This window comes from Cricetulus griseus, chromosome 3 (assembly GCF_003668045.3).
Source record: "Cricetulus griseus strain 17A/GY chromosome 3, alternate assembly CriGri-PICRH-1.0, whole genome shotgun sequence".
Classification (NCBI taxonomy): domain Eukaryota; kingdom Metazoa; phylum Chordata; class Mammalia; order Rodentia; family Cricetidae; genus Cricetulus; species Cricetulus griseus.
Genome location: NC_048596.1, coordinates 220,050,143 through 220,338,500, shown reverse-complemented (window position 1 = coordinate 220,338,500; position 288,358 = coordinate 220,050,143). Strand labels below are relative to the sequence as shown.

Sequence of the window (288,358 nt, the reverse complement as noted above, 5' to 3'; positions counted from 1 at the left end):
TTAGGATTACAACCTGCTGGCAATGGAGTTTGATTATAAAAGGAACAAGTAGGACAGTTTTTCACTATCTCCTTTGCTTGTTGCCAAGTGATAGAGAAGTCCTTTTTCAAACCTTTGCTATTTACATGATGTTTCTTATGAAATTCTGAGGCTTCTAGCACACTTCCAATTAATAAACGATCAATCTCATCATTGCCTTGTGCTAGTGGGCCAGGCAGACCCGTATGGGATCTGATATGTGTAATATACATAGGATTACTTCTGTTTCTGATAGTTTCCTGTAATTGTAAAAACAGAGAAGTTAATTCTGTATTATCAGGAACAAATTCTGCAGTCTCAATATGTAACACGACTCTCTCTGCATACTGAGAATCAGTAACTATATTAAGAGGTTCTGTAAAATCCTTAAGTACCATGAGAATTGCATATAATTCTGCCTTCTGTACAGATGTATATGGACTTTGAACTACTTTACTTACCTCACCTGCTTTATAACCTGCCTTACCTGATTTGTTGGCATCAGTGTAGAAGGTAAGAACTCCAGAAATGGGAGTTTGTCTTACAATACGTGGAAGAATCCAGACTGTCTTTTTTATGAATTTAATTCTGTCAGTTTTGGGATAGTTGTTGCTAATTGTTCCCAAAAAGTCAGTAAGAGCTATTTGCCAATATTCATTATCTTTCCATAAGGAAGAAATTTCTTCATTAGTTAAAGGTACTATAATTTCTGCTGGATCTTTTCCAGTCAGCTGGCGAAGTCTTAATTTACCCTTTAAAATCAAATCAGAAATCTTTTCTATATATGTCTTTAACTTTTTATTCTGTTTATGTGGCAGAAATATCCATTCCAATATAGTGTCTTCCCTCTGCATCAGAATTCCAGAAGGGTATTCTCTGGATGGCAAGATAACCAGAATACAGTCTAAATTAAGGTTTATCCGATCTACATGTGCATTCAATATTCTGTTTTCTACCCATTGTAACTCTTTTTCTGCCTCATCAGATAATATTCTAGGACTGTTTAGGTCCTTATCACCTTTAAGGGCCATTTTTAAATGCTTTAAGTCATGTCCTTCTACACCAATAATTGTCTGTAATTGAGAAATTTCCCCTAATAATTTCTGAAGAGAATTAAGAGTTTGATACCGATCTCTCCTAATTTGTACCTTTTGAGGTCTGATTCTCTGTAAGTCTATCTTGTAACCTAAATAGTTAATAGAATTTCCTCTTTGTATCTTTTCTGGTGCAATCTGTAATCCCCAACGAGGCAGAACTTCCTTCACCATTTCAAACATACGTTCCAAAGTTTCCTTATTAGAATCTGATAAAAGAATATCATCCATGTAATGATAAACAAGAGATTGTGGAAATTTCTTACGAATTATTCCCAAAGGTTGCTGTACAAAGTGTTGACACAAAGTAGGGCTATTTAGCATTCCTTGTGGCAAAACCCTCCATTGATATCTCCTAACTGGCTGTGAATTATTAAGAGTTGGTACAGTAAATGCAAATTTTTCTCTATCATTTTCCTGTAACGGTATTGTGAAAAAACAGTCTTTTAGATCAATGACTATGATAGGCCATCCTTTAGGTATTAAGGAAGGTAATGGCATTCCAGGTTGCAGAGAGCCCATTGGTTGAATTACCTTATTTATAGCTCTCAGGTCTGTCAGCATTCTCCACTTACCTGACTTCTTTTTGATGACAAAGACAGGAGAATTCCAAGGACTGGTAGATTCCTCTATGTGTCCAGCATCTAGCTGTTCCTGTACTAACTTTTCTAAAGCCTCTAGCTTCTCAGAGGTCATAGGCCATTGTCCTACCCAAACTGGTTCATCTGTAAGCCACTTCAATGGCAGGGCCTTTGGCTCCTCTGAAGGTCCATCATTTGTACCTAGTTTCTGTACAGCGTGGATGGTTGGTAACCGTTTTCCATAGCGTCTTACCAGATCTTTTTCATAATTTGTATCTGACACTGGAGGAATATTAATCTGAGTATTCCATTGCTGTAAGAGATCACGACCCCAGAGATTTATAGCTATATCTGCCACGTATGGTTTCAGTATCCCTTTCTGTCCTTCTGGTCCAATGCAGACCACTGAGTTAACACTCTGTCGAACTCTAGATAGAGTTCCAATTCCTAAAAATTGTACATTTGCCTCTCTAAGAGGCCATTTCTGAGGCCAAGACTTTTGAGTAATAATAGTTACATCCGCCCCAGTGTCCACTAAGCCAGAAATAACTTTATTATTAATTTTAACTTTTAACTGAGGCCTTTTATCATTAATAGAAGCTTGCCAAAATATGCGTTTCTCATTTTGTCCATTCACACTTGATTCTTCATCACTATTCAAACTACCATCTAGAGCAATATCTTTTTTCACAATATGCAAAGAACTGTCTATTGTTCCTGTGAGAGATTGTCTTCCACTGCTATTGGAAATGACCTGACCTTTCTCGATGTGGGGGCCTTCTTGAGTCCCCCCTCGGGGTTTCCCGACCTTAAGGGGTTTCCTTGTATGTCCCTGGTCGATCTACATTCATTGGTCCAGTGTCTGCCCTTACCACATCTTCTACACAATCCAGAAGGCAGTGGCCTTCCATATGAGGCATTGTTAGAATTCATTTGTCTACAATTTCTCTTAGTATGTCCCATTTTACCACAGTTGAAACATCTAGGTTCCTGGAGCCTTCGTGGTCTCCAGGGGAAGGCTCTTCCTACCCAAGGTTCTGGTTCATAGTAGTAGTAACCTCTAGCCTCTTGGTATCTATGTTGACCTCTGTAAGGTGCTTCTCCTTGCCAAGCCCTTACATCCTCACCTCTAGACCTTTTAATTTCCTGTTGCCGTTTTAAACCTTTGGAGATGGCTTCTCCTACCCAAGCTCCAGTATCTTGCACATTATAGTCAATGTTGGCTGCATACAAAACCCATTCTTCTAACGGAGCTGATCTGATCTTTAAAGGCAAAAGTATTCTTTTGCATATAGGGTTTGCATTTTCATAAGCTATTGTATATATAATTGATTGTCTTGTTTCTGGATCTGTTACCTGTAATTCTACTGCCCTAGTTAACCTTTGTAAGAAGTCCTGGAACTGTTCTGTAGGTCCCTGTTCTATTCTGGTATAAGCTTCTAGACGTTCTCCTGGCTCACGAACCTTATCCCAGGCATTTAATGCTGCTTTCCTGCAAAGAGACAGTATATCGTCATCATATTCAGCCTGAACCTGTGGGTCAGCATAAATACCCTGACCAAGAAGCTTATCTAGAGGCGCTTCAAAACCTTCCTTTATGCCCTGATGTTCAAGGAGCTTTGCCTCTTCCCTTACCAATGCCTTCCACTGGATTTGGCATGAATTCTCAAGTACAGCTGCTACCAATCGTTCCCAATCTGTGGGTGTCACCCTGTTAAAGGTTGCCCATGAATGTAATAGCTGTTTTACGTATGGGCTATGGAGACCATATGAGACAACTGATTCTTTAATATTCTTAAGATCCTTCGGCTGTATAGGTTGCCATTCATAAACCATTCGTCCATGAGGGTGTTTCTTAGAAGCTGGCTTTTCTACCATGGTAGCTGGGTACACTAATGGTGTACGAGTAACAACCTTAGAAGAATAGTCACGATACCTGGGTGGAGTAGGTGCCTGGGATTGGAGTGATTCTGCTTCTGAGGCATCCCACTGATCTTTAAGCCTAGCAATGATATCCTTTTGAAAAGTTTCAATCTCCTTAATCATAAAAGATTCTAAGCACGTTAGTGAATCTGTAAATTGCTCTAACTGCTCATCTACACGTTTTTCTAGGTCTTTCATACGATCATCCTTAGACAGCATCTGGATGGCATGGAAACTGCCTTCTAGGTATTGGAGTCTAGATTCCAGGTCATGATTTGCTGATTTTGAGTCCTCAGCAATCGACCGTATGGACCTATGTAATCTGTCAGCCCTGTACTGTAAATTATCTTCCAAACATTCAAATCTAGACTCAAACTTCTGATCTGCTACCTTGGATGCTTCAATGACTGATTGAATGGCATTGTCCAATTCTTCAACCCTATGCTGGGTATTTTGCACCGTTGCATCTAGTTGATGAGTAACATTGCCTATCTGAGTTTCTAGCTGGCTACAGATATTCTTTAGCTGGTCATGGTCTTCTGACAGCCTAGCCTCTAAGGCCTCAGACATGGAGGATCTCTCTGTGTTTATCTTATCATAAATACGCTGTATCTCATCAGACAGCTCTGTCTTTAGTGTATTGGACACAGAGCCAAGCTTATCATCCAATTTCTGTTCCACTTGCTGCACAATTGTGGTCTGACCTAATCGTAAAGCTGTTATTTCCTGCAAGCAGGTGGTGAGGTTATCCTTATCCCTGGCTAGTAATACTATTTGTACCAGCAAGCTAACTGCCATTATGGCATATAGGCCAGTAATTGGCACATTAACATCCTCCTCAAACAGTGAATTCACGTAATAAGCAAAAATATTACCAATTTTAGCAAATGATAAATATTCCGCCATAATTTTACCTGATTTCTACTCCAGATGCAGTAAATATATTTGATCAGCAGGTAGCACAGGCGTTCAGTTATTCCGAGGCGTTTGGCAGCAGTCGGTCAGCGGTGGAGAGAGGTCACAAAAGCGGCTGCGCTTATCTTAGAGAGTATACGGCCTTGCGGCTACAACCACTGAAACAGATTCGGGCTTTCCCGCAGGCCAGGGGAAGCCACAGCTGAAAGCGGAGGCCTACCTGGACTCTAGGCAGCTAGAAACTGTCTCTGAGCTGGGTGGATGGTTCTGAGCAGCTCAGCAGCAGTGGGTCGGCTGCTAGCCGGGAACGCCTGTGGAGAGTGGGTGCTTTCCGGGCCTAGGCGGCGGGCCCGATGGAACCCACAGCCTGTCCCAAATGGGGTGTGGGTTTCCAATATCCCGCTTCTGACACCAGATATAGTAAGAAATTACCAATACGGAGTCAGGTAGAAATATAAGGGTATTTAATAGGGAAAAGCCTTACTTACAGAGCGAACCAGCCAGCCGGTGGTAGTCTGTACAGCAAGAAGCAAAGAGAAACCGAAACCGAAAACGCAGTCCCCCTACTCACTCTGACCACGCCCTCACAAGCCCTCAGGTACTCTTGTAGCCAGCCCCTAAGAAGGCGTGGCTACAGCTTCCCCTACACTAGGGAGATGGGTTAGAGCTCTCAGAATCCATGTTAAAACAAACAGAAAAGTCATGAGAAGCCGTGTGTGCCTGAATCCCAGCCTTGGGGAGGTAAGGACAGTAGGAACCCTAGAGCTCACTCATTGGTCTCGCCAGCTCAGTGAACTATGGGTTTAATGAGAGAGCCTGTCTCAAAAAAGCAAAGCAGTGGTTGACTGATGAAGACAGTGTTGGACGCCTGGTCACTACACACATATATGTACATATACACATGTGCACACATACACAAACATGAGCATATAAGACACATACCTAAAGAGTGAAGTCTCTTCATGCAGAAGAAGCAATTACTTCATATGGGAATTTGATGACCTTTGAGGTTTTTTTCCCCCACAGTTTAAGGCAAGACATATAAAAACTGTCTCCAACTTCCCAGATGAGCTGGTCCCACATACCCCACCATGTTTTGGGATGTCATTGTGGGAATTAAAAGTGAGTGTCCATGAGTAAGAGCAGAATAGTCTCAACCACAGAAACAATACAAAGACACCTGTGTCCTCTTGTCATGCTAATGGCAGGACAGCTCCTGAGTACAAGATATCTTCCTGGGTTTTTCATGGGACTCCTCAGCATGGTATGGGACAGCACAGTTGACAGAGGTTGTAATGTTAACATCATGGACTCGTCAAGGCCACCTTAACGCAAAGTCAGCAGGATAGATTCACAGACTATGTAAGGTTCCCATCTAACTTGCAAAGCCAAGACACAGTAACTCAGTGACCCAGAAGAAATGAGGGTTTCCTGCTAAGCCAAGGACTCAGAGCTAAAGCTGACCACCCACGGTCATCCACTCTCTTGGGAGAAAGAACAAGTCTTCTGCTTCCAACCCTAGAAGCAGCAGCGTTGACCCCTAGCCTCAGAGCTTCTGTCTGGTGTCCTCCTGATACTTGGGGAGGAAGCAGTGCCCTGAACTTTGAACATGGTTAATAGCATTCTCATGGCTTTTGTAGCTCGTGAGGTCTGCTCCGTCACCTCTTCTGATTAGGGCTGGACATTTGGAGTCTGCATGGCTGGCTTCCTGCAAACTAGGCAAGGAGGCTGAGCTACCGCCAACAATTCCAGGAGGTCATTGGGTCGCTGTTCTCCTCTTTGTTTTCCTGTCCCCCGAAGCAGCATTTTGAATAAACAGCTCTTTCCTCTCACAAACTAAGACATAAAAAAGCCTTCTAGGGTCCCCCTGGCTGCTGTACTAGTTTCATTTCCTGTGCTCTGGTGGTGCATTCCCTCTGAGTTCTTCTGGGGTACACCATCATGACTAACAGGAATGGGTCAAACAGACAGCAACTTTAATCCTTCCGTTTTGGGAATGGTCTCAGCCACAGGACTCTCTTCTGTTCTTGGAAAGATACTATTTTTTTAAAGGTTTTATTTTTTTCCCCCGAAGCAATCAAGATTTAAAAAATTCCACCAAGAAATATTTCCATTCTTGGTCATGCTTGATATCATGCGTCACTTGGAATTGGATGAAGATAATTAAAACAAGCAGCAGACTCAGATACATGCAGAAATATCAAGACTGCTCAGTGCCGGTGCCGGCAGAGAAAGCTGGCGTCTCTCATCAGCCATGCCCCTGTTCTGTTTCCCCCCTTTTATTGCCTCCATCAATGGCCCTGTACATCTGTGTGAGCAACAGACATGCACGCACCACTCAAGTACACAACTGCTAACTATACACAGACCCCCGGATTTTCTGATGATGGTTTCTTTAGGACAAACAAACATAAAATGCTTGAAGGAGACAAAAAAAAGGTTCTTAAAATGTAAATAACATGCTGAATACCACTCTGACTGCTACATGATTAAAAATCATTCCATTTTCTTGTTTATCCCAAGTTCATCTCTTGGAAACCACGGAACCTGGAGACTCGGAAGCCATCCACTCACTTAGCCTTCTCTCTGGGAGGTATCTATTTGATTTTTCTTTTTCTTTTTCTTTTTTCTTTTGCCGTATGACTATATCCAGAGATGGGAAAATTTGGCACTGTTTATCCTTTGGTCTCCTGTTTCATTTATTGAGCTAAATGGCAACAATTCCATTTTCTTGAGGCTAAATTCAGTCTCTCATCTGAGCTTTTCAGTGTTTCTTGCCTGACTCATGTAAGGGCCTCCTAGCAGTCTCCCATTTTCATTCCTGTTTCTCCAAAGTTCAACAGCATGTGGAAATTTTAAAACGAAGGGGAAAGTGTCGTAGTGGGAAATTAGACTATGCAATACCCCTTCTTGAAACTTTCCCACCAGTCTCCATACACTCAAACCAACTCCTTTGCCATTCTTTTCAAGGCCCCTGCTTCTTCCTCTGGCCTTAGTTTTACAAAAATCATCTTCTGAAATTTAATGTCTTTGTGAGCCATTACCAAAATCTGGGTTTAGAACAGTTTCATGATCTTGGGGATGGAGAGATGGCTCAGTGGTTGAGAGTGATTATTCCTCAGTCATGAGGACTGGGATTCAGATCCCAATATCCACTATGGGCAATTCCCTAATGCTATAACCTACAGCTCCAAGCGATCCTATGTCCTCTTCTAGCCTCCTCAGGCCCACACACACACATATCTGCATACCCTTAACACACAGACACACACAGACACATGCACACTCATGCATAAATAAACCTTTGATGAAAACATCTTTATAGTTTCAAAAATTATTGTGATACTACTTTCAATCAATATCTATTTGGCTTCTAAGTACTAAACAAGCAATAATCTTTGTAGTTTTGTAAATGTTTCCTTCCCGTATTCCTTATAAATGCACTAATGTAAATATGCACTCCCTAGTATTTAACTTCTCTTATTAAGCATCAGTTCATGTTTTACACTTATTAAACTTTCATTCCTTTTAATTGATGAAAAATATCTCATTGTGGAGCTACACCAGATACTTTTCAATCTGTTCACTAGTTGATGGATATATGGAATATTTCTGACTTTTTACCTTCTATTCAGAATATTGTTGCTGTGGGTTTTAAGATTCAAGCTTTTCTGTGGACATATGTTTTCATTTCTTTAGTACATTCCCGAGTAGTCCTATGGGAAGCCGATGACATCATTTTTAGGAAACATTCAAACAGATTTCTAAAGTGTCTGCACCCTATTATATTCCTGTTAACAATATATAAGCTCTAGTCTCTTCACATCATGCCAACATTTGATGTTTCCTTTCTTATTTTTCTTTCTCTCCATTTTTATTTAAATTAGAAACAATATTATTTTACATGTCAGTCCCAGTTCCCTCTGGCTCCCCTCCTTTCCTGCCCTCCCCCGCCAACTAACACCTTACCTATCCCATACCCTTTCTGCTCCCCAGTGAGGGCGAGGCCTTCCACAGGGGGTCTTCAGAGTCCGTCATATCCTTTGGGATAGGGCCTAGGCTCACCCTCTTGTGTCTAGGCTCAGGGAGTATCCCTCCCTGTGGGACTGGCTCCTAAAGTCCATTCCTATGGTAGCGATAAGTACTGATCCACTACAAGAGGCCCCATAGATTTCCAAGGTCTCCTCACTGACACCCACGTTCATGGGCTCTGGATCAGTCCCATGCTGGTTTCCCAGCTATCAGTCTGGGGACCAAGAGCTCTCCCTTGTTCAGGTCAGCTGTTTCTGTGGGTTTCACCAGCCTGGTATGGACCCCTTTGCTCATCACTCCTCCTTCTCTGCAAATGGATTCCAGTTCAGTTCAGTGTTTAGCTGTGGGTGTCTGCTTCCACTTCCACCAGCTGCTGGGTGAAGGCTATAGGATGGCATATAAGTCAGTCATCAATCTCATTATCAGGGGAGGGCACTTAAGGTAGCCTCTCCTCTGTTGCTTAGATTGTTAGTTGGGGTCATTGTTGTAGCTCTCCAGACATTTCCCTAGTGCCTGATTTCTTTTTAAACCTATAATGGCTCCCTGTATTATGGTATCTCTTAACTTGCTCTCCTCTATTCTTCCCCCAACTCAAACTTCCTGCTCCCTCATGTACCCTTCAAGCCCCTCTTCTCCCCTTTTCATTCTCCTAGCTCCCTCTCCCCTCCCCTCATGCTTTCAATTTTCTCAGGAGATCTTGTCCCTTTCCCCTTCTTGGGGTGACCATGTATGTCTCTCTTAGAGTCCTCCTTTTTTACTAGCTTCTCTGGCAGTGTGGATTGTGGGCTGGTAATCTTTTGCTCTATGTCTAAAATCTATATATGAGTGAGTACATACCCTGTTTGTCTTTTTGTGACTGGGTTACCTCTCTCAGAATGGTTTCTTCTTGTTCCATCCATTTGCCTGTGAATTTCAAGATTCCATTGTTGTTGTTTTTTTTCCCCACTGAGTAGTATTCCATTGTGTAAATGTACCACATTTTCTCTATCCATTCTTCAGTTGAGGGGCATCTAGCTTGTTTCCAGGTTCTGGCTATTACAAATAATGCTGCTATGAACATAGTTGAACAGATGTCCTTGATGTAGCAATGTGCTTCTTTTGGGTATATGCCTAAGAGTAGAATTGCTGGATCTTGTGGTAGACTGATTCCCATTTTTTTGAGGAGTCGCCATACTGATTTCCAAAGTGACTGTACAAGTTGGCACTCCCACCAGCAGTGGAGAAGTGTTCCCCTTTCTCCACGTCCTCTTCAGCATAAACTGTCATTTGTGTTTTTGGTTTTAGCCATTCTGACAGGTATAAGATGATATCTCAGAGTTGTTTTGATTTGCATTTCCCTGATGGCTAAGGATGTTGAACACTTTCTTATGTGTCTTTCAGCCATTTTAGATTCCTCTATTGAGAATTGTCTAGTTATGTACCCCACTTTTTAATTGAATTATTTGGTGTTTTGGAGACTAGCTTTTTTAGCTCTTTGTAAATTTTGGAGATCAGCCCTCTGTCAGATGTGGGGTTGGTGAATATCTTTTCCCAGTCTGTGGGCTGTCGTTTTGTCTTGTTGACTGTCCTTTGCCTTACAGAAGCCTCTCAGTTTCAGGAGGTCCTATTTATTAATTGTTGATCTCAGTGTCTGTGCTACTGGTGTAATGTTCAGGAAGCAGTCTCCTGTACCAATTTGTTCAAGGGTATTTCCCAGTTTCTCTTCTAATAGGTTCAGTGTGGCTGAATTTATGTTGAGGTCTTTGATCCATTTGGACTTAAGTTTTGTGCATGGTGATAGACATGGATCTATCTGCAGTCTTCTACATGCCAGCATCCAGTTATGCCAGCACCATTTGTTGAAGATGCTTTTTTATTTCATTGGATAACTTTAGCTTCTTTGTCAAAAATCAGGTGTTTGTAGGTGTGTGGGTTAATATCAGGGGTTCCAAACTGATTCCATGGGTCTACCTGTCTATTTTTGTGCCAATACCAAGCTGTTTTCAGGACTGTAGTTCTATAATAGAGCTTGAAGTCAGGGATGGTGATGCCCCTGGAAGTACCTTTATTGTACAGGATTGTTTTGGCTATTCTGGTTCTTTTGTTTTTCCATATAAAGTTGAGAATTATTCTTTCAATGTCTGTGAAGAATTGTGCTGGGATTTTGATGGGGATTGCATTGAATCTGTAGATTGCTTTTGGAAAGATTGCCGTTTTTACTATGTTGATCTTACCTATCCAACAACATGGGAGATCCTTCCATTTTCTTGTATCTTCTTTAATTTCTTTCTTTAAAGGCTCAAAATTCTTACAATACAGGTCTTTCACTATTTTTGGTTAGCGTTATCCCAAGGTATTTTATATTGTTTGTGGCAATTGTAAAGGGTGTTGTTTCTCTGATTTCTTTCTCAGTGCATTTATCATCTGTATATAGTAGGGCTACTGATTTTTTTTGAGTTAATCTTTTATCCTGCTACTTTGCTGAAGGTGTTTATCAGCTGTAGGAGTTCCCTGTTCGAGTTTTTCGGGTCACTTGTGTAGACTATCATATCATCTGAAAATAGTGAAAGTTTGACTTCTTCCTTTCCAATTTGTATCCCCTTGATCTCCTTTTGTTTTCTTGTTGCTCTAGCTAGAACTTCAAGGACAATATTGAAGAGGTATGGAGAGAATGGACAGTCTTGTCTTGTTCCCGATTTTAGGGGAATCATGTTGAGTTCCTCTCCATTTAGTTGATGTTGGCTGTTGGTTTACTATATATTGCCTTTATTATGTTAAGATATATTCCTGTTGTCCCTGATCTCTCCAAGACCTTTATTATGAATAGGTGTTGGATTTTGTCAAAGGCTTTTCAGCATCTAGTGAGATAATAATGTGGTTTTTCTTTCTCAGTCTGTTTATATGGTGTTCTCTTTCTTATTATGGCCATTGCAATGGCTTATTTTTTTCTGTAGTTTTGAAAATAATTATGTGCATTTTAATCCTCTACTGTTTAAATTTTCTGGATGTTAAGCCAGCCTTACATTCATCTTGATAATTATCTTTGTTTCTTTCTAATGTTTTGTGAAAGGGTTTGGTCAATGATTTATTGGGCACACTGACATAATAACTTTTCTTGTGATGTTTTTGTGTGGCTTTGCTAACAAGGTAACGCTGACCTCATTTTTGGTAGTCTTTTCTTCTCTACTTTCTGAAAGGTTTTTACAATATTGGCATTCTTTTTTATGAGTACATGAGATATTTTACTAACAAAGTAAATAGTTCTGAGTTCTCTTGGTCCTGAGATTTTGTTTTTCCTGGTAAGATTCTAAATTGCTAGTACAAATGCTTTACCTATGCAATTGACCTATTTTTCTTAAATGAGTTATTTCTTTCTAGGTGTGTCTATTTTTAATCTATGTGTGTGTGAGAGAGGAGAGAGAGAGAGAGAGAGAGAGAGAGAGAGAGAGAGAGAGAGAGAGAGAGAGAGAGAGAGAGCTTGAGTATGGAGATCAGAAGACAACCTCAAGTATTGGTCTTTCCTTTCCATCTTGAGACAGGGTCTCCAACTGTTCACAGCTGTGTATGCCAGGCTCACTGGCTCTCTCCTACCCTCACCTTGCCGTAAGGATGCTGGGGATTACACCTCCATGCTGACTTTGCATGGGCTATATGGGTTCAAATCCAGGTCCTCACACTTACATGGTGAGAGCTTTACCTATTGAGCCATCTTGCCAGCTATGTATGTAGAAATTGAAAGTTTCTTGCATGTAGTCTAATTTCCTTTGTGTAACAGTAAGTATTCTCTTATAGTCTTCTTAGTTCTGTGAGGTTGGTAGTGATTTTCCTCATTTCCTCCTGACTTTGGCAATGTGTGTCTTTTTTCTTATTGGTTAGTGCAATGCAAATTTTGTAAACTGGTTAATCTTTTTAAAAGCCCAGCTTTTGGTTGTGTTGATTTTGTTGCCCTTCAGTTTATGATTTTGTTCAGCTCCTTTCCAATCACTGTCTCATTGTTTGTTCATTTCTCTCAGCTGTGTGAAGTGGAATCTTAGGCTACTGACTTAGGCTTCTGACACAGGCACCAAAGCAATGCATTTTTCTTCCTATACTGTCTCTTATGCATCCAATACATTTTGATGTTGTGTTTTCATTTTCTTTCAGCTCAAAACCTTTACATTTTTCCTGTGTGTTTTTACTTTGATTTGTGGTTTTTTAGAAGTGTGTTGTTTCATGTTCAAGTATTCTCCAAATTTATTCTTTCTCTCTTATTCTTCACTCTTTCTGTTGTGGTCAGGAAACATTGTATAATTTTAATGTGTTTATGTTTGTTAAGACTTGTTTTGTGGCTTAGTGTAAGTCTCTGAAGAATGATCCTTCTGTACTTGATAAAGCTTGTGATCTTATAATCTCTGGCTACAGTGATTCATGAGTGTTATTTTGTTGGACAACATTGTTCAGTGCTGTATATTTAGTGACTTGCTTTTGTTGTTGTTGCTGTCTTGGGTCTATCAGTTATTGAGCCTGGAGTATTGAAATCCTAGATATTACTGTTATGTCAGTTTATGGTTCGTGTATTTTGGGGATGTGCTGTCATGAGCACAGACATAAATAATTCTTCTATCCACCAGATAAATTGACCTGTAATCACCATGAAGATCTTACTTTGTCTCCACAAATATGCTTGTTAAAAAGATCTATTTATCTGATAGTCATATTCATGCTATTACATAGGATATAGTTTTCCTATGCTTTTACTTTGAATGCATCTTCTTCTTGCATAGCTAGTATATACACAGCTCCTGCTTTTTTATCTAACAGACTGATCTCTATGTATTGAATGGGACATTTAGCCCGTTTATATTTAATATAATTGATATGAATGAATTTCCAAAAGCTATTTGTGTTTCTTATGTATATTTTTGCTCCTTTTGTTATTTATATAAATAACATAAGAAGCGTTTTTAGCATATTGTTCTAAATCAATATTGACTTTCTCACTACAAAAAAGGCCATTAATTTTAGAAATTGCTCCAAGGGTTACAATATTACTCTTATCACAATCTCTTTAAAATAATATTTAGTACCCTTACTATGTTTATCATGTTGGAAGTTATGGAGAAGGCCTACTCCATGAGATGGAACCCATGAGTGACACTACTCAGTAGGACAAGAACCTGGGACTACAAAGGCCATGGACCTAGGGGAATACAACCACTCCTAACAGCATTCTGCTAAACTTGTAGATCTGTGTCTTGTTTAGCCACCATCAGAGAACAAATATAGAAACGCACAACTGGACAAAAATCAGAGAGTGCAGAGAGTGAGAGACTTGGAGCACTCTGTCCTATATTAGATGTCTGTCAAATCTTTCCACTCAGGGCTCAGAGAATCCTGTAGAAGAGGAGGTGGAAAGATTGTTAGAGCCAGAGGGATGGATGGAAGACACCGAGGCCTTCTAGACACATCAGGACTTACACATATATGAACTCACAGAGACTAGCAGGATGCATAGGGCCTATGCAGATCAAAGTCATTTGGGGTCCCAATGCTGAAAGGAGATGTAAACACAAGTCCTATTCCTAACCTAGATGCTATCTCCAATTTATAACCACATGCAGGGGAAAAATTACTTTTGTCCAATGGAGTCTTACTGGGTATACAAACCACACTTAAGGGTAGGCCCCATGCCCAGAAGTAAAGCCAACACAAAGCAAATTCAGTGGTATTTTTGGAGGAAGGTTTTTTTTTTTTTTTTTCCTCATGCTTTGTCTAGACTTAAAATAAATAAACAAGCCAGCAAACAAAAACCCTACAGGTCTTTTGCTTATATATTACATTTTCTGGTTTTGTGTTTTCATGGGATTTTTCTATGTGTGCAAATATTTGTGTCTCTGCATCTATGTATGGGTTCTTGTGATTTTTTCCATCGGCTTACCCCCCTACCCTATTTGTTTGTTTTGTCTTATTCTGGTCAGTTAGTTTTTAATCTTGTTTTGTTATTGTTATTATTATTAGTGTTGTTATTATTTTGGATACCTGTTTGTTTTCTTTTTTCTTCTCTTTTACATTGCATTCTGACCACAGATTTCCCTCCCTCCACTTCTCCCAGTATCTCCTCATACTCCCTCTTCCCCAGGTCTACTCCTCTATTTCCCTTCAAAAAAAAAAAAAAAAAAAGAGCAGGCCTCCCATGGATAGCTGGGATATCTGGATACCTGGACTAACAAGATACAATAAGACTAGGCACAAATCCTAATATCAATGCTGGGTAAGGCAACTCAGTAGGAGGAATCGAGCTCCAAACTAAGGCAGAAAGAGTCAGAGAAATCCCCCACTCCTATTGTTGGGAGTCCCACAAGAACACCAAGCTATACAACCATAGGGCTTATACAGAGGACCTAGCACAGACTCATATACATGATCTGTGTTTGTCCCTTCAGTCTCTGTGAGTCCCTATGAGTCCTGCTTGTTGATTCTGTGATCTGTGTTGTTTGGTGTCTTTCACCCCTCTGGCTTCTACAATCCTTCTTCTTCCCTAGGGTTCTACTGGTTCCCTGAGCTCCACCTAGTGTTTGGCATTGGGTCTCTGCATCTGCTCCATTAGTTGCTGGATGATGCTCCTCTGATGACAATTGAGCTAGGCACTGATCTAGGAGTATAGCAGAACATATCAGGCCTCGATCTCTGGACTGCCCTGCCTCTTGTTCCTGGCCCTCCATGTAGTGTTAGGCTTAGGCTCCCTCTCATGGTGTGGACCTCAAATTGGACCAGTCATTGGTTGGCCTCTCTCACAAGTTCTGTGCCACCATCATCCCACCACGTCTTGCAGGTAGAACAGTTTGTAGGTCAAAGGTTTTGTGGCCAGGTTGACATCCCAGTCCCTCTGCTAGGAGACTTACCTTGTTATAGATGATGGCCAGTTTTGGCTCTGTATACCCCATTACTAGTAGATTTTAATAGAGTCACTCTTGTAGATTCCAGGGAGTTTCCGCTGCACTAGGTTTCTACATTGTCCCTCCCCAAATGCCTCCTAATTCAGTCTTCTCTTCCAGAATTCTCTCCTTCCATTCTACCTCCACCCTGTCTGATTCCTTCTGTTCTCATCCTTACTTGCCTCCAGTCCACTCACAAAATCTATTCTATTTTCCTGCTAGGAGATCATTGAGTCCCTCCTTGAGCTCTCCTTGTTACTTTTTGAGTCTGTGGATTGTAGTATAAATTATCTTTTTCTTAACAGCTAATGTGCACTTACAGATGAGTACATACCATGATTGGATTTCTGGGTTTGGGTTACCTCACTCAGGATGATCCTTTTTCATCCCATCCATGTGCCTGAAAATTTCAAAGGCAGAGAGCAAGGGTGTGACTTTGGGTGGGTATGGTGGTGGGGAGGATCTGAAAAAAATTGGGGAGGGGAATCTGTCCTGGGTGGTTTTGTGTGTCAACTTGACATGAGCTAGAGTCATCAGAGGAAGGAGCCTCAGTTGAGGAAATACCTTCTTGAGATCAGGCTATAAGGCATTTTCTCACTTAGCGATTAATGGGGGAGGGGCCAGCCCATGGTGGGTGAGACCATCTGTGGGCTGCTGGTCCTGGCTTTTATAAGAAGGTGGTCTGAGCAAGCCATGGGAAGCAAGCCAGTAAACAGTTCTTCTCCATGGCTTCTTCATCAGTTCCTGTCTCCAGTTTCCTGCCTTGTTTGAGTTCCTGTCCTGACTTCCTTCAATATGAACAGCAATATAAAATAGTAAACTAAATAAATCCTTCCCCCACTTGCTTTTTGGTATAGTGTTTCATTCAAGCAATAGAAACCTTGAGACAGAACCCTAAGAAGAATGTATTGTATGAAAAAAATCTATTTGCAAAATTTTTTAGTTAATTATGGGAAAATAAACAAAGTTTACCTCAATACAATTCTAGTCCCTTTGTGTTGTTATTGTAATGTATGTTTGTTAAAAATTCCAACAGCAAAATGCCATAACACTATCAATTTCATTCTTCCTTCAGTATTTTTTTCCAGAATATTACTGATAAGAACAGATTCTCTCAGTATTTGTTTATCTGGAGTTTTCATGTTCATTTTGGAATGATACTTTTTTGAAAATAGTACTTTTGATAGATAATTCTATTTTTAGAAATTTGAAAGTGTTATTCTTCCTACTGGCTGTCAGTGGCCAACATTTCATGGATCTTTTCATGTCTCTGAAAGATTGACTTGGATTATATGAAAACCTCCAAGCTTCTCAGGCCTTGTTATCTCTTGGAACTCCTTATACCCTAGCTGGTTTGCAAATCTGTTGCAGTTCCTCAGTGTAATGCAATGTCTGATTTTCTTTTCCCTTGCTGGTGAGATGGCCACTCCAATTAGTGATGCTATAGATTAAACGAGCTAGCTTTTCAGGCATCTACAGAGTTCCCAGGCCAACCTGCTATAATTAAGTCACATAGAGAGTTTGGGACAGGGTGGGGAGCAGCCACAACAAGAACTCCATCTTTAGCATATGAAGTTCAAGAATTTTTTTTTAACCATTTAAAAAGCTTTATCAGGTATAAAGGCAGAATCGCCATGCAATAATAAGCAGTACAATATGATTAAATTTGACATTTGCATATGTGAACTCATTCCTACAATCAAAAAATTCAATGTGTCCATTGCTCAGAGGTAGGCAGATCTCTTGTAAGTTCAAGGCCAGCCTGGTCTACAGAGTAAGTTCCAGGATAGCCAGGGCTATACAGATAGACCTTGTGAAAAACCAAACCAACCAACCAACCAACTAAACAAACACCCCAGTTCTTCCCCTTTGAAGTTCAAGAATTTTTAAATAAATGTTTCTCAATGTGTTTTATATCTTTGGCTATTCAGAATTCCAGAAATGGCTGTTTGGGAACAGTTTCATCCTTGCTTATGGGGGCAAGATTTGTTGACCTGCTTATTGTTTTATGTTGGAAGCCAAAGGCTTCTCTCTGGATTTACTTTATATATGTTCACTAGGCTCTGCCCCAATTACCATAATTTTTGTAAGATAATTGACTTTAGTTTCTCCTGTACGGCCTTTGTGATAGTTAATTTTATATGACACTTGGTTTGAGTATCAGATTCTCAGAAGATGGTAAAACATTATTTGTGGGTATGTCTGGGAGGGTGTTTCTGGAAAAGATGGGCATTTGAGTCAGTGGACAGAACAAAAAGCTCCTCCCTCACAAGTTTGCATGGGCATCATTCACCTATGCACTGAGGATTCCAACAGAGGAGAAAGGTAGAGAAAAGGTCCATTCTTATATTCTCTCTGACTCATACATTTATAGCTACATATAACGAAACTTAGCCTAGTAATAGGAGTTTTGGTGGACCATTCTATTTCTGTTATTCTTACTCTGGCTATCACTACCCAAATATATATATTCACATACACACATATGTATATCTTCCCCCTCTCTTTCTCTCTTTCCCCTTTCCCTCCTCTTTTAAACTAGGCTATTCATCTTGTTTGGACATCAGATTTTGAGTTTCCAGACCTGAGGACTCACTACCTGCACATCCCACCCCACTTAGCTTCAGATTATGATTATGTCAGCAGTAGTTCTAGTTCTCAGATTTTCAGACACAGAGCAAATTGCTTGGTTCTTTTACTTCTCTAGCTTTCACTGGAGACACTGAGATTTCTTAGCTTCCATATTATTAACAAATCAACATCCAGAATAAAACTTCTCTTATCTACAACAGTCCCCTTATTCTTGGGGGATGGGATGGCTGTTCTTGATGGTCAACTTGACTGTAATTAACTAAAACCCAAATGACTAGGCACACCCATATAGAGATTTTTTTTTCTTAATTAAATCATTTGAAGTTGGAAGACCCACTTCTAATCTGATCTTTGAGGCTGAATAGATAAAGCTTTAATCCATGTCTCTTCAACTTGGAAGATCTGCCTTTAATCTGGGCCACACCTTCTATATAAGGGGCATGGAAGAAGGACGCTCTCTCTCTTGCCTACATATATGTATATGCCCCACATGTGTGCCTGGTGTCTGTGGATCTTAGAAGATCCCTGAGAAATGGAGTTAAAATTGGTTCAAGCCACCATGTGGGTGCTGGGGACCAAACATGGGGCCTTGGAAAAAGCAACAAACATCGCTCACTGCTGAGCCATTCCTCTAGCCCCACAATCTTCATATTTTAGTTTCTGGGAAATGCTATTTCTATATGTTCCATTTTTTGCCTTCTATTACTTGGCCTATTTTGCCTTCATATCATCCAAACTTCTCTACTCAGACTGTCTTTTCATTTTGCTTTATTTTCCTCTTAGAAATCAATATTACTTTATAAATTATGTTTAATTATGCTTTACTTCAAACTTCAAAGGGCAAGGATTTTGCCATGTGTTTTCTCGTGTTCTCAGAATAATTTAGCACGTATCACATCTCGGCAAGCATCTGCTGAGAGAATGAGTTGAAAATGAAATTGAACTTTGCCTCTTCTCTATGCATGCCTTAAATCTATTTTCTTTTTCTTGTTATAAAGATATTTGCTTAGAGTATCTACCCACAAGACTTAAAGTATTTCTGGAGAATACTTAGCAATGTGAGCCTTGGTCTCAAGCAGGAAGCAAGGGGGATGTTTTGCCCGGCAAGGCAGAGAACTCACACTGGATTAATGGTTTGTGATATGTCTCGGGAGACCATTAATCCACTGAGCATCTCTACATAAAATATTTATCACAGAAGTGGTCCTTTCTGGGATTACTGATTCCTTCTACTTTCCTTTCCCCATTCTCCAACTCCTAAATGTAAACAAGAATGCATTTTACCAGTCTGGGTTGCACCATTAAGACAAATTAGATGACGTAGACATGTTGATGGGAAGATTAGTAGAACATTCATAGAGAGAAAAGAGAAGTTAAAATACCACAGTCAGCGACTCACCTTTTATCTGAACAGAGCATGCAAAGACAGAATGGGGCACCTAGGAAAAGCTGTATCATAAGAGTAAATAGAGAGTTCTCGGCTGATCCACAGAACAGAGGACTGGTGTGTTCTTGGTGGAAAGAGTTGGAGCTGGGAGCAAGAGGGAGGTTTCCAAATGAAGAACGTGTGCCCTCTGGAGTCTCAGCAGGCATTTGCTGGGCTCTCTATGGAGTGTGAGGAAGGACATGGCAGGCAGAATGAGCTGATGGTAGAAGGAGCAGTCAGTCCACTTCATAGCGGCTTTCAACATTGTTCTTTTGAAAGTTGGCTTCCATTGGATCATCACATTAACCTTGAACACGTAACCGCCAAGCATAAGGAATGGAGTTCTAGATAAAGCTATATGTGGATGAGTCACTTTGGGATCCAAATATCTGTGGGACATATTCTAAGTACAATTCATGGTGGTATTTGAGTGGTGACTGCATGGACATTTTCCTGTGAAATTCCTATGAAGTATACACTTGCAGAGATGATTTCTTTATTCCTACATGAATGCTAGGTATAGGCCCCATCCCAAAGGATATGACAGACTCTGAAGATTCTCCCCCCATGGAAGGCCTCAACCTCCCTGGGGAGCAGAAAGGGGATGGGGTAGGTAGGGTGTTAGTGGGGCAGGGGAGGAGAGGAGGGAGAGGGAACTGGGATTGACATGTAAAAAATCTTGTTTCTAATTCAAATAAAAAATGGAGGAAAAATAAAAATAGTGTAATAAATGTTTTCTGGGCCTGAATATATAATTCAGTTGGTAAAGTGTTGCCTTGTTATCGTAGTTAATCCCCTATAACCCACTATAAAAATAAAAGGCACTGTGTGATGGCACCTATTTGTAATCCTAGTACTAAGAAGATAAAAACATATAGTTTTTTTGGGCTCTATGGCCAGCCAGCTTAGTCAACTTTGTGAGTTCCTGGACATTGAGAGCCTCCCTCCAATCCCTAAAACCCCAGGGTGCATGGTGTTTGAGGGACAACAGTTGAGGTTTTTCCAAGACCTTCATGTGCACTGCCACACAGGCACACACAGATTGTTATGTTTTTGATGAGATTTCACTGATACAGTTGAGTACTAAATTAGGGATTAGAATAAAGAGCATAGGAAAGTGTGCTTTGAGCTTTTTGGTGAATTTTACCTAAATGACTAATTACATTTCTAGAGGCCTCTGAATCACGGTGAAGGCCTTGTTTGAGTGTGGATTGAGAATCAGGGAAAAGTCACTGCTGTTGTCTTCTAGACATAGATTCCTCTTGTCTCCTTCAGTTGACTGTAGTTAAAAAATGTTTACTGTTTTTCATGTGGTGTTCTAGAACAGGAAGCTGCTAGAGAGGAGGCAGTGGGCAGTATTAACATCAGTGAGGTATCTGAATTAGCTGTCCCTCTTGGCTTGCTGTGATTGGCTAAAAGTAGAAGAGACACCATTTAGCTGCTTCACCCTTGAAGTATGGGATTCAAGCTTATGTGTAAAAATGGGAAGTTGGAGCCCTCAAAGGTCTTTCTTTATAAGAAGGATCAGGAGTGGAATGGATAGAGACTACTTGGCACTGCCAAAGTCCCCATTCTTTTGCTTTCTGGACATGGGGACTGGTTTAGGGATGAGTAGGCATATGATGGTGCCAGCCAAGCATCTTTCTTCTAGGAAACTCATACTGCCCTTTAGGAAGGAAGGGAATGCAGTATCCCATTTGTTTCAAGAGTCAGTGATGTTACTGACAGCAAGACAGACCTCAGTGTGGGAGCTGAGTGGCTTTAGTTTTACAGAGCAAACTATAGTTCACCTCATCTCCTCTTCCTTTCAGTATGTGGTCTTCAGGTTCAACCCACAGTTATTCTCGTCTTTGAAAGCTATAATGTGTTCTTCCAACCAAATACTCAAGCATTGCCTTTTGAATCACCAGGGCAAAGATTCTTCCCTACATCTGTCCCCTGCAAAGAGTATTTCGGGAAAATGAATCACACATGGCATTCTGCTCAGATGACGCCGGCGGGCTCTGATGGCAGGTCTCCAGGGAGATTTGGGTTAGATAGTTAGTCACCATGTCCTATGGACTGTGCCTTTGAAATGTCTCTCTCATCTTGTCTTTGGAATGTTTCTGTTCTCTTTCCTGCTCTATGTTGCTTTGGCTGCCACTTTTTAATCTCTTTTCTGGTTCCCAATGCCTGGCTGTCAGCACTTTGTAGCTGGTCAGCCTGACTTCTTGCTTAGAAACTTGAAGTAGCTCCCTATTTTCTTATTATGGGATGGACACATCACTGCCTAGCATTAAAGCCTCCTCTCATCTGATCCCAAATGACTCATCCAAGAATGACTAGACTTTCCTCCATGCCTCAGGTCCTCTGTTTTGATGGGGTCAGAGTCCTCCTCACTAATTACCAAACCTGGATCCAAAAGTCTTGTTTGCTGTCTAATTTACTTTTTTATGAGCCTCGTCCCATTCTCCTTTTCTTTGAGGATTCAGTCTTCCATGGCCAGTACTTTTGCTTTCATTCTTCTATACATTTCTCTAGAGCTTCCTGCTATACCAGAAACTCCTGAGTTTTGTTCAGACTACTATTGCCACTAATTGTTTTCAAAGTTTTAGGGCCAATGAGATGGCTCAGCAGGCTTGGCAGCTTGAATTTAATCCCTGTATTCCACAAGGTGGCAGAAGAGAACAAACGTCTGAGAATTGTCAAGTGAACACACACACACACACACACACACACACACACACACACACACACACACACACTTTTTCTAAATTATTTTAGAGTAACTGATATACTTTGAGGAACTGACTCTAATCACCTTCAGTGGTAAAAAAAATGCAGAATTAATCAAGCATGTAATTATCAAGAATTACTGTGAGTTAGGATTGTTGAAGACACTTTAAAAGCATCAAGATGTGCTAGAATTATCATCATTAAAAGTATTAGTGTGTGTGTAAGCCAGAATTTTACATTTTGCATCCTGTGTCTTCCTAAATTGCTTTTCAATTGATCAGTCAATCTATCATGTATGTATGTGTGTATGTATGTATCCACCCACCCTCCCACCTATCTACCCATCCATCCATCCATCCATCCATCCATCCATCCATCCATCCATCTATCTTGAGTCACAGTCTCCCATGAAAGCCCAGCTCTCTGTTTTGGTGAGACTAGCCACCAACAAGCCCCAGTGGTCATTCTGCCTTTGCTACACTAGTTCTGGGACTACAGACATGCACATTTATTCATGCCTGGCTTTTAAAAAAAAAAAAAAAACCATAGGTGCTAGTGATCAAACTCAAGTCCTCATGCTGTACACAGGTACTTTATTGGCTGAGCCATCTCCTTGTTCCCATTGTGAGAAATTTCAGTTTCTTTAGGGAACTGTGGTTTCTGGCAGTACAGGTGTGGAATGAGCCAGGTTATGCTGCACATTCTGAAAATTCTCATGATACAGTCACTCTGTGACCAGCATCTTTTCATTACCTCTAAATGTCACCAAAATGTTCCTTTATCACCCTCCTTTCTGTTGAGTTCAAGAGATCCCACCTAAGTATCGTGTTGCTTCACTCCATTTTTGCACATGTTGTGGTTGTTGTTTTTTAGTCAGAGTCTTCACATAACTAGAAAAGCATCCAGAAGTCATCATCTTCATATACAGATTCAAATACACCACATCCTTGAACAAACTCAACTAACTCTGCAATGTAACTACTGCATTCTGGGTAGCACATTGGCTATCATCTCTGAGGGAAAGTGAGGATCTTGACTCCAAAGGAAATAGCTACAGTGAAGGTTGCCCATATGCCTGTTATCTGTCTACAGACTTGTATATGAAAATAGTCAACTTGTAGTTGTTAAAAGGAGGAAACCCTTTAATAACCAGAGAATATTGACTTTCAATTTCCCTCTTTTATAGCAAGAGTTTGCTGAGGAGTTTTTCATACCTACCATAGGATGTTCCTCCTATGTTCCAGAATACTTCCAGGGGTTTTCCCCATGGGTACTCTTCCATGAGGTGTGTACTGTTCCTGGGTTTAAAAACATCACATGCTGAATTCCATTTTATCTCTTTCTTGGTTTTCCTTAAGTTCTGTTTGTTTTCCAATAATATGCTTTGTCTGTTATCAAAGATGACAAGCTAGACAGCTCCAGCATCTTCAAAGGAGCTTGCCATTAGTTCATCACCAGCCTGGGTTCTCAAGAAAATAACCCAACATTCTTTTAATGATTGTTCCAGAGACTAGACTGGGCCACTTTACCTCAGGATGATAAAGATTAGGTTGCTGAAAGTGGTATCTTGAGAGGAGAAGCTCATCTTTGGGGCACTGATGTGAGCTTTGGGTTTAAATGGATAAGAACTTGGGACAAGAAGGTATATGGATAGCCATGTTCATGGTCAAGGTATGCTATTCTTGGTTGTTGTCTCAGCTCTAGCCTTGAAGCTGGTCCAAGTCCTGACTGTTTAAGAGGACAAACTCTTTTCTAGGAGACACTCACTTCTGCTTTGGAGTACAGCCTCACCACTATGCATGATTATCCCACAAGGCCTTGCTGTTTCCAACATACAAGATGACTATTGGTTTAGGACAATGCCTCATGCCTTTAGCATTGAGAGGAAATGAAAGAGGTTATGTAGACAGACATTCCTTGAGTGGCTACCATGCCTGTGTAGAGTTAGGCCGGAGTCTGACCCAACATAAAGGAGACAGACACAGACTGAAGGCAGAGATGCCAGCTCTCATCTTGCTCATAGGTACTTCATGAGCTCAAGGGAGGAGTAATGTATTATGTAAAATTAGCTTCTAAATGCCTGTTATGACACCTCCTCATCATTTTAGTTTTATGTGAAATGACATATAAGAGATTAAGGTATTGGGACAATGAACTTCACCCTAGCTTTTATGTCATTGGGCCTCTTGGGTTAATTGTATTCAGGTTAGAGAATTTAGCTTGAGTGATTTCCCAGGGATGCAGGTAGCTTTGGAAAAGATCACCAGCAAAGTAGCCATTCCTTTCTGAAGTTGTCTTTGGAGATATAAATGAATAAGCTGAAAGTATTGAGACATATCTACAGTGCAGAATACGAGATGTGTCCAAACCCTCAAATGCAGTGGAGTACGTCTTGTCTTGTTTCTCTTCTGTCTTCCAGGGATTATTGTAGTCTTCAAAGCCTGGTCTGCTCCATTATCATTTCGGTCACCAGCTCTATCTAGAGCTGTTACATCTCCCACACTCACCACTTGATGTCTTCTATTTTAGGGCATTTGTTGTGGAGTTTAGATTTAGAAAACATGCGTTTTGGATGGAAGGACTTGCCTCTATACCAAGGAAGACAGAATTCCTAACTTTTTAGCAGGGGTATTTGTAAGTCAAGATTAAACGTGGTGAGCAAGTGTTGAAGTCTTAGTTTCAACATACTGAGTAAAACCCAGATCTTGCCTTAATGCTGCCTGCACCCTGTGGATAGTCACAGAGATTTACATTTAGGGATGGGGATATCTGTCTCTCAACATGTCCACCTCTTAGCTGGAGCAGGAAGCTGGGGAATGTGTGTTGTTGTAGCCTTCAAGGGTGACTGGAGAAGCTGAACAGAGTTCAGCAGGCTAAGGGCATCATTCATTCTCTCTATGCAGGCTGCTAGAAACCAATCGCTCTACACTCTAGGCATCTCCTTCCAAGCCTGTGTCTGGTTGTATGATTGTTTATTTTGGAAATGTCACAATAAATAACTAGAGAGAGGATATTAGAGAAAGCCTTCTTGGGAAAGGCCACAAATTCTTTGGGGACATAAAGCCTTCTGCATGTGGTCACTAATAAGAGGAAATCGCTATAGATAATATTTGCTTTTTCTACATTCCCCAAGGACTGTAAAATAGAAACAGGAACAAGCAGCAGAAAAAAAAGCTGTTATTTGTTTGCCTAGGAAAGCCTTCTACTTCAGTCATTTTAGCTAAACCAGGGAATAAGGGAGGCCCTGAACTGTGAGCTGACACAGTGCCCTGATAGTCACTGGTCAGATCTTCTTGGGAGTGAGGTTTACTCTCCTCTTATCAGGACTGGGCCAGTGCTTTGTGGGATGTGATATTAGGCTTCTGGTTCTTCCTGTTGGCTACAACCCGAGAGTTCCTGGTTTAGAGTTTGGAGATAGCTTTGCTGCCTTAGGTATGGACATGGGAGGAAGAGCAAAAAAATCAAATGGCACAAAACGATGGCAGACCCTGTTTACACACATTCAGGAGGCTGTCCTAATCACTCTGAGCATCTCTCTGTAAGGGTTTTGGCTCAGTCACAAAAACCTCCACAAGAACCCATGAATCAGAGCCAAAGCTTACGTCACCAGGAAGATAAAACATTCCTGGTACCAGACCTGCGTTCACTGTGTGCATAGATGTGGGGACAAAGGGAGGGGCCTGCCACATCTGGGGCAGTGACCCTCCCCAGGACTCCTGCCCTTTGTCCAGAGGTGGAAATGTCCCCTAAGGAATTGCTGAGTTATCAAAGGTCATCAAAGTAAGGAATCTCTTTCTAGAGATAGTTGTTTATTTTTCTCCCTACTTATGAAAGCATAAGGGTATCTTTTTTGAAATTTTGACTTCGAGATTTTGAATTTGCATTTTGGGGTCACCTTCATTTAGCTTGCAAGAGAGATCCTTCACAACCCAGTAGGGGGGCATTTGGATTTCAAACATCCTTAACAGGAAGAGGTAGGCAGGAGAGTCAGCAAACAGCTGATCCAGGGATACTTTCAAAGGAGTTAATGAGTTGGACAAAGACTAACAAATGTCATTGAAGAGAGACAGAAGCCTGGGCGAGAGTTAACAACAGAGGGACTTCAGCAAGAGAAGGTCCCCTAGCCTTGGAAAGGAGGGTCACATTGAGATGAAAGGGATTAATTATACTTTAAACCTCACAGGAAACTTTCTCTTTAATAGAGGACAGAAATGAAGAATGAGGCTGATGATCTGGACTGAAGTGGGTGCTTGGGGTGCAGAAAATGCACCCATGGTCAGGGAGAAAGGAGAAGCTGGGGCAAATGAACACAGATTTAGGCAAGGACTCCCCCTACCCCATCTCTGAATGTGTGTGTCTAAAAGTATCAGAGAACTTCCCTGTTTGGACTGTGAAACAACAGTAATAAGGAAAAAAAGCACATGCCAGGTGTCCAGGCCAGCTGAGGAGCTGTGACCAGGGAGTCTTTGACATCTTTCCAGCCATTGCTTTGTTTTGCAGAACTAGGATAGTCTGAATCCTTGAAAAAGTAGATACTGAGAAGAGATTGGTATGTGAGGATGAGATTGTTGGGTGAATGTTTGTGTAGAGGGACACCTCAGTGGGAGGGGATGGCCAGGATGGACTAAGAGTCATCATGCTACCACAGACTGACCAAGTGAGGACCACAGAAAGAAAGGTTCAAGGAGGCTTCAGCAAGGTCACTGGCGAGACCCTGAGTCCCATATCAGGTCTCCTGAATGTGCCCTCTATGCTTTGTCATTGACTGGGGTTGTCAGTGGTGACAAAGACAGAGACAGGCTTTACCAAGCTGAGTGTGAGGAACTTTCTTTGCTTCCTGCAGCTCATAATTTTGCTATGTTTTTCATCCTGCCTCAAGATCAGCTCACATAGGATGGGTTTGATGTTGATGCGATTAATGATAGATTTCAGGACACACAACCTCATGGGTGCTTAAAGTATTTATTTTAATTCTTTGTGCTTCTTCCCATTCTGTGTTGTCATAGATAATTTGCTCTACCCTGAGTTCCAAGGACTATAGGATATTGCCCTCTGGATATGTATCTGAAACTGAACTATCAGTAATCCCGTTTAAAACTTTTAACTTGAGGGGGGTAGGGTATCGTGGGGGATAGATAGCTCAGTAGTTAAGAGCATATAGGGCTATTGCAGAGGACCTGAGTTCAATTCTCAGCATCCACATTGGGTGGCTCACATCCACCTTTAATCCAACTCCAGGGGGATCCAAACACTACACACACACAAACACACACACACACACACACACACACACACACACACACACACACACGGAGGGAGAGAGAGAGAGAGACTAAAAAAACCTCTTCATAATGTAACTGTGGAAGAAAGATTGGGCTGGTTATCCATGGGAAGTAAAGCTCAGAGATAAGCAAAACTCATGCCAAGATGTTTGATTATGAACAAATAAAAATAAATGGAGAAACCAAAGAAAGAGGGGAGTGTGAGAGGAGAAGAAAGAAAAGATGAGAGAAGAGAGAATAACCACTGGAAGCTTTGTTGTAGGGTATGTGAAAAGTTTTGAGACTATTTTCTTTACCTTAGCTTTCTGTTTTACTGTCTAGGTGCCATGTCTCATCTTTGCATGTCAAGGAAATGTAGGCCAGCTGCTTCCTCTAGCATTAATAGGTGGCTGTGGCAATGCAATACCTGGTAGAGAAAGGGAAAATGAGCTGGCTATTCTTTTCTTGAATGAGGTTCTTTAGTCTGACTCAATGAGAGTGGCCAACTTGGAACCATTTTAAAGGAATGAACAGAAGTGGGTATGCCTCACAGGTTTTATGTGTGGCATGCTGGTCATATCTATAGAAGTCAGAGGTGAGCATAAGGCAACTGGTGAAAGAATGGAAAGTGAGACTCAACTGTGTAGATTTTTAAATAGTTTCTTTCTGAATCTTGTCCCCTTCTTTGCTCTGTGGCACTGAGAAGTAACTGATCTTTGGAAGCTTGGAGATAGAGACAGGAAAGCTAGTGGCTTATACTGGCAGATCAGGAGTAGAATATGGGAAGAGAACAGATCTGAGTAAACTTTGTCAAGCTACTGAAAGTCTAGACTCTCATCAGCCTTTCTGGTCTTCCTGTGTTCTTCACAAAGGTAAATAGAAATGTCACTTGTGATGGCCTGCCCAGGGATATGGAAGCCAAGAGATCACTTCTGTCACACCACAGCTAATTTGAGGACATGCAGAGAGAGACAAGGTCTCCTTGTGCACCTTGTTATTTGCTGGAGGGAGTTAATTAAGTGACACAGTAGGAGGTAGCTCTGCTGAAAGTAGCTAGGGGCCAGAGCTCAGCTGGGGTCTTTTGGTTGACCTGAAAAGTACCAGATATAAAACTGTGGCCATTGTTGGTATATTCCATGGCTGCATGGAAGTGTCAAAACCTCTCCATAGGAATAACTTAAATAATTGCAAATAGAATCTAAAACAGAAGCAAATGATAGACTTTGGAGAATATTTTTAATCACTAAGAGATATAAGAAGGAAGCTGTCCTTATGGTTATTAGTTTTTTTTTTTTCAAAATTTATGTCAGAGATTATCAGGAATTCCGAAATCTTGATTATCATTAACCCTTTATCTTAAATGTCTAGTGTATTTCTTGGAAAACCTGAAAAGCCATCAGAGTTAAAGATTAAATTCTTTGTTGAAGAACAGTTAGGGATGTTGCCTAGACCTTTCAGTAGGGAATTGTGTCTTTAAATTGTACTTGCTATTGAGAAAACTGCTTGGTTATATTCCAATTAGGCTGGCTGTTCATGTGATACATGGGTTACTTAAATTATCCACCCCTCATTGGTTTCTTGTCCAGCCATAGGTACTCTACAAAGAGGCACTCACTATTTCCTTAAGAGGGCTAGGGTCAATGAGTGAGTGTAGAAGTCACAGTAATTCCAATGGCATATACTGTTTTCTATCCAAGTTGGGTCAAATAGCTTCACCCCACATTGTTTAAAGTATTTCTTAAGACTAAAATTAGAATAAAGTCACTTCCAGTAAGACCCATCAGATCTGAGAAAACCAAGATATTCTTAGCTATTTAAGTCATCTTACCATTTTCTTTTCTTTGTTTTTATGTTTTGGTGTGTGTGTGTGTGTGTGTGTGTGTGTGTGTGTGTGTGTGTGTGTGCGCGCGCGCACAGGTATGTGGATGCATGTGCATGTCTGTAGAGACCAGAGATGGTTGCTGAGTGTTCTGCTTGTTTTTTTTTTTTTTCTTGAGACAGGCTATTTTATTGAACCAGGAGGTCATTCAGTTTGGCAAGGCTGGATGGCAGCCAATGAACTCTAGGAATCCTCCAGGCACTGCTCCCTGACTTTGGGGTTATGGGTACATATTGCCATGGCCAACTTTTACATGGGTGCTAGGAATCTAAATTCAAGTTTGTGTTTGGAGGGCAGGAACTTAAGTAACTGAGATTTCTTCCTATCCTAAACTGCTTTGTCTTGAGGTCAAACAAATGAAACAGAGATTAAGTTTTTAGCACAAAACGTAAGAAGATATAACATTAAGTATGTGTCCTAGCCACTTAAAATTTATGTACATGTTATCTAGGTTAAAAAAAGAAACATAGGAAAATGTCAACACTTTGGGGTCCCTGATGAGGGGTCCATATGAGATCATTGCTCTATGCTGTGTGCTCGAGAACTTTCACAAAAGCCCAAAAAGAGTGACAAAGCATATGTTTCCAATCTTGGGGACAAGTCTGACCCTAAAGGATTAGCTTGGACAGGCTTGCCTCCCACCAAATCACATGTGGGTGCCAGCATCTGAGAACAATCTTTGCTTTAAGAGAGCATGCTTCCATCCCGCTGGCAGTGTGCTCTGCGCTGTCACAATCTTCGCCGTCAGAACACTCTTTATTCTGTCTGTTTCAATGATAACTGGAATATTTCAGGCTCTTGAGTATTTTGGCCTCTTCTGATTCCTGAATGCAAGCAGTAGTTTGGAGAAGGCAGCTTTTCACATTTTTTCAGGGTTGAAATTCCGATTGGCATTCTGGAATGGCTGGTAGATTTCTCTCCAGTGTGGTCTGATAGTTATCTAGAGACTCTGAAAGGAAACAGAATGCAGGGCCATGATGCTGAGCCATGTTGTCCCCCCCCAACTTTGTTAATTATTCTGCCCTGGTGTTGTCTTCAGTAGCACCCCATTATTCTCTCCCTGCTTCCTCGATTTAGTTTTTTTCTTCCAAAAAGCATCAATCATTGCCTGACATATTGAAGAGTTTTATTTTTTTAAAATAAATTCATTGCCCATCTCTTCCCTTAGGATCTTCTCTCTGAGGGTAGAAGGAGGCATATCTGCACCAACCATTCTCCAATTTTATTTTCTTTTTGGTGGGGATTTTGATATATTGCTCAGGCTGGTTTTGAACTCTTGCTTTGATGTCTCATAGGATGGAGACAGTGGGACTATTCCTTTAGCAGATTATTCAGAGATCAAGTGATCCTCCTGCCTTAGCCTCCCGAGTAGTTGGGATTATAGGCACATGCCACCATACTTGGCACGGTTCCCTAATTTTATTACAGTGTTGAAATCTCCAGCGGGGGTTGTTAAAGGCAGACTCTGGATAGTTCAGTCTAGCCTCAAACTCATAATCCTCCTGCTTCATCTTTCCAAGTGCTGGAATTACAGAATATGTTATCATATGCTGCTGTGGAAGTTTCTTTTTTTAGTCTTGTTGTCTTCTTAAAAGACTCATCCTTCTTGTTAGTTGCATCCAAAGTAAACACCGTCATGAGAGATACTCCTCTTAGACTCAGAGACTTCGAGGTATCAGAATGAGCACCAGGAAGCTATTTTCCATTGTGTGTGATTTCTAGAAACAGAATGCTAGCAAAGAGCCACAGATTCTTTCCCTCAAGCCATGGTTGATTGTTTCCTACTGATATAAACATAACAGACTGTCCACCATGGAGAGAGCGAGTTATTGAACTGAATGCCAAAGAGTAAGAACAGAACAATCTTAGGTATTATTAGTAATGTGTTATATTTTTGTAAAGCCATAGTTTCCAAATGACACAAGTGATCTCATTTTTCTTGGAATTATTCTGTTGTGGATAGTTGGGTGTTTAAGAACATCGGGTAAGTTCAACAATTTGTGTTTCCAGATGTATAGCAAAATGTTGGTCTGGACTGAGGGTACATACTTCCCATGACTGATAGTCTGACCGTGTATGTCTGTGATTGTGCTTGTACACACATACACACCTGAGTACATGCACATAGAAACACTGAAGAGACAAGCCTGTGTACTGGAATCCATCTGAAAGAAGCCATGCTGTCCTGGTATATTCACATGATTGGGGGAGTTAGAGTCTGGGATGTTTTCAAGGCTCTGTTTTGGTGTCAGGTTGAGGGGAGCTAGAGCAACCATTAATTTAACAGTGCATCTGGGATCTTTAAAGCCAGAAACAGCTAGACAATTTATCAATCTTAATTTGCTCGCACTGCAGTTGGACAGAGAAGATCTCTGGGAAGCACTGACAGGTCCCAGATGTTCTCCATTCGGTTGCTGTCACCCACACCAGCAGCGGCTGTACAGCTCCCACCCCCAACTTCCTCAGCCCCCCTCATGCCTGAGCTCTTGACCTTGGGCCTGGTGTTAGTGCCTGCACAGGGAGGAGGCACTGAAGCACACTTATTCAGTATCCTCCAGGCAATCTTCCTTGCAACAGAAAATTAGCCTCTTGCCTTGGCATTGAGGGTCAAGGCAAAACTTTTAATTAAATAAACATTGGGGCATCCAATTGTAGGTTTGAGAAGGAATTGGCCAGCCATCTCAGTATTTAGAATATACTCGGATATCCAAACTGGTCAGTTACATTTGAGGTCAGTAGAAGGGTGATTAAAGATGGGAATAAAATCTTACATGTCTTGTTTTCCTACCGTTTCTCATAGAATCCCATATATAGTGATGCTCAGTTAATGTGAATGACTGAATATTACCACTGGGCTTGTACTAACTAAACTATTTTCATGTCATTCCTCTTTTCCTTGAAAGGTTAACAGTTCCATAGGTTTTATAACACAGACACACACATGCATACAGACTCACAGACTCACAGACACACAGAAGCACAGACACAGACAGACAGACAGACAGACAGACAGACAGACAGACACACACACACCCACACACACACACACACACACACACACACACACACCATGTATTTTTTCTTCTCCGGGCTGAATACTTCCTATTGCATGTTTATTCTGAGTTAAGTATGGGCATGCAGAAGGAGTTAAGACAGACAGCATTTTTAACTCGGCAAACTTTATCATGTGGTTGAGATGAAGAAGAAAATGACATTTGCACAGACTCATAAATGCTGCAGAGGCAGGGGAGAGAATCATTGGGCTTTGTGAAAGTGGATAGCTCAAGTTTTATTCTAGCCTGGGGCTCAGGGAGGAAGAAGCAACATTTGTTTTGGTTTCTAATGAGAAGAAGGGGGTCAGCTTTGGGAGGGCACCCTCCACCCCAACACACAGACTTTATAGAGCATCTGAGACAGGGGGAGCTTTGGTTGTTGCGGAGGACACTCATATGGGGGGTACACACACACACACACACATACACACACACACATACACAGAGAGAGAGAGAGAGAGAGAGAGAGAGAGAGAGAGAGAGAGAGAGAGAGAGAGAGAGAGAGAGAGAGAGAGACGACAGACAGACAGACAGACAGACAGACAGACAGACAGACAGAGAGATTTAGAGTTTTTTTCCCTTTAATTTTTTTTTTTTTGTGGCAACCAAAGGCATGGACAGAAGTGAGTTGGCTTATGCTATGTGTGGGCATGAGGTTCGTGACATTTGCACTATTGTTTTGAAATAAATAATTTTACTTCAAAGGCCTCAGTAAATGTCTAAGATCTCCCAGTAAGGGGTTAAAGCAAAAATGATTACTTATTAGGAAATTTAAACAAATTCAATGATTTCTTCAATGGGCTTTGAGGAGATGTGTTCTCAGACTGTTGAATCTCGAAGTGAAGAGGGGACAAAAGAAGAAGGAATAGAAACTGAGGCTATGGGCAGGAGGTTTCCCAAGTGTCTTGTGGGGAACACTATCTTCATTTGGTATCACTAGGTCTTATAGGACCCATGTCCAAAGAAGTTGTTAGAACAGCATGTTTAAAAATAGTGGAAGTTTACACACAATAGGACTTTTGGAACCACCATCATGCCAATGTCCATAGTGACTCTCCAAGGAATCACAGTAGTAAGCTTTTCCTGAATTTATTTGAATGATGGAAGCCCTTTTTTGACAAGAAAATTTGGGGGATTGGTGAGTTGAGAAACTGAGGATTAGTTGTTGCAAGTAGGGACAACTTCAGCAGGGGCATCATTGTATCCTGACAATGACTGAAGCATTATGTGGCAGAGTATGTTGGGTTGGGTAATATTCATCAAGGACCAGCTTTCATGGCTTGCATAAGTATATGTTTGCCTCTGACCTACAGTAGCATTAAGAAAATTTTAGTTGTATAAACATTTGTTCCCCAATTAAAATAGTTTTCTGATTAAAATATTATTATTGGGGCTGGGGAGATGGCTCAGTGATAAAGAACACTGGGGAACCCTTATAGAGGACTGGGGCTCAGTTCCCAGCACCTACATGTTGACTCAGAAGTGTCTGTTACTCCAGTTCCAGGGAGATCCAATGCCTTATTCTATTCTCTTGAGGCATCAGATGCATACATGGTGCACATGTAGGCAAAATACCCATATACATTAAATAGTGGTAAGGTAATTAGAATTATTATTGTTAGTGAGTTTGTGCACTTATCACAGTGTGCATGTGAAGTTCAGAGGATTTCTTTGTGGAATTGGTTTTCTCCTTCCATACTTACCATGGGTCTAGGGGATTGAGTTCAGGTAATCAGGCATATAGTATCTTTTCCACCAAGCTATCTTGCTGGCTTTCTTTCTAATTTTTCCTTGAGATTAAAGTTATCCATTACAGTCTGTAAAATGAAATAGCCCCACAGAATGCCTGAGCTCTCATGCAATTGCTTCCAATAATATGTGCAAGCTATATCTATAAAAGTGCCAGGCAATTCATCTTGTCCATTTGACCCCCTTTATCTTGCTTAGTTTATCAGTACATCTTGGAAACACACTTTCACTAAGCTGACCTGACTATTTATATATATTTGGAAAACATTCCATTGGAAATTACTCTCACAGCGTTCTGGGCAGTATAAAAAAGGAAGTGGTAATCAGACCCCGCTGTTTCATCACCATGTTTTCTTTAAGATAGTTTCCTGTAGTGTTATTGGCCAGTTAAGGATTAAGAAAATCTCCTGAGGGCATTCCAAAACTTTCTTTCAATTCTCTTAGTTTCTTCTAGGGCAAGAAACACTTATGGCTTTTCTATTCTTAAAGCCCAAAAGATAAAAATCTAAGAGGAAGAGAGAGAAGCGATATGTAGTTTCTTTATGGCTACCATTTAGACATCTACCATGCCCAAGCAATACTGTTGGGTATTGCAGAATTGAAAGTACACATGGCCTTTGCTATTAGGAGACTGCCATGGGAGAAAAATGAAGTATCTGTGTGATTGATTAGCTATCAGACTGATAAAGGGAAATTCCAGATAACTACAACATGTGATAGTTTCCGATGAAAACTTCAGGAGTTCTGGCATTTGACACCCTTTGGAGAATGAATGGAACTTTATTCTGAAGACAATTGGCTACGAAGTTTCATGGGGAAGGGAAAATAAAATCAAAGGTGGGGACTAAAAGAATGTTCTGTAGGGCCTACGCAATTTTGGTGGCTATTACCATGCTCTTACCTCGTTTTGCCAATTAGAAATCAGGAGATTTTGTTACACCTATTTATACTGCTCTTTGTGTGACAGGTCACTCAAGCCTATGTATCTCAACTCTCAAGTATCTTTAAATTCCACCACTAATTGCTTCCCATTTCACCTTTCCCATCCTGTTCTGCAGTCAACCATGACTTGTGTCCTTTTCTGCCTCAGCAGTCTCTGATGTGCTCTTCACACTACGCCAAGGAAAACTTCCCAGATTGCAAACCTAACAATGTAGAAACCTCCTGTAGTGGCCAATGGCCTTTGGGATAGAATCCATATCTCTCCCCATGCATGGCCTGGTTCCCTTTGTAATATTGTTTTAACAAATCATGTAAGCAATGTTTTTACAAGTCATGTAAGAAACTGTGTTGACTCATGTCATCAAATTTCAATTGCCTTGCCCAAGAAGTGGGCATTGGTAGTTGCCATCGTTAATATGCCTGCCACTGTTACTTCTCTAGGTCTCTTCCTGCCCTATTCTCTTGAGATCCTTGATGCAGCTCTTGTTTGTCACTGAATAACATTCTCTATTGGCCTTACATTCATTTGTGTATTCTTTTCTGTTCCTCCTTTCTTCTATATAGCAGGTCATCCTTACAGCATCCTCTCCTTTTGAAAATTCACCAGAATCCCCATTCTGTTTGTCCCCAGGGCTCATTGGGTATCTCTGCTTGTATCCCACCTTGTGCAGAGCCCATGCTGTTGCCTGTTTTCTCTGCTCCATACTGGCCATTTCCCTAGGACAAATTCCCAGAAGTGGAATTGCTACTCCAATGGTATATGTGTTTTAAATTTGGAAGCTCATTGCCACCTTGCTCTCTAGAAGGGGAGTATCATGTTCCATTCCAATAAACAGTGGACAAAGAGCCTTGCTATGCCTGGGTCGTATTCCTATTTTAAAGTTGCCAATCGGATAGGTGAATATGATATATCATTGTTGTTTAAGTTTCTTTGATATTTAACAGTGTTTTACAATGTCTCCTCTTCCTTTTGTGAATTGCCTCTTTGTCTTTTGCCCATTTTCCAGTGGGAGTTTCTGTTTCCTTTACTTATTTACAAGATGTCCTTCTCCACTGGCCTTCAGAAAGATACTTTTTCCACCTTGTTAGTGACCTTCAAACTTACCTACGTTTGCTCTATATTGTTTTTGGCCATAGGAGTTGAAAATTTTTATGGTGTTGAGTCTACCAACCTTTTACTTCATAAAATCAGAGTGATACATCATGAACCTCCTTTATCTTCAAGTGTAGTAACTGCTTTTAACTGATGAGCTGTCTCTCTAGCCCCAGCTTTTCATACTTAAGCAGATCTCTCAGCAGGAATGGTGGTAAATATCTGTCATCTCAGCACCCAGGTGGTGGACACAGAAGATAATGGGTTCACAACTAGCCAGGGCTACGAAGTGAGACAGTCTCCAAAACCTGATCAAACAACCCTGCACATAAAACACACACACAATACACACACACACACACACACACACACACACACACACACACACACACAGCCCCCAAACTACCCCTCACAGACGATGAAAGAAAAAAAGGAAAAAAGAGAGGAGGTGGGAGGGAGACCCTTTATACATATTTCATGGTAGAATTATGTTTTTTAAATTATCAATTGTCTCAATATTTTATGAGATTATCAGTTTTCTTATATTTAAGCATCTTTCATAGTTTATCTACTTATAAGATATAAAAGAAGTCTCCATCTTCATATTGTCTTAAATGAGTACTCCATTGTTTAAATGGTATCAGGTAGCTTTCGTTTCTCCATGAAATGCCAATATAAAACATTTGCTGTATACAGTAAATCTCTGTGTGTGCCTTTGAGTGTTTGCCTGTGTGTGTGTTTGCATGTACTTTCATCTTTTGTACATGCGACACCAATTTAAAATATTTGCGTCATACAACAAATCCAGTGTGTGTGTGTGTGTGTGTGTGTGTGTGTGTGTGTGTGTGTGTGTGTGTTAGTTCTTGTGGTCTTTACTGCTTTCCATTAGTCTATCTTTACATTTCTATGACGTCTACACTATTTTAGTTAACGTGGAAAGACATTACATTTTGAAAACCTTCAAACTCATTTCTTGTAATTTTCCTATGTATGGAGTGAGGACAGGATTTACAGTCATCTGAGGTCCCCACAGACCTCAGGCTGTGGGGGCTTCTGAGTCTGGAGTGTTTGGGTGATGAGAAGATCTGAGTATCCCCTGTTGGGGTGTTCTTTTAGGAACCTGCAATATGGAGAATGGTTTAAGACCTGATGCTACTTCAGAGCTCCTGGGTCTTGGGGCTGACCTGTAGTGGTGGGAGTATCTGTTTACTTGGACTAGTTTGGAATGGTGAGGGCTTAGAGATTAGGCGTGCATCTTCTAAAGACTGGCCAAGGATAGGGATGAAGGCATGACAGAAAAAGAATGATGAAAAGATGAACAGAATCTGTTAATTTTGTTGTCATTTGATTAGTGTCATGTCCCATGCAGAGGGAAAGTTTCCACATTCATAAAATTTTGATACCTAAGCTGTTTTTGTTCTTTCAAATGAGGATGTGGGGGATGATGGATTGCAAACAGAAACTCTTATGACAAGAACATTGTGAACTATTCGTGTGCAGAACGAGTTGCTATTTATTCATACTATAACATTCTTCTAATAGTTTTTGGGCAAGAGGAGAGGGATTTTACCCCAGGACCTTATATGGGTCCCATTCCTACCCTTTCTGGAAGAGAGGGCACTTGAGTCCGCCCTGCCTTCATTCATTCATTTACGTTTTCTAACCACCGAGACTGTGTAGTTATCTTAACTCAATCCAGCTTCGTGAAATACCATCTGCCAGGCCAGATGAGGAAAAAGCAGCAAATGAGGTTTGGATTAGGGCTCTGAGGAAGCCCTGCTACAGAACTGATCTGTGAATAGAGGGTGGTGTATGGTTACACAGGTCAAATTCCAGCCAGGGAAGACTTGGGCTAAATCTTCCGAGGCCTGTGCTTTCCTGGTGATCAATGGATTTCCTTTAAGCAGGTTATTCCCTTGGGGCACCGTCATCTTTTGTTATTGCACATTTTTGTGGTGACCAGATTTAACCTATAAATAGAACTCACATGACCATTTTCCTCTGGGAACCAGGAACAAATCAACCCTGGACTGGCCTTCATAGGTGGTGTCTCAGATTCTCCTTCATGGGCAAAGACACATTTTTGAGTATATGTGTGTGTGTTGGGGGGAGGGGGGATTGTTCACCAGAAACTGTGCCCTACACGGAATTTCCCTAAAATGCTGTGACAGTGTTAGGATGTCTCCAGGCAGCTGATTTCTGCTCTGAGTTTACAAAAATGAATCCCAGATTTTCTTCATAGAGATGTAAACAAAATTACTTGCATGTAGAGGCATAGCCAGGGCAACTAACAATGAGTACTTCATTAGCTCCCAATTGTGTTGTGTTATTTTTGGGGCTTGCATTCTTGAATACAATCAGTCCTCATGGAAGGGAAAAGATGACTCTCTCAGGTTAACTCTTTTTGTGTGGTAGCATGGTCGGCTTGACCATGGACAGTCTGAAACAGGCCTGTTTTTCCATAGCAAAATGTGGCTGAGTTTGCAAGGAGTGATCAACCATACTGCCATTGTTTCACTTTGTTCTTCTGACTGGCAGATTGTTCTTATTATGCATCCTGGGGAGAGAGGATACTCTCTTAGTGGTGAACTTGCTGACTGCTTGGACATGTCAGGCTAAGTGGTGAGCTCTAGCAACACACAAGCAAACACAGAGCTCCTGCCTTAACCAGTGGGTAATGGGAAAAGTGGAGAAATAAACCCAGGGTGAGCATCTGGGCAGCTATGAGAACACAGAGAAGGGAGAGAAGCAACCAACAGCAGGGGTAGAGGCAGAGAGCAAGAGAACAAGAATGAACGAGAGTGAGCGAGAGTGAGAGAAGAGCAAGAGTGAGAGGAAGAGAGAGAGAAACAGAGAGAGAAAGAGGGGACCAGAGGGATAACCTCAAATATTGTTCCTTAGGAGCCGAGCACCTTGTCTTTGAGTGAAGGTCTCTCATTGGTCTAGAGCTGTCTGTATCAATCAATAATTTTAAAAATACTAATTGTTCATAAGCATCCCGTTGCTCTTTTCCTTAGTACTGTATTTACACTGTCTGTGTGTGGTTGAGACATTGTGGAAAAGAGAGAGTTTCACTTAAGCATGGCAGACTTAGCATGCTTAGCCATGTGAAAAAGCATGGCAGCACTTCCTACCTAGAGTTCCAGCTGAAACACATGACCAAGGCATAAAAGCAAGTGGTCTGGACTCTTGACATACAACACCTGCTTCTTCCCATGCTTCCCACCCCCTGCCAGGGCACCAGGACAATTATTTGCATTTTAGTAACTTTAGCTTTAGCATCATGATGGTTGCATTAGTGGGAAGTGCAAAACTGCTCAGAATGAATTAGAGGGGAGGAAGGGGACAGTTTCTGTAAGCCACCTAAATGAGAGATTGAGAGATAAGATCACAATTATGTGAGAAGATTCCCACCCTAGTTATGACCTGTCTGTCATGAATATATCATTGCAGAAGGGTTTCCATCTGCAATTTAACCTCCCAGTCATGTTATCCTGACCACATCTATGCCATGATGTCTCTGTTTAGGGAAGGTGGGTAGAAAAGCATGCATCCTTCATCTGGTCATCATGAGGTTATTTTTAAAGGCATTTGAGGCTTGGGACATGTCTTCGGACATAGGTCAAAGGGTTTTGTATACAATCACTAAAATTCTTTCAGTGCCTCTGTAGCTCAAACCACATGTTGTCCTTGCTATCTTACAAGGCTCACATGCCCCTGAAAGATGTGACCTTGGAAAAATCCTTTTAATGAGGTGCTGACAGGAGCACTGCCTACTTCCTCCTCCCCAACACAGTCCTCCTTCAGAAATAACATTTGTATTTATCCTGGAAGATAATTTTGTGCTACAACACATGACCATAAAATTTAAATTTCAACTAACCCTTTATTGCTAAAACAACTAATTAATTTTCTCTCCTAAAGGAAGCACACGTATCAGTAACTATGGACTTTATTCAGTATATTTCCTCATCACACACAGATTTGGAACTAAACTGCTGATTAAGTCTAACATATGCATACTTTCTTGATGTCTAGAACTCTGTATACTTTTTTCACTTCATTTGATTTCTGTTCCTTCTTTAATCAATGTTCCCTGCATAACAAGAATAGTTGAAGAATATGCAGAGGAATTCCACTTCCAGGTCTATACCCTCTGAGACTGAAAAAGAGAGGAATCACACAGATCTCTGCCAATCACTTTCTGGTAATTTGTTATAACAGTAATAATAATTTTCTCTGTAGTAGATATTTGTTGCTTCTCTCTCTCTCTCTCTCTCTCTCTCTCTCTCTCTCTCTCTCTGTGTGTGTGTGTGTGTGTGTGTGTTTGTGAGTGTGTGTGTGCGCACCTCTGAGCATGTGGCACCCCTAGGAGGACATTGAGTCTGCCCTATCACCCTCTGCCTTATTCCTTTGAGATAGGGTTTTATAAGTCTCAGTTGGCTTTGGCTAGACTGGCCAGTTCAGCAAGTTTTATTGATCCACCTGGAGTAACAGGTGTGTGGCCACCTGTTGGCTTTTTCATGGGTGCTGGTGATCCAAACTTAGGACCTCATGCTATCCTGCAAGTGCTGTGATGCACAGAACATCTCCCAAGACCTGCCTCCTGCTGGCCATGATGGTTAATTTTGGTTGTCAGTTGGAGAGGATTAAGAAATTCCTGAGGGTTACATAAGCATGGCTTGAGTGTGTCTGTGAAGGAGTTTCCAGGGACCATTAGCTTGGAAAGATTCTGACCTAGTCAATGGATTAATCCAGTGATGGATTCCTAATATGATGACATTATTGGGAGGTGGTAAAAGGTAGAAGGGGAATTCTAGTTGGAGTAAGTTCACTTGGGACTACATCTTGCCCTGGCCCTTTTTGTATTCTTTCTTTGTTTCCTGTCCACCAAGAAGTAAACAGCTTCTGCTACAGGCTCCTGCCACTGTGATATTCTCCCCAAGTCATGATACTAAGGGATCATAGATTAAATCTTCTGAAACCACTAGCCAAAATAAAGCTTTCATCCCCCAAATCCCCTTCTTTCATAGACTCTTGTCAGATGTTCAGGCAGGACTGGAATGGCTGAGCTTAAGGCGTCTGACTGTTTTAGCTGGGGCTATACGGATGAACCATTGTGCCCAGCCAAAGTGTTAATTATTACCAGGAAGCTGTTTTTTCAATTGTAACAATTAAAAGATGATTTGTCATCATTAAATAATTTCATTTGGTTTTCTCCATATTTTACCAATTCGTTTCTTAAAAGCCCCCTGGCTTGTTGTCTTTTTGTTTTTGTTTTTGCATATGTCAGAGAGGCATATGTTGTCACCGGGTTATTCCGTATCAAAGAGCAAAGAGCAAGTTTCTCTCTCTCATAGATAACCCTACTTAAAATCAGTAGGTCACAAAACAAAACTGAAAACAAAATAAAAAAATAGAGACATGGAAGTGGGAGGGGACTTTTGGGGGTTGATATAAGATATACATGCATGAAATCATCAAAGAATAATAGAAAAGAAATCTGCTCACACAAATTTAAAAAGAAAAAAGAGCAGGTTTTCTTTCTGTGTATACAGGTCTATTGTATGAGCTTCTTACACTCAAAACTTTCTTTCCAAGTTCAGAGCCTGCCAATTCCAATTGTTTCCCTTTATCACTTCTTAGTGAGTGAAGAGGGCTAGGTGTTGAGTGTAGTTGACCAGAAAGCCCAAAGGGGTCTGAAGAGGCCTTGTCACTCAAGACAAGAGCCAATTACTACAGGAGAATTTGAGCCTGTTGCTAATCTAGAGGTTCAAAGAGGTCAGAATTCTAGATATTGATTCACAGACCCAAAGATTCACATGTGGAGTTAAAATATATATCGACTCATGCCTGAATCAAGACATACAAACTTTTTGTTTATGTAATATTAGGAATTGAACTCAAGGCCTTATGCATGCTAGGTAAGCACTCTACCACTGAGATGCCACGTCTGCATTTTTCTTAAAATCCAATTTTATTGTATTATTAACGAGGTGTATCCCACAAACCTGCAGTTATCCTGACTCATCTTTTTGCATCGTGGGATTACAGGCTTGTTCCATCATTCCTGGACCCAGAAAGCATCTTTGATTATGAGTTTAGTTGGGTTTACTTGTGCGTGTGCTTCATTTGGGATGTTTGGGACATGTTATTAATATGGAGATGATGTTAATCTGTTCAGAAGGATTGAGCCCATACAAATACTAGTGAGGAAAGACTTGCATTTATGGTGCACGTATGTAGGAAGAGCAAGATACACAAATAAGCAAGCAAACAAACAAATGGTCCTCCCCCAAATAATGTGGAGGCAAGGCTAGAAATCATAAGGCACACTCGATGAATTACTTGGGGGTTGACATGATTCTGAAAAAGAGAGACAATCAAGCTGCATGTGAAGGGTTCATGCCTATGACATCTACAAGATGAGCAAAAAAAAGGCAAGTGACTGATAAATAGAAAATTATGAAGTGTCTTGTAAGGAAAATAGCATAGAGCAGGTACCCACTGGCAGAATATTAATTTCAGAGAAGTTCAAGTGATTTGCAGAAATACTGAAAGATGAAGCACCCTGTCTGCACTGCTCAGGTAATGTTAGAGGCAAGCTATGGTGATGTCCATTGGACCAAAGTCTGTTTGAATGGTAAACAAGGTGAAGTTAGAAATTTAGCTGTTAAGGAACTTGCTGTGACATTAGTAGATGTCATAAATGGAGAGGTATATTGCTTTCACCCCATTTTTCCTTATAGATGCTGTGGCTTCTTTTGCTTTTAAAAATTCAAACAATGTTATTAGATTCTTGCATATATCTTTTTAGACTGACCCACATTCATGCTTTCATTAATTTTTAGTTTAACATACAAAGTAATATGTTGCATTATGAAGCTTAAGTTGATGTGTGCCATTTGTTTGTTCTTTGTTCTGCTTGTTCCTCTCCCCTACTCTCCTTTCTTCCATTCTCTCTGCTCCCTCTGGCCCATTCCTTCCTTGGCCCAAATTGATTCTATTACTTTTTCTTCTACCTCTCACTTAAGATCCCCTCCCGAGCTCCATGATCTACTCCTCCCCCCTTAGAATGCACATTCCACATATGAAAGAAAACAGGTAATCTTTGTCTTTCTGAATCTGGATTATTTCGCTTAACATAATGATTTACAGTTGTATCTATTTTTGTGCACATGTCATAATTTCATTTTTCTTTATAGCTGAATAAAACTCCATATAGATCTATGTATGGATGTTTCCTTGGTGAGTTTGCTACTGGTATGTAGGAGAACAAATGATTTTTGTATTTTGATTTTGACCCTAATATTTTGTTGAAAGTATTCATCATTTTAAAATTTCCTGAGGGAGTCTTTAGGGTCTTTTAAGTATACAATATATCATTATTTCACTGGCAAACAGGTATTATTTCATTTTTTCCTTTCGCATTTGTATTTGTTTTTCTTGTCTTGTTGCTATAGCTAAAACTTCAAAAATTTTGTTACACACACACACACACACACACACACACACACACACACACACTGTGTTTTCTATTCATCCATCTTTTGTTGGAAATCTAGGTTGATTCCATTTCCTGGCTATTGTGAACAATGCAAGGATTAACATGGGTATGAAGGCAATACTGTGCCATGTGAACTTTCAGACATACGGCTGCACAGTATAGCTGGATCACAGAGTGCTGCTTTTTAGATTTTTGAGAAAATTTGATGCTGATTTCCATAGAGACTGCACACATTTTCATCCCCACTGGCATTGGATAAGAGTTCCTCTTTCTTCCTCTTTATTTGCTTCTTTCTCAGTATTTGTTGACACTTGCTTTCTTGATGATAGCCACTCTGACTGGGTTGAGATGGAATCCTTAGTCAGTTTAATTTGCAAGGATACAGGAACACTTTTCAAACATTTGTTGGTCATTTGTACTTCTTTTGTGTGTGGGAGAGATCTGTTTATTCAGTTAATTGCCCCACTTATTTGGTGATGTTGTTGTTTTAATTTTTGTAGTTTTTCATAGACTCTAGATGTTAGTTCCTTGTATGATGTGTAGTTGACAAAGACATTTTCTGATGGCAGCAGTGGCAGCAGCGTGTGTGTGTGTGTGTGTGTGTGTGTGTGTGTGTGTGTGTGTGTGTGTGTGTGTGATTATTTCCTTTGCAGTGTAGAAACATTTTAGTTCATGCAATCCAATTCTTGGAAATATTTCCTGTGTTACTAGAGTCCTTTTCAGAAAGTCTTTGCCTATGCTTCTATCTTGAAGTGATGTACCAAGTTTCTTTTAGCAGTTTCATATCTTAAAGTTTTGGTCTTTGATCAACTCTGAATTAATTTTCATTCAGGCTAAGATATATGGATCTAGTTTCATTTTCCTACATGTAGAAACATGCTATTTTAAAGAAGAGGCTGTCTTTTATCCACTGTATATATGGATTTACTTCCCAATCACCTGTTTTGTTCTGTGGCTTTACATGTCTAGTCTCATGCTAGTCCATTCCATGTTGTTTTTGTTACTATGGCTTTGTAATATACTTTTAAATCAGATGTTATGGTACCTTAAGCATTGTTCTTTCTGCTAAAGATTGCTTTGGCTACCTGAGTATTTTTGTGCTTTCATGTGAATTTTAGAATTGTTTTATCTAGTTCTGTGAAAAATGTCATTGAAATTTTGATAGGAATTACATCATATTTGTAGGTTTTTTTTGAAATTTAACTATTCTTACAATATCAATTCTGCCAATCTCTGAATATAGACTGACTTTCCATCTTCTAGTGTCTTTTTCAGTGTTTTAAATTTTTTATTGTAGAGATATTTCACATCCATGCTTCAGGTTATATCTAGATATTTTATTATTTTTGAAGTTATTGTGAATGACATTGTTTCCTGGATGTTTCCATGGTGAGTTTGCTACTGGTATGTAGGAGAACAAATGATTTTTATATTTTCATTTTGACTCTAATATTTTGTTGAAAGTACTCATCATTTAAAAAATTTCTGTGGGAGTCTTTAGGGTCTTTAAAGTATAAAATATAGCATTATTTCACTGGCAAATGGTATTATTTCATTTCTTCCATTCATATCTGTATTTATTTTTCTTGTCTTGTTGCTACAGCTAAAACTTCAAGAATTTTGTTGAATAAGCATAGAGAGAGTGGGTACCCTGATTTTAGAGGGAATGTTCTGATGGGGGAGGTCTTTCTGTATGCTGTAGATATATGTTACTCTTATTAGTTTAATAAAACACTGATTGGCCAGTTGCCAGGCAGGAAGTATAGGTGGGACTGCCAGACTAGGCGAATGCTGGGAAGAGAAAGACAGAAGAGTCGCCAGGGAATGCCATGTAGCTACCAGGAAGATAGGAATCCAAGCATTCTCTGGTAAGTCAAGACCACATGGAAATACTTACATTAATAGAAATGAGTTAATAGTTAAGAGAGAGCTAGCCAATAAGCATCCTGAGCCATGGGCCAAACAGTTTATACTTAATATAAGCTTCAGTGTGTTAATTTGGGACTAAACAGCAACAGGACCTGCCATAGCAGAAACTCCATCTAAGATGTTCTAAGTTTTCCCCCATTTAATATAACATTAGTTATGTTTCTCATATACAGCCTTTATTATGTTGTAATATATTCCTTCTGATCCTAATTTATTCAGGCTTTTATCATGAAGGAATATTGAACTTACTCCGTGACCCTTTTTGTATCTGTCCAGATAGTGCTGTGATCTCTGTCCTTAAGTCTGTTTGTGTGGTGTCTTATAGTCATTGATTTGCATATAGAACAAACTTGCATGCCTGGAATGAAGTCAACTTGTTCTTGCTGTGTGATCCTCTCAGTGTTTTTGAATCCAGTTTGCTAGAATTTTATTGACAATTTTGTGTCTATGCTCACCAAGGAAATTGGCCTAGTGTACTCTCTTTGGTTGTGTCCATATGTAGCTTTGGTATCTGGGTGATTCCAGCTTCATAGGATGAGATTGTACTGTTCATCCACCTTCCATTATTTTAGGACAGATTGTAGAGAATTAGTGTTATTGAAGAACTGACTATTTTAGGACAGCTTATAGAGCATTAGTGTTATTGAAGTACTGACTCTTTAGAATTCTTCTTTAGTAGAATTTGGCAGTGAGTCCTTTAAATTCCAGGCTCATCTTTGTTGGGAGGCTTTATTACTTTTTCAGTTTTGTGGATTGCTATGAAACTGTTTAAGTTGTTTATAGTTTTGATTTGATTTTGGCAGGCTATGTATGTCAAAGAATTTATCCATTTCTTCTAAGTTTTCTAGCTATTTTGGTATATGTTTTCAAAGTATTCACTAATGATTCTTTATTTCATTGGAACATGTAATATCCTCACTTTTTTCATGACTAATTTTGCTAATTTGTTTTTTCTTTAGTTAGTTCAGCTATGGGCTTATCAATTTTGTTTATTTTTTCAAAGAATCAACTCTTTGACTGCTTCTATGTAATTTACTCTTAGTTTCCATTTCATTACCTTATTCCCTGACTTTTATTCTTTTTTCCTGTCTACCAGTTTGGGGTTTAGATGTTTCTTGTTATCCTAAGAACAAGAAGTGCATTATTAGGCTATTTGCTTGAGACCTTTTAGTTTTATTTATTTTTATTTTTAAATGTAAGCATTCATAGCCAGAAACTTTCCTTTTAGGAATGCTGTAGCTGTGTTATTAAGGTTCTGGTAAACTGTATCTTAATTTTCATCTGACTCTAGGTATTTAAAATTTTCCTCAGTGATTTCTTCAATGACTCACTTGTCATTCAAGGCTGCATTGATCACTGTTTGTGTATTTGTATAGTTATTCTTGGTGTTGATTTTTTGTTTTATTATTATTTCTGTGATCTGATAGGATATAAGAAATTATTTTGATTCTTTACTATTTGGTAAGACTTGATTTGTGACCTAGAGTGTTATCTATCTTACAAAGGATCCCATAGTCTGCAAAGAAGAATGTATATTTGGTATCTGTTAGGTGGAATATCTTGTTTCATTTATTAAGTCCATTTGATCAATGTGCCCTGAGATTTCTTTGTTAATTTTTCATTTGGCCTGTTGAAATCATTCATTATCACTGTATTAAGATCTACCTAGCCTTTTATGTCCATTACTGTTTTATGAAATTGGAAGTCCCAATATTTGGTGTGCGTGTGCGTGTGCATGTGCATGTGCATACACACACACACACACACACACACACACACACACACACACACAATTGTTATGTATTCTTGATGAATTGTTCCCTTTATTGCTATGTAGTGGCCTTATTTATCTCTTTTGACTAATTTTGGTTTGAAATTGATTTATTGATTCCAGAATGACGATGTCAGCTTGTTTGGGGCTTTCATTTGCTTAATAAATTGTCTTTCATCCTTTTGCTCTTTAGACTGTGAGTGTCTTCAGCAGTGAGTTATGTTTCTTAGAGACAAAGGATATTTAATACATAGTCAGTCTGTGTTTCTTTATAGACCAGGAAAGTGAGTTGAAATAATTTACATTTAAAGTTACTATTGCAAGATGCTTAACTCATTCCTGAAATTTTATTGATTGTTTTTTCTGGTTGGATTATTTTTCTCTTATTAGTATTACAGGTTTACTGTTGGCTATGAGAGATTCTTTCCTAGCTCTTTCTTGTCCACTAATTCTCCTCATGAAATTTATTCTTGCTTAAGCTCTCATTATTGAGAATTTCTTCCTCTTCCTCTTCCTCTTCCTCTACATATAAATATTCCATTGAGCAGCTTCTGAGATGTTTGCTTAGCTGTTATGAATTGCCTTAATTTGTTCTTGTCTGGAACTGCCACTCTTTGTTAATTTCAAAAGACAGCTCTGATGAATATATTGATCTTGTTGGTGGTTATTTATTATTAAGGCTAAAACATGTCATTTTTTAAAGGGTTTTATGGATGAGAGATTTGATAATTCTACCTTTGTGAGTTATCATTTTGACCTTTAGCTTCAAATATTGTTTCTTTAATTTGTAGTTTTGGGAATCTCAAGTATATCACGAAGATGCTCTTCTCTTATCTTTTCTATTTTGGACTTCAAATGCCTCTTATGTTTGAATGAGTATTTTTCTAGATTTGGGAAAATTTCTGCTGTGATTTCATTGAACAAATTTTCTATTCCTTTTGTGTTTGTCTTAGCTCTCCTTGCCTATGGACTTTTAGGTTTGGTGTCTTGACTGAATCTCAGAATTCTTGTATGCCGTGGTCATATTTGTTTGTTTCCTGAAGAAGTTGGTTTGTAATCTTTCATTTACTTTGTCTTCTATCCCTGGTGTTCTTTCTTCTGCTTGATGTTTTCTTTGTGATGCTTTCCACTGTGCTTGCTGTTTGAATCATTCCCAACATTCTACTATTAAACAACATTCTTAATTACCTTGCTCAAGTTTTTTTTTCAACTATTGACGGTTCAGTTCGTATTTCTGATTTTCTCATCCATTATTCTGACATTTTCTTCTGTGCTGCCAACTTTCTTATCTAGGTCCTGTGTTGAATTAGTCTGCTTGTTTCCTCTTCTTTTAGGCCTTGCCTGTCTTTGCTAGTAAACTCTTGAAACCTTTGTCTGGCATTTTACCTCTTTCAGCATCTGTGGGTTCAGTAGCTGAAGAATTTTATATTTTTAGAGGACTGATGTTGATTTGCTTCCTCATCTTGTACAAATAAATATAGAACACGATGGAAGTGACTCTTGAGAGAGTATATTTAACTATATTTGTGGGGTGTATATATGTACATTTTACAAAACGTGGATCAAAAATATTTTACAGCACTCAGGAGGCAGAGGCAGGCAGATCTCTGTGAGTTCGAGGCCAGCCTGGTCTCCAGAGCGAGTGCCAGGATAGGCTCCAAAAAAAGCTACACAGAGAAACCCTGTCTCGAAAAATCAAAAAAAAATTGAAAATAATGTGTTTATTTTAACAACCTTTCCATTACTTTCTATACAATATAACACAACCACTATTTACAATGTTCTTCTACTATTTTGAATATTGTAGGTAATCTAGAGATGACCTGAAGTATAGAGGGAGCCTTGTGCAAGGGAGCCTTGCACAAGTTATCTACAAATATTGTGCTCCTTTATATAGGGAATTTGAATATCATCTGTAGATGTCAGTATTAAGGATCCAGGAGCCAGCTCCCCAAGGATTTCATGGGAAAAGTGTAGTTCTCAGCATGTGGGAAGACTTTCTGCCCAGCTTTCAGAATTCAAAGGGCTTACTCACACTACATTTACAGGAAATGCCCCAGGCAATGCTGCCTTTGAATTTACTCACGGACCCATTGGTGAACTTCTTGGAACCCAACTTATTTATAAATAAAAGAACTTTTCAAAAATACACTGTCATCAAACTTGGAAAAGGGTTTTTAACATTTTGCTAATTTTTCTTCTTTAAACAACTTAGGACAGTGGTATGCAAAGTAGCTCACATTTTAACAGAGGTGCACCATTGTTTCACACTCCACTGGAAACTTTTCCATGTTAAAATGATCTTATATTTCAGAGTCATCCTTTCCTAACCAAAATGATGCAGGTCAGCAAACAAGAGACATTAGAGCAAAGGTAGCTCATTCTCTGTTGATTCTAGCAGACATGTAGGGACATCATTACCAACATTCTCAAGCCCATTTAGTTTCTAGTCCACAGTGACTTCAGTGTAGCCAGCAAAGCAGGAACAGATATATGAAGAGTTTAGGTTTTCATCTAAAAGAAGTACTCTAGGGAACTTGGGAGATACCTCAGTGGGTAAAATGCTTGCTGCACAAATATGAGGAGCCGAGTCTGAATCCCCGGAACTCATGTAAAGGTTGTGTTTGGTGGTGAACACACCAGCAATTCCAGTGTCTTACAGTGAGATGAGAGGGAGAGACAGGAGAATCTCCTGAAACTTGGCCAGCTAGCCTGGTGTATGTAGTGGTCAACTACAGATCCTTTGTCAAATAAGGAAGAAGACGAGGAACCACAACCAAATCATGCTCTGATCTTCCCAAACATGCCATGGCATGTGTGGTGTCTGCATCCACACACATGGATATGTGCATTCATGCACACACATGCACACATGTACACACACACTCACACAGGACTCTATGTGTGTGACTCTTATCAAAAGCTCTAATTGTACCCCAAAATTAATTGCTAAACAAGATTTAAAGTTTCCCCAAGCCCTTCCAATTTTCCTTAATGGGTTCTTCCTAGTCAGTATATCCTGGGCAAAAGCAGGTTAACAACATAAATGAACCACTAGTTTTTTTTCTATAAAAACACACTATATTTTCCCATTCCTAATAAAACTTAAAACATTAAGAAACACACACATTTTCAAGATAAAGCAAATGGGAGAAGCAGTCACAGTACTCTCTGCCAGCCGAGAAACTTAACTCTCTCCAGATGGAAACCTTCACTCTTTCTCCCTCCTCATAATTTTTGTCTGGAATTAAACTACTAAAGGAGACTGTTTTTCTCATGTCAACTTAAAAGTGAGAGACATAGATTTGCAACTTCAGTGGTAAGTACTCGGTTGACAGTGCTTCATCTCCTACCCCCTTCGATATGTGCTGAAGCCCAATGGTATGAGAAAATAGGACTTTTAACAGAGAAAGGTCGAAGGTAGAGAATTTTAAAAATTAAGATCACTTTAATCAAATGGAAAGCCTTGGTTCTAACCTAAGAAGGACAGTTATCCTGTAATGACTTACAGGGTGTTCATATTAGGAATGAAAGAGAGACTGAAAAATAGACACCCTAGTTAGATGATAAGACAATAATATGTACAGGCTTCATTCTGGTGGCAATAATTGGCTGGCTTTCAAAACAGAAGCCAAACAGCACATATATTGTTGAATGTGAGAATCCCTATATCTCTGTATAATCATATATATGAAAAAGTGTTTGATAAATATACTGTGAGTACTCAACATACATATGTATGTTTTTTACATAAATGTGTGGGAGTTTTATTGTATTTAAATCATGGCATATATATCATGAAGAACTTTTTTACTTTCTCTAAATGAGCCCTCATGTAAAATAGGGAGATTTTTGCAATTATCTTAAGACTGTGTGTGTGAATGAGTGGGTAGGGGTGAGTAGAAGTATCTTCATGCTTCTAGGTTACCACAAACCTTTTCTTCCTCTGGGTATTCCTCATAACCACCTAATGGGATGCCTGTCCTTCTAGAGCAATGGTTCTCAACCTTCCAAATGCTGTGACCCTTTAACACAGTTCCTCAGGTCATGGTGTCCCCAACCATGAAATTATTTCATTGCTGCTTTGTAACTGTAATCATGGTACTGTTATGAATGAATCGTAATGTAAATATCTAATATGTGACCCCTGACAGGGCCATGATCCACAGGCTGAGACCTGGTGCTCTAGATAACATATAGAGGAGCTAAGATTTTAAGCATGCCACACTTCCCTTTATTTGTGCTGGAAATTTACCCTGCAGAGACATAACATTGTAATGGGTAAGAGTGGGCTCTGAAATTGTATTCCTGATCAAGATGATATGTATATGTGCAATGCATATGTATATACATGTATTATATATGTTTTTAGGTTGGCAGGAGTCATCTCTATTTTGGTTTTGGAGAAAGGTAGTTCTGCTCCTGGGATCTCTCATCCTCCTGATATTATACCCTGGCACGCCCATCAGAGGGCATGTCAAAGGTAAAGAAGATCTAGTTTTGTTATCCTTGTGTGTTTCAACATGTTGCCTCCCCATTGCTCATATACCACTGCCAGATCATGTCACACATAAAAACAAGAGTCAAAAAAATACAGTTGGTGTTTTGATGAGAGGAACAGCACAAGGCACCGTAATAGAGAACAAATAATTGGTGTCATTAACAGCCTACGACAGAGAGGTACAACAACCTTTCCCCAAACAGAAAATAAGTAGTTACAATTGTCACAATAATATGACCTTCCCATTGTTCATGGTGGAATCTCTATAGAATGAAGCTCTTGAGAGATGTTTCTCTTCTCTATTGCTTTCTTCACTGTAGAAAACTTAATTTTGTGAAATTCCTTACTGTTGTTTGATGATAGCTACTTTACCACTCACCAGACTGTGCTGTAGGGTTGTCTGTCTCTAGAATATTTCTCACTGCCTAATGGCAAGGAGGATGTCCTAGGATGCTTTGATATGTTTGACTCTTTTTTGTGCAGCTCCACTGAGGTTTCTCCATCAGTATGTTTGTTAGTTACCTTCCTCATTGTTGAGACAAACACCTGACAAAAAGCAGCTTAAAGGAGGGAGGGTATATTCTGGCTTACAGTTTGAGAGGACACAGTCCACATGACAGAGAACACATGACTGCAGAAGAGGGAGGCCACTGATTATAATACACTCACAGTCAGGAAGCAGAGAATGAAAGAACCGCAAGTGGGGTTGAGCTGTAGAACTCCAGGACCCACCCTAGTGTTCTGCTTCATCACCTAAGGCTCTACCTCCTAAAGGTTATAGTGTAGACCTTCCAAAAAGAATGCCAGCTATGGACCAAGTGTTCAAACACATGAGCCTGTGGGAACATTTCACACTCAAATCACAATAGTGCGCATCATAGACTATCCTCTAGACACACATTTTCCTTCTCACTCTTTCTTAAATATATGCTCATAAATACCCACACACACTTCACACCCACAACCTTTCAATTGCCAAAGTGAAGCATGAGTCCATAAAGACAATATAGGCCAAACACATAAAGAGAAAGATACACATTTCCCACCATGAAGTGGTGTTGGTCCCAAGATTTTTTAAAATAATAGATTGCCAGAGAGTTAGCACATCATGACCTTTCCTGGACCCAGAGGATGCCTTCTCCATTACTCAGTTAGATATGGTGAATTAGAAATTTACTTTTTCAATTATCCAAATAATATTTTCAGTGTATGACATCTAAATATCGTATCACGTGATTGGCTTTTGAACAAATATTAATATTAACACAATAAAAAGAGCCTCCTAGGTTGAGGGTTAAATTAAATTGGAATTGTATTGGTCAGGGCTCATCCTTCTTTATTTTTGGTTTGCGATAGATGAAAATGAAATATCATAATCACCTCCTAGGCATTGGGATTGTTAGACAACAATGGTTTATAGACATGATAGCACACTTATGTGAATTCATCTTTTTCTAAGTGAAATAGAAAATGTTTAGATATATTTTCCTTGATCAGTTTAATTATCATATCACTTAGGCTTTTAGCAAGGAGAGTTTTACTGTGAGGAATATTGATAAAATAAATATATGGTTCTCAAACCCCAAATCGCTATGGAGATGATGGTCAGCTCCAATTCTCATCAATGACTGGGCATTTGAATTTCCATTACCAGGTATTTTGAAAGTCAGGACAGCATCTGCTAAACTTTTTAGGTGTCAAAAGACATTGACAAGGTTTAGTGATGTGCATGAATATGAGGATTCAGTTTTATATTTGATATCTAGCAACCATGCACACACTTTAGCCATTATGCTGTTCTCTCAGTGGGTGTTTTAGTTGGAGTTTCTATTGCAATAGTAAAACACCATGACTAGAACAACTTGAAGAGGTAAGGATTTTATTTTAGTTTGCTACTCTCAGGTCACACTCCACTAATGATGGAAGTCAGGGTAGGAACTCACATAGGGTAGGAACCTGGAGACAAGAGCTGATGCAGAGGCCACATTGCTTTATTTATTACTTCTTATTGCTTTTTCAGCCTGCTTTCTTATAGCATACTGGACCAGCAGCCAAGGGTGTCAACACCCATAGTGACTTGGGCCTCTCATTATCAACAATCAATCAAGAGCTTATTTGCAGGCCAGTCTGGTAGGAACATTTTCTCAGTTGAGTTTCCCTCTTCCAAAGTGACTTTAACTTGTGTCACGTTGACATATAAACCACTCAGCACAGTGGGAGAACTTAAAGGACTTTTGAAAGCATCATAGCTCCATCATTCTGAGTCTTCTTTCTTTTCAACACAGGATGCAGTAGGAATGCTCAGCATTTGTTGCCAATTGCAGTGCCAATTGCAGCTCCAGACTCTGGAATTGGGCAGATGTGGATTGAATTCCTGTTCTGCTGTGTATTATGGCATAAGCTGGAGAACTACTGTCCCTAGACCTCTATTCATCTGCAGTCAAGGATAAATGTAGTATGGACAAAGATCCTCTACTTGACAGACTTGAGCCAAGCTCTCCAAGCCCTCTAATTCACAAAGCTGAACTTGGATTTCAGTCTCCATCCATGAAGAATTCAATTTAGCAAGAATCCTACTAAATAAGTTTAGAAAGATTCCCTATTCTCCATATGTGAGCAAATTCCTCATGCCTCACCACCATATTCCCTATGTTTACTCAGAGTAACTTCTCTCATCTTCTTTTGCCTACCCCACTCTTGGGTGACAAACTCCTCTCTTGCCTGGTTGTGTTTGATGTTGAGTCAAGTACCTCTTTTCCCTACAGACAAACCCTACACAGTCCTTCCTACATATAGTGCAATGGTCTTGAATACTCTGCCTTGTCTTTAAAAAAGGTGCAGTACTTTTTTTTCTCAGACAGTATCTGCCTTAGACGGTTGTGAGGATTGGGGTTGAAATGCGGAGAAGTCCATAGTGGGAGTGTGGTACAGGGAGAGTGTGTGATGCTTTCCCACTTCTATTGTGATCATTGCTGCTTTTGATTCTCTTCTCGTTTCCTTGGTACTTTGCACTTTGCCTTCCTTTTTTTTATTTTCTTAAGTTTCATTTTACATTCCAACCACAGTTCTCCCTCCCACTCCTCTTCTCATCCCCCCTCGGTTACCCCCCCCTCCCGCGCCCAGCTCACCCCTAGTCCACTCCTGATGGTAAGGGCTCCCATGGGGAGTCAACAAAGTCTGGCACAATAGGTTGGGGTAGGGCCAAGCCCCTCTCCCATGCATTAAGGCTGAGCATGGCATCCCACCATAGCGAATGGGTTCCAACAAGCTAGCTCACATATTATCTGCACCAAACAGTCTTCCTCTTTCTTTTTTCCTTGTTTAATTAGAAAGAAAATTATTTTACATGTCAATTCCAGGTCCCTCTCCATCCCCTCCTTCCCTGGCCCCCCCCAACTAATGCCCTACCTATCCCATACCCTTTCTGCTCCCAAGGGAGAGTGAGGCCTTCCATAGGGGGGATCTTCAAAGTCTGTCATTCTTTGGGATAGAGCTTAGGCCACCCCCCTTGTGTCTAGGCTCACGGAGTATCCCTCCCTGTGGGATGGGCTCCTAAAGTCCATTCCTATGGTAGCAACAAGTACTGATCCACTACAAGAGGCCCCATAGATTTCCAAGGTCTCCTCACTGACCCACATTCAGCGGCTCTGGATCAGTCCCATGCTGGTTTCCCAGCTATCAGTCTGGGAACCAAGAGTTTTCCCTTGTTCAGGTCAGCTGCTTCTGTGGGTTTCACCAGCCTTGTATGGACCCCTTTGCCCATCAGTCCTCCTTCTCTGCATCTGGATTTCAGTTTAGTTCAAGGTTTAGCTGTGGGTGTCTGCTTCTACTTCCACCAGTTGCTAGATGAAGGCTATACAATGTCATATAAGTTAGTCATCAATCTCATTATCAGGAGAGGGTATTTAAGGTAGCCTCTCCTCTGTTGCTTAGATTGTTAGTTGGTGTCTTCTTTGTAGCTCTCCAGACATTTCCCTAGTGCCTGATTTCTCTTTGAACTTATAATGTCTCCCTCTATTATATTACCTCTTGTCTTTCTCTCTTCTGTTCTTCCCCCAACTCAACCTCCCTGTCCCATCATGTCTTCCTTACCCCTCCACTTCTCCCCTTCTCATTCTCCTAGTTCCCTCTCCTCTCCCCCCATGCTCCCAATTTTCTCAGGAGATCTTGTACCTTTCCCCTTCTCCGGGGGACCATATATGTCTCCCTTAGAGTCCTCTTTGTTTACTAGCTTCTCTGGCAGTGTAGATTGTGGTCTGGTAATCCTTTGTTCTATGTCTAAAATCCATATCTGAGTGAGTACATACCCTGTTTGTCTTTTTTGTGACTGGGTTACCTCGATCCGAATGGTTTCTTCTAGTTCCATCCATTTGCCTGTGAATTTCAAGATTCCATTGTTGTTGTTGTTGTTTTTCCTCCTGAGTAGTACTCCATTGTGTAAATGTACCACATTTTCTCTATCCATTCTTCAGTTGAGGGGCATCTAGCTTGTTTTCAGGTTCTGGCTATTACAAATAATGCTGCTATGAACATAGTTGAACAGATGTCCTTGATGTAGCAATGTGCTTCTTTTGGGTATATGCCTAAAAGTAGAATTGCTGGATCTTGTGGTAGACTGATTCCTATTTTCCTGAGGAATCTCCATATTGATTTCCAAAGTGGCTGTATAAGTTGGCACTCCCACCAGCAGTGGAGAAGTGTTCCCCTTTCTCCACGTCCTCTTCAGCATAAACTGTCATTTGTGTTTTTGGTTTTAGCCATTCTGACAGGTATAAGATGATATCTCAGAGTTGTTTTGATTTGCATTTCCCTGATGGCTAAGGATATTGAATACTTTCTTATGTGTCTTTCAGCCATTTTAGATTCCTCTATTGAGAATTGTCTATTTAGTTCTGTACCCCACTTTTTAATTGGATTATTTGGTGTTTTGGAGATGAGCTTTTTTAGTTCTTTGTAAATTTTGGAGATCAGCCCTCTGTCAGATGTGGGGTTGGTGAATATCTTTTCCCAGTCTGTGGGTTTTTGTTTTGTCTTGTTGACTGTGTCCTTTGCCTTACAGAAGCTTCTCAGTTTCAGGAGGTCCCATTTATTAATTGTGGATCTCAGTGTCTGTGCTACTGGTGTTTTGTTCAGGAAGTGGTCTCCTGTACCAATTCATTCAAGGGTATTTCCTACTTTCTCTTCTAATAAGTTCAATGTGGATGGATTTATGTTGAGGTCTTTGGTCCATTTTGTTTTGTGCATGGCAATAGACATGGATCTATTTGCAGTCTTCTACATGCCAGCATCCAGTTATGCCAGCACCATTTGTTGAAGATGCATTCTTTAGCCTTAGTCTTTCTTTAGCTGCTTGTGGTAAATATTTCCCCAAGGCAGTGTTTTCTCTGGATTGAGCACTGTGTCCCTTACCTCTTCTTTATGTGATGTAAGAGCACATCTCATCTTCATGCTGCTTCGCTCTCAGTGGGGGCATCATCAGTAGCTGATGCGGGGGGCCCTTGTTCTCAGACAAACTCCTGCACTTGAGTATGTGCTGGACACATACTGGCTGGAAGGGGATGTTATTTGCTGTCCACCTAGAGCCAGAACTGCCTACATCCTGTAACCAGTGGAATGGAAGGTAAGGGAAAGAGTAGACAAATGGAGGGGAAGCAAGAGATTATGAGGGCTATCTCTGCCTATTCCCCAGTTTGTAAGATCAGATGGTGTCTACTGTTAGGTATCTCCATGCATCCATGGCAATTCTGGGCCTGCCTTTTTGTTGTTGTTGTTGTTGTTGTTGTTTGATGAACTCCCTCTCCTACCACATCTGTGTGGCTTGGTGCTATATACTGTATGCACCCAGAGATTTCTAGTTATTTTTGACTTGTGATCTTGTTTCCATCAATGATGGGGGAAGTACTCCTGTGTATGTTTATCTTTTTCATTGTTAAATAAAATACTGTTTGGCCAATGAGACAGCAAGTAGACGGGACTAGGAGTCAAAGAGGATTCTGGAAAATGTAGTAGAGAAGTGCTGATCCAGGCAGGAAGTGACATAGCAAGGAGACTCATATTTAAGTGAAGGAGAAACAGGAAGGGCCGTCTTTCCCCTCCGCTCCTGCTCCTGCGGCACAATGTGATCCACCGACAAGGGGGGACGCCATTAAGGCGTCCGGTAAGATAAGTCTTATAACATATATAGATTTATGATAATTAAGACTGAGCTAACAGATGAGAAGTCCTAGTCATTGGCCAAGCAGCTTTGAACCTAATACAAGTTTCTGTGTATTCATTTGGGCCTAACTCGGGCAGGCGGCTGGCGTAAAGTGCACACGTGGCGGTGGGGCTCAGGCAGCTTTTGGTGGAAAGATTTATCGTAACACATCAACTATTTTGATAGCCATTTGCTCAGCTCTGCATCATCCTGGTTTTAAACAATATCTTCCTAGAATCCTTGAACAGTGAATGAGTAAAGAGACTGAGCCTCTAGGTCAACAGCGACTTCTTGCTAATGCAGGGATCAGGTCTTCTGGTGCAGTCTACTTAGTTACCCCATTCATGTGGCAGCTTTCCACACTGATCATAATGTTTGAGGTAATAAACTTGGCAAGGAAAGATGCATTTAGCTCATACTTTTGCAAGTTCAAATCCGTGGTTGAGTGGTCTCACTGTTGTAAGTCTCTGGTGAGGCTGTGTGATGACAAAAGTGGCATGTGGTGGAACGGAGCCACTTAAACACAAGCTGGGCAGCAGCAGAGAGAAAGCAAGTGAGCAGGTTTCCATACTCCTCTTCCAGGACATGGCCCATGACCCAAAGACCTCCCTTATTTGGCCGTACTTCCTAATGGCTTTACCATATCTCAGTAGTGCTTTAGGGTCTGCATCTTTAACACAATAAACATTCAACATCAAAGTTCTAATGAGCAAGATATTTACAATCATCTGTGTTGTCCATGAGGAAAATGTTATTATTTTAAGGGTAATGAAAATGGAGAGAGAATAAGAATGTGGGTGATTGTGGTGAGAAACTAAAGAGTACATTATAACAGTGGGTATATTGTCTTAAAATGCAGTTTTAATTTATTGTGTTCATGGAAATAGTAAATGGATGGAAAAATTTATAAATCCGTTGCTAAGGCATGTTGCTTAGATTAATGGAAACTAAAAGGGGACTATAAAGTAATTGTCTTTAAAGCCTTCAGCTTATCCTTAAATTGCATTTACTTTGTCAAAATGTCTTGTGTAGCAGACACTACTGAGGGAGGAGGTTGTGAATTGATTTGCTTCCCATAAAAAAATATAAAACAAGGGGGAATGTTTGTATGTATGTATGTATATTTGTATGTATGTGAAAGTTTTGGTACCCAGAATCTCAGAATGTGATCTCATTTGGAAGGAACACTTTTGTTGAGGTAAGCAAATCTAAGTGACATCAGTATGAAAGACCACGATTCAATGTAACTGGTGTCCTTATAGACAGGGATCATTGTCACTATGTACACAGAAAGAAGATGCTGTGAAGGATTTCAGGAATGTACCAAGTAAAGAGGTGATGTTGGTCCAGCAGATCTACAAGGCCAGGAATACCTGAGAGGAACAGAGGCTGGAAGGGTAGCATGGAAACAGATGCTTCCCTGATGGGGTACGTCCTTCTGTGTATATGTTTGTCTTATTGGTTGATAAATAAAGCACTATTTGGCCAATAGGGAAGCAAGATAGGTGGGGCTAGGAGTCGAGGAGGATTCTGGAAAATGTAGTAAAGAGGAGAGTTGCCATGTGATCCTGGCAAGAGAGGACACATGCTGCTGGAATCCTTGGTAAGATAAGTCTTTATAAAATATATAGATTAATGATTATGGTTGATACTTAAGACAGAGGTAGCAAATAAGAAATAATAGTCATTTGCCAGCAGTATTGTAATTAATATAAGACTCTTGAGACTTTTTATTGTCTAGATGCCCTGGTATCAGGCTACATTTCCATATGGATTTTGACCAATAATCATAAATAACAGAGAACCTGCTCATAAACAATCTGAAGGCAGTGAGTCAGACAGATGAGTCCTAGCTTACATAATACTCAATGCTAAAGTTACCATTGAATGAAGCATCACTGGGGATTATGGCTTACTCAGATTTCAAATGAGTCTAAAGTCTGATGTTTTGATACTTCAACTTCTCATGTAAAAGAAATCAGCATTTTAAAATAATTAGAGTCCTGTAAGAGAAAAAATCTTCTGTATTTGGGGAAAAACAAGAACATTAGCTGCCTGGAGGTGCTGCCTTCTTATTCATGGCTACAAGGTAAGGATTTTCAAGTCTTGGCTCTTCCTGAAGGCATCAAGGGGGGTCTTTCTGTGGGGAATGCAAGTTTTACAGAGTAAGTAGGAAATGCACAAGGGACTTGTACCTTACCAATAAACTCTGCAAGCGTTGTTCCTTTTTTAAATCTTATTCAATGTAGGAACCCAAAATTCGGATCAGTGTTTAAAAAGTATTGGTGCTGTTGGGCAATCCACACATAGAATGGCTAGAGATGTTCAGGATATCAAAGGATTGGTTAGTAAACAAATCCCCATCTCTTACATGTAACTATAAAGCAATTTCTACAAGCATGGACTGGTAAGAGCCTGTCTTTGTCCTCACTAATAGTATGCTCAGACTTTGACCATTGGTGTTGTCCCAGGGCTTAGCTATCTGTATGCATCAGACAAGTTCAGCCCTGGTGATTCTGTCTTGACCTTCAGCACCAAGAATATTGAAACTTAGCATTGGTTTTGCTTGATTTCCTCTGAGTAGCCATATGCCGTTAGAAATGTTTAGGTTTGAAAATGTGACATATAATATATATCAAAGGGCTCATCTTAGTGCTCCAAGCTATGGGGAAAGTAAACAGGTGTAGGTTCTTCTCACTGGGATTCATGAATGCCATTCATGAATGGAACATTAGCAAAAAATTGATTATTAAATGTTACAGCTCAAAATTAAGTGTGCCCATTAAAATTTTTTAATTTTAAAATGAACTACAGATTAAAATAAAGTAAAATTTGGAAGCAATCATGAAACTGTTTAAACCAATGACAGAATTATAAAGGAAAAGGTATGTTTAGGTCAGTGTAAATTCATTTAGTTTTCTTAGAAGAAACATGTTGGTTATGGAGAACTACAAATACATTCATTGCATTTGAGCGAGCAATTTCTAGTCTTAATAAAAGTTCATTTAGTGAAAAAAGCAGAGAGAAGCTCTGTACAAATGCACTGAATTTAATGTTATTCTTCACATCTGAAACTGTGTGAATAGCTTTTCCAACAAGATGGAGACGGCAGTGAGTGACATCTCATGGACTGAGTAGAACTTTGGTATCTGTGTGGGATGACTTGTCATTATCCTTATCAGAGATGCATGATGGGAGTATTAGCGACCACATACCTGACAAGAAACAACATGAAGGAGGAAACATTTATTCTGGTTAATGGTTAGTGAGGGGAGGGCCTTTGGGGTGGGTGGGTAAGGTGTGGTGACATTCATGGCACCTAAGCAGGTGACTGAGACTCTCCATATTGCAAGGAATAAAGAGGTAGAAACTAAACAGGAAGTGGAGTGGGGCCTGGTCTTAAACTCTCAATGTCTATCCTGCCTATGTCAGTGGCCTGCTTCCTCTGATAAGACTCTACTTAAGGGTTTTTTCCGCAGTGTCACCACATGAGCCAAAGTGTTCAAAGGTATGAGCTTATCACACTAGGTTGAGATAATTAGGTATTAGATCCATATCTAGTCATAAAATGTATTTCTGTTTCACATATACCTTGTACATATAACCTGGAGACAATTTTTTTCAAAATATTGCTCATGTACTTCTTTGGTTTGGTTTTTCTAAGTTATGTGTATGCCTGTGTGTGTGTATGTATCTGTACATGTGTGTGTGTGTATGGGTGCTCGAGGAGGTCAAAAGAGACATTGTGATCCCTGGAACTGGAGTTACAGGTGGTTGTGAACCCCCTGCTCTGGTATGGGTGCTAGGAACTTGACATTAGTCTCCTGAAAAAAGCAAATAAGTGCTTGTCTTAGCCAGGGTCTCTAGTGCAGTGACAAAGCACCATGACTGAAAAAAGCAAGTTGGAGAGGAAGGGTGATGGGGGAAGTACTTCTGTGTATGTTTATCTTATTGATTGTTAAATAAAATACTGTTTGGCCAATGAGACAGCAAGTTAGACAGGACTAGAGGTCAAAGAGGATTCTGGGAAGTGTAGTAGTAGAGAAGTGCTGATCCAGGCAGGAAGTGACATAGCAAGGAGACTCATATTTAAGTGAAGGAGAAACAGGAGGGGTCCTTTTTCCCCTTGCTCCTCCAGCAGTACAGTGCGATCCACCGGCAAGGAGGGATGCCAATAAGGCATCCAATAAGATAAGTCTTATAAAATATATAGATTTATGATAATTAAGACTGAGCTAACAGATGAGAAATCCTAGTCATTGGCCAAGCATCTCTGAACCTAATACAAGTTTCTGTGTATTTATTTGGGCCTAACTCGGGCGGGCCTCTGGCGTAAAGCACACACGTGGCGGTGGGGATCGGTGGCTTTTGGCGGAAAGATTTATCGTAACAGAAGGGTTCAGCTTATACTTCCATATTGTTCCTCATTATTGAAGGAAGTCAGGAAAGGAACCTAAACTGGGAAGGAACCTGGAGGCAGAGGTCATGGAGGAGTGGAGGGGTGCTGCTTACTGGCTTGCTCCCCCTGATTTGCTCAGCCTGATTTCTTATAGAACTCAGGACTGTCATCCCTGGGATAACCCCACCCACAATGAACTCTGCTATATACTCGGCTTTGTGGCTAGGTGTAGAAAACACACAGCTGAAAAGATGTGGTGACTGTTCTTCCTGAAAGACAATCAGGTTGAGAACTAATCATAGACATAGGTGGGAAGTGAGTCGAATGAAGGACAGGGTGGCAGAAGAACCTTGAAATTGGCTAAAGATGTAAGAGAGAACTTCCTAAAGGAGCAGAGGGGCACAGATATGCAAATTAAAAAAGCAACAGACAAATCAGTTGTCTGTGGAAGTATTAGGGATGATGTGAACATTTGAACCTCTTTTAAAGCATCATCCACGACTATACATGTACCCATGTAAAGGATGCAATTATTCAGGGTGGAACAACTGTCACCCTAACCCAAGAATAGAGCAGTTTTACTATGCAAAGGTAACTTCTTCCAACATCGAATGCTCTTATAATGAAGGAGTTGAGGCATAAAGGTAGAACGACCTCTTTGCTGTTGATCTGTTAAGAATTGGAAAGCTTCGGACTGGAGAGATGGCTCAGTGGTTAAGAGCACTGGCTATTCTTCCAGAGGGCGTGGGTTCAATTCCTAGCACCCATTTGGCAGCTCACAACTGTCCAGTGTCAGGTGATTTAACACTGTTACAGATATATGCAAACAAAACACCAATGCACATAAAATTAAAAAAAAATAAAAATCTTAAAAAAAAGAATGGGAAAGCTTCATGTTATGCATGAAATAATATATACACATGATTTTGTGTCTTTAATTTTTAATTTTATTGGTGACAATGTAAATAGGTATATGAAAATCTCCACCGTCTCTACACATGTATTTAAATAAAACAAGAGTTCTAAGATTTGGATTTCAGTGATGACTAGAACATTATTACTTTACTGTATAAAAAATCTCCAAGTTTACAAAATCTGCCTATTCCCCTGTGTCATATAAAAAAAAAACAACCAAAACACAAAACAAGAAACAAAACAGCTGCAAGAACTAGAAAAAAAGAACTTAATAAAGAGAAATACTGATAGGCTCCTGGTGAAGCCCAGCACATGATGAGTTATGAAAAACTCAGCAGTGCTGTGAACATTGTCATATACTCAGTGTTCTCTGTGAGGATGTGTGTCTAAGAACATACCACTGGAGGGTTCACATGACTTCAGTTTTCTGTGTGCATGTGGATGGCAGCCCCCTGCATGTCTGTAGTGGAGACCATGTGAAGCCATATATTTCTTTTGATCTTTTTCTGTGTTGGTCCTGTCTTCTCCCTGGCATCTCTGGTTTCTCCCATATGTCTGTATAAGCTCTGTCCCCCAGTTCCTATGTTTAGTGCCAAGAGTTCTCTGAGTTCCTTCCAAACCAGAGATGCATTCCAAACTTCTGGGGAGTTTGTATTAGTCCCCCATCAGGAATCACAAAAATTATACTACCATTATGTAGTATATAGAGAGCTGTTTTTTTTTTTTTTTTGGTCTCTCTCATCATATCATATAAATGGCTTTCTGCCTATGAAACTGGTTCTACCAAAAAGATTGACAGTGAAGACAACTCCAGAGGCTAGTATGGAACCCACAAAACTCTATGAGGCAAGTGCCATGTTCTAGACACTAGCCACACAGATTGGGAACTGGATGTGAGCTCCTGATAGACACTAACCAGCTACCAGGACAGGTTTAATTGACAAGCAGGGGAAGATGAACAGCAACGATGTTTGTCTGTCTGCCTTTTCTTTGCTTTCCAAAGAACTTTGGCAACTGAAGCCAAGTGGCTCTTTTCCAGGTTAAGGCAGCACATAAAATTTACTGTCTGTGCTTTTGGTTCATCTTTCAAATAAAGTGTCATTGTTGAAATTAAGACACAGATTTTCCAGACTGCTTTGTAAACATTAGGATTTTGGTCAGCTTGTTATATCAGATTTAGTATTCAGGATATTAATTAAAAAATAACTAATGCCAGTGTAAACATGCCTCAGATACATAGGTTTTTTTATATATTGCACATAAAATTTTGTTCAGCATTTCTCCATATCAATTTTTCATTTTTATAAAAAGGCTATAACATTGTGCAGACCATCTCATGAATTTGGCTGGCCGATATTACTTCAAAATGGTAATATTACAAATGATTATGGATTATTTACAAGAGCTCTAAGTAACATTTTCTGGATGGTTAAGTAAAGATGATGGCAAAATAGCTTAAATATAGAAGATTATTTCCAAAGTTTATGTTCTAGGAAAGATTAAACAGTAAGGTAATAAAGCTGTAATAAGTTTTGTTAGATCCTTAGGAGTGAGTTTTCTGTTTCTCTCACACTTGTATAACTTCATATATCTCTATCTTATTTATGTTCAACACATTTTCTTTTTTCTATAAGTGTGAGGTATTATAATAAAAATAGGTGTGTAGATCCCAAGCTAAATATTGGTGTTTACTATAGCTATTAAAATATTCACCCATATTGTTAAATTGTTTTTATATGGATGTGACAAATTGTGCCAGTATTTTTAAAACGCCATCAAGGTACTGAGAACCTTGAAATTGATGTTTTAAAGAAATCAGTGGAAATAGTTTTTTTTTACATGTATTAAAGAACTATAAATACAAAATTTTGTGTTGAATTATGCAGATGTCAGTTCCTGGACTGCATGAAGAAAAGTAACTACAGGCAGCAGACAAGAAGATATTAAGCAAAATTGATCCCTGGCACCAATTTGTATGTAATGCCATCTAGCACACAAAGAATCAAACATATTATTTGCACAGAGTAGTTGTGTTAAGAGGAAATAATCTGAGTGATATTGAAATCTAGCCAACTAAATCTTAATTTCCAAATCCTCTAGATGGCCTGATTCTCTACCTAGAGAAATGGACAATAAATAAATACATTTTTTTTGTCCTCACTTAATGAAATGATCTTGGTTGTTTCACAAGTATTTTCACAGTCCTGACAACATATTGCTTGTCTCCCTGAGCCATCGCTTTCTTAGAAAGGTTTCTCTTCCGTAGGGAGGTGTCAGAAATTCCATTGGGTTACAGTAGTGTTCAATCTTAGTTCATCTTGTCTCTGTAGGAATCATTTTGCAAGTCACATTGGGCTGATCTGGATGGTTGCCTGAGTTCCCATAGCCATCCCAAAATTTCGGCCAGATGTGAAATAGTGAAAGCAAAATAAATTGTCACAACTACTGATTGTTTCTACAGTGTTGGTGGTTTCATTCCCCACAGGGTTCTCTACACTCCATGTCAATGCATGAAGTAGATGAGGTGATTATCAGGCACCCTTCCATTCCCTAGGTCACTGGTGGCTATGGAAGGCTCTGATCATTTTGCTTGTGTCCTTTCTTTCTGTCTTTGAACAGGACCAGTGTTTGAATTTTAGGTCTTCATGTTTCCGAGTCATGCCTCTGGTGTCTTGTCACTGGTCAGTTGTTCCCTGTCTGTCATTTCATCCTGAGGAGGTCTTGCTCTATCAAAGAATCCACACTAGGAGAAAGAAAAATCAAGTCATCTGAGTAGTTTGTGAAATACCTTACTTAATTAAATCTCTTGCATTTTGCATATTTTAAAAAGAAACCTGGGGATATGTGAATGCTATCTGTCTAATTCCCCAGATTAAGAGGGGAAATCAGAGTGTTGGACACCTGTGGAGAGAATTTATTGTTTGGACAAAGTATGCAGAGTATCTGCATCTCTCCTCCTGCCACATAAGCAGTGGTGGCAGAATGTCTTCACTTATAGAAACCACTCACAGACCTTAGATGTTTTCTTGTATTATAACTAGTCTTCTAAGGATCATTCTGCTTTTCTGTATGCTTTCCTCATCATGCCTGACAAGTGCCATTTCCTGTGGTGTTCTATAGGGTACTTAGGACATATTATAGGAAGAAGTGACATTGTAGTCTGTTCTTCTGGACTTGGTGGACATACAGTATTTAGAGGAAGATCCCATTTGTGGTTTATGTTAATGACAGTACCAGACAGGAAGGGACATCCTTGTGACTTTCTACAGGTTTATCAGTACTCTGGTAAAGATGATTCCAGAATCTTCCTTCTACTGAATTTCAAATAAATACATAACCCCAGAGGATGCATATTATCCTAGAACCCTAGAACTTGAATTATTTTTTATTGTTTCCCATATGGGAAACACAGAAAGAGTTCTTTTGCAAGACTACTGGGGTATCCTCTCATTTAGCATATAGAATGCTATCCAGCTACCCTAAGTAGCAGGATAATGCTAAAGTTATCTCTACATGTGTGCCAGAGACTAGATGGGCTCAGGATAGTGCAGACAGCTGACAATGATTAGAAAAGCTATTCTTTAACTCAAACCAAATTTTCTAAGTTCTGTAAAGCATACCATTGCCTATTGTTTCAAAATTTATAAATGCTATGTTCTCAGAGAGCCACACAATAGTGGTTGATTAAGATGAGACTGGAATAACTATTCTTATAATCATGTCACTGTGACACTGGTTTTCATTTAGAGTGAGAGACTCTATATAACTTGGCAAATGGACAAGTCACTTGGCTTATAAATCTGATGCTCTTACTGACTTTCAGAACAAGCCTCAGCAGGACATACCTAACAATTTGTTAAGGTTTCCTATTAGAGACAGACTAATTGCTAAGATGGAAAACTAACTCCATACACGTTATGCATGGCCTATTTGGCCTAACAGATGAAATGAAAAAAATTAGAGTCAACCTATATTAGTTGCTTTTAAAGAGAAATTCTAAGGACTGTTGATAGGATCATGCCCATAAAACACACAACCTCCTGGGTAACTGAAAAGAAAAAGAAGTCTTGATAATTATAATATTGAGCACATTGAGGAGATCACAGGTCTTAAGACAATTTTTCAATATATTAATTTATAAGAAATCTCAAGATAAGGGCCAGGAATGTTACTCAGAAGAGAAAGGCTTGCCTAAGTCTGCCCTATGCTCAATTCCTATCACTCAATTAGAAACCCCCTCAAAAAACTTCATTGTAGAAGGAGTTTACCCTTCATCTTCTAAATTATTAAACTCCAAAGCAAAACAGATATAATTTTCTTCTGTCCTGAGGACTTATCAAAATCAGCAACTTATGGCTTTATTATTATATTTAATAATTACCAACCATATCCTTTCACCCCCTCAATGACTTCTGATCCCCAACAGAAAAGTAAAGAAAATTAGCTTACCTTCCATAAAGCTAAAGTTAAGATGGCCAGAACCAGCAAGCCAAGAAGGATTGCTAGTATTATGACCCACAATGGAATTGAGAAGGAGACATTCGGAGTGGCCCAAATCACCGATGTCTTAATCTGAAAAGAAAATGAAGCAAACAAGTGCTAACTTGATGAGATAAGCAGGAGCTTTCAGTTTGCTACTGGAGATCATCCTGAAGCGATTCTCATACTAGCTGAAAGAAGTCCATGGCAGATTAGGAGGTCACAGGGACAGAACTTGGACTCTCTACAACAGGCACACACCCATGACTAGGAGGCTGAGTGAAAATCTGATAGCAGATATTTGTTGGATGGGTGACCTTTAATCATGGGACCCTAGACTGAAATCCAGGAAAACTAAGAACCAATGAGATGGAAAAGAAGAGCTTTAAATTGGCGTGGGCCTCTATGCAAGCAGTAGACCAAGAACTTCAAGTGTCCAGAGTACCCACACATCTCTTCATGTATCTCAGCTAATCTCACTGAAAGGTGGGTTTGTGAGAACCATGAAATATTAGATATTTGAGAGTCAATGTCACTAGTTAATGTCAGTATTGGGTCTCTTCATCTGTAGACTATGTGATCTAGTAATAAATGACAGCTGAGAACTTGAGGCTAGCCAACCTGCATCCATCCATCCATCCATCCATCCATCCATCCATCCATCCATCCATCCATCGTGTATGTGTGTGTGTGTGTGTGTCCATATGTATGTAGGGTCAGAGAACAACTTTCTAGGCACAGTTCTCTCTTTTCACTATGTGAACTCTATGACTAGAGCTCAGGTTGTCAGGATTGGCAGCATGTGCTCTTGATCATTAAGCCATCTTGCCAGCCCCTATCTTGCATTTTTATGGCATTACTTGATGTAAAAATTGTCAGAATGAGAGTGAAGTCACTTGTGTCAACTCTAACAAACAGGAATAAACAAAGACAGCATGAAGGAGGGTTCTCATGAATGATTGCTTGATGGTCAACAGTAACAAATATTCTGCCCAGGAAGGCCTTGGAGAGATGGTTCAATGATTGAGAATACTTGCTGCTCTTGTAGAGGATGGGAGTTTGAATTCCAGCACCTGCAACTACCCATAAATATCTTCTGAACTCTGCAGGCACCTATACACAAATGTTCACACACACCCATACTCATAAATAAAAATAAAATCTTAAAAAGAAGATACTGCTGAAATAAAAAAAGGCCACTTCAACACACACACACACACACACACACACACACACACACACACACACACACACACACACACTCCAGTTCTGTAAAGTTATCTGCCTACAACTACCTGATAAATTTAGAATAACATTAGTTACTCTTGTTAACCTCTGGGCTAATGATTATTGTTTCAGAATATCGTATTTCATTGTCCTCATTTTTGCATAGGGTCTAGCAAGTTCTTCAGTGGGTAAAGCACTTGCTATGCAAGCAGGAGGACCTGAATTCAGATCCCTAGAACCCTTGTAAAAGCTGGACATGTTATATGAGCATATTTAACCACCATTGTGTTTACCAGGAGATGGGAGGTGGGAGATGAGAATCCCTGAAGCTCATGGGACAACGAGCCTAGTAGTGTGAATGTAGCAATGAACAACAACAACAAAAAAAGAGACCCTGTGTCAAATAAAGGGGAAGACAAGGACCTACAATTGATATAGCCTTCTTGTGTTCATTTGCGTGCCTGTACACACACACACACACACACACACACACACACACACACACACACACACTCTTACAAACTGTTTCCTTTTCCTCAACTTCTCCTAGTATAGTCAGTTTGCTGTAGTAAATGTATTTCCATTGCAGTGATGTTCTAGTCCCTAATAAACATCATTATTAATAGGAGACATTCTGATTGTTATTTAGATTGATGCTGTACTGTGCAAAGTGATGTGGGGTTATCTTCATGTGTTTGGGCTGCCTTCAAGCCTAAGTATAATTTTCATGGACAGAGCTTGAGTAAACACCTGGAAATAATAGGTGCCCATGTCATTCCCTACTGTTGGAAAGATTCCCAGAGGAAAATGAGACCTCCCTCATGGGTCTGTAAGGTCAGAACACCCATGCGTGGGCACAAGAAGGGCCTCTCTTGCTTCCGAGCTGGGAGTCTGTGCAAAGAAGCTACAGACCCCCATGTAAAGCGGAGGAGGGATGGACAGAGCCATGCTGCTGAAATCTTTGATCAGAGAAAAGGAAGGTAAAAAATTATTCTTGGATCTGAATATTATCTACCATGCTTGATATATCTGTCTGGCTGTAACAGTAGTAAATTGGTCTATATGTTCTTCATTTTAAGTACATTCATTGAAACTACCTAAGAACTCTAGACCACAATCCTATAGGGAATTATGGAGAGGGAATCATGACTAGTTGGAAGCTGTGAACTGGTTTTGCAGGACACGACTGAACATTTTCATCAGTAAAAGTTAGTATTGGACCCTAATCCTAACTATGTAAGTGTGTGTGTGTGTGTGTGTGTGTGTGTGTGTGTGTGTGTGTGTGTGTATGTATGTATGTATGTATGTATGTATGTATGTATGCATGTATGTTTGTTCTGCCTTCTTAACTAGATTTGGAACCCTGCCAGTGCTCTGCTCAGCTCTTCCTGGTTTTATTGTTCCTCTCGTCTTAATCCATGCCAGCATCTAGCAGACATATGAATGGATTATGGGTCCTTCACCAGGTGACCTGGCTATTGCAAGCTTTAATGGACTGTGTCAAAACTCAGTTTCTCTGTTGAAATAAGCATGGGAGTCCCCTACAAAGATCAAAGCAAGATTCTTGAAGGACTCTTTTTTTTTTTTTTTTCTCACAACAGCAGTGAAAGAGCACAATTAAAGCCTGGGATCGACACACATTCTCAACAGGGACTTCTGAAGCAGGGAGCAACTCTTTCCTGGCTCTTGGATTATATTTGTTTTCAGAGATTCTGGCAGCTGTGCTTTAGGCAGCCTGCAGGAGATGATCACCATGCGGTGATCCAAAACTCTGAAATCCTCTTTTAGTCCCAGAATTCTGAATTCCTCATTATCAAAACTGTGGCCAGCCTGATTCCAGTAACATTAGGTTTATTTTAAGCTACCACTTCCTCCCATCCCACAGAGTGCCCTGAAGTGTGAGGACTATTCATGTCATATATATTTTTTGCATGCCATCTCATGCAGTTCACGAAGGGGAAGGGATAGAAGGCCTTGGCAGACTCTGAGTGCCTCCCCCTGCCTCTGGGATTGGTATGACTGCAGACCTCTCTTGACCCGGGGGTCTCCCTAAGATGACTTGGTATTTATGCTGCACATTTAGAAAGTCAGGATGACAACACCAATGGGAATGCATAGAGGCAAGTGACCCAGAGCACTGGTGGGCTTTCAGTGGCTGCAAAGAACAGAACACTGTGAACCATTGGGAGAGACTGTATGCCTTGCAAAGGAGGGAGTCAGTGACATTCAGATCTGTGACTCTGCCATAACGGTGGGCCACTAGCAAAGCATGGCTCTACCAGAGACTCACTGCTCTGAAGAGACAAATGAGAGACATAAACTGCATGCGGCTTAAAAGGAAATAATTAATTGGTCACTTTGTTGGGACCTATGTTTCTTTAAATTCATGGTAGTGGAGAACTGTAAACTAATTTGGAGATGGTTGAATGAAAATAAATACTGACAAACACCAAAACTTTGTCATTTCTAGTACTTATATTCATCTTGACAAGCCGTCAAGAAGCTTAGTCTGAAGTATTCAAAGGTTAATAACTAATGAGAAAATGAACCATGAAATGTGATGGTTTTTAATGACTAGCTGTGGATTTATGCTGAGAAATTTGTGTTCGTGTCAAATAATATGAAACACCCCATGTTCTCTGAATCTCTGTAGGAATCATCAGCTGTGACCTTGGTCTGGTTCACTGCTGCCTAATGGAAATATTAGACACATGTGAATCCAAATTTTGTACAGCCACATTAAAAAATGAGACATTAGCTTTAACAATATGCTGCTAAAGCCCAAATATCAACCATTGTCTGTTAATATAAACCTATTATCATTTAAACGTGTTGTTAATATATGAAAAAGTAAATTATCTCTTATATTCTTTTTTTTATTGTTTCCAAAGTCTAGTTACTCTTCACAATTAGCCACATGCAACAGTTGCAAAGTTTTCAGTTGCTGAAGTGAAGTGCATTTCTATAAAACTAACAAACTGTGCTTAATGGAAGAAATATTTGTACGGCATCAGACCTTTAGTTACATTTTATAGAATATAAATGAAATCAATCTATGAGTTTGTTCTGCAGTCCCACATTTCAGGAACTCAGGTTCTACAGGCCTGGCATTGTCCTTGTGACACAATGGTGATGTCACCTGACATATCCAAATTCCTCACTGTAAGATTTGTCTGCCTCACAGCAGAGTACAGAGTATACATTGCAGCGAGTGTTTACTTTAAAGCCCTTGTGCTGGGGCCTGATGACCTAAGTGCAAGCCCTGGATTCCGCAAGGTGGCAGGAGAGAACCAACTTGTCTTCTGACCTCCGCTAGGTGTGTGTGTGTGTGTGTGTGTGTGTGTGTGTGTGTGTATACATGTGTCTTACATGTGTGCTATCTATCTATCTATCTATCTATCTATCTATCTATCTATCTATCTATCTATCTATCTATCTATCCATCTCTCTCTCCCTTCTCAAAAAATTGGAAACATTAAAGATTTATTTTCAGACCCAGGCTTGGGGCTGGGTTCTCAACTTCCCAGCAAAGGTTAATATTGAGTAACTGGAGAACTTAAAATGTCGTGAGGAGTCCAGTTTCCTGCCAAAAAACAGCTATCTGCTTTCATGCATTTTTGCTTATCAGGAACTTGAAGCTATTTAAAGAAATAGTATAAAAACTTAGTAACTCACTTATTATCATTATCTGTGGCTTTAGGAAGTGGAATCTATAAATTATAAGCAGTTGGATTTTCTCAAAGTGATCCTAAGCAGGGAACATTTAATCTTACCTTCATCATATCATAAATCTTGCTGTTCTTTATTATGGTTCAAAGACTATAAATAAACTTCAATATGTCTACATTCTATCATTGACATTTATGGTATAGTTTCGGGTATTTTGATTAAAAAACTCTAAGGTGGGAGGAAACAGCTTCCTTGTGTTTGCAAATGTAATTAACATTGACATGTGTGTTTACATATCACAAAGTCTTATGTAAACACACTGGAATGGGGTCGGGCGAATGTTTTAATAAATATATCAAGACGCTTTACCTACAATGCCATCTAGAACAAAACAGAAACACAAAGAGGAGCAGCTGAGCACACATTCAACAGCCTCCAGAGTCATGTCATCATAAGTCTGTCAAGATTTCTGTTTGTAAATGTTGAGGTTTTGTGAAAGGATTCTGAAAATGAAATGTATTTGCAATTTGCAGAAGAGATTTTTACATAAAGATGCTTCATTAAATAATTTATAATAATAACCCCTTTTGCATTTATACTAGACAACAATCTTCTCTCCTAGATGTAAATTGTGGAATTGGGTGTTTGTTGAATGACAGTCAAATGGCTTGGTCTCCCTCGTCAGAAAAAAGGGTGCATTTAGGTAATTGAATAATCTTTTTCTTTTTTATTTCTTTTTTTTCCTGTGATGACTTAGGATCCACTTGTATGCCTCTAAACCATATGGCCCCTGCCTCACCTCTGATAGGGGTTCATTTGTTACCAAGTTAGATGTTATGTGAGTGGTAGGTAGGGACTATTTCCTATATAAGCAGAGCTTACTTATATGTCAAGATCTGGCTAAATTATGACCACATAGAAAAGGAAGTACAAACCAACCAACCACCCCACACAAGAGTCCAGGAAAACAATCATATATCAGCTAGTCTCACTACAAAGTCTTTGCCAGTGTCCTGATGGATCTTGGCTGATTCCCAAGTGACTGATTCAACTGACTCTCCCACCTTACATCAATTCTCTTCCGCTGGGCTCTTTGAGAGAAAGAATGATGAGACTTTTGAGAAGTTTCTCACCAAGATGTCTCCCCCATTCAGTCAAGAGTTCTCTCCAAGCCACAAAAAGACTGGTTCTCTACACTGAACAGCTAACTTTGTACTGGCAAGATCTTCTCCAGTGAGTCACATATTAGGAGACTTGAAAGCATTTCCCTTCCTAAATGTTTTTCCAATAACCTCTGTCTAAATGATGCGGTAAATCATCATCATCAGATAACGGGCCTTTCTTGGTTTTTAATATGGTAACGGATGGTGCCGTAGGAGGAAGCATGCATTTGATCATTTCATGGATCTTTTGAGATGAGTTGAGAACGGCAGGCTGTCACCTGTAGCCAGCCCTGAAAGATGCAATCCTGTTGATGGAACCGACTGGAACATGTGTTTCTGTTATGAAACACGTGCTCCAAGAAAACAAAAGGGGTCTGGATTTATCTCCCCGAGAGCTGCAAGTCTTTGAACCTCTTTGGATGAACACTCTGTATTAAAAGCCCTAAGCCTCTGTTTTCTGGGCCGAACATAAATCCAGGCTATAACAGACAGCTTGTGAGAGAATGAGAAGTGATCTAAATGAAGAAAGATGTGGCCAGGCTGGTTTTAAAATACATTGTTCAAATCTTGATTGTCATTTCCAGTGTGGGCTTACTAGACTTAGCCAGAGAAGAGACATTTAGGGATGGTTATTAACAGTTGTTGAGACCGGAGACTTAATTATCCCTTGCCAATCACTGAAACTTTGGTTATCTCTACGCGTTTTAAATCACAGCTGCAGGCCCTTCCCCACACCTACTTAGTCCAGGCATATGGAGTGAGGTGTATACATCTCTATATGTATTTAAAGTTGCGTGAGTGATGATTCTAATTGTACATTTCAAGTTGAGACTAGATGAATAATCAGTAGATGATCTGCTTCACTTATTTCTTAAGTGTGTCTGTGTATGTGTGCATGTATACATATGTGTGTTTGTGTATACATGTACATGTATGTGGAGACAAAGAGCAACTTCAAGTGTTGTCCCTTGGGATTTGTTTTTATTTTTGTTTTGAGACAGGGTTTCTCACTGGCCTAGGACTGATAAATTAGGTGAGGAAGGCTGGCCAGGGAGCCTGAGGCCTAGTGAGCCTGTCTCTACCTCCTCCATGCTGGGAGTATAGGTATGCATCACCAAGCCCTGCTCTTTATTTTATTTCGTTGTACTTTATGTATATAAGTTTTGCCTGCATGTATGTCTGTGCACTGTATGAATGACTGGTGCCTGTAGAGGCCAGAAGAGGCCATCAGATTACCTGGAATGGGAGTTATAGATAGATGGTGTGAGCTACCATGTGGGTGCTGAGAATCAGGCTTAGGTCTTCTGGAAAATAAGCCAGCACTTTTAACCACTAAGCCAACTCTCCAGTCCCTTTCTCCTTTAAAAAAAAATGTGAGTTCCAGATACCAGACTCATGCTTGCAAGGCAAGCAATTTACTGACTGAATTATTTCTTGAATCCTTAATTTCAATTACCAAAGGTCAATTAGGCTACAAAGATGAACCATTGCAGTGAAATGGAAGACCTGGCCTAGAAACGGATAGATAGCAAAGGGATCAACTACATACATTGTAAAGGAGCACTTACAAACCTAACTGTGCGGATGTCCTGATAATTTTGATCCAATACGTTCTTAGAGAGAAGCTTGCATCTATATTTCTAACCAGCTCCCAGAAGATGCCCAGGATTCTGGTTTACAAGACACATTTGAATAACAAAGTTCTAGGGACCAGAGTTCAACTTGGGGGCTATGAATATCCACTGATAACTAAGTGAGTAGATTTGAGACTTTAATACTGTTTTTTGTTTGTTTCAAGACAGGGTCTCACTGTGTATCTCTGGCTGTCCTGGAAATCATTATGTAGATCATTCTGGCCTGGAACTCACAGAGATCTGCCTGCCTCTTCCTCCTGAATGCTTGGATTAAAGGTGTGTGCCATCATGCCTGGCTTTAATATTGTTCTGAAGAGAACGGAGTTTTTCAGGGTTTTATCATCTTTATAAGTAATTGTAAAGGCAAAGTTTTGTGAACCATCCTTCTGATGCTCTCAGAGATGCCCTTCTCATCTTTGCAAGGGTTTGCCACACTCATGAAGTTGTCAAAAATTATTCTGTGCCAGCTATGAAGTTCAGTGGTGTCTAAAAGCCTTGATTGAAAAAAAAATGTTTGTTCAACTGAGGCTCATATTTCCCCTACCTCTCAACTCAGAATTGTTCTTGGCATGAAAAGGACAGAGGGCTCTAAAAGTTTGCAGCTGCTCTGGGGAAGTTTCCTCCCTTTCTCCCTACCAGACCAGCCATGCTGTTATCAAAATTTAAGAATCAGTATGATTTTGTTATGACCACTATTTCTATTGGAATGTGTTTTTCTGAAACAGAACAACGGACTTAAAAAGTACTGTATGGTGGGAGTCTTGCACCTGTAGTTTTTAATGTAGAGATTTCTATGAAAATTTAATAACTGGATCAAAAGGCACTGGGAAATTTCTAAAATGAAAGTGGAAATGGTGGGATAAAGAGGAGCAATATTTTTTAATCCATGCAAATGTTTGAACCAAGCCTCAGCTGGACAGTGCTTTAGAAACAACTTTAATTAGATAATCTGTACCTGCAGCTCTTAATGAGATACTCACTGCTATGCTCCCGGTGGGGAGTGTTGCTGGCTGGTCTTTATAGGGCATCTTCTTCACTGCAAAGGACACCAGGGATGCAAGAGCATAGGGATCATTCTTCCTCTGAAAGTAAAGACATTTATTTAAATGTATGTCCTTGAAAAGTCTTAAGTATACTGCTGCATACTCGGTTGTTTTCAGTATTTCCTATGTCCAATCCAAAACTTTCTTTCCTCTTTTTTCTGTTCTTCTTTTATGTTATCCATCCATCCATCCATCCATCCATCCATCTGCCCATCCCAACAACCATCCAACTATGATGCATTTATCCATCCTTCCAAAGTCTCTCTGTGCATTTATCTTTCCTCTAAATATCCATCCCATCCATTCAAATCATGTACCGCCTATTTTTAATCATATGTATATTTAATATACATTTTAGTCTTATATTTTACACATATCTGTACATATTTTACATAACACACAGAGAGAGAGAGAGAGAGAGAGAGAGGGAGAGAGAGAGAGAGAGAGAGAGAGAGAGAGAGAGAGAGAGAGAGAGAGAGATATTTGAGGGTATTTTTTTAAAGATAGGATTTCACTGTTGTAGCCTGCTTCTGCCTCCCAAGTGCTTGGGATTTAAGGCATGTGCCATCATGTCTGGTTAAGATAAATTTTGTTAGTGTAATATTTGTGCCTAAGTTTAAGAGGAACCATGCCTTAGGAAATTTGGGTTCTAAGAGGAATAAGTACAAGGATTTTCTGGAGTTATTGCTTGTGAAGGGCAAGAGGGACCCACAGGAATTACAGACACTTGTTACCCCAAAGAGGAAAGTTATAAAGAAATGTTTCATATCTTGTGTCACACAGAAGGCCTAGAGCAAGGCTGCTCAGCCTCAGTGCTACCGAAGCTGTGGGTAAGCCTGGAGTTGGTCCTGTGCACTTGAAGGAGTTCACCTGTCTGTCTTTTCCCTGATAGATATTCCAGTTGTGGTATTTGGAATGCTCCTGAGGGCTAATGACCAAGATTTCAGAAACTCTGAGATCAGTTGTTAAATCACAGCATGATAGATAAATAAACAAGACATGAGGTGGGATGGAGATATGTTGGGAAGGATTCTGGGGGGAGTTGTAGGGAGTAGATGGTAGATATTCTGAAGATATATTGTATACATGAACAAAAATTTCAAAATAAATGAAAGGTTATTAACATTAAATTATATTAATTAAATTATATTTATAAACCTCAAAACAACTCTGAGATACCACCTCACACCTGTCAGAATGGCTAAAATCAAAAATACCAATGACAATCTATGCTGGAGAGGATGTGGAGAAAAAGGAACACTCCTCCATTGCTGGTGGGAGTGCGAACTTGTAAGACCACTCTGGAAATCAGTATGGCGGTTGCTCAGAAAAATGGGAATCAGTCTACCTCAAGATCCAGTCATTCCTCTCTTGGGTATATACCCAAATAGTGCATGTTCATACAACAAGGACATATGTTCAACCATGTTCATAGCAGCATTGTTTGTAATAGCCAGAACCTGGAAGCAACCTAGATGCCCCTCAACTGAAGAATGGATTGAGAAAATGTGGTACATTTATACAATGGAGTACTACTCAGCAGAAAAAAGCAATGGAATCTTGAAATTCGCAGGCAAATGGATGGAACTAGAAGAAACCATCCTGAGTGAGGTAACCCAGTCACAAAAAGACAAACATGGTATGTACTCACTTATATATGAATTTTAGACACAGAGCAAAGGATTACCAGCCTATAATCCTCTTCACCAAAGAAACTAGGAAACATGAAGGACTCTAAGGGATAAATGGTCTCCAGGAATGGGATGTGGCATGAACTCCTGAGCTAATTGGGAGCATGAGGGTAGGGGAAAGGGAGCTGCTACAATAAGAGCAAGAGAAGAGGAGTAGAGGAGAGGAAATGGAGGGGCAGAAACATTGAGTTGGGGGAAGAATAGAGGAGAGAGATCAGGATGAGAGATACCATATCAGAGGGAGCCACTATAGGTCCGAGAAGAGATCTGGAACCAGGGAGATCTCCAGAGACCTACAAGGATGACACTATCTGACAATCCAGGCAATGGTGGAGAGGATAACCTAAAAGCCCTTCCCCTAAAATGAGATTGATGACTTCTCTTTATGCCATCCTAGAGCCCTCATCCAGTGGCTGATGGAAGCAGAGACAGTCATCTACAGATATACACTGAGCTGAAATAGTGAATTTAGTTGAAGAGAGGGAGGAATGAAGAGCGAAGGGGGTCTGTACCAGGTTGGAGAAACCCACAGGAACAGTTGGCCTGAACAAGGGACCCCAGATGCTGTTGGGAGGCCAGTACAAGACTGATCCAGCCCCCTGAACATGGATGCCAATAAGGAGGCCTCTGCACTCCAGGGAGCCTCTGGTGGTGGATTAGTATTTTTCTCTGGTGCAAGAAGGGACTTTGAGAGCCCATCCCACGTGAAGGGTTACACTCTGGCCCTGGACACATGGGGAAGGGCCCAGGACCAGCACAGGAAGATTTGGTGGACTTTGCAGAGCCCCCGTTGAGGGCCCTACCCTGCCTGGGGAGTGGTGGGTGGATGGGGTGGGGGGTAGGCTGGGGGTGGGGGAGGAGGATGGGGGTGAGGGGAGGGAGAGGGAGAAGGGACTTACATTTGAAACAAGCTTGTTCCCTAACTAGAACTAATAAATAAATAAAAAAAATATGGAGTCAAAACTCAATTCTGTTTAACTATTTTATTATTGCCAATGTTACTAATGTTACTTATATATCTATTTCATAAAGGAAAATATCATACAATGATGTATGCTTGGGCATCTCTTCCCAGCATCCATATTTTCTAACATGGTGCTGGCTTGCTAAAACAACCACAGAAGAAACATTTATATCATGGAAAATGGCAGATCCTTTCACTCCTCCCAGACAATAGAATTTTAGTACATCAAACAGTTACTAGCACATCCCCAACTATTTGGCACCTCTTGGAACCAATCCAACTATTTGGGTTGTAAAAATTTTGTTCAAATCTTTTTACAGGTTAAGTTTTTCCTATGAATGAATTTTTCTGTCCTAGTCAATTCTACTTTTTATATATGATTAGCACAGACCATGAAATGTAATTTTTATGTATTTAAAGTAACTATATCTCTGCCTTTTCTTTCTAATTGTCTAATTTCTAATAGAATAATTCTATTCATTTGAAACAAATTATGTTCAAGGTGTCATTCTTTGATGGTCTATTCTTGGCTGCCATTTCCATTTTTATCTGAAAGTTGGATTTTTTAAAAATTTATGTGTTAAAACTTTTCATAAAATGTGGAAATACTGCTAGTACCTGATGATTTTAGTCTGATTTACTCACACGGGAAGCACTCTAGCAATGAAATATCATGATTTTGTTTTGTTTTGAGACAGAGTCTCATTCTGTAGCCAAAGCTTACTTGGAACTCTTGCTGTAGTCGACGCTAGCCTCAAACTCCCCTAATTCAGCCTCAGGCATGAGCCACCACACAGGCAAGCAATAAGGTTCCATGGGTAAGGATTATAACCCCATTGACAGTGGTGTACATTCCTCTAAACCCTTGTTTCATTTAGGGTTTCTGTTGCTGAGGTAATACACCATAACCAAAGCAACCCAGGAAATAGAGGATTTATTTCTTCTTATAACTCTAAGGGTCACACTCCACCATGCAGAGAAGTCAGAGCAGAAACTCAGGGCTGGAACCCAGAAGCAGGAACTGAAGCAAAAGCCATGTATGAACACTGCTTACTGGCTTACACCGCATCACTTGTTCGGCTGCTTTCTTATACAACCCAGGACAAGCTACTTGGGGAGGTACCACCTACAGGAAGCCGATCCCACCCATTAATTAATTAATGATTAATCAAGAAAATGCCCCACAGCCTTACCTACAGGCAATTCACAATTCTCAGTTGAGGATCCCTGTCCTAGATAATTCCAGCAGTTTTCAGGTTGATAAAAAACCTGACCAGGACACCCTGAATGAAGAAGCTTTCAGAACTGGGGTGGCAGTGAGTGCCTGTGATCCCAGCACTTGTCAGGCGGGAGGATCAGGAACTAAAGGCCAGTCTGGGCTACTTAGGAGTTAGAGGCTAGTCTACCATTCTAGGCTGCAAAGACTTGTCTCAAAAGAAAACAACAGAATTCAGAAGGCATATAAAAGAAATCTAAGTTCTGTGGTAGATACTTGCCTGGGATGTGCAAAACTTTGGTTCAATCCCCTGCACTGCAAAAACCAAACCAAAGAAACAAAACAAAACAAAACAAAACAAAAAACCTAGATAGTAGTTTTCACTGGTTATGTTGGTTTACTACTATAACCTCAGCAGGTGAGAGGATTTGACAAAAAGGTTACTGTGAATTAGAAGTCATCCAGGATTGCATAGTGTGTGTGGATTCAAAGGAAAAATGACCAAAAATGTCTAAAAAAAAAAAAAGACCTCCAAGATGTTTTCATTAATCTCCCAGTTCAATACCAAAAAAAAAAAAACTTGGTAGAAAATTAAATTACAGAACTAGAAGCCGTATCTTCAGCAAACAAACTTAGCAAGAACTGTATCTCTGCATGGCTTCTAGATGGAGAGCATTTCTCTTACTGCTTCTAGATTTAGGAGCAGGAGCTTCTCAATGCACTAAAGCTGGGGTTTGATAGTGTCTTCCAGACACAATGAGCTGCTGCATATATGAACTCGCAGAGGCTAGTGCACAAGACTGGCTCAGGTTCAAGCTAGATGGGATCCCAGCACTGAGGGGGAAACGTGGACACAGGGTTCCATCTCTAACCAAGAAGCTGCCTGCTATTGATACCCACTGGCAAATGGAAAAATCAGTTTTCACCAATGGGGTCTCACTGGGTATCTGGACTACACCTCTTCCTTTTGTTGTCCATAGCTGAACCCTTTTTGTTGTCCATAGCCCCTCCCACTGTTGTCCATAGCTGAACCCCTGAGATTTATTGTTCATCTATTTCCAGTCTTTACTCTTGTTTCACTGGTTCACAAACCACTGTAATTTTCTGGGTCTTTGAGAATTCCTGAGTTCTATGTCTGAGGTTCTGAATCTGACTCCAATGAAACTGTATTTGAAATGTAGTATTGTATTATACCATAGCATTTATATTTATTTTTTTGAGTTTTATATTGTGGTTTATAATCTTTTATTTTCCTATTTTGCAGTCATGAGCCACAAAATGATGTCTGGACCACATACACAATGGCAGCTTTCCAAGTTATATTGCCTCGAGGTATCATGGCTGCCTTATTCTGAGTGGGTCTGCTTTATGTTGTTTGCACAGTAACAATGCTGCTCTTGAGTCTCTTAAAGGTATTAGTCATTAACAGATGTTCAGTAATAACATTATGGCTCTGTCTTCCTTAACTTGTGGATACAAAATGGAAGGCCTACTCCACAGAGGTGTAAGGAACCACAAACTAACCACTATCTTTTGTCTCATGGCCTGGAATGATGCACAAGTTATCTGATGACCTTTGGGTCTTCATATGACTAATTTGTTGGGTGAGGTTTTCGAATGATTGATCATACTGGGCACTGTTCTAGTACAATCCCTGTTGCTGTGATAAAACATTGACTGAACATGACTTCATGGAGGAAAGGGTTAAGTTGGCTTACTCCTCAAGGTCACAGTCTATTGCTGTGGACATTGTAAAGTCAGATCAGGAACTCAAGCAGAAGCTGTCATAGCAGGACTGCAGTTCCAGCACTCTGGAGTCAGAGGCAGCAAGTAAGAGATTCAAGGTTATTCTCTGCTGTACAGGGAGTTTCAGATCTGCCTTACTAGCAGAGGCACTGTCTCAAAAACAACACAAGGCTAATCTCTTCTGCACACATTGCCACACTGCAGAGCCAAAGACCGAAAAATTTCACCTTGTCCTAGATTGTAATTAGTCCTTAAAAATACAATGTTTCTCTGTCATCACCACATTTTTAAAATTGTTGTTAGCAGTTCATTGGCTGTCTCGGGTTTTGTGTGTGTGTGTGTGTGTGTGTGTGTGTGTGTGTGTGTGTGTGTAAGACAAAGATCCATCTTGCTTGTTTTTTCTTAGGGTCTGTCTATCTTGTTTTTTGAGGCAGGGTCTCCTGGGACCTGTGGCTCATCAGTTAGGTTAGGATGGCTAGCCAGTGTGCCTCAGTGATATACCTGAATTCCAGTGAGGGGTTATCTGATCAAACCACCATATCCCACTTCTTACTTGGGTCCTGGGGGATTGAAATTAGATCCTTATACTAGTGAAGCAGGTACTTTACTGACTCAGCTGACTCAGCTACTGTATACTTTCTCACTATGGGTTCCTTATGGTACTAATCAAAGTTACAGGGCTGGCAATACATGGGGGGAGGAGGTGTCTGGGCTTGATAAATATATAACTGCATTTGCCAATATCAAGAGTGTTCTTTCTTCTGTCTTTGAATTGCTTAAATCCCTCTCAAGATTGATGATAATGATGATGATGGTGGTTTTATTTGAGAAAGGACTCCTGATGTAGCTCAAACTGGCCTTGAACTTACCACCTTCCTGTCTCTATCACCTGGGTGTTGGAATTCCAGATATATGTCTCCAGGTTTGGCTTGATAATTATTTTTAACCACATACTAATTTTGTATTTAAATACTCACTTGTTGCCAGAAGTCAAGCTTCTGAGGTTTCTGAGCACCTATTGGTGAAACTTCCAATAGTAATGAAGATTTCGCTATAAGCAACAATCGAAGAAGAAGGTGTCATTTGGTATTAAGCTAAGTAGACTCTTTTTTGGATCAGTTTGCATTTCTATCACAGGAGAGAAAGATGTAATGCAGCAAGTCCTACCTGCCTGTGAACTTAAATCTGGGGTAGGAGAAACAGAAAGTAGTAGTTCATTGTAGATTATGAGATGAAACTACTTTTAAAAATGAGTATATAAGCATAAGTATAGATACATGCAAAGGTATATGTATATATTTAAATATATTTATATAAATGCATAACAATCTAAATGTATATCTCTAACTATGTTTGTATGAGGACAGGGAATTTCTAATACTGCATTCCTTCTTGGCATCAGGCTTCCAAGAAACTATAGGAAATATAGACCTTGTAGTAGCTACAGGTGTGGGTACACATAGGGGTACACATGAGGTGACTTGTTCTACCCTATTACCCTTAGAGTAACCTCCTTTTTTCTGGAAGGAACTTGGAGTGTTGATGTCTAATCTGACTCCTCTGTTAGCTATTGTTTAAACAACTCCTCAGCCACTAGTGCCTACCTTCAGACATATTGAATCTTCTCTTTTCTTTAAGTTTAACCTTTACTTTATGTATATAAGTGTTTGCCTACACATGCTCACACACTCACCCATAATTGGGCATGCCTGGTGCCCGCAGAGGCCAGAGGAGACCATTGGATCCCTGGACTGGAGTTATATAGACCATAGTGAGTCACTATGTAGGCCCTGGGAACTGAATCCAGATTGCCTACAAGAGCAGCCAGTGCTCCTAATCACTGAGCCATCTCTCCAGCTTCTACACTGGGTCTTCTTAACAGGAGAAGGAAGATGTGATCTCTCTGTGGCCCTCACACTGAGATAGAATCCAAGGCACCAAGCAGAAGCAGGCAGTTTAAAATCACCACTCCCCTACTCAGTTGCAGTGCTGTGATGACAGGTTCTGCTTCATTGAAAAGTCCTTCTCTCTTGTTTCAGGATGGGATGTGCAGGAATATACATTTTTTTTTCATTTAGACCACGTGGGCTTGGGAGTTTCCTAAGGCACATTTCAGTTCTTAGATAAGAACTAATAGCCAACAGGCAGGGTAAGCCCAAGCAGACCTATGCTCTCCAAGTGGCAGAGTCATCTTCCTAGCTCTTCAGTTGAAAACTCGTGCAGCTAGAAAAGCTGTGACTTCAGGGACACCAGTGTTATCTATTAAAAGTACAATTCAATTTGAAAAGGTCAATTATAATTTTAAAATTTATGCCATTTGAAAGTATTAAAAATGGCCTAATTTCTGTTGTGAGTTGGCCTTTGAAGAAATTAATGTTCATGTATGCATGTCAGAAAAGTAATTAAATGATAAAACCTCTATGAAGAGACTAACAATTACATTTTTTCTGAATTATACAGGGGAAATGAAATTATTATTGAACCTATCTTTTGAGAGTCTATCATGTTTCTCTCTTGACTAAAGTTCTAATTTTTTAAAAGACCTTTAAGAAATCATCTGACACTTTAATGTAAATTTTTGCTTTTGAAATTTCCCTCACAAGGCAAGGGAATGAATAGACTGAGTTAATCGTGTTTGGCATTCTCTGAGATACACTGTATATGTGTAGAATATTTTGTAAAGTCCTTTGGTATATACATGTTTGCATTTTTGTGTATTTTATCTATCGAACAGAAAGAAATCTGCCTCTATGTCCTCAAGGCAATAGAAAACATGTGACTGGCTTTGACCAGAGTTATCTGCCTCAGATGAGGTATGATTGATGTCAGTGGGGTGGGGGTGGGGGGTGGTAGTCTGCTTTGGCTGAGGAAATGGAAAGGAACAAGATGCCTGGAAGTACTGAATCCATAGTTTATCGATATTACTACTCTGCTAAGCAGTAAAACCCAAGAATTATCTTTTGTTTATCATAGGTGTGATGGTTCACGACTGTAATCTCAGCTCTTAAGAGGCAGAGGTGGGAGGATTTTGAGTTGGTAATGCTATCTCTCAGGAGGCAGAGGCAGGAGGATTGTCAGTTGGTAATGCCAGCTCTCAGGAGGCAGAGGCAGGAGGAATGTGAGTTGGAGGCCAGCCTGTGATCTCTTGTCTCAAACCAACCAATGTCTCCCTTCCTGGGTTTTGAAATAACATGTTTTGCAGTATATAGATCCTTTAACACAGTAGTAAGGCCCTATATATTCTAGGGAAAAAGTCTCTATATTATGGTTATCATAGAGTAAACAATACTATCAGGATTACAAGGTAGCAGTCGTGTGATTATGACATGAAATTTCTAGTGGATGAGCATCATGTGGTGATCTCTGGTTCAGCACTCTAACCTAGGACTAAAACTCACAGACTCCTCCTCTTACCAGCTATGTGACCCTGGGAAGGCCACTTAACCTTCATGTCTCTGTTTGCTCCCTTGTAAAATGCAGTTGATAATAACCGTATGTATCCCACAGGTTTGCTTTAAAGATTAAGTAATTCACACATGAGCATTTATCCTGGTGCCTAGCTGCATGGTCATCATTCAACAGAAACCTGGCTCTTTGCAGACAGGCAGACCTTGCTGGAAGGTTTGGCTGGCTGTTCCTTAATGTTTAGCAAGAGCCATTTTGACATAGTCTGTTCTGAGTCAACCCAAGTGTCAACACAATACAAAAGGAGGCCATTAGTAAAGCACACAGAGTTATTGCTGACTTTAGCTAAGTAGAATAAACATCATAAATAACTTATTAGGAGAGGCTCCATGTGAGCTGCCCATACATCATAGAATTTTCAGGAAAGAAAGGAGACTTTTGTCCAATCCTTTCATCTCACACAGGAGGGAATTCAGACCCACAAAAGCTCAGCTGAACACAGCCAGTTCAGAATAGAATTGAGCTCGGGCCTCCTGACCCTATAGCCATCCAGATGGGTGAGGATAGATTGTAGTTTAAATCAGGGACATCAATCCTAGAACTTTTTTTAATGTGTGGATTTGGTTTTTCTTACAGAGCATTTGGCTCATAGGTAGTTTTCAGACATGAATCTGTCTAGGAAATCCATAAACAGGCTTCCCCACATGTTCTCATATGTACCTTGGCCATGTTTACCAAGAATGCAAAAGAAATCTACATTGTCTTGCTTCTAATAACAGCTTTCTGAGAATTGATGGGAAAGATACAGACTGAATAGCAAGAAAAATCAAAATAAAAGTCTTAAGCCCTAATTAATTCTCTCAAACCTTAAGGTTAGCAAAGCATTTTAAAGAGCATATTAACTAGATGATTACACAGTAGCAAAATGGACTAGCAAAGGTTGCTAGGAGTAGTGGATTGAGGGTCCTCCCCATCAGACATGGCCACATGGAATCTCATAACATGACTTTACTTAGAGTAAGGACTTCTGTGGGCTTAATGTAGGTTTGAGATGACATTATACTAATTCAGGTGGGCTATAAATCCAAGGATAGTGTCCTTAAAGAGACAGAGAAGATCACCTAGGAGATGGTTCAGTTGGCACAATGCCAGCCTTGTGAGCATGAGGACCTGAGTTTAGATCCCCAACATCTATGCTGAAAAGGTAGGTGTGGTTGTGCACATCTGTAACCCTAGCACTGTGTGGTGGGCTAAGGGCAGAGACAGGTAGATTCTCTGAGGTTGTTGGCCTGAAGGCTAGCCTATTGGTGAGTGCTGGATTTGGCAGGGGTCTCTGTCTCAAAAGGTAACAAAAAGAGACATAACAGAAGACATCTGCCTATATATCTCTGGCCTGTATATGTGTGTGCATACACATGCATATATATGTGTAGCCCCTTATACACACTATAGTATCAATCACAGTAAGACAGAGAAAGAAGACACAGACATGAATGAGGTGATATAGTGACCAAGGTTGGAGTCATGGTCACAAACCAATGGAGGCCAAGAATAAGGGGAAGGCAGAGGATAACTTTTCCTCCAGTGCTCTCAGAAGGACCTAAATCTCCACTCCATTGGCTTAGAACTTCTGATGGTTTGCGTGTGTGGTGTCATGTGGTGTGGTGTGCGTGTGTTGCTGGAGATTGAACCCTATCCTCATATATACTAGGCAAGTGCTCTCTCACTGAGCTATATACCATTGGGCTTTGATTTTTTGATATATGATTTTAAACCAATGTTTTTTGAACACAGAGACTTTGTGAACTGCTCAGGCAGTTCTCCAACTCAACATTGGCCTCAAAATGCTATCCCACTGCCTTAGCCTCTGTGGTATTGGGTAGTATTGAAGAACATTGACCTAAAACTGGACAGCTGAAGAACTGAGTGATTTAGTCTCTCTCTGGACTGAAGTTGACATATCCATAATGTACCGTTTGTGATGGTAGTGACCTTCCAAAGCTGCGAGGATGAAAGAAGATGCATGGAAAGTGGAAAAGTTTTCTTCCTCTCGTTTGTTTTATAAGAAAAATTAGAGAAGATTCATGGGATTATTGAAGTGTTTTCAATAATAGAGAAGATGAAGATCTACCTATAGTAATAGGTAGACAAAATTGGTTTTCATTGTCACATGAGGCAGATGAATCTGTCTAGGTAGAATATGAGAAAGATTAGACCGACTTACAACTTCCCCAAACAATAAGATCTGAAGAAAGTAGTATCATTTAATTGATTTTCATTTCTCCGTGTAAGGAGACATAGATCTTTAAAGTATCCATAGTCAGGCTGGGGAACTGGCTCAGTGGGTAAAGTGCTTGCTTTACAAGTATGAGAACCACATTCACTCTTCATGTAAAAGCCAGACAGGCGTTGTGGCCACCTGCCATCCCAGCACTTGACAGGCAGAGACAGGGATGCCCATAGCAAGCTGAGTAACCAGACTTAGCTGGAATTTGAGAGATCCGGGTTCAGCAACAGATCCCACCTCAAGAAATAAAGAGGAACTCATCCAGGAAGATGCTGGACCTCAACTTGCATGTGCACACACAGATACACATGCACACACTACTCTCTCCCCATGACAAAGCTCAAGGAACTTCCCCACTGCACAGGTAGGCAAAGAAGCAGGCAATCTTCAGGTTCAAAAAATCCAGACTCTGCTGAGATGCTTGCTTGGCTACAGTCTGTGCCGCCCTGATGCTGTCTGAGAACTTTAAGAACAGTCTTATTTCTTTCTATGTTGGCTCTGTTCATCCAGTTTTCTGGATGCATAGCTCCATCTCCACACTGATTCTACTCTGTGCTCTGCCCAGCCATCCAGCAGTCTTTTACTGGACTCTCAGGGACTTGGGGGTAGTTAAACTATTTTTATCTGCTGGGGGAGGTGACCAGGAAGTGAAATAGGAAGATTGTTCTGGAAACCCCTCTCAGACAGCATCAGTACAGCACAGGCTGTAGCCAGGCAAGCATCTCTCAAATGAGTTTGGATCTTTTGAACCTGAAGATTGCCTGCTGCTTTGCTTATCTGTGCAGCAGGGAGGGAAGTTCCCTGAGCTTTGCGGTGGGGAGAGAGTAGTGTGTGCATGTGTATCTGTGTGTGCACATGTAAGTTGAGGTCCAGTGTCTTCCCCAGTTGATCTTGGCACACCTCTCCTACAGAAATTTCCTTCGAATATTTAAATTCTTGTAATTTAAAAATGCAAATCTTTACATTTAAAACTTAAAAAAATTAAATAAATAATAAAAAAAAGCAAACTCGGGGCTAGGGAGACAGCTCAGTTAATAACCTGCTGCCTGCACAAGCATGAGGACCTAAGCCTGGATTCCCAGCACCTATGGTACCTGTCTGCCTTGCTGATGCTGATGACAGAGGTGAAGGGGTGTGGGGAGAGGTGGCCAGCCAGTTAGCTGCATTGGTAAGCTCCAGGTTCAGTGACAGACTGGTTCAGAAAGGAAGGCAGAAGAGGATGGAAGAAGACACTCAACACTGACCTCTGGCCTTCCACTAGTATGTGCACACACATACACAACAACAATAACCATACACACACACACACACACACACACACACACACGTGCAAATGAAAAATTCTTATAGAGGGGCTTGGTGTTGATTTCTCAGGAAGAGGTTCTGGTTGAGTGGTGTGTAAGATACCAGTCAGTGACATTGTTACCTGGAGGAATGTGTGGGCCCACAGTCTTGATCTGACCTTCAGGACTGCACTCTCTCCTCCTCCTAGTCGTCCCACTGCACAAGAGATTTGCAAGCACTCAATGTTTGTACAGTTCTGCAAAATGCAAAGGCAGAGGCAGAACATTAGTGTCTTCAGTGGCAGTAAAGAATCAACACTGAAGTTGCTTTCTTTCCGCAAAAGATACTGGCTTGCCTGCAAATCTAATTTATTCCATTTAATTTAGAAAGAGACCAAATTCACTGAAGTAACAAAGACAAAGATGGGGCATTGTTTCCTGTTAATAGCAAGGAAAAGATGGATTGTAAAATAGAGTTAAATACATGCTCCTTATTTCGAAGGGCTCCATTTTCTTGTGGCAGTCAGTGAGCTTTTTTTTTTTTTACTTTCTCAGAACTCAAGAAGATGTTTCTTAGAGATGAAAGATACACTGGGGAAACCTGGGAGGTTTTGCAGAGGAAGCCCTTGAGTCCCTGTCTCCTCAAAGACTCAGAGTTAATGACTCATTGATAAGCAATTGTTTTACAACACTCTCTTTTGTCCAAATCATTTCCTGATTGTAAAGTTGGCTCTTGTACAAGTTCCATGCATTAGGCTGTCGTTAAATCAGTCATTTACCCATCTTATAAGGGATTACCCTTTAAATACAAGGCACAAAATGTGGAAAATGTTCACGATGAGGACATTCCACCTATCAGATATATCTTCTCTTTAGATTTCCGTTTCCACAACCTCATTGGTATCCAGCAGGTGGTGCTGTCTGGGGAGGCTGTGGAGTCTTTAGCACATGGGACCTGGTTGGGTGGAGGTCACTAGTGGTGTACTTGTGGTATAACTAGTGGTGTTTATACTTGCTTCTGGTTCCAACCTGCACTGTCTACTTCCTGACTGCTTATGCATGTGGACTTGCTCCCATGCACTCCCCAAACCCAGACACAGCTTCTCCTGGTACTCTGCTTTCCCAAGACAAGCGGAAACCTCTTAGAAACTGAGCTCAAATAAAGCTCTCCCACTTTAACTTGCTTTGTAAGGAGCTTTGATCACAGTGATGGCAAAGATGACTAATAACCGAGTAGGGGGGATACATGAATAGCGCACACTCTGCTTTCCGAGTGCCCTGTGCAGGCCTCCCCAACTGGACTGGAGATATGATGAAAGAAGTACCCCGGAAAGAACAGAGACTATCACAGAGGAGGGCAGGGGGTTGCGGATGGAATCTCAAGAGCAGTCCATAAAAACCCGCAGGTGCGATGATAAGCGAGAGTAGGAAGACCGCTGGGAGAGGACATAGAGGGAGAGTCAAGGGAAGGACCGTGGTAGTTTCAGGAGATGGCCAATAGCATCAAGTGCAGAAAGGAAATGGAGAAGGACACAGTTGTCATAAATTGAATAAGTGAAGAGAACAGAAGGAAGTTTGGAGAGGGAGGCAATCATGACAAAAGCAGCAGGGGTCTGGGGTGAAGGAGGCAAAGCTGGCCTTAGGTGAGAAAAGAATCAAGTTTCCATGTCAGAGATACCCAGTTTTATAAATGCAAACTGGAAATCATGATCCCAACACAGGATGTTGGCATTTTGCTCTTACAAATGCCTAATCAGGACTGGGATTCCGTACTTTGTTTTAACCAAACAAAAGCTGTAGGAGGTCTTCTTTAGCTTTTGATTTTAGAGTAAACTTTGCATAATCACCCTCTCCTCAGAGTGGTCTCGACTCAAGGACCTGGGTGGGTATCACGTGGTTCATAGTCTTTGAGCCAATAAGAGAAAAGGAGAATGTAATATGAGTTTGAAATCAGATGCAGAAACTAATGACTGTCCTGGCAATCATTTGCAAGTAAAATGCTCCTATGATAGTTAGAGGTTGAAATTTATGTTAAAATATTTAATGAGAAATAGCAGAAGGGAAGAAATTGGACCTATACCACAAATGCATACAACTTTCAAGAAAATACCATTTGTAGATCTCTACTGCTCTTGTGCTCAATGTAGACATTTATAAGAGGGATTTGAATCTTGTTTTGAAAATGTTTAGTTCTGCAGATGTGTAGATATTGGTTTTCCAATGGGGTCTTCCAACTTTTACTGTACATAATAGGATTCTGTAGATGTCAGCTTTTATTAATGACATACAGTTCAATTAATTTATTTTAAAAAGAACAGCATGGATTGCCTACTCTAACATTTTGAAGCCATTGTACAGTCTTACAAATGTACAGGCCCTTGAATCAAAATCTGCTGATTATTGTAGCTTTTTCTCTGGTAACTCAGGTGCTTTTTCCTTGAGTATGATATTAGAGTTAATTTCCTTTGTACTTTTCATTTCCATTCTTTAATTTTCCTGTTAAGAACAAATAAGTGAATATTAGAAGTTAAGACATAATAGTGTGTGCTCCTATATGTGCTGGGGTGTGTGTGTGTGTGTGTGTGTGTGTGTGTGTGTGTGTGTGTAGGTCAGCGATCACCTCAGGTGTTATTCCTCAGGCACTGCCCACCTTCTATGTTGAGACAACATATCTCACTGGTCTGAAACTTGCCAAAGATGCTAGGCTGGCCAGTGAGCCCTGAGCATCTGACCCGTCTCCTCAGTACTGAGATCAAATGCATACCACCATACTCAGATATTTTATGTGGGTTCTGGGGAACAAACTCAGGTCCTTATGATTGTCAGGAAACAACTTTTTAAGTTAAAATAAAATAAAGCCTCCTTCATTATTTTAGGAGCCCAGGCCAGTTGTGCAATCACCACCACCATCTACCCACAGGACTTATGATATCAAATTGGACTCTACTTCCTTAAGTATTTTGTCCATTTATACACAGCTGGGATTTGTGTCTATGCTACCCTATGATCCTTTTTTGAAGCTCTTAGCTACGACTAGGGACTTATTCTGGAGTGTTAGTACTGTAATTGGGAATGACATTGTCCTACTTTATTGGACTGAAATAAGTAATTAGGATTTCACATATTTTTGTCTGCCTTAAAAGTATAGTCAATTCAGACTTGTCCCATTTCCCTATTGCTGTTCCATTTGTCTTCTTCAAAACTCACATGTGTCTCCATCTCAGCTGACCAACAAGACTGTGGCTCCCAAGGGAACTGATCTGGGGTCAGAACCCAGGAAGAAACAGAGTCGGCAGATAGGGATTTTCACCTGGGTCTTAACCCCATGCACTACATATTGTAGCACAGAACAAATGCTTCTTCCATGCTAATGCAGCTTTTTGATAAAGAAAATAACTTAATGGTACAGTTGGTTACCCAGACCTATCTTGTGTACCTATTGTACCTGAGTCTAGCCTGGTGTTAGAACCCATCTCCTTTCCCTCTCTTTGGTCTTTTCAGCAACCCACTCCACTACTTGGCTTATCTAATTTGCTGAGGGAGTGGGATGCTATTTATACCCAGTGGATTCTCCAATTGGGTTAGGAACAAACAGTTATTAACATTCATTCACACAACCACTCTCTATTTTATCAATTGTAAATTATAACTTTCAAATTTTCAATTTTGTCAACTGAAATTTGTGATGGTTAATCTTCACTGTCAGTTTGACAAAATTTTCAGTCTCCTAGGAGATTGGTGAGGCACACCTCTGGGCAAGGTTATGAAGCATTTCCGGAAAATGACTCATGAGCAGGTGGTTGGCACCATCGTGTGGTCCGAGATGAATAAAAGGGGTATAGGAGAAGGCAAGCTGAGAACTGGTGTTCTCTATTCTTCAGCTCATGGTCTGGCTACTTTTTTACATACCCTTCCACTTCGATGTGCTGGCCAAGCACATGGGGCCAGGAGACCACTGATGAAACAAATCACTAAAACTGTGAGCTAAATAAAATAAATCCTCCACTAAGTTGCTTTGTCTTGTGTGTAGTCGCAGCAAAGAGAAAAGCAACAACACTTGTCATTCCTTCTCTTTCAATCATGCAAATACTAAACTGGCTGGCTGGAACAATGGGGTTCACTGAAATATTGCCAGAATGGACATTGTATTTTGAATTCAGTGAGTGTGGTGGCTAGTGAATTTGGTCAGTACTCAAACTATCTTTTAATCTGTGAGGTAGATTTTTTATAATTGGGTTGGAAATTAAGAGGACTAAGGGCCAGAGAGGAGGATCAGGAGTTGGTGGAATGGCATTCTAAGGGCCTTTGAGATATGACTCCAAAAGCTATCACTAGTGTTTAGTGAATTCATATCTGAGACATTTGGTTACACAGTCACTGAGCCCATGAGCTTGAGCCGGGCACTGAGCTGTACCCAGGGGAAGCAATGCAGGGAAAATCATGCATATTCTCATCTGTGGGTTTTAGACAGGGTGGGTTGGCAGGGAAGCAGGGCTGAGAGTCAGAGCACTGTGGTGCCCACAGAAGTCACACTCATTCTACATTTCTGGGAGAAGGCCGACAGCATGGGTTTGGGGTTTTCCCAGCTCCCCACCTGGCCAGCACAGTGACTGCTGCTCCTCTGGAAACAGCTGTAGAGCTCTCCTTAGTTCAGAGTTCTACCTTTTCCATCCTTCACTCATTCTTTCCTTGGTTCTGAAGCTTCCCGACAAAGGCATCTCTCCTTTCTGTTTGTGACTTTGGATTGACAACTTGAGGTTGTAGCTTCAACATGGAATCAGTGCAGGACAATGAACACCAATCAAGTTGGGCTTCTTCAGAGCAGGTGTGGGGGAAGAAGCATCTTCTCAGCCAGGCTCTGCTCTATCCGAGGCACAGCGTTCTCAGCCTGATCCCACCACAAGTTCCTGGGTATGCTTGCAAAGAGGATGGGATGTCTGGTGGTCTCTGACTTCTGCAGAATTTGTGAGTGTACCACTACCTGGGTCCTTATGGATGTTGTCTGCGAAATGCTGATGAATGGAAAGTTGATGCTTGCTCTGTGCCTTTGCTACATGGTCAGGAAAGGGTAAGCATTCAGGTGAGGAGGTAAGATCAGAATCAACACTAGGTGGGTAAGGGCCTTTCATAAAAGTATTGATTCATGCCAACAATTCTACAAAGTCCCAACAAATCAGGTTAGACCCACCAGAATCCCTGAGAACACTATTTTTTCTATAAGGAGATTCTATTTTATGCTGACTAATACACAAAAATACAATGCAACAGAGATCCTAATAAATATGATGCTGTTCTTTTCCTTCTCATCCTTTGGCTATCCATGTTTTCTAAAGTTGATGTATGCTCACTGGGCATGTTAGTGGATTTCACTGTGACTTTCCATACATGCAGACTTTACACTTTGGTCTCACCTGCCTCCTGGCAGGTTGTATTACAAAGACTCCTTAATCTTTACAAAAGACTCAGTTTCATTTTTCACTATACCTGCTGCCCAAAATTGTCAGATGTGTCTAAGCATTGGAGGAGACTGAAAACAAGAGTTGAAGTTAAAACCACCTGTATCTGGGAATTCTGTCTAATTTGATGCTTTCCTTCAGTCCTGTGCACGTGATGGCAACTCACCAGTATTTTCGCAGGGCTCTGTCTATGGAGCTGGACCACTGGGACATCCCTCTTCCTGACAAGATGAGGAATTGTAGCATTTCTCAAGAAAGCGCTGAGCTCAGGGGTGTCCTCTGGGGAGGCAGCAGGCTGCAGAGAGAAAGCAGGAGTCACCACACACAGCCACATCAGTTTTTACATTGTCCTTCACCTCGGAGCCTGGGCGGCTGGACTGGAGTCACATGAGAGTTCACAAAGGTTGGGCTTTGCCATTGGCAATTCAACACCAAAATGACTCATGCTGACAACGAACAAGCCTGTCCACTCTACAGTTACAGGAACCCACGAGGCACGGAGAGCACATTCTTGGGAAATTCATCTTGTAAGGATAAGCTTTTAAGAGAAATCATTTCCCCAGAAGGGCAGAAACCAAGAAACAGACTTCCCACATGAGTTACTCTCATTGCTTTTCTCTCATGATGAAGGGGGCTGGCTAAATAGAGGCAGCTTCAATGTGAAAGATAAGTCCTGAGGTGTCTAGAAGGGTTAGGAACAGCCTGATGTAATCTAAGTAACTGTCTTCGTGACTGTGACCCTTTTCCTGTGATCACAAGAAGTGTCCCTGTGAGGAGAGCTGTGTCCTAAGGACAGTGACTTTCACAATGAGCACACGGCGGTTCTACAGCTTACTTTCCACTCTTAGCAGTTTGTATTCTAAAACCAGTGATTTTATCTCAACGTCCATGTTAAGAACAACTTCTGGCTGAAAACAGATTTTGGGATTCCAATGAACCACACACAATATCCTAGTGACATTATTTGTTTGCAGATATACCTAACCTGCAGCTCACGGGACATAAGTGGCATGAAAACTATGAATGAGGCCTAATACAAAGTAGTGAATGTACTTAAAGCATTATGGAATTATTATTATTAGTATCAAAATAATAATAATAATAATAATAATAATTATTATTATTATGTTTGCACAGTCAAGTATAAACTTTGTTAGAAATTCAGTGTTGTGACCCAGTGGCAAAAGTTTGGAACACCACAAACCTGCCCCTCCACTTCTACCCTGACTTTAGTTAAGCTTTCCTTTAGTTGGCTTGTCTAAATGTGATGAGAGCAACACTATTACACTCATGTCTGGATTGAAAAAAGCAATTCCAGCATAGCAGCTGTGGGATGTACTACAAAAGATAAAACAGTGGTGCTCGTTGTATCCAAGGGCCTAGCAGAATCTACCAGACAGACAAAGGGATGGGATCCAGTCTCTACAGAATGACAAGGGTCATGACATGCTGGAGTTTGCTCCTGTTGGCTTCCCTGGATTCACCTCACCAAGAGCCCTTAGATTCCCACTCTGTAGCAGTGTGTCTGGTTTCCATTCCTGAGCTATACCATCACAAAGCTCTGGGCTTCCATTTCACGAGGCACATGCTTTCTGTGGCCTCTAAGTAAATATCAGGCCCATCCACAATTGCCACTAGCTGGTCTCAGGGAGAAAAGATAAAGTAAGAATCACAGAGTCACTTGTACGCTCCTAGAAAACACCAGAAAACAGGAAGGGAAATCTAACATGGACAACTTGGGGAGATTAGGTGGGAAAGCCCAGTAGGAATGAAAGGGAAATTTGCAAACACAAAGGACTCTAGGTGTCCCGTAGATCCTGAAGAAAACATAGTGAGGGACATAGATATTGCCTGGATATGTTAGCCAAGAACTGTGGACCTTTGCTGAGTAGGAGATTCTGCGGGTAAAGATTGAATTATAATTACCCAAGAGGGTTTGGATAAGTGACAAATGTTTAGAAGAGTATCAAGTAAAGTCCCTTGGCCATTCTCATGTTAAATCAGTCTCTTTCTGTGCCAGAGTCTGTATAGTTTCAGGTAGCCAGGGCTGTACTGTGAAGTCCTGTCCCTGCCTCCCAGACCCCTGCCCCAGAAGCTATCAAGCAAGCAAACAAAAACAAGTTTTCAATAGGTTAGTTGGGGTGGAACCAGAAGTGGACAGGCAAGAAGCTCACTCTTGTAAATGATACAGGTTGAACTATTTGCTTTACTTTTTATTTTGATGAGGGAGGAAACTTCTGAGGCTTGTAAGATCCCAGGGAGGGATGGTAGAGGAGAAGAGGGTGAAGATACAGGAAACAGGGACCTCTGATATAGAAAAATTAAGCCGGAGGAGGAAATGGTTTTTCTCCAAACGTGTTGCAGAGAGAAGTTGAAGATGAGAGAGAGTAGTAAATGGTGCATATTGTGGACTGGATTTTGTGATGTGGAAATCAATTATTTGAATACACACTTGTCTTCAGGCCACTGCCACTAGTAATGCGAAGGAAAATGGATAGGAAATACGAAGAGTGTAGTAAAGGCTTGGAGAAGCCAATATAGAGATCAAGGAAGACAGAGCTTCCTTGTTACAAGGATGGCCCCGTGAATACTTCCAGCCACTGGGATATAATGGGACCACCAGCTACAGGGTATAAAAGCTGGGCTATGAAAATATGTCTGGTTGGGACTTCAAGGGCAGTGACTTGGAAATTGCAGAAGGGAAATTATGACAACCTTTAAAAGAGTGTCCAGGTAAATCATCTTGCATTCTCAGCATGTCTGGGAAGCAAGTTTAACAAAAGTTAGCTTTAAGAGTGGGCTGGGCTGGACCAACTGCTAGCTAGAAAATACGGCCCCTACAAGACAGGGGTCAATGGAACATGCTCCTTTTTTTTCATACCACTGTTTAGGAAGCATGCATATTAACCAAGAAAGGTTCACTGGAAAGAGGAAGTGAGAACATTATTATAAAAATAGGAGAATGGATGAAGAATAGGATGTTGAGTGTGGCAGAGGTAAGGTGTCTAGAGAACATGTTCAAGACCAGTGTCCAAAGCCCTGTGGTGGTGAGATGCATGGATGGAGTGAGGTGAGAACTCAGATGTGTTAGCTCCAGGGATGTTGGAATTTCCCAGGACAATGACAGAGGCTGGTCTTGCCAGAAGGCTAAACAAAGGAGTTGTTCACAAATGCTCAGAGATAGAGAATCTGATGGAAAAGTGTTTAGAAATAGAGGGTCTGATGGAAAAGTGTTTACGGCATAAGAGCAAAAAAATTAAGCTCAGACAGACAATTAAGAATTGTGTAAATCCCTAATTCCTCATATGTTTTCTATTAAATTTTCTGTATGTGTCTGCTGTCACCGAGTTCATATTTATCATAAATATCATAAATAACTTCTCTTTATTTTCTTTTTGTCTGAGACAGGGTCTCGTTATGTAGCTCAGGCTAACCTTAACCTTAAACTGCCCCAGCCTCTAGAAGTTAGATGGAAATACTAGAAAAATTGGGCCATGATTGTGTGTGTGTGTGTGTGTGTGTGTGTGTGTGTGTGTGGGTGGGTGGGTTCACATATGTGTGAAAGTCCATATAAATATGGATTGTAGAGTAGACATTTGGCTATTGTTCCTCAAGTGCCATCTAATTTGGGGTCTCCTTTATTTGTTTGTTTGTTTGTTTGTGTGATATGGAGTTTTCTATTGGCCTGGAACTTTTCTAGTAGGCTATGCTGGCAGGCCAGAAAATCCTGGGGATTTGCCTGGCTCTGGCTCTGAATGATTTCGTTACATAGGTTCTTGTTTTGGCATGGTGGCTATTTTACCAACTGTGCCATTTCCCTAGTGTCTAGTTGTGATTTTCTATTCTCAAATTATAACCTATGATTATTATCAGTATTAATAAAACAATGGCCCCAAACCAAGACTTCTTTGTGTGGTTTCATCAGATGTGGCTTATGTGAAAATGAAGAACACATGTACTGGGTACATTATAATTTGTCAGTATTAATACATGGTCTCTGGATAAAGCATAGATCCTCTGCTAGCTAGAAAACAGGGCCCCTGTAAGACAGGGGTCAATGGAACATGCTCCTTCTGTTTCATACCACTGTTTAGAAAATCGAAAAAGTGCTGCTGTTGAGAACCATGGTCAAAGCGTCTTCAAACAGCTTACAAGCCAGTGTTCTCAAATGGCATTCCAGAAATTATTCCACAAAACAAAACATAACAAAGGGGGAGAAGTTATCCAAGAAATGTAAACAACAATTAAAATCCATTTTCTAGATAGATAGTGGAGTCTCTTTCCCAGTTGGCCATGGTCACACAGACCATGCTTTTCCTGGGTCTGAGATGAGCAGAGGTGAGGGAGGCTGGTCTCCTAGCATTCGGGTGAGGCAGACATGCAGTCAAGAGTAAATTGGTTCAATGTTGTGTGAAGCTGCATGTAAACACTCAAGTGACTCCCTAAGAAGAAACAACTTCCTTCTGTAACAAGGAAATAATTGTTAGTAAATATGTTTCTTTCGACAGCTGCTACTCAGGATTTGACCTTAACAAGACTTTTTAATTTTCATCATTTTCCCCCAAACTCCTCACTCTGGTGTAGGTTTAAATTTATGAATTAAAAAACAATATGCAGCCAGAATGTGCAGTGCAGTTAGAAAAATGGGATTTGAAGAAAGGGGTTGGGTGAAATGAGACCGGTGGCCCCGAGAATCCGGACTTCAGCATTTTATCCCATCTTTTTCTTCTTCGTAGTGTGTCTTTAGAGTTCAGGTATTTCTAGCATACATAAAAGAACAGACCATACTCATGGACTATAATTAAATTTAAGTGGAAGCAAGCCTAGAGGGCCAGTGTACCCTGCAATTAAGACATACATGTTAAGGGTTTGTGGGCAGAGGGAAAACCCGACTTTTTTCTTCTCGAGTTATGCACAGCCTAACTACAAGAATCAATGCACTCCATTGATGGTGCTGAAGCTTCCTTAGTCTTTGGATGTGGTGTTTGTCCATTGTACGGTGTCTATGGGGTGTGCACATATATACATTGTATGTACATGTGAATGCTCACATGCACCTGTCATATGAGTGGAAGTCAATGGACTACGTCTGGTGTCATTCTTCAGGATGGAGAAAATGAATTCAGTAGCAAGTACAGATGGTAACCACAGCATCCTAACTGGAAAAGAAAACCAGAGCCAGGTGGGCTGTCTCACTCAGACCTTTTGGAAGAGGGGGAGCATTACTTACCACAAGAGAGGTAAGTCTCAGGTGTCAACGAGTACTTCAGATATGAAATAAACTGTGGCTGCAAGGGCTTTAAAATGATTCCAAAAGGCATGGGATGACCAAGCCAGGTGAAGTACTCTTCTTTCTCTGTCTTCTTCATTTTAAAGGTGTATGTTAGGTGGGATCTGGGGTGAGTGAGTCGGCTGTTGGGCTGTTGTTCAGGAACTGACAAGTGTCCCCAAGTTTTGAATTGAAGAGAAACAGTAGACAAAAAGAAAGTACTCTTAGGGATAAGACAAACTATGCAAATTTGCCAAGCCACTGTCTGTAGGCCACTTGAGTCTAGAAAACTATTTGTAGGGCTATAATCCTTGACAGATGAAATGGTTCTGGGTTTCTGCCATCCCTGTTTGTATGTCTGGTTCTCATTTGGACTTCCTGTGGGATCAGTCTTGCTGAAGCAAGGAGAGACTCAGAGGCGGCTTCCTTCCATACCTCCAAGGACAGTGCTTAGGACGTGGGGCTTTCATATTTCTTGGTCTAGTTTTTCTAAGACCCTTTATGCCTGACGAGTCTTCTCTCTTTTTTTCTTTTTAAAGTTATTCCCGGAAGGTATTCTGGGGGTCTAATGTGCATCATCGTTGCCTTTCTTCCTAGGCACAGTCTCAAATTCTTCAGCCTTCTTCCTCATCAGCTCACAGTTGGGCTGTTTATTACAAAATCTTGCCCATTGAAAAACTTAAAATCCTTTATTCTTCATGAACTTGTGGTTCCTTGGTTGGGTTTACTTTTTCAACCTCATCTTATCTAAAAATCATAGCATGTTTGAAAGTCTATCCAAGTCCTGGATAAAGTCCGCCCAAATAACAAAATTGGTAGTTTGAAAAAAAAATTATTTTACCATCTTTAGTATAGTTGAGAAACACTTTATTCAACTCTAAAATCTTATTCCAAGAAGGATCTGGAACAAATTAGATTTAATGGATCGGTCTGAATGCTGCAGACAGTTGAATGTTTCAAAATGTTTTAGATGGTTGAAGGGGGAGAAACCGTCACATTAAAATCCTTTCCTTCTGACTTAGACCATGAAGTGTGTAGGCAGAATCTTCATGGAAGTTTGATCCTTCTCCTGAAGATGTAGAAGATGGGTAACCAAACCCCAAGAGGCTAAGAGCATCACTACATAACAAAGCCCCAACCTTTGGATTGGGAGGCCAATGTGCAAGTAGTGGGAACTAGTCTATCCCACTTCTGTTGCTCTCTGCTGACTGCAGCTGGCATTGGCTTCCTTGAGTGAAAAATAGGGACTGTATAGCTCTCTTTTCTCCTCTCCACATTTCTCCTTCTCCTCAGATTCTGAGGCTTGACATGCCATGCTCTGTGAATCTCCATGAAGCTTAGGGGGATGTAGGCATATAAAGGATGCCCTGTTGTCTAATGGTATCTATGTATGGTCACCCTTGTCCCTTCCCATCTTGGATGCTGATACTCTGCAATTGGACAACAAGTGAGATGACTCTGGGTGACATTGTTTGCTGTTGCCTAAAGTGGCCATAGGTTAGAATTATTATGCTGGTGGCTTATCAAGGCACTCAGTGTTCCCTCCTCAAACTTGGGAGACACTGGAGTAACTTGATCAAATACCAGCTTCTACTGTGGAAACTGAGCCTTGTTAAGGTCAGACTTACTGGACCTTGATGTGTGTGTGTGTGTGTGTGAAGACTTTAAGGCTTTTGTTGAATTTGGAACACATCTTTGTTTGCACACAGGTCAAATTTCATAGGGTTTGGGGAGATATTTGGCAATAAGGAGGCATTTCTCTTTAAAAATCATGTTTTAAATGGTAACTCAGTTCTCAAGCCAGTCCACAAAAAGAAAGTCCCAGGGAGAAAACCCTACTTAAGCTTCAATATGGTTTTGATGCCATAAAACTGGGTATTTGTAATAAAAATAATAATATCCAGGGCAATGGTCATATGAGTGATTATAAAAAATAGAAAAATTATTTGTTTACTCTGTGATATTTAGTGTTTAGGTAGGGATAGTTTGTTTTTTTTTATAGCTGGAAATGGGAAAGTGTGTCCATGTTTGGTAGGCTTTAAGTGAATATCTACATCATCTTAAAGGCTTTATATTTGGTGGCTCTGGTTTTCTGTAGTGGGTGGCCTAGAGCGCTTCTTAGGAAATTGTTTTCTTTTCCATAAGTATGTGAGAGAAGCAGGCATGGAGGGGCACCCTGTAATCCAAGGAGCTAGGAGACAGAGGTGGGAGGATGGAGAGTTTGAGGCCAGCTTGGGCTGCATACTGCGAACTCGTGTCAAAACAGAGCAGAACAAAAGAACAAAACAAAATAATAAAAACACACAACAAAGCTGGTTAGAAGGTTGCACTGAGACAGCCAAGTGAGAAATCTTCCCAACCATAAGTGAGCACAGTCAAGAATTTACATGAGAGAACAAGTTGCCTAGGATGTGTAACAGAGCACAGAAAAGGGGTGGGGAGGGGTGGTGACTAAGAGGAAATTGTTTGAATGGTGGCACAAGATGGACTGCTCAGGGACACAGATGTTTCGAGAGCCACTCATGACCTGGCACTTTCCTTATTAAAGCATTGTAGAGAAGGCCACAGTTAATGCAGAGATTCCAAACTGGTCCAAGTGTTGACAATAAATGACCATTGAGGGCTCAGCCCCAAATGGCAAATCTATATCATCAACTGAGCCACTTCTAATCACTTCCTGGCCCACTTCTAGCACCTCCAGAATCCGGAGCTTGTGGAACACTGCAGAAGAGGGGGTGGGAAGAATGTAAGAGCTGCAGGATGGGAAGAGTGCTGTGAAATGGTGTCCCCTTTATATGTCAAGGAACTTGCACGCATGGGCTCAATGCAGCTATGGTTGCCTGCACAAGGCCAAGCCACTTAAAATTCCAGCATAGATGGAGGAGGGGGTTGTGAGGCTCCACTCTTAGATGATGAAATGTCATCAGTTGATGACTTTTGGAGGTGTGGTCACTGGTAGACTGCCCATGCTCTGGTCAGTGACTCCATACTCGTGTGCATAAGGGCAGCACTAATTAGAACCAGCAGGTTTCTTTTTGAAAAGGATTGTGTGAAGGTACATCTGACAGAGGATATTCAACACTCATTGGAGGAGCTTCTTTGGCATGAGATGGGAGAGACCCAGAGAGACCCACAGCTGGATAAGGTGCAGAGAGTGAGAGACTTTGGAGCACTCAGCCCAAATGGGGATATTGTTATCAAATCTCTTCCTTCAAGGCTAAAGAACTGGCTGAAAGATTATGAAAGCCAGAGGTGGTGGATGGCTCCAAAGAAACAATGTCTTCTAGGCACAATAGGGCTGATGCAATATGAGCTCACAGAGTCTGTGACAGCATGTACAAGACCTGCACAAGTTTAAGCCAGAAAAAAAAAAAAACTACAGCAAGAGAAGAGGAAATGGACACAAAGTCTTATACTAACTAAGATGCTGCTTGCAAGTGATACTGATGGGAGAAAGCTGATTTTTCCCTAATGAACACCGGGTATATCATCCATATTCCAAAGCAGGCCATATGATCAGGAGTAGGTGATCAATATAAAATAGACTCCATGGTATTACAGACAGATGCCCCTGGGCTTGGTGCTGTATATAATACCAGTACTGGGGAGACAGAAACAGATGTTCCCTGGAAAGCATTGGCCAGACAGGCTAGCTGGATAGTTAAGCTCCAGGTTCAGTGAACACCTGGGATGATGGAGAAAGACAGCAGTGCTTACCTCTGATATATATATATATATATATATATATATATATATATATATATGCTATCAATTAGCCTTAATATTGCCATTTTAAGATTTAACCTATGTGTTGAAAAAATTTGTTTTTCACTAATTTCTACTCATACTTAATAAAGAACAAGTTGTTTATCTTTGCATTGTCAAGGAAGGAATAAATTACTGAATAAGTTAATAACTGCCACAAGTCTATTTAATATCTTAAGAGAAAATGATATTCAAGTACTTTAAACTATAAGTGCCAGTGACATAAAATAAAGGTTATCATTTCAATGTTTACTTATTAATAAGATGACTTTTTTTGAAATTTCTCTTGGAGCATATTAAATCTTGTTAAAGTATATTGAGGAGGCTGGGAAAATGGCTCAGAGGTTGAGAACACTAGCTATTCTTCCAAGACAATTTGGGTTCTGTTCCCAGCACCCATTTGATAGCTCACAACCATCCCTGGCTCCAGTTCCAATGGACCCAATGGCCTCTTCTGACCTCCACAGGCACCCAGCATGCATGTGATATGTATATGCTTATATATGTATAAGCATATGTATAAAACTCTCCTATACATAAAGCAAATCACTATAAAATATGTTAAGAACATGAAAGTAATAACAATTTGACTTTGCCATAGCTTAGGAATTCATACATTATTCTAATTAAGCTACTTTAAGGAGCTGTTACTTCATATTGTCATAAAATCTTATATTCAGTTTTCACAGATTGAAAGATTTTTTTAAAGAAGTATAATTAACTTGCATTAAAAGAAGTTCCTAGCCATGGGCAGATTTTTAATGTAAGTCTATTTGCACTCTAAAGAATAAGTAGGAAGCAGAGAATGCCAGGTGCTTAGTATATACTACCACTCAGTTTTCATGAATCTGTCAACATTTAATGCAAGTTATCTGTTAGTACTGTCCCTGTCACTGAAAACGATTGTTAAATTGCCACGGGGTGGGGTGGGGGGGACCTTACAGCCAGTATAGTGGCACTTTAAACAAGTTACATAATATATACAAACATATGTAAACACTGTCAGACATAAGCCAAACATTGCACTCTGAGAGAGTTAGGAGCCTTCTGCTGCAGCATATGGCTCAAGACTATGTGAGATATGTTAAATACAGGGCACAGTGTGTGAAGATCTGAGTTACTTAAAAGTATATGCTAACATTTGAAGACATTGTTCTTTAATAAGGTGTTGTCCCTGTAGACAAAAATTATTTCGATGAAGGGGAAAGAAACAGGAAATGAGACAAGAATTCCAGGAGCTATTTAAAATAATTTCATGTCACACAATGGCTTTATTTATTATTGCTCCAAAAAGAGGTTGGTTTATCACCCCTTATGCCTTTTCTGTTGAACCTGCTGTTAGTCCTCTTGCCTCTACATACAGAACATTTGGGGGTGGAAAAGGAAGCTATTCAGAGTGACAGTGACCCTGGGTCTGTGGTTGGGTCCTGGAAGTCTGTGGTTCTAGAAGTCTGTCCTTGTACTAGAGACACTGGGTCCTTGTAGCCACTAGGAGAGTGTTCTTAAGAGAGGTTGTCTTCTGAGGACAACATCTGATTCACAAAGTTTTGTTTTTGTTTTCATGCAAATGTGACATTTTCAAGGACTTATGTTACTTCATCTCTTTACTTCCCAGAAGGAACCCAAGCCAAATTTTGACCTTAATCTGGATGGGACATTTGGGACATTTGGGCTCTTTGGTCATGAAGAAGTGGCCAGCAGAACATCTGCTTGGACAGAAGGTAGAATCAGGTAGAGAGGGAAAATTTAAGGTCCATCCCAGAAGCTTCTCTTAATTGACTCCCAGGCTCCTTCCGGAACTTCCATTTGAATCAATCCCCAGGTTCTGCTCTGACCCAGCCTCATTAGACACCTTTAAGTCAGGCCTCTCATTCTTTCTCTAGACCCCTAGGCTTTACTTGGACCCTGACTTCTAATATACCTCCAAGAACCCTTTCTGACCCTGCTTCTAATAGACTCCTCAGGCCCCACCCTGACTTCTTTTTCTAATAGACCCAAGGTCCCTCCCTGACCCTGTAGTGCCATAGACTCCCCACACCTTGCACTGGCAATACTTTTCCCTAGACCCCCAGAAGCATTTAAAGTCTGCACTGCTTTGGCTTCTCTACAAACTTTTGCTACCATGGGAGCCCTGAACATTCCAATGTAGGGGTTCTCGGGCATTGAGACAGCCTTTGGCAAATTCTCACATTTTACCACTTGCTATTGACAACAGCTGCAAGAGCCCATTTTGGCAAAGATCTTCATGTCTTTGGACAATATACCAAAAGGACTTTTGAAAATGGTAATTTACAACAACTCTCCCAAATGTAACATACCTAATTATTATTATTATTATTATTATTATTATTATTGTTTGGTTGTGCTATTGATCAGTCTATAAAAGGTGATCAACGAAAAAGGCTCAATAATTGAGCTATAAATATTCAACACTTGCTCAGGCTGAGATTTTATCCTAGGTTATGCCCTTTAAAATCAAGAAAGTTCTGCTAAATAATCACTGAAGCAACTTAAATTGAGCCACTGGTTAGACCACACTCCTACCTTTATATCCTGTGGATTGATCTCAGGATTTGTTTGACATCGTAGAGGTCCCAGAGTTTGAAGATGAAAAATATAGAGGAGAAACTCATCCCTTGCAGAGAATGGCCAGCCCACTTCAAGAATGGTGTCACTGATGGTGCTGGGTCCAATATTGTGCAGCTGCAAGAAGGTGACACATTAGGAAATGTAGTCCAGCTCTGTCTATCATGTATCTGTTTTGAAAAGCGCATGTTATTGTCTTTGACTATGGCAGTAGGAAATAGAACATAAAATCCTCCCATGAAGGGGAACTCTGAAATTACTGGGTGAAGATATTGAGGGAAGACTCTGTTTGCAAAGCTCTAAGCATGGGTTTCCTAAAGACCGTGTAGCTGGAGCAATTCATATCACAAATGCTTGGGACCAGAAGTATTTTGAACTTCACAATACTGCACAGACCTAATGTAAAACCTCAGGGATAGGACCCTACTGTAATCACAAAACTCACTGATGTTTCAGACATACCTTATTATGCATAGCTTGAAAGCAATCTTTTAGGTACTTTTTACTAATTTTTTAAGTATATTTGTGCATGTGCGAGCACCTATGTACATATGTGCCTGTGGAGGCCTCAGGTTGGAATCAGCTGTCTTCAAGGATTGCTTTCCACCTTAAGTATTGAGATAGTCTCTTACTTGAGCTCAGAGCTAACTGCTATGGGGCTGGCCTAGCTATTCAGCTTGCTCCAGGGATCTCCTGTCTCTGCTTCCTAAACACTTGAATGACAAGCAGGTTGCCACACCCACCTGGCAAGGGCTCTACCCACTGAGCCAACTGCCCAGCCCATTATAAGTGTTTTTTGAACATGCTTGTGTTTTGACTATATATGATCTGTCCCATGAGGTCAGGTGTGGTATTTTCTTCTTGGAGCAGGCTTTAAAACAATTGAACTTTGTAGTACATTCTGTTGTTTTCAGATTTAAAAGGCCCCATCTGGGCTCACTGTGTGCAATCACTGCTATGCTTACCTTGAATTTATGTAAATCTAACAGTAGCACTAGAAATGCAATTTTAATTATAGGCTTCCAAAGTGTAGCCATCCTTTCTTTACATTTGGAATTTGCCTCCTCCTGCCTGACTACTGACTTGTCAATTGCAACCATATGTGATGCACTCTCTTTCACCCTCTGGGAAAATGGCCATCCATCAAGCACCAAAGCCAGTCTGTGTGCCCCACAACTCTCTGCCAGGGAGTGTTTCAAAGCTAAGATTCTGGTGTGTTGTCATTAGCCAATCCTAGAGAAAGGAAGGTCACATCCCATGAAGATGACCAATTTAAACAGGTGAATTCTACTCAGAGGACACAGACCACATCTACCCAAACGCTAGGCACATTGGAAGGAATTATACATTTACAACTTCTCTTCAAAATTAGTAGACAGCTTGGTGGCCCCTCAGTTCTGGCAATTTTCACCAGAATCTATATAGCAACCTGGTTTTTTTTTTTTTTTCTTATTTGATGACTTGCTTAATTCACATTGTTAAAGGAGTATGGCATCCACTGATATAGCATATTATGAAGCTTGAGATTAGTATGTAAGAAATATTTGGTGATTTGGTGGGCATCCTGGAGACTACTTTAAACTTTTATGATGTTTATGCTAATCCTAGAAGCAGGGCTGCACAGAAATGATTGAATGTGAACGTTTTCCCAAACTTTGAAGTTTTACCATTCTTAAGAGGAAATTGGCTCACATGGTTTAGTAAATAATTCGACTGCTTGCTATTTTCCCTGTGAAGTTTTTGACCTGAGTTACACTGGGACAGGCTGTCTTTTTGTTATCAGAAGAGTCTGAGCTCAGGCCAAGGCTTCTGAACATAAAGATGAAGGAAGTTTTTGTGCCGGTACTACTCGGGCATTATCACTTCTTCCCCATGGACGAAGAGCTCAAGTTTGGGAATGTCTTCATTGTTAACCCTGGAGAAGCTCTTCATAGCCCCTTGTGTAGTGTTAACTGTCAGCTGGATGGAAGCTAGAATCACCTGAGATAGGGGCTGGCCCATGGGCGATTATCTTGCCCTGCATTGATGTTGTTAGGCCCATTTTTAATTAATTGTGGGTGGGACTATTTCCCCTGGGCTGTAGAAGTGAAGGACATGGGCTTGAGCACACATTTCTTTCTGACTCCTGAGTGCAGATGCAATGTGATCAGCTAGCCACCAGTTCCTGCTACTATGTCCTCCTTGCCTGCTGTTGTGTCTTTCCTGCCATGATGAACTGTATTCCTCTGGAACTATAAACTAAAACAAACCCTCTTCCCTTAAGTCACTGTTGGTAGTGAATTTTATTACAGCAATGAAAAAGTAGCTAATAATTCTTGTCACAAGATGAAAGTCACACTCAGAAATAAATTGACTCCTAATGAAATTATGCTCTAACCTTAGATCAGTGTCTAACTTATCCATCATCAGAGAAGCTTCCTCCTGCAGTAGACCGTGACAAATACAGAGACCCACACCAGGACAATATGCAGAGAGTGAGGGACCTTGGAACATTCAATCCTAAATGGGTTGTTTCTCTCCATTAGCTCCCTCTGACACCACCCCCCCCCCCAGGATTAGAGGACACTGCAGAAGATGAGGTAAAAAGATTATAAGAGCCAGATGTGGTGGAGGACACCAAGGAAACAAGGGCTTCCAAACACAACAGGATTGACACACATAGGAAGTCACAGACACTGTGGCAGCATGTACAGTCCCCTACATGGGTCTTTGCCAGGTGGGATCCCTCGCAGCACTGAGAGAGGAAGTGGACACAACTCCCATCCATAATCTTGAAGCTACCTCCAATTGATAATCACTTGCAAATGAAAAATGAGTTTCCTCCAATGGAGTCTTACTGGGTATACAAACCACTGTTAAGGCCAGGCCCCACGTCCAGCAGTAGATGGGCAACACCTAACAAACTCAATGGAATTTTGAGGTTCTTGGTATCATAATGCTTTCCTTGTCTGGGCTTTTTCTTTTTTTCTTACAGGCCCTTTGCATATATAGGTTTCTGGTTTTGTGTTTTTATGGGCTTTCTGCATGCACAAGTGTACAAATGTATATGTCTCGGTGCCTGTACGTGTTTCTTGGACTTTTTCTTTGGCTCTTACTTGTTCTGATTGTTTGTTTTTATATTTTCTCAAAACTTTATTTTATTATTATGTTTAAATGTTTGTTTGTATCCTAATGAGAAAGGAAGGAAGGAAGAAACAAAAAGGGAGGGAGGAAGGAAGGAAGGAAGAAAGAAAAGTAGGATTTGAGTGTGGGGAAGAAGGGAGGTTCTGGGAGGAATTGCAGGAGAGGAAACCATAATCAGAATATATTGTATTATAATCTATTTTCAATTAAAAAGAGTCATACTGAGAACAATTGGTTCAGCGACATGAATTGACAGAGAATGAATGGAGACAGGATTGCAATCAGAAAGTCTCCTGGAACTTTATTTTTCTGAATTTCCTTACTGGGTCCCCTGAATGAATTACTGCATGGCTGATGGGATTAACTTAAAAGAAAAACCCAAATAAGTCTTAAATTAAGCCCCTGCCATATGCTGAGTTTTTCCATTAAATTAAAAATTTTAGGTAACATGTCCATAAATGATCCTACTATTAACAGTTTAAGAGCCCCGTGTGGAAAAAGGACATGGGGCTCTTTCTGTGGGATGCTGTTGTCTCTGAAGACAGTTGACTAATCCATGGAGTATTCAGATCTCAGAATAAATTATTCATTTTCAATTGCAGTTACACAAATAACAAAGTAAAATTATTCTATCATGTTCTTGCCCATAAATTATATCTGTATTGTGGCATAATAATGAATAATTCATAGAGTATTCTAATAGTAGCTTATAATTAAGGACATTTACTTTATATATAGGCAATTTTTTTTTTTTCGAGACAGGGTTTCTCTGTGTAGCTTTGGAGCCTATCCTGGCACTTGCTCTCGAGACCAGGCTGGCCTTGAACTCACAGAGATCCGTCTGCCTCTGCCTCCCGAGTGCTGGGATTAAAGGCGTGTGCCACCAATGCCGGGCTATATAGGCAAATTTAAGGGTAACTGAAAATGTGAGAATAAAAATACAATCAAAGGAGGTAGGTGGGTTTTTTATGCATAGGCAATCCAAATATTAAGTGGAGAACAAATGAAAAGATTTTTAAGATCACTTAGTAAGATAAAATGTTTCTTGTCAGGCAATAGATCTCACCACTGAGGACTGAGTGTCCATGTCCATGGTTAGTTATTCAGCAGGACGCCCACTGGCAGCCATTATAGCCATCATAGCACAAGTTATAAGTTTGGACGTTGGACTGGGACCTGAGGTTCTATGAAGTTCTTATTAGTAAAGAGTACATGAATAAAACCTTAAAAATTTTACTATAAGAAATAACTATCTTGGCCTGAAGAGGTGGCTTAGTAATTAAGAGCATTGGCTACTCTCCTAGTGGACCTGAGTTCAGTCCCCAGCACCCACAAGGCAGTTTACAATCATCTATAACTCCAGTTACAGAGGGTCAGCTGCCACATTCTAGCTCCCACACCCACCAGACACACATGCTGTGCATAGATCTTTTGTATATATACATATATATATGCAGATCCCCCAGCAATACATTAATAAACTAATAAAAAGAAATAGCTACCTCATAAATATGCTCCACCAAAGGACCAACTTCCTCCTCTTTGTGGGGCTCCTCTTCTGGTTCCCAGTTGTGGATGGGCAGAACAATCTGCGGAGGGTGGGACACTCTGGAATATGGAATATTGTGTTGATTACTGATGAGGGCATACTAAGGATGCCTTCCTTGTACATCAACATATAGGTACACTGGTTACAAAGGAAGCAAAGCACTCTCCAGTTATCTGAGGATGTATCTGACACATGCTAAGACATTGGTAGAAAGGCTTGGTGAAATGTCTGCAGGAATAGTGGAGACTCAGAAGCACTGCACGTTCTTATTTACTGGCCTAGAGTACAGCCACTGTTTGCAGTCTTGTACATCTGAGACACTGGGGAGCAGAGTAGAGAACATGTTTGGATGGACAAGAACAACTGGACACACATATGTACATTCATAAAGCCTGCTATTTACTCTTTGTCAGTGTGTATATGTGTCTCTGGGCATGGGGGTTATAATCCTTGCTTTAATTCAAAGTAAGGAAGAGGGTGTGTGTGTGTGTGTGTGTGTGTGTGTGTGTGTGTGTGTAAACATATTTAGGCTCCTGTGAGATGTATTCAATATATAGTTGGGAAGAAATATAGTTTCTGGTTAAAGATGTCTGCACAGAACAGTGGCCACTCTGTATATGTTCCTTCTGTGTGGATTCCTTTGCTTCTGGTTCCTGCAGGGAGTAGAGCCAGGGGCAGATATGATCAAGTATGACAATGCCTAGAGTGGTCTTACAGACAGCTCCTGGGACAAGAGAGGTAGAGCTAAGTGTTGCCATCATCTAAGTACGAAATTAAGTTGACACATAGACAAACTTGATGAGTGAAATTTAGTTTGTGGCATCATGTGTACCTGTGTGGGTGTGGTGTGTGCATGTATGTGCATGTGTTCATATGTACTCCCCTCTCCTGGAGGAAGCAGAGGCCAGAGCTTGATGCTGAGATGTCCTCCTCAATTGCTTCTCCACCTTATATTTGAAACAGGACAGCTCACTGAACCTTGCATTCACTGTTTTGGCTATGCTGGGCTGGCTCAGCAGCAAGCCCCTGGAATCTACCCCTCCCTGCAGTTCTGTGTTGGGCTTTCAGGAGTTTGCACACACACACACACACAAACACACACAGCCCTTTCCATGAATTCTGAGGATCCAAATTCAGTTCCTTATTCATGTACTTTACCTTGAGCCACTCCGAAGCCCCCAAAGTAGGAGGGTAAAAGACACTGCTTTCTAGAATCTTATTGGGAAAAGGCATCTTTGAAAGAATCCCACAATTTTTAGGTAAAATTAATTTCAACAGAACAAATCCCTACATATATCTCAAACTCTGCTTTAGGAATATTCAGTAATTACTTCATCCTTTAGCAACTCAAACATTTTTTTTCTCTTCTAGATCTATTTATCTATTAAGGGTTCATTCCTCTTTATTGTTTAATAATATTCCATGGTGTGGTTTGTTTACCATTGACTCACTAGAAACCATTTGTGTTGTTTACAGTCTGGGGCTATTACAAATACATTTCAATAAACATTTATATAGAAGTTTCTGTGTAAACTTAAGTTTTCATTTTCTGGGAATAATTTTTCTGGAATAAAAAATAGCTTTGATAAGTTGAAGTTTGTTTGCTGTCAGGGACTTAAAAAACCAAGGATTTGGTTATGTGATGTGTAATCTTTTTAAGAAAATAGTGGGACTTGTCTTCAATTTCTATTAATTCCAAATAGCAAAGAGCATCATTTATTGCCTTGAACAATGTTGACCTTACATGTTATAGACAGTATCCTATATAGATAGGCTTTGGTTATTCATGGGTTTTCTCTTAAATTTTTCTTTTTATTATTAATTTATTTGTGTGTGTGTGTGTGTGTGTGTGTGTGTGTGTGTGTGTGTGTGTGTGTGTGATGGTATGGTATACCCGTGAAGATCAGAAGACATCTTTATGAGTCAGTACTTTCCCTTTACCATTTTGGTGTTGAATTTGGAGATAATAATTGGGTTAGCCTTGGCAGTAAGTACATTACTTGCTGCACCATATTGTGGGCCCTTCTTCCTCTCTTGATACAGCCTGTTCCACTGGATTATTCTTAAAAGATTGTGTATTTTGGTAATTCCTCATGAACCTAATATATATAGTGTTGCCATTGGAGGCTAAGTTTATTTAATGCATATCTCTCTGTGTTAAATCAATCCTTTCTCCAAAAAAAAAAAAAAAAAGAAAAAAAGAAAAAAACAGAACCTTTTTAAGCCGGGCATTGGTGGCGCACGCCTTTAATCCCAGCACTCGGGAGGCAGAGGCAGGTGGATCTCTGTGAGTTCGAGACCAGCCTGGTCTACAAGAGCTAGTTCCAGCACAGGCTCCAAAGCCACAGAGAAACCCTGTCTCAAAAACCAAAAAAAAAAAAAAAAAAAAACCAAAAAAACAAAATCAATCCTTTCTCCTAATGAATTATATGCCAACTGGCTCAAATAATGTTGATGCCATGTATTACTGAGTCAAAAGGAACAGTTCTAAGTACTCTTATCCACTAGAAATACTCTACTTAAGATTATTTTAAGCCATAAAAACAACAAATAAAAATGGGCTTAACATAGTGCACGATAAAGTAGTTCAGAATAAACACCATTGACCAAAAGAAAATTAGATTTTCCTAAAGGCTAACATGGAAGATCTTCAACATAGCAACTATTTGTTCCTTGAAGAATTAAACATTGGAACCAATGTTTAAAAGCATAATCAGAGGACAGAGTTTTGCTATGTGATATGGCCAAAAAGAACTTCTACACTGTCAGAGAATAAACTGTGGTCAACCACTGGACATTAATGTAGCAATTAAAACAACTGAATGCACATGAGAAGTCCGGTTTTAATTAGTTGTTTGGATTGCTGCCAACAATGAATAGGAATTCCCCTTTTCACTGTACCTGATGGCAGTAATACACGTGAAAACATTAATTCCAAAAGATGAATGTATGAGAATGAAGGCACGTACAGCCCTTCAAGTGACTTGGAATTACCTATACATTATTGAATATGAAAAATTTTTCCCCATTTAAATTTATTTACAAAAAATTAAATTTAGAATTAAAAGACAGCTCATATATATATGGCATTGTTATTATTATTATTATTATTATTATTATTATTGGTTTTATGAGATAGGGTTTTTCTGTATAGCTCTGGCTGTCCTGGAACTCGATCTATAGATAAGGCTGGCCTCAAACTCAGAGATCTGACTTTGCCTCCCAAATGATGTGATTAAAGCATGCACTACCTTGGTTTCTACAATTTTTGGTTAGCAAAACTAAAATAAACTACAGGGTGTTGGTGGCACAGATTTGTAATCCCAGGTACTCACAGGCCGATAATTTTAGCTACTCAAGAGAGTGAGGCAAATGGTTACAGAGTGCGTGAGTTCAAGGCCCACCTTGGAAGCTTAGTGAATTCTGCCTCAAAAGAAAAAGTAGAAAGAAGCTTGAGGAAGTATCTGTATGACAGTGTTACTTAGCATACCCAGAGCCCTAGGTTCAATCCTAGCACTGAGAAAAACAAAAACAAACACACCCTACCCAATGCAAATAAAAAACAATAACAAAACTCTAAGATAAGCATAAGGGATGAGACAGGGCTCATGAAGACAGTAAAAATTAATGCTTCTTTTTATTATCTAATTTATTTTTTATTTTCTTCTTTGAGCTTCTAAAACAGTGGCTTTTTGAGAAAGAGACAAGCAAATGAAATTAAAACTCAACAAAAATAAAACAATCCTAACTTGTAACTTCATATCACGGTACTTCAAGTTAGTCACTGCTCTTGAGTCTGATGAAACAGAGAAATCAAAAAGCTAATAAGAAAATATTTAGAACTGAGGTCTAAAGAAACCCAACATCAGCAGTTTAGAATGTTATTAAAGACATTCTTTTTTTCTCAAGCTGTGTGTGCATGAGTGTGTGTGTGTGTGTGTGTGTGTGTGTGTGTGTGTGTGTGTGTGCATGTGTATATGAGTATGTATGTATGTTTGTTCAAGTATGTGAATGACTGGTGTATACTTGTGTATGTGTTCCTGGACGTATATATATATGTATGTGGATCCCAGTGATAATAGCAGGTGCCTTTGTCTGTCACTCTCCAGAGTAGTTTTTGATATGGGTTTCTGACTGAAACTGGAACTCACTGATTGGAAAAGACTAACTGGCTAACAAATCCCAGTGAGCCTCTTCCTCCCTCTGTAGTGTTAGATTGCAGCGATGCATGCCATACTAGGCTTCTTAGAGTGGGTGCTAGGGGTTGGATCTTATGTGGTCATGCTTGCACTGCAAACTGAGCCATCTCCATGGCCCTTGATTAAGAAAACTATATAGTGCTAATATTTTTACAAGGAAAAAGAAAACACTCCAAAGATAGAATTTCTGATAGAAGTGTGTGTGTGGGTGGGGGGGGCGGCAAGGAGAGAGGGAGATCAAACCCACTAGAGAAAAACAATACAGAAAAGCACAAAAGACAAAAAGGAAAAGAAGCAGAAATAAATGTGTGTCCAGGTTTTCTGGTAGAGCAGCCACCCTCCCCTTTGATCCCCAGAACAAGGCAGTGATGGAAGACAATGGCCCTGGCAGTAAGAGGCACAGTAGCAAGAAGTAAGAGGCTGTGTATAAATAGGTCTGATTCAAGAGGGGGGCAGGAGAGCTATCCAGCCCCACCTCCAGCCCTGAAATCAGATCTCCTGCCCTGGGGGAGTCAAGGATTACCAGTGGGAGCCAAGAACAAGAAGCCCAAACTGGAGAATAGGCTCTCAGCAGGAGAGAGGCAAGAGGAAACAGGGCCTGGGAGAGGATAACACTCAGGCACACATCCCAGAAGGCACAGTCTGCCTTCTGAGTCATTGGGTTGTAGAGGTAGAAGAGTCAGGATAAATGCCATAGGCATGATAAAGGTGTGTGCTGGTGCTGAGGCTGAGGCTAGAGAGATGCTCCATAGTTAGGAACACTTGAATGTAGGAATGCTTCCAATACATTCAATAAATCTAGTATCCCTTGACACTCAAAAGGAAAATGGTATTTAAGAAAACTATAGATCAATACTTCTCATGAGCATAAATGTAAAAGTCAACAACACAATACTTGCAAGCTCAAGCCTCGAGTATCTTCTCCAGAAAGCAAATGTAGTTTAAACTTTTGAAACAAAAAATCAAGCAGTTCACAGTTTTCATGGACCCATGGAGAGGGAGACAGTACCATTTAATCATCTTCATAGTTACAGGAACAACCCTTGACAGACTGAATATGTATTCATCCTAGCAGTTCTCAAGCAAAAACAAAACAAGATAAAATTTAAAAGGGAACAGCCAGAACATGGTAAGGGGTATCTGTGAAAACTGTAAAGTCAATATCAGGCTAAACATGAAAGATTGAGTGACTGTAAGAGTGAGAATAAAGCAAGGATGTCCCCTTGTACCACATCTATTCAGTTGTGAACTAGCAAGCCTAGTCTTTGCTATAAGAGAAGAAAAACAAAAGAAGGGCACTCAACAAGTCTAAGAAGAGGTCTGCCCTCACCTTCTGCAGGATAATTTCTAAGATATCATATGGCTGCCAGAGATGACAAGGTATGTCTGAGGCGTTGTGACACACTGGATATGCCAACAAGAAGACTTACTGTGAGGTTGTCCAAACCAGAAAGAGCAACAGTGTAATTTACATGGGAGATTTACCCATATTGTATTAGTCCACTTGGAGACAGAAATCACTTGGTTGGGCAGGAAGTTAATCAAAAATGTCTCTTTACAAAGGACTAACAAAACTTTGCCCCTGAGGCTCAGGGCATGGCATGTGGTGCTCTCTGAATGTTGTTTCACATCAGTCCTGGGAAGTAATAGGTCATACTCTCCAGACAAGGACAAAGAGAAGCCAATCTTTGGCACTTGTCCAGTTCCTTCCTTGACCTTCTTCCTTTGATGACCATAATCTGATTTTTTTCCCCAGCCATAACCTATTGCTGTGAGCTTTATAGCTTTGGATGGGATCTGTAAGCAGCTGGTGTTGGAAATAATGGGGCTTGCTCTCATTTGCCTCCCATTGCTGTGATAAAACACTGTGACTACAAACAACTTTGGAAAGGAAGGGGCCTAATTCAGCCTACAGTTTTAGGTAATAGTCTATCACTTAGGGAAGTCAGGGCAGGAACTCAGGGAGAAACTGAAGCCGAAACCATGGAGAAGCACTGTAACTGGCTAGCTCACAGGGCACTGCCCAGCTAGATTTCTTATACAGCCCAAGCCCAACAACTAGGATGGCGTTGACATCTACAGGGTCTAGGGAGGCTGGGCCCTCCCACATCAGTCATCAATCAGCCACTTACAGATGCGGCCACAAGCCAATCTGATTGTGGCTATTCTTCTGTAGATGGTTCCTCTCCCCAGGAGACAGGGTTGTGGCAAGTTTACAATAAAAAAGAACTAGGGTGCTGTTATTTTGGGGGATCCTTCACATGGTAGTTGGCTAAATTTATGCATATACCGTTTGGAAAGTAAGAGGGAAAGCTATTTTTGTTCACAGGCAACATAAATATGCAATAAAAAATTCTAGAAAATCAACAAAATGTCACAGCGACTTACATGCTTGCCAAAAGATGAGGATATGTTCTTCCCTTTCAAAACTTACTATGCCTGTTATATGGTGGAGTAAAACACCTAGGACTAGACCCCTTCCATTTGAGCAAATGGTTTGTTTAAAAAGTGCCACAGTAACGAAAGGGGCGAAATGATGAGCTTTTCAACAAACAGGTCAAGGAGAAACAGATATTCATGAGTGAAATGCACCTTGGGCCTTACTTCACACCAGCCACAAAGAAAATTATAAACCTAAATATAAACTTAACAATAGAGAAAGAAAAAAAAGATAAAGCTTGCTGTGATTTCAGAGAGACAACCATTACCCAGAGAGGACACAAAGCACACAAACCATAACAAAAATCTGTTTGTATATAGATTTTCATTCTTTAAACAACATTACTAAGAAAACATAGAGCCACGTAACTCACACAGGGAGAAATTATTTCAAGCCCAGATGCATGTCAAGTGATTTTCTACTTAGGACATGTAAGGGTTTCTACAACTCAGCAACAAGACAAAGAATTCCATAATGAATGGATGAAAGATTAAAGTAGATACTTCATGAAAAAAAGGAGAGACTAGTGACAAACAACTAGTTATATGCAGTATGACTAGTCATTAAGCAAATGGACTCTAAAAACCACATTTATTATAGTAGGTGTGTGTGTGTATGTGTGTGTGTGTGTGTGTGTGTGTGTGTGTGTGTGTGTGTGTGTGTTGTATATCTCACATGTTAGCAGGGATGGGAAACATGGAACACTCTTGCATTGCTAATAGGAGTGCACAAAGGGCCTGGCTCAGCCCTTCAGCTCTTCCACAAAGCAATTGGGCAAGCTTGTATGGAAATGCAATTACAGTATAACTCAGTAGCTCCATTTGTGAAAACAAATGTTCCAATGTGGCTATTTTTTCAAATTCTTTATGCCAATTAGAAGGCAAACTCATTCTGAATTGGTTCACTCTGTTACATTTAGGGAAAAGCAAACAAAGTGACAGAAGACAGATCAAGGTGCCAGGGTATGGGAGTGGGAGAAGGGCTATTGAGAAAGGAGCCCAAAGGAATCATTTTCCATGGTCTCACGATATCCTACAAACAAACTGGGCTCTCCAAAGTGTGAATTTTACAACATGCAATTTATATTTCAAACTTATACTGGAAACCCAGTAAGCTATGAAAAGATCTATACAAGATGACTGACTGGCAGCCTAATGTCTGCGTTCACAATGAATTCCTGTGGGGCAGCTAGTGGTTGAAAGTGCCTAATGACCTGCATTCGATCCCACATTCTAGGAGAGAACTGACCCTCACCAATTCTAATCGGAGCTCCACAGTACCTCCTATAAGATAAATGTTTAAAAATCTCTATGTTCTGGCAACCCTGAAAGTAAATAAGGTACATGCTACTAGTTCTTTTTTTTTTTTTTTCAGGAATCAGTTGTTTTCTCTAAAATAAATATTTTTCAGAGAAAAAAACTCTATGTTTGCAAGAAAAAAACCCAGTTATTTTAATAGAAATATCTACACGAATTTCCCTTGATAGGAAGAATAAAATTACAGAATGTAAAAGGTATCTCAGTTTCACTTAAGAATTAGGGAACTATAAGTTAGGTCTTCAGTCACACAGTACTTCTCACCCAACCAGCAGGCTTAGAATTTAAGATGGACCACCCTGAGAGCTAGTTGATTATATAGTACACTGGAAACTCTCACCCAGTTCTTCTGGGAATGGGATTTGGTAAAAATAACTTTAAAGTAATTTGGAATCAGTCACTAAAGTGAGTAGCACGCTTATCTGACCTTGAATCCCATTTTAAAAATATTTCCTATTAAAATTCTTTCACATTGTACCAGAAGATGTACATGCAAAGTTCTAAAAATTAGGGGTGTGGGAAGCTCCAAACATTCATAGAATGAATGGGTTATGGTAGAATATTACACCATAACACTCTTGTATCAATTAGCTGATGAATTACAAGCGTAGGTACTAAAGATGGGCAAATTTCACAAGAATTTTTGTGAATCAAAAAAAAAAAATTCACAGTAGCATGTATTAATAAGGTCATAGAATAAGCTTCAAAAGACTTTCTCACAGGAGGGTTACTGTCACCATTTCTAGGAGTGAGCTCTGGAGACAGATTGACTGTATTTATATTTTAGCTTTCAGTGTTTTCTAGATATGTGTGGCCATAACCCCCTGCCTTGTACATTGAGGGGATCAGCAAACAACTGGCTCGGCGGAGATCCACAGTTGTTGTTCTGGAATAGTGAGCATCAGTTAAGACTTGTGGGAAAGGAAGGCAAGCAGGATCCTGGAGCCAAAGGATAGTTTGGTTTAAAATACCGGTTGACCCGGGCGTTGGTGGTGCACGCCTTTAATCCCAGCGCTTGGGAGGCGGAGGCAGGTGGATCGCTATGAGTTCGAGGCCAGCCTGGTCTCCAGAGCGAGTGCCAGGACAGGCTCCAAAGCTACACAGAGAAACCCTGTCTCGAAAAAACAAAAACAAAAAAACAAACAAACAAAAAAACCAGTCGAGGCTTTTAGCTTCATTTTTGATCTGAAGAAAGCAGAATTACAGTAAGACCCACATATGTATAAGAAAAGAACTTCTACAGTCCAATTTCATTCTCCACAAAACAAGGGAGTCATTCAAAGACTTCCCTTGACCTTCTTCCTCCTTTCTCCCCGTATTGCTCCTTTAGTCAAAGACTAGGATGGATGGAAAGAACAGGATACAGAATGCAAAGCCATTGACTCTCATGTCTATGCTAACAGTTTATTAAATGCATGATGAGATGCGGAGAGGTTAAATGGCTGCCATGTTAACATAATTATCGTAAAAGTGACAATTTTCTTTCAGGCAATCATACATCAATCAGTTTAATTTCTCATTAGTGGTACTTCTAGTCTTGGTCTGGGTAATTAAGTGACTTCTTGTTTCTATATTCTTAGACTTAATTATTTTACAAGGTTTATTCTGCTTGCTGATGGGCTAATGCTGAGTAGGAAGGATGAAAACCAGTCACTGAACTGAACATGAATCTTGCATGTAGTTCTGTCTAGTACTTCTTCTTTAAGTCTTTATATGAAAAGCTAAACTTAATGATTAACCACTTACCCTCTTATTTCTACTTGAGCGACAGCAGTGATGTTGATATGCAGACTCACAAAATTGCTGTCTGGATTGTCCTTGTTGGAGCTAAAACACAGCAATGACACAATTTCAGTATCCATTCTCACAATCATGAGAAACATTCTGTACATCACAATAGCAAACCACATTTCCAATTTCATCACTTGGAAAAACCATGGTATTTATTCAACAAAATCATAACCATTTGTCCAGAGAGATGCTAAGAGCTTTTGGGATTCACAGAAACCAAGCTACTGTCCCCGGGGTGATGCCTTATTTGAAAACACAATGGAGATGGAAAGAAACCAATAGTTTTTAGTTAGAATAAACCGAAGGGGCACTGAATTGCATTTGTTTTCCTGCTTCTACCTCAGACAAATTCTTTTGCTTCCCGACACATCATGCTCAATGACATTCAGATAGGAAATGACAGCTCAGTCAACTCCAGATTTTCCATGCTAATAAAATGGAGACTGGCATAAATGATCCAGAGCAGTTTATAACTGAGAAAGCTTTTGGGCTTGGCTCTACACCACACCATATGTTGTTTTGTTGGCAACTTTATCTTCCTTATGGTTTATTTCTTAAGTTGATATTAATATTTAAGTAAGTGTTTTATTATATTTATAAGTTAATATTAACATATACAATAAGTGTTTATCTTATTTCATACTCATGGGCTGTCCATGGCAAGGAACAAGGGGAATTAGAAGTCCAGCTATGGCACGGAGAGGCACAGAAAGCTGGGTATTGCAAAAGCAGGCAGGTCAGAGGACTTGGGTGCTTGTGAAATGCTTCAAGAGTATTAAGAGAGGATGAGTTTTATAATTCTTCTTTGAATGTGGCAGAAAATTTAAGTTTGATGTTTTCCCCTCAAGCAAATATGATTAATTATCAATTATGAAATTGAACTTTGTAAAAGAATACATGTTAAGCAGTCAGGGCTTATAAGGAAAATTAAATAGAACTCTCAAGAGGCTCAAGCAGTGCCTGGGCCTTGGATGCAGCTGCCACCCACACTGTGCTTTCTTCAGGTGGTGGTTATAACCAGGTTTTTAAGAAGGACCTTGTGGTCCTGATGAGTGCTGCTTGGATTCACTGGGCAAGCTCTCACTGTGAAGATGGCAACAGGGTAGATTTGCATTAGTGTTCTGATGCTCTCACAGTGAGGACTTGGGAAAGCAGTGGATAAAGTCCTGCTTCCAACCGGAGAAGACAGGGTTGCTTCAGAAGTGCCTTTGAAAAGACCTGGTCGGTTGTATTTACTGACAAGGCAACTTAAACTGCAAACAGTGGTAAAGATGTAAACCAGCAAATGTCAGGTTCATTCTGTGATGGGGACTTACCCTGCTAAGCTTGTGATGGAATCCACAGGGACTTCCACCTCAAAGTTAAAGCCCAATCTCCAACCACTAATTTCACTATTACCACATCTAGAGGGAAGTGTTTATTTTTCCTGTTTTAAAGAAGAACATTTAAAAATTCAACTACTGAAAATTATCTTTGAACTTGAGTTTAACACAAGGCTGTTGATTATTTTAATCACATTTATTTATCTATTCATTTATATGTGTGTATATGAGTGCATGTATGTGCCACAGCACATGAATGGAGGTAAGAATTTGGTTCTCTCTTTAAAACCAAGTAGATCCTGGGGGAATTGAACTTGGCCATCGGGTTTGGCAACAAGTATCTTTATCTGTTGAGACATCTCCTCTGGTCATCTCCTTTGAGATTTAGCAAAATCAGTGGCTGACATAGCTCAGTGCCTGATTGTTTAATGACCCTAACTCCTTCACAGTATGCCATTGGTGGGACACTTGCTTTGCATTGTAGCAACCCTGACAAGGTTCCCCAAAAGGAAGGATCTGGCTTGATATATAACTTGGCTGCTTCTGTGATATCTTTCCTGGAAGGAAACTTCCCTCACTAATACCATAGCTACATGCAAACAAACATCACCACCAGGGACTTTGGGCTATTTATACCATCTCCTAGTTCCACAGAAGCAATAATGAATTTCCCTTCTGGGACTATAACCCATGTCACATAAAAGGAACACTGTTTTTCTTTGTATTAGTTCAACCCCATTTCTATTGTCTCCTGTTTGATAATATTCCTTCTGTATTCATGGCCTTGGAATGCCAATGAAGACATTATAATGCCATTTGACAATTACTGAGAAAGCAACTTCAAGGATGCTCACAAAGTCATATGTATATATGGAACCATGGACTGCAGTTGGGAGTGGAGAGTGAGTCCCCTGTACAGGGCTTTGAGAGACCATTTCATGCAAATATTTTGTAAAGGGAAATATTTTAAGTGGATTAATGTATGAGGCCAATGTACCTTCTGACTTTAATTTGTACAAAAGGGCATTCATTGGGCAACATGGTGATAAATGCAGGAAAGATTGTAGACTGTGGAGCATTTGAATAATTTTTTTGTTTGAACACATGCAACTTGAATGCAAATCCGCCTCAGTGAATCCTTACATCTTTGGGGTTAGCTAGCAAAGTATACAGATCACCACTTTCAAATACCTTAGGATTTGTTACGAAGGTGTCCTCAAATATATTTATTTCCCAAATATGTTGAGAATTTGATCCCTGATGCATAACCCAGTTTTTTTCTGCATTTTTATAATTTTCAAAAAAATGTTATAATTATCTTGAGCAGAAATGGAATATGATCATGACTTGCTTTTAGAAGAAGGTGAATGTTAACCATGTGGTCATTTCTGATTCCACCACATTCAATCCTTTGTCGATGAATTCATTTTTATAAGTATCTTTCCCCAAGTGACAAAAGGCTTTATGCCAGCAACACAAGACTGTATACCTATGAAGGATCAATGACATCAACCTTGATGGGGAGAAACAGAAGCCTCAGGTTTCTGTCTAGGGTGACATCAGTGCCTTCATTTTAAGACTTAAAACTTAGGAATATACACTCGCAGGATTTTAAAAATGAAAGAACTGGGGAACACATAAGCCTTTGGGGAAATATATGTTTTGGTAGATGTGAAGAATTGGTTTAATAATCTTTAGATAAAATGAGTTATTTCAGGAGAATCAGTTGTTTTTATCCCATCACTAATGTGGGTAAAATTTTAAAGTCCTAAGATTCAAGAAGGTGAGAAGCCAATTAAGCTAATTACAATCAAGTAGCTAATTAAGGTGAGAAAAGAGCCTCTGAGCCAGTTATAAGGCTTCCTTTCCCTAGAAAGTTGGATGAAAGCTTTGGGTGGGAGCAGGAAGAGGAGGCAGTTAATACATTTAGATTTAATCGATTACATTCTTATCCTAAGATTTTTCTCAAACTTTTAGTTGAGGTAACTATTAAGAAAATATTCTACCACTCAGATTAATTATCTAAAGTTTATCATACTCTAATGTCCCTTTGTCTTATAAGATATTAAGGCAAATTACATAGTATTTGATAACCAAGTAATAAATACCAACTTTACAGTCATTTGCAGTTATAACAGGGGATCTACATGCTGGGAAAAATAAAAATAATAATGGGAAGTATTCATGTGGCATCTATATCAGTGTTTTTAAAGCTTTCTAAATGCTTGACTGCAAAAGGAATACATTTGTCAGGGCATCATGTTAGATTTGTATTTCTCAATGCATATTTAATGTATAAGACAATTATTCTGTGTTATATATTAATTATATTACATCCACTTCATTCCATTTCCTTTTCTTTTAAAATGAGTCTAGAACCATTAACTTGATTCCATTACAATAATCTGAAGTTCGAATCTGGAAAACCTGGGTGAGCATGTTGTATAGGTCTTCCTGCTGATGAAATATCTCTGGCCACAGAAAAGCAAACAGAATAGACAATGAAAGGACAAGGTCATGGCCATATCCATGGATAGGTTATTCATAAAACAGGTAGGTAGCTGTTTGCATGGCTCAGGGTTGCTAGAGAAGGACCTGATCCCCATATGGTGTTAGGTCGCGTTGACCTGCCACAGAAATGTCACTCACACCAGCCAGAGTCCAAGTCCTTCTTGAGTCATCAGGAGATGACAAGATTTCAGTTGCAAGATCTATTTCTTTTTCCATATTTCCCCCAGGAATTAGCCGAGAGCAGAGTAAGGTTAGGTTTAGTGCCTAACTCTGTATAGTGTATAGTATAGTATAGTATAGTATAGTATAGTATAGTATAGTATAGTATAGTACATTCCTGTCCAGTATAGTCCTGGAGTCCTGTGTTCAGAAGAGGAAAAGTGGAGGTGAATCAACAGGGTTGGGAGCTGTTCAAGACAAAAATCTATTTTACACCCTGGTCTTAATCTCTTTCAAATACAAAATTACAAAAAAGGTGAAATAATTAAGAACAATGAAGAAGAATGAATGACAGTCTAGATTCTAATCCTAGGAGAATTTTTAATGTGGAGGTACTTGGTAACAAGATGTATATTTGACCATGCATTTCTTCATTCATGAGGCTTATCAATAAAGTAAGTATTCAAAAGTCTAACCTTCTGACTTGGAGATCGAAGTTAATGCTTGTATTTGTTTTCTCAAGACGAGGGACAGCAAATCGGAGGCCCAGAGAAAACTAAAAGCAAAACACAACACACATGGGACACAAAGGTATCCACAGGAGGGCCCTATACACATTGTGACAGTACCACCTTAGTCATCCCTCCACCCTACTCCATCCGTCATCACAACCCTTTATCTCCTGCTCTTGATGTCTGGGAGATAAGAGGAAATCTGCACAGGAGACCACAGGGCCCAGAAGACTGGGTTCAATACACACTTTGGCTTTCTCTATTTACCTCCTTGAGCAAAACTTCTAACAACACAAATAGAAAAGATTTAGAGACCTGCAATGCTTCTGTTTGATGGATGCGGGTGTAGAGATCGCAGCTGTGATGCTAATGCAATAATGCAAGTGATACTACTAACACAATGATGCTCAACCAAGAGTGGAGGTTACAGACTTCTGTGTGCCATCTATGTTAGCTATGGTTTGCAAAGTCCACAAAAGCAAAATTACTATATGTTTAAGAACACTGGAAGTGTACTGTAAGGAAATATTCCAGGAGAATATGTTGTAGTCAGGTTGGGGTTGTGGTTATGTGTATTCCTTTGTCCTCCTTTATTTTCCAAATTGTAAAAAATCCTCCTAATATTTTGGATCCTGAAATAGATTTTTAAATGGAGAAAAGGAAGCTCATGGGGAATCTAGATGAGGAAGAGAAAATGATAACCAATACATGCATGCACAATGACACCATCTGTGTACACGATGGTAGTACATGGTCAGCCAAACAATGTCTGTGCCCTGCTTGCCTTGTCTCAGGGAACCACAACCTCTTTGAAGTAGGGACACTTATGTTGACAACACCCAAACCAATAGCTATCTGAGGATTGGAGTAACCAAGGGCCCTGTTCCAGATACAGAACAAATAAATGGCAGAGCTGGAATTTCAGTCCCTGTAAGGCCCAGAAATGGCCCTCACAGCTATTGCAGTGTGAGAATAAAGCCAGCAACCAAAACCAATGTTACTTAAATCAGAAGCAAGGACCTACAATAATTTATCATAACTTCTCCTTCCTAGGGCCCTTAACTGATGTTTAGGCTATGTGCATTAGCATCTTTTTGTTAATATATGTGAGTGTGTGTGTGTGTGTGTGTGTGTGTGTGTGTGTGTGCATGTACATATGTGTGTATGTGTGTGTGTGTGCGCGTGCGTGCGTGCGTGCGTGCGTGCGTGCGTGTGTGTGCAGGTGCAGGTATATGTGGAAGCCAGAGGCTGACATTAGGTTTCCTTTTCTCTAGCTCCCCACCTCATCACCTCATTTTTATTTCTGTTTAAGCTCGATATGTTCTCTCACTGAACCTGGAGCCCCAGGGATCTTTCTGTGTCTGCCTCCCAACACTTGGTTTAAGGCTTGTCCCAAAGCAACTGGCTGGGGAGAGCACATGAGTCTTGACTGCAAAGCATGTGTAATGCTTTATGCCCTAGTGAGGAAAGGCTTCATGCTTTCAAATGTGTCTGTTTTCTGTTGTACCTCTGCATACACTCTTCTCTCTCTTTTGGAAGATTTTTATTTTTACTTTGTCTTGCTTTTTCTACTTCTAGAGCTTCAGAACACTCAGGTTTCATAACTCAGAGTAAGAGATATAATGAATTGGCTGCCATCATGGCCTGAGACAGGTATGTTTTCCTTCCTTGTCCTGTCTGCATTATGACTATCTTCTCACACAGCCCACAATGTTGCTAATATCAAGTGTCCTGTTACATAGGAATAATGTGTTTCCACATTATCTTACCAGGCATTTTCTAAGTGGCAGGCTTCTAGTGGTACACCAAGAATGGTGTGATAAAAATTGTTGAAAGAATGAGTGTGTTTTTGTGCACATGTGCACTCATGGAAGTCTCCCTATAGTGTGATGAAGGCTGCCTGAGGTTGGCACTCATTACAGAACAATCCATATAAAGTGAAGACAGACTAAGACAGGACAGTTTCCTATTGGTGAGCATCACAGGCAGGATCTGGAGAGATGATGACTCACCCGTTAACAGCCTTTGCTACTCTTTTTCTTTTGGTCCCTGTGAACAATCCTGCACATGTGGCATACACTCTAATATATGCCCATACACATAAATAAAATTAAAAATAGTCATATATATTAACTAAAATATGCACGACAAAATACTAACTAAAATATTTGGCTCATCTGTCTTGCTTTTTTATTTGGAGAAGTTTGCAAGCTATGAACCTTGTTAGCATATAAAAACTATTTTATATCACCATGACATCTACATGTAAACAACTTTTCTCTTTAAAAATTAGAAGTCATAGCACACTTCTTTAATCCCAGCACTTAGGAGGCAGAGACAGGTGGATCGCTGTGAGTTCAAGGCCAGCCTGGTCTCCAGAGCGAGTGCCAGGATAGGCTCCAAAGCTATACAGAGCAACCCTGTCCCAGAAAACCAAAAAAAAAAAATTTAGAAGTCAGACTTCTGATTACTAAGTTGACAAGTTTAAATTGAAATTAAAGTCAGTTGAAAACTTTTTATTTTAAATATTGGGCCTGGAATAAATATTCCTGGTGATTTATTTATTTGAATCTCTTTGAATAGTAGGACTGCATTTCCATCTGCAATTTCCTCCACCCCTTGGACGGGCAGTGTTTTTTAAAGAACAAAATGAAGAGTGAGTGAATCAACATGTTTTATACCAAAACAGAACGCAATAAAATTTGATGTGTTTGAGGGCATTAAAGGGCAAGATAAGAAACCTATTAGCTTTCTTCTCCTAGGGACCTGGAGATAAATGAATCTAAACAATTTACTTCCCTGCCTTCTCAAGATTATTTGCTGGTAAAATGGATTGATAGCCTCTCACATAAACACTTCCATGGTTCAGACCACACTGCTATTTCCACCCTTTTCTCGGTATGGTGGTCTTTTCTCAGTGTGACACTGGTGGGCAGTGTTTAGTTCAGTTTTAGTCACAGTTATTGCTGCTTTTAGACCATCTGCAGTCTAGATTTAATACCCTTAGTATTGACCAAGAATGAGTGGCCCTACCTGTAGACAAGGACATTGATACCCTCATGTCAAATTAGTTTCTTCTTGTCTTTTAGGTAAATATCTTTATATTACATTGAGTGGTTGGGTTTTTTTTCTTGCAAACTAGCAAAAAACAATTGCTAGTTTCTAACTAAAAGGACTATAATGGGAAAATGTCCCATTCTATCTTTTATATCTTCTTTTTAACATCCATCTGTTGTTCATTAGTTTTCATTCAAGTACTTTCCACAGCAGAAAGATCGAACATGGGCTTTGTGGTCAGGCCTGGTTGGAATCCTGGTTCTGCCTTTCGTCATCAGTGTGACTTCAGGCAATGTGTTTGACTTTTCCAGGCCAGAGTGTCCTTGTCTAGAAAATAGGTGAGATGCAGTAGATAACATTAAAGTAGTTATTGTCTAGTGATGGGCTTGGAACTCAGAGGACATCAGTCCATGGGAACAACAGGAATCTGTTACAGGAATCTGACGTGCATTAAAATGTTTACTTTAATGAATTAATTTTTTAGTACAAGAAGTAAGGCTACATGATTCCACCTAGCTATATTTTTTAAATACCCAAGATCAGTGCAATACAGTAGTGCAAAGGAGTAAATATACACTGTCATGTAGTGTAAACTGGGAAGAGCTATTATTTAAGAAAAAATTGCAGATGCTCAGTTAAGTTTGTGGAAAACTGGGATAAAACATTGATTTGCTAGAAGATTTATCAGCACCTTTGAAATATAATCTGGACCCTCCCCAGGGATGCATAGGATAGGTGACATTGACCCCAGAGTCCCCTTTAAAGGATGGCCAAGGGGAATGGCTGTTTAGAGTCTACCTGGAAGGTGTTCCCATGTAAACCTATGCAAACATACCTTTTTCACAAAGTTCTTTTCAAATGGAACATTTCGACAGTGACAAAAGCAGCGAATTTTAAATAGTGGATTATATAAGTTCTTTTCACTGTGATTTAATTGTGTAATGTTTTCAGATTTCAGAATGTGTTCCATGGCTTCAAAATTGCTATTGTTATATTTCTTTTTTTGTTTTTGTTTTTTGAGACAGGGTTTTTCTGTGGCTTTGGAGTCTGTCCTGGAACTAGCTCTTGTAGACCAGGCTGGCCTCGAACTCACAGAGATCTGCCTGCCTCTGCCTCCCAAGTGCTGGGATGAAAGGAGTGTTCGACCAATGCCCATTGCTACTATTATATTTCTCATGAGGTATTGTTGTTGGACAGTTGAACTGCAGTTGGATAAAATAACTTTCTTGCCTACAAGTTATCCTGAGTCAATGCCTATTCTCTCACAAGATCATTCCTCAGCTTATTTTCCTTTCACTGTTATGATCTTTGTATTATTTAAAAATGTATTTTATTTAAAATTGACTGATTTGTTGATTTGTTTGTGTGTATGTGCATGCCCCATGTGTGCTGGTGTTCAGAAGAGGCTGTGGGGCCCTCTGGAGCTACAGTTATAAATTGGTGTGAGCTACCCCATGCGGGTACTGGAAACTGAACTCTAATCATTTGGAAGAAAGCAGAACTCTTACTGCTGAACTGCCTCTCTACCCCTATTTTTCAAACATAGACCTGGTAAAGATCATTTACAAACCAGAGTATGACTCTTTTAACATGAAAATACTATAATATTCATATGGGAGGCATATTGGAAAAGAGTTTTCTTTGCTAATATATTTTAAAATTACCCCCCCAGAGTGTCATACAGCACAGCCTGGCCTTGAACTCACTGTAGCTTGGGGGTGGTCTTCAATTTCTGCTTCTCCTGTCAACTCTTGAGTGCTGTCATTACAGGCATGTGACTCCACTCCTGGTTGGTTTACATGGTACTGGGGATGGAACCCCAGGGTTTTGTGTGTGCTAGGCAGGCATTCTATCAACTAAGCTATATTCTTAGTCCTCCTAAGCAGATTATTTTAAAGCTTTTTAAACTTAGTATTGTAGTTTTAAAATAAAATCTACATTAGAATTAAAAGAAAAAATCAAAGAAAAATATCTGAGGTGCACATGTCACTGGCTTTCTGTGACTACATGTTATATAATGTGTAAAATCTATAGAGAAAGTGTGTGAAAGCATATTTTTTTTTCTTGGTTTTGACCCACCATTATCACTCCATGTAGGTTAACATGCTAAATCCCTCTATGCCAGTAATTTCCTGGGCAATCTGTTTTAGATGCTGTTTGCTGGTGCTAATTGGGGAGTTTTCTACTAGTCCTCTGTAAAATTCAATTAGCCAGAGATCAGGAAGGACTGCTGGAATTCTCTTACATTTGTTCCAGTCACCATCGGGTTCCCAAGGTCACACACCACCATCCTGGTCACGTTTTCCATCTTGTATTCACAGCTCAGTGGTCTCAGTCCCTACAACAGGAAAAGAACACCATTGTGGAGTTCAGGGGCAGAATGAGTTACATCCTGTTGCAATACATCGTGGGAGGCCTCAGCTCCCCCCTTGATTTCAAACACCTGTGTGGGTCACTCTGCACACAGTTAATCCAATCCTTTACCGTTGACTCAAGAGTAAAACACAGAGGAAAAGACACAATTTAAACTTTAGAGAAAAATGTGTAAACACATGTTTTGTTGTGGAAGAAAAAGGCTCAAACATTATTATGTGGGCATTTTGTGCTTTCACTAATCTTAATGTTAAACCCAGATAAGATAAAAAGTGATCAAAAATGAACAAACAGATTTATTCACTGCATCAGTGCCACAAAAGCGAAACACTGGGGATGCATAGTTATTATGTTTCCATGGCCATTTGTAGGGGAATTGTCTCTAACCCAATTTTCTACACATCACAGAGGGAGTTAAAGATGACCCCTTCGTTAGATCTTATATGTCAGATCTTTCAAATATTTAAAATGTATTTTTTTAAAAAATGACTTTTTAGGTTATCATACAAAGGAATGAGTTTTACTACAGCGTGTTTTTTCTTTTTTGAAATAAAAATACTTGTTTTATTAGTGTGTGTGTGTGTGTGTGTGTGTGTGAGAGAGAGAGAGAGAGAGAGAGAGAGAGAGAGAGAGAGAGAGAGAGAGAGTAGAGAGAGAAATATGTTTGGGTGGCTGTGAAGGCCAGAAGAGGGTGTTAGACCCCTGGATTTGGAGTTACGGACATGATACCTTTGAATCTTCTCTCAGCTCTTGCTGAGGCATTTTCCTATCTATGTGCTATATACACATCACTTTCAGTTGTCCCCACCTACACTGCACCCCCATGTCCTCTGATTAGTTTACGATTTGTCTGACTGGTTCTTCCTGTCTTTGCCCCTCTCTCTGCACCCCACCCTGATTAGGATCTGTGGATACTCCAGCTTGAGGAGGTTCTTGGAGGTTCTCTGGGTAACTCTTAAGGTTGGGCTGATGAGATGGGGGCACAGAGAGCTTGCTTTGCAGCCTTTCATTTTTCCCAGACCACGCTAAAGCCAGTGGCCTGGAAATCCACCCTTCACTTTCCACCAGATTCTCTTTCCATCTCTCAAAACCTAATGGTGTGTTTGACAACTTGTTACATTACTCCATCATTTCACTCTATGTCATTCCAAGTCATCAAATTGTGGCCTGTTACCTTCATCCCTGAAGATAATATATGGACGACTTTCACATTGGAGCACCCTTTGGGGAACTTCTGGGAAGTCAGTAGATGAAGGTTCCTATGGTGATGGTCACTTACTTATCTGTTAGTGCTGCTAGGATTTTGTGTAAGGAAACAATATGAGGTTTTCAAGGAAAAGTTTTAGAAATGTTTCCCTATTCCTTTCTACTTTAGGGACACTGCCTTCCCTCCAATCATCACCTAAACAAAGGAAAACAAGAAACCTGTAGTCTTTACATGAGGAATGCTACAGTCAACACATTTGAGACTGTAAGCATTAGGACCACAGGGCTTCTGGAAGCTGTCCCATCTCAGTGTCTGGAGCAGAGTTTGCACAAAGCAGCTGAACAGGGCAGAAGCAGCTCACTCTGTCCTCTAAAGAGGTAGCAAGGAGATGCCCACTGTGAGCATCACCCAGGTAGACATGCACAGTCTGTTCAGTGGGAAAGAGCAGAGTGGCTGAACTTGATTTGACACAAATTCTTTACAAATACCCTACAGAGGGTGTGGTAGCTATCACACATCTTTCCAGAGCCGGTAATCTCCTTACTCAAAGGTAGGTTTGTCGGGTATTCATCTTTAGAACTGGTAACTAAGAGTAACCTGGGATGTTTCACAATGAGATTAGTAATTATGAAAACAAAATGAACTTAAAAAGCCCTTTGAAAGTATCCATGTTCGCCCTGACTGTAACTCAGGGATTTAGTTTCTATAATTAGTACGTTTGACTTGCTTGAAGGTGGAAGGTCACATGCACTTTTTCAAAATTTATTTTTAAATTAAGAATATTTATTTTATGTGTTATGAGAACTTTGCCTACAGGTATGTATGTATCTTGCATGCTTGGTACCCAAAGAGGCCAGAAGGTGGCATTGGATCCCCTGGAACTGAAGCTATGGTTAGTTTCAAGTTAACATGAGTGCTAGGAACCAGTTCCTCAGCAAGAGCAACAAGTGCTCTTTTAACGGCTCAGCCATCTTGCCAATTCCCACCTGCGCTTTTTCCCAGCTTTCTACAAATAGTTCTTTGAGACCAATTGAGACATTTTTCCTCCCACATCCCCTCCACCCTCTTTCCTTTTTTAATCTTTATTTCCTCTCTCTGATGAAAAAAGAAACCAATTGTTTTTCTAGACATTTCTAGATTGTTTTTCTCAGTGGATCCAGGGACTTTTTTTTTTGTTGTTGTTCTAATCCATTTATAGCTCTTAGAGCATTACTCACTCACTTATTCATTCACTGAAAATATTTATCTTGGGCCTGCTACTTTACCAGGTAAACAAGACCCCATCCTTATTGAATTTCTACTCATGGTAACAATTCTAACAGGTGAATTGTAGCAATCAGTGGCAATGTGATTACAGAAGAGTTCAGTTTTTTGTTGTTGGTTATTTGTTTACTGGTTAGACGGTACATAGAATTTAAGGAAGGTAAGCATACATAGGCAAAGAGGACATCCTAGAGGAGGTAGCATCTCACTAAGCTAATGGGAAGAGGGCTTATTGGTAGTTCAAAACAGGTGAGATCCAGTTGGTTCTGCAATGCAACAGCCAAGTAATTTGGGCACACTGATGGTGTCTCCCTATCTATGAGCTCTAGAACAAATCTGATGCTTCTCTATAAGCTCAATATCATGATCACACAAATTCAATGCATGCAAGAGCTCAGAGCAGTACCCAGAGCACGTCAACTGTGCAGTACATGTTGATAATCTTCATTATTAGCAGTTACTAGTAGGCTTTAATCATTACAAAGAGCTGAAGGATAAATATAAAGAAATAAGACTGCTAAAGATGGTGAAGTTATAGAGCTAATGTGTTAGAGAAAAAATCACGTTGGAGGCGTGAACAGAACAAAAAAATTCACTCCAGCTGGAATTTAGGGCACAGGGGTGACTGAAGCAACAACTAATAAGGAGGCTGGAGACACAGGGGAAGGAAGAGCATGAAGGGTTAACCCTTTGAAGGATCTGAGTCTTACCCAGAAAGCAGTGGAGAACTCATGAAGGCTTCAAGACAGAAACTAACAGACTTGCTTGTTAGCATGATGATTTCTGTGCAGCAGAGAGGCCAGAGGGGGAGATAGGGAGATAGAAGAGAGGCTAAGGAGATAGAAAAGGAGGCTGAGGAGAGAGACGGGGAGATGGAGAGGAGACTGAATGGGGAGATGGAAGAGGAGACAGATAATATTCTGGTATAAGCTATGTCAAACTGGAAGAAGGCAGTGGTGATTTCAGTACTTGGAGAGGAGGATGAGGACTAAGCAGACTTGGGGTTGATTTTAAGCTGCAGATACCAGGTGGATGTAGGTACCACTCTCTGAAACTGAAAATGAGCCATGAGGATGTGAAACAGTGAAGTCTTGTTGTACAGATGGCAAATGTTGGGAGGGATTTGACTGGATATGTAAATGAGGTATCTAGAATAGCAAAATCCATAGAGATATATAGTAGGAAAGTGTCTAGTGGAGAGGGGAAGAAGTAGAGAATGTATTTTTTTTGCATGGATACAATGTGCATGCCATGCTGCTGGTATTTTCACATTTAAACATGGTTAAATTGTGCCAGGTGGGTGGTTTGGTACAAAAAAGCACTTGCTACATAAATATGATGACCTGAGTTTGGCTTTCCAGCATTCACATAAGAGCAAAGAACAGCAGTGTGTGTTTGTAATCCCAGCACTGGGGTGTGGGTGAAGACCAGGGGATCCCAGTGGCTCACAGGTCACTTAGTCTAGCCAGTGTAGCTAGATGCAGGTTTAGTGACAGAAATTGCCTGAGACAACTAAGGTGAAGAAGTGACTGAAGGAGGCATCCTGATATCAACCTCTAGCCTCCACACACACGAGCAGATACTGTATTTGATACATATACCACGTAGCTGATATGGATGAGTGCATGTGCACACATATGCACACATGCATATACCATACATGTATGGTATACACACACAATGGTTAAAATGGTATATATATTTGGCTTTCAGTTCCAGTTTTTTAGAAAATGAAAAATTTCCCAAGACAGAACATCAAAACTATTAGGGAATACCTACTATACTTCCTCATGAGGCAAGCCTTTATACAAAAATTTCTATGCTGAGTTTAGATTTAGAAGTTCCCAAACCTCAAACCCCTCAAAAAACAAAAGAAATCAGTGCAGTTTAGTCAAGGAAGATGTGATGATCCAGAAAGTCTCTGCCCAAGAGCCATTGACAGAGGGTAACAAAAGGTTAGGTTTGTTCTCAGTTGAGATTATGGATAATGCCTGTTACAATGTTTATAGTCAAAGATACAGTGATAAGGGCGCTCTGATGTTTTCCACTCCAAAAAAAAAAAAAAAAAAAAAAAGCAAACTGGATGAATGTTATAGTAAAAGAACATTCTAAAACAGATGCTTTTTAAAAACAAAGTCAGGGGTCTCTGGGATGATGTGTAGGAAATAAAAACAAAAATTTGAGGGGAACCCAGAAATGTTTAAAAAAACCACATTTAAGTTTTGTGTTTATATTTGTTTACATATAATTTTCATGTAAGCATTTGTAGGTGACATGCTTATGTTCTCTCTTTTTAAGAGACATATTTTTAATGTGAGTGCATGGGTGAGTGCTGTGTGTGTGTGCTGCGTGTGTGTGGTATGTGTGGTATGCGTGTGTGTGTGTGTGTGTGTGTGTGTGTGTGTGTGTGTGTGTGTGTGTGTGTGTGTGTACGTATATGTGTGTAAGCCAGAAGAGGTTGTCAGATCACCTGGAACTGGACTCAGGTGGCTATGAGTGCTCAACAAGGTTGGTGGGCTACTTTCCAATACATCACTCAAACATTAGGCTGTGAAGGTCCCTTAGAGAATGCAGCCTTGAGAAACTGGTAGACACATAATAAATTTTAGTTAAATAAATCCATCAGCAAGCATTTATGGAGAGCATATGCTACTCGTATTCCTGTGAAAGAATGTGAAACTTAGTCTCTGCCTTTAATCGAATGTCTCACATATTCCTGAAATGGAGGAGCTGTCAATCTATCAAACATTTATAACAATGTTTTTGGTTTGTTTACTTGCTTATTTATTTTGGTCTTTTTAGTTAGTTTGATATGTAACTCAGGCAGGTCTTCAACTCATGGATCCATTCGCCCCATCTCCTGGCTGCTGGGATTACATGTGTGTCCCACTGATCTATTTAGAATGTTTTCCCAGACAAAGTGTTTAAGAATACTTCAGGTTCCCAGGAGGCACTGAATGGGAAGAGTCCTGTTCTGGTAATGGTCTGGAAGGCCATAAATAGCAATGGTGCCTTTTCAATAAACAGCGGCATTGAGGACTGGCACACCAGGAAGAAACAGGCCCTTCTCTGGTCACAGTCCCGAAAGTGTGGACTCAGAAGAAAGACAAATGTGCTTGTTTCCTTTGCAGTTCCTGTTCAGGCTGTTATCAGTGCTCAGCAGGACGGGGTAGCTCTTCTTCCACCACCAGTAATAAAAACCAGGCCTCCTGTGTTCTGCTTGAAATTTAAAGGAACTCAAAACGAGGCTTGCAAAGTCAGTGGGGAGAAGGGGTTAGCCTGGGAAATGAGTCATCTGCCTCTTTGGCTGGTCTTTTCTTTGCCTTGCTTCAGATCCTGGTCTTTGTACTGCGGCAAAGATAAATGTTAATACTTCATAGCCCATCTTCTCCCTGGCTCACTGCTATTATGAGCTGACAAAGGAAAGCACCATTCTGATCTCTTGTGTGGAAAGACTCAGCCTTGTTGGTCAGACTTAATTTTTACTTGGATTCAAGCCTTACCTTGATGTTCCTCTCAATCCCAACATAATCTGCTTCTTCGGGGATCATGACAAAGAGTTCAGCTTCATAGGCTCCTTCTCCTTCATTTCTTGCATTTATTATGAGCATAAGGTGATTTTCATCCCCGATAATTATCTGATGCTTATCTCTAGAAACACGGTTTAAAAAGAGTAGTTATGCAACTCAACGTCACTGGCTTCATGAATCTATTTTATAAATTTAAATAATGTGTGCCTGTAATCTAAGCACCCAGAAGACTGGGAGGACTTCTGGGAGAACTGGGAGAACTGGGAGTCTGAGACCATCCTGAACTACTGAACTACTTAGCAACAGTCTGTCTCTAGACAAACAAACAACGAACAAACCAACCAAGAAAAAAGATAATGATTTAGGAGGAAAAAAAGAAAATATCAAATGTAAGGCTAGGAGTGAAAAAGAAGATAGCTGGTCAAGAAGGGATGGTAGGAAGATTTAAGAGAACAATTTCTGAATGGGGAAAGTGGAAAAATGTTCAGTGATGTGCAAGCAACTATTTAAAAATTTGTTCTAAAAAATAAAACCAATACATATCATTTGTGGATTCCAGTGTTGTGTCCTCCTACTGTGACCAATTTGAAGCTATCAACACACTAATCAGTCGGCTAACAAAACTCCTACAAACTTAACATTTGACTTCAGAGTCAGAAGAACTCCCAACTCCTTCATATCCCTGAGAACACCCATTAGGGAGAGAGCCAGCTGTAGGGAAAGAAAGAGGGCGTGTTCAGACAGTAACAGAAGGAGGAGACGATATGGCAGTGTGGATTCAAAGAGGAGGAAACAGGCAGGTGAAATAGGATCTCAAATGACTGATAGAGGGTTCTGAAATATTTTAAGGGAATTTTGTTCACTTTGAACTCCAAATGAAACCAGTATTTAGAAATGCCTCTTCTACTTTTGGCCCCCACAAATGCTATTGCTTTTGACACTTAGTAAATTGTGAACATTGGGGCAAGTCCTCTTGAGAGATTACCACAAGGATTCCAAACACTGGCAGTGCAGGAGTTCCTGGGAGAGAGGAGTACCCCTACTCCTATTTCTTTCCACAACATAACAGTGCAATTACCAGCTCCGAAGTCAGGGCTCCCCATTACTGGCAGCTGTGAAGCCCTTTGATTCTCATTTGACTCTCTGACACTTTCTGCTCGACTCCCCAGTGTGTCTTTTAAGTCCTCCCCCTGGTAAATTAAAATTAATTTTGTTTTGACAGTTTTAAGGAGGCCTTTGAGTCATGGGGTGCTACGAAAACAAGTTTGGTTAAGGTGTGGACTGAACTGGCTTGTCTGAACCCTTCCTCACTTGACTGAGCTTGGTAAATATAACCTGAGCCACACCACAGATGAATTTACTTTCAACAAAAAAAACCCCGCTGCCCCCCCCTCCCCAGCCACACACTGCTGCTGAAAGATGAAATGGCCCAGGCAAGATCTCAGGGTGTGTCACTTGACGCCAGTGACAGAGGACTGACCAGATCAGAGGCAAATCCAAAGTGTGGCCACTCTCAAGAATTTCATGCATCACTCCTCCACCCTCCCCTACCCCCAGTTCTTGGAAGAATATAGTTTCTCAAAAGAAGCTCTAAGTAAACACCCATGGACCACCAGGTGCGATGCACACGTTTATTTATTTAGACTTACGGTCTAGCTGACAGCTTCAAGTCGGGAACACACAGATTGTCTTCTCCACAGTCCACCAGGATGTGAGCCTGTGTTGAGCAAGTGGGGCATCAGAAAGAATCCGAGAAAACTTAAGTCAGATCTGTTCTCTTGAAGATTCTAAAGAGTTCTATCAATGAAACCAAAGCTTTTGTTTCACTGCACAGGGGCCTGCCCAACTCCAAACACCTTGATGTTAAATGACCTCTCCCCAGAGGCTTATTTTATAGCCCGTTTCCAGTTCGTGCTTAAAATGTCTGTAGATGATGCTAACTGGCACTGTTTTTAGGATTACTGTCTATCTTGTTTCCATTGCTGATATATTTGAACAAATTACATCTTGGTTGCAGAAAGGGAAGGGCTTCTGAAATCGAAATGACGAAACATGCTAGGAACACATCCCTAAGGCTATGTACCTCTGTGCACAGATGGAAATAAAAAGGACCAATATTCATCTTCAGGTCACAGGAACATCTCTCTCCAGAGAATGGTATTGAAAATGCCTTCAGACTTTTGCATCAAGGACTTACCTGCTGAGTAACTACATTGTCCCTGTAGTGGTTCAAAATTGGTTTCACTTCTAAGCCATCTTTAAAGGTGGAATCATCCAAACTGTAGTTCAGGCTAACGTTGATTGGAGATAATTTATCTCGGAATTCAGTTTCATCCTAGGAAAAATAATTGCCAACTCAAGCCCATGAAATGGCTACATGATGTTAGCATGTGACAAGCAGGCAACACTGGATCCCATTAACATTAGTGAATGACAACATTCACTGTAACAGGCTGAATTGGGTGCTCACGTAGGTGGTCTGCAGTAGCCAACACAAATAAGGCATGTTCAGTGATGAAATCACCTACAACCAAGGCTTCCCTGGGATACTCTAGAGCAATGGTTCTCAACCTGTGGGTCATGACACCTTAGGTCATAACCTTTGGTTCGTTGAATGATCATTTCACAGGAGTCAAATATCAGATATCTTGTATATCAGATATTTACACTACGATTCATAACATTAGCAAAATTACAGTTATGAAATAGTAACAAAAATAATTTTTATGGTTGGGTCACCACAACATGAGGAACTCTAGTAAAGAAAGGGTCACAGCATTAGGAAGGTTGAGAACCACTTCTCTAGAGGAAATCTTCAGGTAGCCCAGACCCAGGACCTGACACAGCATAGCTCAAGTCATCAAGTAAAACCTACACCATAAATGCCAGAGAGCATCGAGAGTCAGGATTTTTGTTTGGTTTTGGTGAAGTTGCCAGAAGGTTCTCTTGGGTTCAGAGGAAAAAAAAAGTTTTACTTCTTGTTCCCCTTTGTTAAATCTTTAAGACATTTCATGAACTTCAAAACTACCTTTGACACATTTGAAGGTGCCTTGTATAAAGAAACAGAAGGCCTCCTGGGGTGAGGAGAGAGTGAGCTCTGAGCATGCAACTAGCATCTTGCCCTTCAGTGTGCTAGCCAGGGCTTCTCATTCTCAAGTGTGGTTGTGAATCTTTGGTCCTCACTAGGATTCTCCGTTAACTAAGTCCCTGATGGGAAGAGAAGAATTGGGGCTACTGACCACCATCTAACAACTGGCAGCATGACAGTGGATAATTGGGTTCCGGATATTTTGAATTTTCAATTTCATGAGAATTTGTAAAAACACATCACCTTTAAAAAACACAGTTACAAATTATTTTGAGTGAAAATTTGGTTGTCTAAATATTTTTCCCAAGCCAGCTCTAAGTGCATCCTGATAAAATCTAACAGGATATACTCACACAGGTTTAAAAAAAAATCAAATAAATTGTGTTGAACTTTTATGTATGGGAGAGGGGAGGCAGCTAGAAAGGAAAGTCACCTGAGCTAATCGCTATTATCAAGATTTTGTTCAAAGCCAAAAAAAAAAAAAAGCCCTAGAAATTAATAGCAACAAATCATTGGGTTAGTTGAAGTCAGGGTCAGCAAGAAGTAGTCAGCCTTAAACTAGAGTTTCCTCCCAGGAAAATGAAAGTAGACAGATGGGAGGTCTGTGGCAAGTGTGATGGTTAACTAGATAGAAACAGCTGGAATTTGGATTTGAATGTGAGATGCCCAGAAGTGGTTTCTAGAAAACTTACTCGAAGGTAAACGATGAAGTCCTGGCAGTGGATGGATTTCTGCTGCTTTATCACAAAGGGAAAGGTGAGATGGGACTGGTGGTTGTGGAGGAAGAGTGTCCGCTTGATGGCTCCCTTTTGCTTCAGGAAATCTAGCTGCACCTCGGCTACCAGAGCTAGAGGACAGAGAGAGGGTAAACAAAATCACAGGAGGAAAAGCATTGGGAATACAATGCTGTTGGTCAGGGACTCATTACAAGTGGCTTACTAAAGGAAAACTTTTTCTTTTCAAATTTGGATCAAATGATCCATAAGCTGAAGGAATATTAAAAAAATATTGCCCAGTATATAACTGTATGGTGGCTTTGCATGCATGTGTGTTGTATGTGTGTGCATGTGTTTATATGTGCACATTTGTGTATCTGTGAGTATGTGTGCAAGTGGAAGCCAGAGGTTGACACTGTGTATCTAACTTGATTTTCCCCCCAACCCACTTATTTTTTGAGACAGGGTCTCTCACTGAGCCTGGAGCTCACCAATTTGGCTAAAATGGCTAGTCAGTGAGATCTAGGGAGTGCCTGTCTCCACCTCTCCAGCACTCAGAAACACTCTGTCTTATTTGGCTTTTATATAGTACCAAGGATCAAACTTAGGTCCTCATGCTTGCAAGGCAAGCACTTTACAACCAAGCTATCTCTTCAGCCCATATTTTGTTACTTAGTATATAAATGTATATATAAAAAACATATCACTTTCCAACAATTATGTTTTTTGTAGCTAATGCCAACATTTAAAGTAGTATTAATTAAAGGTCTTTAAATGTACAATAGAAATTTGAGTTTTAATAAAGGATCCTTTAGTTTTCTACTATCTGTGCTGAGAAATATGTCATGTTTTCTTTGTAAAGGACAGCATAAAAATAAAAAATATGCTCACCTATTGTATTTGAAATGCTCTGGCCTGCTACAGATGCACAGACTCTTAAAGAAAAGCTGTGGGAAAACAGTAGTCAGTAATTTGTTGGTTAATAAAGTTCTTAATCTAAGAGAGAAATCTTTCTTCCATTCCTTCCAGACAAAACACATCATTTCCTTCTATATGTTTAATTATACAAACATATACACATGTGTGCATGCACACACACCACACATATACACACATAAACACAAACACACTCCCACCAGCTTGACACAATACTAATACAATTGAAACAAGGAACTTTGCATAGGTAGGCAAATCCTTGAAAATATTGATAGAGATTTAGTCAATTTATTAATAACACCCACTGTCTTTATGCAATGAATAAATATGAAAATTTTCCTTGCACCATGAAGTAAAGAACTGGGCAACACAGTGGGAAATGTTATGGAAAAGCATGGACAATAGCAAAAACATGGCTCCACTTGAGGCAACTGAAGACTTTTCAGTGTGGTTAGAGCTACTGGCAAGCTGAGGTTGGCTGGTTCGGTTGATGGGTGGCAAACATGGCTTTGAAGTCATGGCAAGGCCTGTGAATTTAATTTTAATCATGGAACAACATGCTGATGTTAACAGCAATCAACCACACTGCTGGAGGGAGACTGGAACTCAGCGACTTGCAAGGAGTGAGATAATGATGGGGTGGAGGGAAAGAAGAGGTGGGAGAGAAAGTTAAAAGGGTTAACTTGAGCCAAGTGTACACAGTGATATGGGTGTAAAGGCTGTGACAACTGAAGACACCTTGTAATTTTGCCTTCAGCATGCACTAGCCACCATCCAAGAAATGTTTGTGGTGATTGTCCCATGACCTGAACTTGGCCTGGGCTATGACCATAGACTGGATGAGAGGTCTCCACTTAACTTTCTAATATTCTCACCTCCCTCCTGAAATAGTCTAACAGCCAGGATTGTCGCCAGAGCCTTTGCTCTGAAAGTAAAGATGCAAGAGAATGCATGATTTAGTGACTGTCTTCAGGATTCTACTAAGAAAATTCTAGTATGATTGAGTATTTCTTTGGAATTCAAAAGAAGTCAATATTCTCCAATCATGCTTTAATTGGATGTCAGCTTCCTGTGTCAAACGTAACAAAAATGTGTCACATCTGGGATTCATCTATCTCCATGACCTCAGTTAATGTCCCCCTTCAGGGTAAGAAATCCGCCACACACCATTTAGCCAAAAGTTTCCTGAGATGTCTGTGCTATTACAAGTGTTTATTCCATTTCCCCAGAGAAATCACAAATGCAGCCCACTTCTACTTTAATTAGAATTATTCATGGAAGGTGGGTAGGAAATTATATCTTTCAATTTTCTGACATGCATTTTTTTTCATCCCCAGCTTTTCCATATGCACTTGGTATGTGTTACCATTGTCCACTGACCTATGTTTTACTCACCATTCCTCAGCATAGACAGAGCTTTGGCAAAATAAATCCACATTTATGGCAAAGTTATCAATACATAAAATTAAAATGAATTTACATACAATAATTTCTTTTGTATAACATGAAGCAATATAGATTTCACAAAGAAAGTTGTAGCTCTGAAAACGGATGTTGAGTCTTTGGAAAGAAGGAATTTGATAAATGATGTTGTCACTTGAAGGCTTTATCTTAGTTTATAAATTGTGTCAGAGTACATTTGTGTTTCTTTCTTAGCTCTCCCTTTCTGTTGCTTCAACATCATTAACAATTGGATGGCTTTAACTTTTTTCATTCAAATTTAATATAACTTCTATAGCCTGCTAAATTATTGATAGTAGCATTTCAACTAGAACCCACCAGTTGAAGATGACTCTAGTTAACATATCCTTTCAAAGTGGCAGTTTTTCCATAGTTCTATTCTAAACTAAAAAGAAAATTTCAAAATTCTACAACAGTGGATGACCATATCCATTCTAAATACAGAAAAGTATTTGTATCTATATATCTATAGATATATAGTGAGGAGCCAGGTCCATTCTCAGCTCAATACATAATTATGAATTGTATCAGGCAAAACTATAAAATATGACTTAATTTTAAATACAACTTCAATCTATGATTTATGTTCAAATTCAGTAAAGCCCATTAGTCTCAACATTTTTATTGAAAAAATAAAACAAAGCCAAACAAAAACTACATGAAATCAACTGAGCGTTCTCATTGTGTATATCCAAATGAAACTATCAGCAGACAGACTGCCATACACAGAAGGCAGGATGTATACAACATGATCCTCACACAATTTCCCTGCCCCCCACCCATGAACCAGTGAAAAATGAGCTTGTGGTGTAACTCTGTTCATGGCTGTGTATGATGAGAAATGAGATAAATGTGAAATCTGGTTTTAAAATACAAAGCCAGATGTAGGAGATGCTGGGTTGGTCCAGTGCTTGCTGAACAAGCGGGAACAATCTGGATTTGGATCACCAGCATCCAAGTAAAACCCCCATGCCCAACAGTAGTCATCCCAGGGCTGGGTTTGGGGTGGGGAAGAAGTAAGACAAGTGACTCTAGGGCCGTGGTTCTTAACCTGTGGGTCAAGATTCCCTTGGGGGTCAAATAACCCATTCACACAGGTCTCACATCAGATATCCTGAATATTAGATATTTACATTGTGATTCATAGCAGTGGCAAAGCTACAGTTAGGAAGTAGCAATGAAAATAATTTTTTGGTTGGGGGTCACCACAGCATGAGGAACTATAATAAATGGTTGCAGCATTAGGAAGGTTGAGAACCATTGCTCTAGGGCTTTTGGCCAGCCACAGTAGCCTAATTAGGGAGATTGAGGTTCAATGGGAGACCCTTTCTCAAAACTAAGATGGAGATTGATTAAGAAAGATACCTGATATCAACCTGTGGCCTCTGCACACCTGTATGTACACACCCATGTGCATATATGCACAAACACATACACATACATATGCATATATGTACATTTCATATATATCACAAAGACCACACACATGCACAAAACAACAATGGAAGTACAAAGCAAACAATCACTCTTACTAATTTATATATTATTGACCATGTATGTCCTTGATGCCTGTGTGTTGGGGAACACACATGCCGTGAAGCTCACGTGGAGATCAGAGGACAATTATGTAGAATTGATTTTCCTTCCACCTTTGCTTGGGTTCTGGGGACTGAACTCTGGTCCTGAGGCTTATGTGGTAAGTTCCTTTACCAGTTCACCCATCTCATTGGGCCATTATCAATTCAACTCTACTTTAATGATGAAAAGTATATGATTTTACATGATGTCATTCCTATCTAAAAAAACCTCTTTTCTCAGATTGGAGATGTAGTTTGCTTTGTTTATAAAATAGAAAAAAGTCAGCAGTTTTTCTCATTAGTAACCAATTATCTTAATATTTATTATGCTGAATTTCACTGCCCTTTTTTCTAACTGAGCAATGCCAACAGCAGATATTTTGTAAAACCAGACAGCTGACTGAATAACACACAAATCCATATGGAAAGAAGTGTGGAATGATTTGTGAGTTTGCCAAAGGGTTCATCTGCAGTGCAAGCTCATGCCAAACCAGCCCAGTGTCACAGCGAAGACGCTTGTCAAGCACTCTGGGTAAACTGCATGAAATATTCTACATGGGTAAGCTGTGTGCTTCCTGTCTTCTGTCCCGGTGGCTGGTTGGGGTTCTGAGGCTAGAACACAGGCCACTCTACCACTGAGATACACCCCCAATCCCCAACTTTGTCTCCCAGTACTCTGAAACACATGAAAACTTTTGCACTTGAAAGTTAAGTATCTGCAGAAAAGGATGCCATAGAGTTAAGTAACAGTAATAGGATACAATTAAGCAACATTAGTAAAATTTGTTGATAGAACAAAGTACATTTTATCTCAGTAATGTGACTCCAAGCAACAAGGAGATGGTTGACGGAAAGGAAAGGCATTAGCTGAGAGGCTATTGGCCGTTGATGGCAGCCTGGATGACAATAGCTTTTCCTCTGCAGTGTCAACACTGGTGGGTTTTCAGTGCCCTATGAATAACACCATCCATGCCTGTATTAGCAGCACTAACTGGACCCGGGTTAAATAAATAACCACAAAAGAAGTACATTAAGTTGTGAGGGAGGTGTGATGAGGGTCCTGGTGGCAAGTGGGAATGGAGGGGAGGATATGAACAAGATACATTCTATACATGTATGAACATTTTCAAAGATTATTTTTTCCTGAACAAAAGCAAATAGTGCTATATTCTTTTGAAAAAGACTTCAACCTCTTTTTTATTTTCAATCCACAAAACTAAAACTCTTTAGGAAAAAATCATCTATTTCAAAATAAACATATCCTACACTGGAGTGCTGCCATCCTGCTTAACAGAAGGCAGTGTGGAAACCTAGGGTTTTGAAGGTGTGAATAGAGGGCTCCTTGGAGAATATTAGAGTTTTAATGCTCACAGCCAAATGGCACTCACAGTTCATTTAGTGTTCATTTAATCACGCCAGGCAATGGGAAATGCTGGCTCTTTCACATAGTCTCTCAGATCAGGTTTCCATTATACTATTTTATGGTTTAAAACCATTTTAAAGTTTGCTCGGGGCATTTCCCAACTACTTTCAAAGGCAGTTAAAGGAAAGGACGGCCCTTCCCACATAGGGAACTCCTCACACTGGAACTCTACCCACCCCCATAGCTTTGACTCCCACTGGAACGCCTGTCAAAAGGCTATCAGCAGTATGCTCCAATGTGCTGGAAATAGCTTCTCTGGGTGAAGGATGGCTTGTTCTTTATTCTGATATTTTCAAGAATGGAACAGTTACCCTGGAAAATGAAGGTGAATCTCGAAGACGTTTGTTGATTTTCCAGAAGAAATGCCCTGGTACTATGGGCCAACACAATGTCGGGGACCTCCACACTAACAAACAAACTGGTATTTTTCTTTTCTTGGGATGTGTTATAACACAGTTCCATTTTGGCATTTCATGTGACAGACATAAGTCAAAAGCTGGGTAAACTATGTCTCCTATTGTCCCCTTTGACCTTGTATTATGGTCATAAGAACAGGTCAGTGTACAAAATCTCCTTTTTTATAACATTGACCTTCTGTCCAGTTGTACATGCCAAGTTACAAAATTGCTATTTTCAGCATATGAAACTAAGTAATCCAGTCTAGTTTATTTATTTTAAAAAAAAGAGACACAATAGATCTCAAAAGTGGTGTTCACAATATATGCACAAGTAAGAGTCGTATTTTGGAGTGGTTTTTGATTGATTAACATTTAGTGAGCTTAATGGCAATTTCCAAAATGTTTTGGTCTTTTTTTTTAAATCTCAGAGCCTGTAGGTCTGTAGGTTAGAGCACTAGCCTTTGTCTAAGCCCACAGTCAGAGCTCAGCATTACACCACCATCCTCTGCAAAGATTTGGTCTTTGCTGCTCAATCTTGGTCTTGAAGATTTTTCTGGATATGCAATGTACATGACCTCAGGCTCTACCCCAGACATTACACAACCAAATCTGCAGTTTTTAAAAAACTAAATAAGATCTAGGATATTAAACCCTATGTTAGAATGTGTGTAGCACTTGGCTAACTTACCAGGCTACAGGTGTCGGGAATTCTGGAATCTGGCAAGTTTTATTTTCAAGGTTGATAATCATCGGGTGTAGCAGGAGCTGGGCATCCACTGTTACAACTGGCCTTGCTCTGTAGGGAGAGAGTTGGGCATGAGTGGAATCTTTTCCTGATGAATGGAACTCTTCTTCTAGAGGTCATTGCCAACGTACCTGGCCTGGTACAATGAATTCTGCTCTTGGCATGAACAAGTGGGCACCACACTCAAATGATACCCTCTAAACCACCTGAGAGTAGAGATCTCTGAACACTGGGTTCTGGAGGTCTGTCAAGGATGTTACATCTATTGACATGATTTCTTTCTGGAGTGGACTCACTATATTGTCATAAAAATATTGTGATTATAATACAGCTCATGACTTTTTTGGAGCCCTGTGTCCATATGTAAGGAGACATATATTTTATTTAAAGATTTGTTTTATTTTTATCTATGTGTATGGCATGTGTGTGTACACATGCTGGTGACTGTAGAATCCAGGGAGGGCATCAGATGTCCTGGAGCTGGAGTTACAGGTAGTTGGGAGTCACCCCATGTGGGATATGGGTATCAAACTTGGATCTTCTGCAGAACAGCAAGCTCTCTTAACTATTAAGCCACCTCTCCAACTCCAAGATATACTGCTCATAATAAGTACTTGAGGCTTTTGAATTTTGTTGGCTCATTGACAATTTTTCAACCTGATTGGTAATTTTCTAGCTAAGCTTTGCAGATTTAAGAACACATGAGACTGGGTTTACAAGACAATTCTGCACTTAACCCAGAGGAGTGGTCTCAATCCTGTCTGCACAATATAATTACTCAGGGAACTTTCAAACAAACAGTACTCCCAGACATTATCATGGTCAATGGAACTAGAACCTCTGGGGTAAGGGCAAAGGTTGGAATTTTCAACACATTCTCAGGTGATTCTAACAGTCGTATCTGAGGCAAGGGATGGGTGTGAATGCCATTGGAGCCACTCTACAGAGGGTAGCAAGACAAGAGAGTAAATTACAGAGCAGGACAGCAGAGCAGCTTTTGAAACTGCATTATAAGAGATACTAGCTGGGAGCCAAGATCTCCAGAGTTAAGTGTACCACTGATGCAATGCTAAGTAGGTTTCTTTTGACAGCCAGAATGGAGGGTCACGTCAAGAGGCAAAATGCTGTGCAAACTACTTTCAAACAGTTTCACAATAACAACATGGGGGTCACTGGGATTTCTTTCCAGCCTCTTAATGTTATCTGTATCATTTTATTTTCAAAATTGTATTATCTCCAGCTCTGGGGACAGGGGACTACAATGATAAAATGGTTTGGGGCATGCCAGAGATTTGCTGGGCAATCACCTTTGAGAAGAAAGGGGAGTGAGTGGAGGAAGTGAGGGTGATAGTCCCCTCAAGGATGGAGAAGAAGGTTCTGGGGTGGGTATTGGGGTGTCTTTTGGCAGAGCTGCCTGTTACAGGATTGTCTCCAAAGACTGGCATGCATTTGTGTCCTGTGCCAGCAATAGGCTGGAGCAGCTCATGGAAAATATGAGATTGGCATGGAGCTGTGGTGGATTTGGAGTGTGGCAGACAGAGCAAGATTCTTGGTGCTGTAAATTTTTAGCCATAAGGAGGTGCTTTTTCAGCTCTTGGAGTCTCTGTATCCTAAATAAGAATAGCTGACACAAATCAGTCCATGATGCATTTATATTGGGACTGAGAAGAAAAGCTGCTGATTTGAGGAAAGCTAATCATAGGGTCTCTCTGGAAGTTAGCCACGTTAGCATCACATCCCTAGGACACCTGCACATGCAGGTCTGTATGCATGCATCCATGTATGATTTTGTCTTGAAATCTTGACCTAGACCCCTGGATTCATATTAAACGTTTTGAGAAAGCTCAACTACCTAACCAGTTATTACTCAGCATAATTTGCATACAGATCCTCACCTTTGAACAGAAATAATCTCCTAAGGTAAGTTTATCTCAGTTTTTAAATGATAATCAGAGACTCAGAAGGTGACAGGACAGTGATTCTCAACCTGTGAGTAGTGACCCCCTGGGTAAACTTCTATCTCCAAATGATTCATAGCAGTAGCAACATTACAGTTATGAAGCAGCAACGAAAGTAATCTTATGGCTGGGGGGGGGTCTCCACAACATGATGATCTCTATTGAAGGGTTGCAGCATGAGGAAGGTTGAGAAGCACTGCTATAGGAGGTTTTCCTGAAATGACCGAACAGTTGGCATGTGGAAGAGTCAGGTTCTGAACCCAGGTTTGTTGTGTTAGTGCTGCAGCAGGCTTGCTTCTGGCAGGGATGACTCCTGGTATGTTTTATTCCCAACTTCTTGTCCACACTTGGATGTAGGAGTAAGGGTAAATAGTCATGTTCTCCCAGCCACAATTCTGTCCTACATGTATGGACACTGATGACTCCCAAAGCATAGATAGTCCAAGTTTAGATCCATCTAAAACATGGGTCATTTTCTGATTTGAAGAGTTTAATACCTTAGTTAATGTCAGTTATATTGTTAGGACCTGGAGGTTTGCTCATGAAGTATGGGAATAAAAATACATAGAAATAGGAGAAACATGCAAAACAGAAGGAAAACTATACCCAGAATTTTAAAAGGACATAGGAACATTCTTCAGGATAAACAAGTAGAATAGAATAGGTCTTTGGAGTCTTAAAGGCAAAACTAGCAACATAAAGAAAATACATTTAAAGCAGATGAATATTTACATGCCAGCAACCACATACCTGTAGACAGCTACTTTCCCTTTTCCAAATGCTCCTACAAGTAAATCTTAAAAAAATCAAAATACATGCATAAGTTTTTAGAAGTAATCAAGCATTCCTAATCCAAAAACCCCTGTCAGAAATGCCCTCCCAACCTGAAACATTTTGGGCACCAACATGATGCTATGAGTGGAAAATTCCACACCAGAACCCTTGTTTTATACACAAAATTATTTTAAAATTTTTTATAAAATTACCTTCAGGCTGTGTATATAAGGTATGTAAAAATTGTAAATCCATTTTGTGGTTATGCTTGGGTCCCATCTCTAGATCTCTCACTATGTACATGTGAATATTACATAACCAGAAAAGAAAAAAAGCAGACTTCTAAAGACTTCTGTCTTGTGCATTTCTAGGAAGGGAGGCTCAGCCTTATCTGCATTAACCACTGAGGGCTGGGAGCTGGAACTGGGCAATAGACATACAGGTTCCCTGTCCAAGTGGAGTCACTTGGAGGGATGTCCCTCCTGTGTTCTAGATGTCCCCAGCCAAAGAAAGCCATAGCTCCCTTCAGTGACATCCAGATTTGTGATTCTCCTAATTGCACCCATCTTCTATGAGTCTTCCTTCATCCTTTCCCTATCAATATTTTGCAGGCTAATTCCTCCAATATACAATTTGTTTTCTAGTCTGTGGCTTAATGTCTGTTTGGGGGGAACACTCAGTCTAAGATACAATAATTTTCATTAAATATTTTCTCTTAAGAAATGGGCTCAATGGAGGGATGCTCTCGCAGCCTGGACACACTTGGGAGGGTCTAGGCCCTGCTCCAAATGATATGACAGACTTTGAGCAGAGGGGGTTTGGGATGGGAGGTCAGTGGGGGGCTGGGGAGGACAGGACTGAGGGGGAACTGGGGTTGACATATGGAAGAAGCTTGTTTCTAATTTAAGTAATAAAAAAGAAAAGAAATGGGCTCAAACATCTCCAAGATCAAAACCTGAGACAAAGCCATTCTGTTTTGTAAACACAGAGTCTGGAATAGGAGATTTAGAACTTGACTCTGAGGTGACACTGGGCATGCTATTGTTTGAGAAAGTCAAATGCAAGCCATCTGAAGAGAGCCATGAAGGGGGCTGCAGTGTAGCCAGTTTCTGCAGGATGCCTTTGTTGCTAAGTCTTCCAGTTTTAAAAATCGTCTCAATGACTTATATTAGAGTTTCAACTTCCCTGACTATTTTCACACATATTCTCTGTTACAGGTGCCTCATTGAGGATATTAGTGCATTGTTTTTACTGCCACCAGAACATGAACTCTTCTTAATTTTTACTCGCAGGCTCCAAATCTGAGATGAATGTAACATGGGCAGCCTCACTTGAATCTTCATCTGTTGCCATGACAGCAGATGGACAGCTCTGTTACACAAACTGATTCAAGAGGGGTTGTGGGCTTTGTTCTTAGCACTAAGTAAAGTGAAATATTTATATCCAAATATTGGACCTTGTACCTAAAGAGATGAATTTAAAAAATTTATTTGAAGGGTCTCAATGGGTAAGAGTCCTTGCTTCACAAGCATGAGGACCTTCGCTTGAATCCCCAGAACCATGTAAAAAAAAAAAAAACAGACAATATTTTGCCTAACTCCAGCATTGGGGGACAGACACAGGTGGATCCCAAGAACTCAGTGACCTGCCAGTTTAGCAGAAACTATGAACTTACACTTTGGTGGGAAAACTGTAAGATGGGCAGCAATTGAGGAAGACACCCAATGTCCTTTTCTGGCTTTTTCATGGTCATGTATGCACATGACCACCCATACACTCAAATGCCACACACATACACATGTACATACGTACATACCATTGTAATGAACACACACACACACACACACACACACACACACACACACACGAGAGAGAGAGAGAGAGAGAGAGAGAGAGAGAGAGAGAGAGAGAGAGGACTATCTGATAAAAAAAAGTGAAAGAACATGAGATTATAAACCCTTCCAGGGCAGGAATCTTTGAATTCATATAGTCAAAGACTACATGCAATAGTATGGGTTAAAATAAATGAAAAAGGAGATAAATCCTTGCTTCTGTGATATCAGGCCAGATACAAAATCTGGCAGATAAGAGCATAAATGCAACTACGATCGTATTCTAAGGGTGAGCAGCTTTGAGAACTGCAACACTTACGAAAACAGGTTAGTGGAAATCAGGTAGAAATTCTGCTGTTTTCCACGTGCCCTTGGCTATACTGGAAGAAGTGTACTCATGTGCACACACCCTTCCAAGTCTAGAGAGTGACATAGAGGCTCTGTCACAGTCAGATCGTTATTAAAGCTAAGAATCTCCGAGACAATGACAAAGGAGAGGATCATCCCTTTAGGCACTGTAATTCCTCTGCCTCAGAGAGGGAATTTTCCAACTCTGGAAAAAATAAAATTAATAGGCAAAATAGGCCCCAATTTTCTCCACGAGACTGTAGCCACAGCTATTTGGAGGCCAAGAAAACAGTTGTCTACCAGAAAACCATGCTTGTCTTTTGAGACCCCACCTTGGTATTGTGCCTGCTGGAAAAGTCCAGAATCATTCATGAATAGGATCACAAGTTGGGTAGATCTCTCTAAGGGAGGAGAATTGATTTTCTGGTCTCATTTCTAACCAATCTATCTTTCTAAAGATGGGACTGGTTTTGATAAGCACTGTGCAGATTTCCCCTTTTTCTCTCTGCTTTTCTGTGTATTGTGTAGATATGGGATGAATGTTTGTGTGTGCATCCACTTAGGTATCTATGTATCCTTTATGTACACAGAAAGATATGTTTGTGTGTATATGCATATATGCATGCACAAATATGTATGCACACCCAGAAACAATATTCTTTAACTACTCCTACACAACTCTGATTAGGTGGGAGTCAGCTTTATCTTTCAACCATGTTGTTCTCAGTAAGTCTAACTCCTGCCAGCAAGCTTGATTGCAAGCACCTTTATCCAATGACCATAGTCACCAGCCCCGTGATTTAGATACTGAAAGGATATTCTGGAGACAAAGTATTTTTGCCGATGAGCTGCAGATCTGTAACTATGTAAACTTTCTCCCCTCTCCCTTACTTTTAGATAACAGGTCATATACTATGAGCTCACCACTCACTTCCTCCCATTAGTAAATGTCTCAAAGGCAAATTGGAAAATAAACAAATGAAAAATGCTGCCCTTCTCCATATATACACATTAGCTGTTTTTATTTTGTTTTGTTTTTCTAGAAGAAATAACTGGCAACTAAAATCAGTTCTTTCCACTCAATCAGAAAATGTTCTCCAAATGCTTCAGGCCTTTGTCAGGGGCTCACTAGACTTAGAAGTGGAGTTTGTTTTCCTCTGGATGGAAGGACAGTGTACTCTTAAGAAAACAGAAAGGAGACTTAATATAAATGCAGATCATCTGGCAAGAAAAAAATCCCCTAAAATGTGAAATCACCAGAGCTGTGCTACGCCTTTGTCTTTGTAGTCTCCAAAACTGTTATTTTTAAATAAAGAGGAAGGGAAGAGCTGAACTTTCCAAAGGAGGGCTTGGGCTGCAGGATGACCTCACTCACAAGGAAGGGATTCTTAGAGCTGAAACTCTGTCCCAAACACTGGCTTCGTGTGGAGTGTGTGCTTGAGGTTTGGACACGGTGGGGTGCATGTAGTAAGGAGAGGAGACTTCTCAGGAGAAGAGCCATGTAGGAGGGATGGAGAGGTGACACTGCTCTACTAAGCCTTCATCCAGGGTCATTTCCTTGGGAAGTCTGTCACTCACACACCTATGAACTACTCTGTAGGTTCCAGGCAGTCTTTCTCATATGTAGCCTCCCTTCTGGAACCTTCTTTTTGTACCCTCAGCCTGAGGAACACACAAATCTGAAGTCAGCCACAACAAAGGCCATCAGACAGTTCCTTTTTTACTTTGGAACTCAACCAACCATGTTGGTTCTGTGGGCAAAGTTTTTGCTGTGTGAGCGAGAGAATCCAAGTTCAGATGCTAGAGAGGTGCTTCCTGATGGTTGCTGGTCAGGTATGCCAGCGGTATGCCTGTGCTTAAGGTCCAGTGAGAGACTGTCTAAAACTAAGGCAGAGGAAAACACACATTGTCCATCTTTGATTGCCAGACATGTACATGCAAACACACACACACACACACACACACACACACACACACACACACACACACACACAGAGGGTTTACTAATTTGGGTTAGTTTTGGCAAGGGGGGTGCCATAAGAACATCCAAAGAAATCTGGAGAGAGGGAAGGACCTGCTTCATATCCCAGAACCCACATAAAAAACAAGTTATGACTTCATATGCCTTTAACTCCAGCATTTGGAGGCAAAAAAGGCACCTAGACTAGCTGAAATGGTGAACTTCTTAATCAGTGATATATCCTGTCCCAAAGCAATAAGACAGAGAGCAATAACAGATTCCTGATATCCCACACTGTCCTCGAATGGGCATACATATCTTCCACACAACAGATAAAATAATGAATGCCCAAAAAGAACACACATGGAAAGCTAATATTTGCAGAACAAAAGTTTAATACAACTCAAAAGGGGCACCTTAAATATTGAGAAAATAAAGAGATTTTACAGGAATTCTTAAATTACAATTTTATCAAATATACCCAAGCACGTTTGAAAGAACCAAAGAAGCAGGGAAATATTGCTACCATGTTGTCAGCCTGATCAAAGGTTATTATTTGTCAATGTTTACCAGAGTGTTTGGCACCTAGTAAAAAAATAAATGTTTGTCATTATTGTTTATACCTAATCTGTAACAAACTCATACAGGTTGATAAAACCATGAGCACACTGAAAAAAATACAAGGGGAGAATTCACATAAAACATTTATTGCCAATAAATATATGGGAAGATATTTAATTTCACTAGTAATCAAATATTACAAATAAAGGGACAATGAGATATTGGTTTTAGCCTTTTAAATTGGAAGGATGAAAGATTGGCACTGGGCAGGACTAGTGGAAGGCCACAAGTTCATGTGCCTGGTTTAACAGAAGGGAAACTCACGTAATTTTCTTGGAAGGCAATTTTGTTGTTGCTGTCCTTTATTTGTTTTTGAGGCAGGCTCTCATATAGTCCAGGCTAGCCTTGAACCTGATATATAGCCTTGAATTCTAGATCCTCCCACCTCCAACTCCCAAGTGCTGGATTACAGGTATGTACCACCATGACTAGTTAATGTCAGACAGCCAACAGTTAGATTGTCTGGTCTGGCTAAGGGACTTCAGAGTTGTTTCCAAGTTTGGAAAGTCACAGTAAATAGGTGTGTATATGTGGTTATATATGTATGGAATTACTCATTTACATTTAGGGCAGTTTTGATTTGCACATGGTCTTTCCTTGAATTCCTTCTAGAACCTTTGAAACCCTGTTTTAAATGCAGTGTTGTCTGTCAAATGAAAGTTTGTTGGATGGAAGGTGAAGAACTAGGAGTTGCAAATCCTGTTTTCCTTTGCCACTGACTTCTGGAAAGGTCTCAATTCACTAAAAGATCTCTGGTAGAGCCTTTGAAGGTCATAAAACAAGAAAGTAAAGTGCATAATAGAATTGGTTGGTTTTAGATGAATGCTATTCTATGTGTTCTCATGTCTAATCTCAACCTCTTCTATTTTGTATTGTAGCCTTTATCATGCATGCAGAGGTGTGTGTGTGTGTGTGTGTGTGTGTGTGTGTGTGTGTTCTTGGCTTTCCAAGTCTATACACAGACATTGGCTATCACCTCTGTGACTGAACCTACTGACTCTTGGTTCTTGTTTTGGGATTGTTGTTGCCTGTACATCACAGATTCTTTTCCGGGCCCTAATCATCTCTGTCTCAGGGTCCATTTCTGCCAGACCTATTCCTAAAGAATGTAAAGACCAGCAAAGGCAGTTAAATAAAATCTGTAGGCTTTACTTAAATTCTGGGGACCCATCAGGATCTGTTTCTCTGAATGCAGTGAGGATATTAAGAGGGATCACAGGACTGAACACCTGTTATAGAATGCTGGGGTTAAAGAAGGGAGTGTGTAAGTCTGGAAATACAGCAATTGGTGTTTGGGGTAGCAGAAAAACAGCTCATTTCTGTGGGAAACCAGCATTAGAGTTTGGCAAATGTGTTAATCTAAAAATAGACAGAGGCTGCTTTTCTTGCTATTTTATCACAACATGCAAAATATTACTGAGGGGAAGGTTATGGGTAGAGGAAGAAATGTTTGAGAGAAAAAGCCTGATTTTATCCCAGAAAGCAATAATGCTAACAATCTGTCTGAAATGCTTCCAAATGAACTCTGAAGAAAAACATTTATGAGCTTGAACGTGGTATTAGGTTGCGGCATTGTAATTTACAAAGGGTTTATTTTCCCTTTAAAAAATATCCCACAAAAAATCAGAGCAGAATATCAAACAATAAGTGTGCCTTATGAAAATAGTTTTCTACATGTTATTAGCATCTTGTGGTTGCAAGGACCACCCATCCCCCACCTTCTGATTTCATTGTCACTGTACAAATCACTTCACTTGGTGCTTGTCATGGGCCACACTGATGCATAATGTATGTGTACTGTCCAGGCATCTGCCAAAAGTCCCAGAGAAAAGTTTGCTACTTCAGGACTAGGGTCCTTTTTCAACCTATAGTAAATGAGTTTCCAGTCCCCAGAAAAGTCACAAGCTCTCAAGACACCCATATCCAGCCTGAGGGAAAACTCCTATGATTAGAATATTATGTGGTTTTATATGCTTTCTAAGTGTCATGTACTGCAGTGTATACCTTTAACGAAGACGTAAAAGTAAGATGGGCACTTTGGGGGAAGGAGGAGGGGCTCAGAAGGAGTAAGCGAATAGGAAGGGGTAATGCGGGAGATTGAGATACATTGCATAAATATCTAAAATTATTTTTAAATAAAAAAATCATAAAATAAACAGATCTCATAATGTCAGAAGTCTAACTTCTTTAGGAAGCACCTTGGAGAGTGTGTACAGTGGGGGGGGGGTAGTTAATTTAAAGCGGTATCATATAGCAGGCTCTAATCCCATAGGTCTGGTGTTGTTAGAGAAAACCAGTATATGCACAGTAGACCATGAGATCACTTGAGGAACTTGATGGTCAACACAAACCAAGGCAAGAGCTGTGGAAGGAACAAACTCTGCTACCATCTTGGTTTTGGACTTCTTGTCCACAGGACTGGAAGGAAATATATGGCTTTTGTTGTTTTGCTTTTTGCTTTCTGCTTGTCCCAACCCATCTGTGGTTTCATAAACATAAAAATTACAGATTGGAGAGGAGTAGGGGAGGTAGGCATGGCATTTATACTAGTGGCTCCATGTCTGGGCACCTCATTCTTCAACATCTTATTGAACATAGACTATAAGCCATGCTTTGCTGACATCCTAGGCCCATCAATGGGCAGAGCATAGGGGCTTCTAGTCTTCAGGCACTCAGAGGCCAGCATACAACTCACCAAACTGAGGCCAAGAGCTGACAGAGTACTAAGTGGTGGAATGCTTGCTTAGTATGTATACAGCTCTTGGTGTAGGGGACACCATAACCACGCCTGCTAGGGGCTGGCTACAGGTATGCCTGAGGAGGTTTAAGAGTGAGGGGCAGGCACGTGGAGCTTCCTTCTTCTGTTTCATCTTTGGCTTGCTGTACTTACTCCTGCTCTGCCAGCTGGCTAGGTCCCTCTGTAAGTAAGTCTTCTCCCTAATAAATTCCCTTATATTTTTATCTGACTCCATATTGGTAACTCTCACATTATTCTGGTGTCAGAAGTGGGATATTGCAAACCTAGGCCCTGTTTGGGAGTGCCCAAGGGTCCCACCAGGATAGCGGACTAGCTTACTGGGAAAGCCACCTCTCTCTACAGGTGCTCCCGGATCCACAGCCAGCCCGTTGCATGACACAAGCACATTCCCACTGCCATTGAGTCGCTCAGTTGCTCAGAGAACAGTCTGCCTAACTGGAAGAGTTCTACAGACTTGCCCATGGGTTTTACGGCCACAGGCAGGAACAACCACGGCAGTTTCTAGTGAGCGTACACACACACACACACACACACACACACACAAATGGACCCTCTCATAGGAAGTTTTAGACATTAATTATTTGAGTCATTATTTTAGGACACAGGAGTGAGTCTGAAGCAGAGAGCTCAAACCTCAGCCTTGAAACTGAACACCATCCTGTCATCCCCACTTGGCTGGAAGAGTTGAGAAATGGGAATAATTGACTAGTCACAATAATTTTAGAGATTTCAAATTGCCTCCAGAACAATCCTGAATGGTAGTCTGGTTAATGTTTTTATGGTTAGTTAAATCTTGGTTAACATATGCAAGACTGTAAATCTGGTTTGTGCTGGTGAAGAAGGGAGAACATGGGCTCCTGACTTCAAGTGCAGTAGTCTTTATATTACCTGGTATGATGGTTAATGTCAATCTTGAACTTGACTGGCCTGAAAAGCATCTAGCTGATTAGTAAAGCACACTTGTGTTTGTGAAGTCATTTCCAGAAATGACTCGACTCTGGGGCTTTGATTTTATCAATGTTTGATCCACAGTTGGATTAGAAATTGAACAGAAATTGAAAAGTGTCACTGTGGAAGGTGGAGCCTGGTTGGAGGAAGTAGATTCCTGGAGGCTTTAGATCCCAATTATCCTGAATAGTGTTCTTGGGGGCTGCATCTTCCTATGGTCTTTCCTGTCACTGCTATACTGTGCTCCCTACCTTCTCTGGTGTAAGCTGCTTTTTCATTTCTCCCACCATGATGAACCAAAACTACTAAGAGTGAAACAATTATACCTTAAGTTATTTTTTATTTTGTCATAGATGTTAAAAATCTAACACAGCTCTACAGCATCTCGAACAGCTGATGAATCTAGTTGAGCTAAGGCTAGGAGCAAGGGCTAAAGCTGCCAAGAATGAACTAGCACTTTAAGTGGAAGCCCCAGGAGAGAAGTACTAAAGTTCATTTTCATTATCTCTACTTATATTCCCAAGCTCATCTACACAGAGATAAAGTAACTTACTAAGTTTCAGTAGGGTTAGAAGCCAGTGGTGAGTTAAAGATAGATAGGGACAATGATTCATAGGCAAAGACATGTGCCTGTGAAGTAGTTGGCATATTGATTCAAGTTTATCCATTCATTCATTCATTCATACAGTAATTCACTTACCCACCTAGTCTTTACCTGGTGTTTTTTTTTTTTATCAGCCAATGGTTTGAGCACCAAGACTCCAATGTAAACAAACCATACTCATCCCTTGCTTTTAAGAAGGACATTTATCAAATAATCACAAGCTTGCATAGCTTTCATCCGAGATGTGTGTTTCTACGGGGTTTCAACAGTCAAGGAAACTTTCATGATGAATTGACATTTGACCTGAGTTTCTATGTGGAAAGAAAAATATATGAGCTATTTTCTGGCCAGCGTGTGCCAAGACTTTGAAACAGAAGGGATGTATAAAAAGAAAGACACTAAAATAGTATTAATTTTTATATTAATAAATTTAAATCACTTATAGAAAGAAAGGAAAATAAGAGGGAAGAAATAATGTGAGATCCTAAGCACTGTCGTGTTTAGGCTTATTCTAGTTCTGCCACTCTCACCCCTAACCTGCTTCAGAGAAGCTGTGGCAAAGCATTTGGATTTTACCAGTTATGTCTTTACAAGCAAGATCAAGGGTAAGTGATATCTTATTTTACTCAATGATACCATGGCTTTCAGAAAGAAACCAGTATATACTATGGATATTTAGAAGGAAATTAGTTCAAATTTAATCTGTCAGATGGCACCTTGTACATAAATGTAATAGCCATACAATTTGGTCTTTTTTCTGGGGTGGGAAATGCCACAGTTTTACTACTTAAGTTGGATATTACTTAAATATGCTATAGAATAGACTTTGGGATGAAATATTCACCAAATACTTATGGAAGTTTTAGCTTAGACCCAGATTCAGGTGTGGGGAAGTTATGCTTAGTTTTAAGACTAGTGATATAACTTTGGATGGAAGGCACACTATTTCAACATGGCCCCATCCCCAGGGGCAAACCAGGAAGGCATACTGTTTCAACATGGCTACCTCCTCAGGGGTACACCAAAGACATTGTAGACAAAGTGACTACAGTTCCTGTTTCTCAGGAGCCATCCCCCATGGTTTTTGAGAATCCATCTCTTACTGGGACCAGGGCTCACTGATTGCATTAAGGTGTCCTGTCAGTAAGTCCCAGGAACCATCCTGTCTCTGCCTACCCTGTGCTAGTATTGCATCTGCACACAACTGTGCCTGTTTGTTTGGTTTGGGTTTTGTTTTTCACAAGGGTTCTGGGATCAAATTCAGGTACTCATGCTTGCAGAGCAAAAGCCCTCTTACTGAGTCATTACCAAGCCTTGATATATGCATATCTTAATAAGAATAAAACTGTAATATCTACTGAGAAGTATGCACAGTGGCTCCTATGCCAACTTCTGAAGGATGGGAGCCTGGATAGTGTTAGCAATATGTCACAAAAATAAGAAGTTAGAATATTTACATGTGTCTGGATTGGAGAAGGAAGACATATTGGGTTCATCTCAGCTGTACCTAGGGCAATAGTATAATTCTTATCACTAATCATTGTGGAAAGCTGTACAGCATGGAAATAGGTACATGTTATAAATATGGACTTTTTTGCCCCTGGATAATAGTAGCAGAACATTTGTGAACACACCTGAGGTTGTAAAAGCATATGTGAAGGGTGAAGAGGTAAAAAGTAGATAAGCATATTACTCTGTTTAAATTGCTTTAAAAGTAAAAATAAGACAGTATTTTCTTTGTTTTTATTGAGTTTCTTTCTTAGCATAATCCAACAACACAAAAGGGTGCGTCTTTAATTTGTTTTCTATGTACACTAACAGTGACAAATTAGTCAATGTTTTCATTATTTAAAACAGAAACTATTAATATTCCCTATTTATGCCAAGATCCTTTAAAAAAATGTCTGTGCCTTTCAGACCCAAAAATGTGTGAGTCCTTCATCCTCACTCAGTATCACTCAATCAACTAGTTCACAGTCCTCATCCCTTGATGTAATGAAGGCTTCTTGATAATAGGAAATGATTTTTTTCAAATGATGTTCATAACATATGGAAGACATATGACCCTCTGCTGGGTTCTCATCTGTACCTTCTCCTTCTGTTCACTGTCTCAATCTGTCCATGACAGGAAGTCATCTTTATTGTTGTCATCATGGTAAGAACTCTTGACATGTCATCTCTGTGTCTTTGTGCATGCTGGATTTTTCTTGGTTGTTTCTTCATATAAGTGTGTGTGTGTGTGTGTGTGTGTGTGTGTGTGTGTGTGTGTACATATATCTTGGGACCTTGTTAACTTAATTCTCCCATAGAAAGTCTTTGATCATCCTAGTAACACTTTGTGTGTTGTGTGTGCATATATGTGCATGTCTCTGCATGTACCTTCATGTATGTGTGCACAGGTGTGTATGCAATCTCAGAGGTCATTCTTCAGCATCTGTCTACCTTGTTTTGTCTCTCATTGGTTTGGGACTGGTTAATCAGGCTAAGATGGTTGGCATTTAGCCATAGGCATCTGCCTTTTTCCACATCCACACTACTGTGATTACAGACACATGCTGCCATGTAAGCCTTTTTGTTGAGCGATCTAGGGAATCAAATTCGGGTCCTTATGCTTGTGTTTTCTCCCAAGCTGTCCTCCTCCAAATTCAACTTTCTTAAAATTGTCTCCTATTCTGCCTGTGTGAAAGCCAACTATTGGAAGCTTTGTCTCTGTGATTACAGTGCTCCTTAAAGGCATAGATTACACCCACATACTGTTACTATTTCATTTATGACTAATATTAGTAAATATACTAGCTACTTTATGCATATTATTCAACAACCCCAAAACATTCCATTTAAGGAAATTACTATTAGGCATTATGTCTGTTTCCCTAACAATGAAATAGGCTCCAGATTACGGTCACTTGTCAAGGTCCCTTGCAGGCATCATCACCTCCAGGCTTGGATCTCAGGCCCAAAGAGCTGACTTACTGTTTAATTCAATGCTGTATCCTCTTCATCTGGAATGGTTCTAGGCACTTGGAGGGAGCCTAGTATGTATTTGTTAAATCAATGAATAATTGTCCTCCTCAAAACATTATCTCTTCAGAACATGATCAAAATTCTTCTAGCATTTTTAGTAATAAAGAAAATTTGTGGCTCTTCTAGACATTAGCTGAGTAATGTTTATATTGCCTGAGTACCTGTTGTTAACAAATAAAGTGAAGAGATTCTGACTCAACAAGTTAAGCTATGTGTGTTAAAACATAAAATTTGCTGATTTCAAATAGTATGAGTTGTTTGGGGTGTATAAAATATGTGGAAAGGGATCACAAGAAACAGAAGATATGGGGTAAGGTAGTCTATTTAATTCAGCACATTACAAGTTTTGTCTTTGGCATTCTACTAGCCATGTGAACACTTGATGTTCAGATATTGATTGCCAAATACCACTCTTAAAGGAAAAAGAAAGAAAATAATTGTGGCTTCTTAAAGAATGGTTGGCTGCAAGGTCTGCAAAGAAAACACACACACACACACACACACACACACACACACACACACACACACACACACACACACTGATCCTGGAATATCATGTGATCATGTGGTACTTAAGGATATGGAAATACTCATAGAAAGATGGGTAATATAAAAAAATCAGTGAAGCCCATGAAAAAGTTCCCTTAGTCACTCAATGTGGGACAAATTCAGAAACATAAGTGAATATAGGAATGACAAAATGAAATAACTATCCATGATTCCATAATAGTATTAATAAATAAATCTATGTAAATAAATGGTTATATATATTTTCCTATATTAGAGTTACAGTGAATAAATTAAGCTCAGTTTGTCAGTAGTAACTCTGCAGACAAGACTTATTTATGGATGCTAAAATTAGTGAAGAAACATAGGAGAAAGAAGCAAGCTCCATGGTCTGGTAGTATTTTTCTAAATATATTCACTGTAACAGAAACAAGCAACTTTCTAGCAGGGAAACCTGGATGACAGCCCCTATGCAAGCAAAACAGGTACAAGAACACAACAGCACCACACACCCTTGACAGAGTGCATTCAGAAAGGTATATACCCCTGGGTGCTGTTCTTGTCAAATAGATGGCCACAGTCTAATTCTAGGTGAACATCTGACAAAGCTAAGCTCAATCCTATTCAAAATGTCTGGCCAATGTTCTTCAAATGTACCAAGGTTGTGACAGCAAATAAAAAAATCAAGGGAGTGTCAGCGACTGAAATAAGAAAACCTGACAAAATTCAGTGCAGGATCCTTGATTGGATTAAGCCCTACTGAATTTCTAACAGATCTCTTTATTAGTTGATGGCTGTTGAACTACAGTTACATAGGCAGCAACTCATAGGGGACTCTGAATAGGACACATGATGAGATACCAGTGTTTTCATAGTTTTTCTGTGAATCTAAAACTTTCCTAAAAGTAGCTAAGAAAAAGTTTTTATAATTTCACTAAATCCCTTTTTAAAAAGTCAAATCCTTAGTGACCAACACAATATTATAGAGGCACCTGCGGGGGCAGGTGTGTCTTGATGTAGGTTGTAGAACCAAATAGCTGAGAGTCAGACCTTTGGAGTATCAACTTACATACATTCTAGATGGTGAAAGCAAGGCTCAGAGATAGGGAGCTGCTAAGGATCTCCATTCCTTTTGCCTTGATTCAAACTCAAGAACTTGTTCAAGTTGAATTAATTCAATTCCATTAAACTCAAGCTATGTTAACAAGAATTGTATTATTCTAATTTCTAATGTGTTATAATGAATTCATGAACACCATGCCTCAGTAAGAATGTCACATTTGCGTAAATGTATCACATTTACACAATGGAGTACTGCTCAGCAGAAAAAAACATGGAATCTTGAAATTCAAAGGCAAATGGATGGAGCTAGAAGAAACCATTCTGAGCGAGGTAACCCAGTCACAAAAAGACAAACATGGTATGTACTCACTCATATGTGGATTTTAGACATAGAGTAAAGGATTACCAGCCTACAATCCACACTGCCAGAGAAGCTAGGAAACAAGGAGTACCCTAAGAGAGACATACATGGTCCCCTGGAGAAGGGGAAAAGGACAAGATCTCCTGAGCAAATTGGGAGCATGGGGGTTGGGAGGAGGGAGCTAGGAGAATGAGGAGGAGAGAAGAGGAGGGGTGAGGAGGAACATGAGGGAGCAGAAAGGTTGAGTCGGGGGAAGAATAGAAGAAAACAAGAAAGGAGATACCATAATAGAGGGAGACGTTTTAGGTTTACAGAGAAATCAGGCACTAGGGAAATGTCTGGAGATCTACAAAGATGACACCAACTAACAATCTAAGCAACAGAGGAGAGGTTACCTTAAATGCCCTCCCCTGATAATGAGATTGATGACTGACTTATATGCATCCTATAGCCTTCATCCAGCAGCTGGTGGAAGTAGAAGCAGACACCCACAACTAATCATTGAACTTAACTGGAATCCAGCTGCAGAAAAGGAGGAGTGATGAGCAAAGGGATACAGACCAGGTTGGTGAAACCCACAGAAACAGCTGACCTGAACAACAGGGAGCTCTTGGTCCCCAGACTGATAGCTGGGACTGACCAGCATGGGACTGATCCAGACCCCATGAACATGGGTGTCAGTGAGGAGACCTTGGAAATCTATGGGACTTCCTGTAGTAGATCAGTACTTATCCCTATAGGTGTGGACTTTGGGAGCCCATTCCACATAGAGAGATACTCCCTGAGCCTAGACACATGCGGAAGGGCCTAGGCCCTATCCCAAAGGATATGATAGAATCTGTTGACCCTCTATGGAAGGCCTCACCCTCCCTGGGGAGCAGAAAGGATATGTGATAGGTACGGTTTTAGTTGGGGAAGTGATAGTGAAGGAGGAAGAGGGAACTGGGATTGACATGTAAAACAATCTTGTTTCTAATTCAAATTAAAAAAAAGAAAGAAATACTGGGAAATAAAAAAAATCAAGTGAAAAAAAGAACGTCACATTTGCTTTGCACACATGCTTTAGAAGCACTGTGAAAAGTGGATCATAAACTTTCACTACACGATTTGAATGCAGTTCAATGCAACTGTAGATCAATGGTTTTAAGGTCCTTAAAGTTTTAACGAAAATACGTTATTTCTCTTTACTTCTCCTTATTTGGAGGTTGGTCTAGCTTACTTATTTGCTTACATTGCCCCCTCTCTCTGTGTCTCTGTCTCTTTCTCTGGCATGCCTCTGTCTCTGTCTGTCTCTCCCTCTCTCTGTCACCCTAAATCCCTCTCTGTTTTACTGTCTGTTTCCCTATCCCTTTCTCCACCACCCTTCTGCCCTGTTACCCTCCCTTCTACTCCCACTATCTCCAGCCCTCATTAAAACAGATGGGTCATTTTATTTCATTGAGTGTAATTGTCTGAAATGGCTTCATGATATAATCACTATATATTAGGAGCCCGAACAAGACAATGATAGTCTTGGCCCTCAGCCCATGTTTTCTCTGGTTTTTATTGCTTGTGAGATTTGTGTTCCTCAGCAGAGTCTGCAGTTCCCTCCTCCATCCTCTGATGCCTGGCCTATGTGTCTGGCAGGCTGTGTTGCTATGCAATCATGGTTAACAGGATTAGACCAGATCACTGGATTTTAGGAGTCTTAACTATCACAGCTGTTTCTTCTCTGACATGTTTTCACTGAATTAATATACACAAGACCCCTCTTGTCAGCCCTTGGCTTCCAGTGAGGACCAAACAGAAAGTTAAACACATCTCCAATTTGGTTTTCAGATGGAAATATCTGTGATTCCTATTTATATGTGTGTGCCAGTGACAACACTTATTCACTCAAAACATCTAAGAATATGGATACCATAAATGCAAGAGAAAAATATCACTTATTATTTTTATAATCAAGTCTATATAGTTCTGTAACTACATCTCCCTTCACATGGTATGGACTTTTCCTGCATCAATATTCGAGTTATGGTTCATGTTCACCTCTTCCTTACTCTCTTCTACACATCTGTATTAGTCAGAGCTTGCCATTCCTGTGTTTATTCTACCTTTCATTTACACAATTCAGAAGTCCCTTCCTCTTCATTTCCATTGTCATCACATAGACAGGTCTAATTGGAATATAATTACATTTTTAAATGGCTAAGGCACTGGGAAATAGGTCCGTTTCATATCTCTGCCACCCAGCAAAGCACAGGCAGACCTGAGAGAAGTCCTTGATGCCTCATCTCCCACCCAGGGTGGCAGTGACATGTGGACTGTGTCATCACAGGGGATAGCAATCTACAAGATATAGGGGACATTTCTGCTGAGAGATTGGCACCCAGGGGGCTCACAGTAGCTGTAACTTGACTGTCTCCCTGTTTGGGACTAAGGAAGCAAACATATCCCTGTAGGTTAAATGAGGGAACCATGGAGGTTGGTTTATCAACCAAAAGAAAAGAATGCTCCCTAGCATTCAAAGGAAAAAAAGTGGACCTCCAAAATACATAATTTTAAAAGTAAAATGAACAGTTGCCATTTTTAAGTGTTTTATATAACTTCAATTTAATTTCATGTGATCTCAATTTGTATCACACAATTTAGCCAATTTGTGTGTTGTATGTACCTGCATATATGTAGGTATGCATGCTCATAGACCAGAATAAGACAATGGGTGCCTTGTTCTATCATTCTATAGCTTACTCCCTTGAGACAAGGTTTTTCTAGAGTTAGGCTGGCAGCCAGCAAGCCCTGGCAATCCTTCTGTCTTTAGCCCTATTGCCCTAGGGCTGCATGTGTATGAGTAGACACTCCCAGCTTTTATGTGGGTGCTGGAGATTTGAACTCAGGTCTTCATACTTGTACAATTGAGTTCTCTTGGCCACTGAGCCATCTTTGCAGTCCTACAACACTTAACTTTTACATCCACACATTGTGTCTAATTTTATAGGTGAGAAAACTAAGGTTAAGATATTTTTCTCACTCTTACACAGTTAGATATTAGGAGAGCCAGACTAGTAGAGCACAATTTCTCAAAATCTTCTATCACCAAACACGTCTGTGACAAAGTAGTTTTGGCTCTGTCCATGATAGCAAGATTCCATTCCTATTTTAAGATACACACAGTATTTTGTAAGAATCTTTTCCCAACTTAGAAGTGCAAATAAATACACACAACTCTGCAAACACCCCTACGAAGTAGAAGCTCACAGAAGTCGAACGGCCCCTTGAGTGTCAAGCTAATCAGTGGGAATCTGAACAAGGGTGTTCTTAGAACAAGTCCCTGTTCAGATGTGCTCCACTGACTTTACTACTACAGGAAGATGTCTGAGACTTGCTGGCTGCCAGCCTAGCTCCAGGCCCAATGAGAGATCCTGCTTCAAGAGAACAAGGCAAAGAGTGATAGAGCAGGTCCCTCAATGGCCTCTACTGGCTTACATGAATATCTGGTCACTTGTAATGGCACACAGATGTGCACACATACCCCCAATCACGTGTGTGTGTGTGTGTGTGTGTGTGTGTGTGTGTGTGTGTGTGTGTGCGCGCACGCGCGCGCGCGCGGGCTCGAGCACGTGCGCGTGCATGCACACCCATGCATGCATGTGCTCACACACACACACACACACACACACACACACACACACACACACACTTATGCTTATACTTGCAAAAATGTTAATAATGACATTGGCCCCATCCTTGCTCAATTCTGGCATCACTCCTTCCAAAGACAGGGAGACAGAATGGCCCTCATGGCATATTGCATATTGAATTTGCTGATTTCAAGCATGTAACAGCTGCCCCTACCCTTTCTCTCTAAAGAAAGCAGCCAGGTTGTATTAACATTATAGTTCTTGTTGCTTTTTATGAATTGAGGCAATGTGTGTGTCCTGTCACTGTCACAAGGAGGTCTAAATAGCAGGATTCCCAGGAAGGCTATGTAGTAGGCAATAAAGACAATTGAAGCCAACTATGTTATACTGCTGAGCCTATTGGTATTAAACTGAGGGGCAGTGTTCATTTCAATCAAAGCCACTGTAACCCAATCAGTGACTTCAGCTGCCACCACTGTTGGTAAGCACCATTTTTAGTTGTTTTCCAGTTGGTGAAAACTTCAAGGAGTTGGCTTGGTCCAAATCTAGAATTTCAAATCTGTTTGTATTTCTGATTGGCTTAGGATGGAAGGCATGAAGAATGTGCCTGTGTGCGAATCCTTGAGTGTGCCTCTGGCCTTCCCTGGTGGAGGAATTCCTTGCTGGATTCTGCCCTCACTTGCTCCTTGACTGGGTGAAACCAGGATGTGTATCATGTACATCAGTTTTGATTTTGGAACTAGCTCATGTTCTGTAAGTAATCAGGGAATTGAAGGTGCCTGCTTATGAAACTGCAGAGCCTCGGCACTTTCTTCTGGCGATGCATATAATCAAGACCAAATGACTATAAAATTCCCAAAACCTAACACTATTTCTCCCATAAAATATATTTTTAAATGCACAAGCATATTATTCAATATTTTAAGCTTTTGTGAGTCTGTTTTATTCTATTCTATTCCACCGAAAAGCTGCATTTTCCAAATGTAGGTATTTCACAAATTTGCGATTTTTTTTTTACATTCTATGGATTTCCTGGAGAAAAATCAAGAAAGTTATGATATGGGGGCTGGGGAAATGGCTCAGTGGGTATAAGTCCTTACTCTGCCAGCATGAGGAGATGAGTTCAAATTCCTCAACATTCAGGTGAAAAAGAAGAAAAAACCTGGGCATGACTATGTCTATGTCTATGTCTATGTCTATGTCTATGTCTATGTCTATGTCTATGTCTATGTCTATGTCTTTGTCTATGTCTATGTCTATGTCTATGTCTATGTCTATGTCTATGTCTATGTCTATGTCTATGTCTCTCTCTCTCTCATATATATATATATATATATATATATATATATATATATCCCAGCATTGTGAGCTGGAGACAGATGACTCCTAAGAGTTCCCATCCTAGTGAAAGCAGCCAGCTTCCAGTTTAATGAGACCCTGTCTCAAGACAATAGAACAGAGAGACAAGGACTACTGACATCTTACTCTGGTCTCCACACAAATATGTGCGTGTGCATATACCACATCCACCTCATACACATGTACCACAATACAGGTGGAGAAAGAGGAGGAAGAAGAGAAGGAGGAGGAGGAGGAGAAGAGAAGAGAAGAGAGACAGAGAGAGACAGAGACAGAGACAGAGAGAGACTGCAAAAATACAAAATGGGTCTTCTGAAAGTCTAGCGTGAAGGCTGTCTGTCACATCTTGAACATCTAATTAGGTAGGACTAAGCAATAGATGTTCAGCAAGTAAAGAAGGTTCTCACGGTCTTTAACAGGGCTCTATATGGTAATTTACAGATGTGATATCTTACTGTGTCTGAATTGCCCCTTTGATTGGCACACCACACAGCCATGTCCTCTGAGCCTGCAGCCCTGGATAAGCTCCATGCTTTCAACACACCACACCCTACCCTGTTTTGTCACCGGATGTCCAAAGTCATCCCAGCCACGCAATGTTTACAAATCATCGCCTCTGCCATAGCTCTGGAACTCCTCAGTATTTACTGTTTGAGTGAATGGAATGATATCACCTTGTAGCTAGTTGCTAAAGTCTGTAAACTGGAGGCCATCCAAAAATCCACCCTCTCCTTACCCTGTGCATAGAACAGTTACCTACCTTCATCTGTTTACAGCTTTATGACCATATTGTCACAATCAAGATTAAGGTAACTTTTATCTTCCACTGAACTATATCATACATTCCCATGTATCCAGTTCCCTCACTGAAGCTAGTGTAAAACATTCCAGTGCTGCCCTTTTCCCACAACTGTAGAGGACATGCCTGCATGGATTCTCAGTGTGCCTCCAGCTTTGCTTTCAGCCTCCTGCCCTGTGATTTGCCAGTGAGTCTGGATGCCTCTGAGCTGTTTCAGGAAGTCATGTTTTCCCCCTGCCTTCCCTACATGACTGTTTCATACTCAGCTCTCATATGAGGTCAACTTAGAGGTCCTCTACAAACAGCCAGGAGCAGCCACCAAGTGAGAATGAGCTTCACCTCACCAATTACATCAATCCCTGGCCTTGCTGTAAGCATTTCCTATAACCTTAAGTTTGGGAAGGCGGCAGCCTCTCTAGGCACAACACAGTATATAGTCCATAGCAGAGCCAAACAGTATTTGACAGAATGAAGTGCCTTACTTATCTTCCTTCTAAGCCTCTAAAGTAACCAACATAAAAACAAGGTCGAGAGATTTAAAGTCAGTATTTCATTTCAATAATATTTTCCTTTGTGTTGTTTTTCTCATTTCTTATCATTATTATTCTCTGGGGTCATTTTTGTTTAATAACTGGGGTAGGGTTGCCATACTGGATGCTTACAGGGATGCCTGCATAATCTACAAGTCAATTCTTGTCTGTTTTGGAAAAATCTCACCCTTTGTCTCAGAGTCTATCCAAGTTCTTCCCAGAGGACTAAGATGAGGTGCAGACTTTAAGTGGATTCAAGTGAAATGTGTCATCCCTGGAGTTGGGAGCAGAAACAGCTCATCCCGTGTACAGAGAAATCTGGTCTAGAGAGAAAGGGGACCAAGGAGAAGGGAGGAGAGGAAAGGGTAGGAGAGGAGGAAAATGTAGAGGAGGTGATAAGGTGAGAGGGAAGAAGAGGAGAGGGAATACATAAGGGTAGGGAAGAGAGAGGAGTATGAGACATAAAGAGGGGATAGTAAAGAATAGAGGAGAGAAGAAAGAAGAAGAGAGGAGAGGAGACAGAGGAGGGAGTAGAGGAGAGGAGACAGAGGAGGGAGTAGAGGAGAGAAGACATAGGAGGGAGTGGGGTGAAAAGGGGGGAGGAAAGGATGGAAGGGAAGAAGGGAGGAAAAGGACAGAGGAAGGGGTGGAGGGGAAGAAAGAGGAGGAGAGAAGAGGGGAGTTAGGAGAATGAGAGGAGAAAGAGATGCCAGTGGGGGGGATAGATAAAAGAAAGGGAGAGAGGAAAGAGAAGAAAGTGAAGGAGAGGGCAAAATGGTAGAGACGAGGAGAAAAGAGGATAGGACAGAGAGGAAAGCAGGAGAGAAGAGAGAGGAGAAAGCAGAGGTGAGTGAAGATAATACATTTTAGGGCTTGGTGAATTTCTGCTTTTGTGTTGTCTTGAGATAGTTTTCTTTAAAAAATTACTGTGTGTGTGTGTGTGTGTGTGTGTGTGTGTGTGTGTGTGTGTAGCACACATGTAGATGTCAGAAGACAACTTGAGATAGTCCTTTAACTTAATATGAATACCCCTTATTATTGCCTAAGCCAGGTTAATGCATTTCAACTTTTAATTGGATAGTGAATTTTAAATGATACTTGGCAAGACATTAAATTGAGTACACAGATGATTTTCAGTAATTGAAGACTGATGTCTGAAAAATAAAATATATTTCAATGTGCCTTCCTCACTCAGTTCTTCCAGATGATCTTGTGGTTCATTCATACCTTACATTAGTAGCAAAAAAAGGACAATCTGGAAAAGAGATCTGCTGCTTAGCTTGGTATCCATGTGAGGAGAAATGGAATGTGGAAGGTTGGGTAAAGGCTCTTGACATTAGAGAAAGTGTATACCTTTGTGCAGGTGTGCAACCAAGACTCTGGAACATGCTTTGGAAAGTAGACTGCTAGGTTCAAAACTCAAATGCCTTAGTTCCTCCAAGAGTTGACAAATAAAAGTATCCAAGGCATACCACACCTTCAGCTTTTATAGACAGGCTCAGTGAGTACCTGGAATATCTGCTAAGTTCAGAACCCAATCCAAATTCCATTCCCCTACAGCTCATCCAGATGTAATGTGAAGCCCAGTCATGACTGCACGCTGCGAACTTGTAAAGAGAGACCTGGGAAAGGCTCTCAACTCATTCTACCCTCCTCCCCTCTCCTGCTCATTTGAAAGGAATATAATCTGATAGGAAAGTTGTTTTGTGTTAGCCTCATTTGGCCCTTGTTCAACCTTCACGGGAAGCAGTGAACTGGGTGTTTGATTGACACATCCTCTACTTCCTTGCCCTGTGGAAGGCACAGCCATTCTGCCCATCAAGTTCTCTGTTACTACCATGGGGAAAGGATGTTTATGACAGACATAATGAATAGCCATAACTTTCCCAATAAACTGTAGTTGCAACACAAGAGTTGGATTTCATTAATCACTTTGACATTGTTGGAATAGTAACAACAAAGGAGATCTTGAATTTTTAATCAGTCAAAACTAAAATACATTATTAAGAAACCCCTCACCCCTGTCAAACTATTAACCATCATTGATTAGTATTTTTAGCTTAAGAAAATAAATTTATCTACACTTTTTGGCATTGCCACAGGTAGCATTAACATACATCATGGTCCCAGTCCTCTCTCAGCTCACTGTAACAGCTCTACCAGTGCTATGGAAAGTTTCTGAAATTTTGTAAGAATATGTTGTTACCTTGTTTTGCCTAATCTCGGAGGAGAAACAAAACAAATAATTAAAATCACGGATGTGTATTTACACAGTCAGCCTACTGAACTTCTTCCCCAAACCAGAGAATATCCTATAGATATAAAATTCCCAATTAGGGGAAAGGATGGTAGAAAGAGATCGGCTTTAATAAAGTTGCTCATATTCTAAGATTTATTAAGAACATAATAAAAGAAGCAAATGATCAATGAACCATGAAACCTAGAAGTCTAATGCTCTCCACTAAATGTTCTGATTGCCAAACTAATCCTTTAAGCAAACCCATATTTTTGTGGCATCTATAAAATATGAATTATCTGTTTGTGCTGTATGGGTTGCCATGCACCCTCTTTGTGAAAAGAGCAATTAAGAAGAGCTTATGTTTCTTATCATGAGCCATTTCTTTCTTTCTCTACTTTAAAATTGTCAATCTGTCTTTGTAAAAGCCAGGAATATGGTTGGAAAATACACTCTGAGAACACGTAACTTACAACAAAAAAAATTGAGGTTATGCACTGAATAACAGTAACTCTGGGCTTAAAAGGGAATAACAGGTTAAAATAAATTGCTTTAGGCAGGTGTCTGACGCCAGCTGAATGTCAATAGAGGCCACATTACTTTGGGGTTTCAATGAAAACTTAGGTTGCACAGTTGACAAGCTTTATGTCCAAGGCAGCTTTTAAAGCCATCTTGCCTTTCTAACATTGTCTCTTGACTATAAAGGGACTTTTTGTTTTGTCTTAAATGCTTGTGAAAGTCACTCTGGAATCATACCAATAAAATCTGTGCCATGTTAAACTTGACCTTCATCTTTTCTGAACAAAATGCTTATGCATAATGTATTTCCCAGAGAATGGACTGTTGCCAGGAAGCAAGTAATCATGTGGGAAAAGACAGTGAACCTTACCTGGGTAATCATTCTTGTCTATGTCTGCATCTCCTCTTAGAGAAAAACCAAATCCAGAAGGGATGGTCTGTGACTCCCATATCCCCTGCAGAACTTGGGAAGGCCTGGTGTGTAAGCCTTTTGAGTTCCCATTGTAAATGAGCACTTTGCCTCTTTGATCCTTGCCTGCAAAGGGCACACCGATGGCGATGTCTACAGAGAACAAAGGAAATTTTAGAAAAAAATAAATATAAAGGCAGCATAACAAGGCCCAAATGACTTGTTACATTTTCTAGAGGTTTCTGGAGTACTGTAGCAACAAAGAAGTGACATTGCCTTTTATGTGCATGATGAGTGTCTGCTGAGATTACACTAGGTACAGCATGTATCAAATGCAAAGCCAGTGCCACACTCAATAGCCCTGTGTTTGCAAAGTTTGTGTTTTGGGGAGAAGGTAATGGACATTTTGAATAGAGACACAATTAAGGAAATACTGAAATCAATAAATGGTACAGAAAGTATTTTTTTTTTAATACTGATACAGTGGAGAGAGATGACATTGTTTTAGACTGCTGTGGTCAGACAGAGTCACTGTGGCTAGCACAGAAACTGAAATATATGGTCAGGAAGGAGCCAAGCATGCGATAATTAAAAGGAAGAGCCCTTACTCCCCTTTCAAGAGAAGTAGCTACCTTCCAGAGACCCAGAGATGGAAGGAGGGTAGCCCATTTTAGTAGCAGAAAAGGCAGAGCACTATCTACATGGGACCTCAGTGATTGAGAGGTACGCTAGGCCCTACCGTATATTAGGAGACTAGTAGACCAGGTAAGGTATGGTTTTAGGAGTTTCTTCTTTCAGAAATTAAAATTGAAAGTTCCATTCCCACAGAATCTTGTATTTAATAGGTCCCTAATCTAATGAACTAAAAGAGCCTATTTCATAATTAAGGGACTAGGAAACCCTGACAGAAGCCATATTACCCAACTCTCACCCAAATATAAAACATCTATCTTCTACCATATTGGCCATCAGGATGGCCCTGGGTATTAAAAAAAAATGGTTGTAGTTTAAAAAGAAGTCTTCGAAAAGCAACGACTTTACCAAATGAGGAGTCTCATTTATAGGTGAAATGTCTCACTGAGCATAATGAGGAGGATTATAAATCTACTTTAACCCACCTGCCCAAGAGAAATGATCTAACAACTCAGATTGTTGTAGAAAATACAGATATTGTCATGTGTTTGGGGGAAGGAACACTTTTTTGCACTCCCTCTAAGTCCATGTCTTTCCAGCTGTCCCCAAGGCTAAGATCAGCTAGACTGGCATTATTTTGCTTAGTTTGTACTCCAGAACACCAAGGCCCAGAGGCAAAGTATTCTTCTCTTAGCGTTTAAGACCATCAGAATTGATTTAAGGGGAAAGATAGTAGAAAACAGGATGAAGAAGATAACTCACATAGTTCAGCATCATGCTTTCCCTGGGAGAGCTGTTTTAGAAAGCACCAAGCCAAGTTACTTCGAGGAGAACTTGTCTTTTTTATTCTCCCAGAACATAGCATCTAACATGCACTTGGTTTTCTTCTCCTGTTCAAGTGCTTGAGTCAAGAACCTTCCACAAGTTAGGCAAGTGCTCTACTGCTGTCCTGTATCCATGACCTAAGCATGCATATATGTAGGACTCTAACAATTACTAGTTGCTGAGAATGTTTTTCAAAGAAATTCTGAAACACTTGATACTAGTGCCTATGAATATCCCTCTGATGGGAATCCTCCCTTTGATAGTTAAGTCCAGAAAATTCCTCTTATAGACTCCTCTTTGAATGATAAACACACTGTACTTTGGTTCTTCACTTACATGTCCTGAAAATGTTTGCAAATTTTGATATGAGCATGCAGTATTTTCTGAGATGATATTTAGAAAGCTTCCATGGATTCCTTACTTAAAGAAACACATTCCCCAATTAAGGCTTTAACACTATTACTTTGTAATGACTTTTATTGACCAAGAATGAGCCAGTATAACAGGTATAACTCAGGTAGTTTCATCAGAATATAGTAATATACTTGCTAAAATATCAACATGTTTTTATCTCCACCTTATTCATGGCAAATTTCTATAGCTCTCAAGTCACCATTGAGAAATCATACCTGATAAAATCTCTGTGCAATATCTTAGTTAATCAAAACATACAAACTTAAATTTGCCTTGAGATTTTTTTGGAATTTATTGAGTCAGCAATAATAATCAGCCCCCACCATTAAATGACCATGGTTTCCTTCTTGCCACAGAAACATGGCCTTAAGGTGTGAGAGAGGCCCACACATTGCTATAGATTACCATTGTATCCATCTTGGTTCAGGTCCCCCAAGTGGGCCACAGAGCTACCGAATCTCCCAAAAGTCTCCGTGCCGGTGAGGACCTGTGGGTCTTGGAAGAGGAGGGCGCTCACTTGTAGGTACAGGTAGACCTGCCCTACTTCTTTAGGGTTACTTTCAAATTCACGGTCCATAAAGAGAGGTGCCCCGACCAATATGTCATCCAGGCTGCAGGGAACAGAGAAAGGGACAGTCAGCCACCTTGGTAGACAAGGTTCTCTGGTGTGTTCATAATCAACCAGATGAATATGTTTCCTCTGGTGTGTTTCCTTTTCTGGGGGCTGTTTTACAATCATCAGATTTCTTTCATAGCTTTGTTATGTCTACAAAGCAGAATGCTGAAGAAAATAAAGGTTGTTAAATTATCACATTGAACTTTCCAACTATGTGAGAAATGACTAAGAAACCACAGACATTTCATCCTTTCTGGCCTTTTAGTGCATTTCCAGAAACTTTAGTCACACATGGAAAACACATCAAACAGACATGAGCAGGTTTTAGTTTTTACTAACATAAGAGTTTGTCTGTAATTTATTGAGCTGACCCTGACTTCTTGAAGTAACAAGATTTCAAATAATTTTTGTCCTGTCCTTCCTTTGGTTAAATAAAAGAGGCCAGAGAAGGAGTTAATGCTGGCTAGAACACAAATTTTTATTCTTGATGAGATATGCAGTCATTCTGTACATGTCATAGCTAGAAACTAATAGATTTTCTTAAGGATTTAGAGATGATCTATAACTACTGTGTGGATAAGAAACAAAAGTGTCTGGTACAGAGCTTTTTTTTGGGGGGGGGGTTCGAGACAGGGTTTCTCTGTGTAGCTTTGGAAGCTATCCTGGCACTCGCTCTGGAGAGCAGGCTGGCCTCGAACTCACAGAGATCCCCCTGCCTCTGCCTTCCAAGTGCTGGGATTAAAAGCGTGTGGCACCAATGCCTGGCAACTCCGGGGAAACAAAAGTGTCTGGAGGCGACTTCTCACAGAGGTAGACATCACAGAAGGGACAGACCAGGGAATTTTCTATTTTGTCCAGAGATCTCTAAAGTATTTGATTTTTATTCTCAAAAAATGTAAGAAAATTCCTACTAACTAAAATGCATACTTTGACCTCTACTAATGACTGCTGCTAAAGTATGTCTGAATACAAGCCTATCTTGGTAGATGCAATAGTATGAAGACACAAATCTACCTTTGACTCTATGTCTATGCAGATCAACACTGAGGTTTGCCAAATTGCCTAATTACCTCAATATTTTAATTCACACGATTTATTATATAGTTATATTAATTAATATAGTAATTATACTACAATGCTTTGATATGTTAGTATAAATATTAATTTATGATGTATTTATAATATAATACTTAAAATAAGGAATGGAATGGGAGGTATTGAAAGCCAGATACTTTATTCTTTCTCTCCCCTCTCTTCCCTTTTTTACTGTTACCTCCTCTATTTATCCCTTCTCCCCTCTTCCCTCTCTTCCTCTCTTCCTTTATCTCTCTCTTTTTCTCTCCTTCCATTCTTCCCTCCTTCTCTCCTCCTATCTTTTCTTTTTTGAAATGATTTTCTATGTAGCCCAGGTTGACCTTGAATTCATGATCTTTCAATCTCAGCCTCCCAAATGCTGGAGTTATAGATGTGTGCTACCATGTCCAGCTTTAGCATTAAAATCTTTCCAGCAGCCCTAAGTAGTATGAATGCCACGCTATACTGACTTCATTGTCCTGGCCTCTCTCCCTGAATTCAGAGCCTCCCTATAGTAGAAGTCCACTATCTATCTCTCAGGGTTCTTTTCCTTCTGTTGGTTTGTCCTGTCCAATTTTGATGCGATGGTTTTTGTTCTATCTTGTGTTTTCAAATTTCAAATGAATGAATGAATGAAATCTACTAGGGTAAAAGTTAACCGCTGAATTACACCTGCTGAAAGAGAGAGAATCAGTTTTCTTTAATAGAGTGACACTGGGTATGTCAAGCCCTGTAGGACAGACCTCATATAGTTGACAACATATAATGAACTCCATGTTATTTATGTGCTTTTATTTGGTTATATTTTGGTGGTTTTTCCGTTTATTTGTTTTGCATTGTTTCCATTTTGGATGTCGTTTTATTTTGTTTTCTTGGTTTTTAGGGAGTTTTGATGTATTGTATTTTTTTTTTTTTTGAGAAAGAGTATAAAGTACGGTAGGTAAATAGGGGCAGAGGATCTGCAAGGACATGGGAAAGGGGAAATAACATGATCAAAATATATTTACACTTGAAAAGTGTTTTAAATAATACAAACATAATAAAATAAAGAAAAAAGTATGTCATGTATACCCGCTAGGTTTAAGACTATAGTTAATAATTTGAAGAATAAAATGTTGATTATTGGGTCAAGTCAAAACTTGGAAATGATATTCTTTCAACTTACCATTCATATAACCATAAGCAAGGCAGCTTGAAAAAAATCAATAAAATTAATATCCAAATTAGTGCTGAGGTTATAGACAGAGGAGAGACTGGAGCTTGGAATGAATGAAGGGACATTGACCACATGTAGGAATCTACTGGTGGATATATAAGTAAGCATTCCAAATGGCTGTAATGAGAGCCAGGGCAGGTATCAATGAGTAGAGTCAGAGAACATTGAGTGGCTGAGGTGAGCTCCATGATTTTAGCATTCTAGCACATTCAATTGGAAAGATAAAATGTATAGGCAATTCTTCTAATTCAAAAATTGAAAAATAATCATGTATACCAATGTTATATAATCTAGTGTTATTATATGTAATATCATATAACACCATTATATTTATATAATACATAGTAAGAACTATAAGCTAAAACCTATTAAAACTGGGCAAAATATCTGAATAGATACAGCCTCAAAGGAGATACAAGCATATGAGAAGACGTTCAATATCATGTTGTTAGGAATTAAAATTTAAATAATGAGGTGCTACTGTAAATTGCTTGGAACAGCTGAACTCCAAATGCTGCTAGCACCAAAAGTTTATGTGGATCTGGCAATATGCAAATCAATACAGCCATTCTGAAGCAATCTAGAAGGTCCTTACAAAGCCACACATAGGTTTATCACATATAATCTCACATTTGTAGTCTCTTTCAGTTTCCCAAGTTCACCTTGATACTTAACACCCATGTGAAAATCTGCAGTCAGATATTTGCAGCATAACTGCTAAAGCTTGGAAACAACCAAGATGCACCTCAAAACTGTGTTACATCATCTAGTGGAATATTCTTCACCAATGAAAGGGAATGGCCACAAAACCATGGGAAGATGTAGAGGAAATGACACTTATTGCTGATTGAAAAAAGCCAGTCTGAAAAGACTAAATGTTGCATAATTCAAGAATAGCTCAAATCATGGCAACTAGGAAGAGAAGTGATTTCATGGGTAGGGTAAGTGAAGGTAGTAAGGAAGAGGTGTCTGGGATTTGTAAGTAATGACACTGTAATGTAGTCTGTGTAATATTGTAATGATGGACAGATACATAGCAAGAACCATGGAACCTTATAATACAGAGTGAGTTTCCCTGTGAACCCTGCTCTTCTGCTGTCCGTATGCTTCCTCCCTTTTTTAAAAAATGTACTATAGTGATACACGATGCTAAAACCCAGAAAAGAAGGAGGGTAAGGAGGGACATGCCAATGTTGTACTTCCCGATCCATTCTCCTATAAACAAAGCAGGAAATATATTAATACTAGTAAAAAAAAGGCAATTGAAGACCTGGGTAGTGGTGACACACACCTTTAATCCTAGCACTTGGGAGGCAGAGGCAGGTGTATCTATATAAGTTCAAGGATGGTCTGGTCTACAGAGAGAGTTTCAGGACAGCCAGGACCACACAGAGAAACACGCAAACAGACAAAAACAGAAACAAAACAAAAACCTAAGTAGATAGATAAGTAAAAAAGAAATAAAGAAAGGCAATTGAAGAAGTAAGTTGAATTCAGATAAAATGAGAAAACTGAGAATTTTGGAATAATGTTGATACAGACTTAGACCTAGCCCTGCAGTAAGCATGTGTAGCTTGCTGAAGAGCTGCCTTTGTTAAATGCAGACAATATAGAAATATTGAACATTGAACACCATTGATGGTGTCTCTTCCTGCCCCCTCTTTCCCACACTGACACCCCCATACAGTAGCATTTAACAAATGGCAGGTATGACTGAGGGCTTGGACTGTCTGACAAGGAGAACACCCAACACTTTTACATTACACCAATGTAAATAGAATTTTTGTTGTTCATTTCCTTCTTTCTCACACTGCAAGAGGCACAAACAAGCAGAAAGTAACCCTGGAATGCTCAGAGTTTAGAGATGCTTTTAGAGCAGGATACCCATAGCAGTAGACACAGCATCCTGGAAAACCCTGGGAGGAGCGTCCAGCTGCCTGCACTGTGGGAAGGAAGTGAAGGCGGAGGGATGTAGTTCAGGACTGGCTGTCATTTTGTTTTAGATTCCAAAACCTAAGAAGGATTCCTAAACTTCAAATTTTCTCTCTCTCCCTACTTCCTTCCATCCCACCTTTGTCCTTGTATCCCTTTCACTCTTTCTTCGTTTAGGTAGGGTCTAACTATTTCACCCAAGTTGACTGGGTGGTGTCTAACTATGTCACCCAAGTTGATCTGAAACTCATAATCTCCCTGATTAGCCTCCCAAGTACTATGATTACATGCTCACACCCAACTTAAAAGGTTCCAGATACAAGTAAAAAAAAAAAAAGCAAGACTCAAAACATCACGTCATTTTCCCTCTTATTGTGCCCCATCTGGAGAGGAGAACAGGGATCTGTACTTCCAGCCCTTGGTCTCGTACCAGGGTGCCCTGGCTGGCTTTATTCCTGGGACTGTCATGCCAAATGTGAAGATGCTTTTGCTTAATCATCTAGCTGTGAGGGTGACAGTCTAAATGAAGACACACAAAGTTACTAGTTTTGCATCACAGAGATTAACAGGAACAATTTCTCATTCCACAAAGAAGGAACAAAGCCACCTAATTGGTTCCTGAGGGAGTGATTGTAACAAGGGTTGACACAATTGGCTCAATACTTTTCTTTTTGCAAACACTGGGCCCTAGAAGTGGGAAATGATTAGCCCTATGGTCATGAGGGACTGGGGCATTCATGGAATGTTTGAATTTCAAAGTAATGTCATAGCATTGGTTTATCTTCCTAGAAATATTTTCCCCTAGATGCTTAAGTTATAAGACTATGAAAATACTCTAAATATTCTTAGTTTATACGCATGTCCTCATAGAATTGAGAGACAATTACCAGCTAAACTTCAGTTGTCACAATGTGCTTCATACACTATTTTTCACTTGCTATAAATATTATCTTACACTCATGGTGCCATTTAATCACAGTTTATATGATTGTTTAGGCTGATGGTTTAAAATCTTGATTTTCAACCCATTAGAGGATTATGAAATTGACTGAATGGTCTCCAGAAACAGTTTAGAATAAAACACAATAGAATAATGAAAAAAGAAACCAGAGTAAATACACTATACTTAATGAGGAGGAAGGAGTGTGTGTGTGTGTGTGTGTGTGTGTGTGTGTGTGTGTGTGTGTGTGTACTGGAGTATTATGGAAATGCGTTTCTTCGTAAGATAAGGTCCAACCTGGTCTTGAATTTGTTACAAAGCCAAGATGACCTTAAACTTCTTATTTTTCTGCTTTCACTTCCCAATTGGTAGATTACAGGCATATGTCATCATGCCTGCTTTGTTTTTGTTTTTGTTTTATATGGTGCTCTAACCCAGAGTTTCCTGTACCCCACTCTACCACCTGAGTTATAGCCCCAGCTGGCAAATGCCTTTGGTATTATGGACTATGGGCAGTAGAATATCTGTACTTTTAAAGATAAGGTCTTGCCATATAGCCAGCACTGGCCTTGAACTTATGATCCTCCTGCCTCAGCCTTGGAGTGTTGTGACTATAAGATTATGCCATCATATGTGGATAAATCTTTTTCTTGTGTGTGTCCAATTCAAGTTCGAAAATTCTAAGTATTTATTAGCACAGATGATTTTTGTTGACCATCTGATCTGTAACCGTGTATGACAGGCTAGGGAACATTCCAAAAGAACATGTATAGAACCATTTTTAAATATGCTCAAATGTTTTTAATAAGGTAATTGTGAATAAATAATGTTAAAGATGTGTTTTCACTTAAACTGTTTCCTTTGATGGTGGTATGAGCGAGAGTTAACTTCTTTGAGAAAGACATTTCACAGAGGTAGGGATACATGCATCAACTTTATTTTATCTGAAAGGCCATAAGTTTAACTATGGTCTGTCTACTTAAACATCTTTGTGAAGCATATAGGTTTCACTTTTCTCTCCCCTTTATGTCTAAATCCACTCAGAACATTATATACAGTTACTATTTGTGATCAACTGTGAGAGAATCAACTAGTAAGAACATCACGTATGGAAGAATCAGAATTTATTTCTTGTAGAAGAGTGATATGAGAGAGTCATCTGAGGCAAGCGACCTGCCTGCCAGACCCAGTTCGGCGGCTGTGGTGGGGGGTTTCCGAACACCGATCACCCAGAGGCAGCCCGGCCTCCATCCGCCGGCCCAGGTAGGCCAGGAACTGTTTCTAGTTCTGGTTCATCCTCAATGCACAGAGTCATCTGACACAAGTGACCATAGGGAGTTCGGCAGCGGGATCCGACACCCCGAGGCCCAGTGACAGCTCTGCCTCCAACTGCCCGCCTGGCGGGACCCGGCATACCCGGACATTGCCAACACCTGGGTAACAGTGACACCTCCATCCACGAGAAGAGAACCGACATCAGAGTATTGGATCTGTTTGCATCTACCAGAAGGGAATCGTGGTCCCACACCCACCAGGAGAACAAGAAACACTTGCTACACCCACCAGAAGAAAGGATGAGAAGAGGACAAGGTAAAAGCACATCCAACAACAGAAAACCCAATATGACACCACCAGAGACTAGGAACCATACAACAGTAAGACCTCAACATCATGATGCAGATGAACCAGAAGAGAATGACCTTAAAAACATCTTCAGGAAAATGATAGAGGACCTCAAAGAGGACATGAGAAAATCCCTTAAAGAAATTGAAGACAAAACAAACCAAAAAATACAAGAAACAGTTCAAGACCTAAAAACCGAAATAGAGACAATAAAGAAAGCACAATCTGAGGCAATGCTGGAAATAGAAAAGCTGGGTAAACGATCAGGAACTACAGATGTAAGCATAACCAACAGAATACAAGAGATGGAAGAGAGAATCTCAGGAGTTGAAGACACACTAGTGGAAATAGATTCATCAACCAAAGAAAATCTTAAGTCCAACAAATCCCTAACACAAAATATCCAGGAAATATGGGATACTGTGAAAAGACCAAACCTAAGAATAATAGGTATAGAAGAAGGTGAAGAAATCCAACTCAAAGGTGCAGAAAACATATTCAACAAAATCATAGAAGAAAATTTTCCCAACCTAAAGAAATACATGCCAATGAAAATACAAGAAGCCTACAGAACACCAAATAGACTGGACCAAAAATAAGGTCTCCTTGCCACATAATAATCAAAACGCCAAGCATACACAACAAAGAGAAAATATTAAGAGCAACAAAGGAAAAAGGTCATGTAACCTATAAAGGCAAACCTATCAGAATCACCCCTGACTTTTCCTTGGAAACTCTGAAAGCCACAAGGTCCTGGATCGATATTCTACCTACACTAAGAGACCATGGATGCCAGCCCAGACTACTATACCCAGCAAAGCTTTCAATCATTATAGATGGAGAAAACAAGATATTCCATGATAAAACCAGATTCAAACAATACATATCCACCAATCCAGCCCTACAGAAAGTACTGGAAGGTAAACTGCAACCCAGGGAAGATAACTACAACTAGAAAAACATAGGCAATAGATACCCAATTTTCCAACAGTCAAAAGAAAAAAGCGATAGAATCCCACACATAATCTTGCCACCATCACCAAATCTAAAACAAACAAGAATGAACAATAATCAATGGTCATTAATATCCATCAACATTAATGGTCTTAACTCTCCTATAAAAAGACACAGATTAGCAGAATGGATAAGAAGACAGAATCCTTCCTTCTGCTGTTTACAAGAAACTCACCTCAACTTCAAAGACAGACGGTACCTAAGAATTAAAGGTTGGGGAAAGATCTTCCAATCAAATGGACCCAAGAAACAAGAGGGGGTAGCAATCCTAATATCCAACAAATTGGACTTTAAACTAAAATCAGTCAAAAGAGATGAAGAAGGTCATTTCCTACTCATCACAGGAGAAATCCATCAGGACGAAGTCTCAATTCTGAACATTTATGCCCCAAATACAAAGGCATCCACGTTTGTAAAAGAAACATTACTAAAACTCAAATCACACATAAAACCACACACACTTATAGTGGGAGATTTCAACACCCCACTCTCACCACTGGACAGGAACACCAGACAGAAACTTAACAAAGAAACAAAAGAACTAATAGAAGTTATGGCACAATTGGACTTAACAGATATCTATAGAACATTCCACCCAAATACAAAACAATTTACCTTCTTCTCATCGCCACATGGAACCTTCTCTAAAATCGACCACATACTTGGAAACATAGCAAACCTCAACAAGTACAAAAAAAATTGAAATAACCCCCAGTGTCTTATCAGACCACCATGCTTTAAAATTAGAATTCAACAACAGCAAGAATTACAGAAAACCTGCAAACTCATGGATATTAAGTAACACCCAATTGCACAACTCATGGGTCCAGGAAGAAATAAAAAAAGAAATTAAAGATTTCCTAGAATTCAATGAGAATGAGGACACAACATATCCAAACCTATGGGATACTCTGAAAGCAGTGCTAAGAGGAAAGTTCATAGAGCTAAATGCCCACATGAAAAAACAGGAGAATAATCACACTAGAGAATTAACAGCACAATTGAAAGCTTTAGAAAACAAAGAAGTCAATACACCCCGGAGGAACAGATGCCAGGAAATAATCAAATTGAGGGCTGAAATCAATAAAATGAAAACTAGGAGAACAATACAAAGAATCAATATAACAAAAAGTTGGTTCTTCGAGAAAATCAACAAGATAGACAAACCTTTATCCAAACTTACCAAACAACAAAGAGTGAACATGCAAATTAATAAAATCAGGAATGAAAAGGGGGTCATAACAACAGACACAGAGAATCATCAGATCATACTTTGAAAACCTATATTCCTCAAAATTTGAAAATCTAAAGGAAATGGACAGTTTTCTGGACAGATTTCACTTTCCAAAATTAAATCAAGAACAGATAAGCATAAACTCTAATGAAATTGAAGCAGTCATTAGAAGTCTCCCAACCAAAAAAAGCCCAGGGCCAGATGGCTTCAGTGCAGAATTCTACCTGAAATTCAAAGTACACCTAATACCAATTCTCCTCAAAGTATTCCACACAACAGAAGCAGAAGGTTCATTACCAAACTCTTTTTTATGAGGCCGCAATAACCTTGATACCCAAGCCACACAAAGACACAACCAAGAAAGAGAACTACAGACCAATATCCCTCATGAACATTGACGCAAAAATTCTCAATAAAATATTGGCAAATCGAATCCAAGAACACATCAGAGAAATCATCCATCCCGATCAAGTAGGCTTCATCCCAGGGATGCAAGGATGGTTCAACATATGAAAATCCATCAATGTAATCCACCATATAAACAGACTGAGGAAAAAAAATCACATGATCATCTCACTAGATGCCGAAAAAGCCTTTGACAAAATCCAACATCCCTTCATGATAAAGGTCCTGGAGAAATCAGGGATAACAGGAACATACCTCAACATAATAAAAGCAATATACAGCAAGCCAACAGCCAACATCAAATTAAATGGAGAGAAACTCAATGCAATTCCTCTAAAATCAGGTACAAGACAAGGCTGTCCACTCTCTCCATACCTCTTCAATATTGTCCTTGAAGTTCTAGCTAGAGCAATAAGACAACAAAAGGAGATCAAGGGAATACAAATTGGAAAGGAAGAAGTCAAACTCTCACTATTTGCAGATGATATGATAGTCTACATAAGTGACCCGAAAAACTCAACCAGGGAACTCCTACAGCTGATAAACACCTTCAGCAAAGTGGCAGGATACAAGATTAACTCAAAAACATCTGTACCCCTACTATATACGATGACACATTGGTGGAGAAAGAAATCAGAGAAGCATCATCCTTTACAATTGCCACAAACAACATAAAACACCTTGGAGTAACACTAACCAAAAAAGTGAAAGACCTGTACCGTAAGAATTTTAAGTCTTTAGAGAAAGAAATTAAAGAAGATACCAGAAAATGGAAAGATCTCCCATGCTCCCATGACATAGTAAAAATGTCAATCTTGCTAAAAGCAATCTACAGATTCAATGCAATCCCCATCAAAATCCCAACACAATTCTTCACAGATCTTGAAAGAACAATTTTCAATTTTATATGGAGAAACAAAAGACCCAGGATAGCCAAATGATTCCTATACAATAAAGGAACTTCTGGAGGCATCACCTTCCCTGACTTCAAGCTCTATTACAGAGCTATAGTCCTGAAAACAGCTTGGTATTGGCACAAAAATAGACTGGTAGACCAATGGAATAGAATTGAAAACCCTGATATTTCCCCACACACCTATGAACACCTGATTTTTGACAAACAATCCAAATTTATTCAATGGAACAAAGAGAACATCTTCAACAAGTGGTGCTGGCATAACTGGTTGCAGACATGTAGAAGACTGCAGTTAGACCCAAGTCTATCACCTTGCACAAAACTTAAGTCAAAATGGATCAAAGATCTCAACATAAATCTAGCTACACTGAACCTATTAGAAGACAAATTGGGAAATACCCTTGAATTAATCCGTACAGGAGACCGCTTCCTGAACATTATTACACCAGTAGCACAGACACTTAGGTCAACAATTGATAAATGAGACCTCCTGAAACTGAGAAGCTTCTGTAAGGCAAAGGAGACAGTCAGCAAGACAAAACTGCAGCCCACAGACTGGGAAAAGATATTCACCAACCCCACATCTGACAGAAGGCTGATCTCCAAAATATACAAAGAACTCAAGAAGCTAGTCCCCCAAACACCAAACAACCCAATTAAAAAGTGGGGTACAGAACTAAATAGACAATTCTCAATAGAGGAATCTAAAATGGCTGAAAGACACATGAGAAAGTATTCAACATCCTTAGTCATCAGGGAAATGCAAATCAAAACAACTCTGAGATACCATCTTATTCCTGTCAGAATGGCTAAAATCAATAATACCAATGACAGTTTATGCTGGAGAGGATGCGGAGAAAGAGGAAAACTCCACTGTTGGTGGGAGTGCCAACTTGTACAGCCACTGTGGAAATCAGTATGGCGACTCCTCAAGAAAATGGGAATGAGTCTACCACAAGATCCAGCAATTCCACTCCTAGGCATATACCCAAAAGAAGCACATTCATATAACAAGGACATCTGTTCAACCATGTTCATAGCAGCATTATTTGTAATAGCCAGAAACTGGAAGCAGCCTAGATGCCCCTCAACCGAAGAATGGATAGAGAAATTGTGGTACATTTACACAATGGAGTACTACTCAGCAGAAAAAAACAATGGAATCTTGAAATTTGCAGGAAAATGGATGGAACTCGAAGAAACCATTCTGATTGAGGTAACCCAATCACAAAAAGACAAACATGATATGTACTCACTCATATGTGGACCTGCTTTATGATACATAGTAGTGACCATGCTTTATCAGAGCTGTTTTTAATGATGTTGCTCAGAATGGTTTCCTCCCAGATGATGACTGAGAAGCTAATTTAAAAATAAATGCTGCCAAGTACCACAAGAGTAACAGAACCTGCTGTTTTCTGAGATTTTGTTTTTTACTTTGTTGTTGTTTGTTTTTGTTTGTTTTTTGTTTTTTTTAAAATGGAGTGTGCTGGATGTCTCTCCTATTTTGTTCAAAGGACTGCAGAACCTGGAAAAGCTGTTGCTGCTATTGATGCATAACATATTGCCATTATTGCTCTCTCTCTCTCTCTCTCTCTCTCTCTCTCTCTATATATATATATATATATATATATACATATATATATATATATATATGCTAATTGAAACTCAAATATGTGATGAATCCAAGGTGTTTCAGTGAGTGCTCACCTGTGCATGCAAATTTGATTTCATCTTTAGTAAGTAGTAAAGTTATATGCTTGCCAAAAAAAAAATAAGTGACACACTGGAAGACAAATATCACACAATTTCAATTTTATGTGTAACCTAGAAATGATGAACTTATGAGAACAGAGAGCAGAATTGTGGCTATTAGGCTTCAATGTGGGACTTTTAACAACGGGGAAACGATTGGTTTAAGGATATAAAACTGCAGTTGGACAAGAGGCATGGACTCTCTGAAATCTTGAGGTTTACTGAGAGCATGAGAAATATGGTTGATAACAATATGCTATATTTTAAAAGTTGTGAGATAGTATACTTTAAGTGTTCTCAAAACAAAAATGATAAATATGTGTGATATAACATGTTAATTGGTTTCATTTAACCATGCCATTGTGAACATACTGTATTCTGTATCATAACTGTGCATGACTTTATTTATGAGCTAAATAAATGAATGAAAAAAAAAGAAGAGTGATTTGAGGTTAATTTAATACAGGAACTCCCTATTTTTTCTTCAGGAGTGAAATTTGCATGCTAATGCCTATCATTTACATTCACAGTGGAATTACTTACTAAAGAAATCCAGAAGAGGGGGCTTCAGAGTTAACATTTAGGCAACCTAACTGGTTGACAGTAGGCACTAACAAAGGTAATTTAGCTACATAAATTAGTGAAATGAATCTAACTTATAGACTTTTTTATGTTTTATTTTTCTTGATTTTCTGCCTAATTTACACATAACAATTTCTCCTATGTGAATGAAAAGATGTTGGGCTGAATCTAACTTAAAATTATAGTTGCTTAAAGCTGCTGCTTTTCAAAAGTGTTGTCACTTTCACTGATGGCTGAAAGTCTGCTGAAATGTGTCTCCTTTGGTCGTAATGTGTCTCCTTTGGTCGTGTTCAGTCTATAGACAATGAGTGTGGAAATGTCCATGGCTTCAGTTTTAATTCTGTGAATTTCTGAAAAGGATAAATAATACTGCACTTTAATTACTTGAATTACACTAATGAAAAATTATAGATGAATTCATAGTATGAGTTGTATCAAGAGACCAAAACTGAGGTTAATTCTGCCAATCTGTATATACCATCATTTTAAATCCATGACAGACTTGATAACATCCTTTATCCACAAGCATGTACACAATTGTGTGGCCTAAATGTTTGGAATCCATTTATAATGCTGGTAGACTGCTCCATACTCTGCTTGCTGCTTGAGAGCCTTCATTCAGTAGCCGATCCAAGCAGAAGCAGGCACCCACAAATAAGCACTGTACCATACTCCTGGAATCCAGTTGTGGAGAAGGAGTAGAGATGAGCAAAGGAGCCAAGATGGTGCTGGAGAAACCTGCAGAAACAGTTGACCTGACCTAGTGAGAACATGGAGACCCTAGTCATAAAGCTGGGGAACCAGCATTGGACAGAACCAAGCCTTCTGAATGTGGGTGTCAGCTGGGAGGCCAAGACATCTATGGGACCTCTAACAGTGGATCCACTGTTTATCCCTAGAGCACAAATGGACTTTGGGAGCCCATTCTCTATGGAGGGATACTATTGCAGCCCAGATACAGCAAGGAGGGCCTAGGCCCTCCCCTGAATGATATGACACACTTTGACAGTCCCCCATGGAGGGCATCACTACCTGGGGAGGAGGTGGGGGTGGGTGGCCTGTTTGGGTGGTGGGAAACATGGGAGGATGAGAGGGTGAGGGAATGGGGGAGGATGGATATGTAAATATGATTGCTTCTAAAATAAAAAAAAATTAAAAAAAGAAAAAATACTAGTAGACTTTTTTTCTAAATAAAAACACTGAGGTGTGATAATGAATATTTATAAACCCAGAATCAGGGAGCCCGAGATAGAAGGATGATAGGATCAAGGCCATTCTGGGAACATGGCAAAAATCTACCTCAAAAATAAATACATATACATATAAATGCTTATGGGAAAATCAACATCCATAATTACCTTGCCACCTTGCATGTTTTCTTTTATAATGTTTAGATTTGGGTAAGAAACTTGATTTTGTTGCACACCACATGAACATGGGTGTTGTCAAGCAATCTTCATTAGCCAGTCTCCTCACTCTCACACACAATGGTCTCTAATAATCTTTTGGTGTAGAAAAACTCTGGTTCAGCTCAGAGTGGGAGAGAGAGAAATAAAGAGAGAGAGAGAGAGAGAGAGAGAGAGAGAGAGGAGTGACACAGACAGAGAGAGGCACAGAGAGAGACAGAGAGAGACAGAGAGAGACAGAGAGACAGAGACAGAGACAAACAGAGATAGACAGAAGATACAGATAGACACAGAAAGACAGACAGAGACACAGAAACACAGAATGTGTATTTGTTAAGGGCTGTGACCCTTCTAAACATTCATTATCACCTAGATAAGTGATTGTCTTAGCTCTCTGAATAAACTATATAAACTACCACCATTATGGCCTTAGATTTCGCATGAGTTGTCCAGCTCTATCATGGATCTACCTTTGATCAATCCTATTTGCTTCCTGAATATGTTTATTCATGATAGAACCTTGTATCTCACAGAATCCAAGTAGTTAAAAACAGCAAATTATTAGCACACTGAAAATCTATGGGACCTTTATGTGGAAGAAAGTTCAGGGTTCATGAATCCATTCTTTAGTGGAGTACAAAACATATTAATTTTAGAAAAATCAATTAGTTAAAAAAGAACTAGTATGTACAACAATTTTGAAAACTACCGATAAAGGACAAGATCTCCCACTTGAACAATTACTGAGTTCATTATTGGCAAGTTGTTTTGATCATCAGGAAACCAATGGGGCCCTTTCTTACAAGCATTTTCACTTGTGTAAATGTTGCCACAAAATTCTGCTGTCATTTAAATTAAGGATATTTTCTCCAGAGTCCTCCAGAACACATGTGGACTCTGGGAAAAGTTACAGGATTATAAATGCAAGTGGCCTGTGAGAAGGCTGTTGGAGAAAGGGTGGGGCTGATGGAATGTCACCAGTACGTAAGGGGACAGCCTTTGTGGTCAGAGGCACGCCCAAGAGAGAAATACGGTTATGCACATCTGACCAGTCTTCATGGAACTGCTGTTAGTATAGAGTGGAGTCACTGAATCTGGATGCCACCCCCATGTTTGGATTTCCTGTTTTACTTTAGCTTCCTCCTGAAGTTCTAAGAGGGATTTGTAACAATTATAGTCCATCAAGTTGGGATGCTTGACTGGTGCCCCTAAAAGTGTCTTTATCTTTGCGATTAAGTCAACTGGAGATGAATGTCACTTCATTTACAATTAACTACTTGCAGGATAAAATCAGCCCTCAACAAGTCCTTCAAAATATATCCAGAGTGCAAACTGCTTCTGCTTCCAAACCATTGTCTTGCCCTCTCTGGAAATGAATCAGATGGACAGAGTGCACCCCTGAGAATAGATACTTCTTTTGAATCTCCAGTAGTTCATAGGATAATTCCTCCCTTGGAAGCAGATTCCTTGCAGCCTCTCTGAGATGGTTCATGGTCATGTCTATTAAATGCTGTGGTATCTACACCTTTTGTAGTCCAAGTTCTCATCATTCTTCAAGCCCCTTTGCTGTTTCCAGAATCTTCCAGAAACTCCTACCTCTGGGAATTTGTTTTCTTGCTTTTTAGCAGGGAGCCCCCTTCTACTTATGGCTTTTTTGTTCTCTTGCTAGCCCCATATTGCTTTTATCTTCTCACAGACTTTTCCTATGTATTCACTTTGTAATAAGCATTCCTTCCAATATGTCTTATCTATTTTTCTCTACAAATTAGAGTCAGTAGAATTCATTTTATAGATCAATTTTAGATTCAAAGTAAATTGGAGCAGATAATACAGAGGTCTGGGTTGCCCTCTGACTGGTAGTCTTGTCTATCCCCATGACTCCTACCATAGAGGAACATTTATCAAATAGTAAATCAATATTCAGAAATTATTATCCAAGTGCTGAGTTTACGTGGAGCTCAGTGCTGCTCCTTTTAACTTTATTGGATTTAGCAAATATGCAATGACTGTGTCTTATATGCTTATGTTGACTGATAAATCCTCTGTGCTCTGCTTATTCATCCCTTCCTACCTCCTAGAATCTTGAATAAGAACTGGTGTTTTAACATTTTACATAGTTTTCCCTTTTTAGAATAACCATTGCAATATACAATACATATCTTTTCCAGGTTGGCTTCTTTCACTGAATAAAGTGAATTCAGGGTTTCCACCCTGTCTTTGACAGTTCACTCACATTTTTAAATACTGAACAAAGTCTTATTCTCTAGATTTACCATAGATTATCTATTCACTTGTCTACTAAAGACATCTTCTTCATTTCCAGATCTTTTTCTGCATAGAACATACAACCATCTGATATACTCTTCATCTGACTTGTTAATTTGGGCCTATACGTCCTACCTCCCCAGGTCTAACATAACTTCCACGGTCATGAAATGCTCAACCAAACACAGTAGACAACAAATGTATGTCCAACAAAAGGATAGTAGTGAAGGCATTTTCTAGAATGTAGAGAAAGTACTCTATAGTTCTCCATTCATATGCTACACCATGGTATATAAAGTATATTTCCAGTGTTGCACATGTGAAAGAGAAATAATCTATTAAAGATATATCTAAAATGATTGGATCTAATCCTGATACAGTAAGGATTCTTCAGATGCTTGCTTTGTACAAAAACATGTAACCTCCATGAGAGCAGAGAGCTATCTGCCTCATTCACCTTGTACTGTGCTTTGGTGCCTGAGTGTAGGGGAATCCTGTTTAGAGGTAATACTGACCACGCCCGCTTGGGGCTGGACACAGGTATCACTGACCTGCCCACTTGGGCATGGTCAGAGTGAAGTGGGAAAGGTTTAAGTAGTTAGGGGTATGAACTCGGGGCCCTTCTCTTGCTCCCTGCCACCTGGCTAAGCGGACTTGTGTGAATACTATTTCTTTTTCTGTCTTTCTTTCTTTCTTTTTTTTTCCGAGACAGGGTTTCTCTGTGTAGCTTTGGAGCCTATCCTGGCACTCTTTCTGGAGACCAGGCTGGCCTCGAACTCACAGAGATCGCCTGCCTCTGCCTCCCGGGTGCTGGGATTAACCTGACTCCGAATTGTGTTCAGCTATACCTGACAGTGCCTTTCATATGAGATTCTCCAACCACATTTGTTACATGGATGAGCAGACATCTCAACTTAAAGATTCCCCCTCCCTTCCTCCTTCTCTTCCTCCTCTTCTTCCTCCTCTTCTTCCTGTACTCTCTCATTCCCTTGCTATATACTCTTGCCTATCCTATATATTCTAGTGTATACTTGAACTCACAACGCCCCTGTTTCAGTTTCAGAAAGGCTTATATTACAGGCACACACTCACTGCCACACTTGGCTAATATTTTCTTCATATTTTGCCAAATTATCTCTGGAGTGCTTTTTATAAAACAAAGGGATGTGCAATCATTTACTTTTAATACAAAAGTAAATACTTCCATAAACCACAGTTCAGTGGTGGAGTTTAGTTCAAGCTCAACTGTAATCAAGCTCAATATTCTCCATGGAATTTACTGATATGTTGGTTAGAGCAATATAAGGAGATAAAAATTCATCACTGTGTGAAGTGAATGGAAGGAGAACCTCTAGACAAAAAGACAATAGATGAACAAGCTCCTGACTGGCTGTGCTGTTTGAATGGCCAATGGTTATTTGTTGAATAATATCAGAGTAAAACCAAACAAAACTGTCCTCTTTTTAGAAGTGGCAGATGTGGAAAATCTCAGCAAGACATAAAATAAGATGACAGAGTTCTTTATTAGATGCATCCTTTTGCCCTGAACCAAAAGTTAAAACAAGAGGGCCTCTATCTTGTTCAGGAAGTACAGAAGGATGTGTCCTGTGAGGGAAATATATAACATCTTTTATGTATGCACATAACATACAGCAGGGAGGAAGTTCTTATAAACTTACCCATCATTGTTAACATCTGATACCACCACTGTATATCCGAAATAAGATGCCATCTGCAATACAATAATAATTTTTGTGTTGAGGAAGCCATGTTTATAGTCACCTCTTAATTATTCATGAGAAATGTCTTTCACTGTGGTACATTTTTGCATTGAAATTCATAGACCCCTGAACTTGTTCCAAGTGTTCAAGTCATTTAGCCTAACCTCTGACCTAATGCATAATTCCCTGCACAATAACTCTGACATCTGCTTGCACAGCCTCTGGATACATTAGGCCCATTCAGTTGGGGGACACAACTGTTAGGAAGGTCTTTGCTACTTGTAGTCTTTCTGTGATATCTAGTGTTTTAACTTGGTTCACCCATCTTGAACCCCACAGAATCAATTGGATTAGACCACATGTGGAGGACATTCACGGCATTTTCAGATGCTATCCTGTTCAGCTCGGAGATTCCACAGTGCAGACTCAAAGAACATATGGTACTTGTAAATACAACGACAGAAAAGCTAAGCAGGAATGACGCTATCTAGTTTGGCCTCTATATTATTAAATCACAAAATGATTTTAATTTGAAGGAAATTCACAATTTGTCAAATTATAGTGAGATCATATTTAATAAGGCTCTCGAATCTTTTCAGTGAGTATAAATGCTATAAAATAATCTCCCACAGTTTTCCCTCGGAATTATTTTTAGTTTTATAATTCGTTTCAGTCTGGATCCTCATTTCATCTTAGCAATGTTATTCTTTGTGTATACGTGTGTTTGCCTACATGTTCATGGGTGTGTATAGGTGCATGTGTGTGCACATGTGGATGATGTCAGAGGTAAACATTTGTGTGTCTCCCTCAATTGTTCTCCACCGTATTATTTTGAGACAGAGACTCTTGCCAAATATGGAGTTTACTAATTTAGGCTAGATTGTATTGGCACCATTTTCTTTTCTCTGGTTCCCCAGCAGTGGAGTTAGAGGCTTTTACCATTGTGCCTGTCCCTGCCAATAGGTACAGGAGACAGAAAGTCAGGCGCTCATGCCTGTGTAGCAAGCATCTTACCAAACACTTCAGACACACTTTTGTTTCTTTACTCTGCAATCTGATGTTTTAGCTGACTTAACCTCTCACCATCCACTAATTCATGCAAAATACAGCCCACTAGAAATCATGCTCCATGGAAGGCAGACTTCAGTCTGTTTTGAGCTTTCTCCTTCCTGCAGTGCCTGAGCAATGTGTGAACCAGAATACACTCCATTGTGACACAAAATCTCTCCGGAAGAACTTCTCAAAACTTACTAAACCAACCACTTTCACTGTCATCCTAGCCTCATTTACTCTTACCACCCAACAAAGTTCTAGGAGAGGTATGAAATTCCTTGTTGAAAATTTCATAGCAGTGTGTACCTGGGCCCTCAAACTTTGGCAGCAAGACATAAAAAAAAACCCTTTCTGTTCATTTAAAACCCTTGTTCATTTACTGGGTGGGGTTATCTTCAGTGCTTGAAAAAAAAAGTGGAAAATTTTACCAGGTTACAATACCCAGAGAAACACAGGACTCAAACCACATTTGGTTAGGAAGTTGGTAGCTTCCTATATTCAGGCTATTGAACCATTTACAAGAGGCTTTCAGCTAAGGACAGGATGCAGAGATAAATGCCTACTTTCTTCAAGAAAGGGCCCAAAACAACAGTGTTTCAGAACTGTATATGAAGTTGAGGCCCAGGTGAAGGCTTATATGGTGGTTTGAAAGAAGGTGGCTCTCAAAGGGAGTGGCATATTAGGAGGTGTGGCCTTGTTGCAGCAGGTGTGGTCTTGTTTGAGGAAGTGTGTCACTGTGGGGGTGGAACTTGAGGTCTCTTTTGCTCAAGCTTTCCTCAGTGTGACGCTCAGTCAACTTCATGTTCACTGCCTGCAGGATGTAGGACTCTCAGCTCCAGCACCACATCTGCCTGCATGCCACCATGCTCCTGGTCATGATGAAAATCGACTGAACCTCTGAAACTATAATGGAGGCACCCCAACTAAATGTTTTCTTTATAAGAGTTGCCGTGGTCATGGTGTCTCTTCACAGCAATAAAAACCCTAATTAAAACAGGATATAGTGAGGAAGAGAAGCAGAAGCCAGGCTCATCCACTCTGGCCAATAGGGTAGGACCTTGGAGCAGCCAGTCTCCTGTCACAGGGAAGGAGGTTTGAGAGCTCACCCGTGGGTGCATTAGATACCATTTGCAATAGAATGAGATTGTTCTGCACTCTCATCATCTAGTGGATTTTGGCTCTTGAGCCTCAAAGTCTGCTGTGCTGTTGTAGAAACTCCAGCAATGAAGGAAGCTATGAAAACTAAAAACTAAACACATCCTGTGATTTTTTTTTCCTTCCTGAAGTTCTTGACAATATACATGGAGAAGAAAGAAAACTAACTTGAATTTCTTCATGTTTCAGTCTCTTGCCAGGAATTTCTGGATGCAAGGAGAGGTATTTGATTTGCTCTCTTCAGCATCCCTTCAAAATACTCACACACACACACACACACACACACACACAACACACACACACACACACACTTGTGCACATATCCTACTCAAACACACCATTGATAGGTGGGCTCTGTTCTTTATGGAGGACTTCCAGGAACTGACATCAAATGGCCACTTTGCCTTTCCTAGCATTCAATGCCAGATCTACTCAAGGCTGCATTTATCACTAGTAATTACTTAGACACCTCATTAAGACCCTGGTCTTATTGGTTTTGTTTCATTTTCTTTTTCGAGACAGGGTTTCTCTGTTTAGCTTTGGAGCCTATCCTGGTGCTTGTTCTGGAGACCAGGCTGGCTTCGAACTCACAGAGATCCACCTGCCTCTGCCTTCCAAGTGCTGGGATTAAAGGCATGCGCCACCAACGCCCAGCGGTTTTGTTTCATGTGTGTATATGTATTTTGATTTTCTTTTTCTTTCTTTTTTTGAGAGACAGCAAGTGAGAGAGAGAGAGAGAGGGAGAGAGAGAGAGAGAGAGAGAGCATGAAGGAAGAGAGAGAGAAGAAGAGAGAGAGAGAGAGAGAGAGAGAGAGAGAGAGAGAGAGCATGAAGTTTGGTGGGTAGGAAGTAGGGGGTCTTGGGAAGAGTTGAGGGAAGGGAAGGAATATTACCAAAGTATATGAAAATTTAAAATAATAAATAAATAATTATTTATTTTAAAAAAGACTGACTTATTCCTTCCTTGACTTCAATTAAGTCTTTGACTTAACCACATTATATAGTGGTCAAGGGGTTATTCTGACAGAACATGGAGGGGAGTGCTTTCTCTGCTAATAAGTGGTTCCCTGTGGGCTTACACACCTTGAAAGACCAGAGCTCACACTGGGCCTGGTGGTTCATGCCTGTAGTCCTGCATATGAGATGCAGAGGAAAAGGAATTGTTAGTTGCACAGTGAAACTATTGAAAGAAATAAAGGCTAGGGGTTATTTTAGAATAGAGCACAAAGCTAATGTATACAATGACCCATGTTTCATCCTTAGCACCACAAAGAGATAAAAGGATCTCAATGCAGGTTGCTGGTGTCAGCTTCTCAGTGTACACTTAATTTTGTAAGTGGGTGTGGCAAAACCCCTTAAAACTAGAAGATTCTAGACTAGAGCTTGTTGGAGGTGTCACACCTTTTACCAGAACCCTCAGTTCTGACTTGTTTCTTTCTTGCTTATAGCCACTGCAGTCTTTTGAAGCCTCAGACTTGCCCAGCTAGTTCCTGTGTAAAAGCCTTCACATTCTCTGCTACTGGCTTTGTGTGAGGCATTTCTGCTGTAGAGGCTTCCAGCCTTTGTACAACCCCTACCATATTATATAATTCTATTTCATTTTCTTCAAACCAATAATCACTATCTGAAGCCGAATCAACTGCCCCATCTTGTTCCTTTCTCACACAGCTGCTTGAGTGCTGGGACTGACTAGGTTCACCATTGCATCCAGTGTACCTTGTTTTCTGAATGAATGACTACATGATGTGAACATTAGTTGGTTTGCATTAAAACATATTTCCTTTAGGCTGGGTATAATTGTGCACATTTGTAATCCCAGTGCTGGGCAGGGTGAGGCAGGAAACTGTCATGAATTCAAGACCAAATAGGGCTACACAGTGAGTTTCAAGATAATTTGAATGAGGCTCTGTCTCAAGACAACAACTTCCAAAATGTCTTTACCTGCTCACCAGTAAAATTCTGAATGAAGGTCATATCTGTGGAATTAATGATGGAGACCTGAAATTGCAACAGTGAGACAGAATCACTTGACAGAATCAGAGAAGCTATTTTTAGACAATTGAAACTTAAATCATTTAAAATTCTTATGAAGCGTAATAGTTAGTTAGCCATATGTAATACTTACAAAATTGTAAGCTCCCAAAAATGATCTTACAAAAAGGTAATTGAACATGCTTGTAACTCTAAAACGGGATAATTAAATGCAAGGATACAGGCAGCAGTTAGCATGTTGTTCAATTAATTTGTTTGATCATGATTTTGTTCTAAACAAATGTCTGTGCTTGTGCTATTATAAGGACTGATAAATGACTCTTTAGGAAAATAAGCTTTGTAAATGCTAGCCACATAGAAAAATGTCATCTTTAATTCTATTTAGCCAAATCCAAACATACACATTATATTTGTACTAGATTGTACTTTATTTTGTTTTTTGATACAGGGATTCACTTACAGCATAAGCTGACTTGTAACTTAGTGTGTAGTTCTAGCTTGACTTCTGACTCTGGATTCTTCTGACTTATCAACCTCTTGAGTAGTAGGATAGTAGCACCACCATGCCCATCTTAAATCTTTGTGTAGCTGCATACATGTTTATGTGGGTGCAGTTCAACATTTTTGCACGTGCATGTGGAAGCCAGAGGTCACCATCAAATGCCATTCCTTGGGAGACATCTACCTAGTTCCTTGAGACAGGATCTCCCTTTGGCCTGAGGCTTTCCAGTTGAGCTAAGCAGACTATCCAGCAAGCTCTAAGGGTCATCCTGTCTCTACCTCCCTAATGCTGGAATTACTATGTCTGACTTCTTTACATGGACTCTGAGGATCAAATTTAGGTCCTCGTGCTTCCATGGTAAACACTTATCCAACCAAGCTATCTCCCTCATCCTGTAAGCCCTTTTTTTGTGTGTGGTTTCTTTCTGTGTATCTTTTTCTAACTTCATGGTAACCAGTTATGATGTGCTTAAATATTACCCATCTCAAATCCGACACTTCAGAATGTGTACTTATTTTCAAATAACTTGGTAGAGGAATGAGTTAGGGACTTAGAGAAAAGTTCACTTTTGGGGTAGCCTTTGTGGAAGGAGAAAATACAGATATTACTCTTTGCAATAAAAAATGTACCCCACATTTTTGTTTCACATGGATCCCCAGAAACCATGCAACTAATATAGTTGCATTTACTTCCCAGTGTGATGAGTAGGGAAATAGCACACAGGATATTTAAAATGGATTAAAGTCACATGGTAAAAAAACACTTCAGTGCTTACCGAACATATTTGAAATATATCTTGGTACTCACATATCCAAAGTTCTGTGCTCCTCTTGGGATTCCAGCAACCAATTCTGGGGATTAGAAAAGTCATTTAGAGAGGGACCACATTAATTAATTAGTGTGCTTATATATGTGTATTCATGTGTATTGGGTTGCACATGTATGCAGGTGCCAAAAGGCCAGAGTAGAACCTTGGGTGTTTTTTCCTCAGGAAACATCTACCTTGTATTTTTGAGACAAGGTCTCTCACTGGGACTTGATGTTTATGAAATTATTTTGGCTGTCCTGTCTGGCTAGTGAGCCATAGAGATCTGCCTGCTTCTGCCTCCTCAACTCTGGAATTATAAGCACAAGCCACCACATTGTTTATTTCAGATGAGTTCTCAGGATCAAGTGCAGGTCCTCATGCTTGCATGAGTTGCTCTTTACCAACTGAGTCATCTTTTCAGCTCCCAAAATATTTAAAGCTATTTAGCAGTCAAGTGGGAAGATAATGGTGCCTTGTAAATGAGTGATGTAGAGGGTAAATATGGTGCCTTGTAAACGGATATGTAGAGGGTTACAAGCTGGAAATCAGGATTTGCAGTTGCTTTCTTCCTGATGTTCCTTTACAGATGACAAAAAACAAACAAGCAAAAGTCACACTTTGAGCTGTTACAATTTGCATACCAGACAATCTGGTAATTTAGAACATTCTCCTGTCTTTGCAGGTCTCTGTGTGATTTAAAGCTAAACATCACTGAGGCTTCACTAACTTCTACAATGGGGACATCTTTTTCACTGTCACAAAGGTACATCCTAAGAGGTTCAATTATGATGAAGCCCATCCATGGATCAATCAGCAGGCCAAGGATTCTGAGCTAAGAATCCACATTTAGAGTTCATAAAATTATTATTTTTCTTCTCCTCATTCTTCTTTGTCTTGGTGTGTGTGTGCGTGTGTGTGTGTGTGTGTGTGTGTGTGTGTGTGTGTGCACCCACCAGTATGTGTTTGGAAGTCAAAGGTTGGTATCCAGTATAGTCCTCTATTATTTTTCATTTTAGTTTTCGGAGACAGAGTTCCTCACTGAACCTAGAGCTTATTACCATTTCACTTAGACCTTGGTCACTGAGCCCCAAAGAGCCCCATCTCAGACTCTGTGCTGGAATTACAGGTGCTGCTGATGCACCTGGCCTTTTACATGGGTGTTGGGGATCTGAACTCAGGTCTTCACTCGTGCAGCAGGCACTTTGCTCACTGAACCATCTTCTAGTCCTTTATATCCCCTTTCATGGAGCTTCCCCACTTGTCTTTATTGATAACCAGCATGTATGGCCATAGATTCTCAATGGCCTAGTGAACCATATGAGATTTCATTGACAGTGCCTTTGTTTTACAAATTCTCAGCTTGAATAAAGTCTGAATGAGGTTCCTAGATATTTCTGAAATCCAATGAAGGTTACTGTTAGTCACTTGAGTGGTTATAAACCTCACCTGTTTCTTTAGGTGGGAACTGAGTGTTATTGTGGAAAGCTATAGGAACCTAATGCCATGCTATAGAAGAAAACCATTTAGCATGCTTTACAATTCCATTTGTTAAGCTAGTAAGCCAGTAGTTGAAAGATTAGACTTATTAAAAACTTATTTAAATATTATTCAGATTTGTCCTCTAATCTACTGAATCCTATAGCTAATCATTGTACTGTGTTATCAATATGTAGGATTACATGGTTTAATCCTTTCAAATACCCTATGAAATGCTCTCTTCAGCAGCACATATACTCAAATATCCTATGAAATAAAGAATATTATTATTATCACCTATATTTTAGAAATTAGGAAAGAGATGCCAAGACATTAGATAATTTGTCTCAGATCTTAAGACTAATAGCAGTGAAGGGTTGAAAGCCAGAGGTCTGGATAAAAAGCCCATGTCTTTTGTTACTAAAAATACTGTATTTATTTATTTTTGAGGCAGGATCTCTCTGTGTAGCTGGCTATCCTGGAACTCCCTATGCAGATGATGGCATTGAACAGGTAGAGAGCCACCTGCCTCTGTCTTCCAAATTCTGGGGTTAAAGGCGTGCTCCGCTATACCCAGAATAATAAACTGCTTTTTCAAGTCAGAATTTGAAATTGACTCCAATTCTTACCATCAAGTTATTTATTGTATGAGTCTTTGTGATCAAAGTATTGTCTACTCTTTACAATGTAGATAAATAACAGTAAGACATGATCTTACATTCAAGCAACTGGAATGTGAACATAACTTGAAAAGAAAAGTAGTGGAAAGAGAGGTTGATTCAGAATTAGCTTTTACTTAAAGAAAAGTATTCTTTTTTAGAAATCTGACTATTTTGAACTTTTACCAAACTGCAAAAAACATTTGTAGTGAATTTTTATTTGTGTGCATGTGAATTTGAAACTATTAAAAGATCTGTTATGATTCATAAACATAGCAATATTTTATTTGTGCTTGAACATCTTTGCATTAGTCAATGTCATACAATAGGGAAAATAGTTAATATTGATATGAAAGAAGATGGAAGTGGCAAATACCAATTGGCAGTTGACCCATTAAATAAATATTACTAGCTCAGTAAAAGTTCCTGTTTTGTCTTGAATGTAACATGCATTTTTCATGCAATATTCAAAATGATAGTTCAGGTTCCATAGAGCTAATGCTATTCAGATATAAGCAAATGAGAATCAGAGAGGTTGTGTTACCCTAAAAAAATACTGTCAGTCAAGTCAGAACTTAAAATGGATTCAAATTCTTACTCTATTTATTAGTCTTTATTAGTCTTTGTTGTCTAGTCTTTAGAATCAAGACAAATAGCAATGAGACATAGATCTTACACTCAAGAAGCCAGATGTGAACATAAAAATACTATATATCACGTTATTCTTCCCAAGCAAATTTACATGAAACAACCAGTGTGGTTTCCTTCTTTTTGTTTTTGTTTTGTTTTAGATTGTATTTGCTGCTTTGCTTAAATTTTCTATTATTTCTCTCCTCTCATTTTAGAACTTTATGACCCATAACCCGGTGCAAGCTGGTCCAGCATCCCTTCCTCTAACCCAATCCCAGTAACCATCAAAGTATGAAAGTCTGGCCAGGCTGATGTATTTCTTAACTACACCAATCTTTCATACAACTTAGCTTGTAAAATCGCTCCCTTGTCTAACACCTCTTATTCTTCAAGGTCCTATTTTGTGGTACCTCATCTCCAAAGTTGTTTACTCTATGCTTAATATTAATCACTAATAGGAATCACAGTTTTAGAAAGGTGTTCAGACCCAGTATAGGGTAATCTCTGAGATTAAGGACAATTTGTTTACTTCTGCACACTCAGCACTCAACAGATCCTAGCACATAGTAGGAACAGAAAAAGTCTGCAACAAGTGAATTGGTGTCAAAGAACTTAGAAGACCAGGAAAAAGAGATGACACAGGCATTTATAGAAGGAAACTAAATAAAGATTTGAGGAAATGACATTTGAAAACTGGCCTAAAAAATTCAAATACTGTGGAGAGACAGAGATGGATACAGGACCGGAGGTTTGGAAACAGGATAAACAATGAAGGATGTCTATGAGAACAGGGATTTTACTATTCTCTGTCATTATTACTCTCTTATTTGGGAATGGTCATGTCTAAAAGAGAAAGGGAAACAACATTAGCATGTTGGGTTGGAGTCAAGTGGAGAAGGACACCTGTGATACATGCTGTTATACATTAGAGAAGAAAGAGATCTTGATTTATCACTCAGGTCTATTGTGCTATTGTCTAAGTCACTCAACCATCTGTACAGTTTTCATTCATAACCTTGGGTATCTGCCCTCAATTTTAGTTGCTTAATTAGAATGAATTCTTATGATATTCTTTGAAATGAAATACTGTGCCAATGTGTATACATTTTCTATAAAATGTTACCACCCACATAGATATATACATTCTATTTATATAAATTTTTGTGTACCAAAGAAAATAAATCACATTTACAATAAGACTTCTTATATCGCTTAGCATTCCTTCATGCTTTTAAGATAACTTAAGTGTAACAATGTCTCTCACCTTGCTGAGAGTCCCCAGTGAATTCTCCAGCTGCAACTGAATAGCCTATATTAAAGAAAAGAAACAAACAAATTTCATTTGACAAGAAATGAGTTATTTTTAGAAAATCATAAAAGTGCTATCATGGTACTATTTTATTCCAGAACATCTACAAACGTCTAACAAATTAAGGGTTTACTAAGTGGGAAAAATAATCACAGCAATATGAACATTCTCAGACCAATTCCCAGCTATAAAGAAGATCTGCCACACTGATCTCAAATAAATACACAAACAATAAAAAGTCAGATTCTTAGATGAGTCTTCAGAGCATGGTTCCTAACCCTTTAAGTGGGAATGGCAGCTGCTGTGTTCTGATAGCTTCAAACTCATCACCATCAAGCACAATTCCAATGAGACAGCCTTTGTGTTCAGGTTTTGCCGTTGATCATTATCTGAACTACTTCTTAATTCCTTTCATGATTGTGGCCCACAAATGTTATTGAGCTCAAAAGCAAGGCTCCAATACATCGAAAAAACAAAACCATGATTTATTTTTTCAATGTATAAAGCAATCAAAATTGGTTGGACACCAAACGTGAGTAACAGTAATATTAAAAGGATATCATGTGGTTTGTACATGACACAATTTGAGAACAGTCTTGCATCTAGAAAGATTCATTTTGATTTTGTTGAAACTGGAAAGGCCTGCTATCATGTTGTCCCATAGCATGAGCAGAAGTCCTGCTAATACAAATGTCTTCTACCAGTAATCTTTCAGAAGAGAATGTTAAAGAGCATTCAAATTATGTACAGTTTATATTATATCTGGAAAAACAAACAAGTTGTGGTGAAAAAGAAAATGTAAAGATCTACTCAGAATAATAAGAAAGAAAGCTTTTAAAAGATGTCAGTCAGGCAACATCAGATAAGTCAGGACCAAGTATTTCATGTACATTTAATTTGCTTGCCTTTTGAGAAAATATCTGGAGCAATGGTCTTACCAAGGTAGCTGTCATCGTAGGAAGCTGGAGCCACATCGGTCTGCTTTTCTCCGGCCAGTTTTCTTAGAATATCCTTGAATGAGTAGTTTGCAATGATATCTGCTATACTGACAGTGATCACCTGACCTGTGTTTGAACAAATTAATACACCAACTGAATGGATGCAAGGGGACGGGTAGGGAACCACACCACACACTCCTGAGCATCCTTCCCTACCTCCCCCAAGAACTGACAGAGGTTAGTTAAAACTGACTGGGTAGAACTTTCCAATCTAGAAGGAGGCCAGAGATAAATGGCAGTGTTTTATCCACTCTTCCTGTACTTTTACTGTATAACCACTCTCTGCCTTCAAATGATAAAAGTATGAAGGAACAAGGACACTTGCAAGTGAAATTTACATTTAAATTTGTATTCTAGAGTTGAGTAAGGAGTTCATTTCATAGACTGCCTATCTAGCATGCAGGAAGACCTGGTTCAGCATCAGTTCAATATAAAACAGAGCAGGGAGATGCATGTCTCTAATCCCAGCACTTTGGAAGTAGAGGCAGAAGGATCAGAAGATCAAGATTATCCTGAGCTACACAGTGGTTTGTGCTCAGGCAGAGCTACATGAGGCCTTGTCTCAAAAACAAACAACAACAAAACAAAACAATACTGTTCAAGCAAAGAGGAAATTTAACATTAACCAGTCATATATAAATGTCTTGTTCTCAAAGAACTGGATGCTGTTCTGCAAGGTCACATAGTTTGCTAGTGGCTATACAACTAAAGTCTCCTTTTCATTCCAATAAGGAATTTTGTTTTCATGCAAAGAATATATGTGGAACTCACTTACTTGACAGATTGTAAAGATCTCAGCTAAGTTAAAGGGAGGAGCTAATAAATCTTTAAGCCATTTACATTTATTGTAAAACTATATGGAGAAAACATTAAATTATGATAGTAGGAAGAAGCTGTGTCCAATGAGATCTAAAATTTCACACACCAAAAAAGAAATTCATGGGCACCAACATTGATAAGAATGTTGGCTCATTTCTCCCAAAGTCACTTTTAGAACTCTTGAAATATGATTGTATTGGAACACATAAATGTCTAAAACACATCATCATATGGAAAAGTCTATGCATTCAAATGTTCAATGTGCACATCTAAGGCAAAAATGTCATCTCATGCTATTTGAGACAAGGTGGGAAAAATGCTTTTGAAAACATGGTACTTGACTTCTAATTTCAAGTTACATTATTCTTTAAGAATTCTCAGTCTTTGGGGTTTTGAAGTCCAAGAAAAGACTAAAATCCTGTCAAATCAGGTTGTAAATATTTCTAAGTAATAGAAATGAATGACTGCTTTGATATCAAGACAATGAAATTTACACAAGAACTTATGAGGAAGGTAGAGGTGGCAGTTCTCTCTGACTTTCAGCTCAAAGTGTTCCCCTTCCTTTCTCCCTCATCCTGACAATTTCTTGTTTTTGTTAGCTAGGTCTACCAACATCTTAACATCTATAGAATTATTTTTTTTCGGTTTTATGAGACAGGGTTTCTCTGTATTGCTTTGGAGCCTGTCTTGGAACTCATTCTGTAGACTAGGCTGGCCTTGAACTCACAGAGATCTGCCTGTCTCTGCTTCCCAAGTGTTGGGATTAAAGGTGTGCACTACCACTGCCTGGCTCATCTGTAGGATTTTAAATTCTGTATCTCAGATGAGTTTTTCTGTATGCTTACAAGACTACTAATTCATGTGAGATATTTTTCCACTTTAAATGAAGGGATCAATTAACCAATTAATTAACCAATATTAGAAGAAAATTATTTATGTACATCAAAATAATTTTCAGTTTACATCTGTCTCTGACATAGGATGTATTTTTTAAACTTGCAAAATAATTTTAAGACAATGAAATACTATTTGATGTTTGTGATTTTTTATGTCAATAAAGTTTAATAGTAATGCCATTTACAAATTAGTCATAAATACAACTTTCTAGCCTAATTTTTTGTGTGTATGTGTATGCGTGTGTGTGTGTGTGTGTGTGTGTGTGTGTGTGTGTGTGTGTGTGTGTGTGTGTGTGTGTGTGTGTGGGGACTATATATATTCATGTGTGCATGTACACCCCATGCATGCAGACTGGATTAGGATTTCAAGTGACCTGCTAGATGTTCAATGAGAGATCCTGACTCTAGGCCAGTCAGTGAGTGCTAGCCTAGCTCCAACAAGCCTTCTGTCTGTCTTTTTAGTCCAGTGTCTCCAGCATCTAAAACAAAGCCTGGCATAACCTCAGTAAATTCTTGGTAGAGCAATGAGTGGTAGACTGGATAACACTTTAGAAACATCGTTTGCACAACAAAGTGCATATTGCAAGAATGCTTCAATCAAGAAAGTGTGAGCAGGGGTTTATCGTGCCACTAGGAAAGGCCAACAGTTGCTGCTTCTGCTTTCCTGTGTTAGTAACGACACACATGCTTTTCCTCTGATACAAACATACCTTGCCAATAAAAGCTTCCAGGTCCTCCCACTATAAGGTCTCCATTCTGCAAAACAGAAGCATCCAGGGAACATGTGGACAAGAAGCCAAGTATTTTAAAGGGTGCTGAGTCACTGCTAACAAGCAGGGCTCCAACAGTTTGTTCATCGTAAAACCATGCTTTCTTAAAGACTTTGAACCTCACTTCCCTCATACCTAAGCCCTGGGGGTTGTTTTCTTCTCTCTCCTTTTTTTTTTTTGCTTTTAATTATTTAGTGTGTTATGTTAAATAATTTTAATTTGACTCAGGCATGTTGACCTTGCTCCCTTGAGAACACATAAATTTGAGAGAGGTGGCTGTCACAGTCGTAACTGAGCAAGGCCTGTACATGAAGTTTGCAGCTTAATGGGCATAGTCCTTTGAAAATCTTGGTGACAAAAACCCAAAAACTTAATCTCAATTGTTTTCAAGGCAACAATAATGTCTACTTTAAAAATATATCTATAGCAAGATGGCTTTAGGGTAAAGCCACTTGTCATCAATTCTGACAATCTTAATTTGATTTTTTTTCGAGACAGGGTTTCTCTGTATTGCTTTGGAGGTTGTCCTGGAACTCACTCTGTAGACCAGGCTGGCCTCGAACTTACAGAGATCTGGCTGCCTCTGCCTCCCAAGTGCTGGGATTAAAGGCGTACACCACCACCACCCAGCCAAAGGAAGTATTGTTAGAAGTGGGATTCCAACCCACATCTCCGGGGAAGACTGTGACCTGAGTGTAGCATCTTAGAATGCTCAGCCATCCTGGCATGTTTAATTTGATTCTTGAAACTCACATGGTAGAAGGACAGAACTGAGTCCCCAGATTTGTCTTCTGAGCTCCCGCACACTCTAAAAGATACTTTTCTCCAATAAGTAAATAAATAAATGTAAAATAGTTTTTTTTTAAATCTGCAAACCCACCTCTTTTCAAAAGAGAAATCAGATTAGCAAATGTGAGCAGCCCTATTCTCTAGCTTCAGTCTGTAACTTGTAGTGGAAAAATATCAAAGCAAGCAATCATAGAAAAATGCAATGTGCCAATAGTAAAACAGAGCATATGTTTATGGAATTTCCCTGTGCTAATTTTCAAAGCATAGAATCTTTTCCCCTTCATATGTTTATCAAATGCTCTCTGCTTTTTTATGGATGTATAAATTTTAATATGAATATTAAATCAAAGCAGCCAATTACAGCTAAGTGATAAAGTGACCGATTTATAGATTCTTGTGATCTTTTGAGAAATAAGTTTTTGAGATTTGCATTCAAAATGATGAATGCTGGGAGTGGGAAGGATGAGTCCCTTCCTCCTGGATGTCTTTCCATACTATTACCATAGATATATTTAAATAGAAATAAAGACTGAATAGGGGGGAACAAAAAAATACTCATGGAGAAGCTGCCAGACATGATATGCTCCCAAAGCTTCTCTGGCTATTATTGTTTGAGGGGTGGGTATGGGGATGAAAAACAGAAAATAAAATAGTAGCGGCAGTGATGAGAAAACTCATCATATCAGATACTGAGAGACCAAAAGATTTACCTTATAGAAGTCCAGACTAAAGCCTGCTTGGCAGTACCCTTGGCCTTCAGGATCAGCATTGCCTGGAATCATCAGAACACATAACCACTATAAGGTCATCATTTCTGAGAAATATTTTAATAAGCAATGCAGATTATTTTTGTTTTCCTCATATACCACTGAATCAAAGAAATTAAATTGCATTTTATTTTTAAAATGTATTTCAGGTGATATTAAGTGTGTTTCCATCTATTTTGTGATCCTGAATATGATATTTATGCAGCATGGTGATCAATTTGAGGGGGTTATGATATTAGGTCTATTGAGCACGGGACACACAAGCCATGCTCCAGCTGGGAAACATATCAAAGTGTGGGTTTATGTTGAGGTGTACACTCATGTTACTTCCAAAATAAAACCTCCATCTTCTGATTGTGTCCCAAAATGTCCATGTGGCAGTAATGTCTCCTTTGCCCATTCCTGATGTATCTGCCATTTCTACAGTGACAACTTGTGACTATCACCTGAGTTCATGCTTCCTTCAGAGAAACTGGTAAAGATTTCCTTTTCATTCTTCATGTACAGACAGGCCTCGAACTCTCTATGTAACTGAAAATGAGAGTGCACTTCTGAACCTCCTGCCACTACCTCCCGAGTGCTGGAATTACAGGTGTCAACTACTCCAGCCAATTGATGCAGTGCTAGGACCAAACCATGACTGCTACTCGAGTACTATACCAACTCAGTTACATCTCCAAGTCTTATTTTCATTTTATGGTCTTTAATAGGAACACGATTTTAAATTATTATATTGTGATTGTATTTCTGATTCTAGTAATCTTACAGGGGCATTGCAATGCTAATATTCTCAGAAGAGAAACCCTTCAATGGTGGGTTGTTTGTATTCTCTCTACTAACTAAAGACCCAGTGGGATCATTTTTTAAAATTATAGGCTTTTTTTTTTTTTTTTTTTTTTTTGGTTTTTCGAGACAGGGTTTCTCTGTGTAGCTTTGGAGCCTATCCTGGCACTCGCTCTGGAGACCAGGCTGGCCTCGAACTCACAGAGATCCTCCTGCCTCTGCCTCCTAAGTGCTGGGATTAAAGGCATGTGCCACCAACGCCTGACAAAAAACTATAGGCTTTTTAATGAGTATATAGACTCCAAGGATATTGTTATTGAACTCTGTAGGACATTAAGATCACAAATTTACTCCCTATAATCTGTACTTTGAAAGAGACCCTGTATCTTCTATCACACTTGAATTATAGTCAAACTGTAGTTAAGTAGAGGGTAACCTCAGTTATTATGTAGTTAGATAAGAGCATGCTAATGATTACACATTTCTAACTGAGGATATCATTCAAGCAATACTACAGTGTGAGGGGAGTGAACATCTCTATAGGAAATTCTAATAGGCTGGGCATGCCCCTGTTCCAGAATATCTCTAAAATGCACCTGGTCCTTCTGACTTTCTAGAACATTATCCATTTTCTTTCTTCCAACTAGAACATAGTTCTCTTTTCTCCTACCAGTTCTGTGCAGACATTCCTTTTGTCCTATTTGTTTGTTTGTTGAGACAGAGTCTCATGCAGCCCAGGCTGCCCTGGAGCCTACCATGTAGCAGAGAATGGCCTTGAACTCCCAATCTTCCGGCCTCTACCTCCTAGTCTTGGAATTACAGGCACGTATCACTACAAGTAATCTTACTCCCTTGTGCTTAAAATACTTTGTTACCTGATACAAATCACTGATACCTTTCACAAAATTCATTCTCTCCTTTACAACTGAATATTAAGTTTGATGGTTATGAATTTTATAAAGTCCCCCAAAATCCCATCTATATAACCTCAATTTATGAGGTTCTGATTTTCTATAAGTCCAATGGTATAAAATTTCTACCCATCCAGAAATATACATGAATATATGATGTAGTCTATGTAAACCCATGTAGATGGTATTGATTATATTTAAGGAATGATTTATAAACACAAAAGCCTTCTTTTAAATCTACTTTTGAAATTGGTTCTTTACTTTTAATATTGTAAATCATTCGGAAGGGAAGAAACCTGGCAATTCTTTACTTTAACGGAACACTGACATTTTTTTTTAAATCTCCAACTGAAAATAAATCATTGAGAAAATAATCAACTTCCAGTGTTTGTTTGAGTGGCAATTAGAGAAAAGTATGTGTTCTTTGCTCAGCAAGTCTATTTCCCTTTTCTCATTGAATTATAATTTATGAGACCCAAAGGAGTCTTTTTTCCTGGAGCCTCAAGGTGTCTCTAAGCATTTTGTCCCAGTATAAACTCAGAAACCCAGGGACATGTGCTGTTCATGTTCTTTCTCTGCTAACGGTGAACTGCTGTGGTGAAACTGAAGGTCTATGAGACCCGCCCTCACCTGAATTATGAACGGTCATGAGAGCAGAAGGCATGCTATTCAGATAAATGAGCAGGCTGCCGCCCACACTGCTCATGGTGCCCCCTGGATCTGTGCTGTAGGAGTAATGTAAGACACTTCTTTCAGTTCTCTTTTGAAAAGGATATTGCTGATATTCCCTCTCTGTGATATTGGCCATATGCTCATGAACAAGCTGGCTTTGTGTTAGTGGACTGTGAGCTTCTCAGTCATGACAGGAAGCCAGCTCCTCGAGTGATTTGAAGGGGAGGAAGTGTAAGTATATGAAAAGTGTTGGTGTTCCCTAGAGCCAAATAATGCCGAATACGCTACTCCACAGTTCCACCTAAGCTCCATTTCATATTGGCTCCCATATTTCTACCTGGGAAAAACGGAGAATAAAGAAACAGGCATGATTATGTGCCCAGAGAGCTCAAAATTCTTGGATACTATAATGGATAGTTTTAGAAGATAGTCCAAGCTCATGCTGTAACAGGCACCACACAAGTTGAGATTCTGTGGGCGACGACATAGCCCAGGCTCTCAGGTCACAAGGACATGAAGTATAAGGACAGAATGAAACATAGTGACAAGTTTCACAAGTGAACTTCATGATAGCCAGATTCTGTCAAGAGGGCCAATGGGTGTGTGAAGGATGCCATGGTTTTCGGCTGTGAGGAAACACCTCCAGCGAACCCTGAGGAATAGGATACACACAGATGTTAGCATTGATGAGAAGTCAAGCATTGGATCTCTTTAGTGAAATAATACTGGCCTCTTATCTGTTGTAGATTATGGCCACTTCCCAGCTGTTACTAATGTTGATACTTCCTCCTTTCCCATTCCCAAAGTCCTCTGCTGGAAAACCTTTCCTAGTACCCTTTCTGAAGAGTCTCCGTCCTTCCTGTTCCTCCAGACTCAGGTCCCTCACCTTTTCCATTGATTTATAGACCTGATTATTTATTTAACATTTTCCTACTTGATATTGTATTATGTTTGTTTATTTTGGTTTTGCCCTCTCTTTCCTACTTGAATGCCCATTCTTTGGACACTATTGGTTTGTTTTCTCTACTTCTTGGACACACTGACTCCCTACATACAGAATAGTTGGTGCCAATGTGTTCAGTAAACAAGTGTTAAATGAATAATTGAGTCGCATTCTCGACAAAAAACTTTCACTTTAAGACAATGCATTCAATGTCAGACCATTAATCCAGCTCACACCTAGGAACCATACTCTGTTTCCTGCCAAAACCCTCACAAAAAACTCTTGGGTTTAAAAAATTCACATTTGGTTTGGAGATATAAACTCCAGTGACTTCTTTATTAACTCTTTATTCTGATATTTGCTTACTGTCTTACCCAAGTTGATCTTGAATCAAAATAAGAAAAAGTATGCAAAGAGGAAAATTTTATTTGTAGTTCTTTAGGACAATCTCTAATAACTTCAGACTGATTCTTTGAAAAATTAGTATTCTAAAATAAGTCACTCTAATATTCTTTGTAGTGACATTTTCCTCTCTACAGTAATTCCCAGTAATTAGAAGAATAATAATAGGAAGTTCCTTTTTTGCTTTTCCAAATTTCACAATGATTTACCAAAAACTTAGAAAAATAGAGAAGTATACAAGAGAATTCCAAGCAGATAATTGGTAACCAAACTATCAGTCATGACTTCCCAGAGTAATTCAACATCAGCGCCCCCACGGCTGCACTCAGATGTTTGCTTTAAAGGATACATCTCACTGGTGTTGTGGTGTGTGCTTGTTTACAGCACTTGGGAGGCTGAGACAGGAGAATATGCAATTTGAGGTCAGCCTGGTCTACATAGCTAGTTACAAGCCAACATAAGAGACAGAAAGGGTACTGTCCTGGGAGAACCCTAGGACAGCTAAATGAGATTTGAACTCTAAGTGGACAGAGTCTTTTGAGACTTAAGGGGAGTCAACATTTTAAGCAGAAAGTATAGTATGCAGATAGAAAGTACACAGCTGCCAAACAAAGCAACAACCATTAGAAACAAATGGTTTCTATGCAATGCTGCAGCCAGAAATGATTCCAGTCCTATCATCCTAACTGATACTATTTCCATAAACAAGTAGGGTGGCAAGTCAGCACCTTATGGGACACAGAGTGGGGATTTTCAACAGAAATTGCCAACTAAGGGCCACAATTATTCTACCAAAGACTATCTAAAGTTGACTTTTAGATACAGAAGAGCCGGCAACACAGTTCACATGTGGGTGTGTATTACCAAGGCTGATGACCGGAGTTCTAGCCCTAAGACGCACATAGTGGAGAGAACCAACCTTTTATTGTCCGACTTCTATACATAGAATGGCTCCCATAGGCTCATATATTTGAATGTTTTGTATCCAGTTGGTGGAACTGTTTTGGAAGGATTAGGAAGTGTGGCCTTATTGGAGGAGTTATACCACTGGAAGCAGGCTTTGATGTTTCAAACCAAAGCATTCCCAGTTAGACCTCTCATTCTCTCTGCCTCCTACTTGAGGTTCAGTTGTTATCTCTTAGCTACTATTCCAACACCATTTCTTCATGCATGCTGATGGTCATGGACTCATCCTCTCTGACACTGTAAGTCCCAATAAACTCTTTTCTTCTATAAGTTGGTCATGGAGTCTTATCACAGCCATATAAAGCTAATTAAGACATAAATAAATGTAGAATAGAACAATAGAATTCTGAGACTTGGATATCATCTATCACAGCTCTCAGGCTTGGGGACTTTTAAGCTAAATGTTACTTTCAAGACATAAAAACAACTTACTGTTGCGGCAAGGAGAGTGCTCAGCATAAGCGCTGAAATTCTGAATTGCTACGTAGCATGTGCCAACAGGGTCCTTTGCTGGGTTAGGTTTAAGAGTTCTCCAGTGATACAAAGGGGCACAGGCCTGTGGATACCAAAGGCAAAAAATACAGCTTTGAAGTAGGTTTCTTAGACAATACTTTGATTTGAATTGCTAACTAATGTAACAAAAAGTTTTAGGTAATTATGTTAGATTGTTAAGTGAAATAATTGGCCTCCAGATAATTTTTAATATTAATTCATTGAAAACATTTTAAATCTATACATAGAGGGATGATCCTATCCCATGATAGAATTTTAATTAAATAAAAAGTAAACTGATGAAAGAAAATTATTTCCTAAAAGCCAAAAACTCACATTTTCTATTCATTCCTTAAAAAAAATTGGGCCTCTGTAACAGCAAATAACATTCAAACAGTGAATGAATTAACACTATGTCCTGAAATAACTCACCACTTCCTTTGTCTGGTTGTTAATTTTTAAAAATGGCTTCCAAATCAGCAGATTCATGCAGGTTTATACATCTGTTTTGTGGTCTGTCTAGTTTATCACTGAAGTTGCATCTTATGAATTTTTAGTGTCTGCTATGTAGGCACAGCTCAGATGTAACAGTTTTTATTCATGGAGAAACTGAAGGTCAAAGAGTGTTGCAGATCAGCAAGAGCTCAAATAGCACACACAATATGTGCACATTTCTAAGGTATTGTGACCACTGGGGAGTAACCCAAAACTGTGGTTTTGTTTGCTTTGGAGAAATGTATTCTGATAAACTCCAGTGGCCACAGATAACCTTCACAAGGGAGATGAACTATGCTAGTCATTCCATAAATACATATTCAATTCTAAAATGGCAAAAATCCTTCAGGTTGTAAATAAAACATTCCATGATTACTGCCAGGTAAAATATAGAGCAGAAACTTTGAGAAGAATGTATACTATGCAAACATTTACTCACACATTAAAGTCTTGCTTAGAATTTATTTAACTGCTAGCCACACTAAACATGGAGATTTGCATGTGAAATATCCTTAATAAATAAATATGTGCTGGATGAAATTAAATCCATGCCCTCTAGATAGAAGTTGAAACATGGTTGTATATCAGGTTATTATGAATTAGTTCCTACATCTTTGATTTTATGGTATGTAATTTGTCATATCAGATACTTATTTGATGACTTACATGTTCTTATTTTAGGACTCTTGTGAAATAAAAACCATACTTGTTAAACTATGCCTTGTGATGCCATTTCAAGGAATACATTAGAGTGAAATGAGAGAACAGCCTTCAAATTAACTTGCTTAATATTAGGAGTTTACCAGCAAAAGTTAATTTAAACAATAATAAGAAAAGTGTGCTCCATTCATGGCATGATCTGGTTTCATCTTCTTTTAATTAATCTGTTATATAAACTTTAGTATGAAACATCTTGCAAATGGAATAAACATTACACACCAAAATTAACCAGATCCAAAGTCTATACATCTCAGTGAACAGCTAGAGTAGCCATTTGGGAGATGTGCCAATTCACATTGGGTTTTACACTTTTGACTATTAAATGTATTTTTAGGCACTTGTCTACCACCAAAAATGAAAAATATGTGGCAGAATTAGAACTAGAAAAACAAATATATTTATACCCTCTTTCATGACCTGTGTCCAACAACAGCATTGAGTCCTTTCATACAAAAATCCCCAAACCTTCTAGATATATTAAAAATTCATTTCTCAGTAGTTTAGACACACATACCTCTTTACAACAATAAGAGAATAATATCAAAGTCATAGCATTTTTGAACTGAGAGATCCCAACCCAAAGGTGGGATTGTTTAATGAAAGTTACTAATGAAACATTGGTTAGCAGGTGGTTTTTAAAGGTCTTAATATTAAGAAAAACTTTCCTTCTGGTCTAAAAAAAATATGCCACAATAGATGAACATTTAAACAACCCTAGAGTCATTTCCATAGACCTATTTTTCTATGGTTCAATTTAAATTGATCTTGAACAATAAGATGTTTACCCAATCAGTTTGTAGCTTTAAGTTTTCCATCTTCCCTAGTTATTTTAAAGTGTATACAAATATCTGGAATTTTAGGAAAAGGCTCTTCATTTCTTACAACTTTGAGCAAAGTTTTAAAAAATGGCTTCTTTAATTTTATTCATTAATTGTCTGGTCTTATACACTATTATTCTTTAAACATCCCGTAGGCCTACCAGCACATCCCTCTAGAAAAGTGTTTGCATAAGTTGCACATTAAATCGTGTGATGCAAACAGTTCCCCAAACCATTCATACTCACCACGACTTTTCCTTTGTGAGCTCTCACTGTTGCTCCAAACCATTGATTTGATTTAAACTCTATAGGTTCTTTGGTTCCATTAACTCTTATTTTCCTGTTGTCTGACAAGAATGATGAATGATAAATAGTTTATCAAGTATGGCAGCCAATGAAAATTACAGCAATAAATTTATACATTACATTTTTTTCTCACTCTTTCTCAACTTGTCTAAAAGGTTGGAAGAGGGGCAAATATTTCCAAGGGGGAGAATTATCCTGATATCAAAGTCAAAGACCCTAGAAGAAAAGAAACCCATGCAATCATTTTATATGTGTAGACACATCATTGCCAATGTTCAGCAATGTATCATGTTCAAAAGTCTCAATATTAGGGATGGCAGGAAGAACATGACAGAAGCCATATATCGCAAGTTAATACCATACTCTATGGAGTAAAGTTAAAAGCTTACATCTGGGATCAGAAAGAAGAAAGGATACCCACTCCTTTAGTTTATTTATGTATATGTGTGTGTGCCAGCTTGTCTGTGTGTACACGTGTGAACAGTACCCACAGAGGCTGGAGGAGGGCATCAGAGTCCGTGGAACTGGAGTTATAGGCAGTTGTGAGCTTCCCCAAGTGGGTGCTGTAAACTGAACCTGGGCCCTCTGAAAAAGGAGAAAATGCTCTTAACTGCTGAGCCATCTGCAAAGACCCCACCTTGTCCACATATATTCAAACAAAATATTAGAAATGTATAGCATTATAAGACAAGAAAAGAAAGGACATCTATATCAGAAAGGAAGAAAAATAATTCTCTATGCAGATAATATGGTCTTATATGTGGAAAACACTAAATTGCTCTAGAAGAAAAATAGAAATAAAGTTTTGAGCCAGGCAGTGGTGGGACACAACTTTAATCCCAGCATTCAGGAGGCAGAAGCAGAAAGATCACTATAAGTTAAAGGCCAGCCTTGTCTACAAAGCAAATTCCAGTACAGCAAGGACTGTTACACAGAGAAATTCTGTCTTGAAATTTTTTTAAAAAATTGATAAAACTGAAGGATACAAAATTGTCAAAGAAAAATGAAGCAGCCTGGGGATATAGCTAAATGAAAAGTGCTTGTTCTAAATATGTAAAACCCTGGGTTATATTATAGCAACACACACACACCTACACACACACACAAAATGAAAGAAATCAGAACTGACTATGGTGGCACAAACTTAAAAATCCAATTCTGGGGGAACCTAAAGCAAGAGAATTTGAGGCAACCTATGCTACATAGAACTTTCAAAACCAGCTTGGGCTGTATAGGGAGACTCTTGACATCTACAAAAACACCAGTACCATCATTATAACTAAGAAAGAACTATCTGTGAATGAACTAAAGAAAACAATAAAACACAATAACATCAAAATTTATGTAATAACTTTGCAGTAAAAGTAAAATATTAGTGTGTCAAAACCATATAATATTGAAAACAAAACTGATGATGACAAAAATCAGTGGAAAAGATAGCCCTTGCTGGAAAAATTTTTAATGTTAAAGTGAACATGATACTCAACATTATTACAGACTTGATGTAATCCCTATGAAAACTTTAATGAGGTTCTTCACAGAAAGAAAATTTCATAATGAATAACGAAGATCCCTACAAAGCCCAAGTAATCATAAAAAACTAAACAAACCTAGAGACATTGCTATACTTAATTTTAAAATATGATACACTGAATAATCATAGAAATCAAAATACCATCACACTGGCATTTACAACAGGCACAAGGAGCAATAGAACAGGATAGAGAGTGAATAGATGAACTCACACATTTTCACTTTATCTAGCTGACCTTCAACAAGGGTATTAAGAACATACAACAGAATAGATAGCTACTAAATAAATGGTTGAAACAACTAGATATATGCAGAAGAAAGAAATTAGTCCCCTATCTCATACAAACCCACATATAAAACCCACTCAAAATGTCTTACAACTATAAACTACTAGGAAGAATTAGAGGAAAAAAATTATGGCACTGATCTCAGCAAAGATTTTTTTGACATGACTCCAACAGCACAAGCAATAAAGCAAAAATATGCAATAGAATTTTATCAAAGTACAGTGAAGAGACCATCTATGGTATTGAAGAAAATATTTGCAATAAGTAAATATCTTAACTATATAAGAAATTCAAACAAATCAATAGCAAGCCAGTAATAATGCCAATTAAAAATGGAACAAAGATTTCTCAAAAGATATAAAAATGACAAACATGTATATGAAAATGTGTTCAGTATATAGTCATCATGGAAATAAGAATTCATACCACAGTGAAATATCAATTTACCTAAGGGAGAAAAAAGGTATTACTAAAAAGACTAAAGCAAATTCTTGTGAGAATGTAAGAAAAGAAACCTTTATATCAGGTAGGTATGGATATACACTGGTCCCCCAGCCATGGAAAATAATATGCAAGTTCTCTTAAAAGCTAAAAATAGAACTACAACATGATCCAGAAGCCCCCTCCTAATGTCTATACCCCCAAAAGGTGTATGTTGATGAGCTACTCCAGGTTCATGATGGCATAACTCACAATAGCCAAGATATGAAGTCCTCTTTAGTGTGCACCATAAGATGAATGAATAAGAAATGTGGTGCAAAAACACAGTAGATTATTTGACCTGATAAAAGAAGAAAATGCTATTATTTGAAAGCACATTATGTTAGTCAGACACACACACACACACACACACACAGAGAGAGAGAGAGAGAGAGAGAGAGACAGAGAGAGAGAGAGAGAGAGAGAGAGAGTGAATGAGCACAACTGTGGGTAGAATATAAAGAAATCAAAGTTACAGAAGTACATGATGTTTGTTAGAGGGTACTGAGGAGGCATGGTTAAAAGGTGTGACAAGTTGTTGCTAGGAGGCATGCTGAAGATTTGTCATATGGTATGTCGCCAATGATTTTTTCTTAATGATTTATTATATATTGGCGATTCTAAAAGAATTGGGTTTGAATGTTCTTATCCATAGAAAAACGTTAATAATGTTAGGTCATTGTTGATTGAATGAGAAATGTCCCTCCTAGGCTTATGTATTTGAACACTTGGTTCCAAGATGGTGGCAATGTTTGGGTAGGTTATAGGACACCAAGAAGTACATTTCTTCTTGGTAGAGAAGGAAGGTCACTGGAGGAAGGCTTTGAGGATTAATAGCTACAGCCTACTCCCAGTCCTGCCCCACCCTTGTATCCTATGGGTAGATGAAAAACAGTCAATTAATTTACTGTTCTTGCTCTTATACAGACCCCCATCATGATAGGTTCTGCTCTTCTGGAAGAATGAGACAAAACAAACTGTCTTTCCAAAGTTGTTTCTGGTCGCAGTGTTTTATCACAGTGACATACAAGTAACTAACACATTGGTAGGTACATTAAGTAGTTTGATTTAGATTTTCTATAATATATATATATATATATATATATATATAGTGTCACATTATGTACTATATATACATGTTCTCTCTCATATATATAAATATATTTAATATATATATATATATTTAAATATATTTGAAAACTAATTGTAACACACTCTGGGAATATCTCTTTAAGTCTAAGCTACAAGACAGTTTTAAGGCTGGGAATATGGCTCAGTTGTAGAGTGCTTGCTTAGTGTACATCAGATCAAGGTTTGATTCCCATCTCTTAAAAAAATAGCTTGCATGAGTGTGGCTTTCACTATACACATACAACATGAAAATATGTGCAACATACCTCACAACTTAGGAAGCTTTCTCTTACATTTCATATTGCAGAAATAACTCTGCCTTCCACATAACGTGGGCTCTGAGCATCTTGGATGTACATGTCAGTTATTCCTAATAGGACACCAGATCATTGTTACTTCTTTGAAGAACACTAAATCTTTTTCAATAGTAAAGCATGAAAGAACCTTCCTGTGGGGCTAGAGGGATCGCTCAGTCATTAAGAATGCTTTGCTACCCCTCCAGAGGACAAGAAGCCAATTCCCAGCATCCACTTGGGCCACTCACAACCAACTACCTATGACATCAGTCTCAGGGGATCCAGTATCGTCTTCTGGATTCCTTGGACACCCATGCACACAGGTGGTACACACTCATGTGGAAACACACATATATCGCATACTAAAAATAAATCTTAAAAACAAACACCCTTCTCTCTGGCCAGATGAGCACTAAGTGTCTCAGCATGCATCAGAAACCATCATGGAGGGATGCTCAGGGCTTGGCTTTTAACTTAATAGCACATGTCCATACTACCACAGTCTTCCATTTCCTTTTTAGATTTCAGCCTGACAGAGGCTAGATAAGGAGAAAGTCAGTCCAAGTGTAACGCACTTCAGGTACTAATCAAAAGCAGCAATCATTCCTTTCACCCTTGGTTCATGGTCAACTGACTTGCCATGTGAGTTCATCTGCCCCATTCCAAGGTGCTCTATAGTAATAGCTAAGGAATTCCTAAGGACATTTGTCCTAAACCATCTTACCTGCATGTGTTTTCTCTCATGCAGATTTTTATTTTTCTTCCTTGCCTCTCAAATAAATACATTACAAAATGAAGTTTTAACTCCTATTAGGTAAGGCCAAAATAAACACCTAATTAAGACTTCAGCTGAGTTTACTTTTGACTACGGACATTTTTAAAAGAATAATGTATTCAATCTGAATCTAAAATTTACATTGTAACATGCTAGTAGAAAATCATGAATTTCCTTTTCAAAAATCCTAGCTTTGATGTTTCTGGAGTATTTTTAAAAGTCGAGTTCTGGAAAATTTCACCCAAATGCACACAACTGGCAAATAATTACAGCATGTTGCAGCATAAGGCCTGAAATGGAATTCCCAAACACTGCCATTTATGTCTAGGCAGCATGGGTGACCAAAAACTCAAAGTCAAGGAATCTTGCCTCCACTAACTGAGTGATTTTGGGGATTTGTTCAACCTTTGGGAGTTCTCTATCCTTCTGTTTGCAGCTGATCTGCCACTTTGCAGCTGATCAAAAGTCACCAAGATCATAAGCAGGAGTTGGCATGAAAGGTATTTATGAATTGACAGTCAAACTAAGCAGAATCTTCTAACAATCTGACCAAATGTCCATAATTCTTTAAAAACATCTTATTAGAAACTCAGAAAGTCAACCTACATCTAAGAATTGGAAAGGAACTCACAGAAACACAACATAGTCGGCTGTTATTAGTGATTTATGGGACTCAGGAATAAAATATGTGACACCTCACAAGATTGCCAATGTGGCTTTGATTAAGCATGGGGAGAAAGTACTGGAGTGGCTTTGAAATTTCAAACATAGTGAAAAGTCAGGAAAAGGAGACAGGCAACTCAAACATTCATAGTTAAAAGAGATCCCCAAAGGACTTAACAGAATCAGGCTTCTGTGAGGAGGGAAGAAAATTATAAGGAAAATAATTCCAGTTCCAAGCCTGGCTTTGTTTTGTGGGACTGAACGGTGTGAGTCTGTCTGGGTGGTTCCTGAGTATTTTTTTACTACTACAGGTTGAGCTGAATGATAACTTTACTAAGAGAGTAAACTATGGTTATTTGGGGAAACAAGCTTTTTGTAGTCAAAGAATACCAATGAATGAGTTTTGTTGATTCCATCTCCAACCCAAGCAGCATAATAGAGACAATTCCTACTGCATCAGTCTCAGTTTCTCCTGATCTGTTCTGATGTGAGTGTGTTATTCTTTCACTGATCCTGAACATCTACAAGTCATCTTTTAGAAATTCTGTTTGGGTCCACAAACTGATGGCTAGGCCCTGTTGCAGAAGGCAACACCCATATAACTCATTGAACATGGAAAGATTGAGCTTGTGCATGCATAGAACCCTCCCCCCATGTTCTAGTGTCTGTGACACGGAAAGGTACTCTGCAGGCTACCAAAAGAGAAAAGTAAACACCAACCCAACCACGAAACCTTTGATGTATAATCTGTCCTGGGACGATGGCAGCACAAACCTTGTGTGAGTAAACAACTGAGGTCTGAAGCCCACTCCATGAGATGGAACCCATACCTGACACTGCCTGGGTGACCAAGAACCAGAGTCTAGATAGCCTAGAGACCTAGGGTAAAACCAAATACTACTGGTCTTTTAAAAACAGGAACAATAAAATGACTCCCTAGGATATTCTGCAGCTCATAGATTGGTGCCTTAATTAGCCATCATCAGAGAGGCTTCCTACTGCAGCAGATATGGAGGCCCACATATGCCAAATGCGAGAGAGAGAGAGAGAGAGAGAGAGAGAGAGAGAGAGAGAGAGAGAGAGAGAGACTTGGAACACACAGCTCTAAATGAGATATTTGCATCAAAATCTGCCCCCAGAGCTCAGGGAACCCTGCAGAAGAGGAGGCAGAAGGAGTTGGGGAGACAGAGGATGGAGGACACCAGAACAAGAATCTCTAAGTCAACTGAGCAAAGACCATATGGACTCAAAGAGACTGAGGCAGGAGTCACAGGGTCTACATGGATGTGCACGGGTTCTGTGCATATACACTACAGCTTTTAGTTTAGTACTTTTATGAGGTGTCTAAACCTATAAATGAATGGGTGTCTTCTGTTAGGCCTTTTATTTTCTGTTGGCTAGTCTTATTATATTTTATTTTGTTAAAAAAAATTCTGCTTGGGGCTGGTGATATGGCTCAGTGGGAAAGGTGCCTGAGTTTTTACACTCAAGTCCTGGAATCAGCATAGTAGTAGGACAAGAGAACTTAGAACTGTCGTCTTCCACTCATGAGCCCACATGTGCACATCATCTACATACACAATAACAACACATTTCGAAATAGTTAGACCAACAAAAACAAAAATTCTGTTTCATAGGAGAAAAACGAATTTGATCAACAAATAATCTAATGGACTGAGCAGACAGCTCTTAAAAGGCAAAATAAAGATGGCCAAAGAGCATTTGAAAACAAATTCTCCATCTTTAACCATGAGAAAAAAAATCAAATTAAACTGCGCTGAGATTTCATGTCACAACTAGCCAGATGGCTGTCATCAGGAACACAGATGACAAATGCTGTCAAGAATGCAGGGGAAATGAAGATCACATACATTCCTGGTGGGGATGTAAAATGGTGCAGACACTGTGGAAATCAGCTGCCTTGCGATCCCGTGATACCACTCCTGGTGAGAATTTCTCAAAATAAAATGTAAAGAGAAAGCTGAGAATAGAATTCACTGATAGAGCTTTTACCTAGCTTACGTGAGGCTCTAGGGTCAACCTCCATTGCAAACTAAACACAAAACCCACCCATTGTAATTTCACAGAATTTCAGTTAAGTTACACGTTTGGTTGGTCCTGAAAGTGATCTCTCCTAATTTCTCATCTTCCTTTTCAGAACAAGATTCTTTCATGCCAGTTGGCACGACCCTGGGTATAATGCTATCTGCCACATACTGGTGCCCAATGAGCCTTCCATACATACATGGAAGATGGCTTTGATTTAATTGATCTGACCTTAAGTAAAAAATAGCCCCAGACAATAGCTCTTGCTACTCATCACCCTTTCCACCCTTCCAGTCTCTCCTTTTTATGGCAGGAACTGAAACCTGGAAAACACATTTCTAGGACTTCCTTATGAACAAGATTCAGGATGAACAAGAAGAGGGAAACGGGGAGCCTGTCACTTTCTGGCAGCGCCTGCACGCAGACTCATGGGATTCAGTGGTGGCAGATGTGATGTTTTGCCAGTCTATCCACTCCCAGCTGCTGTCCTGACCTCCATGTCTCTGGTGTGCTTTGGTCAGCTGAGATCAGGTTACATGATCCCCACACTTCTAGATTCCTTGATCCATGGAAGCTACTCTCTTTCCCAGGGCTTACAAGTCTCTCAGCTGATGTATTAACTTCTTCCCTAATCAACATAGGCAGAGTGGGCTCTATGTTCCTACCCAAATCCAAATCCAGCCCTGACTGTTGCACTAATGGCAAGGCAGAGCATTTAGGGGAGGCTTCATGTCCTTTGAAGCAGAAGAAAGGTACCTGGTTACCCCAGGTACCCAGAGTATTGTCCACTTCTCAAAATTGAAAGAGACCACTCCATCTTAGTAACTTTCTAACAGATTATAAATGACAGGTGAAACAAAGTCCAAAGACACGAAATACTTTGCAATTGACTATATTTAATTTAAAGTTTTCTGAGACTATTAAATAATGAAATTCTGTGTGATTTTTTAAGAGAAGCAACAATATAATTAAAATAAAGGAACTCCTAAATCAATTCACAGAAGGCAAAACTTCAATAGGAAAACCACTGTTGTTGGGAATATAAACTAATTCAGTTACTATGGAAATTGGAATAGGGGTTCCTTCAAAAACTGAACATACATTTATCATAGGACCAAGTTTGTACCACTCCTAGGTATTCACCCAAAGAACCACAGGCCAATGCATCACAAAGATACTTGTACATCCCTGGAGCATGATTCACAATAGCTAAGTTACAGAGCTAACCTAACTGTCCATCAACAGAAGAATTTTGGTAAAGATGTGCATATATACACGGTAGAATTTTTCTGTCAGAAAGGATAGCAAAGTGCAAAGATGATATAGCAAACACTTAAGTAAACACCAGGCAGAATTAACAATATCACAGATTTCTCACACTCATAAACATCACATTTCCTTTTCTACCCATCCCAATTTCCTCCCCTGTTGTGTCACCATCATGAATTGTGTGTGTGTGTGTGTGTGTGTGTGTGTGTGTGTGTGTGTGTGTGTGTGTTTAAAAATAATCCTGGCTCGAAGGAGATAGCTCAGTCAACAAAATGCTAGACAGGCAGGCAAAAAGAACTGAATTTGATCCTCCTCAGCCATGTAAAGGACAGGTGAGATGGCAAGCCCATATCATCCCAGCACTGAGGAGGTAGAAACAAGAGGATCCTTTGGCTAGCTAGTCTAGCCAATTGGTGAGCTTCAGGTTCAGTGAGAGAACCTGTCTCCAAAACTAAGGTGAAGATCAAGTAAAGAAGATAGCTGACATCTACCTCTGGCCTCTGGGCACTCATACACACATGCACATAGACACACAAATTATTTCATGAACAATATATATCTAGGTTCTGCATCTGCCAAGGACCAGACAATAAATGTTTTAGGCACTGAAACCCTCCACACTTCTTTGTTACAACTGCTCAGTCCTACACTCTGAGTGCAATCAAACCACAGACAGTACAGAGGAAAGCGAACTTGGCTGAATTTCTTGAAAATATTATGTAGGAGCACACAAATTGAAATTCCATATAATTTTAATGTGTAGTAGCATTCCTTTAAATTGTTAGCTGTTAGTTAAAACTTTGAAAACACTCATAGTTTACAGGCTGTGCAAAGAAACAATAAAGAAAAGATGGATCACAATCTAGTTATAGTTTGCCAACATTTGATAGACTATTTTTTAATTGATACGTGGCATTCTGTAATCTCTAGGTAGCTGAGTGTGTTGTTTTTTGCATTTAATAATTCTGTGAAAGACAGTCATAAACGGCTAGCTAGCTAGACACATGCACATGTATATAGAAACACATATAGGTACATGAGTGGACAGGCAAACAGATAAATCTAATTCATTCCTTTAAATTCTTACATAGTATTATATCCCACTAGATAACCACGTATGATTTAGGTATCTATCTCACATGTATACAAAACTTTTATATCTTTTTGTCTTGCTATTACTAAACATGTGGGCTCTAAGCATCCTTGTAAAATCCATTTCATCAATTAAAGTAACTGTAATTCCCAGGCCCACCAGCAGAGCAGGGGAGAGGGGCATTTGCTATTCAGAACAGTTGAGGTCTTCCTGGGAAAGGGCAACTAACTTTTTTTTTCATTTATGTTCCCCCAATATTAGTAATTTTGATCACCTTTTTATGTTTGTCGATCATTCATTCCCCCTGTTAAGTTTGCATATTGGCTTTACTGATTGGTAGTAATCAATCGTAAGTTTGGGATGTTGAGTCTTCTTTTATTTATGTACGTTGAAAATGCCTTCTCATTTTTTTGTCTTCCAACTTTATGAGGCTTATTATCCATGTAGAACTTATTCTTAGCAGGGTTTTGGTGGCTCAAGCCTTTAATCACAGCACTCAGGAGGCAGAGGCAGGCAGATCTCTATGAACTGGAGGCCATCCTGGTCTACAAAGCTACACAGAGAAACCCTATCTTGAAAAACCAAAAAGAAAAAGAAAAAGAAAAAGTACTTATTATTATAAACTGAGGTAGAGATATTGTACTTATTTCAACCTGAAAAGCCATGTGTCCCAACACCATCGTGTTAGTCACCTTTCTTCTCACTGTGAAAAAATACCTGAAAAAAGCTGCTAACAGAAGCGAACACTGATTTCAGTTCATGTGTCAGGAGCTCTCAGTCCATCAAGTAAAGAAGCCACATCAGCAGGAGGGCCTTAGTCCATGTCAGGGGGAACCTGACTTGGCTGGTCACATCCTATCAACCAGGAAGCAGACAGATCTAAGGCGGGGCTATGCTTTCAAGGTTCCTCTCCCCTGCAGCAGCCCACCTCTGCCAGCCAGGTCTCATCTCCTGAAACATTTACCACCTCCTATAGCTGTGATTCCTGGGAACCAAGTGTCCAGTCACATGAGTCTGTGGGATGCATTTCATATTCAAACCATAACAACCATTTATTGAAAAATTCAATCTTTTTGCTCAGTGATGTTTATTTTACCTATGGGTAGGAATTAAACACTCCTTACCTAGTCCAGGGGGCAACGTAGAGGCCCTGATGCCTCACATTCCCTCAGTTTGTGATTTTTGCTAAGAAAAAAACACACTGATGGTTTACCCTGCCTTTAGGACTCTCCTATTGCTGTTGCTCTTCCTGTTTTCTGGGATGTCCTTCCCATTGTGCTTCCCATGGCTGACTCCTCTTCATCAGTCAGGCAGAAGTTAAAACATACACCTCCCCAAGACACGCATTTCCTAAGTCACCTGACTCTTCGTGTCTCTCTTGTCCTTTGCAACAATTTTTCCCCCCTCACAGCATTGACCACTGTCTGAGATGATGGTATGTTAGTCTTCACATGTATTGACTCTCCTTTGACCACATACATTAATTCCATGCACAAAGGCTATCTTGTTCTCCTCCATAGATTCCACTTCTTGAATAATTCATGGCACCCTGTAAGCCATCCATAAATGCTTATTGAATGAATGGTCCAGTTCCCATGCATTCATTCAGAAGTGTTCCCAGGATAAATTATTCAGTACATTTTCACTTTTGTTGAAAAAGTGTGTCTCAGTCAGGGGTGGGATTGACCCTTTACATTTCCTTTTAATGTATTTCTATAATATGGGGATGAGGACAAACCTGAAGATACCCTGAAGAGACATGTAGCCAACCTGACAAATATAGATGGCTCTCAGCAAACAGCAATGTGTTCGGGTTGCTCTGTTTTCTGAGCTGTGAATGAGCTCCCTTAAATTGATATTTGGCAGTCAGATCCTAGTGGGTTGCAAAGCCCACCAGCTTTAGGTCTTTTTATTTGGGGGAATATGTGTTTCAGAGCAAGAGTGCGGTGTAGAATGCAGCACACAAATGAACAACAGCAGATTTCTCTAATCTGTTTAGTGGGATGAGAATTGAAATGAGGATAGATCACCAGGGGTAAGGGAAGGAAAAGCTGAAACTGCACAGGTGGGACCAAACATTTCACCAGATGGGACAATTTTGGGAAACTATTTATAAAACTCTTGATTTCATCTTGGACAAACAGTCAGTTTGGCTCTAGCCCCCAGTCATCACTTCCAAGTCTATCACCCAGGGACTTTCTTCAAGCTGTTTCGGGAGCTGTCCAGACAGTTTTGATCAAGAAAGGGTGGAAAAGAAATCTTTAAACATTTAAATCTTGATCATCATCAAATGTGTGCTGTAAAAGTTGCATTTAAGTTTGAGCTATGCATGTGAGAATGAAGAATACTCATATAAAGCTCAAGACAAAATGATGGTGTCAGGTAATCCCTTTCCTAAAAGAAACAAACCCAAGAAAAGAGCATGGGCTGGGGTTTATGTCACAGAAAATTAAACTTCTGATAAATTACTCTCAATCCCCCATTAAAAGATGTTAAGGAAGGCTCTGGGGCTCCATTCTTACTGTTGGGAATTTTCAAGGATTTAAATAAATTTCTCAGACTCTTTTCTGTCTCTGATATTCAAGGGATGTTTTTATTCTGATCGAATGATACTTTGTTAACTGCAATTGGTGATTTAACTCATGTATGTATACCCTATGTAAGCAGGTATGTACATGATGTGCAAACACACATGCAGCACGAATGAATTCATACCTTTGCCTAACAGACTGAGTTTCCATGCCCCAGTCTCCATACCAGAGGACATAGGCTTTATCTGATCTCCATGTCTGAGGCTTCCTTTCCATTCCCATAGCTCTCTCCTCTCTCTCTCTCTCTCTCTCTCTCTCTCTCTCTCTCTCTCTCTCTCTCTCTCTCTCTCGCACGCACACACACACACACACACACACACAGAGAGAGAGAGAGAGAGAGAGAGAGAGAGAGAGAGAGCAATCCTTTCTTATTTCCAACTTTTCTAAATTTCCTTAAAACCTGTTTGTAAATGGAGGATGTGAAGGCACGTCTTGGTTCCCCTCACTCTTGTGGTAAAGTAGTGTGGGCTAACTACTGAGATCCTTTCCCAAAACAAAGTAACAAAAAATAAATAAACAAATGACAAAAGTGTGGCAGAATATCCGTTTACACTGTGCAAAGATGTGTCACTGTGATTGGCTTAATCAAGAGCTGAATGGCTTAATAGCTAGGCAGGAGAGAATAAGTGGGATCTCTGGGAGAGAGAGGAACACTGGGAAGAAGAAAGGCAGAATCACCAGAGAGAAGAGGAACAAGTCAGTCATGCAGAATAGAAGAAAGGTAAAAAGCCACGCGATAGAATGTAGATTAATAAAAACAGGCAAATTTAAGTTATAAGAGCTTGTTGGGAACAAGCCTAAGCTAAAGTCTGAGCTTCCATAATTAATAATGTCTCCATGCTGTTATTTGTGAGATGGCAACCCAAAGAAAAATCCAACCACACAAAAGAGCAGATTATGTAGCTCATCATTACAGTGTTTTCCTATTATGCACAAGACTCTAAGTTCTATGCCAATGCCAAATAAATAAATAAGGCAGTAAACTCTCTTCTCAAGCTGAAAAATTGTTAGGTTATTTTAAAAATTTCAAACAGTGATGTGTTTTTTATGAAGCTTCATCCTCCTTGGATCTTAGTGGTGGACACTAAGCAGTGTTGCTGACAATGCCAGAAGCACTTTCTCTGTTATTTGTCAATAGGATTGTTTTATATAGATATATTCCATATCTGGGGGACATGGAAGACCTCGGAAAAATCATCTGTACCTGGTTGAAAGACAATTTGTCATCTTAGAGTTGTATCCGTGATGAGAGGGTCTTTCTTGGGTTCTTTTGTGACAAGGATGGGCCACACAAGTTTTGTTTTTTCTTCCTTCCTTTCTTTCTTCCTTCCTTCCTTTCTTTCTTTCTTTCTTTCTTTCTTTCTTTCTTTCTTTTCTTTCTTTCTTAGTTTTTAAGGTAACTGAATACAGAGTTCTATAACAGGACAACTAAAAGGTCATTAGAATCCAGTTTCCTGGATATACTTTCTTTTCATAATGGGAAACTCATTCAGCCGTTCACAATTTAAGAACAGAAAAATAAATTATTCTGTTCTGAAAATTGTGAAACTTTTAAAATCATTTGTCAAAACCATAATTTCAATGTTTTCCTCCAAACATAACCAGATATTAAGATGCTTAAATGAAACAAATTTGTGCCTTTAGAGCTGAAATAATAAAGTTCATATGTATGGGTTTGGGAAAGCAATAATAAAGATTATATTACAATATTCCTATTATATATTTTCCTGTCCTGAATGAGAACATAATTTTCTATAATTATTTCCATATCTAAATCATCTTCCATACAACAAAAAAGAAAACACTCCCAGCTTCTTGTTTTGAATAACCATAGTAGCTAGTGCTATTTAGAGTTTTGTTTAGCAATAAAAATGAATGAGTTTCCTACATCATATAATGCCATTTGAAATGTTTTTCATTTGTAACTTGACTAAAGTTTTATGTAAAGTTTGTTCTAGAAATACATATGGACTTTTGTTGGGACAATGTAAGCAATTTTGGAAGATGGGAATTCTGCTGATTTATATGGTGCAGCTAGAGGAGTGAGAAATTAGAAATAAAGGAACAAACCAAGGAGCTCCCCAAGAGAAATCATAATCCATCTGTAGAAGATCAGCTTAGAAACAAAGACTAAAGCAACTCCCAAGTGTGGCACATAGGCTGAGGGGCAGAGCTGACTGTGGTTGGACTGGAGTGATGAAACCATCTCTATGTCATTTCCTCTAATTTAAGCTTTCCTTGACCTACAAAATGCACACTTTTCAGTCAAATATTAATCTTTCTGCACCCTAAGTTCTTTTTATTTCTTTGCTGCTAGGGCACATGCACTTGGAATAAAACTTCATGTACTGGTTTTCCACAGGGCTTAAATATTGCATGGACATACTGTCATGTCTGTCTTGTCCATTGTTTTGTGTGATATAAAGCAACCCCATTAACCAAGTTGGGAGTCTGCTGGACTACATCCTTAACAATTATCAACCCCATGGTCAACACTTCCATCCCATCGCCACTTTCTGTTGATTACTTTTCTAGATCTCTCTCAAGTCTCAAATCTCTGCATTTCTTCTGTCTCTGTGGCTTCATACCTCATGGTAGCCACCATGCTCTTCAACTGCAATTGCTGACATGGCTTCCTGGTGGGCTGTTCTTGCTCAAGTTTGTCACCTTCAAATCCATTCTCAACTCAGTAGCAGAGATTTTTCTCTACTGAAAAACCAGTCATATAGAATTGCCAGGGCCATTCTTGTAACTTCCAACCAAAGTGACTTTACTTTAATTCCTTGAATTTTTATACTCATTCTCCCTAAAACCCCTCTTCTAGATTTTCTCTTTCTCTTAGGATTCTCTTTCTCTCAAGGAATTACCTGGGACCACATGCCTTGATTATGGGTGTAGATTTAAAATCAAGAACTTCCAATATAGCTTATGTATCACATTTAGTTGTCAAAGGCACAGTATGTTTCTATTTAACCAATCATTTATTTGCATTAAGTAATGAAAATATCTAATCTAAGTATGGTAGTCCCAGGAAGGTCACTGTCTAATGAAAATATCAATATGACCTCAGAAGAATGCTTTTAAATACAGTATCTGATTGGGTTTCAGATTAAGGGCTGTGTAAACTAGCTTCTCTTGGTAGCCTCTGCTCTACTCTTTGTCCACACTTGCCCCATTAAGTAAGTCATTGTCTTAAAGATCATCTACACATGATTTCCAAATTTAAAATCCCAGGCATCTTGCACAAGGCCTGTGTCTATCCAACAGCCCATTTGCCTTTTATTTGGAGGTCAAATAAGCATCTCAAATTTCACATATCTGGATTCAACTCTTGATATTCCCTCCAAGACAAGCTCCTTCTCCACTGTTCCCAGCCTCTGTCCAGTTACCCTGGGAGCTAAGGTCAAACTTTTCTTTCTTTTTCACACTGTTCATCTGATCCACAATGAGATCCTACTTACTGAAATGTGAAGTCCAGTTCCACCCATCTCTCACCCCTCATGGCTCCTATTCATGTCAAGCTGTATGTCGTTCTTGGACAGTGGTAAGTGGACCTGCCTTATCCCTTGGCTTCTGTTTTGGCTTGGTGATAGTTCATTCTTTATCCAAATTTCAACTTATCCTTTAATAAATATAATTCAAATAATCCTGTTTCCTACCCAAAACTTCCCATTGGTTGTGCAATTCTTGTAGTATAAAACCCAAATCTCAACCCTGACTATTAAAGTACCATATAATTTTAGTGCTGGTTGGGATTCTGGAAGACACAATCCCATCATAATATTAAATGTTTAAATTCTGAAAGATCAAAATCCGTAAGGTATATAGTGCCAAAAATCTAAGATCTCTGAAATCACAATCCTGGAATATTACAGTGCCAAATGTTGAAACCCCCAAACTCTCCAAACCACAATTCCCTCTGAAAGGGAAAGGCAGGAAGGAAAGTCAAGTTCTAGGAAAAGATTTGCATGGTTTGGCTACATGCAGAATGGCTGCATCACGTCAGGCAGAACAAATGCATGGAAGCCTGCTAAGGCATTATTTTGAGTATGTTTCCAGAGGAGAGGACTGTATCCAAATGGCCTGAGGCTTTTAGAAAGACTTTAGAAGGTTCTGGTTCACTTTATGTATTTTTGCTCTTTTGACTCCATGAAATTGCATTAGCACAATGTTGGCTTGTATGCATTGTGAATGTACTTTTAACGTCCATGTTTCCTTAGTAGATGGAGAGATGTCCTTTTGTACATTTGCATTTGTGAAACATACACTATCTACAAGATCTCAGCTTGTTTGGAAACTGTGAGTTCAGTGATGACCCACTGAGGGGTTATTTTTTAACGTTGAGAATTTAAGATTGGACACCTATACAATGTATTTTGTTCCCATCCACTCCCCTGAACCTCCTCCCAGATCCACTGCCCACCAAATCATCTTTCCAACCCCATGTATTGTTCGTTTGTGTGAACAAATGAATACAGTTGGCTCAGGAATCAACTGTGGAAGAGGGAGCAGGAAGACTATATGATCCTGAGGTTATGAAGGACTACTGGGAAACCAGGATTCCCATGAAGTCGTTGATAGATATTAGGAGACATTTTGCTTTAGAGTGTCCATCACAGTATCTGAAATAACCAGTTAAAAGGCTGGCTGCACACAATTATCAACCTTTGTGAGATACATTTGTACATTGTCTTTTTTTTAGTGTGTGTGTGTGTGTGTGTGTGTGTGTGTGTGTGTGTGTGTGTGTGTGTGTGCATATGTGAATAAATATAAACAGAGGCCATGAACCTTCAGGATCCTGTCGCTTAGGGATCATAGTTCAATCTTGCCACCAAAGTCTCTTTGGTCTAATTTTCTTCTCTTTCTCTGACTCCCTTCTCTCTCTAGGCATAGGCTTTTCTCTATTGCCCACATACACTCCCCTCCAGATTTCAACCTGGACAACACTCTAAAATACTTCTCCCTCATAGACTTTAATTAGCTTAGGCCCGTTCTCAAGTATCACACACCCCCACCTCAGTGAAGTCCTGTTGACCACTTGGGTTAAGCAAAACAGCAGCCTCCACATGTCTACAGACCTACAGATCAGTTATAAGTAAGTAATAATGAAGGGGAGCCATGTCTGCGGTAGACTTGACCTGACCTCCTGCTTTTTAATGTGTTCTAATGTAGTAACAGGAGTTCTGCAAAGCAGAAAACAAGAGGCCCAGAAGAGAGCCATGGAGACGCATGTGGCCAACACTGTGAGCTTTAAAAATGGAAAGGGCCACCAGCCAGAGCATGGGGGCAGTGTACAGCCTGGGAAAGTCAATGAAACATCATTTCCCAAGAGCTTCCAGAAGGAACATGGCTGTGCCAACATCTTAATTTTGGCTCAAGGAGACCAGTTTTAGACTTGGATTATCAGAGAAGTATGGCAATTCATATGTGTTGTTTAAAGCTCCTCAGGTGTGTGCTAATTTTCTGTAGTAGTAATAGAAAGCTGATGACCCACCCAGTCTGAAATAATGCCCGGGCACATATACACACATGGCCTTCTCTCTGCTCCTCAGCTTGTCTCTCTTTTCCTTGCACACCCTATAGAGTCAAGGCCAAGGCTCTCTTTGTGACCACATGCCAGCGTCTAAAAGATCTGTTTGTGTAATGTTGCTAAGTTTTATTTAAAGTTCTACTGTTCCCCTTAGATGACAATGTTATTACATATGTTGGAGACAAAAAGTGGTTTCAAGGACAAAAGGTATTATGGTAGGGCTAGGGAGAAGACACGGGCAGCAAAGTACTTGCCTTGCAAAGATAAGAACTCAAGTTCTAAGCCCAGAATCCATGTTTTTTAAAAGACCAGGGAAGATAGTGTACACTTGTAATCTCAGCACTGGGGAAGCAGAGATGGGAGGATCCTTGGGACTTGCCGGTCAGCTATCCTAACAGGCTTGGTGAGTTATAGTCCAGTGAGAGAGCCTGTCTCAAATGTGTGTGTGTCCGGGGAGGGGACAGGAGCACCTGAGAATTAACACTTGGTGTTGACCTTGGGCTAGGATTACAAATAACTTCACTGACCTGAACTTTGAGGGCCCAAACACGGGTGCTCCTGTTGGCAGGGCAAGCATTTGCCAATTGAGATCTCTCTTCGGCCCTGGACCTATATTAATCAGGCAGCCTTTCATTGTACTTCCCTTCCAGTACTCTTAAAAGTTTATATACACTGGTTTGAATTTTTGAACTAACATTAAACTAAAAGTAACTTGTCATATTCATGTTGATCCTTTGTAGACTTCAATTTTATGATTATATCATATTTGGGTAATTCGTGGCCTTAATTTCTTTGGCTATCATATTTAGGCTGTTGAAAGTATTTTGTCTTTATTCCATAAAAGGATGTATGGCCATCTGTCTTAGAATTCTAGAAACATATCCCATTGGGAAGTATAAGAAGGAGAAGCAGTAAGTATCAGAAAATCATTTCTGGAAGATAAGTTGTTCTAGATGGTTATGGAAGAGACCACAATTCAGCCGACTGTGAATTGGAACTTGTATGTGATGAGAAAAAAGGCATTCTGTGCTCTATAGGAAGATAAGCTGGTTAAGCAGGGTGACAAGAGGCTGCCTTAGAATGGAGCCATCTGGCTGAATTTTGAGAGATGACAAAGGAGGCAGCTAAAATGGAACCACAGCCTGGCCATTAGGATTTTCCCTTACTAGACCTGGTGGATGGTGGCTATAGCATGGGTTATATGAATAAATATTGCTGTAGTAATGCTGTGTGCCCTTTTGTCTGGTCTCAGTGTATCCAGGACAACATTGTGGATTGATAAAGAAGCTTTTACAATATCATATGTCAAATACCAGGGATAATGAAAACCCAGCCTTAAATTGCTAAGCAAATGCTGTACAGTGCAATTGCACTCATTTTGTTATCTAAGATACTGTGGTTGGAGTGAGAACTCAGCTTGGTGACTATTGATGAAATCAAATTTCACACTAAAATCTCACAAGCTGGGGAATTGCAGGTTAGGACATCTCAATGAATAGATGTGTTCTTACTCAGCATGTTTGCATTCACAGCTCTCTTAACAAGTACAGTCTGAATATCAACCCTTATTTAAAGAATGATGAAGATGGTCCCACACAGTTGTAATTGTTTACTCTCACTCAGAGGAAATGGCTTTTACTCGTCATTCAAAATATATGTTCTTAGACATCCCAGTTTTATTAGACTAGAAGTTCCCATAGCCTAAAGATCTTAATGCCCATGAGCTCAAGGCAATGACTACAAAACCAAATTTAATCGTATTAAATATGTAACTTTCTTGTTATGTATTGTTTTCAAAACAGGCTTTTTTACCTCTTCATTTTTAAGTTTTTCTGTTACTACTCACAGGAAAATTCACTCTTATGTACCTCTATTGATTTCAACAGTTACATTTATTCACTGCAATAACCACAATGCAAAAAGTCCACCAAGCTGCCCCAACTCCCTCCTGCTGACCCTTTAAAGTCAGATCCTTCCCTTCAGAATGCTCAACAAGCATTTCAAGAGAGACTCAGTTTTGTAATAAACACCTTATCTTTACATAAATAATTCAAGGGGCAAAGGATCACTTTCAGCAATGTTTATGGTCTAGAAATGTCTCTCATTTTTGACAGACCTCTGGGGTGCCACACTTAGCATCAGAGATCCCAGTTCTGGCCTTTCTGCATGGCTGAGATTGAACTGCACCCTCCCCAGACTGCCTGGTGACATTCATCTGAGCTCTTCCCATCTGCATTTCATAACAGCGCAGAACTGGTGAAAGAGGTAGAATGTTTTGAATATAAACCACTTATCAGCAAATCAGTTTTCTTCCCTATCTCAAATCTCCTTATAACATGGTCTACAACTGACATTACTTCTAATCTATTTTAGAATTCATTATGCAGATACACCTCATATGTAGGTACAGATGTTTTTGGTAAGCCTTGCTTAAATTGCATTTTGAAAAATTAGACATTTTTCATTAAATGTACTAAACATGCCTGTTGGTTTAAAGATGAGTGGATGCTGCTTATGAAATCATCATTAGCTTTCTATGTATCTTCCATAAAGATCAGTTTGTGTAACCAGACATCATCAGGTGAGCATGCCTAAGCAGACATGTCCATAGTGTTCCCACGTACCTCATCCTCATCATGGATACAGGACTTTCTGTGCAGGGATCCACATGTACATCTCAGCCAGTCAGTTGGAATGTCAAAGTGAAGTTTTCTTCTTTCAGAATAATCACAAGATGATTTTCAATATTTCTCTCAGAACACTGCATCTGTTGCCTGGAGTATTCTTGCCAAGAACCTGGAAGCCTGTTCCCTCACACAGACTTCCAGCTTCTTGAAAGAATTTTGCAGATTAAGTAACAGGCGCCTAGTGTTCATACTACTCAACTAGCCGTGGAGCAGATCTGTTTCCCATTTCTAGATGGAGTTTCAAGGGCTTCCTCTTTCTAATTGCTTCCTCCCTCTCCCTTGGTTGCTAAGCACTGTGACGTCCACTGCCTCCTCCCTTCTCCTATCAGGACTCAGTTGTGTTTATTGTAGAGAAGTCTAAGCCAATAGAGATTCCTTTAGGAATGGCTGGTGGGTGTCTCTATGAGGCCAGAATATTTGGGCATGGTAGCCACCAGGAGTTGTTTCCAAGAAAAGTAGAGAGTCATCTGAACAAGTCTTGGTGAGTCAAGATTAGCCTATGTCTTATAATATTTCTGCATGTGTATTCATATACATATTTTCTTCCACATATTAATATATACAATTGTTTCTCACATATATTCATCTGTATATACTTATGAGTAGTAAAACCTTACTTATTTATTTATTTGCTGATAGGACTCAAACTCAAGCCCTCATCCGTGTGAAGAAATCACTCTGCCAATCAAATTATATCCCTCATCTCAGTATCATTACTTATCCTCATCAATTTGCTGTGCTAGGGATTGACCCTATGGCTTCTCACATACTTGACTGGCATTCTACCACTAAGTGATAGCTCCACCCTACCTTGGCTTTCTATTTTAAAAATGGGTATCAGTTGTCCAAGCTGGAATTGGACTCATTCTGTAGCCCTTACAGGCTTTGAATTGTTGATATTCCAACCCCAGGCTTCCATGTAGCTGAGATTACAGGTCTGCGCAACACTGTTGGCTCCACTGTGGATCCTTCAAAGGAGTAGGTTATCACTGAGTTGCCTCTCGAATCTTCCTTTCAACTCAACTCCTTGGAGTATGACTTTCTGCTCTTCCTGAGTCCCAGAAGTTCTTTCTTCTGTCATTGGCTTGAGTAGCTCTGACATATATTTTCCTTTCCCTTTGTTGCTGAATAAAATATGATCTCCCCTCATCCCCAGGGATGGGTGCAAGGAAAGGGAGAGGCTGGAAAAGTGAGGCTCCTGTCACCAACATGTTTCCCGCCTCACGCATGAGGAAAGCAGCACAGCCCACACTATCACAAAACAAGCCAGCCCCACTGCCACAGCTGGATGCTGAGAGCTGCCCATGTTGTGGGCTCAGGCAACACAAAAGAAAACAGATCCGACAAAACCAGGGATTTCATGTTCCAAGCCCAACCCCAGCAAAACCCTTGCTGTTCTGGAACTTTGAAATGCCCTAACTGAATTACCTAATATTTTGTTTTCCCCCCTCTTTTGCGCAAAGATACTACATTAAGGCAAATTCTAGGAGTCTTTCTCTGTAGGCTTATGTCAATAGCACCTCCCACTACTTCCTGTTCCCTTTCTCACTCCTGTCTCCAGCTATGAGTGGATCCCAGCAGTCTAACTCTGTACTTACTGCTCTTGTGACAATTGTTACCATATACTAGCACATTCCTCCTCCAAGTGTGTGTCACTTGAGAATCAAAAACTGTCAAATATTTTCAGGATGGTGCTGGGTTACAGTGGTCAACCATTTGCCCTTTCGTGGTCCATGGCTGAAAATGCCTATTTCATTCATCCTATTCATTGCCAGAAGGAGTCTATTCTACTGATCTTTATGTCATCCACACATTGCTGGGCAAAGTGCAGGGGGAAAAATGAGCCTTGGAGCTTCACATGCATGTTGCAGATGTAGGGTTTTATGCTTTGTATGACAGGGCCACAGTTTAGAGGCAAAAGTGAAAGAAATCGATGCAGCAACTAGGAGGAATTCCAGCCCATTGAAGTATGAGGGTAAGACAGAAGGGGGAAGAGAGAAGTGCTTCTTTGGAACTACTTGATTTTGTACAGAGCAGGAAAATTATCTGCTCTTTGCCCCTCCCCCATGGCCATATGCTTCCTTTAAAATCCCTCTTTCTGGACTTGAAAGGACCAGAATTTGATGGTATTAATGTGTTTGAAGTCCCAGGCTATTGGAAACTTCCTCTAGTTTTGTATTTATCACTTGATATAGTAAAAAAAATGAAATCCAAGTTGATGGATAAGGTAAAATTAAAATGACGATCAGTTAACGAAAAGAATTAAGTTAGCAGGTAACTTTTAAAATAAGGCAGTTGATCTTAAGTAAATTGAGGTAAGTCCTAAGACAAACTGGCATAGCTAGCTATTTGAGTGTCTAGCATGAGAACACTTGATTACACCAGCAAAACAGTAAATGATAGACATCCCAAGACTAGGACAAGTGCAAACAGACTTAATTGAAAAATCAGATTTTCTTGGGTGTCTTGCCTTGAGATATAATGAGAAAAGCAGACAGAGTGAAAGACATGAATAGTGGGTAGTGTCAGAGGAATACTGACAACACAGTACTCACGTATGCCTGACACTTTATACACTGTTCCTTGGCTACCACTGTGCTCATGTCCTTAAGTCACAGTCCTTAATATCTTAAGAAAAAGGCATTGTCTTCCTTTATCCAGGAAAACTCAGGAGGTAGCTCACCGGAGACTCAGAGCAAAGATTCAGTGGGAACTTAAATAAACCAGGGACATTACAACCCATAATTTCCACCCAGAACAAGTCTACTTCTAAACCTCTGGCTTCTCCAAAACTCTTGCCAAAATTGCTTGTTAGTTTAGCCTCTTGGAGGAAGAAGACATTTACACTGAGATTTGCAGATCCAGCTGTGATGGGCAGATATGGATGGAGCAAGAGGAAAGGGAAAGCAGGTGCTCGGGGTTTCTTGGGCTCAACAGACCCAGTTATGATCCTGGACTTGCCCTCCAAGAAGACCAGCTTTCTCCCTTTTCTGGAAGGAATTCAGAAAACAGCCTACGGCTGCTACTGTGCCATCATATTGTCTCAGTCATAGTTTGGGGGTTGGTTTCTTGATTCAGGAAATGAGTTTTGCATAGTTGTTTTGTCTAAGAAATTAGGAACAATGAACAGGAGCACGAAGGGGTTGCTATGTAGCAGTCAAAAGTTCATACAACTACAACACTGACCATGAGACCCAGAGTTGGCGATGCCTGTTGCCACCTTTCATCAAGTTCAGGCATCCACAACACTGACCATGAGACCAGAGTTGGAGAAGCCTATTGCCACCTTTCAGCCTGGGTTCTAATACCACCTCTGCTTACACAGTCGGCTCTCAAGTGGAAATCAACTCTAAGGACCCTTCTTTGCATCAAATTATAGCTGCTGTCAATTCCACGCTCCTAGGCCATGTGAATAGAATAACTGAACAAATTAGAAATAGAGTATACGAACCTACTCAGGAGTATACACCCGAGCTTTGGGCTTCTGGCTTCCCACCCAACCCTCCTCCTTATTAAAAACAACAACAAGACAAAACAAACAAAACTGTTTGTGGACTCACAGTACCCCCTCTTGGCTGACACAGGGATTTTTTTTTCTTTCCCAGAAATTTCTATCTTCTCTTTCAGTGAGATCTCTCTTTCACTGGTCACTGAAGTGTTAAGTCCAGCCTGAACCCTTATTACTCCACTGCTTTTGAAAAAATTACTATTCTTGGAGCTGAGGAGACAATTTGGTAGATCATCAGGCACAGGAGAGTACTCCCAGTGCTGGGAGGTAGAGACAGGAAGAGCCCTGGGGCCCTCTGGACAGAGAGGACAGCCAACTCTTGGGGGTCAGAGTTCAGTGAGAGACACTCAGTTATGGAGATAGAGAAAGACTGCAGAAGACACACAGAGTCAGCTCTGGTCTCCAGACATACTCAAACACATGTTCATGTGCATCTAAACACACACACACACACACACACACACACACACACACACACACACACACACACACACACACACACACACACACACACACACACACACAATCTTTTGTAATCATTCCAGGAATATCCATTTTTTGTTCCCCTCAATTCCTTCACTTTGTTCCATTTATGAATTCCCAAATTACTATGGCTATGGCTGAGAAGCACAATAAATGCACATCTCTATTGAGTAAAACCTCTATACATCTAGAGGCTGGGAATGCAGCTCAGTAGCATAGCATTTGCCTAGTACCTGCAAGGCACAGGGTTTGATTACTAACCATCCACATACACAAGCAACAAAACAGAAATCCTGGATACGTTTTCAAAACATAATCCCAATGCCTGAGTGCTGAGACATCCTGCTGTGTCTTAAGAACCATACAGAGAAGCCATGTACCGTTCAACATTCTCCAAGTATCAAAGGTTTTTTTCTAGGTAGTGTTTTCCTACTTACGTAATTGCCAAAATTGTCCTAGCTTCTCCCCTTCTGTTCTGTTGCAAATATAAATTCAGCTACAATATGGGTTAAGTGCATTCCTGTGGGCCATTCTGGAAATCCAAACACAAGCTTTCAGCATTTGGTTGCTGAAGAAAAGTGAACTCAAAGCCCTAAACAATTGCTTTAGAGTGACTGTTGGAAAATATTAACTACTGTAACTTAACATGGAACGTTTTGGCTGGAGAGATCAATTTAAAAGTCAGTTTGATGCCTGGATTCTGTGGCTTTCATCTACTAAATCATGACAAAAGCTGAAATTAGCACTTACAAAGATACCCAGGTATAACTTATCTAGGCAGACATCAATTCTTCTTTTAGCAAATGAAAAAAAAATACTAACTACATCCTGATTTTATGCATTACGGAATGTTCTAGGAAGTTATTAAATTCATTGTATGACTAGAAATAGCTTCTTAGTTAAAAAAAAATTCAAAATTGAAATGGTTCTTTTCTTGAATGCAAATTCAAATAGTGAAATGGTTTGTATCTTTATGTCAAAGTTTGAATTTAAATGACCTTTTAAAAATATAGATTAGTGGCTGAAGAAATGACTGAGAGGCAATGAGGAGGCCTCTGCACTCTAGGGGAGCCCTGGTAGTAGATTAGTATTTTTTCCTGGTGTAAAAAGGGACTTTGACAGCCGATCCCACGTGAAGGGATGCACTCTTGCCCTGGACACATTGGGAAGGGCCTAGACCCAGCCCAGGATGATGTGGTAGACTTTGTGGAGCCCCCATTGATGGCCCTACCCTGCCTGGGGAATGGAGGGTGGATGGGGTGGGGGGTAGGTCAGGGTGGGGGAAGAGGGTGGGGTGAGAGGAGGGAGAGGGAGAGGGAGAAAGGATTGACATGTGAAACAAGCTTGTTCCTAATTTGAACTAATAAAAGGAAAGAAAGGAAGAAAGAAAGAAAGAAAGAAAGAAAGGAAGGAAGGAAGGAAGGAAGGAAGGAAGGAAGGAATGACTGAGAGGTTGACTGCTTGCTATCCTTCCAGAGGACCTGAGTTCAGTTCCCAGCACCCATATCATTTGTCTCACAACCCCCATGACTCCAGCTTCAGATGATCCGACACCTTCTTCTGGCCTCTGTGGGGACCATACACATGTAACATACATAAGAAGATGCACACACAGATAAGTACAAATAAATATTAAAATGCAAATTATTTGGCGTCATATAATTAAAGTGGCTTTAATTGCATGCTTATATGATCAAATCTTAGGCGAAGTTCTTCACGTGTACTTGTGTGTATGGTATACCTGTGTGCACATGTGTCTGCAGATGTGTTTCCCCAAGTGACATATGTGGAAGCCAGAGTTCAAGGTTTTATCCTCCCCAGCCACTCTCTGCCTTATTGTTTGAAGCAAAGACTCTCATGGAATCTGGAGCTCCCTGTTACAGCTGAGATGGACTCATCAGGAATGACCTTGTATCCCTGGGGAGTGGAGGGTGGATGGGGTGGGGGGTAGGTCAGGGGTGGGGGAAGAGGGGTGGGGTGAGAGAAGGGAGAGGCTGCCTACCACCCAGCCAATGCTGAGGTCACAGGGACACCCCAGTCTGCCCAGCTTTGACATTGTGCTATGGATCACAATTCAGGTCCTCATACTTGTGCAGCAAGCATTTTACCCACTGAGCCATCTGCCCAGCCCCAGAAGTTTGTTCTTAAACTAAAGATCAGTAAGGAGCTCAAACTTCATGGTTTTGTTCACAAAAGGTTTCAATTTTCCAGTTGCTAAACTTGAGTGTAAAAAAAAAAAAAAGGCTTCTAAACCTGGCATCAAATAACTGAATTATTTAATGAAATAACAAACAAGATGTCATGCCCATAGATGGGCATGGAAATACACTTTCAAAAATGCCCCTATAAAACATTTTCCTAATTGGTTCATAATTCAAGGTAAGGGTTGCATAATTTTTTCTTTAAAATTATTCCCATATTCCTAGTCCTGGAATTATTTCCTCCCCAATATAAATGATACAAATTAAAGTCACAATTGCATACCACCCAATCAACTTCATCAAAATTCTGTAACAATGGACATTCTATATAAACTCTAGATGCACAGCATCTAGATAACTACAAAACCACAAGAAAAGCAAGAATGACATCATAAAATAGCTGTGCCATGTACAAGGTATTTTAGACAACTGCTCATCAAACCTGTCATTTGATCTGACATATTTGCATTTTTGAAAATCGGTAATTTATTCTATGATAATCTATATTATTTGAATACTAACATTTGGGTGGTAAAAGCTAAAACACCGATGATAATGTTTTCAAAACATTACTTTTAAATTATTTTCTTAGGAACCAAAGAGAAAACAGCAGACGAAACATAACCAGACTGAATTGTTTAAAATGTATTTTCTCTTTAATTAAATAAGAAACATCTGTCTAGGGATTTTGGAAGTGAATGTAATCCATCCACACTCTGCCTGTAGTATTTTGCATTCAATGACCAATAGTTTGAAAGGAAATTCTTTCTTTCTGTAAAGCATTAGAATGGCAAACACCCCAGACTGCAGTCTGGATCTGCTGCAGGGGATGTCTTGCCTCTGGGCTTGGGAACTAGAGAACTACAAATGTTCTGAAGCAAGTGCTTTTCCAAATCTGTATTTGAGGAACGGCCCGATTCTCTCTACAGTCAAGGTAACTCTGGCTGGCCTTGAACTCACAGAGACCCACCTGCCTCTGCCAACTAAACTCTAGGATTAAAGGCATGCGCCCCCAGTCCCTACAAGGTTCTATAACTTTCTATTCCTCCCAAATATCCACTTCCTGTTAATGCTCACCTAGGAACAGCCGGTAAATAGAAGTTACCAGATGCACCCAAACAGTCAGATTTACGTTAGAAGGGCAAAGAGAAGGCAAAGTTGCCGCGGGGAAGGTTCTGGTTCTTTTTAACCAGGGGCCACAAGTGCGGAATAGCATCACTTACTGGTGGTGTCAAACGGTATCTGCTTGCATTGTGTAGATCCCTCTGCGGGCCAGGGACAGTAGTAGACAGCTCCCCCTTCCACGATATCCGGCTGGCTAGTGTTGGCTTTGGGCGCCCCCACCAAAACGCTGGCTCTACAAAAGGGATTGGAGAAAGTCACTCCTCAAGGCTCAGTCCGTAAACCTGTTCAGTCCGTAGCAGCATGCCTACTGGACTGCAGCAGGGATGGGGACACAAACAGATTTACGACGGAAAAGCTGTCAAACTTGATTTCCTCTTTGGAAGACCATGAGCATTAGAATCATGGTTTTGGGAGAGGCTGCTAAGGTTTCTGACTATCTATATGGAGGTAGGTGGAGACTGATGGGGGAAGCAGAGGACAGATCCCAAGTACTTGCAACCTAAGGCGCGTGCACCCTGACCTTAGTTGCTAGGAGCTGTGTTGTGGTCTTTATTTTTTAAATTGAAATCTATTGGGCCCATTCTCTCCTTTGTATGATGCTCCTGTCTTTGAATCCAGACTTATAAGCAAGTGGGGCGTCTCAAAGGTTCACAGGGCTCATCTATCTAGCATGAGCCTTGAGAGAAGTTGGTAGCAGGCAGAAAGCAGAATCTGATCCCGAGTGGCAGTTAGCTGGAATCTCAGACACCCTTTCCTCTGGGGTGCAGGGACCGGCCAGGAGGAACTGGGACAACTGGGGAGCGAGCCACCAACCCAACCCAGAGACTTACGTGCGCGCATCAGGTATGTAGAAGTCCAGGGAGTAGCCGAAGTAGCTGCCCTCGGGGCCAGTGTACACCGTGAGCTTGTCCACGTCCAAGTTGAACGCCAGCGACACGGGGGACCACAGCATCACCAGAGCGGCCGAGATACAACAGAGACGCGCGAACTGAGGCACCCGGTTCCCCGGGGAACCGCGGTGGGTTCCCGCAGACATCGCCCTCCGCCCCGAACGCTGCTCACCCGGGATCAGGAAACGTAGAGTCCGGAGAAAAAGGCTGGATGTTCCCCAGAGGCCGGTGTCTTGGGTGGGTGAGCTCGGCGCGTCCGCAGTGACAGTCCTCGCGTCTTGTGCGGCCCGCCGATCCTGCGGCTCTGGGCTTGCAGCAGCGGATCCCGCGCTCGACCTTCTCCAGCAGCTGGCTAAGGCCGGCGCGCTCTTGGCGCCCTCCAGCGGCGGGTTCCCAAGCTTGAGGTCCAGCACAGGGGCAGACACCGGATGCCTTGGTGAGACCCCTGGGTTTCCACAGCACTTGCCATTTTAAGGACCATTTAAATCTTATGGATGTCACCTCAAGCCATTGTTTCTGAGAAGTAGTTTTCCATATGGAACGAGAGTATACTGGTTTTCCACAATTGCTATGCTCGGATGGACACATAAAAAGTGTATCCCACCTCCAGAAAACAGTGTTTGTGTACCACCTCTACCCTTGAGGAATGTTTAGGAGAATGAGTTTCTTCCTCTGTGAATGGGAGTTTGAAATTTCCAACGCAACAACCCTCCTCCTGTCCTAATCTGCTGACATACTAATAAACCCTGTAGGTTTTCTCCAGTCTTTCTCAAAGGCATCTCAGGTACACTGTATGACTTTTTAGTAAACCTTGATCCTGTGAGGTTATGATGAATAGTTCACAGTTTATGAAAGCAGGGTTTGGAGGTAAAAGCTGGAATCAACAAGAACTCTACCCCAAGAGTATTAATTGCTGATTTCTTGAGGATCATGAAGATGAGGGGAGGAGAGGAGAAATGTGATATAAATTGGCTATGAGGACATAGGTGGGTGATAAAACAGCTGAGGTCACAGAATTTAAGAGTAGGGAAAGAAGTGTGAGATGTGACATATACTTGAAATTCCAATACAGAGGTTTGAGGGCAGAAGAGGTATAGAGGTCTTGAGTTTAAGGAGCATCTGGGGGAGGGTGAAAGACAAGATAAGGGTTCATGATGAGTCTAAAGGCAACTACTGTGATTTTGAAGCCAGCCTTGTCTACAGAGTGAGTTCCAAGACATCCAGGGCTACTACACAGAGAAACCCTATCTCAAAAACCAAAACAAAAGATGACAACTTGTGCAGAATTAGTACCACTCCCTACAACGGGGGTGGGGTGGGGTGGGGTGGGGTGGGGGCGGGAGTAGGGGGCATCAATAGGTTGATACAACTTGGACAGACTAGACAACAATCTCAGCCTACTGAAAAAAATGTATTTTCTTATCCCCTTTCCATTACAACCTGCTCAGCAGAATGATTTCAATTTTGTGTTTCTACTTGTTCCTGTTTTAAAAAATCAAAAGAAGGAAGCTGTCACCAGCTTCCTGGACAATGGTCACATCATCATTCTCAACTCTATTGTCTTTTTCCAGGACTAAAGAGTAGATGGTAGACCAGTTGGCTACTTTCCTTATCTATTCCAAAGTCCATTTGTGTCAGACACAGAGTCTGCTACTTTGGTTAAGTTATTGCCACTAATAAAAGTGAGAGTCCCCAGCATGAGTTTGAATGAATAAGTCACGTGAAGCACACTTATGGAAGTAAGTGCTCAGAGCTGTGGTGGTCACTAAGGCTGGGGAATAATCACAACTTGGTCATTTCCTGACACCAGTGCACTACAGTTTTGAAGGTCATCTTATTGCAGGCAAGTTTTAGTTTTATGAGGAATGTCTAAGAGGGAAGAAAGTGACAGCATGACCCTAGATATGTCCTTGGCCAGGGACAGAACAACCACTGAACTGCATGATGCACACTGTTTCATGCCAACCAGCTCATCGCCACACCATTCCTGTTGTACCCACTTTCTTATTTCTCTTGAATATCCCTCATGTGTTTATTCTTCTTGTTTCACATATGTAGATAGTGAAAACACATACTATGTGTGTGCGTGCTTATGCAGTTATACATGTGTATAAACAGGTATGTATGTGATATAGTGTGTGTGTGTGTGTGTGTGTGTGTGTGTGTGTGTGTGTGGTCCAGAAGTGGACGCTGGGTGTTTTCCTCAATTATTCTTCTTATATTTTGAGACAGAATATCACTAAACCGGACGCTCATCAATTAAGCCCACCTGGATTGTGTGGCCAACAAACCCCAGGGATCTTCATTACAGGCTTTTCCTGCTGTGTCAGATTTTACATGAATGCTAAGATATCAAACCTGTGTCCCCATGCATCTACAGTAAGCACTGTGCCCACTGAGCCAACTCCTCAGGTCTCATTTCCTATTGCCAACATACATGGATGAATTGCTGCTCCTTTCTTTTAAAATAGACTTGACCTTGCTTATATAAGCTGTATTCTTAATATTGTCATTCTCCACTTTCCAGATGAGAATTCAGAAAAAGATTTCAGAAAACACAAGACTTGCCTGTTCACAAAGCAACAAAGTAATGTGATTTGAGCTCTTGTCTAATCAGATCCCTGAAGAATTCCTTGCCCTACTCAGTTTCTAAGGAATAATTTCTTTTTCTCATCTGGACTGACAATGCTCTCTCCAAAAGTCAAGTACCATCTGATAAAAACCCAACACCAGGCATGAGAAGAAGTCGTTGTCCAGGTTTGTCTAAGATACTCTCTCCTTACAGACTATTGCATACCCTTTGTTGCCCCTTAGAGGTTGAAGGTAAGTCCCTATTGCTGGAGACACCATGCCCTTCAGAATTGACCTGAGTGCCTCCTCTCTGAGGTCTAGCTTTCTTGGTATCAGAAGAAGCCTTGCAAGATTCCAAAGGAGCCAACCAATCAACAATCCTACCTAGCAGTGGTACCTACGAACAGTGAACCATAACACTGATTGACTGTTTCCTAGTAATGATAGAAGCCACACCCTTAAATGTGACTGTTGAACAAGGACAACAATAGGGATGCCAAAGTGGATGAGAGAAGGACCATGAGCACTCAAACCTACATAAAGAACTACAGGTAACTAAGGAATGCTGCAAGTGGGAGAAATAGTCTGCCCCAGGGAAGAGAAATTGGTTAGCTGAAACTAAATGGTCAGCTCTGAAAGCATATATATAAGCAACATTATACTGAATGAGCAGGTTATATTTAGGAATATGTATGTATAAGAGAGAGAGTGTGTGTGTGTGTGTGTGTGTGTGTGTGTGTGTGTGTGTGTGTGTGTGTGTGTGTGTATAACATATGCATGCAGCAACAATTGCTGGGGGAAGGCCATGAATTTGAAAGAGAGCAGTAAGGCATACATGGGAGGGTTTAGAGACAGGAAAGAGAAAAAGGAAATGATGTAATTATATTATAATCTCAAAAATAAAAGAAAAAAGAATACTTTCTTAAAACTATGATAAGCATGAGAAATAACTTTCCTCCAGGCATAAGCTATTTGGAGTTGACCTTTTGAGCTGCCTGTGGGGTGGCATAAGACAGCTCTGCACTTTTCCAGGCAAGCTTGGGGAACAGTTTGATGGCACCTTGTTATCTGGGAGTGGAGGATGAAAGCTCTTTGACCTTTCTGAGAGGCCCACAACCTAGCACAGTAGTAAATCTTATAAGAATCTAGAAAAGGGGGGATTTTGATGGCTGTGGGGAAGGCACAAGCTTGAATAGGTGTCTTGTACATTTTAGCCTTCTAACACTTGGGAACCATGCCAATCAGGAAGGTCTTGGGTCCTGTCAAAGGCACACATGGACAGTGACAGGTCACGCACTCCATGAGAAGTTTGACATTTTAAAGATCTCGTGGTAATGATTTATTTGTCAGAAAAGCAAGTCTGGGAACTGTTTATCGTGCATGTGAGTATATGTGTATGTTTAATACCAAGAAAGGTATACATAGTTGTTCCCCTAAAAAGGAAAGAACCCAAAGGTCAAAGATGGAACAGATTTGGCCCAAACATTCCAAAAATAAACAAGCGAAGAGTGCCAGAGGGGAAAATGACCTCGGATTTGCAGCCATGTACAAAATGCTTAAAAATAGAGATGCTGTAACATTTATCCAGCAAGTACCAACTTTATAGCCAAATACATAGGTAACTAAATATTAATTATGATGTCTGGTTGTGGTAAGCCTGTTTTTTTATATGATGGAATGTGGTCATGTCTTAACATCAAGAAGTCGGAGAGTTCTGACACTATTATTTTCACTAACATAATCACACTTTCAACTAAACCATTTATGAAACAAGCTAGTGTGAAAACAGTATGCTCTTAAGTGACCCTCCAGCTTTTAAGCTGTTATTTTTTTTACTCTCTCTCTCTCCCCTTCTCTCTTCCTCTCTCTCTCCCTCTCTCTTTCTCTCTCTCTCTCTCTGTCTCTCTGTCTCTCCCTCCCTCTCTCTCTCTCTCTCTCTCTCTCTCTCTCTCTCTCTCTCTCTCCTCTCTCTCTCTCTGTCTCTGTCTCTGTGTGTGTGAAGACAGAAGACAACCTATGGACAATCTGTGGGACTTAGCTTCCTCCATGAGCTTTGGGGGTTGAACTCAGGACATAAGGCTTGCCAACCAGTTTCTTTCCCACTGAGATACCTCTTTGAGCCTTCTATCAACATTAACTGTAAATGTTAACAGGGAAATTTAGTTGTTTGATCTCTTCTTGTAACCTGGGCAGTTACAGCAATTACAGACTTTCTTTTCGCTCAACGAATTTTTTTCCGATACCCCACAATGGTAAAGGAAATTATTAGTAGGAACTGGTTAGTTAAACTTAAGTTAAATCCAAGCGTCTCTGCTGACATCAGCTGTGTCTACAGATTTTCTATTCTGGTCCCTGGAGGGTGAGTTTCATCATAGTCAAATCATTTTTCCTCTTTTTGATGCTTTTGTTTGTTGTTCTCTTTTATGAGTTCCCTTCATGATTTTATTAGCCACCTCTAAGTTACAAGTGCTGGAGCGACAGCCTCATGTTGGCAGCCATCCAAGCACAGCCCAGAGCTGGTTCACTCGAAGGAAAATTCCCACTAGTCAAGTTGATTCTTTCAGAGCACGCCTCTCCAAACAGCTGTGCTTTAGGAACAAAGATTCCTAAGGCAACTCTCCCTGCACTGGCTAAGTAACTAAAGAACAAGATGTAATTCTCTGAGCTTTCAGCTTTGGGGAAAATCTCCCTGAGATACTAGCTCCTGGGGGATTCCAACCTGTAACTGGGGTCTTGAATGGGAACTGACAACTTTCAAAGAAACCCCTTTTTACTCCAGATTTCTGAATACCCTCCATAGGTCTGATGGGTTGGTGAGATATGCCTTTTACTATGTGCCCAAGGAACTAAATGGAAATTGTGTGTGTGTGTGTGTGTGTGTGTGTGTGTGTGTGTGTGTGTGTGTGTCTGTGTGTCTGTGTGTCTGTGTTTATATGTACTAAGGTATATGCTAAGATTAAGGCCTGCATCACCAGGCCCAAAAAGGAAATCTATTTTCTAGTCCTGGTGTGTGGGTTTGGGAGAACAATGTACTTTCCATTTTAAGTGCCATCCCCAACCCTAGTAGATTAAGGACATAGGGAGACCCTTGAATGCATCACTGTACTTTCCCTTTGCAATGGACTCAGATATGATCCCTGGGGAGTAGAGGGAGGAAATTGAGCTCTCCAAAAACCAGCCTACACATACACAATTAAGATGAGGGTTAGTGGCTTAGCTGAGTAGTAGAGGGTTTGCTTATCAAGCCCGAGGCACAAAATAGTCAATGGCAACAACAGTGATGTAGTCCTTGGGACAACAGTCGGATGCTCACTGTTTCCTTCAGTTCTTGCTGGAGGTTACAGGATTCAGTAAGATGCTTAAATCCTCCCACAAACAGGCAAGGAAGTCTTCCAATCACAAGAAGGATTGAAGCCTGATTCATTTGATATACTGATTTGAACCTGCTGGAACCCCCCAAGCCAGAATGCTGTGTTTTCAGTCTCATGGGTATCCAGGACTGCCCTCTAGTGTCTGTGAGCCTATTCATGTGTGTGGGTTTTTCCATGAACAGTAAGTCTTTCTTGTGAAATATCGAAATTTAGATGACCTTTGCAAATAGACTTAAGATGTTTAAAATTTTTAAAGTTTCAAAATAATTGTGGTGATACCACATATACTTACTAAGAGTTTTATTTCCTTGTAGTTTGGTTCATCATTAGGATTAAAAAAATAAAAGGATAGAGGGCAGGAAGGATGAGAAGGAATGGCATCTAAAAACACTAAATTTTTCCCTAATAATGGCAAATCTAACTCAGATTACCTGTCAAGAATTCCACATCTATATCACTCTCAACCTCTTTTGTCTTCTTGATATTTTATTTATCTATTTATTTATTCTTTTTTTGTTTTTGGTCTTCTCAACAAACATGCACAGCCACTCCATTTAGGCACTGTGTCAGTGTGCAGATACAATTGGCTAAAGAGAAACACAGCCATCCCACCATGTCCTCAGGTCCTACATTCATGGCTTTAACTAACCATGGATGAAAAAAAATCCAGAAAAAAGGAGTTCTTACTAAACATTCACAGAGTTTTCTTTCTCTTGTCATAATACTCTACACAATGCATTATAACAGCTGTTTACATAGCACTGACATTGTGTTATTGTTATAAGCAATCTAGAGGTGATTTGAACATACAGGCATAGGTTATGTGTAAGTCCTATGCCATTTTATAAGAGGTTTGAGCATCCCTGTGCTTTTATATACACAGGGGCTCTGGTCCTAACCCCACAGATACTGAGAGATGATGACAGTTCTTGTGGAACTTGAAATCTATTTAAGATGTGGATGGAAAAGAAGTAGGAAATCAGAGGTGGATATAATTAAAGGATGGATGGCAGGATTAAAACTGAGGGATGGTATCAGAGAATCACAAGCCCGGAGCTAAGTGAGGAGAACATTCCTGAGATATTTTTCATTAGCAAAGACTAAAACTACGTGTGTGCCACGTTAGTTACTTTTTCCATTGCTGTGACAAAAACGTCTGACAAAAGCAACTTAAGGAAGAAAGAATGTGTTGTGGTTTATGGCTGAAGAAGAGATATAGTCCATTATGGTGGGGAAGGCACGGCTTCCAGAATTAGTCTTTGAAAGAACGGCTTAAATGCTGGACGTGAATTTCTTGCCTTCTACTTATATTACCTAAAATGGGACTAATTGACTTAAAATGATCTCTCTGGTTTTTATTGTTCTAACTTACTTAAAAATCTGTGCTTTTCCCAAAGGCCTCTGGGCACATGCACAGAAAACTAGAAATACGACAAGTTAAATTAAAACCAGCAGATGAAAGTTAAAATCCTGCCATAAAGGAATCAAGATGCCAGGTAGTATTACTGGAAGGAAAAAGAAACATGTCAAACGGATTAAACTTAGCCTGTTTTCAACTGGTTTGCAAGGAGGATTTGTTCAGAGTAGATGTTGGAGTGACTCCCTACAAAATCTCTGAAAAAAAGATTTGCTGCTGCTTGCTCTGGGGCCAAACCTGGGAAACAAGGGCCATCCCAGGGACTTCTAAATGACAGTTCTTTTTATCCATCATTTGCTTAGCACTTATTCACTGTGTAATCTCACTTGTTTTCATCTCGCTCTTGGGAGATGAGGGATGAACTCTCAAAATATAAAGGCCAGCAAGATGGCTCCATGAGTGGGTAAGGGCCCTTGCTACCCGGGCTGATGACCTGAGTTTTATCCCTGGGACCAATGTGGTGGAAGGAGGAAATAGAATCTCATATGTCCTCTGACCTCCTTGTGTGCACTGTGGTGTGTGTATGACTTCCTTAACCCACACGCACACACACACACACACACACACACACACACACACACACACACACACAAACACACACATGCAATATACAAATACATGTAATGACAAATTTAAGCACAGTTTAAATCTCTCTCTCAAGTCCCTACTATTACAGTCAATCTAGTCACAGTATGATCCTGCTTTAAACCAGTGATTTTCATAGGTGAATAGGCAATGTAATGCAATAAGTGTGTTCTGGATCCAGACTAGGGAGTGTACAGCCGGGTGTTGGCACATGTAGGTGCCTAAGTAATTGCTTTTTCTTCCCTCAGTTTCTCCACTCGTAAGATGCTCATATGGACAATAAGCCACATGGACTAGTGAAAACTATATGAACCAGACCTCTAACCTTATATAAGAACGTGCATGAAAATAAACAGTGCCATGCCTTACACTTCTAGTTGGTTTTGGATTGTGCATGTAACAACATCTTTGTGTTCCACTCCCATGCTTCTCTACCCCTCACCGAGGACCTTGTGTATTCACTACTTGTTGGAATTAGCATGAACATTGTCCCGTTTTGAGCAAACAGTGTTCTGCTGTTTTGGTTGAGTCTCCTTGGTTAGAACTCTCTACTAAAGGCAATGGAGGCCAGAGTGTAAAAGCCTTATAGAATTCTTTTGATATTTTTGATGTAATAAATGGTGTGGGGAGTGGAGGAAGCCCCGAGTTAATGAAGTCCTGAGTGAATGTATATTACTTGGCATGGGCATTGCCATGTCAGGGACCAAGGCTCAGACCCATGGGAAAATGGCAAAGCCCCCTCCACCTCTTACAAGGTAATGCTCAGAGTGATGGCAAAGCCTTCCTCTGGTATATGTGCAGATATTGATAATATATACAGAAAATATCCACCATAGCTTTCTCCCCTGGATGTTTATTGCCCAAAGACTGCTCTCCTATAGAGACTGCTTCCACCAAGATAACCCTGTCTCCTTGTTCAGCTGTGTGCAATAACTCTGCCTCTCTGTTCAACTGCTCATAATAAACACCAAACTTCCAGGGTGCTGAGGATTCACTATCAAAATGAACACAATCCACCAGATCCCAGCTTTTCTATATGTCTATGTGTTTGTCTTTTCTCCATTTCCTTGCTGTCCCTGTCAGGTCTGTTCCTAGAGCCATGTAAGGACATGGCAAAATGATCTTTCAGAAGTGCTAATCTAACAGGTGAATGAAGTAAAACTGGAGAATAGTTGTTACACACTTAGATTAGTCTATACAGGAAAAACAAAAGCCCAGAGTTAGAATAATGAACTGAAGCAGGGATAGGCAGACACAATAGACAAAGCAAAAGCCTACAGAATCATGTGGCTGGCTGGCAGGACAGACAGGGAAACATAACCTGGAGAATTTTGCCCCCAGTGTTGGGGATAAAATCCAGAGCACTTTGTATGTTAGGCAAGTGCTCTACTACTGAGCAACATCTCTGGCATTGGCTTTTGAGACGGTCTCATTGCTGTAAATAACAATTCTACTGTCTCCAGTACCCCAAGTGTGTGATAACAGGCTTGAACTAGCAAGCCTGACCTGAAGACTTTGAAATTACTAAAGTTAAAAATTGAAATATAACAAGAATCATAAAATGTAATTAAAATGTGTAATAGATTATCATAAAGCAAAATGCCCTCTAACTGTCATCCTAGTGAACAAAATGTAACCAACATTCCCAAAGCTCCTCTGGTCACTTCCAATCACTTTTTCTCAGAAAATTGGGAATCAATCCACCTCAAGACCTAGCAATAGCACTCTTAGGCATATACCCAAAGGATGCTTAATCATACCACAAGGACACTTGCTCAACTATGTTCATAGCATCTTTATCTGTAATAGCCAGAAACTGGAAACAACCTAGATGCCCCTCAACTGAAGAATAGTTAAGAAAGATGTGGTACATTTACACAATGCAGTATTACTCAGTTGTTAAAAACAATGACATTAAGAAATTTGAAAGCAAATGGATGGAACTAAAAAAAAATCATCCTAAGTGAGGTATCCCAGATCCAGAAAGACAAACATGGTATGTACTCACTCATAAGTGGATATTATATGTAAAGGATAATCATGCTACAATCTACAATTACCATTCATTTATATATACATTTTTTTTCAGACAAGATCTCACTTGCAACCTTCCTGCCTCAATTCCCCAAGTGCTGGGATTACAGATGTGTGCCACCACACCTATTTTAGAGTATTTTCTGTTCTCAGTTTATTGAATGGATGGATATGGAACCCAAGGATACAGAGAACTTATGTGTTCATGTTGCACATTTTCTATAAGTCTAAAGCTGTTTTAATGGGAAATGTTTACAACAAAATGTAAAACATCTTTCTTATCACTTCTTTTTACATTATTTTCTGAATATCTCAAAATGAATATTCATGGTCATAGACAGGGTTTGTGGTTTGTTTGTTTGTTTGTTTTTAATTGCTGGTTTGTTTGCTTTGCTTTCCCCCCTCATTTAGCAGGATGCATTCTTGTAGCCAATATTCTACTATATTCTGGCAGAAATCCGGAGCCCGTTCTTCTCTACATACCAGGAGAGTCGATGGTCCACCCTAACACACACACACACACACACACAGTCCTCATATTTGAAGCTTCTCCACAGCAGTGCCCGTCTCTCCATCAGTGGTCAGTTTCTCCCTCTGGAGAGCATCTGAAAAATCCATGAAAACATTTGTTTGTAGATGTTTTGGATTAAATCCTCTATTGTCTTTTCCCTTTGAGCCCTGTGCTTTCTTTTCCCACAGAGAAATTCCCATATTTTTTATTTTAAGATTATGGGACTGAACCAGATGATCCGTCTTGGCCCTTTTTGCCTCTCAGGCTCAAAAACAAAAACCAAACAGAAGAAGAAAATGCCCTGCTGTGGGCTTTAAGCAGCACTCCCACCTCTTCCAGCAGCCCTGCCAGCTGCCCTGTTCCAGCAGCACTCAGGATAGATGTGCAACTCCAGTTCCTACACAACTTCAGCACTGGCTCTTAACCCAGACCTTGCTCCAGCTGCACTGGCCCTGGTCCCTTAACTCTTTCCTTTCTTTGAAACCAGCAATAAAGGAGATTCCCTCACTCTTCCCACAAATGTTCACTAGGGGTGAACTAAAAAATAGTTCAATAGGGTGACTGTCTTCAACTGGGGTCTCAGTCACAGAAAGAGCAGGTGCTGTCTCTCCACTGAGAGGCCCCATCCCAATGGTGGAGGTAAAACCATGGCTACTTGTTAACTTACAAGAGGTCTTTGCTTGTATGATTTAACTTGGTCTTTATGATGAGGGCACTGTTGTTTTCATCATGTGCTGATACCCAGTGCCACACAAATGCTCAGTGGCGGAGAGAAAGCACAAATTCAAGAGCTCAGCTCTCACAATAGCAGATTCTAGTTACTGTAAGAGCATTCAAATTACTCCCTTGGAGAAACACTATCTCATTTTTATCTTTGTTGGCCTCTAAAAACCACATAAAGCTTTAACAACATCTGTAGTAATTCATTACAAGAGATGGTTCTTGGTTAAGGCAAGTGGTGCAGTTGATAAAGTTGCTTGCCAATCAGCATTCACCTGTCTTTCCTATTTTGCATTGAAGCTCACCTCCTCCCACTGGTTCCTCCATTGCTATCAGGTGGGATAGACCCATCAGCCAGCCCATGGGTAGGCTCTGATTGGCATAAGTCAAACAGTTTGTGTCACTTGTCCATGAGCAATGATTGGCAGGGATGTGGGTTGTGTCTTGGCATAAACCAATCAATGCCTGACATTCAAATACTCACCTGATTGGTTTATGCTCAACTAACTATGGTGAAAAGTGAGGCTGTCTCTCTTCCTGGCTGGGAAAGAGGAAGGATATAATGCCAACTGCTGGCAGCCACCACAAGAGAGGAGAAATGAGCAAAACAGACAGAGATGACATCAGGGTTCCCACAGGATGGACAATGCTCCATGTTTGCCTCCCTCCCCACTGGACATTTCTGATACCTGAGTTATGCTCCCCTATATTTTGTCATTTTGAGTTGGAGTTTCATTTATGTTTATTTCAAATCATACTGATCCAAATAATTTGTTATTTTTAGGCATATACACTCTAAGTGTTTAAATAGATTTTTAAAAATAAATTTCACAGGAAACTTTAAAAATATTTCAGACTGAGTTCTGTGGTGCACACATTTAGTCCCAGCACTTTGGAGGCTGAATCAGAAGAATAGAGAACTTGAGAACTCGAAGCTAACCTGGGATACATAGCCAGATCCTCTGAAGATTTCTTTTAACTTTATCTAGAGGACTTCAGATAGATACCACGAAGTTATTCATAAATAAATTTGGGCCTCTAATTTGTGGAGAAAAAGTAACTTCTGAGCCTGGGTGATGCTCTGCTTCCCACATGAAGGCAATGGAGATTTCGAGTAGCTGGAGGCCAGATGGAGCTTACTTAATTGGCCCACGTTACGCTAGTTTCAGATTGTAGCTCACAATTGTCTTGGATTTTGTTGCTAAAAACACTCCTGTTTTTGCCAAACAACCCTGCTTTGGAGGCTTGCCATGGCAAATGCAGCCAGCTCATTTGTGCTTTGAGTAGAGCCAGGGAGACTACTAGATTATCATAATGTGTGAGGGAAGACACTGGGCTGAATGCATCTGATTGATTGTGCATCACCCAGTAATTTCAAAAGTACAGCTTCATTCCTGCTAGCCAGTCATTCAGAGGGAAGATGATGGTGGTACGGTTAGGACTTGAAAATGTGTGGGAAGCTGCCCTCTATGACTGTGTGTATAGCCAAGAATATTCCTTCCAAGCCCCTTCTAATGTTTTCTGCAGGTGAGAAGGCCAACAGCAATCAAGTATTCATTGGGCTGTCGCACACTAAGTTCAAGTTTCAAGTTCAGAATAATGTTCTAATTTGAGCTAGCCCATTCTGTTTTGAACTTCCCTGATAACTTTGTGGACTCAAGGTGACTCTGAGGACACAGTAAACATGCCAGCTAGTTGCTCTGCTATCAGAAAAAAAATTAATAAAATCAAGGTTAGTTTGACAGTGGTTGAAATGAAAGTGTCTAGAGGGCTTTGCTGTCCACTTTTATTTCTTCTAATATTAACAGCTGTATCTGACTGTTAAAATGTGGGTTGGCATAGCCATACAGCAGTGGTTCTCAACCTTCCTAGTGCTGTGACCCTTTCATACAGTTATTCATGTTGTAGTGACTCCCAACCATAAAATTATTTTTGTTGCTACTTCATAACTGTAATTTTGCTTCTGTTATGAGTATTAATGTAAATATTTTTGGAGATAGAAGCTAGCCTAAGAGGTTAAGACCAACAGGTTGAGAAAGGCTGTCATACAGTGTCCTCTTGGGCACAAATGACATCTGGGTCCTTGTACTGTTCTCTTAGAAATTGATGGTGCTACCCACGTGGATACCGTCACAGGCTTAGTTGAGGAGGAAATAAAAAAAGAAATTAAATATTTCCTAGAATTCAATGAGAATGTGGACTTAACAAACCCAAACTTATGGGACACTTTGAAAGCTGTGCTAAGAGGAAAGTTCATAGCACTAAGGGCCCACATGAAGAAACTGGAGAATAGTCACATTAGAGAATTAGAGAACAACTGAAAGCTCTAGAACACAAAGAATACAACTTACCCCGGAGGAGTAGACACCAGGAAATAATCAAATTGAGGGCTGAAATCAATAAAGTGGAAACTAAGAAAACAATACAAAGAATCAATATAACGAAGAGTTTGTTCTTTGAGAAAATCAACAAGAGAGACAAACCTTTATCCAAACTTACCAAATGCCAGAGAATGAACATGTTAATTAATAAAATCAGAAATGAAAAGGGGGCATAACAACAGTCACTGTGGAAATCCAGAGAATCATCAGGTCATACTTTAAAAACATGTATTCCTCAAAATTCGAAAATCTAAAGGAAATGGACAATTTTCTGGATAGAGTTCACTTACCAAAATTAAATCAAGAACAGATAAGCAATTTAAATAGACCTATAACCCCCAATGACATAAAAACAGTCATCGAAAGTCTCCCAACCAAAGAAAGCCCAGGGCCAGATGGCTTCAGTGAAGAATTCTACCAGAAATTCAAGGAACAGCTAATAACAATTCTCCTCAAAGTATTCCACACAATAGAAGCAGAAGGGTCATTGCCAAACTCTTTTTACAAGGCTTCGATAACCTTGGTACCCAAGCCACACAAAGACACAACTAAGAAAGAGAACTACAGACCAATATCATGAACATTGATGCAAAAATACTCAGTAAAATCCTAGCAAATTGAATCAAAGAACACATCAGAGAAATCATCCACCGTGATCAGGGATGCAAGAATGGTTCAACATATGAAAATCTGTCAGTGTAATCCACCATATAAATAGACTGAGAAAGAAAAACCAAATGATCATTTTACTAGATGCTGAAAAAGTCTTTGACAAAATCCAACACCCCTTCATCATAAAGGTCTTGGAGAGATCAGGGATAACAGGAACATACCTAAACATAATAAAAGCAATATACAGCAAGTCAACAGCCAACATCAAAATAAATGGATAGAAACTCAACCTGTTTCCCCTAAAATCAGGAACAAGACAAGGCTGTCTACTCTCTCCATACCTCTTCAATATTGTCCTTGAAGTTCTAGCTACAGCAATAAGAAAATACAAGGAGATCAAGGGGATACAAATTGAAAAGGAAGAAGTCAAGCTTTCACTATTTGCAAATGATATGATAGTCTACATAAGTGACCCGAAAAACTCTACCACGGAACTCCTACAGCTGATAAACACCTTCAGCAAAGTGGCAGGATACAAGATTAACCTACTATATACATATGATAAATGCACTGAGAATGAAATCAGAGAAACATCACCCTTTACAATAGCTACAAACAACATAAAATACCTTGGGGTAATGCTAATCAAAAAAGTGAAAGACCTGTACTGTAAGAATTTTAAGTCTTTAGAGAAAGAAATTAAAGAAGATACCAAAAAATGGAAGGATCTCCCATGTTCTTGGATAGGTAGGATCAACAAAGTAAAATTTGCAATCTTGCCAAAAGCAATCCACAGATTCAATGCAATCCCCATCAAAATCCCAGCACAATTCTTCATAGACCTTGAAAAAACAATTCTCAACTTTATATGGAAAAACAAAAGACCCAGGATAGCCAAAAACAACCCTGTACAATAAAGGAACTTCCAGAAGCATCACCATCCCTGACTTCAAGCTATAGTCTTGAAAACAGCTTGGAATTGGCACAAAAATAGACAGGTAGACAAATGGAATCGCGTTTAAAACCTTGATATTAACCCACACACCTACAAACACCTGATTTTTGACAAAGAAGCTAAAATTATCCAATGGAATAAAAAAAAGCATCTTCAACAAATGGTGCTGGCATAACTGGTTGCTGGCATTAGAAAACTGCAGATAGATCCATATCTATCATCATGCACAAAACTTAAGTCAAAATGGATCAGAGATTATGCTTTTTGTATGTACTATGTGGTACTTGGATCAAATTTTCTGATAGGAATCAATATGACTGTTACGGTGATGGAGCCGGCTGTCCTAGAGCTGGTGGTCATGTGTACATGTGCTTCTCTCTTCATTTTCTGCCTTTCTTCCTGGCTGCAGTAGGATTGGGATGCTTCTTGGCAGTCCCACAAGAAAGAGTGGCAGAGGTCTTTGATATCTGGGAGTAGACAAGTATGTGGGTATGGAAGGAACTAGAAAAGAGGGGGAGCAGAGCATTGACAAGTTGGAAGAAAGTCTGTTGCTCTTGTCCTAGAATATCTTAAAGCCTCTGCTCATGATTATGTCTTTTTAGATCAGTCTTGCCTTTGTTAAGGGCAACATCAAAGATGCAGGCTTTTCCTATGATCACTTCATTGGCCAATGAAATTATGGGCCTTAATTCAACTCAAAATGCTGGGAGATCCTTTCACTGTAGGTCCTAGAAAACCCAAAAGAAATGTGTGCATTCACTATCACCTAAAACGAAGTCAAATCTGAGAGGATGTCAGGAATAGGAGTATACTTCAGAGATGCGTGGGGACCTGTGTTCAATCCCCATCACTGAAAACCAAAAACATATAGGAATAGGTATCAAATTTCTATCATTTGAACACACAAACCATAGTTATAATTTCATTTTCTTAGTTAAGCCAAAGCAAATTTGACTCTTTATTGCCATGTGACAAAAAACAGTTCTTATGACTTTTAATTAAGTTTATGTTTCAGGAAGTTCACTTTAATTCTTCTGTATATTTTATGTACATGAACAACAAACCATTTAAAATGAAATGATGAAAAATACATTTTTCTTAAGAGAAGGGTCATGGCTTTCATCACCTGCTCAGAGCTTTCATGCCTACAGAAGGCTCAAGATCCAGGGGCTGGCAAATGGCTCAGCAGGTGGAGGCACTTGCTGCCAACCCTGCCAACCCTAGCTCCCTCATATGGTGGGAAGAAAGAACTGTCCCACAAGTTGTCCTCTGACTGTCACATCCACATGTGTACCATGCCACCCACTCAATAAATAAATGTAATAAAATTATTTTAAAGAGCCCGTGATTCTCTGCTCTGCAGTACATATTTATACTTATATATGAATGTGTTTAATATATAAATATATTATACTTATGGAGTGACAGGTGTTTTTTAAGGTAGAAATTTCTTTTTAATTTTTTAAAAAATTCCATCCATTAGTACTGTTCATCACTTGTACCCCTCCTTCTGCCCTTCTGCTCCTCCCCTGTCTCTTCCAGTCCCTCTCAAATTCATGAGCTCTTCTTCTTTATTTATTGTTTTATATGTACACACATATATGCACATATATGTGCATATATGAATAAGCCTATAAGTCCCATTAGATTTGCTCCAATGTGTATTCATCTAGGGATGGTCACTTTGGATTAAATAATTTGCCAGGGACCTTGTCTATGGAGAATACTTATTCTCCCTATTGGGGTAGCCAGTAACTGCTGTAGTGGTTTATGGAGGGTTGGGGCCTTGTAAGATTCCCCCACTCACATGGGCATGGCAACTGGTGGTGGTAGTGGTGTGCATTATTTATTTAGGAGACCATATTTTTGGGATTTCACTTGTTTAGCTTTCTTGTCTCACATACAAAAACAAACAAACAAAATAAAACCCTACTATCTTGCCCCGGGCATCATGGTCCTCTGGCTTTTTCAAACTTTCTGCCCTCTCTTCCATGATGGGGCCTGAGCATTAGGGATAGGGAGTACATTCTAAATTTGTCAATGGGGGTGGGTACCCCAGGATCTGTTGTTCTATGCATTTTGACCACTTGTGGCTTTCTGAAATGATCCCTGTCTGCTACAAAAAGAAATTTCTTTTTGATAAGGGGTGAGAGCCACCCTTAATTGTGGATATAAGGATAAGTACTTAGAATGGAGTTAGAAATGATACTTGTTTAGGGAAGTGGTGGTTTTAGGTTCTCTTCCAGAGTCCATGGCCTCACCTGCCATAGGTAGTTGGCTAGGTTTTCAATACCAGACATGAATTCCTTCCTATTGAGGAAGCCATAAATCTAATTAGACAGCTGGTGGTTATTCCTAATATATAAATGACACTATTGCTTCCTCAGGGATATCTTGCCTGGCCAGTCATCCTTGTGGTTAACAGACATTACAATTGGGAAGGACTATTGATTGAGTGGCATCTCTGGCTTCTATGACAGCTAGTCAGGGAGGGGACTTTCAGGTCATTCCTCTACATCCTGTGTCTGAAGTCTGTGGTGTTTTCAGTTACCAGGTCTTATCTTCAAATTCTGGAAGGCAACCAAGGGAAATGGCAATGCCTAAATTGTTTGGGTAGTCTCTTCAATACCCTTTGATGTCTTTTTTATGTCTTCACAGATAACCACAGTTGTACTCAGTGGATAACCCAAAAATTAATCCAATATTCTTTTTTAACTTAATTTTTATTTAAATTTAAAACAAACTTATTTTACATACCAATCCTGGTTCCCTCTCCCTCCTGTCCTCCCATCCCCCCACCATCTCCCCATCCCACCCCCATCCACTCCTCAGGGAAGGTGAGGCCTCCCATGGGAGATCATCAAAGTCTATCACACTATTTGGAGCAGAACCAAGGCTCTCCCCAATGTATCTAGGTTGATAGAGTATCTCTCCATAGGGAATGGGCTCCAAAAGCCCATTCACGCACCAGGGATAAATACTGGTTCCACTGCCAGAGGCCCCATAGGCTGCCCAGCACCATACCCCCCAACAAACACCCACATTCAGGGGGCCTGGTTTGGTCCTATGCTGGTTCCCCAGCTGTCAGATTGGGGTCTGTGAGCTCCCATTTGCTCACATCAGCTGTTTCTGTGGGTTTCGCCAGCATGGTCTTGCCCTCTTTGCTCATCACTCCTCCCTCTCTGCAGCTGGATTCCAGGAGTTCAACTCAGTGCTTAGCTCTGAATTTCTGCTTCTGCTTCTGCTTCCATCAGCTACTGGGTGAAGGCTTTATGATGGCATTTAATGTAGTTATCAATCTCATTAAAGGGGAAGGGCCTTTAAGGTAGCCTCTCCACTATTCCTTAGATTCTTAGTTGGGGTCATCCTTATGGATTCCTAGAGACTTCTCCAGTGCCAGGTTTCTCATTAAGCCTATAACAGCTCCCCCTATTAAGGTATCTCTTTCCTTGCTCCCCTTCTCTGTTCTTCTCCAACTCGACCTCCCTGATCCCTCATGTTCTCCTCTCCATTCCCCCTTTCCCTCCTCTTTCTTAAACTTCCCTCCCCCTTCCCCCTATGCTTCCGGTTTACTCAGGAGATCTCATCCCTTTCCCCTTCTAGGGGGTCTCTCTTAGGGTCCTCCTTATTTCCTAGCTTCTCTGGGATTGTGGATTTTAGGCTGGTAATCCTTTGCTCTATGTTTAATATCCACTTATGAGTGAGTACATACCAGGTTTGTCTTTCTGTGTCTGGATTACCTCACTCAGGATGGTTTCTTCTAGTTCCATTCACTTGCCTGTGAATTTCAAGATGTCATTGTTTTTACTGCTGAGTAGTACTCCAATGTGTAAATGTACCACATTTTCTTTATCCATTCTTCAGTTGAGGGGCATCTAGGTTGCCTATAACTCCAAAGTCCCACTCTTTTTCAGTCACTATGAGGATGTATTAATATTTGGGGTAAAGATAACATTGGCTTTTATTTAGTTAGTCACTAAGTGTTCACTGACTGAACACTGAGCACATAACAGGATGAAATGAAGCCTTTGTCCTCAGAAACTTGTGATGTACTCAACAGGAGCATGTGTGGGGTCTATTATGCTTCCTCTTAACCAGAATCATCCTCTATCTGAGCTAATTGCCTCATGTCGCACAAGTTCTGTAAAAAGCTGGTTTGGACTTCTCAGTGGAAGAAATTTGGAATTCCTGACTTCAGGGTCTACAGAGCATGGTAGGGCCCCCTTAAAGTGATCCACTCAGTGGTAGCCTCAATGGTGCTTGCTTGCAACTAACACAGGCTTTGTTAGCTGTGTGGAATCAGTTTTCTACAGAGAAACAACTGTAACCTGAGCTACACCAGGCTAAGTCACAATGACATTGTTTGCCAAATTCTCCCACAAGACAGGCTATCTCCCTTCCATGTCTACATCTGTGAAAGTCATAAAGGTGGATAGGATCCATATTAATACTAAGGGTTTTTCCAGAAGCTGGTTCATCTGATTTGAGGGAAAAATAGAAGATAAGAGTCTTTCCTCTGCAAAAGCCTGTGACATAAGCTTCAAAATGCTTCAAAGTAAATATGGCAACAGACAGAAGTTCACAAAAAGGACCGTGGGGGGGCGTGGGGGGGTTATATGTGTGCTGAGGCCAGAGGAGATGTTGGGTGTCCTGCTCTATCAGTCTCTGCCTAGTCCCTTGAGGCAGTATCTCTCCCCAAACAGGAAACTCATAGTTTCCGCTAGGCTGGTTGGCTAGCAAGCTCCTTGGTATCTCCTTGTCTCAACCCTTGACCAAGGGTAGAGGCACATGCTGCTGTGCGTATCTTTTACATGGCTTCTGAGATTTGAACTCAGGTCTTCATGATTACATTGAAAGTTTTCTTACACACTGAGCCATCTCCTCAGCCCCAAAGTGGGATTTTACCTATCAGATTCCATTCTTCTAACAGCCTAACATTTTGCTTCAGTGTACCAACATATGACACTTGTCACTATTCTAACTCAGGGTCCTATGCAAACATACTCTGGAAACGTTGTGCAAACTGGTCTTCCTACTTTTCTCACTCTATGATTCTTTGAAAGGAATGAGCCATTACCCTCCTAGCCAGATCAGTGTGTGTGTTAGAACATATCACATTGCTATGAAAGAGCAGCTGAGACTGGATAATCCATAGGAACAGAGGTTTCATGTAGTTCTGGAGAGTGGGCAGACTTAAGGGCAAGGACAAGTGTCTGATGAAGGCCTTCTTGCTGCAATGTCCCATGGTGGGAGATAGAAAAGTAAGGGGACATGCATGTGAGAGTGTATGAACAGGGACTGAACTTAACCTTTTGTCAGGAACCCACTCATGAGCTAAATGACTCCTACAATAGCTGCAACAATCCATTCCAGTTGTCTCTGAAGTTCCCACTTTGTGACAGTGATGCACTGGGCATTAAGTTTCCAACATATAAATTCCTGAGGGACACTGAATCATAGCACACTCTAGAATGATTTGGGCTAGGTATGTTTAGTTCTTTCAGACACCCTATTACAAGCTAGGTAAAGAACAACACCTCTGCTACTACTTGTGCCTGTCAATTGCTCTTTGGTGCTTGAGGTGGTCTGCTAGGCTGTCTAAGTGATCACTCTGCACTGTGACTCATCACTTCATCTGGGCTACTAAGCAATCTTCATAGGGAGATTTAGCCGCCAAATAGTGTGATGGTGCTCTGACTTACAGAGGGATGGCTTATATATAATGACCCAAACTTGAAATGAGGGGGCAATTGTGATAGAGAGTGCAGAGGACATGGGAAGACCATGGCTATGTACTCTCCAAAGGATGTACATAGTACATAGTATGTATGGTACTATAGCAAGCCCGTGTATTATGTCTGTGTCAAGGTACTGCCCCACTGACTACTGAGTCCCTCCAAAACACTAAATGTGATCCAAAGAAACTTTTAATGGACTTGTATCTGCCATAACATTCATTATGCTGCCAAGTAATGAACATGCCTATGGAATGTTTAACTGCCTTAGAGGAATTTGGAACATTGGAAACCATCGTCTCAATGAAATTCACATTCTACATCAAGAACTTTAACATGAAATGTGTCCTACTTACTGGACAATGTCAGAGAAAGAAGTGTTGGAGAATGACCCACCTACCCTATATTCTTCTACCAAAGCTTCTAGGGAGGGCATTTGCCTAAGTGAAGTGTGCAATTCTTGTCACAGATGACATTAACAATCCTCTTCTCCCTGGCTTGCTCGTAGGGCATAAGTGTGAGTGTATGGGTGTGTGTGCTCATTTATAAGCATTCAGAGACCACAGTAGGATGTGTCATCTTCTGTTGCTCTTTCTTCATTTCCTTGAGGCAGGGTCTCTCACTGAATGAAAAGCTCAGTGTGTTGGCTAAACTGTTTGCCCAATACACTCTTAGAATATAACTGTCTCCATCCTCAGTACTAATGTTATAGGCATGCAGAGACATGCCTGGCTTTTTACGTGGGTGTTGGAGATTCAAACTCGGGTCCTCATGTTTGCAGAACACGTGCTCTTACCCACCAAGCTATCTTCTCAGCCCTCCTTTGTGCTTCCTAAAGTACAGAACCTCAAATGTAATTTGAAGCATTTGTATCATGGGGAACGTAATTAATTTCCCACCGATTCCTGTGCCAGTTACCACCTCCCTGTCTATCAAGAAGGCCTTCTGCTAAAAATTAAATACACCCCATCTCCTGATGCCTTAGCTCAAAATATCTGCATCAATTGCCTGATTTTTCTACTCTGGAACTAAGTATATAATATTAGAATTCAACCTTCAGTTTGCATCTCAATTTTGGAAAAACAGTACTGAAGCAAAGGTTCACATATTTGGCTGTACTTCTGAATCACTTTCAGCATTTTAAAAATGTTTTTGAAGCAACATTCCACCCCTGCATCTAGTTCAGTAGACCCAGGAGGCAGCAGTGGTCTATAGTTCTGACTCTACAGATGACTACTGTCAGAACAAATAGACTGCTCTTGACCTTCCAAGTCTGTTTCCACATGTTCCTTGCCTGCTGAATACAGACTATTTGCCATGTGGGTTGCATCCATTCATGCTCAGATGATAACTCCAGAGTGACACCTCTTCCTAAAAAACAGGGCAAATGTTCTATGTATTCAACAGAATTCAGTTGTGGTGACTCACTAACATTTCCTGGCCAGAACACTCCCTTTGGTATTAATCAGTGTTCCATTTCTGCTGGTTCCCTGCCATCCCTGGCACCACTGTTACCATAACAGCTGGCAGGGATTAAGGAGGTTGTCACCATATACATATAAGGAGTTCAGTGACTAGGGCTGGGCCCTAGTAGGAATTGAACATGGTCTGGGATGGGATGCAATTGTAAGTCTGGGCTTGCCTCCAGACACAGTGTGCTGTTCACTCATGCCAGCTGCTAGAAGGCTACAACTACAGACTTTGCAAGGGTTACCAGGGATGCTACCAGCCAACACTTCACAGTCCAATATCTTACTGATGCTCCTACTGAGACTCAAGACTCCTTCTCCACCTTCTCTATCCCTGAGTATGTTTTGGAAAAGGTTCTGAGAACCCCATGGCATCAACATTAGCCACTAGGAAGTATGTGGGTTAGAAAATGTTCTAGGGAATATTAGGATCTAGTCTGAACAGGCCTAGGAACTGCCAAACTTCCATCCTCATAAGAAACAGTCTGACCTGGTATGAGGTGGTGTCTGAGTTCAGGGAGCCCCTTTCATAACTCATCCAACTGAATCCAAGAGTGAATTTTTTTTCTGATAGAAACTGCTGCAATTACTTTGACTGAGGGAATGTTCCAGGGTTCTGCCTGATCCTTGTTAAGTCTTTCATTTATTAAGGTTCCTTGCTTTTGGCAGGTAACCTTTTTTCAAAATCCTATCTTCTGTCTATTTCTTTTTTTCCCCTCTCTTTTCCCCTCTCCCCAGTTCTAGCCACGAGTACTGAATGGATTCCTGACAGGCCATTCTACAGGAATCTGTTTTAAATTTCTCCTGGAGGTGATGATTGTGGGTTTCTAGTGATGAAGTGATATCCTCCAACATCTTCCCCACTTCATTGTAGAGCAACATAACTCAAGCCCACACCCAACACCCCATCAGTAATGCAGGTGAAAGGATTAGGTCCCAAACAGCAAAATTATGTTAGAAAACCTGACTCAAAAACAACTTCTCCTCCTCCTCCTCCTCCTCCTCCTCCTCCTCCTCCTTCTTCCTCCACCTCTTTCCCTCCTCATCATTCTCCTCCTTATTCCTGCTCCTCCTTCTTGTCCTCCTCCTCCTCCTTCTTTTGCATATAAGAAAAAGAACCTACTGAATATTTAGTGTCACTGGGATTTCTCCTTTTGCCTCCTCTAAGTTATTAGTGCTTTCCCTGAGCTATTTCTTAGTTGCCACATTATTAATTTATGACATTTTTACCTTACTAGAGTGTTAGCTCTTGGAGGTTAATATTATGGTGTATACACTTTGCCTTTTCAGAATGTCTGATATGGTGTTTTATTTGAGATAAGGAAAGAAATAATAGAGTGTATATACAGTAAGAAATATGAAATTGCATTTTAGTGTTTTCTCTGTACACAAAGATAGACATAGATGTGATGGGCTCATAGACATTTCTATGGTTTTCATTGAAATAAAGTGTTTGCAGGTCTCTAGAGGTCAGTGACAGGAAGGTGATAGTGATGACTTAACCAGGACTGATTAAGAATGACTGTACTCCTACTCTGAAGTATTTTTACTATAAAATTTTCTGGATTTCTCCCTCCAAGCTATGCAGCACCACAGTGGGTATGACAGTCATCTTCAGTCATTACTGTAGAGTTTGTGAGCTTTACAGAGTAAAGTGCAAACTTCAGTTTTTCTCATCCATGAACTCTGGTATTTTTAACCAGAGTGGACAAGGCACTTTTCTAGAATCTTCTTTGTCCAGGCTCTGGGCTTTATTCTGCCTCAATGTGTTGTGGCATCTATTTGAATGGCTTTTCCTCCCTTGAAGTCTGACTACCTCAGCACAGAAATCCACTATAGTCTTTGCTTATGTAATTGCCCCCAGACCATTCTTTAAGGGATGAATCTTTTCAGAAGATTTCTAGGAAAGATTTCCTTTCTTCCAATATGTTTTGCACAATGCAGTTAGCTGCTATAAATCAGTGCTCATCCCAACTGTGTTTCAGTGCTTTTTGCAGGGTTTACTTCTTGCTGGCAGTGAGGATATCTGAGGCCAGCTGGCTAATTTTGAGCAGTTGTTTTTTTAAAAACAGCTTTGGTGGAAGCAATCATTTCCTGCTTGTAATCTGAGTTGAGAGTGGCTCTCCTCTTGTTCAGCCCCGACCCTCCATGTGGCACAGAATGAAAATGGGCGATATCACTATTCACTCACTTCAAGGTGAGGGACAAACCTGAGAGAGGCATGGCTGAGGGGATTTGGGGGGGGGCAAGCAGGAGAAGGATGACACTACTCTTTCTTGTAGCTGGAAAGGAAGGTTGTCTGATTCTAGAAGAAGACTGCCAAGTACAGATCCTTGTCATGGAGGCTGGGAATGCAGCTCAGTTGGTAGAGCACTTGCCTAGCATGGGCCAAGCCCGGGGTCAGTCCCCAGCCCCATATCAACAGTGTGCAGTGGTGCATGCGTGCTTATAATCTCCAAACTAGGGAGGTAGAGGCAGGAGAATTAGAAATTCAAGGTTATTCTCAGTTACACAGTACTTTCCAAACGACCTTAGAAACCTTACCTCAAAAAAAAAAAAAAAATCCTGATTCATGAAAACAATAAGTACATTTTACTTTCAGGCCAGAGACCGCTTTTGAGGGCCAGGTGTGGGATGTGGCTGACATATGAGTACAGTGACATAGGAGTGGCAGAGGCAGGAAGGTAAGGAAGAGCTTATGACTGGAGGCAGTTAGGTCTGACAGCCAAAAAACCTAGAATTGAAAAGTGGACTACCAAAGAATGGATAGAGAAAATGTGGTACATTTACACAGTGGAGTACTACTCAGTGGAAAAAAACAATGGAATCTTGAAATTTGCAGGAAAATGGATGGAACTCGAAGAAACCATTCTGAGCGAGGTAACCTAATCACAAAAAGACAAACATGATATGTATTCACTCATATGTGGATTTTAAACATAGAGTTAGGGATTACCAGCGTACAATTCACACTGCCAGCGAAACTAGTAAACAAGGAGGACCCTAAAGAGACAAACATTGTCCCCTGGAGAAGGGGAAACTGTCACCATGCCCTGAGCAAATTGAGAGCATGGGAAGAGGGGAGAGGGAACTAGGCGAATGAGAAGGGAAGAAGAGGAAGGATGAAGAGGTCATGAGGGAGCAGAAAGGTTGAGTCAGGGGAAGAATAGAAGAAAGGGTATGTGATAGGTAGGGTTTTAGTCGGGGGCAGGGGGCGCGTGGTGGTAGGGGAGGACGGGAGGGAGAGAGACCTGGGATTGTCATGTAAATCAATCTTGTTTCTAATTCAAATAAAAAAATGATTAAAAAAGAAAAAAGAAAAGTGGACTGGAAAGAAGGAGGGAAGAGAGATGAGGTAACTGGAAGCCCCCCAAAATGTCAGTGCCACTTTCTAAGCATTTAGAAACTGGCTCCATGTTAATGAGCTGTGTTGATAATAGTCCTTTTAGCAGCAGGTAGACTGCCCGAATTCATTGGCCTATGAGTGACCTCTTCTTGGGTTTCTAAGTTTCTAGCACTTAGCTGTGGTGCTGGTCTAACATACTTCCCTGTGTCTGGTGATTTCCTTTCAAACTGCCCCCACTCACCACCAGCCACCATCACCACTTGGTATAACTCTGTTTTGCCTCTGAGCAGCTTCAAGGATGTACATGATGCTCTTCCTGGCACAATACTGATTCTTCTGTAGGGTGATATCCCATAAACATTTCATCAAGCTTCCAGTAGGTGAAAAGTATGCTTATCTCAAATTCTTTAAAAACATGTACCTACCTGTGGCATTCTCTTTCAGTGTGCAGATGTGGGGGAAGGGACAGGGACATTGAGTAAGGGGGTGAAGAGGGAAGGCAACCTGAGAAATGCACTCGTAGAAAAGGGAGGAATATTCCCTGGAGTGCTGCTGGCCTTTGTTTTGTTTTTGAAAGCAGCTATGCCCAAAGCTCAATTTGCTTTTGATTAGCTGCAATTGCTGAAGAGACCCTTTGTCTCTGGCAAAGGTGGGGAGGAGTTTAAACAGTAGTCGAGCAATCCCTGATGTGTGATCTGGGCTCCCCAGTGAAACCCTAACAATGATAAATGCAGGCGATTCTCTAGAGCTGAGGTGATAATGTGTAAAGGGCAGAACAGGATCCTACATTCAGATGCCTTGGAAACTGTGGCTGTATAGCTGGGTTTGTTCTTCTGATGTAGGTGAGCTCTTTAAATCAGAAGGTCTGGATTTCTGGGTAGCAGTGAGCATCTGAGTTCTCATGGGGTCCTGGCCAGCTTCTCTGGTGTGTGTGTGTGTGTGTGTGTGTGTGTGTGTGTGTGAGAGAGAGAGAGAGAGAGAGAGAGAGAGAGAGAGAGAGAGAGAGAGAGAGAGAGAGAGAGAGAGAGAGAAGTGGGGAAGGGAGATCTAAGAAGCAGGGTTGGAGACAGTCATAGTCTTTTGGTATTTGAAAAAAAAAAGTATGCTTTTCTCCATGTGGAAATATTAAAAAATACAATAACTGAGAGACCTTAGTGAATCCACTAACAGTTTTCCAGCAAAGAATACGGAGGCAGGAGGATCCAGCTGGTACTGATGGACAGAGAAGCTTCTCCTAGTCACAAGGCAAGGCTGCCTGCAGCTATTTGTCCTCTTTTGGCACATCTGTGATCCATGCAGCTGGCAACCCCATGAGACTTGGGTATTGAAAGAACCATAAAATAATTCATTTTGTTCTCACCAAAGTTTTGAGACACACGCACGCACACCCCACCCCACATACTCCTATGTATGTTTAAATTAGGACTGCTTCAAATATTAAGTTAAGTTAAAATTTGATGAAGAGTGAGCATAACCAAAATTCATCATATAGTCTATGTTAAAAAATTAAAACTTAAACAGTTCATTAGAAAAAAGCATGCTCTGTGGATGATGGAATAGAGGTTAAGGAAACTGAATGTTTTCTTAACAAATGTAAAAAGAAAATCTTAATAAACTGACAAGAATTAATGTTTTTGTTGCCAACTTCAGCACAAAGTCTTCACAACCATTGGTCAAGGTCTGAATGCCTACGTCACAGCTTGATACCATGACACCATGAATGTGATTATTTAAGTGAACAAGATACACAGAGAGGCTTCAGTTTTTCTTAAAAGCACTACAATTTTTTATGTCAATATAACGTATATGATATAGCTTTCATTAAACCACTTGTATTTCCCAGACAATCTAGACAAATGTCAGCCAATCACACATCCTGAACCTTGAATGCCCCCTCACCCTAAGCTCTACTATGATTAAAAAACCAGACCCCAAATCTATTATCAAATCATAGAGAATAGGCCCAGGCAGCATTTTTAAAAATTTTGACAACTTCTACCACCATGTCACATATATTATATGAATTTCTAATATTTGACTCAGTTTTTTTTTTTAGAAAATTTTACACACGAAATAATATCCTAGTCCTATTTAAGAAAGTCAAAGTGGAATAAATAATAGATTCTCTTAAAAGAAACACGTCTATTTATGGGATATTTAGAATATACAACTAAAAATAAAGACAATAAGGGAATCTAGAACCTTCTTTACCAGAATTCATTACTGGTAAGGAACTGATAGACAGCCTTCAAGTCCGTGTGCATATTGAACTGACCAAATATTCCAGCTTGCTCAGGTCAGGGCATTTCCTGGGATACTGAGCTTTCATTCCACACTGGAGAGTCCTGAGCAAAATGAGCGTTGACTGCATATATGTACTCATGTACATTTGCATAGTGATATATTCAATCATTCCTTAACCCCTTATTTTTATGTTTTTGTATGTGTGGCTTTTGTGTGTGGGGCCCATACATATGTACATTCCCATGTACACACACAAGGAGTCTAGAGCAAGGCAACTGTCTTTCTCTGTCACTCTGCACCTTATTGCCTTGAGACAAGGTCTTTCAGTGAACCCAACAACCTCACCCTCTTGGCTGGGCTGGCTGGTTGACCAGAAAGTTCTCAGGATGTGCCTGATGGTCTCTCAGTACTGCAGTTATAGTCTCACACAGGCTTACACAGTCATGCCTGAACTCGGGTCTTCATGCTTAGAGAACAAGCTGCCTTGCCCACCAAGCCCTTACTTCCCCAGCCCTTATAGCGAGATTGAAGTCGAGCTGTAGTCTGTAAGGTTAAGATACCTTTATCTAGATAAACATCAGCCAAATGCAAGCCAGAGTGTGCCCAGAGGCAGCAGGCTAGGAAGGCCAGAGAGAGGGACTCCCATGTGTCTGCCACCCCCTTAAGAACTCCCCACGTGTCATCCTGAACCTCCCCTGACCACGCCTTGGCAGGCATAGTCAAGCACACCTGTACCTAGCTCCTAGGAGGCGGGGCTACAGTGTCTCCCTACAATTCCCCTTTTCGTCTAAAAGAGGATTAAAAACTTAATAGTGTAAAATTAACAATCATAAAGGTGAAATACAAGAAGACACAATAATCTGCTATTGCACATCCTAACTATGTCCATTCCAGCTAAGCCCTAAAGATATGTGAAAAGGGTGTCCAACTTGAACACCTCCTTCCAATCCCAACTCTAAACAATAAGAAAGTTATTCCTAACTAGGCTTACATTACCCTAACAGACAATAATGGGGGACGGGGGTGTAGCATCTTCCAAGTTACTTCCTGCTGAAATGGGACGATGGTAGCCTTGAGGAGGTCTGATTGGAAGAAAATGTTAGTATAGTGAAAGTCTCTAATGGGTTATCTCTAGTCTATGTTGGATGGGATATGCTTGATTGAAGATCTAGGTTGAAATCCTTAACTTGATTGAAGTCAGTACCCGAAAGCTCTGGTCGTAGTGTTAGTTGAAAAGGAGTTAAGTTGGATCCAGTGCAGTCAAAGAGGTATGGCCCAATTCCTTTTCTGGAGCATCCAGGGATTGTTGTCAGGCCGGTCTTCATTGGCTGTATGGGACTCAAATATAAGTGTTAGCAGAGAAATGTTTGCTTGCATATATATGTATGCTGGGAAAGGCATCCATGGGAAAATGACAATTATGAGAGGGTGAAGGCCTTGAAAGAAAGAACCAAGAAAAGACAAAAGATAGTCCATAAATTTTTTATTTATTCTGTATTACATCAATTGGCTTCTTGATATAATACAGAAACTCTAAAATTTAGTTAAACAATATGCTTGGATTTTAGGTAAGGAAAGCCAAATCCAACTCTAAATCTAGCATTGATTTAATTGAATATGTACTAGGAAATGAAGAGAAATAAAGTTATTTGAGAGACAGCTGTAAAATTCACCGTATGGCACGTTCCTTTTATTTGATGGTTATAGCTATCTTCTCTTCTTAAGTATCTACCTATGCAGTGTCCTTTCACTTCTGGAGGTGAGTTTTTCTGTGATGATAAAAACAAAGCACTTCCCTTTCCTTTGGGAGGCTTTCATTTAGTTTATGAGATATACCTCAGTAAATACCTGTCAGTCATCCTTGTCCAGAGGGTTGTCTTTTTCAACTCGAATCTTGATCAATTTTGACGGTATCCAAAGTTTTTCTTTTCCTGTGGAAACAAATGCAAAACCCCTACCCCAACATAACACATGTCCAGGCTTCCATACTGAGGTCAGTACATCTTTGAAATACACTGGTTGATTCAGTTCAGCAGTTTTTTCCATTGTCCAGTGTCTTTCTGCAGATGTTTGTCCTTTGTCATTGGCATTAAGAAAGTTTAGTGTCAATAAAGCATTATGCAACCTATGTTTGGGGGGTTTTGACTTACCAGCTTGCCTATGGAGCATCTCCTTAAGCATTCTATTAGATCTTTCAACAACTGCTTGTTCTGTAGGATTGTGTGGTATACCTGTGACATGCTTTATGTTATAATATTTGAAGAACTGTTCCATTTTCCCCTGGTCACTACAATCATTCTTACTAAGGGCTTCAAGTGTTCCCCCCTTTTCAAGAGGAAAGCCAAGACTTAGAGAGGGTCTTTCAGTAATGAATGCCATGTTATGCATAAGTCTATTTTCCTGCCTGAGTAGTGATGTGAAATCTTTGTTAGCCACTGTTATGAATTTTTCCTGGTTTGTTGTTTCCCTTTAAATGTGTATTATTTTCTCTATGCACCAATTATGAAAGGTTTTATACAACAGTACCATTGTTTTCATAATTATGCAATGCTTAGAAATTTATTCTTCCTCCTGAATCCATATACAAAGTAACTTAGAACTTTTAGTGGTACCCTTATGGTGTCCAGTCAATTTGTCATGTATTTTGGTATAGGGTATTAGGCATGGATCTAATGGTATATTTTTTCTCAAATAGATGCAATGGAAAAACAAGCCATCCTTCCAACTTTGATGGGAAAGTCACATGAATGAAACACAACTGGATACACATGCATAAACCTGTGTGTGGTCCTATTTCTAGACCCCATTCTGCCCTATTGGTCTCTCTATTTCTGGAACTACACTACATTAACATTGAGCTTTAGGATATAGACAGGATGGGCAGATAGAGTGTTGATTAGTTTTAATACTGATTTAGGTAATAGGAGAGCAAAGATGGTCCTAAAGTTACTAATGTGGGCAGAAGTGACTTCTTCCACATGGCTGTTAGTTCCAGTGTGGAGGGGGAGATGTCTGTGTTAGTGTTTTCCAGGTCCCATAGAAACAAGCCATGAAACTACAATGAGATTCAGCCTTGAGAAGTTTAATAGCAGTAACAGATAGTTACAGCCTTCACCCCTTTGTCTGTTGCTACACAGCACAACACAGAAGTCAAACTTTCTTGTTCTTTTAGGTTGACGGTTTTGAGCACTTTTGTGTGTGAGGGTGTGGGGGCGTTTTTTCTGCTGTCTGGATAAACGCTGAAGTTTGAAGGAAGACTGTGTCAGAAATAATGAAATTGCAGAAAAGAGATGGCTTCCATTTGAAAAGTATCATAAAATCTGGAATTATGCTGATACCACCTAGTGGAATATTCCATGGTTTTTAAAAAAATATGTCTAGTGGTTAAAGATAGAAGTGAAAACATATCAGAGGTGCTTTACTGCAATAGTACTTTTTTTCTCTTGTTTAGAAACACTGAAAATAACCTTTAGGTGGTTAATCCCTCATTTTGCTCCTCATGTCTTAGTGGTAGCAAACTGATGTCTTACTAAAAGTATGCTTGGCCTAATTGCAATTTGCTTTGGCTGGAAACTGGTGATAGTAGTTAGAAGAATTTATTGAGTTTTGTTAGACATGGCTATAGTTTTGCCATCAAGTCCTTGAGTGCACAGAGTTTGTGTTTCTCCTTTCAGATGCTGTGTCTTAGTGAATAAGCAAAGGCACCCAAAATAGCCTACTGAAAGGCAAAGCACTTGTGCGATTCAGGCTTTGTTGGGCTTTGTAATCAGCTCCATGCATGCTAACAACTTGATTTGATTCATGAAGATTGCATTAAGCAAGTGAGCTTTAAAAGTCAAATATAAATCAAAGATACAGGGCACACATCAGGTTGGTCACGCAGTGCACAGTAATCAGAAGAGGCAGGAACTTCTGCAATCAGTTAAATGGTGGAATGTGCCATTCATTCTCAAGGTTTGTGACAAAAATAGACTAGGAAAAATGCCAGCAGCCTCCATGTCTCACGTTCAAGTTTCTTTTTCAAGCACTCACCTTCACAAGTTTGGAAATTTCTTCTATGAGTGCATTTCTAATCTGTTGGCTAAATTTCAAATGTCTTGACTATGGTAGATAACAGGTATTGAGAACTCACAGCACTAACAAGTGACAGACTTTGCCTCATGAGGTTTATCTTCTAGAACATTTAGATGGTCAATAAAACAATGAATCAGCATGGACAATGAATAGCAAATGCTATAAAGTACTATGGAGGAAATAGGGTACAGTACACAACTTTGCAAATGCTAGCCTGACAGTTATGTCAGTAAAGTTTTTGTTGGTATGACAAGTTCCTGAGAGATGCAGTTTCAGAGAGGGAAGGGTTTACTATGACTCAAGTTGCAGAAGTTTCAAGCCCTGTATGGGTGAGCCCATTGTTTCAGGCCTGAGTGAGGTATAGTGTCATGGCAACAAGAATGTGGGGCTGAGGCTGCTCACATCATGGCAGCCAGGAAGCCAAGAGTGCACATGAATGCAATTTCAGGCCTCCTCATCCTTCTCTTGCTATTACACTAGGCCCATAGCCTATTAGATTAGCTTCTTCCCCTGACCTGTTTCTTGGGAATCCCTTCACAGATATCCACAGAAGTATGCAGTAATAATCTCTGGTGTTTCTCATTTTACATTATCAATCAAGATGAACCATCACCCTTGTTTTATTTGGATGTGACTGAGATGTATTTACCTATAAGACATCATTGTAAAGATCTGGGGGACAAATGAGGGCATGATCCCTCTATATGGGTATCCAGGATGTTCCTTCCACCCAGAAAGAGCCAGAAGCTCAAGGCTATGCTCAGTAAACTACTTTTTGGAGCAAGGTGAGGCATGGCTGACTCTTAGGCAGGGTTAGGATGTAGACTGAGACAGACAAGGGGGGCCAAGGAGTGGGGGTGATTTTGACTACCCCACCAGTGTTCCCTTTCACTGAATGAGATGGAGAGACTTTGGAGGATTGTGAGTGAAAGTTGACTTACATTTTAATAGAATTATTAACCAATAAACTCCAGATACTCAATGGGGACTTAAGTGGTTTCCCAAAGCTACAGCAATGACCTGAGGAGGGGGCTGAACTGTGAAGATAGGGCCAGTGATCAGTTTCAGATACAACATTTGCTGGCACACTGGATGAGAATGAGAGTAAAGTGGCCTCTCCAGCTTAAGACACTCCTTGACAGCACAGCACATGCATTTTATGACGGATAGATATGTGTGGCGCATCCTCATCATCCAGAGTCCACATTACATTAGGACTCACACTCACTGTGGTGTGTACCATGGTACTCTCATATAGAACAATGCCGCTATGCCTACAATGTCTTCTGTGTATTCATTTAGTGCTCCCACTTCCCAACCCTAACAACCACTGGTCTTTTTCCTGTGTCTATAGTTTTGTCTTTTCATGAATGTTATGTAATTGGAATTATAGAGTCTGGATTCTTTCTCTTGATGATATTCAAGTTCCTGAAAGAAAGTTCATGATGGTAGAGGAGGCATGGCAGCCAGCTGCTGGAACAGGGAGCCTAGAGATCACATTCAGTCACAAACAGGAAAAGGGGAGCATAAACTGGAAGTAGAACTGGATATTAACTCCCAAAGCACACCCAGGTGATGTTTTCTTCCTCCAACAAGACCATACCACTTTTACAAACAGGGCCAAGTATTTACAAACACTAGCTTGGGGCCAAGTATTCAAATACCTGAGCCTATGGGGGATTTCTCATTCAAACCAACCAACGCAATGCCTTCTTAATTCTCCTAGTTGTAGGTTTCCAGGTATCTAGGGAGCATCACCCCCTCATCTTGAAAGGCTAGATGTTGTTTCTTAGGGTCTCTCTGTGTGTCTGTACCTCCCTTAGTATCTCTTAACTTTCTCTCTGGAGTTGTCAGGTTCCAGTATTCATACTTATTATCTACCTGAATTACTACTTGAAGCCATAGATTGGTGCTGTGGTCTCTTCCATTGAAGTATGCTCATGAAATGGACAGTTCTCCACGCCATTACTTCTGGCACCCAACCCACACCCACATCTTCTTGCCCGGCGTCCCAAAAGAGGCCCCTGGTTTTCTCTCACTGCCACTCTGGCTGTCTGTGTTACAGATCCCATGGAGCAGTTCCTGTAGTTTTTCATCAGACCCTAACACGTTCTTGTACAACATTTCCCAATGGCATGATATCACTATGAGAATAAAGCACAAACTTGTCACCTTGGCTGAAAGTACCTATAATATTCTGATCTCCCTACAATCCCTAAATGAACCCCTGCCTCTGTATAGCTCATTTCCAGCTTTCAAATATACTAAACTGGTTCTTACCTCAGGGCCTAAACCTGTTGTTTATAACACCTGCAATGACTTCTCTAAGACCTCATCTAACCCAACTCATTCTTTAATAATTTTCTTTGTAAATTTTCATGTATCTATTTACACATGGGTTCACACATGGGTAGGCATTTACATGCCACAGTGAGTTTGTGGAGGTCATAGAAAAACTTGTGGGAGTCAGTTCTCTCTACTTTGTGGGATCTGGGGCTTGAATTCAGATATTCATGCATGGCAGCAAGCACCCTTTCTTCACTGAGCTATCTTGCCAGCCCTAAGCCAGCTTATTCTTATTGTTCAGGTCTCAGGAGCTTCTCTCATACCCACCCACATCAAGATAATGTGTTGTTCAGCCTCCCTATTGGCTCTATTAATGCTGTATCTTATTTTTCTCCTCACATAGTATTTACACATTGTTGTTTCCAAGGTTGTAGTTTTCTTTTTTGAACAGAGTATAACATCCTTAAGGTCTTATTTGCATCTGGTTCCTTGAGCTCAGTACAGTGCCTTCCACACAGTAAGAGCTTAACTACTACCATTGAATAAAAATCTTGAAACTGAATGTGTCCTTCCAATAACCCATTCCTTCATTTCATTCTAGATGGCTTTCTTTCTTGAACTCCACATTTTTTCAACACTCAGAAGTAACGCTTTATTTCTTTTGTGTATATCCATTATTGTCCTCAGCCACATCCTTATAACCTTCCCTTTCCATGTGTTAGCCATTCTCTTTCTCCATCCTTAGTCATGGCCTCCTCATTGAGTTTTCATCTTTCTACATTTTCTTAACATTACAGCATGGTATTAGCCATTGATTTGCATTGCTTCCCACTTAGAGTACACCCCCTCTAAGAATTAGAAACATGCAGAAGAGAATCACTCTCTGCAGCTTATTCCAGGAGGCATTGAGAGGGGCATGTGATTAGTTATTTGGGTAATTAATAGGTATTATGTAAATATTTTGCTGCCAAAACTAGTATCCTTGAATTTCATCCAGAAACCACAAATTTAAACTAGTGGAAAATATGTCCTTGGTAACTTAGTGGTATTTAATTCTGAAAGAATAATTGCACAGGCCTTTGTGAACCCCCTCTGGGCAGGGTGGCTATGAACTTTCAGCAGTCTACCTGGCTTTGTCTCTTAAGTTCTGGGTGTGCACCAACTCATCCAGTTCATATGAAGGATCTTCAGGAAGAGATTTAGGGGGCTGGGAGCATGAATTAGTAAAGTGCTTACTCTGAAAGCAGGAGGACCCAGGTTCAGATCCCCAGCACTCCAGCCAGGCATGGCAGTGTGCATCTGTATTCCCAGTGCTGGGAGGCAGAGAAAAGCAGATCCTTGGAGCTCACTGGGCAGCCAGTGTAGATGAGTTGGTGAGCTTCATGTTTTGTGATAGAGTCTATCTCAAAAATAAAAGGAGGACCCTTGATGTGTACACAACCACATGGACATCATGCACACGAAAAGCTCAGATGCCATCTAGTCTTAGCTGTCTAGTATTGTGCTAAGTTCACTAAATTGTAATGGGCTAGTCCAGTGACTAACAGGGAGATGTTCTCTGACATGGAGAGTGATGACACCAGGTCTTGTTAGCTTGCTGTAACTCCTGAGGAGTCTCCCTGTTTTCTGTTTGCTGATGGAGCAGCCTGCATTTGGTTTCCCATGTCCCCTCCAGCTTTGTCGATATAGAGTGTACATACATGCTACTGAATTCAGATATAGTGTGTTTTCTACAAAAAAATTAAGAAATTGTCATTCTCGTTTATGAGTCATTTTGTACAGTTTGTTGAAATGGATTAATTTGTACTTGGACAGATGCATGTGTTTGAGATTAGGGATGCCAAGTCTGTACTTGGTACAGGTGCTTTCTAAGGTGGCTGTGACCGTGGTTGACCCAAGGTCTGCTTTCTTTGGTGCTCGAGTTCTGGTGTGGACTCAGAGCTTGGCCACCATCATCCAAATGAGCCCACACCAACATGATATCCAAGCAGAGGGTGCCTGACTCTTTTACTTTGGGCCTTTTCTCAATACAACACTGCTTTCAGAATCCAGCTTCTGTAGGGTAGTGGAATCCAGGAACTGATGGAGATGGCCACACAGAGAGAGTAATTGTACTTCAGCTGAATTCTCAGGCAGCAGCCAGGATCCACCACAAGCAAGGCTATCCAGAACTTTCTGAAGAGCCTTTTAAATTAAATTTGAATTAAATAATTTACAGTTCTGGGAGTTTGAAGGAATGGCATGATCAAGAGTTTATGCATGGTGCAGACAGTGTGGCATCAGACATTAAGATGCCACAAAGGCAAGACAGAAAGTCCAAGTGTAGAGGGGCAGGCTTACTGTATTATAATGCCTATGAAAAGTTATCAAGATCCCATAAGCACTACCTTAAATTCTTCCAAGAGTGACAGACAGTTGTCCTCACCTTCTGGTAGGTTCTCTCCATCCCCCAACCACCATGCTTAGAAACAAGCTTTCAACACACAAGCCATTTAGAGGGAAAGCCACATCTAAACCATAGCAGAGAGTGAGACAGGATATCTGGGAAAGTGCAAAGGCCCAGGGATCCAAAAACCCATGGTGACTGGAAGAAATGCAAGGAGGCTAGTTGCAGCTAGAAATTATGAGTGCTTTGTGGTTTGTTGCCAATCATCAGGTCAGAGAGATGAAGATGGATTCTAGTAGGTGCATTCCAGTGCCTTCTGCTTGCCAGTCAAGCGCATCACCATTCATCTATACTCAAAGCTTGCCCCTCTCACTTTCTTATAAAAACAGGAGAGGCAGGATATGGTGGGACAATAGCTTGTGAAGCAGAGCTGAACTGGCAGAAACAGCTGTGATATTTGGAGATGGGTAATGCTAGGAAGGGCAGTACCTTCCTGTTCTGCCCCTGAATATCATGGAATCTGTTGGTCTAGCCAAGGATGAAGGACAAGTAGGTCTAACAGGCTTGCATCAGGGTCCCTGCTGTGCTGTGTGTGGGCACCTTGGGACTTAGCATCAGGTGCTATTCCCTTATGTGGCTAAGGCACATAAACTCTACTGCCCGTCTCTTCCTGAGTGGTCCCTTCTGCTGTTTGGAAGGCTTGCATTTTATTCTTTCTCTTTGGGGATGTCTGATTTTGCACCCCAATCAACGCTGCTCTTACTGTCTTGATTTTGACACCTGTTTCTGTTAACAATACATAGAAGTTGTTTGCACTTGATCTCTCCCCGCCCTGCCACCATTCACCTGCTTTCTAGTTTCTTGGGGGAGGCAGGCCCGGGACAAGATTATGCTATTCAAGCTCCTCATTGCCACAGTCTACCCTTCTACACCATACACACTGCTACCACTCAAAACTTACCCTTAACTAAAATTGAAATCAGGGTTAAGAGTGTGAGGCAGTCGCCCTGTACTCAGAGCCTTCTTTCCCATCTTGTTGCCAGGGAATCTTGCAACCAGCCTTGCCTCAAATTTCACCAATGTTTCTCTGCCTCATGTCATTGTTCTAGGTATGTAAGATGCTAATCAGCTTAGTCTCATTATGGTCCCTCCTTTCACATCCAGTTCTTATCCAGGGTTCCACTGGATAACAACATTCCTTGAGAATAATGGAGCAAACCTCTTTGAATCCCAGAATTTAAAAGAAAGAAAAATCAACTCACACACTTTTGCCTTGCTCAGAGGGTGAAGATAATGGCTGACAAATGGGCTGTAAGTTGAATAACTGTTCAAATACAACTGTTGGGCCCCAATTTTGTCCTATAACCTGCTACCAGACCTATAGATGCAAGTAAGACGAGGCTTCTGCTTGTTAATCTCCAAGAGACTAACACTATCAGTGAGGCTACAGCTCATTGCTAGAGATGTGCTGGGGGCTTTACTATTTAAATATTATGTTTTTGTCTACTGCACAATACATATGTATATGATCTCCTTCATAGAGAGACCCCCCCACACACACACATCAGTTTTGATGAGAACTATTTTTTGATTGGCTGGGATATTGTTACTTGTTTCCATAAGAGGTGATACTTCAACTTACTACCTACTGTGAGACAGAATAACTCATTTTGTGGGTAGAGACAACAGGACAGAAAACAAGGATATGTGCAGCTGAGGAACGGTGGCCCCTTAAGGGTCCTACCCACTAAGAGCTCCGCCAGCCTGACTCCCAGCTGTGACTGCACTAGAAATGTTGTGCAGTGGTGAGGATCTGGGGACGCTATGTGGGAAGATAGAGCATGGGCAGTGAGTGAGATCATACAAGAAGCAGAATAAATATACAATATTTTCTTCCCCAGAGCACAGTGGTTTTGACACAGTATATTTCCCTCATTAAAACTGTATGTGAATTATAGGCAAAATGTTTTCATTTCATGAGGCAGCTGGAAATTGCTCACATTTACTTTGCCACTCAAAATATGTTTAGAATTAGTCAATAGTTTTAATTTGTAACATCAGTTTAGTGCAAACAAAACAAGAAGGGCATCGGCAGGGAAGAAAATACTTCTGCACAATGTAAAAATTGCATTGACAGAGTGAGTAGTCTTCAGTTGGGATTTTAAGTATTAGTTCTGATTTGGGTGTAGTGGAAAACTCATTTATCTGAGATGACTTTCTAGTACAGACTTTTCCTGCTTAGATAATTGCTGTAAGTTACATTTGCTGATAGGGTGAAGCATCACATTGCAATGGGTCATTTATGTAGATTTCTTCAATTACATTTAATGTACATTATATTTTATGTAGGTATAGGACAGGGCATATATAAGTGCCTGCAAATCACATTTAAATCAGACTTTATATTATGAACATTGGTGTGGATAAAATAGTTAAGAAAAAATAAGCAAATGAGTTCTGACTGGACTCTGAGCTAGTGTAACTGGTGCTTGGATGGATGTGTGCATACAGAGACCTGTGTTTCCCCAGTGAAGACAAGCAGAGGGCACAGGTGTTGTGATATTTTGTTTACTGAAAAATAAATCTTGCCTGGAGATCAGAGGGTGGAGCTAGCCACTAGTCAACCATAGAGGTGTCTGTACAGAGGAGACAGGAAGTGACAACACTGGGTGGAGACTGGAAGTGATAAGGCAGAGTGTGGACAGGATCTTGGCCCTTTCGGTCTGAGGATTCGAAGAGTAAGAGGTGATTGTGGCTGCTCTTTTGTTTCTCTTATCTTTTTAGCTTTTACCCCAATATCTGACTCTGGGTTTTTATTGATAAGATTAGGATCATGCTTCACACAGGCATCCTCTAATGAATGATAGGATACTTCTTTTGGTACTTACCTAGTATGTACAGTAAGTTCTATCAATTCTTGGGACTGACTGGGATGTTATTTTTTAACCACTTTACATACTAAGGAGGCTTGTATTAAGGGAATTGCTCTTGTGCATACTGGGGGCAAGCAGTTCAGAAGTGAGATGAGTCCTCCTTGCATTTACTGAGCTGAATTGTGCAGTCCTCATGTCTCATGTCTCATGAAACACCATGGCCAGAAAGTAATGTGGGACAAGAAGGGTTTATTTTGCTCACAGTTCCACATAAAAGTTCAATATCAAAAGCAGCAAGGGCAGGAACTCATGCAGGGCAGGAACCTGGAGACAGAAGCTGATGCAGAGACCATAGAGGGGGTGCTGCTTACTGGCTTGCTCCTCATGGCTTATTCAATCTGCTTTCCTTTAAAACCTAGCAGTACAGCCCAGGTGGCCCCATGCACAATTAAGTCGGTCCTCCCCCATGAATCACTAATTAGGAAGATAACATATAGGCTTCCCTAAAACCTGATCTTATGAAAGCATTTTCTCAATTGAGGTTCCCTCCTCTCTGATGACTCTAGCTTGAGTCAAGTTGACATAAAATTAGCTAGTATAGACAGCATGAGTGGTGTTAACTGTTCTCAAGGCCCCAGCTAGTATGATTCAAAGGAGTTCAGTTCAGGACTGATTAAGTCTCTGCCCAATTTTAAATTTGGCTGACCCTTTATGATTGTCAGGGATTCTTTATGCATTCTGGATAAACTGCTTATATATATATTGTCTTACTTAGGGTTTGCTGTTGCTGTGAAGAGACACCATTACCATGGCAACTCTTTTTGTTTTCTTTTTTTTTTAATTGTATTTTTACAAATCAATCCCAGTCCCCTCTCCCTCCCATCCTGACATACCCCCCAAGGACTCCCTATCCCATCCCCCATCCACTCCCCAGGGAGGGTGAGGCCTTCCATGAGGGATCGTTACAGTCTGTCAAGTTATTTGGGGAAGGGCCTAGGCCCTCCCCTGTGTATCTAGGCCAAGAGAGTATCCCTCCATGGGAAATGGCTCCCGAAGTCCATTCATGCACTAGGGATACATCCTGGTTCCACTGCCAGAGGCCCCATAGACTGCCCAGTGCTCCTAACTGACACCCACATTCAGGGGGCCTGGTTTGGTCCTATGTTGGTTCCCCATCTGTCAGACTGGGGTCCATTAGTTCCCACTTGCTCAGGTCAGCTGTTTCTGTGGGTTTTCCCAGCGTGGTCTTGACCCCTTTGCTCATCATTCCTTCCTCTCTGAAACTAGATTCCAGGAGTTTGGCTCAGTGCTTAGCTGTGGATGTCTGCTTCTGCTTCCATCAGCTACTGGATGAAGGCTCTAGGATGGCATTTAAGGTAGTCATCATTCTCATTATAGGAGACAGGCATTTAAGGAATCCTCTCCACTATTGCTTAGGTTCCTAGTTGGGGTCATCCTTGTGGATCTCTGTATAATTCCCTAGTGCCAGATTCCTATTTAAACCTATAGTGGCTCCCTCTGCTGATGTGTCTCTTTTCTTGCTCTCCTCTATTCCTCTGCCCACTCAATCTTCCTGCTCCCTCATGTCCTCCTCTCCCTTCCTCTTCTCCCCTTCTCTTTCTCCTAATTCCCTGTCCCTTCCCCCAACACTCCCTATTTGTTCAGGGGCTCTTGCCCCTTTCTGCTTCACTGGGGGACTGTGTATGTCTCTCTTAGGTTCCTCCTTGCTTCCTAGCTTCTCTGGAAGTGTGGATTGTAGGCTGGTAATCCTTTTCACTATGTCTAGAATCCATATATGAGTGAGTACACACCATGTTTGTCTTTCTATAACTGAGTTACCTCGCTTAGGATGGTTTAATTGAGGGTGGCTCGCTTATAGTTTCACAGTTTCGGTCCTTTATGATCATGATGGGGAGCATGGCAGACAGCAGGCAGAGCTGAGAGTGCTACATCTTATAGGCAACAGGCAGTCAACTGAGAATCACAATGAGGGAAGCATGAGAACAAGACCTCAAAGCCACCCACCACACACACACACACAGACACACACACACACACTCACATGTGTATGGAGATGTATACAAATATGTATGTGTAGGGCATAAAACAAGCATTTGTATAAAGTCTGTTTATATATGTATATATACAGGTATCATATATGTAGGATACAAGTGTTTAGTTTGTTTATATGTGTATTATATATGTGTATGCATGAATGTATATGCACACACACACACACACACACACACACACAGGACATATCAGAAGCATTTAGGAGCATTTGCCAGTGATACCATCCAGGTTAGGTGTTTTCTTGTCGGGAATGTATGTACTTGATTACTGCTTAACCTTCTTTAGCCAACATAGGATTTGTGTGTGTGTGTGTGTGTGTGTGTGTGTGTGTGTGTGTGTATCATTTTTGTTATAATCTATTTTTCAAATAGGTAATTAATCTAATTAAAAATTTTTGCAGAAGATAACTTGTAATTTCCCTTGAATAATTTTAATATGCACAGTACTCATGTTCTCTTTTACTTTTTTCTCATTTTTTAAATGAGAAAAAAGTTTTTATAATTCTATTTTTTTTTTAAAGAGAACAGATTTGCCCTCTCTTGCATATCTGACTTCATTGCCTTTTCTGCTTGGCTTCACAGTTCAGTAGTTCTATGACTGACCACAATCTAATTTTAGGATATTTTATCACCCTCCAAATAAACCCTAAATTCATTAGCAGTCAGTCACTCCCCAATCAAACTACCCTGTTCATCCCCATGCCTGCTAACCCACCTTCTATATGTGGCTCACTTATTCTGGACACTTCAAACAAATGGAGTTATGTCTCTTTTGATGGGCTTCGATCGGCATAGTGTCAAGATTCACTTATGCTTGGGCATGTACCACCATCCACTTACATTTACAGCTAAAATTCCACTGTATGCTTATACTGCATCTGTTTACCCCTCATCTGTTGGGCTTTAGGCTGACTCCATTTTCTGTTATAGTAATAACACTGGTTTATAGATTCTTATAAAACCTTTCTATGTACATTTTCATCATTTCTTTTGAGAACATGCTGAGGGTGTTTCTGGGTCATATGCTGTCTCTGTATCCGGAATTCTGAGGAATGACAAAAGCTGTTCTCTAAGGTGGCTTTATCATTTATATTCCCAGGGACACACGAGGGTTCCTGCCTCTGAATTTTTATCAAGTGTTGTTATGTCTGGGTTTCTGATTTAGCTTGCTTAGGGGTGGTGAGTGTATCTTGGTTTTGATTTGCACTTCTCCAATACTTACCTTGGCTGAGAATCTTCGAACATCAACCTTTGAAGAAATCTCTCTTCAATTCATCCACCCATTTGAAAACACCTGAGTTATGAGTTCTTCATGTATGCTATGAAAATTTTCTTTTCACCTATGATTTACAAGTTCTCTCTCCCATTTCATTGATCATCCCATCACTATCTTGATGGTAGTGTCAGACATGTTTTAAATTGCCATGAATATTACACCCTTTCATTTTTGTCAAATCTAGGGCCAATAAAATATATCCCTATGTCTTATTATTTTTATTTTATACCTTTAGTTTTGAGAGGTGGACCTACCAGGTGTGAGGTAGGGTCCAAATTCAATCTTTTGCCAATTTTATCTTTTTACCTCCTGATACTTCCTTTAGGTTTCCAATTACAAACTTTCTTCTTTTCAGTATTTATTGAAAACTGTTATTTCCTTTTAAGCATGACCTTAGTTATGAAGCGACTTTTGCTCTGTCATACTTTCAGTATCATTAGGAAATGCTATACTGTAATATTCATTGTAATTCTCTTTGGCTTTTAGATTACTTAAAATTACCTGGCTTAATTTCTAAAATTTTGGGGATTATCTAGATTAGCTTTATCTCTACACATAGACACCACACACACACACACACACACACACACACACACACACACACACACACACACACAGATACTTCCAGCAATGTGACTGAGCTATGGCCCAGGCAGCACCTGTCACTGAATCACCACATCTAGAGATGATTGCAGCATGGCTTCTGGGCACCTCAGCTGAGCCTCCAGATGGAGCAGCAGGCAAGCTATGGCTGTACTGTGCAATGCTTCCTTCTAAAGACAGGCTGGCCTCCATCTCATCCTGAACTTGTGATTTTTACTTCCAACTCTGAAGTTCTGAGATTACAGGTGTGTAGTGCCATGCCCAATTTTATGCTACACTGGAGACTGAACACAGGGCTCCATGCATGATAGGTACCCTACCAACTAAGCTACATCCTCATCTCTCCTTTAATGTC

General features: G+C 40.1%; 1 protein-coding gene across 2 annotated transcripts; it reads right to left on the bottom strand.

The window, feature by feature from the left end:
- Nucleotides 1-63,407: 63,407 nt before the first annotated feature.
- On the bottom strand, nucleotides 63,408-244,628 carry Itga8 (integrin subunit alpha 8). 2 transcript variants are annotated; one of them, XM_027405229.2, is made up of 30 exons: nucleotides 244,423-244,628; nucleotides 243,691-243,824; nucleotides 215,835-215,935; nucleotides 213,496-213,619; nucleotides 208,330-208,391; nucleotides 206,771-206,816; nucleotides 204,286-204,411; nucleotides 203,303-203,347; nucleotides 199,273-199,316; nucleotides 197,913-197,969; nucleotides 193,722-193,774; nucleotides 175,470-175,675; nucleotides 173,154-173,345; nucleotides 149,672-149,717; nucleotides 146,907-147,014; nucleotides 141,315-141,370; nucleotides 140,400-140,554; nucleotides 138,817-138,954; nucleotides 138,269-138,336; nucleotides 136,593-136,740; nucleotides 130,492-130,584; nucleotides 125,154-125,233; nucleotides 120,641-120,721; nucleotides 110,893-110,998; nucleotides 106,226-106,384; nucleotides 94,814-94,942; nucleotides 89,335-89,448; nucleotides 76,537-76,638; nucleotides 67,834-67,956; nucleotides 63,408-66,127 (listed from the first exon to the last, which is right to left on the bottom strand). In XM_027405229.2, the coding sequence occupies exons 1-30, from the start codon at nucleotides 244,626-244,628 to the stop codon at nucleotides 66,041-66,043; spliced, it is 3,189 nt and encodes a 1,062-aa protein (XP_027261030.1). In that variant the 3' UTR covers nucleotides 63,408-66,040. The 2 variants fall into 2 exon arrangements, with proteins under 2 accessions (XP_027261030.1, XP_035297377.1); XM_035441486.1 differs by lacking the exon at nucleotides 203,303-203,347.
- Nucleotides 244,629-288,358: the final 43,730 nt, after the last annotated feature.

Bases quoted from the DNA above. Each gene is read 5' to 3' on its own strand.
- Itga8 (XM_027405229.2), bottom strand. From the start codon at position 244,628: ATGTCTGCGGGAACCCACCGCGGTTCCCCGGGGAACCGGGTGCCTCAG. The intron at 149,718-173,153 runs GTAAGGTTCACT...GATTTTTTTAAG, and splicing joins AGACAAGAATGATTACCCAG to ATTTACTTGTAGGAGCATTT. The intron at 125,234-130,491 runs GTAAGAGAATTC...TTTTGCTTTTAG, and splicing joins CGATGGTGACTGGAACAAAT to TTTTCTCTGGGCCTCCGATT.